General features: G+C 49.7%; 4 protein-coding genes across 4 annotated transcripts in view; 1 reads left to right on the plus strand and 3 right to left on the minus strand.

The window, feature by feature from the left end:
- Positions 1–24,626: 24,626 nt before the first annotated feature.
- On the minus strand, positions 24,627–146,774 carry CLEC16A (C-type lectin domain containing 16A). The gene is made up of 23 exons (XM_056866272.1): positions 146,697–146,774; positions 139,471–139,599; positions 136,501–136,634; positions 134,404–134,552; positions 130,816–130,921; positions 124,442–124,565; positions 121,412–121,586; positions 114,718–114,771; positions 110,583–110,696; positions 95,940–96,150; positions 94,095–94,209; positions 93,635–93,735; positions 88,010–88,132; positions 87,738–87,847; positions 85,872–85,916; positions 84,046–84,096; positions 80,863–80,991; positions 68,668–68,788; positions 61,924–62,075; positions 60,342–60,546; positions 58,331–58,498; positions 37,446–37,589; positions 24,627–24,976 (listed from the first exon to the last, which is right to left on the minus strand). The coding sequence occupies exons 1-23, from the start codon at positions 146,771–146,773 to the stop codon at positions 24,627–24,629; spliced, it is 3,087 nt and encodes a 1,028-aa protein (XP_056722250.1). The 5' UTR covers position 146,774.
- Positions 146,775–160,638: 13,864 nt separating this feature from the next.
- CIITA (class II major histocompatibility complex transactivator) lies at positions 160,639–225,529 on the minus strand. The gene is made up of 18 exons (XM_056866230.1): positions 225,226–225,529; positions 192,018–192,128; positions 188,333–188,461; positions 186,390–186,492; positions 185,771–185,943; positions 181,708–181,749; positions 180,228–180,377; positions 177,935–178,054; positions 172,620–174,309; positions 171,455–171,628; positions 171,201–171,332; positions 170,092–170,163; positions 168,244–168,324; positions 167,295–167,387; positions 164,847–164,930; positions 163,398–163,481; positions 161,501–161,584; positions 160,639–160,714 (listed from the first exon to the last, which is right to left on the minus strand). The coding sequence occupies exons 1-18, from the start codon at positions 225,527–225,529 to the stop codon at positions 160,639–160,641; spliced, it is 3,702 nt and encodes a 1,233-aa protein (XP_056722208.1).
- Positions 225,530–229,878: 4,349 nt separating this feature from the next.
- TVP23A (trans-golgi network vesicle protein 23 homolog A) lies at positions 229,879–268,661 on the plus strand. The gene is made up of 8 exons (XM_056866231.1): positions 229,879–229,908; positions 231,468–231,560; positions 249,195–249,274; positions 259,804–259,948; positions 260,933–261,022; positions 264,805–264,933; positions 266,239–266,367; positions 268,512–268,661. The coding sequence occupies exons 1-8, from the start codon at positions 229,879–229,881 to the stop codon at positions 268,659–268,661; spliced, it is 846 nt and encodes a 281-aa protein (XP_056722209.1).
- Positions 268,662–273,821: 5,160 nt separating this feature from the next.
- NUBP1 (NUBP iron-sulfur cluster assembly factor 1, cytosolic) overlaps positions 273,822–286,483 on the minus strand; it is a 12,731-nt gene continuing 69 nt past the window's right edge. The window contains exons 1-10 of the mRNA XM_056866278.1: positions 286,443–286,483; positions 284,122–284,255; positions 282,884–282,952; positions 282,122–282,154; positions 279,373–279,463; positions 277,661–277,815; positions 276,369–276,479; positions 274,320–274,422; positions 274,060–274,143; positions 273,822–273,905 (exon numbers count right to left, since the gene is read on the minus strand). The exon at positions 286,443–286,483 is cut by the window's right edge and continues 69 nt beyond it. Of these exons, the coding sequence (XP_056722256.1) occupies positions 273,853–273,905; positions 274,060–274,143; positions 274,320–274,422; positions 276,369–276,479; positions 277,661–277,815; positions 279,373–279,463; positions 282,122–282,154; positions 282,884–282,952; positions 284,122–284,232 (810 nt within the window). The 5' untranslated portion in view covers positions 284,233–284,255; positions 286,443–286,483 and the 3' untranslated portion in view covers positions 273,822–273,852. The remainder of the gene's footprint in view (positions 273,906–274,059; positions 274,144–274,319; positions 274,423–276,368; positions 276,480–277,660; positions 277,816–279,372; positions 279,464–282,121; positions 282,155–282,883; positions 282,953–284,121; positions 284,256–286,442) is intronic.

Genomic DNA, 286,483 nt, shown 5'->3' on the forward strand with positions numbered 1-286,483 from the left:
CAAACTAACAGAGCTACCCATTGTGACTCTAACCACTAGACCACACTGGCTCTCAGCTGTGCGGCATATTAGGTTTCCCCTTCCCTTGCTCCATTGATACAGGTTTATTTTCAAAATGTACAGCAGAACTGTTGCAGGTTTCAGATATTCTCTCTTCCCAAGACCCCAAAAAAGGCTCTCCTGCTCTAAAACTGCACAGGAGAACGGGGGTCTAAGGAACACGAGGTAAGGAACAACTGCTTCCCAGAGGAGATGAATATTTGGCAGACTTCTGGAAGGAAATGTAGTGTCCGTTTTGCCCGGGCTTGATTGATGCTTGGGGGGTGCTTCCAAGAGGAATCCCCCGGAAATACCACCGATCTCCAGAAGACAGAGATCCCTTCCCCAGGAGAAAGTGACCTAATTTGGAGGGTGGACTCTAGGGCATTATACCCTGCTGAGGTTTCTACCAAGGCTCCACCCCCCAAAGTCCAGGAATTTCCCAACCTGGAGTTGGCAACCCTGCCTCCCTCTTGTGTTTGGCAGTGGAAAACTGGAGAGAGCCACGTGGCCACCCAAAGCCCCAGAAGCGTATGACCTCTGCAAGATGACCGGCCAAAAATGTCACCAAGCAAACATCTGAACTCAGAACACTTTCATCAGACTGGAGATGAAATTCTCTTGCACTGTCCTTCCTGTGGTCCCCCTGAAGCCCTTCTCAAAAAAAAAAAAACCCAAACAACAACCACAAAAAAAACCCAAACCCCAGCAGGGCTCAACTTGGTTAACCCTCCCTGCGCTGTGGTCTGCAGTTGGAGGTGCTTTCCTATCATACCCAGCAACTCAAGTTGACAACAGGCCTGGAGATAAAATACATTTTCCCTTTAAAGGTAAAAGTAGTCCTCTGTGCAAGCACCCATGGGGTGACATCACATCCCAACGTTTAACAGAAGCTTATTTACTAGGGGAAGAGTGTTACAGATACCGTGGACTGCCAAAAAAAAACCCCACCAATAAATAAATAAATCAGTGAGTTCTAGATCAAATCAAGCCTGAGCTGACCCTAGATCCTAAAATGACTAAACTGAGGCTGTCGTACTTTGGTCACATCATGAGAAGACAAGAGTCACTGGAAAAGACAATCAGGCTAGGAAAAGTGGAAGGCAGCAGGAAAAGGGGAAGGGTGAACTCTAGTCCTGCGGCAAACCCATCAACAGACTTCAGCAGACAGCAAATCCACAAAAGCAGTTTTATTGGGAAGAATCGACAGGTTTCAGAAGCCATATTCAAAAGGACACTAGTAAGGGTCAAAGGCAAGGTACACAGCATATATGGAAGAGCAAAAGGAGATAACTGGTAACTCAGGCAACCCCCCCCCCCTCCAGGAGGCAGGAAGGAGTACTTGGCGATTCCCACAGTATGGGAATCTATGAAGACTAAACACGGGGCATAGACTGGCCTTGGACAGAACAGCACCACAGCACCTGGGAGCAGCACACCAGCACTACCGCACACCATCCTCATGGCCTGCTCCTGACAGCAAGATCCAACAAGAGATGGATTGACTCTATTATAAAGGAAGCCACGGCTCTCAGTTTGCAAGACCTGAGCATGGCTGTCAAAGATGGGACATTTTGGAGGACATTAATTCTTAGGGTGGCCAGGAGTTGGAAGCGACCTGACAGCACTTAACACACATATTTACTAGGGGACGCTGGTTACCTCCATGCCATGAAAACTGTCAGCTGCCCATTTCCCCCACTGTAAGCCTCTGTTAGAGGGAGTCCCCCTCCCCGCAGACCTGTTGCCAACCCTATCAGCAACACCCCCACTAGGGTTGCCAACTCCAGGTGGGGCCTGGAGATCACCCAGAGATCAGTTCCCCTGGGAACATGGCAGCTTTGGAGGGTAGACTGAATGGAAACACATCTCTGCTGAACTCCCTCCCAAACCCTGCCCTCCCCAGGCTCCACCCCCAAATCTCCAGGAATTTCCCAGCCAGGAGTTGGCAACGCTACTTCCCACAAGCCTTAGTTTTTCTGGGGAGTACTGGTAGAAACAGGGAACAGGAAAGGGACCGTTGTGACCTGGACTGGCTTGGTGTCGGCTATGCTGGACACAGGCTTGTGGGTCACACAGCATTCTTGTCAGAGGTTTAATCATGCTGACGGAAATTTTTTTGTTTTTTAATCTAGCAATTTTACTTTCAGGAGAAAATGAATGATTTAATTAATGAGTTTCCTGCAGAGGCAGAAAGATAAGATCCAACTTTTTCCTTCAGCAAACACACTATTGATTTTTTAAAAAAATGTACACCCTCTTGGCAAATGCAGCAAACCAGGAAAAAAAGCCTGCCTTGACTGTACATGCCAGGACTCTGCATGGAGATAACCTCCCATTTTGAATCGGGGAAAAGAAAACCTGCCACTTTTACTAAGTCCTCCAACATGTAAAGAGGTAAAGGTAAAGCACCGGGTCATTCCTGACCCATGGGGTGACGTCACATCCCGACATTGACTACTAGGCAGACTCCGTTTATGGAGGGGTTTGCCCTCGCCTTCCCCACTCTACCCTCAGCAAGCTGGGTACTCATTTTACCGACCTTGGAAGGTTGGAAGGCCAAGTCAACCTTGAGCCGGCTATCTGAAACTGACTTCCGCCGAGATTGAACCCCGGTCGTGAGCAGAGCTTGGACTGCAGGACTGCATCTTACTACTCTGCACCACGGGAGTGGGGGGGGGGGTTAGGAGACTCAAATTGGGGCACCAAAGTTCCTGCTATTTCTTGTGGGTCTTTCCTGTCTTCTTTCCTTCCTGGAATTCAAGGCAGCCTGTGGCACCGAGTGGTAAGCTGTAGTCCTGCAGTCCAAGCTCTGCTCACGACCTGAGTTCGATCCCGAAGGAAGTCGGTTTCAGGTAGCCGGCTCGAGGTTGATTCAGCCTTCCATCCTTCCGAGGTCGGTAAAATGAGCACCCAACTTGCTGGGGGTAAAGGGAAGATGACTGGGGAAAGCAATGGCAAACCACCCCATAAACAGAGTCTGCCTAGTCAACGTCGGGATGTGACATTGCCCCATGGGTCAGGAATGACCCGGTGCTTGCATGGGTCAGGAATGACCCTTTACCTCCTTACATGTTGGAGGACTTACTAAAAGTGGCAGGTTTTCTTGTCCCCGATTCAAAATGGGAGATTATCTCGTTGCAGAATCCTGGCATATAAAACAATCAAGACAGGCTTTTTTTCCTGGTTTGCTGCATTTGTCAAAAGGGTGTACATTTTTTAAAAAAATTAATAGTGTGCTTGCTGAAGGAAAAAGTTGGATCTTAAACAGAGTCTGCCTAGTAAATGTCGGGATGTGACATCACCCCATGGGTCAGAAATGACCCGGTTCTTGCACAGGGGACTACCTTTACCTTTTAGACGTATTTATTTAAAACATTTATTAGCCACCTTCCTTACGGAGCTCAAAGCAGCTTACAACCAAGATTAAAAAACAATACAATAAAATGCATAAAAAGCAGAGAAAGCAACATTCAAAATCACAGTTCAGGACTGGTAATAAACGTAACCAAATGGGGTCCTAAATAAAACTGCCTCCAGTTGCCCCCTGAGGTTTGAACGTGAGTGGGGCCTGGCTCACGTCCCTGAGGAGGGAGAGGTCTTCCCAGGAGCCTCCCCTGACCGGACCTACCCCTGGGAGCCAAGCGGCTGGAAACTCTCCAGCCCCCAATACCCAGGGCCGTGGATGCATCACCTACTTTCCGGGTCCCTTAAACTGGAAATGCCAGGGATTGAACCTGGGACCCTCTGCATGCCAAGCAGATGCTCTACCAATAAGCCATGGCCCCTCCCCTAAGACAGTGTCTGGATGGGACCCAATATTTGCAGGGCATGAAGGCTAAGACCTTCCTCCTCCAAGCACACAATCTTGACTTTCGGAGAAATACTTCCCCATCCAAGCAGCGAGCCCCTCCCGCCCAGTGCAAATGACTCTTGCTTTCTAGGAAACCGGCTCAATGTCCAGCCAGATGTGAGCACAGGGACTTTCCCCCCCCCCTCGGAGGGAGCCCCGCAGGGATCAGGGAACGTTTCAAAGCCCTTGGGCTCCCGGCCTGCATTCCAGACCTTCCCCTCTGTATGCTTGCCACTCTCGTGCCAAGAATCACTTTGCAGGGCACCCCGCCCTCCCCGATTCCGCATTGCTAAAGGCTCTGCCGCCCCCAAATGTGGCTGTCCTTGGCTGCTTCCAAAGCCAAGGGGTTGTTTTGTTTGAGAATAAACTGGGAGGGAAAACACACACGCGCTGGCTGACAAATGTGTGGTCAACAGCTTGCAATATGCCTCTGTGGCTCTGACTTATACTATGGCAGCTGGATTGCCAACCTCCAGGTGGGGCCTGGAGAGCTCCTGGACTCAGCGACTCTCCAAACTACAGAGGCCGGTTCCCCTGGAGAAAATGGCTGTTTTGCAGGGTGGCCTCTATGGCATTAAGAACGTAAGAAAGGCCCTGCTGGATCAGACCCAGGCCCATCAAGTCCAGCAGTCTGTTCACACAGCAGCCAACCAGGTGCCTCCAGGAAGCCCACCAACAAGACTTTGACTGCAGCAGCTTTGTCCTGCCTGTGTTCCACAGCACCGAATATATTCTGCATGTTCCTCTGGTACTGGAGACATGCATCAAGACTAGTATCCATTTTGACTAGTAGCCACGGATAGCCCTCTCCTCCATGAACATGTCCCCTCCCCTCTGAAAGCCTTTCAAGGTGGCAGCCATCACCACATCCTGGGGCAGGGAGTTCCACCATTTAACTATGCATTGTGTGAAGAAATACTTCCCATTGTCCTCCCCAAACTCTGCCCTCCCCAGGGCTCCACCCTAATAGAGCAGCGGTGCTTTAATGTTTATGCATGTGCACACCAGAGACAAGACCGCCCTGTGTGCCCACCCAGGGACTCCCCATCTAGAAAATCTGAGAAGGTGGAGCCTCGCAGAAAGAAGAAAGATGCAAGCAAGAAGTCTGACTCCATGATCTCTGATTCAGGAAGCTCAGGGGATGAACCCTAGGAAAGTGTTCCACCTGAGGCCCCCGGAATCATAAAAGCATAGAGTTGGAAGGGACCGCCAAGGTCATCTAGTCCAACCCCCTGCACAATGCAGGAGATCCACAACTACCTCCCCCCCACACTCCCAGTGACCCCTACTCCATGCCCAGAAGATGGCCAAGATGCCCTCCCCCTCATGATCTGCCTATGGTCATAGAATCCAGCATTGCTGACAGATGGCCATCTAGCCTCTGCTTAAAAACCTCCCGGGAAGGAGAGATCACCACCTCCCGAGGAAGCCTGTCCCACTGAGGAACTGCTCTGACTGTTAGGAAATTCTTCCTAATGAGAGCCACTGGCAGGCAGAGCAGGGACCCACATGGGTGGGGGGCTGTTCAGTTTAGCAAAAGAGGACTAAGGGTGGCATGGCAGGGGCCTATAAAATTATGCATGGGATGAAGAAAGTTGACAGAGGGAGTTTTTTCTCCTTCTCCCATAATTCTAGAACTGGGGGGAGGGCACCCAATTAAATTGTTGGGAAAGAAGTTCAGGACAGACAATGAGTAACTCAATGGTGGAATTCACTGCCAATGGAGGTAATGATGGCCACAAACGTGGCGGTGGCAGAAAGTGCTGTCAAATCACTGCTGACTTATTGTGACCCCGTGTGGTTTTCAAGCCAAGAGATGTTTGGAAGGGGTTTGCCATTGCCTGCCTCTGCGTGGCAACCCTGGACTTCCTTGGTGGTCTCCCATCCAAGTACTAACCAGGGCCGACCCTGCTTAGCTTTCAAGATCTGACATGAACAAGCATAAGCTGGGTCATCCAGGTCAGGGCAAAAGACATACAGAGGTGGTTTGCCATGGCCTGCCTCTGCGTAGCGACCCTGGCCTTCCTTGGTGGTCTCCCATTCATTTACTCACCAGGGCTGACCCTGCTTAGCCTCCGAGATCTGATAAAATCACGCTAGCCTGCTGTCCAGGTCAAGGCAAGAGATAAACTGAGATGAACATTGCCTGCTTCTCTATAGGAACCCCAGACTTCCGAGGAGGTCTCCTATCCAAGCACTAAACAATGGCTGGCCCTGCTTAGCTTCTGAGATATGGCAAGATTGGGCCTGCCTGGGCCATCCAGGTCAGGGCTACCACAAACATAGATGGCTTTAAAGGGGAGTGGATATAGAATTCCTGGAGGAGAGGTCCATCAATGATTAGTAGCCACTGTGACTGAAGGGAGCCTCCATATTCAGAGGCAGTCAACCTCTGGGTACCAGTGCTAGGAGGCAGCAGTAAGGGAACTCATGGAGTAAAGGAACTCATGGAGGAAAGGGGTATATTCATGGCTATTAGAATGGATACTAGTCATGATGCATACCTGTTCTCTCCAGGATCAGATGAGCATGCCTATTCTATGAATGCTGCTGCAGTCGTCTTGCTTGGGGGCTTCCTGGAGGCCCCTGGTTAGCCACTGCGTGGGACAGGATGCTGGACTAAACGGACCCTCACTGTTCTGACCCAGCAGGGCTCTTCTTATGTTCTTATGAAGGTTTTGGCCTCTATACCCTGTTGTTGGACCTCCAGAGGAACTGGTTGGCTGCTGTGTGAGACGGGATGCTGGACTAGATAGATCTTCACTGGTCTGATCCGGCGGGGCTCTTCGGAGGTTCTCACCAAGGGAAGGCCTCAGCCTCTATAACCTGCTCTTGGCCCTGGTCGGCCACTGTGCGCAACACAGCATGCTGGACTGGTTGGACCACTGGTTGGATCTAGCAGGGCTCTCCTTACATTCTTATGCTAATGCTGAACTCTTTACTAACACACTGCAGCTGCACATATGATCTCCGTGACCGAATGCGTCAATTAACATTGCTCTTACCTGCTTGCATTACCTTCTGCTTTGGGGTTGTGCAATTGAACCCTTAGACATCTGAAACTGGAATGGAAGACTTGTCATTCTACTTTCAATTTCACTTAGCCCCCCCCCCCAAGTTAAAGACCCCCGAGGAAGAGGATGACCACCACCACCCCCCGCCGGCTCTGGTGACAGCAGAAGACAGAAGACAGCCAGGAAGAGGTGAGCTGAGTTTGGAGGATGAACTCTGTGGCATCGCTCCCCCCCACCACCGCGAGGTCCCTTCCCAGCATGGTGTAGTGGTTAAGAGCGGGGGTTTGGAGCGGTGGACTCTAATCTGGAGAACCGGGTTTGATTCCCCACTCTTCCACATGAAACCAGCTGGGTGACCTTGGGCTAGTTACATTCTCTCAGCCCCACCTACCTCAAGGTGCCTGTTGTGAGGAGGGGAAGGGAAGGTGATTATAAGCCAGTTTGAGTCTCCCTTAAGTGCAGAGACAGTTGGCATATAAAAATGAACTCCTCCTCCTCCTTCTCTCCCTAAATCCGACCCTCCTCAGGCAACACCCCCAAAACTCCAGGAACTTCCCAACCCAGAGTTGGCGACTCTAAGCTTACGGGTCTTTCAGCCAGCCTTCTCTGACCTTACAGGGTATTTGTTAATGAATATACTTCTATGCCACCTTTCCCACAGCTGATGGTGGCTTGCCAGTTCATATTTAAACCCCCCAGCAAGCAGCACAGCTCCCCTGGGCCTGGGGTGTATCCCCCGCCCCCCATTAAAAGCCCTGGCTAATTGAATGGCCATTAAAGCACCTCCTAAACACCTCCAGGGATGGCTCAGCAGCCCCCCCTCTCTCTTCATTGGAAGGGGTTTCTGTGAAGATCAGGCTTCCTGCGGACATCTCCCCGGCCAACTGACCTTCTCCACTCTGGGTCCCCTCTTCGTGCACAGCGCTGCTTCTGAATAACTTCTCGGGAAGAGGGCTTTGAGGAACATCACCGCCCGACTGGCAGATGACCTCAACGGGACCGTTTTACTGCCCACATCCCTGAAGGGCAGAAAGACTTGGGTAGCCCTTGCAGGACTGGTTTCTTTGTGGGTGGGGTGGGGGCATCCCGTGGGGGAGCAGCCACGAGTCCTCTTTGGGGCAGGGAGGTCCGGGAGACTGTCCCTCACCGCTGCCTTCTCTCTCCCCCATTCCCCGTATTGAGGCTTGGTGGCAGGTGGGCTCACATGCCAGCGTGGTATAATGGTTAGAGTGTCAGGCTAGGGTTTGGAAGACCCAGGTTCGAATCCCTGCTCTGTCAGGGAGGCTTACTGGGTGGCCTTGGGCTAGTCACACACTCTCAGATTCTCCCCACCTCACAAGGTTGTTGTAAAGATAAAACAGAGGACAGAAGAACGATGTTAGCCACCCATTTTTCTTTGCTGGATTAAAATGGGAGGCACACTTTGTTCCTGCACCCCCCCAAAGGTTGCAGCGAGCAAAGAATGCCCACCCACTCCAAGTGTGCTTGGCCGAGGTACTGTTTTGCCTCCAAACTGGAAAAAGGGACGTCCCAGAGCAGAGGGTCATGCAGAGATTAACCTGGCAGACTCCTCCCAGGGCAGGTCAGTCTGCTGCATCTCTACAGATCGGACCTACGGAATCAGCAAATCTATCATGCCTGCCTTGGTACAGACTGGAAGGGGCAACACCAGAACAGTGAATCATAGAGGCCCCACAGGCATCCTCTTCTATGGATGGGCTGCAAGGATGATGTAATTAATTTACTCCTCAGGCTTCAGTTTCCTCACCAAAGAGATGCTGACCTTCCCAACACGTTCCCTGTGACATCTGGCCGCAACCCACCTGACTGGCTATTTACAAGCGGATGCCTTGGTTTCATTCAGGTATACCTGTAGACGCCAAAAGGAGCTTCTCCCTAGCTCTCAACCACCTCCATGATCTCAGCAAGGCTTCCATCATTTTTAATTTAACACATGCCCAAGCTTGGATTCCCCCTCTGTCCCTGCGTGCTGGTGTAGTGGTTAAGAGCAGTGGTTTGGAGCGGTGGACTCTGATCTGGGTTTGACTCCCCACTCCTCCACATGAGCAGTGGACGCTAATCTGGTGACCCGGGTTGGTTTCCCCACTCCTACACATGAAGCCAGATGGGTGACCTTGGGCTAGTCACACTCTCTCAGCCCCACCTACCTCTCAGGGTGTCTGTTGTGGGGAGGGGAAGGGAAGGTGATTGGAAGCCGGTTTGAGTCTCCCTTAAGTGGTAGAGAAAGTTGTTTTTTATATGCCAACTCTTCTTCTTCTTCTTCAGTCACCCCTACTATGCTGATGTGTTAGCCACCTAATCTGTGGTACCAAGAAACACACTGGTGGGGGAGCAGTGCCCATTTCTGAGACATCTCCCCCCCGCCCTAGTTAATTGCTTCTTTCTTATAAATGTTTTCTCTCTTTCTACAAAGCAGAAACCTTCCTAAGAAGTTCCCTCGGGCGGACTTTCCCTCCCTGTTTCTACAAAGACTGTTCCAAAAAAGGAGGAAGAGCTATTAAGACGAAGTCATCAATATCATTTGTCATCACGCACAGCAAAGCAATGAAATCTAGGCTAATCTACCAAAAAAGAGAGAGAGAGAGAGAGGGAAATGATCAAATCCTGTTGCAAGAACCGAAAAGGAAGAAATTATGATTCACAAACTCTGAGTCACACAATTCCTCGCATCTGCTGATCACCAGGGGGACGCAAGAAACAAAACTGTGCTTGAATCTGAACTCATGCTCAACTTGACAGGGCCGGGTCAGGGGTTGCAAGAGGCACGGAGGACACCGGCTGAGCCCCCCCACCCAAGACAAGATCTCCCAGAATTCCCACTGACCGCTACCCTACAGAGATCCGATCCCCCGGAAGAAACGGCAGCGCCGGAGGGTGAATTCTACGGCATCCCATCCCCGCTGAGGTCCCTCCCTTCCACAGACACTGCCCTGCCCAGGCTCCAGCCCCAAACCTCCAGGGTTTTCCCAGCCCGGAGTTGGCGCCCCTGCCACTGACACCATCTTGGTTGAGGTTGAAGTTGGGGCCTGACTCTCAAATTTGACTGGGCTTCGTGCTAGGGAAACAGGTCCCAGTCTACATAAGAAAGGCCCTGCTGGATCAGGCCAAGGTCCATCAAGATCAGACCCAGGTCCATCAAGTCCAGCAGTCTGTTCACACAGTGGCCAACCAGGTGCCTCTGGGAATCCCACAAGCAAGGCAACTGCAGAATTGTTCTGCCTGCCGAAGGCTTTCATGGTCAGAGTTCATTGGTTCTTGTGGGTTATCCGGGCTGTGTGACCGTGGTCTTGGTATTTTCTTTCCTGATGTTTCGCCAGCAGCGGTGGCCGGCATCTTCAGAGGAGTAACACTGAAGGACACTGAAGGACACTTGACACTGAGAGACACTGTCCTTCAGTGTTATTCCTCTGAAGATGCCGGCCACCGCTGCTGGCGAAACGTCAGGAAAGAAAATACCAAGACCATGGTCACACAGCCCGGATAACCTACGAGAACCAATGTTCTGCCTGCGTTCCACAGCACCTGATATAATCGGCAGGCTCCTCTGATCCTGGAGAGAATAGGTATGCATCGTGACCATTTTGACCAGTAGCCATGGATAGCCCTCTCCTCCATGAACATGTCCGCTCCCCTCTGAAAGCCTTCCAAGTTGGCAGCCATCCCCACATCTTGGGGCAGGGAGTTCCACAATTGAACTATGCGTTGTGTGAAGAAATACTTCCTTTGGTCTGTTTTGAATCTCTCACCCTCCAGCTTCAGCAGATGACCCCACATTCTGGCATTATGAGAGAGGGAGAGTACCTTGGTGAGATGCTACCTACTAAGGTGTTTTGAAGTTATACTTTTGGATACATGTAGCTGACGAAGCCATATGCGAAACGTGATTGATTATGATCTAGACAACACGTGCTGTCATCCTTCATTGTGGCTTTGCTTGACTTCCAGCATACTGAAATATCTGTCATCCTTTATTGTGGCTGTTTGCTTGACTTTTAACATACTGAAATATAGTCTGAAAAGACATACAACTGATTCCCACAAAGGAAATATACTTCCTATATAACTACTGGACATATTGGACTTACATCTGAATGGACTTGAGAGGTTTCCAAGTCCTGAATATGCTGGATTGAGATATATTACCTGTATCTTGTTGTATTATATTGTATATATATATTGTCACTTTTGCACTTTATTCACTTATAAAATTAAGCATTGCATATATTGTTTCTGTGCTGTTTTGGTTCTCCAATACTTCTACAGCACTGAGCCTTTGTTTTCTCCACAGTACCTGGAGGTTGGCAGCCCTAGAGCCCCCCCCCCAAAAAAAAAAGTCAGAGCTGGTTGCAGGCTCGGCAGCTGCTACACTGCCCACTCCCAAAGCTGGACATGATGAGGGAAGCTCCAGTGGAATCGTTTCCAGGTGCAGGAGTGAAGAAGGGCTCCTCCACTGATGCGCAAGTGTGCCTGTGGCGCACAACAACACACCGAGGGTGCTGGGTCCATTTCAGTATGGGGCACGGTGGCAGTTAGAGCATCCGACTAGGATCTGCGAGACCCAGGTTCAAATCCCCACTTGGCCATGGGATGCTTGCTGGGTGACCCTGGGCCAGCCACACACACTCTGCCTAGTCTACCTTACAGGGCTGTTCTAAGGAAAAATGGAGGAACGATGCAAGCTATTTTGGGTCCCCTTAGGGAGAAGGAGGGGATATAAATATAGCAAGAAAAGGACAATTCAGCCTCTAGGAGACAGGAGGCTTCGAATCCAACTTCTGGTCAGCCTCATTTCGCGTTAATCTTCATGAGAGTAGCCAGTTGCAGAGATGCTGAAAGGGGAAACTCCCTTTTGGCCAGCAATTGTAACCCCCCCCCCTTTATAAAGCACCCCCCACTGGAAGTCCCAAGACCACCCTCACTAAGCTTTAGGCTCAGACAGAACGAAAGGCCAGGGCACCAGATTTACACTCTCATGGGATAAAACCTGGGAATTGTTGTGCCGACCTAACCCCATTCAGACACGCAAGCTACACGCATACCCACAGAAGCCGCTTGTTAGTGCCCCCCCTTTTCCTTCAGCAAGTAGGCACACACACACATGCCAAAGGCTGGAATCTCTCCTCTCTCATAAGGGAACAGCCTTCCTCCCACCTACTCCTCCTTTAAGTTTCGCTTCACCCTGCAAGGGAACAATAGAGTTCTATTCATTAATATAGCAATGCTCATGCAGAAACTAATGACGTTGCATTGACAAGCTAACATCGAATGTTATTGGGATGTCAAATGTCTATAAAAATTTCTTGCATTGCCCCTCCCTCGGTGTGACAGGATTGCAGAGCTCATTGTCTGTGTCCCGGATCACCGGGTCATGATTCCTTGGCCAATAAAGCAAGCCGTAAGCTCACACCAGCCTCCTTGCCTTCGTTGCTCCATTGGACCCCCTGTTAATGAGGGGGCACATCAGAAGTGAAAGGCCCCAGAACCACACCCAAATGGGAGCAGTTGGGAACTGCAAACCAACCCCAAGTGGAGGCAACCAAGGAGAAACCGAGGCAAAAAAGGGGGTGGGGGAGAGCCGCAGTACAAAAGATGCTAAAGCCCCCAAGCCATGGCAAAACTGGCCAGCAGAGGGTCCCAGGAATCTGCCTCAAACCCCGAGGGGCACCTCAAAGGCCTGTTCGTCTCTTCCAACTCTACGATTCTAAAGGCAAGCAACTAGAGCAACCCCCGGAGCACCAAGTGTTCAAGCCCACAGGTTGGGAAATACCTGGAGATTTTGGGGTTGGAGCCTGAGGAGGGAGAGGTTTGGGGAGAGACTTCAATGGGGTGTAATGCCATAGAGTCCACCTTCCAAAGCACTTATTTTCTCCAGGTCAGCTGATCTCTGTCACATGGAGATCAGCTGAAATCCCAGGAGATCCCCAGCCATCACCTGTAGATTGGTAACCCTAGCACAGGGCATTGTTATGGTGGTAGTTTTTAATGTTTGTGATTTGTTTTGTTGTGTTAATGATGTGAATTTATACGGTTTTATTGAGTTCATTGCGTCAAGGCTGGACTTAGTCAAGCGAAAGGCTGTCCTATACATATTTCAAATAAATACATTAGCACAAAAGAAGAGCAAACCCCGGACCGTCTAGGGCTGCCAGTGAAAATCTGGCCTGGGAGAACGTTCATAACCATCCCAACCCTGTCTTTTCTGGAGCCCCAGAGAAAGGGGAAGAGAGACCCCCTGCACCCGCGTAGGGTCTTGGTTTCAAACAGCCATTTGAGTCTTGCTCACATGGTACAGTCCTGCAGGGTACACATGAAGCTGCCTTCTACTGAACCAGACCCCCCTGGGTCCATCACAGTCAGTACTGTCTACTCAGCCGGTGGCAGCTGCTCTCCAGGGTCTCAGGCACAGGTCTTTCCCATCACCTACTTGCTTAGTCCCTCAACTGGAGATGCTGGGGACTGCCCCGAAGCCCCCGTCCAAAAAGGGAAGCGTTTGCGAGAACGGCTCACAAAGGCGCATGCTGGGGGCACACCCCCTCATTTTGCTTACTTTATTTTCGGACTTCTAATTCTGCTGCTAGACGGGGAAGAAGTGATCTGTCAGCTTCCAAATAGGAAACAGAAAGTATTTTTACTAGCCGTTGCCAGCTGGGGCATGGACATCTTTCAGAATTACAACTCATTTCCAGACTATAGTGATCAGTTCCCCCGGAAGAAAATGCTCCTTTCGAGGGTGGGCTGAATGGCATTATACCCGACTGTGGTCCCTCCACACCGTAAGCCCCTCTGTCCCCTGGCTCCAGCCCCAAATTGCCAGGAATTTCCCAACCTGGAGTTGGCAACCTACATTTTTATACATGTTCATACTTGCACTTTGAAAAGTTAATGCATGGCTTTAAAAAAGGGACTCACATTTCTCAGCTTCAAGTAGGGTTGCCAGGTCCCTCTTTGCCACCGGCAGGAGGTTTTGGGGGCGGAGCCTGATGAGGGCGGGGTTTGGGGAAGGGAAGGACTTCAATGCCATAGAGTCCAATTGCCAAAGTGGCCGTTTTCTCCGGGGGAACTGATCTATGTCGGCTGGAGATCAGTTGTAATACCAGGAGATCTCCAGCAAGTACCTGGAGGTTGGCAACCCTAGCTTCAAGGTATAAACAAAGTAAATAATACATTTGCAGCACCAAAAGAATCCAGATTCTGCAATGTGTAACACAGGACCAATTTGCACCAATATCTTATTTGCATCCTGCTAATTATGGGGGAAATCAGAGAAAACTTGTGCTCCCCCCCCCATACAATGGGAATCCACGACCACAGCAAACTATCACAGCTGTAAGTACAAGGAAGATACTCTTTAAAAATAAAGCATGGGGCTAAGAGGCTGAATTCCAGCACCACTCAGCAGATTTCCACAGCCAAGCGGGGGATTCAAACCTTGGTCTTCAGACCCTCAACACCACTTTGGCCCAGCATACTGGTGCAGGATCAAATCTAACGCCACATATTACTACTCCAGACTTTATGACTACTTCTTGACTATGAGATATTGATAATTGTATTTATGGCTGCAATATTACACCCCCTCATTTCAGAGGATTTGTTTCCCTCGTGGATGGAAGCCTAAAACAGAGGAAGATTTTTTTTCAGTTGTATATTTTAATTGTTATCTTGCAAAAACAACACACCCACAGTCATAAAGATTTTTTAAAATATATCTATGCATATCTTTGAGTCTGGAATGTTGATTGCGTAGACCACTGAAGAAGGCTGTATGTGTTATATGTGGTATTAGATTTTATCCTGAAATAAGCATATACATATTTTGTACTTACATAATTTTTAGATTGTATAACCTTTGGCCTTGGGTGTTTTTTTTTTTCTTGACCTTGTGGGTACTTAATTTAAGTTTGGTTCACACCACAAGGCTTTCCAGGGTATGTATGTCCACTCACTCCCCCCTCCCCGCCCTTTTTGTTCCATGGAAGAGTGAAAAGGAACAGGGAGAGCAAAGCCAGTGCCAAAAAAAGAGCTCAGTTTTCCCTACGACCGTTGGCCGTCCGGCTTCCAGCGAAAGAAACCTGACCCGTTCTTTCCTCCCCAGCCATTGTAAAAGGAAAAGAAGTCAGCGTTGTGCATCACCGGCCTTCAAAAAAGAAAAAAGCTGCTTCTGAAACCGCTTGACCGGGCAGACTGGGCACCAGCTCCAGAGGGCAGCAGGCGGGCATCGGAGCAGGAAGGGACAGAGGCAGGGTGAGCGGGGAAGGCAGTGTGGGGCCCCCACATTCACCCACAGCCGGCCCATGATGGCAACTCAGGGAAAACTGAGCCCCAGCAGGGCTTCAGCCCCCTCGCCTATTGTGCTGCACCAAATTTCTGCTTGGGCTACCAAACACCGCTGACAGGAGGATTAAATGTGTTGGCAGAAATATAAAAACCTACCGTCAGAAGAGACCACCAGGGTCATCTAGTCCAACCCCCTGCACAATGCAGGAAATTCACAACTACCTCCTCCCCACACCCCCAGTGACCCCTACCCAATGGCCCAAAAAATCCCCTCCAGGATCCCTGGACAATCTGGCCTGGAGGAAAATGCCTTCCTGACCGCAACGTGGCGATCGGCACTACCCTGGGTATGTAAGAAAGGGCCATGAGAGCCAAACACTGATGCAACCCTCCCTGCCCTCCCTCTCATCATCTGCCTAAGGTCATAGAATCAGCATGGCTGACAGATGACCTTCTAGCCTCTGCTTAAAAACCTCCAAAAGGAGACCCACCACCTCCCGAGGAAGCCTGTTCCACCGAGGAACCGCTCTGTCAGGAAGTTCTTCCCAATGTTTAGCTGGAAACTCCTTTGATTTAATTTCAACCCGCTGGGTATGGCCCGACCTTCTGGGGCAACGGAAAACAACTCTGCTCCACCCTCTATATGGCAGCCCTCCAAATACCTGAAGATGGATATCATGTCACCTCTCAGTTATCCCTTCTCCAGAGACTTGGGGGGGTCATCTCTGACCCTCTCCCCACAAATGCCATCTTTTGGGCCCAGGGACTGTTCCCTGCGAAGGCTGTGCAGTTGGGCACACAGTCGGTACTTTCATTCCACAGGGATGTGAAGTTTGTCGCACCAAAATGACAGAGCAGTCTAAAGGCAGCCTGAAAGCAAATTTCCAAATCACCAAAAAAACTTCAGCTGGAATAAGCCCTTGTCAGCCTCCGAGGTGACCCCAATGCCCATTGTGTGGACGGCAAAGTCAAGTCCTATTTTGGGCCGTTTTGGATCCAAGTCAGAAAGAAACTTGAGCGAGTTATCAAATTGACCAGGGCAGGGGGCTTTGCCCACCCCCTCTCCTGGGTCTAGGGAAGCGAAATGCCTTTTTAGGGGAAGGCAGGCAGAACAACGCAAGCGCAGCGCCCTGCCCGCCCTTTCCTTTGCTGTGGCTGCAGAGGCCCTGGTTTTAGCTGATGACGACAGCTGGCAGATCTTGAACCAGAGACCTGCCTTCCCTTTGGCTTGGGACTCCGAGGAGAGGCTACTCAAGAGTAACTGGAATAGATCCCGCAGGGCCGTTTTGTGTGCGGTGGGCAGGGACACACATGCGATGCTGCCTTATGCCGAGTCAGACCATCGCTCCGTCAAGGTTGGTATTGTCTACTCAGACTGGCAGCGGCTCTCCAGGGTCTCAGGCAGACAAGGGCCTTTCATATCACCTACTATTTGTTCAACTGGAGATGCCGGGGATTGAACTTGCAACCTTCTGCAGGCAAAGCAGAGGCTCTTCCACTGAGCCACAGCCCTTCCTTGAGAGATCCTCAGGGTGGCACAAGCTGATTTGCCAAACTGCAATAGGTACAGATTCAACGCCCACCTGCTCCAAATAGCCAGTGTGATGTAGTGGCAGATTAGGATTCTGGGCGACCTGGGTTTGAATCCCTACTTCTCCCATCAAAGCTCGCTGGGTGACTCTGGGCGCATCCCAAACTCTCAGCCTGGCCTACCTCGCAGAGCCGTTGTCGTGAGAAAATGGAGTAAGAGAACAACGTTCTATGCTTTGAGTCCCAACTTTGGGGAGAAAAGCAGGATATAAATAAATGCAAGACATAAATGCAAATGCAGGTTCTGACTTAGAAAGACCCTTCTCTGCCCGAGAAGACGCAGTAATGAGTAGTCACAGGAAACAGCAGTGTGTTCGAATGTACCCAAAAAGTCTGACTCAGCACCTGCCAACGGCACACAAAGTTCAAGTTGAATTCGGCCTTATCGCTGCAGGGATGCTTCGTAATCTTCAGTTTAAGTCATGCAAGGGCAAGAACATTTGGTGAGCAATCGATCCGATAGTAGGAACCCTTTTCACACACACCCTCAACTGGGCTTCCAGGAAACAGGCTGGATTTCCTCCACCCTTGTTTAAGGACCCGCTTCCCTCTTCCTCCAGTCTTTCTTCAAGCCTTCATTACTGGAAGAGTGTTGTGAAACATGACGAAAGAGACTGTCTGGTCTCCCCCACCCCACCCCGGTCTCACTTTCAGAGTGAGCGACGGCAGCGTCCGTCGGGCTCCTGCCACAGGGAAAGGGGGCTATGTCATATCTATGTAGTATTTTAAGCCTTTTTTTATTGTACACCACTCCGATGCGGCTGACAGCAATACAATAAATTTCAGTTCCAAAACTCGCTATCAAAAAATAAAGTCAAACAAATCCCTTTGTTGTAATTGCTGTTTTCCGCCTGTTTTTGTACACCTATTTCAGCTTTGGTTTTAATTGTTTTAATGATGTGGGGTTTTTTGTTTGATTTTCATTATTTTTAAGACGTGTTTTTGTTATTTGTAAAAAATCGGTTCGCTGTGGGGTGTAAATGTTGTAAAGATGAATAAACAGCCCCCAAACAACCCTGGGGCCCAGAAATAGGGTACTAGGGAAACCCCTAGTCGACAAGACTGATCTTGATACACCCAGCAGAAGACCCAGATTGAGTAGGCAATACAGACCTTGATGGGCCAAGGGACTGATTCAGTACAAGGCAGCTCCTATGTGGGAGCGCCATACGTTTATTTAGGCTTGCTTGGGCTTTAAGACTGTACATGGCATCACAGCTCAATGGGACAGAATCATAGAATCCTAGAGTTGGAAGGGACCACCAGGGTCATCTAGTCCAACCCCTTGCATAATGCAAGAAATTCACAACTACCTCCCCCACCGCACACCCCTAGTGACCAGAAGATGGCCAAGAGGCCCTCCCTCTCATCTTCTGCCCGAGGTCCCAGAATCAGCATTGCTGACAGATCTACGCAAGCGGTGCTAATCTTGCAGCTGCAAAGCTAATTAATTGCTTGGCCTTGGTTGCTGGGGGAGGTTATAAGGCATGAGCTCCGCCTTGGCAACCCCCCCTTTCCCCCCCTTAGATGGCTCTCTACCAGGATGTTGGACAGTGAGAGCATTTGACTCTCTTCAAAATATTGAAATTAAATCAGATATTGAAATTAAACCAAAAGAGTTTCCGTCTAGAACACAGAACATAAGAAAGGCCCTGCTGGATCAGACCAAGGCCCATCAAGTCCAGCAGTCTGTTCACACAGTGGCCAACCAGGGGCCTCTAGGACTGTAATGTCTATAGACATTAGGAAGAATTTTCCAACAGTTAGAGCGGTTCCTCAGTGGAACAGGCTTCCTCGGGAGGTGGTGGGCTCTCCTTCCCGGGAGGCTTTTAAGCATTCTGATTCTATGACCTTAGGCAGATGATGAGAGGGAGGGCATCTTGGCCATCTTCTGGGCATGGAGTAGGGTCCCTGTGTGTGTGTGTGTGTGTGTGAGGGAGGTAGTTGTGAATTTCTTGCATTCTGCAGGGGGTTGACCCTGGTGGTCCCTTCCAAATCTATGATTCTATGAGGTAATGAGAAAGACCTCCGCCTGAGACCCTGGAAAACAACTGTCAGTCTGAGTAGACAAGACTGATCTTGATAGACCCAGCAGAAGACCCAGTTTGAGTAGGCAATACAGACCTTGGTGGGCCAAGGGACTGATTCAGTACGGGGCAGCTTCACGTGTACCTTTTTGGATGGGACCAAAAGAATCCTTTAAGCCCAGCATTATGTTTCCAATAGAGGTCAGTCAGAGTTCCTCGGGAAAGTCTAACACCAGGTACGGAGAAGTACGCTGCCCCAACCACGCTGGTCCCACTGAGGAATTCAGACCTGCTCCTGCCCTTCGGGTATATCTCAGCCTCTGTACCAGAGGGCTGGAGAATGGCCAATGTAACACCCATTTATAAAAAAGGTTCCAGGGGGGACCCAGGAAATTACAGGCCAGTCAGCTTAATGTCTGTTCCGGGTAAATTGATGGAAAGCATTTTGAAAGACAGAATTGTCAAGCATATAGAAGGGCAAGCCCTGCTGAGCAAAACCCAACATGGCTTCTGTAAAGGTAGGTCCTGTCTCACCAACCTATTAGTTTTTTGAAAGTGTCAGTAAGCATGTGGACAGGAATGAGCCTGTGGACGTTGTGCATTTGGATTTCCAGAAGGCTTTTGACAAAGTCCCCCACCAAAGACTGCTAAGCAAACTTCATAATCATGGGATAAGAGGACAAGTCCTGTTATGGATTGAGAGCTGGCTGAAATATGGACTTGATGGACCTGGGTCTAACCCAGCATGGTCTTTCCTATGTTCTTAAGGACTTCAGAGTGGCATAAATAGGATATTCTATTTGACCTTAAGCAGGCCCACAAGACACTCAAGGCACAAGGCAAAGACTTTGCTGAACAACGCTGGCAGCTGAGGATTTGAACTCCGCTTCCCCCCCCCCCAAGGAAGTTCAACGCTCCACCTTGACCATCTGAACTACACCTGGATCTGCAAAACAGGGGCTCTGTTCAGAAGACACAGGAAGGGGAGGGAAGAGCATCTGCTTGGCATGCAGGTCTCAGGTTCAACCCCCGGCATCTCCAGTTAAAAGGACCAGGTGAGTAGGTGATGTGAAAGACCTCCGCCTGAGACCCTGGAAAGCCGCTGCCAGTTGGAGTAGACAATACCGACTTTGATGGACCAAGGGGGGGTCTGATTCAGCAGAAGGTAGCTTCATGAGTTTCATGTATTTCACTCTTGGATCCTGAGGAAGAGGTTTAGAAACTGAAACTCCCATTGGCCACTGCGGCTGGCAGCGGGAAAGGGCCAAGCCCCTGGGGTTTTACGAATAAAACCCGCTCTCGCTGTCAGCACCAAGGCACTCAATTGTTGGCTCATTACTGTATTTCTAGAGAAGCTGGTCGTTATTCAAGGAAATTGTTGGAAGAGTCCAGAAAGTGGTAAATCACCCCCCACCCCCAGGTTTAATTTCCACCTCGTAACTTTGCGAGTTGGCGCTTATTGATTTCTCAGCAGCTTGGCTATTTTGGGCCTCAGCCATCTTTTCCGTCTCTCCCCGTGCCGGAGAGGGCCTCCAGGCATCTTTGTGTAGGCCAAGAAAGTGCCAGTCATTTGCATGCTAAATGCCCATTGTGCTAAATGCCTGGATGGGGCTCCAATCTCCCTCCTTCAGGAAGTTGTGTTCAGGCCGCAGGAGGTAAGGGAGTTCACACACACAAGAAGGAAAAGATCTGGACTCCAGACATTACCAGGATAAATGGAGCCAGATATGTAAAATTCCTTCCGTTCTGTACATAGAGAGGAAGGGTTTATTTGGGTAACACCAAGGCCATTTATGCAGGGTCAATTTTGATACTCTCTCAAAGCTGTTTTTTTAAATGCAACCTTTAAAATGCCTATTCACGGTCCCGATGCAAAAGGAGAAATTCCACCCCACCCACTCACCTGCTCCTTCGATCCTGTTTGCATAGCCATTAGCAACCGCCATGTGCATAGCTAACGAGCAGCTGTAATTTTGCATGGTTCCTTGAGGGGATTCTTCGCGGTGAGGGCGGAGCAAACACAAAAAGTTGCGTTAAAGGGGCGCTTAAGAAATGCGAAGCAGGTAAGTCACTTCCTGAATGACGGTTCAGCATGAAAAACTCAAAAAAATACACGGGCCAATTCAGCCTGGAACACGCTGCTAATTACCAAGTATAAAGACAGAAGAAGAATTGGTTTTTATATGCCGACTTTCTCTACCTATTAAGGAAGAATCAAACCAATCACCTTCCCCTCCCCACAACAGACACCCTGTGAGGTAGGTGGGGCTGAGAGCGTGTGACTAGCCCAAGGTCACCCAGCTATTTTCATGTGTAGGAGTGGGGAAAACAACCCACCGCTCATGTGGAGGAGCGGGGAATCAAACCCAGTTCTCCAGATCAGAGTCCAACGCTCCAAGCCACCACTCTTAACCATTACACCACGCTGGCTTGAGTCCCCCTCTCCAATTTTTATGCTTTCTTTAGTGGTCGAAGGACCCGCTGATTTCAACCGGTCTCCTCTTGCAGCAGAGCAATGGCCCCCCGGGGCAAATTTCCTCAAGGTAGCAGAGACTTCCACATGCATTTTTTCACCTTCTTCTTCCAGACGGTCAAGGCGACTGCAGAATCCCCAAAGGAGCTCCAGGGCTCACGGGGCCTCCCTGGGACACAGGTCCCCGTGTTCTTGCAAAGAGCAAGCTTTGCATCTCCACGGGCACCAAATGCAGTGAAACACGTTCTGTTGGGTTCGTCATCCAGGGAGAATCGGAAGGACTTCTGCAGCGAGGAGCCTCTGAGTTTGGGGTTCGTGGTCAAGAGCATACTGAGAAGGCCGTTTCCTTTTCTCTCTCTCTCAAAGCACCAACTTTCTTGCCCATGGGTGAGAAGGTCCCGGAAGTGCCGACAGCAGCAGAAGCTCTGCAGGACGGACACACCAAACGCGGCCTCCAGCTCCCAGCAGCAAGTCTGACGGATTTTAAAATACCTTTTCTTCAGTAAAATGGTGGAAGACTCGATGAACTGCTTAGGATTTGGGAATTGTCACCTTCTCCTCCACTGGCTTCTGCCAGAGCTCAAACGTAACAAGCAGGTTTTCTAGGAATAAGCAACAAAACCGCCAATGACAGGAACACGGAGGAACACTTCTGTTCTGGAATGACGGTTCAGCGTGAAGAAATTAAAAGAAAATATTCGGGGCGCTTCAGCCTGGAACGCACTGCTAATGACCAAGCATAAACGGCCTAAATGTTTCTGGGTGACGATAGATTGATGATACGTTTGCTATTTTATGGCCTGGAAATAAACCCAATGGATCTCGTGAGGAACGGACAACTGAATCCATGAGCAAAAGAATGGCTGGAAGGCGATTGTCAGCCGGTTTGATTCTCCCTTGAGTGGTAGAGAAAGTTGGCATATAAAAACCAACTCTTCTAAGTGGCCTTGACCTACAAGGAAAGGCAGGATATAAATGTTTTAATAAATAAATAATAAATTTGCCATACAATGTACTGTTTATCACTGAAAACCCAGGGAATTGGGAACAATTCCCAATGCTCCCCCTTTCACTCCCCCCCCCCCCCGCCAATATTTCCAGGGGCATCCCTTGACTTATTCCACTCTGCTGGCTCTCTCTTACTGACAGGGTATCGACCTGGGGCTCTCTCTCAATTGAACACTGAAATTTGGCGCATAAGAACATAGGAAAAGCCCTGCTGGATCAGACCCAGGCCCATCAAGTCCAGCTGTCTGTTCACACAGTGGCCAACCAGGGGCCTCTAGGAAGCCCCCAAGCAAGACAACTTGCAGTAGCATTTATCCTGCCTGTTCCACAGCACCTAATATGATAGGCATACTCCTCTGATCCTGGAGAGAATAGGTGTACATCATGACTAGTATCCATTTTGACTAGTAGCCATGGATAGCCCTCTCCTCCATGAACATGTCCACTCCCCTCTAAAAGCCTTCCAGGCTTTAACTATGCCTTTTATCAGTTTTGAATCTCTCACCCTCCAGCTTCAGTAGCTGACCCCGCATTCTGGTATTATGTGAAAAACTTCTCCCTGTCCACTCTCTCCACAACATGCATCATTTTATAGACCTCTCTCATATCTCCACTTAGCCTTCCAAGCTACACAGCCGTCAGCGTTTCTGTGTGTGTGTGTGTAAAGTGCCTTCAAGTCGCTGCCGACTTATGGCGACCTCTTTTTGGGGTTTTCATGGCAAGAGACTAACAGAGGTGGTTTGCCAGTGCCTTCCTCTGCACAGCAACCCTGGTATTCCTTGGTGGTCTCCCATCCAAATACTAACCAGGGCTGACCCTGCTTAGCTTCTGAGATCTGACGAGATCAGGCTAGCCTGGGCCATCCAGGTCAGGGCTCAGCGTTTCTACCGCTCCTCATAGGGCAGTTGCTGTAGCCCCCTGATCATTTTGGTTGCTCTTTTCTGCACCTTCTCAAGCTCTGCAATATCCTTTTTGAGGTGTGGTGGCTAGAACTGTACACAGTATTCCAAGTGTGGTCTCACCACCCATTTGTCCAGGGGCACGTGTGGTACAAATACCTCAAACTGCTTGGAGGTGGAACACTTAGAGCTCTTGCAGCAACTTGCAAAATAGATCACAGAAATCATAGAGTTGGAAGGGACCTCCCAGGTCATCTAGTCCAGCCCCCTAAACAATGAAGGAAATTCACAACTACCTCCTCCCTACACCCCCAGTGACCCCTGCTCCATGCCCAGAATATGGCCAAAAAAAAAAAAAAAAAGCCACCCTCCAGGAAGTTAAAAGTCTACTTCATCTTTCCCAGTTAGCACTAGGAGAGGAATACTGAGTGATGCACACACGGGGTGGAATGGAGCTTCGCTCACTTGAATCAGCCTCAGGGGGAGGTGGACGGCGGCATCCAGGAATGGACGTGCGCTTTCAGCCGCACGCTGGATTTACTGGTATACAAAACGCCCCCTCTTCTGAAGCCTGTGGCAGTAGGGGGCCCTCCTTAAGAAAGGGCCGGTACCCACGCGAGCATGCCGCACAGACAAATCAACCACACCACGAGAAAAGCAGTACGCTAAAATATTTTACATTCCTCTGAAATCCTTTACACAAAAAACCCTGCCAAAGATTCCCCACGTTTTCTTCCAAAGAATCCCTTGAGAGACACCTAAGAGCTGGTTCCTCCCCCCCTTGCAAACTCCCACCCACAACAGATGTGCGGAGGCTCCAGGTTCAAAAGAGATACACACAGTGAAGAAACGCAAACAAAGCTAAAAGTTTACAGCGGTATAAATACAAGCAGCTGGCTGGGCCGCAGTTTCCGCAGACCACTCGAGCCTTGGAGGGAGGCTGGTAGAAGAGGGCGAAGGTTTGCTCAGGGGGAAAAGCTCAACTCCAAAGTACCCTGGGGTTCATCGCTCTTTCCTCCGGGCAAAAGTTGTAAGCAGTCCGTGCCCCCCACCCCAGAAAAATGATTCAAAACAGAAAGCAAAAAAAGTCTTTCCCGAGTTTCCTTAATTTCGCTGCAGGGAAGATAATGTGGTTCAAAGAAGTGGCTCTTCTATTAGTGGCTTTTAAAAAAGAAGTGGAAAGAAAAACCACCACGACCCCCTTTGCTCTTGCCCACTCCCCTGCCACTGTGCCCTCCGCCTCCTTTTTCATCACCACCAGCGCCCAACACGTAGTCCTAGGTTTACAGGAGATTCCTGTCTCACAACAAACACAGGATCTTAATCCTTTTATAGAAAAAAGACTCTGACGGCAGGATTGTGGGGTGTTACCACAGGTTCATTGAAGGGCTTCGTCAAGCAGCGAGCGTTCCCTGTGCATCTCTGTCACTGCTGCCCGGGGTCCAAATGAGAAGGACCACCCCCTTCTGTGTCTGTGCAAACATCTGTCTCCGAAGCCGGTGGCGGGATGTAGCCAACGGCAAGGATACAGTCTGTGTCGACCGGCGGGACCAGCGTTAGCGACTCTATGCCCAGGGAGTCCGAGCTGTCGGTGACGATGAGGGAGATCGTGGGCTGCTGGGCAGGAATCAGACTGGGAGATAAGCTGGCGGTCTCTGCTTCGGCGTTCCTTCCAGGGTTCTTGCCGGATCTTGAGAGAGGCGCGGAAGAGTCATCAGCTACCGCCAAGTGACTGAAGGACGGCGTCCGAGGGTGCTCCGGAACGGCTGCGTCATCTGTGAAAGGGAAGCAAGCACCGCGTTATATGCTTGTGCATCATCGCGTGTTAAAAACAGCACCGCAGTTCGAACACTTTGCAAGGGCACAAACAGGGAAGAGCGCACTTTGAAAGTCAGACTTCCAGCTTGGGCTCAAATCTCAGTCTGGACACAGCCCGTGCGTTACTGTCTGATTCTATAAACACACCAGCAGCTCAGTTATCTTTGGAGACACTCTGAATCCCTTACCAATTTTTTTTAAAACCCAACGCAGCCCACTCTTTGCCCAAAGGGCTGAGGGGAGCATGCACAGGGCGATTAAGCCAACTAATGATTTTATATATATATATATATATATATATATATATATATATATATATATATATATCTATATATATGAGCTTGAGACCATGGCCTTTTATGCACGGCTGTTTCCCTCACTGTCACCCCTATGACGACTTCGGGTCTTTGTTGTGATTCTGCATGCTGTTTCCAACTGTCAGAGGTTGCCTCGCTCTCCCCCGCGTGTCCCCGCAATTTGCCCGCATTTTCAGGGACCTGTTTTATCTTGAATTTGAAAACGCGGGCAAAGTGGTTGGAAAGGGCATGCACAATCAAAACAAAGACCTGAGGTCGTCGGAGGGGTGACAAGGGAAACAGCCATGCATAAAAGGCCTTTGGACGCCCTGATTCTGCGTAAGGCAGATTCTTGTGCTCAGTTCTGAGGAGGGAGGGAGATAAAAGTAAAGCAGTAAATCAAGACCGGTAGCGTGGGTTGCATGCTTTGAAACTAATCTGGATACTGGGAAAAAACTGTTTACAGTAAGAGTTGTTCAGCAGTGGAATGGGCTGACCAGGGAGGTGGCGAGCTCCCCCTCTCTGGCAGTCTTCAAGCGCAGGCTGGACAAGCACTTGTTAGGGATGCTCTAGGCTGATCCTGCATTAAGCAGGGGGTTGGACTAGATGGCCTCTATGGCCATTTCCAACTCTATGATTCTAGCCAGGCTCTGAACGGAAGGTGAGCGCTGCACCCTTTCAGGCTCACTATCTGAGCATCCCAGAATCCTGACAGTAACCAGCCAAGCCTCAGACAGAGGACACGTGCTGGGAGTTCACTGAACTTCCCCAGAGAATCCTCTTCTCTTTAAATCATGCACTGACCCATGTCACTACCTAGAAATTTCCCCCCTAACCTGGCAAAATTGATTAATTTATTCATTCACTCCATTTAGACCCTGCCATTCTCCCCAGGGGAGACCCGAAGTGGCTTATTTCGTTCTCCGCTCCTCCATTTTGCTCTCACAACAACCCTGCGAGACAGCTCAGGCAAAGAGCATGTGACTGGCCCAAGGCCACCCAGTGAGTTTCCATGGCACAAGTGGGGATTTGAACCTGGTTCTCCCATGTCCTAGCCGGATACCCTTAACCACTACACCATACGGGCTCCCTGGGTCTAATTTAGGCCAGGAAAACAACACAGGGGGTGTAAGCCTCCCTCCCCTTGCAGTCCTGAGCCCTTGGTGCGAATCCCAAGGGGCCTCCTTCAGGAAGGGGCCACACGGGGCGAGTGAGCTGCCTGGGGTGACCCAGCCTTTTCTCTGGCACTCCTGGGCCCTCTAGCCCCACGGCCAGGCGAGTCTCTGATTGCCAATGTGCCATGACATTTCTCTGCTCACATTTAATCACCTCCAGTGGAGTTAGAAGGGCCCATTCATCCAAGCTACCCTTGAACTATAGAATGAAACTGGAGAGGGACCGTGGCTCAGCGGTCGAGCATCTGCTTGGCATGCAGAAGGTCCCAGGTTCAAGCCCCGGCATCTCCAGTTAAAAAGGACCAGGCAGTAGGTGATGGGAAAGATCTCTGCCTGAGACCCTGGAGAGCACTGCTAGTCTGAGTAGACAATACTGACTTTGAGGGAACAAGGGTCTGATTCAGTAGAAGGCAGCTTCATGTGTAAATGTTGGGAAAGGGCTGTGGCTCAGTGGTAGAGCCTCTGCTTGGCACGCAGAAGGTCCCAGGTTCAGTCCCCGGCTTCTCCAGTTAAAGGGACTAGGCAGGTAGGTGATGTGAAAGACCTCTGCCTGCTACCCTGGAGAGCTGCTGCTGATCTGAGTAGACCATACTGACTTTGATGGACCAAGGGTCTGATTCAGTATAAGGCAGCTTTACGTGTGAAACTGGCCCTTCAAAGAGCTTCCAGCGGTGATGCGCCTCCCTTAAGTGCCAGAGGAATGGAGGAGGGCTTGCAGGCGCTTGCCCGGCTGTGGCTGATCCGATTAGAGAGGCTTAAGATGATACACTAAGCACTGAGAATACTGAATGGAAAGGGGAGGGGATAAAGCATCGTCGCCTTTCTGGGAAGATCCATGAATGAGTGAAAGAGAAGTCTGCTAAAAATGAGTATCCCACATCACACCATTCATATATTAAACATGGCAGTGGCCATTTCCTGGCAGGTCTGCATGCTAGGGTTTTTTTTTTTTTTTTTTGGTAACCTGAGTCGAGGAAATTAGCTAATGTAAGAGACACCGGTAAGTAATACCTGGCTCTTGGGATGTGTCATTTCTATGCACAGGGCTTGGGTAGAATGTATTCTGCTTTCCTGGAAGATTTGCTTCACACTTCTTTTAAATAACTGAACTATCATCATCGTTCCTGAATGTCTCAGCACACTGGCGCAATTGGGGAAAGCTGGGTAAACTAAACGTTTGGTTGCTAAGGGAGGATGCAACCATTTTTTTTTAAAGGTCACAAATCCTCATGAGGATTAGTAGCAAATAAAGGCTGTTTGGCTCTCGGTGCAGCAAAGTGGTGTTTGGGGCAGCTTGGCGGACAGGAAAACATACAGAAACAGGTTGAGCACAAGCTCAATGAAAAAAACACACAATGTCATTAAGATGCGTAGCAAATTCCTTTTAAAAGGACAAAAAATTATGAACAGTGAAGACAGTTGTGGACGGTGAGTGCAGGCGTTAACTCAAAGGCCTCTTATGCTGAACAGGGGAGGGCTGAAGGTTTGAGAACGGGGGCCTGTTGTTGCACCTCTGCTTCAAAACCCTTCAATGCCTAGTCTTATTACATTGCTTATTAGATATCCCCATCCTATTGACCTACATTGATCTACACTGTGAATTCCACCTTGAGTTTCGGCGAGAAAAACAGACTATAAATAATGTAATAAATTTTAAAAAATTAACTGAAACGTATGAGTCCCCAGAGTAAAATAAAATACCAGAAAGGCTGCCTGAAGGGTAAAGTATCTTCACTTGCTAAGAATGGGCAAAAAAATCCACAAGAGAGGCAAAAGCAACCAAGGCTAAGGCATGTTTCTGGCAACCCCAGGCATGCAGAAAAATACAACTACTGAAGCGAATTCTCCTCCCACCCTGTGACGGCAATGTCTGAGCATGTGCAGATGCTGTGAAGGGGGAGAATAAGGCTATTCGGCCAGCGTGCCGGGGTTGCCACAACAGCCCAAAAGGCAGAGAAAAAACCAGGGTGCTGACAGCGGCCTTGAGCAGGAGGAGGCTTCAGCTGGCTCCGCCCCATAAGCCTGCTTCTCACCACCCTGGGGGTGGAGGGAGGGAAGGCCGGACAGGTGGGGAAGCGAGCAGGCAATCAAGTGGGCGAAGGGGGCTGGCAAGATGGCAGGCAGGTAAGCATGCGAGGAAGAAAGGCGGAGAAAACAAAACCACAACGGAGGGAAGACCCCCAAAGGGATTATGGAAGAGCGAGAGAGGACAGGCCAGCGGGGTGGGATTCCTCCTCCCCTGAGAGAACCACAGTGCACGTCCCCTCCTGGTTCCTTGTACCCCTACGTCGCACCAAGAAGCTTTTCCCCGTGCCAGATCAGAACTCTGTGCCACGTGCCAGCCTCCGTCTCCTGCTCCACGTGCCAAGGGCGGGGAGCTTCTACCCCTGGATGCTTTCCACAAGGAGAAAAAGCCGTAATTGTTTTCAATGGGAGCAGCAAAAAGAGAAGTCGGGAACAGACAGGGGAAGAAGGCCCCCAAGAGCACAGCGCCTGCGCACAGCAAAGTTTTCTTCCCCGAGCGGGGGTGGGGGGCATGATTCAGAACTCTTTCCCTTCCCCAGCTAAGAGGTTCTAGGGAATAGAATCATAAAGTTGGAATCATAGAGTTGGAAGGGACCACCAGGGTCATCCAGTCCAGCCCCTGCACAATGCAGGAAGTTCACAACAACCTCCCCCCCCCACACCCCCAGTGATCCCTACTCCATGCCCACAAGATGGCCAAGATGCCCTCCTTCTCATGAACTGCTCAAGGTCTTAGAATCAGCATTGCTGGCAGATGGCCATCTAGCCTCTGCTTCAAAACCTCCAGGGAAGGAGAACTCACCACCTCCTGAGGAAGCCTGTTCTACTGAGGAACCGCTCTAACTGTTAGAAAGTTCCTCCTAATGTCTAGACGGAAACTCTTTTGATTTAATTTCAACGCGTTGGTTCTGGTCCGACCTTCTGGGGCAACAGAAAACAACTCGGCACCCTCCTCTATATGTCAGCAGAAGATGGTTATCCTATCCCCTCTCAGTCTTCTCCTCTTCAGGCTAAACATACTTCAACCTTTCCTCATAGGACTTGGTCTCCAGACCCCTCACCATCTTTGTTGCCCTCCTCTGGACACGTTCCAGCTTGTTGACATCCTTCTTAAATTGCAGTGCCACAATAGGAGACCTCTTTGCCCCTGTTGGCACAGCGCAACCAACCTCAGTTCTGCAGAAGCTGAACTAAAGTGTCTTGCAAGATGCCCTACACCAAGGGATAAGGCCCTCCATGCTGATTACTCATTTCTGTGGGTGATGGAGATGCTCAGTTGACTTTTGTGGTGTGCCGGAGGGGGCAGGAAACAAACGAAACACGCATGGAGAGACCTGCCTGAAAAGGGTTTGGCTGCCGCAGCGGCTGCTGGAACGCTTAAACCCAGTGTCCACCACGACCGTCAGCCTCCGAGGCACTAAACGCCGGCCGCCGTCCTTTCCTGGCAGGCCTTACTAGATAGAGGGAAACATAGCGAGACAGGTCACATGGGCACCTTCACACCACAGGGAGACAGGTGCGGGCAGGGAGGGACAGAAAGCAGACAAGTTAGATTCGCAACAAGGACCAACGCGGACATTTGCCAGGATACCCTGGGGTGAGTGTCTCCCCCCCCCCCCAAAAAACCCCCCTCTCCTCTTTGGAAGAAGAAGAAGCCGAAGGAGAAGGAGGAGGAGAAGAAGAGTTGGTTTTTATATGCCGACTTTCTCTACCACTTAAGGGAGAATGAAACTGGCTAACAATCACCTTCCCTTCCCCTCCTCACAACAGAAACCCTGTGAGGCAGGTGAGGCTGAGTTCGGAGAGAACTGCGACTAGCCCAAGGTCACCCAGTTGCTTTCATGTGGAGGAGTGGGGAAACCAACCCGGTTCACCAGATTAGTCTCCGCCGCTCATGTGGAAGAGTGGGGAATCAAACCCGGTTCTCCAGATCAGAGTCCACTGCTCCAAACCACTGCTCTTAACCACCACACCACGCTTGCAGCTTACGAAGCCGGCGGCCTGCAAAGAGGCACCTCCTCTTTCCCTTGAGAATGAGCGCCCCGTCAGGTTGAACCCGCTCCGCTGCCAGATGGGCACACCCCCTCCAAAGGCCCGCTTAAGCGCCAAAAGAGAGAGCTGCGGGCAAAACGCGCATCAACTCGGTGACCTGCTATAAAAATGATGCCCAGAGCCATCTTTTACAGATTTTCTGGTGGGTTAGCAATATTCCTGGCCCACTTAGCAGTAATAAATCGCGGGAGCAGGCTGTGCCTCCCCCGCCCCCAAGCTGGCCATAAATCAGAAAGCAGGATAAATCTACCCTGTTAGCTAGAGATGGGAAGGCTAAAATACTGCCCTTGGAATCTGGTCAAATCTAATTGCAGCCTGTTTTTTTTAAGAAGGATCCAGGGGTGACCAGTTGACTTGGGGGTGGGGTGGGGTAGGATGAGAGCCGCAAAGTTCAGCATGCGCACACATACAGCGTGCAAAGCTTTTTGCGGGGGCGGGGGGGGAATGAATTTGGGTGGTCTCGTTCTCATGTGCTATTTTTGCCATGAAGGAAAAGCCAGTGTAGAAACACCACGTACCCCTCCCCCCCACCACCTACACAATCTCAGGGCGTGGACCCAAAGAAACGCATAGCCCAGCTCCACGAGCCTGAAAGGATGCTTCTCAAACCACCACCTCCTCTCCGTGGTCACAACCGTCTCGCAATTCTCTTTTGAAACCCCAGTGGAACTTTCCAAAGAGGACTACAGCCAGGTTCCTCAACGGCCCTCTGGTGAACTCAAAGGAGCTCTCGGGACCCTTGCACCCGGCACTTTGAGATTAATGCGCACGCAAAGGATGGCAATTTGCAGGTGCGAGGTTTGCAGCAGGAGACGAGCTGGCCAGGAGGCCGGGTCTAGCTGGATTGGGGGTAGAACACCAGTTCTGGAGGCAACAATTGTTAATGCGTGGGGAGGGAGAAGGGTTGCCAGCCTCCAGGTGATGGCTGGAGATCACCTGCTCATACAGGTGAGCTCCAGGCGACAAAGATCAGTTCCCCTGCAGAAAATGGCCACCTTGGAAGGTGGACTCTATGGCTTCATACCCCACTGAAGTCCCTCCCCTCCCTAAACTCTGCCCTCCACAGGCTCCAAAATCTCCAGGTATTTCCCAACCCGGAACTGGCAACCCTAGGAAGGAGGGATTTAAACGGGAGAAAGAGCAGAAGGGAAGGGGGTGCCAGCCCTTTCGGATGCCCAAACTGCCCGCTCCCACCGGCTTCCGTCTAAGCCATGCTGGGAGAAAATCACTTGGGGAGGAGTGTTGGAAGGGAAGGATTCGGCACTCTCCGAATGCAATCTCCAGTTTGGGGGGGGGGGGTTTCCGCACTGCAATTCTCCCTCCTCGATCCCCCTAGCAACCTCACCGTTCTGATCCCACTAGGTTGAGAAACAACCTCCCGAGGCAGGTGAGCACACAGCCAAGCAAAAAAGTGCACCCAGCGTTATACACTCTGCATCTGACTCCCCAAAGGCCCGGGTTCCCCTGCCGCTCACGAGTTTTGAACTCGTCTTCAAAGCTCCTTATAACCGCAAATAACAAAAAGCAGCTGATTGGGAAAGAGGCAAGCGGCGATGCTGATGATACACCGTTGCTATTAACGCCTGGCATTTGCCAAGCAGCATTCCGTCTTCAAATGATGCGTTAATTTAATAAGCAAAGATATCGCCGTACTGAAGAAACAAGCCGTGCTCTTGACTAACGCGCAATGCATGGGTTTGCGGTGCCTTCGCCCTCGAGTCTCTGATTGTGGAACGAGGCGGCAGAATCCTGCAACCGGCCACTGCTGGGGAGAGGGGGTGGGGAAGGGGGCAGATTGCAATTAGGAGTGCTCTAATTAATTCATGCCACTTTTGCAAGCGGCATAAATCTCAGGATTTGCCGTGGGATCTCCCTGTTTTGCAAGGGGAGGCAGCCTCATAAATTACGCCTGCGGATCCTTTCATCTGCCACAGCACCTTGCAATAGCCAGAAATGTTGCGGCTTCGGGGGCGGGCGGGGAGAGAGGCAGAGAAGATTGCTTAACCTGTGAATGAAGCAATCTCACCAATTCAGCAACCTTCTTCTCGGAGCATCACAGAGGCCAAAGGCCTGTACAGTAAACCTGAGACGATGAATTGCGACGGGGGGGGGGGGGGCGAGAAAAAAAGAGAGGGAGCGCAGCAAGCAGGCCCGGATCGGACTTTGGACCAAATGAAAACGCTCATAAAAACCCGTCTGAAGGACACCCTGGCATTTTAGGGACTTTCCTCACTTCCAATGCAAAAAAACCCTGCTTCTGTTTTCCACGTCTATGAAGCCCATTAACCGTTCTCTGAAGGGGGGGCAGTTTGGCTGGAACAGGGGAGGGTGGAGTTCCTGGACTGCACATTGCTAGTTGCCCCACGGCCTGGAACTGCCAGCTGGGAAGGGCCACGTTTGAGAGAAGCTAAAAAGTCAGGTTTTCCTGAAGAGAAGGTCCTACTCACCCCCTGCCCACTTACAGCACCCTCCCAACCTTCCTTCCTTCAATGGTACAGCTTTATTGGCTATAACCTTGAGCCTTAAGGAATCCCAACACCACCCCCAAAAGCCGCCCGGCCTAGAAAAAGCAAACCAGCAGATATAATTGTCTTAGTGAATTTAAAAGAGAAAAGAAAAATTAACGATACAGAACCAAGAGAGCTTCAACTAACTTGCTCAATTACACACAAATCTCTTTCATTTGTGTGTATTTACTCCAACGCAAAAGCACTTTTTTAGGTAAAAGGGGGATAGTCTTACATTCACATACAAATTAATTACATTTATGTCCAGTAAATTTTTTGGGGGGTGGGTGCACAAGATTTTTTAGGGGGGGGGTTCTTCACATTCAGGGTCACTTTCCTTTCAAATAAACACAGTATATTCCCAAGTATCAATAAGTGTTCCTTTTACAAGCCCCAAAGCTATTCCGCTGAAGTTAATACTTTACCTGGGCGTGTGTGTGGTTTTACAGAGAACTCTAAAAGATCCCTTGTGGACAAGCAGAAATAAGTCCGTGGGGGAGGGAGTGACCGTTTTCCAATGAACTGCCCCCCTCTGCTGGGACTTTTGCAACGGATGTGAACTTGACGGACCTGTGAACTTGACGGACCTCGGCTTGGTTTGGCCAGGCATGAGTGACATACGTCAACACAGACGCATTCCTGAGATCACCGAAGAGGGAAGTAGCTAAGCTTTACATGATACAAAGCCCGGACCTGTGTTTATACACAAAAACCCACAAAGCTGCCCAACACTGAATCAGACCACAGGTCTATCAAAGTCCGTATCATCCACTTCTCTAATTAGAATAGAACAGAATCACAGAGTTGGAAGGGACCTCGTTGTGGCCGACTTTCAGCCTTGCCTGCCTGCCTTCTCTGTGCAGAGGTTATGTGCAGAGGGGAGGGGACGTGGCTCAGAAGTAGAGCATCTGCTTCGTACACAGGAGGCTCCAGGGTCAATCCCCAGCATCTCCAGGTAAAGGGCCAGGCGGTAGGTGATGTGAAAGACCTCTGCTGTCAGTCTAAGTGAAATTAAATCAAAAGAGTTTAAACATTAGGAAGAACTTCGTGACAGTTAGAGCGGTTCCTCAGTGGAACAGGCTTCCTCGGGAGGTGGTGAGCTTTCCTTCCCTGGAGGTTTTTAAGGAGAGGTTAGATGGCCATCTGTCAGCAATGTGGATTCTATGGCCATAGGCAGATGATGAGAGGGAGGGCATCTTGGCCATCTTCTGGGCATAGAGTAGGGGTCACTGGGTGTGTGTGGGGGAGGTAGTTGCAAATGTCCTGCAGTGTGCAGGGGGCTGGACTAGATGGCCTGGTGGTCCCTGCCAACTCTATGATTATGTGGTGAATGGAGACATGCCAGCCTTTGGTTGTGGAAACCAGTGTTTCCCCAGAGTTCATGGCCACCATAAACCATTCCAGGCATGCCAAGGAATCCATTTCAAAGCCTCCATGGCACAGGAGAGCTGGAAACCAGCACCCCCCCCCCACTCCCTGAGGGGAATTTTCTGGAGCCGCCATCTCCCAAGAGATGCAGTTTTTTGAGACACCAACCTCTCTCCCACTGGGCTTCCTCCTGGAGTCATGCAGCGTCAGGAGATATTTCCAGGGATGGGAAGGAATAATATCTTAAGGCCACCACTGAGGGTCAGCAGCAAGCCTGCCCCTCCGGGTCATGTTTGTCCCCCCCAACAAGATTAATTTCAGGCAAGGTTCAACTTCAAACCTGTCTGACCAAAGAGGGAACGTGGGCTGGCGCCTCAGAGCTCACGCGGAACACCTTTTCCCTGTTCTATAGCCAGCTGCTGTGTATCTGGGACATGGGATGGGATTCCCAGGCAGAGGGCGTGAATTTGGGACAGCCGCCGTCCTGGTCACTTGCAAAAGAGCTCAGGGTCTGCTGTGCAGTGATGAACCATTATTCGCAAGCTGTGCGTTGTGCAGGCTTCAGATTCACAAGTGACAGAACTTGCCACTCCAGTAAAGCTGCCCCTCTGACTCCCCTCATCCCTGAGGACCAGGAAGACATTTCGTGCCAGCTGTGGCCAACTCCAGCTGGAGAAATCCCTGGAGATTTTGGGGGGGGGGTGCCTTGGGAGGGTGGAGTTTGGGGGAGGGGCGGGGGCTCAGCGTGCGTGCGATGCCCCGGAACGTGTCCTCCGGAGCCGATTGGTGTTGTCTGGAAATCAGTTGTATTTCCAGAACTCCGGGCCCCACCTGGAAGTAGCCCTGTGTGTTAAGTGCAGTCAAGTCACCTCTGACTCATGGCGACCCTGTGAATGAGCGACCCTGTGAATGAAAGTCCTCCAAAATGTCCTATCTTTGACAGCCTTGCTCAGATCTTGCAAACTGAGGGCTGTGGCTTCCTTTACTGAGTCAATCCATCTCTTGTTGGGACTTCCTCTTTTCCTGCTGCCGCCAACTTTTCCTAGCATGACTGTCTTTTCCAGTGACTCTTGTTGTCTCATGATGTGACCAAAATACGATAGCCTCAGTTTAGTCATTTTAGCTTCTAGGGTCAGTTCAGGCTTGATTTGATCTATAACCCGCTGATTTGTTTTTTTGGCCGTCCACGGTATCTGTAACACTCTCCTCCAACACCACATTTCAAAGGAATCTATCTTCTTCCTATCAGCTTTCTTCATTGTCCAGCTTTCACACCCATCCATAGTAATAGGGAATAGTAAAGGTAAAGGTCCCCTGTGCAAGCACCGGGTCATTCCTGACCCATGGGGTGACATCACATCCCGACGTTTCCTAGGCAGACTTTGTTTACAGGGTGGTTTGCCAGTGCCTTCCCCAGTCATCTTCCCTTTGCCCCCAGCAAGCTGGGTGCTCATTTGACCGACCTCGGAAGGATGGAAGGCTGAATCAACCTTGAGCCGGCTACCTGAAACCGACTTTCGTTGGGATCGAACTCAGGTCGTGAGCAGAGCTTTTGACTGCAGGGAATACGATGGCATGAATTAATCTAATCTTGGTGGCCAGTGACACATCCTTACACTTCAAAATATTTTCTAGCTCCTTCATGGCTGCCCTTCCCAGTCTAGGGAAGTAGCCCTAGTTGCCCCCAGTTTTGCATGAACACCAAGTGGATTCACCCCGAGGACCTTCGGGGCCCATTCTAGAATTTCCATGGCATAAACGAGACATGGGGGGAAAATCCAAAGAATCAAGAAGGCCTATCTGAACCTACTATTCCATTCAGAAGCAGTTTATAAAAGAGAACCTTATTTTTTAATTTTATTTTAAAAATTCATTAACTCTAAAATTAAATACAAAAGGGGAAGAAGATTATGAGGGTGCAGAGAAAGCGTGGAAAATAGTTTCACTGGGGAAGGGATTTTTTATTTTTATCATTTTTTTAAAAAATGCCAATCAAGACCTAAAAACTGGGCATTATAAACAAAATGTTGCAGAGGGAAACGAAAGGGGGGACCAGAGTGGAGAAAACTGCAGCTGTAACAATGGGAATGTAGATTCTGATAGAGGAAAGAAGTTTGACAGAACAATTTTACTATTCAAAAACTGGCTAAGGTTTTCTTTCTGTCACCATTTTCTTTCCTTCCCATTTCCAAAAAGCAAGTCAAATTTATAGAGGGCTATCTGATATTCCCCCTTTCCCCCCCACCCTGGAATCAAATCAACAGCAAAAGCAGAAAAGGGAACCCAACAGGCGAAAAAAGCCACAGCCTACAAAAATAAACCAGAACAGTCATCACACAGCATAAGAACATCAGAAAAGCCCTGCTGCATCAGACAAAGGCCCATCAAGTCCAGCAGTCTGTTCACACAGTGGCCAACCAGGTGCCTCCAGGAAGCCCACAAGCAAGGCGACTGCAGCAGCATTTATCCTGCCTGTGTTCCCGGCACCTCATATAATAGGCCTACTCCTCCGATCCTGCATCATGACCAGTATCCATTTTGACTAGTAGCCATGAATACCCCTCTCCTCCATGAACATGTCCACTCCCCTCTTAAAGCCTTCCAAGTTGGCAGCCACCACCGCATCCTGGAGCAGGGAGTTCCACAATTCAACTATGCGTTGTGTGACAAAATACTTCCTTTTATCTGTGTTGAATCTCTCACCAGCTTCAGCAGATGACCCCACGCTCTAGTATTATGAGAGGGAAAAAAGCTACTCCCTGTCCACTCTCTCTATACCATGCATATGGCATCGTAATTATGCCAATAAAGGTTTGTGTTTGTGTTTATACCATGCATAATTTTATAGACCTCTATCATGTCACCCCTTAACTGCCTTCTTTCCAAGCTAAACAGCCCTAAGCTGTTCAGCCGTACCAAATATACTCCAGACTGATGGCCAACATGTAACCCAGGCATCCTACACAGCAGGGGCGACAAGCGTTAAAAGCAGCGACTCCGTACCTGAGGGGCTTTGGACCACGGACGGCGTGGAGGTGGAGCTGGCGGCTGCCGAGTCACAGTGCCCCGTGCTCCCACTGGAGGAAGGGGACGGCGAGGAGAGCGGCGAGGGGCCGGGCTGGCTGGTGCACTGGGCGACGGCAAAACCTGCCGGCAGAGAAAGCAAAGGAGAGGATAGGGGGGAGAGGTTACCGGCAATGCAAAAGCATCCCCACACAGGAAAGAGGAAAGGTGCCCCTGTTTGCCGGGGAACATTGGCCAGCAAAACACCAGCCCATGTGTGCAAAGGAACAAGGGGGGAAAACCCACACATGCCAAAGCTAAACAAGGGGCGCAGAAATGTGGAAAAACGCAACGCTTCAATGGCAGACCAAGCACCCGAGTGGTTTTTCAAACCGTCTTCTTTGGGGAATGCTGTCTGTATTTTCTTTAATTTTTTTTACTTTGTTCTTGCCCCGCCTTATTTCCCAACGGGGACCCAAAGAAGCTCATATCCTTCTCCTCGCCTCCATTTTATGATCACAATACCCTGTGAGGTAGGTTTGCCAGAGAGTGTGTGACTGGTCCAGGGCCACCCAAGCGAAACTTCCATGGCAGAGTGTGGATTTGACACGGTCTCTCTCGGACCGTAGTCCCACACCATGACGTCGTCCCCTGAAGTGCCGCGGAGTCTCGGTTCTGGGGCACAGAGCAACGTCACCTGTGTAGGAACAGATCTGACCACTTGCCTCAAGCGGACTTGGCCTCCCCAACTAGAAGAAGAAGAAGAGTTGATTTTTATATGCCAACTTTCTCTACCACTTAGGGAAGAATCAAACCTTCCCTTCCCCTCCCCACAACAGACACCCTGTGAGGTAGGTGGGGCTGAGAGAGCTCTAAGAGAGCTGTGACTAGCCCAAGATCACCCAGCTGGCTTCATGTGGAGGAGTGGGGAAACAAATCCAGTTCACCAGATTAGCCTCCGCCGCTCATGTGGAGGAGTGGGGAATCGAACCCAGTTCTCCATATCAGAGTCCACTGCTCCAAACCACTGCTCTTAACCACTATGCCATGCTGGCTCTAGTGTACCTTCTTGTATTTTCGAACCTATACTTGAAGCATCTCTGGTGCATTCCTAAAAAGCCAATAACCTGTGAAGCAGCCCTTTCCACAAACCCAACCCCCCCCCCCGTTATTATTAGCATTTACTTTGTACTCTTTGAGTGTGAAACATCTTGAGATCCAGTGTGGTGGAGGGGTTAGATTTGGGAGGCCAGAGTTCACCCCCCCCCACTCTGCCATGGAAGGTTTGCTTGGGTCAGTGACACGCTCTCAGCCTAACCTACTTCACAGAGTTGTTGTGAGGAACAGGTAAGAGTGTGGTGAGCTGCTTTAGGGAGAAAAGTGGGGCAGAAACTTCAAAATAAGTGAACAAATAAATAAGTGCCATCGAATCGCAGCTGACTGACAGCAACCCCATATGGTGTTCAAGGCAAGAGATGCTCAGGGGGGATTTGCCATTGCCTGCCTCTGAATAGCAATCCTGATCTTCCTTGGTGGCCTCCCATCCAAGTACTAACCGGGGCTGACCCTGCTTAGCTTCCAAGATTGGATGAGGTTTTGCTAGCCTGGGCCATCCAGATCAGGGCAAGAGACAAACAGAGGTGGTCGGCCATTGCCTGCCTCTGCATAGCAACCCTGGACTTCCTTGGTGGCCACCCATCCAAGTCCTAGGGAGGGGTTGTGGCTGAGTGGAAGAGCCTCTGCTTTGCATGTCCCCAGTTCAATCCCCGGCACCGTCAGTTAAAAAGGACCAGGCAGAAGGTGATGTGAAAGACCTCCACTTGAGACCCTGGAGAGCTGCTGCCAGTCTGAGGACACAATGTGCGTGTGTGTTAAGTGCCGTCAAGTTGCTTCCTACTCATGGCGACCCTGTGAATCAATGTCCTCCAAAACGTCCTATCCTTAACAGCCTTGCTCAGGTCTTGCAGACTGAGGGCCATGGCTTCCTTTGGGAAATGGCTGTGACTCAGTGGTAGAGTATCTGCTTGGCATGCAGAAGGGTCCAGGTTCAATTCTCGGCATCTCCAGTTAAAGGAACTAGGCAGGTAGGTGATGTGAAAGCCCTCCGTCTGAGACCCTGGAAAGCTGCTGCCTGTCTGAATAGACAATACTGACTTTGATGGACCGAGGCTCTGGTTCAGTATAAGGCAGCTTCCTGTGAACTAACCAGGGCCAACCCTGCTTAGCTTCTGAGATCTGACAAGATTAGGCTAGTCTGGGCCATCCAGGTCAGGGCAAACACATAACTTTAACGGATATTTTCTCTATTTGTAATCCTTACAACAGCCCTGCAGGTATACCATCTGCTACTATCACCCCAGACTGTTTTCTGCAATGAGTCACCCACTCAATTGTTTTGGGGATTCGGTCCAGTTCCCAGCTCCCCCTGCAGCCATGGCTGGCCAGGATTTCTGGCTGGTCTCCCTTCCCCACCCCGCCAAGCAAGGGTTGGGCACAAAGACTTTTGGGACCCCGGTTTAAAGAGAACTCTAAAGTGCCAGTTCTGCTCCCAAAGACATCAGCAATCCTTTCTGAAGGCAACAACATGAACGGTTGCCACCTCCGGGAGAGACGGAAACCCCCACCTCCTCCCATTTGCCAAGCGCGGGGATCACTCGATCCTTCTTCCCAGTGCACCGGATCCCGGACATTGGCTTGGTGCAAACTTTTAGCTATCACCTGTCAGCGTTAGTTGAAGAGAGATGAGAAATCTATGATTACTTTTTCTCTCGCTGTACATCAGCAACAGGAAACAGACCCTGGGCCTGCCAGAAAACACGGTACTTTCTAAAACCACAGTTTTTCTGCAGAAGTCAAATAAATCTGTAGTTTAGGAAGACATTGACAGCCCCTGAAGCACTTCCCATCCATTAGTTCACAGCAGCAGACAGAAAGAAAACCGGGTCGATTCATGTTTTTCTGAAAAACGCCCAGAGACCAGGTGAAGCAGCTTGCTGAGAAGAGCGCCGGTTGTTTGTCATTAGGCTTGCTGGCTGGCAGGCCCCTTCGGGAAGAAGCATTCTCCAGAGCTACCCAAATATAAGCAGGCCAGTCTTCCGGGAAAGGGCTGCGCCCGCTCACTTTTTCTCCCTGGGGGCTCGGAGGGGCTTTGCTTGCCTTGCAGCATTGGGCAGCCCAGCAAGCGTCTGACAACTTACTAGACCTCAATGACTTTTGAGGGTCATTTATGACGCACGAGCAAACCAAGCAAGAAAGAAAATGAAAGCGAGAGGACAGGCGTTCTCACCACATGCTGAATAATGCACTTTCAATCCACTTTTAAGCCACTTTAGTGATCTTTTGCAAGTGGATTTCAGCATTTCACACAGTAAAACCCAGTAACGAAGTGGATTGAAAGCGGATTATTCCGGGGTGTGTGTGTGTGAAGGTGGAGCTGCCTGGCTTGCTTGTGTGGAGACTCTACTTGATCTCCAGAGGGGGAATGGCTGGGGGAGAGATCAAAGATGCCACCCAAGTTGGTAACTCTTTTGTCACAAAGGTCAAGCGTGCTGTTGAGTCACAACTAACGGCTACCCCATCCTGGGGTTTTTGAGGAAAGAGACTAACAGAGGTGGTTGGCCACTGCCTGCCTCTGCAGAACAAACCTGGACTTTCTTGGTGGTCTCCCATCCAAGTATTAACCAGGGCCGACCCTGCTTAGTTTCTGAGATTGGATGAGATTTTGCTAGCCTGGGACATCCAGGTCAGGGCAAGAGACAATCAGAGGTGGTTGGCCATTGCCTGCTGCTGTGTAGCAACCCTGGACTTCCTTGGGCACCTCCCATCCAAGGACCTCACCTAGAGTATTGTGTTCAGTTTTGGACACCACAATTTAAGAAAGATGTAGACAAGCTGGAACCTGTCCAGAGGAGGGCAACAAAGATGGTGAGAGGTCTGGAGACCAAGTCCTATGAGGAAAGGTTGAAGGAGCTGGGTATGTTTAGCCTGAAGAGGAGAAGACTGAGAGGAGTACCTGAAGGGCTGTCATATAGAGGATGGTGCTGAGTTGTTTTCTGTTGCCCCAGAAGGTGAGACCAGAACCAACAGGTTAAAATTAAATCAGAAGAGTTTCCATCTAGACATTAGGAAGAATTTTCTAACAGTTAGAGTGGTTCCTCAGTGGAACAGGCTTCTTTGGGAGGTGGTGAGCTCTCCTTCCCTGGAGGTTTCTAAGCAGAGGCTAGATGGCCATTTGTCAGCAATGCTGGTTCTATGAACTTAGGCAGATGATGAGAGGGAGGGCATCTTGGCCATCTTCTGGGCACTGGGGATGTGGGGGGGAGGTAGTTGTGAATTTCCTGCATTGTGCAGAGGGATAGACTTGGTGACCCTTGTGGTCCCTTCCAACTCTATGATTCTATGACTAACCATGGCCAGTGCTGTTTAGCTTCCGAGCTCTGATGAGATCAGGCTAGTCTGGGCTATTCAGGCAGCTTATAATTGTGTACCAGCAAATCACACTGATTCACAGCGACCCTATCCATGGAGCGTCCCAGGAGAGAGGTGAGCACAAGTGGGTAACCACTGACTTCCTCTGCACAGCCACCTCTGCCTTTCTTGACGGTTTCCCCTCCAAGTATGAACTTGCTTAGCTTCCAAGCTCTGGCTAGTCGGGACTATTTTTGTCATACTGGGTCACAGCATGCATGTCTCCTGAAGCGCTCCTCTGGTTAATCACGTTACATGGAATCTGTGCAGAGGCAGTCAGTAATATTCAGCAGATGAGGTGCCCAAAGCTGGCTGCTCCGATGCATGGGTAAACATGTCCTTCCACTGCATTTCTAGGCCGCTCTCCAGCAAGAATGCTCATTGGAGTGCACATGCTACAATGCGAGTCAGGAGAGGGTTCATAGAATCATAGAGTTGGAAGGGACCACCAGGGTCATCTAGCCCGACCCCCTGCACAATGCAGGAAATTCCAAACCACCTCCCCCTACACCCCCAGTGACCCCTACTCTATGCCCAGAAGATGGCCAAGATGCCCCTCCCTCTCATGATCTGCCTAAGGTCACAGAATCAGGATTGCTGACAGATGGTCATCCAGCCTCTGTTAAAAAACTTCCAGGGAGGGAGAGCCCACCACATCCCGAGGAAGCCTGTTCCACTGAGGAACCGCTCTGTTAGAAAGTCCTTCCTAATGTCTAAATGGAAACTTTTTTGATTTAATTTCATCCCAGTTTGTCTACATCCTTCAGAAAGAAGAAAAGCTAAGCTTCGGACCTAGTGCTCACCCAGAAGATCCGGAATCAGTAAAAGGGAAGCTGTCCCCCACCCCACGAGTAGAGCTATGAAGAACGTTCACCGATTAGAAAGAACCTCCATTTCTAATCCTACTTCGCATCTCTCTGCAGTCAGGGGGGCCCGATGGTCACGCCAAAGTTCCAGGGAAGCACACGAGACCTGCAGAACGAGACGCTGGGCGACCTTCATGAGTTAATCCGGGCTGTGGCTCAGGTTACGTGTGCTCCACACGCAGGGAGTCCAAGCGGAGAGGCCAGGAATTAGGTGGGCAAGAAAATTCTCTTTCTCTCTGCAGAAGGAACTGGAGAACTGCTGCCAGTCAGAGAGGACAATATCGAGACACACAGACCAAGAACTTGACTCAGTACAAAGCAGCTTCTCACGTTCCTCGGAACCTTTATTAATTTCCTTCGTTTCCACCTCACCTTTCTCCATAGGGGGGACCCAAAGCAGCTCATGTAATTCTCCTCACCTCTGTTTTATCCTCACAACAACCCCACGAGGTAGGTTAGGCTGAGTGTGTGAGGTTGGCCCAAGACCACCCGGTGAGCCTCTGTGGCAGAAGAGGGATTCAAGCCCAGATTCCCAGACCCTAGTTGAGCACCCTCAACCACTGTATGCCACGCTGGCTCAGCTTGGTTGTTTTTTTTAAAAAAAGAGTTATTAACAGGCATGGCTGAGAAGATGTGTATAATTCCAGATGTGTGCCAATAGTAGACGAAAAAAAGAGTTGGTTTTTCTATACCACTTAAGGGAGAATCAAACTGGCTTACAATCGCCTTCCCTTCCCCACAACAGACACCCTGTGAGCTAGGTGGGGCTGAGAGAGCTGTGACTAGCCCAAGATCACCCAGCCGGCTTCTTGTATAGGAGTGGGGAAACAAATCCAGCTCCCCAGATTAGCATCTACCACTCATGTGGAGGAGTGGGGAATCAAACCCGGTTCTCCAGATCAGAGTCCACTGCTCCAAACCACCGCTCTTAACCTCTATACCACGCTGGCTCTGCTAAGGAGAGTAGCCTTTTAGCATAACCATATTCAGACAGCACCTTAACAAACACGTCTTCCTGCAGGAGCTTCTGAGAGCCGGAAAGGAGTGCAGGGCTGGCTGAATCTGACCAGAAATTTCAGCCCTCTGCAGAATCCCCCCCCCCCGCCTCTCTTCGTGACTAGCAGGACCCAAATCAATTATGCAAAAATACTACAAACATGAGAACATTTGGCAAAATAAGAGAATATGCAAACAGTGTTATTTGCATAATTGATACAGGATGAAAATGTGACTTTTCCTTGCGGCAGAATTCCAGTTTCTTCTTTTGAGCACAGGAGACCCAGAGTATAATACCATATAATGTGAAACGGCTGGGGGGCCCCCGTCCACGGAATTTGGAGGTGCTGCCAAAATGGCGGCATGGGAGGGGGGGAGAGACACCCAGCTCTATTGCTCCTTAACAGCCGGGTTGTGTAGGTCTCTGGAAGTCCTGAACAGATGCCTGGAGAAGGTCATGGGGCAAGAGAGGGAGAATAAACAGAAGTTCCGTCCAGAGAAGACCGAGATGCTCTTGGTCAATGAGAAAGCTGCTTGAGGACCGAGGAGTTGGCCTGTCCTGGAGGGGGTTGCACTACCCCTGAAGGAGCAGATCCGTGGCTTGGGGGGGTTGCACTGCTGGATCCAGCCCGGCAGTTGAAGGCTCCAGTTTCCTCTACGGCACACAGCACCTTTTATCAGCTTTAGTTGATGCGCCAGGGTCAGCCGTTCTTCAAAAAGCCTGATCTGGCCACGGTGACCCATGCCCCAATCGCATCTGGGTTAGGTTAGAGACTAGCTTCAGAGACTAGGACACGGAATAATGTATTTAAGCTAAGAGAAGAGCGATTCCACCTAAACATTAGGAAGAACTTTCTGACTGTGAGGGCAGTTCGATGGTGGAATGTGCTGCCTTGGGGTGAGGGTGGTGTCCCTGTCTTTGGAGGTCTTTAAGCAGAGGTTGGATGGCCATCTGTCAGGAGCGCTTTGATTGAGAGATCCTGCATGGCAGGGGGGTGGACTGGATGGCTCTTGTGGTCTCTTCCAACCTTGTGTGATTTTGTGCTTTTTGTGATTACCAAAATGCACTTCACGCAGGGCTGCCCCTGAAAGCGCACAGACAGCCTGAGTCAGCAAGGCTCCCGTTGACTCCACGCATTAGTAACGCCTTGGGACTTAACCTAACCCTCCCCAAAACAACACCCTTTACCTGCGAGCTCAGAGGCAAACCAAGAGGTGCATTTTAGGAGTTGGTATTTGGTAACATACTCGTTACGCCTGTTTGGTTTTTGAAGGAGAGCTGCTTCACCCCAACAGAATGAATCATGATTATTGTTTGGACTCGAATCACCTTATCTGAACCGAGGCCCTGGTGGGGGCTTGAGATGGGAAACTGCCGTGGGCAAGGGGGTGGGAAGCCATTTTCCTCCGCGCCAGATTGGCCAGGGATCCTGAAGGATTTTTTTTTTTTTTGCCATCTTCTGGGCATGGAGTATGTGCCACTGGCTGTGTGTGTGGAGAGTAAGGTAGCTGTGAATTTCCTGCACTGTGCAGGGGATTGGACTAGATGACCCTGGCAGTCCCTTCCATGATTCTAAGAGCAGACTCGGTTTTGGGTCTGATCCAGCACGGCTGTCCTGATGTGGCAAAACAGAACTGAGCCAATAAGGAATGCTGTTCTTGCCGTCCCTGTAGCCTCATAATTGAGAGAGGCCCAAGGCTGGTTTCAGGTATTTTGTTTCCCCGTGGATGGTCTACCCAACCCCCCTGTACTGCTGCCAGTGGGGTCTGCACCAAGACCCGCCTGCTACGGGGTGGCAGATAACAGCAGTCTCCTCCCATGATGCTGGTTGCCGGGAGTCAGTTGAGCCCCTGTGGGGCAAAGGTGTCCTCCTTGTTCGAAAGATTTGACATTTTTCAACAATGAGCCAGTCGTTCAAGAAGGCCCTATTTCAGTACTTTTCAATATTTATATAAATGATCTGGATGAGGGTGTGGAGGGACTAGTCATTAAATTTGCAGATGACACCAAATTGGGAAGAGCAGCTAAGACACCGGAAGATAGAGATAGAATTAAACGAGATCTGAACACACTGGAAAAGTGGGCAGATGCGAACAGGATGCAATTCAACAAGGATAAGTGCCGAGTTCTCCATCTGGGTAACAAAAATGAGGGACACGCATACTGGATGGGGGATACACTTCTGGGCAGCACTGTGTGTGAACAAGATCTTGGGGTACAGGTAAGTTAAATATGAGCAGCCAGTGTGATACAGCAACAAAAAAAGGCTAATGAGATATTGGGGTGCATCAATAGAAGCATAGCATCCAAATTGAAAGATCTCATAGTTCTACTGTACGCCGCATTGGTCAGGCTGCACCTGGAGTATTGTGTGCAGTTCTGGAGGCCTCGCTTCAAAACGGATGTGGACAGAATCGAGTGGGTGCAGAGGAGAGCGACGAGGATGACCAGGGGCCTGGAGACCAGGCCCTGCGAGGAAAGGTTGAGGGAGTTGGGAATGTTCAGTCTGCAGAAGAGGAAGTTGAGAGGGGACTTGGTTGCTCTCTTGAAGTATCTGAAGGGCTGTCACTTAGAGGAGGGTTGGGAGCTGTTCCTCTTGGCTGCAGAGGATAGGACTCACAATAATGGGTTTAAATTGAGGACGGAAAGGTACCGGCTGGATATTAGGATTTTTTTTTTATAGTAAGAGTTGTTTGACAGTGGAATCAGCTACCTAGGGAGGTGGTGAGTTCCGTCTCACTGGAAGTTTTTAAGCAGAGGCTGGACAAGCACTCGTCAGGGATGCTCTAGGCTGATCCTGCATTGAGCAGGGGGTTGGACTAGATGGCCTCTATGGCCCCTTCCAACTCTATAATTCTATGATTTTGCTGGCTTGGCAGTGCTTCAATCAAGTCACAGATCTACATGCGTACAAAGCCACCAAGGAATCAGTCTAACTGGCAAATGAATGAATAAATAAAATTATGAAATGTGTCTTCCTGAAGCAGCAGAATGGAAACCGATTCTCCCCCTTTGCAAAAACACTCATTTGCTGCCCTGCGTCGAGTTCATCAATGCAGCGAATGCTGGACTTCGGTGAAAATTCATATACCTTTCCTCTCTCGTGAGGCATGGTTCTGAGGTCAGACCACAATCCAAGCAGAGATTCCTGGCAAGGTATAAACTGCAAATTTATCTACCAGCTTACAGGAAGCAAGTGGGAATAACGAGACAACAGAGGTACCAGGAACGGGAGCCCATATTTCAATCCTGAATGGGAGGCATAGCTAAGTCCTGAGAGCAGCGCGGTCAAACCTCAAAAGAAAAGCATCTGTATGTTTTCAGACGAGACACAGGGAGGAAGAAACCGCTTCAGCTTCCGAGATGTTTCCCATCAGGCCCAGGGACAGGCAAAAGGAATGGCCATACGTAGGCAAGGAGGCTACGGACGCACAAATGCCACCAGGTTCTTGGAAGGATACTTTTAATATGCAGATGCTTAGAATGAACACAAGCCGAAGCCTGTGCCACCCCCTCCCCGTCTGTGTCACATGAACACATGAAGCTGCCTGATACTGAATCAGACCCTTGGTCAAAGTCAGTATTGTCTACTCAGACTGGCAGCAGCTCTCCAGGGTCTCAGGCAAGGGTCTTTCACATCATCTACTTGCCTGCTCCCTTTAACGGGAGATGCCGGGGACTGAACCTGGGATCTTCTGTATGCCAAGCAGATGCTTTATCACTGAGCCACTCCCACCCCGTCTACGTCACAGTTAGAGCGGTTCCTCAGTGGAACAGGCTTCCTCAAGAGGTGGTGAGCTCTCCTTCTCTGGAGGTTTTTAAGCAGAGGCTAGATGGCCATTGTCCTGACCTGGATGGCCCAGACTAGACTGATCTCGTCAGAAGCTATGCAGGGTCAGCCCCAGTTAGTATTTGGATGGGAGACCACCAAGGAATACCAGGGTTGCTGTGCAGAGGAAGGCACTGGAAAACCACCTCAGTTAGTCTCTTGCCATGAAAACCTCAAAAGGGGTCACCATAAGTCAGCTGCGACTTGACAACACTTCCCACACACACAGATGGCCATCTGTCAGCAATGCTGATTCTGTGACCTCAGGGAGATCATGAGAGGGAAGGCATCTTGGCCATCTTCTCGGCATGGAGTGGGGGGGCCACTGGGGGTGAGGGGAGGGGCAGGTAGTTGTGAATTTCCTGCATTGTGCAGGGGGTGGGACTAGATGACCCTGGTGGTCCCTTCCAACTCTATGATTCTAAGTCGGCTGCAACTTGACGGCACTTTACATACACACATACACAGATTTTTAAAAATGCATACAAGCCTCAGATGGTTCTGCTGTATCAAACACACCGGTGACATCTGACAACGCTTGGAGAAAGGGCGGTGGGCAAAACCAATGAGCTACATCCCCCTCCAACCATTTCAACGCACGTTAATTGGCCCTTGTGCCATCCCAAAGCCTGAAGGGAACACATTCGTCACCCGCTGGACGGGCCTCTACTTGCCTTGCATTCTTTACAGCTGAGAAAGGCAAAAGCACTCAGCAGTTCCCCTGGGACTGATTTAGAAATCCTGATTTAGAAAACTGCAGAACCACAGTTTCTTTCCCCCTCCCTTTTTTTTTTTCAAAGCAGGATTCCAGCAGAAGCGGGACGACACACAGAGGAGGGGGGGGTTTAGGAAACTGAGCTGTGAGCTGTCACTTACTCCAGAGTCATTCCTGAGTAACTTTACCCACCCTCCAAGAAGCCCAGATTGCCCCGTTCGAAGGAAACCAGTCACCACAAACACTTGGGACGTGATTAAGAAGAAAGCTTTCTCTCTCTCTCTCTCTCCCCCCCCCCCTTGCCTCTCTTCTGCTCTAAGGCAGGAACATGCTTCAAAGCTCACCCTCCCGATCCCCCGGGGCCACCTTCCTTTGAAGAAGAGACGGGAAGTCAAGAGAGACGTGGTTATTCCCAGAGCTTCACAGAAGCCCCTGCCGGAGGTGAGGAAGTTTTCCCGGCTAGCAACTGCCTTGTAAAGGAAAAGGAGTCTGCCCCGCTGGGCCATTAAGGTCGCTGTAGCTCCAGGCCGGCCACTGATTTCCCTTTTCCTTTTTAGCCCGATGCTGTTCTGGGCAACCACAGTTGTCTTGGGGGGTCAATTTCCGTCCCAACACCTTGTCGACCAGAAAGAGAGGGAGGGAAGAATAGCAATGTACAGTCCCACTACTAAAAGCGCCCCCTTCTCCCCCTTGCTTTTGTGCTGCTTGTAAAAGTACTATCCAGCCCACCCAGTTAAGTTCTGCCCTTTGCCCCCACCTTCAGTGGTGGGGTAGGCGGCGACTAGAGACAGGGCCTTTTCCGTGATGGCCTCTTGCCTCTGGATCGCCCTCCCCCTTGAGGCTCGCCTGGCACCTACTTTAACTTTGCTTCATCATTACCTTTATTAGGCATTTACATCAGCATACAGTAAACAGAGTTGCGAAAATGGTTAAAACAGGTTACATTAAAATGACATTACTTAGAAGGATGAACAAACTGCTCGCGAATCCTTTGTGCAGACAGGAGAAAACTAGCTACTTGTTGGGTGACAGAGGGGTTTCTATCAGATAAAAGGTACATCACTGACTGCTGATCTGAGAGACTCTGATCACTGGGCAGTAGGGGTTTAATATAGGTATTCCTTGGCCTCATGTAAAGCTCGCAGTACAACAGCACGTGGGTTAAGTGTTCAGGATCCCCAGTCTTACATGGACAATGCCTATCAATAAAAGGGATTTCTTTGTATCTTCCTTGTAGAATAGCTGAAGAAAGAATGTTGAGTCTAGAGAGCATGAAAATTCTGCGAATGTCCGGTGACTCCAAATAAGACAAGTAGGAAACTGTAGCTCCCTAAGTCGGAGTAATATCATGAAACATGGGGGAACAGTGTCTATTAGCTAGGGAGGATTTCTATATCTAGTAGGCGCTGACGTATCAATCTAAATGCTTGCTCTTTCCCAAGCATCAAAAGAGAATCAAATGGAATACCGACAGATTTGATTTTCCTGATAATTAATTTCGACCACTGGCTTATGTAAGCATCTCCCAGCAGTGCAGGAATATAACCAGGATATTCAGTTAGAAAGTGCAGACATAACCAGAACTTAATGGTCTGGATCCAAGCCCTAGTCTCCAAAAACCCCTGTCCTGTCTCAAGGCACAAAGCTGCATACCCAACGCAATTGGGGACACCAAGGACACGACGTAAGAAAGTGGACTGAATCCTCTCAATGTCCTGATTACAGGCACTTACCCAAATAGGAACTCCATATAGGAGTTGGGAGATGGATTTAGCCTTAAACACTCGTAAGGCAGCCATAGACACAAAAGAAACGAATTGTGGCCTCGTTATTGCGTTTAGCTGAGGACACAGCATAGTTCCTGTGAGTTGTCCAATTGCTGTTGCATTGGAAATTCAGGCCCAAGTATCTTAATTGTTTCACTTGTTCAATTTCGTGCCCAATAATTGTCCAACTGTGACGCCTCCAAAATTTAGAGAAGACTAGGATCTTAGATTTCTTGTAATTGATGGATAATAAGTTGGCATTGCAATAGCTTACAAACAAGGACAGCAGCCGTCTTAGCCCCTTCTGTGTTAGTGATAATACCACAGCATCATCGGCATACAATAGTAGAGGGATGGAGGAAGGGCCCAGCTTGGGGAAGTGGCCATCTACTGTTCTTAACATTGAATCAAGGTCATTTATAAAGAGGTTAAAGAGATAGGGGGTCAACACACACCCCTGTTTCACTCCCTGGTTGGTAGAAATATCTCTAGTTAGCTCACCACGTGAGCCATGTCGAACCTGCCAACTAGTTGTTAAGTGCAATTTTTGGACAAGGAAAAGAAGTCTCTTTTCTATTGAGGTTTTGCTCAGCTTGTCCCTCAGGAGTTTCCTGGGTATAGAATCAAAAGCACTCTTTAAGTCAAGGAAGGCTGCAAAAAGTTTCTTCCCACCAGGGCCACTGTATTTCTCAGCCAGATGGGCTAGGGTAACACAGTGGTCTAAAGTAGAATGACCAGTGCAAAACCCAATCTGTTCCCTATCCAGGATTTAAAACTAGTCATCCATAATGAAAGTTTATCTAAAAGGTATCTTGTGTATAATTTGCCAATGATGGACAGGAGGCTAATGGGGCGATAGTTATCTACCTGATGTGAGTCCCCTTTTTTATAAATGGGGACTAAACTTTTCTTTTAGGCACCAGGCTAAAACACACCTTTTAAACCCAGGCTTTTAATTAGGGGTTTTATCACCTTGTTAATGGTCAACTTCTGTTTTGTGGATAGTTTTTATGCTGCGTATCCAACAGCTCTTCTTTTGAAGGGCTTGGGTGTTTTTATATTGCTGGTTTTAATTGCAAGCTGACTCAAACTGGACTGGGGAAAAGCAGCATAGAAATATTCTAAACAAACAAACAAATTCAACCTGATCATATGCATATCCCTCTCCCATAATACTAGAACATGGGGTCATCTGCTAAAGCTGGAGGGTGAGAGATTCAAAACAGATAAAAGGAAGTATTTTTTCACACAACGCATAGTTAAATTGTGGAATTCCCTGCCCCAGGATGTGGTGATGGCTGCCGGCTTGGAGGGCTTTAAGAGGGGAGTGGACATATTCATGGAGGAGAGGGGTATTCATGGCTGTTAGTTAGAATGGATATTAGTCATGCTGCATACCTATTCTCTCTAGTATCAGAGGAGCATGCCTATTATTTTGGGTGTGGTGGAACACAGGCAGGATGGTGCTGGTGCACTCGTCTTGTTAGTGGCTTCCTAGAGGCACCTGGTTGGCCACTGTGTGAACAGACTGCTGGACTTGATGGACCTTGGTCTGATCCAGCAGGGCCTTTCTTATGTTCTTCTGTACTACAAAGTCCCACTGGGTTTAACGGGGCTTATTCTCAAGTAACTGTACACAGAAGTGGATGCTTTGAATGCGGACGGTTGCTGGAGCCGTAGGGTAGAAGGGTCCACCCCTGTAATTTGGGGGAAAATATGTGAATCTTGCCATGAAAAATGTGTTTGTCTTTTCAAGTGCCACAAAAGTCCCTCACTCTTGGGAAAACCTGTCAGCCCTCTCTGGTTCCGAAAAAAAAAAAAAAAGCTTTTGGTTAGGAATTCAAACTGTACGTGGCACCGCTCCTTCTAGCAGCAGGTGGAAGCTCAGAGGGTGAGCAAACCCAATTCACATCCTGCAAGGATCTCTTCAGAGGAAGAGGGGTGTCTGTGGGGGGGGGGCTCTTCCTCCTCAAAAGACCCCCAGGCATTTATATAGCTTGTAAAAGTCACACCCTGGTGACATACAGCCCTGGAATGGGCCCTAAAACTCCTGCTTAATAAACAGGAGTCTTCTGGCCCCTGCGTACACCCCCAACTTGCAGAACTAGAAATTTAAGGGCAGGCAATTAGACCTTCTAACATCATCCAAATTGCCTGCTAAATCTCATGCTGACATAAAAATGTTGATGTTCCTAAGAGATCCTTCACTAACCAGCGTGGTGTAGTGGTTAAGAGCGGTGGTTTGGAGCAGTGGACTCTGATCTGTAGAACCAGGTTTGATTCCCCACTCCTCCACATGAGCAGTGGAGGCTAATCTGGTGAACTGGATTTGTTTCCCTACTTCTACATATGAAGCCAGCTGGGTAACCTTGGGCTAGTCACAGCTCTCTCTCAGCCCCACCTACCTCCCAGGGTGTCTGTTGTGGGGAGGGGAAGGGAAAGTGATTGTAAGCCGGTTTGAGGCTCCCTTAAATGGTAGAGAAAGTCGGCATATAAAAACCAACTCTTCTTCTTCTAGTTTGGGAGGGCAGTCCAGGAGGATCTCTCTCGCATTCTCTAACTATTTGCAAACACCATTCAATCCTCATGGGCCTCATTCAATCACCTTGATGGCACATCCAAGAATTCTGCAATGTGAACATGCATGAGCAGCCTTTCTTAGAGCCTCAGCTCCCATCTTGATGCTGTGGAGAACGGGTCCATTCCAGCTGGCATTCTCCAGCAGCTTTTGACAGTGGGATTCTAGCCCCTTGATTTGAGGTCTGCTAGCAAGACCCAAATGGCAGGGAAGAGGGCTGCTTTTCAGCACTGCGAACCATCCTAAAGGATCATCTTCTTCCACATGCTCCCAGCCTCTGATTTTCACTGGAGGCCCTGCTGGTGAAGGCAGCCGATGACTAGGAGCCTTTGATTAGGAGCCGATGATTTGGGGACTTTTCAGGCGTGGCACCCAAATTTCAAAAAACCTTCTGCTTGGAAATGCTAATTTTCTGGCATGGTGTAAAAACCTAACTTATTTTGCCTGGATTTTAGGAGGCACTTTTATTTCTCTACCTCTGACGCTGATCTCGGTTGCTGCCTGTTTATTTCCATGTTGGTGATTGATTACTGGGTTTACTATTTATAGTAGTGTAGATTTTAATGTCATTTTTCTTTTCAGCACTGACTAGATTCCCCTTTTAGCATTTTAATTAATTTTGCTGTTTCTGATGTTTATCATAAGCTGCTCTGGGAACCAAAGAAGGTTGAAAGGTGGGATGTAAATGATTTAAAGCAAAATAAAAAGCAAAACTTTGTATTTGAACAATCCAGCTTTAATCCTGATGTTAAGGTACAATTTTGACACTGAAACAATATAGCGGACAACTGAACATGTGAAGTCTATCCAACCCATTCCTTCTCTCCTCTGACCAGCAGGTGCCCAGGGAACCAGGAAGGGAGATGCCCCCCCCCCCCATCCCATTTGTTACCCAAGAGTCCTTAACTGGTGATGCTGCAGATTGAACCTGAGACCTTCTGCATGCAAAGGCCCTCCCTCTGATCTGTGGATCGAAATATTTATTCTCTCTACAATTCAAAGAGTCTTTCAGTAGCAACAGCTAGACTTGAGTCCAGGAGCACCTCAGAGGCCAACAAAACCTTCGGTCCACGTGCTTTCGATAGTCAAAGTTCCTTTTGTCAGATTCAAGTTGTCCCATCTGATGAAGGTAGCTTAGACCCTCAGAAGCTTAGACTTCAAAAATCTCGGTGGTTTCTAAGGTGCTACTAGACTTGAATCTAAGCTGTTCTACGGCAGGTCAACATAGCGACCCTCTGAAACTATTTTCAGTAGCAAGGCAGGAAATTTGGAGTTCGGCTATTTGCAAAATCCAAAAGCAAACGTTGAAGGCCTGAGCGTCGGACGATCAGAGGCCAGCAACCCAGAGCCGCAGCATCCGGAGAATGCCCAAAGAGAACGGCCACTACGCCTTAGCGGTGGGCTTGTGTGGTCAAGAGCCCCCCACCTGGAGCCAGGGTCTGTCTGTTACCCTCGGCATTCTCCCCAGACTGATCAATAAACGCTCTGCCAAAGACCATATAACGTGCAATTAGCGGATAACTGACTGCCACCATTCCTACGCATGTTGGCTACAAAACTAAACCCCCTCCTTTTAACTAGTTAATCTTTCGCTAACGTAGAGGTAATTAAGAAGGGACCTGTTTAGCACCACAAAATTCATTATGCCTCCTGAAATGCGGTGGCAGGGGAACAGGCTGAGGAAACAGGAATTGGTCTCACCACACACCCAGAAAAGAACCCTTAATGTGGATTTATAGTCCCCTCCTTTTCTCCACATAGCTCATTTGGTTGGAAGTTCAGCGTTACATTTATGAGCACTTATCAGACGGATCGCCGTGTCTTTTACAACTTCTGTGGAAGCCGGTGTGTAACCCTGAGAAGCGTCTGCCAAAGCCGGAAGGGCTCATCCTCTCCACAATAATAACTGTTTAGCAAATTTCCTTAAAAGGTGCCGGGTGAACCTGAGTGGTTTTACAAGGGTGGAAAGACGGAAAATTAAAGGGATCTTCGCCTTCTGCTTCGAATCCGATCCCTGCTCTTCGTCAGCAGTAATCACTGTTGTCCCCCCGCCTCGTTTCTGCACTTATGTCCTACATTTTAACCTCCCCCAATTTTTTAATGCAAGGCCTTCTATTGCAGGTTCCCATACAGGACAGTTGCCGATCAGTGTTAACCAAGGGTATTTATTCCCACTCTGTGGAACCCTCTGATAACGTCCGCAGCTGGTTCTCTGGAACGTCTCGTCTTCAAGCGAGAAATATGAGCATTTCCACGACGAGCCTAGACTCTTTTGAGGCCTTTCTTCTTGAGAGCCCCTGCTTATAAAAGAGATTTACTCTCATGTAATGAAAACGCTCTCGGCATGATGCGTCACACCACACCGGTCGCCTGCGAAACCTGCACTGCGCCTGGCACCGGGAGAGCAATTGGAACAGGGGCTGGCCGCTTCCGCTGGGAGAGCTCCAAGAAGACTTCTGAGCGAGTGCAGAGTGAATATTATTGGCAGGCGTGGCGCCTTGCTTCTTACCAGGTGGCTCCTGCACCAAGCCTGGGGAAGAGTAAAGCTTGCAGCTGGTATAAGTTAGGCAAATTTGCCTTTCTGCACTTCCTATGCTTTCTCCCATCATGGGTAGTGGGAAGGATGTCAAAATCCCTGCCTCCATCCACAGCATTTTGTGAAGCGGTTCCTCCAGCTTCTGAGATTTCAGCAGGCACCGGATACCCAGTGTGGTGCAGTGATTAAGAGTGTCGGACTAGAATCTGGGAAAACTGGGTTAGATCCCCCACCTGTGCCATGGAAGCTCGCTGGGTGACCTTGGGCCAGTCACTCTCTCAGCTTAACCTACCTCACAGGGCTGTTGTGAGGCTAAAATGGAGGAGAGTTGAACGATGTAAGCCTCCTTGGGCCCCCCACTGGAGAGAAAGGTGGGGTATAGATGAATTAAATACATAAATAAATACCAGTGAAATACATACCATCTCAACCAAGAGGCTTAGAAACTTTTAACGCAACAGGATTAAAACTTTTGTACCCCCAAACAGCACTTTTTTTGAGCTCCAGGGGGCATCACAGCATACAGACGCCCAGTGTGGTGTAGTGGTTAGTGTTGGACTAGGATCTGGGAGACCCAGGTGTGAATCCTGACTCTGCCACGGAAGCTCACTAGGTGACCTTGGGGCAGGTCACACACACTCTTGGCCTCGCCTACCTCACAGGGCTACTGCAAGGACAAAACGGAGGAGGGGAGAAAGATGTAAACCACTGGGGAGAAAGGCAGGGTGGAAATAAAGTCAATAAACAAACCAAGACCTACGAGGAAAGGCTGAGGTAGCTGGGAATGTTCAGTCTGGAGAAGAGAAGGTTGAGGGGGGACAGGATGGCTCTCTTGAAGTATCTGAAGGACTGTCACTGAGAGAAGGGCAGGGAGCTGCTCCTGTTGGCAGCAGAGGATGGGACTCGCAATAATGGGTCTAAATTGCAGGCAGAGAGGTGCCAGTTGGATATTAGGGAAACATTTTTATAATAAGAGTAGTTCATCAGTGGAATGGGCTGCCTAGGGAGGTGGTGAACCCCCTCTCACTGGCAGTCTTTAAGCAGAGGCTGGCACTTGTCAGGGATGCTCTACGCTGATCCTGCATTGTGTGGGGGGTTGGACTAGACGGCCTCTATGGCCCCTTCCAACTCTACGATTCTATGATTCTAAACAAAACCACACACCTGCCAGCCCCACCGCCCCCCACCAACCCTGGTATATACTCCCCTATGATGTAAATGTTCTTCAAAGTAACATGGGAATTTATACATCCTACAAGGGATTTACAGCTCTAGGCAATCATCTCTGCAATCCAAACAGCAAAAAGTCTACAAGATGAAGCTGACTCTAAACAGATCAGGACAGTGGAAAGGTATCAAAGTAGGGGGTTATAACAATTGAAGGAGACAGTTCTTCCTTTGGTGGAGAGAACCCTTTCGTCAGCAAAAAAGCACCTTTGGATCCAGCCCATGGGATTCAACTTGCATGCAAAAGAACCAATAGCACTTGGCAGAGAAGTTAAATACTTCTTTATATAAATCCTGGCCTGGATGGTCCAAGCCAGCCTGATTTTTTTAGATCTGGGAAGCTAAGCAGGGCCAGCCCTGGTTAGTACACTTGGATGAGAGACCAAGGTCGCTAAGCAGAGGAAGGCGAAGGAAAACCATCTCTGCTTGTCTGCCCTGACTTGGATGGCCCAGGCTAGCTCAATCTTGTCAGCTCTCAGAAGCCCTTGTTAGTACTTGGATGGGAGACCACCAAGGAAGCCTGGGGTCACTACGCAGAGGCAGGCAATGGCAAACCACCTCCATCTGTGTCTACCACAACATGGATGACCAGCCTTTTCAGGGCTTGGAAGCTAAGCCTTGGTTAGTACTTGAATGAGGAAAGGTTGAAGGAGCTTCATATTTTTAGCTTGGAGAGAAGACTGAGAAGTGATATGATAACCATCTTCAAGTACTTATATAGAGGATGGTGCCAAGTTGTTTTCTGTTGCCCCAGAAGGTTGGACCAGAACCAATGGGTTGAAATTAAACCAAAAGAGTTTCTGCCTAGACATTAGGAAGAATTTTCTAACAGTTAGAGCGGTTCCTTAGTGGAACAGGATTCCTCGGGAGGTGGTGAGCTCTCCTTCCCTGGCGGTTTTGAAGCAGAGGCTAGATGGCCATCTGTCAGCAATGCTGATTCTATGACCTTAGGCAGAGCATGAGAGGGAGGGCATCTTGGCCATCTTCTGGGCATGGAGTAGGGGTCACTGGGAGTGTGTGGGGGGGAGGTAGTTTGGAATTTCCTGCATTATGCAGGGAGTTGGACTAGATTACCCTGGTGGTACCTTCCAACTCTATGGTTCTATGATTCTATGAATGGAAGACCACCCAGGTAATCCAGGGTCGCTACAGGAGCAGGCAACGGCAAATCACTTCCGAATGTCTCTTGCCTTGAACACCCTACAGGCTCACCGTTAAGTCGGCTGTTATTTGACTGCCTTTTCCAAAGACAAACAGGAATAGAACACAGTTCAGGGTACGTGTCCAGGGTTCAGTAAGATCTAAGCCGTATGATACTAAATGGCCCCCACCCAGAAGGCTGCTAACAGCATCTTGGGAAAGAGGTTAAACATCCGAAACACAGAGAAAGAAGAACAAACACCAGACTGACTTCCACATGATAGCGAGAATCACACCATCACAGGGACAGAACATTTTGGGGCAGGCGTTATTTGCAGTTTTATTGTATTCTGTATGTTCGAAATCTGAATTTGTAAGCCACTTCGAGCTACGAGAAAAGGCAGGGTATAAATATTTTAACAATCAACCCTGCGTCTAATAAAGTGACCGTCGACATACTTGAGTTGGGATTACCTTGAAATGGAGCACAAACCCAGGCGCCATGAAGAAAACATTTTCCATTGCGAGAAAGGAGGAGTATAAATAAAGCAAATAAATATGCACTGGCATGCTGAAGTGTAAAAGCAAGCAAATCAACCCCCAAAATAAAATCCTACTTCCAATTAATTAAATGACAAGAAAAAGCCAGAAAGGCACCAAGGAAGCAATTTAACGCTACCTGCGGGTATATTCTTTCTGTCTCCTCTTCTTGAAGCTTTAAGAACCTGAGCGGTAACACACAGTCCGTGCCAGTGAGGACTTACCTGGGACTTTGTCAACAGACGCAAACACAGAGCGCTGGACGGCCGGGTCGCAGGTGCTCCGCCTCGCCTGGTCATAGAACCGGAAGGGCAGGTGCTGAGCTGTGGTGGCTGAGCTGTGGCCAAAGCCCATCACCTCGTTGGAAGGCTGCACTGGCAGGTCCAGGAGAGCTGCATTCGAGGGCAGACAGGTCAAGTCCCGCTCGGCCACAGAATGTGTGCAGCCCCGCCCTAACCAAGCCCCGCCTCGCTTCAACGTTCAGCCCCAAAACGTTGTCATAGAATCACAGAGCTGGATCTAGTCCAACCCCCTGCCCAATGCAGGAAATCCTCTGCCCCCCACACACCCCCAGCAACCCTTACTCCATGCCCTGAAGATGGGGGAAAAAAAACCCCTCCAAGTTCCCTGGCCAATCTTGGGTGGAGGAAAATTGCTTACTGACCCCAAAGTGGCAATCGATTAGCATTTCCCCGGGGCATGTAAGGAAGGGCCACGAGAGCCAAACACTGACGCAACCCTTCCTGCCCTCCCTCTAATGATCTGCTGAAGTTCACAGAATCAGCATTGCTGACAGATGCCCATCTAGCCTCTGCTTAAGAAGAGGAGGAGTTGGTTTTTATATGCCGACTCTCTACCACTTAAGGAAGAATCAAACCGGCTTACAATCACCTTCCCTTCCCCTTTCCACAGCAGACACCCAGTGAGGTAGGTGAGGCTGAGAGAGCTCTAAGAGAGCTGTGACTAGCCCAAGGTCACCCAGCTGGTTTCATGTGGAGGAGTGGGGAAAACCAACCCGGTTCACCAGATTAGCCTCTGCCACTCATGTGGAGGTGTGGGGAATCAGACCTGGTTCTCCAGATGAGAGTCCATCACTCCAAACCACTGCTCTTAACCATTACACCACGCCTGAAGCTTCAGTTCATTCCCTTCTTGCCAACTGTCTCTTATCGGAGGATCGTTTCAGAGGGGAGCCATGTTGGTGTGCTGAAGAATAGCTCGTTTCGAGTCCAGCAACACCTTAGAGACCAACTAGACGTTCAGGGAATAAGCTTTGGAGAGTCAAAGCTCCTTTCGCCAGACACCCAGAGAACTGTGACGCTGGAAAGCTTATTCCTCGAAAACCTTGTTGGCCATATATCTGACATAGGTTGCTTTGACTCTTGAAAGCTTATACCCCAAACATTTTGTTTGTCTTTAAAGTGCCCCTGGAGTCAAAACAACTTTCCAGAGACCTTGCAGCATTGCCCATGCATTCAATAACTGCAACAAGAGCCAGGGCGGGGGTTGTCCCATGTGAAAACGGCCCCTTGGGGAATTCCGGTGCATGAATCGAGCAGGCTCCAAATCCGACTGTACCTTTGAGGCTCCAAATTCGACTGTACCTTTGAGACGGATTCCCAGGGGGCGCATGCTTTTGAGCATCAAAGCTCTCTTTGCCAGATACCGGACGAAGGCCTCTGGCAAAGGGAGCTCTGGCTTCCGAAAGCTCATGCCCTGAAAATCTTGTTGGTCTCAAAGGTGCAACTGGATTCGAATTTTGCTCATCTACTGCAGACCAACACACCTAACCCCCTGAAATCATTTTTAAAGGTAAAGGGAGTCCCCTGTGCAAGCACCGGGTTATTCCTGACCCATGGGGTGACGCCACATCCCGACGTTTACTAGGCAGACTATGTTTATGGGGTGGTTTGCCATCGCCTTCCCCAGTCATCTACACTTTACCCCCAGCAAGCTGGGACCTCATTTTACCGACCTCGGAAGGATGGAAGGCTGAGTCAACCTCGAGCCGGCTACCTGAAGCTGACTCCCGTCGGGATCGAACTCAGGTCGTGAGCAGAGCTTTTGACTGCAGTACTGCAGCTTTCCACTCTGCGCAGCGGGCTCTTTTTTTAGGCACTGATTATCTGTCAATATATTCGTTGACGTGCATTTTATGCTGTTGGTCCATGACAGAAAGCAACACGTCAAAGAGAGAGAGGGAGGAAGAAGTCGGCCAACCTGGAGAGGGCTCACCTGCTATCCTCTGCATCTTCATGCGCCGTGCCTGGATGCGGCCCTTGGCCAGGCGTTGCTTGGCGATGATGCAGCGGATGTGGTCGGAGAACACAAAGGTGGCCTGCAGGATGGGGAAGGGCTTGCAGTGGGGGCTGGAGGCCGGCTTGTGGATGACTATGTTCAGTGCACGGCTGTCATCTTCGACTCCCGTCACTTGCATGTCCTGCAGGGGGAAGGACGGACAAAACACCGTTGGGGGAGGGTGGTGTTGCTCGGCGGAGCGACACCGTGCTTCCGTAACCGCTAGGCAATGAAACTGAAGCCAGTCAGGGCACGAGAGAGACTCATGGCTTGGTGGCAGAGGGCATGCGGTGGGACCAGGGGACAAGACCCTTATTGGTCTGGGAGGGGCTGCGGCCAAGGGGCAGAGCACGGGATTTGTCACCCAGGGGCCCTGCTTGGGTCCACTGTACGGCTCTGATCACTCCGCTTTAATTATGGAATCCATCTCAAGTCTCAGAGGGAAGGGCAAGTAAATAAATAAATTCATAAATCATACAGATTTGGGACCATAGAGGCCATCTAGTCCAGCCCCCTGATTAATGCAGGATCAGCCTAGAGCATCCCTCACAAGTGCTTGTCCAGTGCTGGACACGGAGAAAGGAGAGCGAAAGATGGGGTACAGGTGACATAAATAAATAAAAAGAAAAAATCTGCTTGGGAGTTTAAGGGGACTAAATGCTGAGGGCAGGAGGCACCACCCCTCGACGGGACGTCTCCCAGCTCAGGTCCCAGTTCCTGAGCAGTCCTTTTCAGCCATGACATCTGGATACAAATGCCATCAAGAAGGTTGTTGCGAGAACAGAGTTTGTCCAATCAGGGCCAGCGTGGCTTAGTGGTCAAAGTGTCAGACTAGGATCTGGGAGCCCCGGGTTTGATTCCCCACCCACGCCATGGAAGCTTGGTGGGTGACCTTGGGCCAATCACAAACTCTCAGCCTTGTCTCCCTCTCACAGGGCTGCTGTGAGGATAAAATGGAGGTGTGGGGGGGAAATAATGTAACCTGTGTTAAGCCCCCACAGGGTAGGGAGGGAGGGAATAAATGAAGTAAACAAATAGAAAGAGAAAGAGAAGGTTTTTATACCCCTCTTTTCTCTACCTTTAAGGAGTCCCAAAGCAGCTTACAATTGCCTTCCCTTCCCCTCCCCACAACAGATACCTACTGAGGTCGGGTGGGGCTGAGAGAGTTTGGAGAGAACTGTGACTGGCCCAAGGTCACCCAGCAGGCTTCGTGTGGAGGAGTGGGGAATCGAACCAGATTAGCCTCCAGATTAGCCTCCGCCCCTCATGTGGAGGAGCAGGGAATCGAACCTGGTTCTCCAGATTAGAGTCCGCCGCTCTTAACCACTGCACCATGCACAGAAGTGGCCGAGACCTCTGAGTGCCAGTCAGTCGGCGTTCGGTGCTATGGGGGCCAATGACACAACAGTGGGAGAGAGCTTCCCGTGGGCACTGATGGCACTGATCCGGGCACCCGGCAAAGGACTCAAGCCTCTGTCTGACTTGAAGGTCCCCCTTCCCCCCTTCAGCGCCAGCTTACCTGGAGAAGGCCCGCAAACTTCACCACTCCCCAACCTAAGCGGCCTGCCTCCGGCTCCACCAAGCTCATCTGGTAGATGTCGACCGCCAGGAAGCGCTGGACTTGACCGGCATCTTTCGTGATCACGGTACAGGCAATTAAATCGCTGTTATCTGGCGAAACAAAAAAAAAGGAGGGGGAGGAGAGGAATAAGAGAAAGAAGGTGAGGAAACCCTAGGATGTTTCAGAGGGACGGGACAACTCTGCAGAAATAAACCCAGGAACATTTTATGGCATCTTAGGGACACCAACTCACTTACAGTCGGCCGTACTTCATGCATCCGTTCAAGCAGGCTATGAGAACATAACGCCACAAAAAATCTAAGGTAACAGAAGCCTCCCTTTAAAAAATTATATCCCCCTTTTCTCCTTTCCAAGTGACTTAAAACATCGTTCTCCCCTCCTCCACTTTATCAGCACAACCACCCTGCAAGGTCGGTTAGACTGAGAGAACGTGACTGGCCCAAGGTACCCAGCGAGTTTCCATGGCAGAGCGGGGATTTGAACCTGGGTCTCCCGAATCCTAGTCTCAAACACCATAGGCCATGCCTCTCCCCGAAATACTGTGCCGTAATGGATTAAGTGCTGCCCTAGGAGCCTGGGAAACCTGGGCTTGAATCTCCACTCTACCAGAGAAGCTTGCTGGGTGGCCTTGCTCAGCCTGGCCCACCTCACAGGGTTGTTGTGTTGAGAAAAACAACAGAAGAGAGTACGGTGTTGTATTATTTATGATTTGCTTCATTTATATTGTCTTCCTCCCCAGTGTGAACCCGAAACTGCTTACATCGTTATCCTCTCTTCCATTTCATCCTCATAACAACCCTGTGAGGTAGGTCAGGCAGAGTGTGTGTGACAGGCCCAAGGTCACCCAGCGAGCTTTCACTGAAGAGTGGAGATTCAAACCTGGGTCTCCCAAATCCTTGTCCACTGCTTTGGGTCCCCCCACTGGGGAGAAAAGCAGGGTAATAAGTAAATACAACTAGAATATATGTGCGGCCTGTCCACCATTCCAACTGATTTTGAAGACGTTTACACCTATTTACTCCACAACGTCCAGCTTTTCCAACTCCCTTCCCTCTTGCTTTTCCGGGGCCTTGAAAGATTTCTGGGTGCAGAAACCCAAAGTCCTCAGCCAGAGCAGATACCGGGTGTTTTTACAGAAGAAGTCTCCCTGGAAGAGCTAACGTTTCTCCGCACCAGACAGAATCCTGCCTTGTTTACAATCTCTATGGCTTTTATTCGTTTTAAACTGGCTTGTAATAGAGTTTCTCCTCTGATGGTGAAGCTGCCCCAGTCCCCCCACCACACACACACCATATGCAAGTCAGATTCCCACTGCCTTGGAGGCAAACGGCAGGCCCTTTAGCTTTCTGGAGAATTTTGGCTCAGGAACAGCTGGACCTCAGCAGCCAAGGCAAATACTCTTGGAAGAAACATGTTTTGGGGGAAGCAGCAAACTGGCAGGAGGTTGATGGGGAAAGTCCCAACCTCCATCCACAGCCGAACTGGTTTACCCGCAATTCCGGCAACACCGCTCTGAGATCTTGGGCTTGACAGAACGCTCAAAATCCTTTCAAAAGAAACACGAGGAGAATATATCTACCTGTGACAGCAGAATCTCAGGGAGGGGTAAACGGCTTTAGTCTCAACAGGCTACATTATTTGGATTTCCAGGAAAAGCAACTGATCTGATATTTCAATCCTCCCCGTGGCTAAAAAATATTAAGTTGGAGGCTTTGGGGAAACTGCACGTTTTGAGACGAGAGACATTGGAAAACCGAACAGCAAAATGCACTTTAAACGTGCCACAGATCAATTGTGATTGTTACGTAAAACTGAGGAAGGTTACAGGAATGTACATTAAATTTGCTCAATGAACATTACTGAAAATGGAAAAGAAAATTGGATGCAGGTACCAATCAAAACAATCAATAGGCAGGAAACAACGACCTCGTGCCATATGAAAGCCCCCTCCCCAAAACTGCTATTTGATTTGCTTTAAGAGCACCCGCGTGAAATACCTGACGGTTAGAGGATAATCACATTTCCAGTTAGTTTAACGAGCTGAAATTCTGCACTGGGGAGCTGCTTCCTGACAAAGACGGGGTGGGGGGGAGAGGTAATCCCCAGGACACCACAGCAAATGATGTCATTTCCTTAGAGAACCCTGTTTATGACGCTGCTGTTTATCATCTCTTCCCTGAATTGCAATTTTATTGTACTGCTCCATCCTAAGTCTTTGTGTGCCAGCGGCCTGGGGTGTACCAACAGGACAGCAACACACCGTGAGCAGTAACCTGCTCACCTGGAGACCCCAGAGCCAAGTCTTACACACGCATGTGAATAGGAGCAACTGGCCGGGAGCAAGAGGAAGGTGTGAATTTTGGAACCCCTCTCCCTCTGTCCTAAGCCAGCAGGTGAAGACTTTTCCGTTTTGTTTGGCAGACCCCTAACAACGGCCCTCCTTCCCGGTTCCGCTGTTATTTGTTTATGTGGTTTTAATGAATTATTTCATAATTTTAAATGTATTTATTAACTGTTCAAACGTTTTCGCGACCGTTGCCTTGGGGACGCCGAATGGGTAGAAAGGCGACATTAAAATGTTTTAAATAAATAAAGGAGGTGACAGCTGCAGAATTAGGATTTGGTAGAAAGCCATTGGGGAGGGGCAGAGCACCCCTCTGAGTGATCCTGGTTGCCAACGAGGGCTGTAAAATTCAGACATTTGGACGAGACAGCCTGGTACCCCAAATTGCCATAATTTTATAGGCTTGACCCCGAACCTTTTTTTTTAAAATGAACATATGAAGCTGCCTTATACTGAATCAGACCCTTGGTCCATCAAAGTCAGTATTGTCTACTCTGACCAGAAGCGGCTCTCCAGGGTCTCAGGCAGAGGTCTTTCCCATTACCTGCTCGTCTGGTCCCTTTAACTGGAGATGCTGGGGTTTGAACCTGGGACCTTCTGTATGCCAAGCGGATGCTCTACCACTGAGCCATGGCCCCGCCCCTTGGATCTCGGGGTCTTAGTAGACCAAACACTGAACATGAGTCAGCAATGTGATGTGGTAGCTAAAAAGGCAAATGCGATCTTGGGCTGTATCAACTGAAATATCGTGTCCAGCTCACGCAAAGTGATGGTATCGCTTTACTCTGCTCTGGTTAGACCTCACCAGTTTTGTTTGTGTTCAGTTTTGGGCGCTGCAATTTAAGAAGGATGTAGACAAGCTGGAACGTGTCCAGAGGAGGGCAACAAAGATGGTGAGGGGTCTGGAGACCAAGTCCTATGAGGAAAGGTTGAAGGAGATGGGTATGTTTAGCCTGGAGAGGAGATGACTGAGAAGGGATATGACAACCATCTTCAAGTACTTGAAGGGCTGTCATATGGAGGAGGGTGCCGAGTTGTTTTCTGTAGCCCGAGAAGGTCGGACCAGAACCAACGGGTTGAAATTAAACCAAAAGAGTTTCCGTCTAGACATCAGGAAGAACTTTCTAACAGTTAGAGCGGTCCCTCAGAGGAACAAACTTCCTCAAGAGGTGGTAAGCTTCCCTGGAGGTTTTTAAGCAGAGGCTAGATGGCCATCTGTCAGCAACGCTGATTCTATGACCTTAGGCAGATCATGGGAGGGCATCTTCGCCTTCTTCCAGGCACAGAGTAGGGGTCTCGGGGTGTGTGGGGGGAGAGGTAGTTGTGAATTTCCTGCATTGTACAGGGGGTTGGACTAGGTGGTCCCATCCAATTCTATGATTCTATGAACTATACCTCCCCACACAAGTGCCAAGAACACTGATCTCGGTCCAATTTGCAACTGAGGGACACTCTGCTTCACTTCCACATTATAAGCCAGGCCGCTGGTAAGTCCCCTGGGGGTGGGGAGTTCTGTTCAGGAAGCGGAGGCTCAAACCTTCCTGGGGCATGAGGCACAGATGGTTCTGTTCCTTGGGTCCTGGTCAGAGCTTGCAAACTCATCAGAAAAATCTGCCTACACACCAGCAACCCAGAACCACTTCCCAAAGCCTGGGCCCAGAGCAGCAAGATTTGCCACTGGGCCTGCGCTCTCCCTCTGCCAGGGCCTTGTTTTAGAAGTCTTTGTGGTGGAGAGGCAAGGGTTTGTCATATTCCTCTGTACACTGCATTGGTCAGAACTGCACACAATATTGGAGTATTGGGGGCAGTTCTGGAGGCCTCACTTCAAAAAGGATGTGGGCAGAATGGAGCAGGTGCAGAGGAGAGCGACAAGGATGACAAGGGGCCTGGAGACCCAGCCCTGCGAGGAAAGGCTGAGGGAGTTGGGAATGTTCGCTCTACAGAAGAGGAGGTTGACGGGGGACAGGATTGCTCTCTTTAAGTATTTGAAGGGCTGTCCCTTAGGAGGGCAGCAGAGGAGAGGACTCGCAATAATGGGTTTAAATTGTGAGCAGAAAGGTACCAGCTGGACATTAGGAAAAGGTTTTTTACAGTAAGAGTTTGACAGTGGAATCAGCTACTTAGGGAGGTGGGTGAGCTCCCCCTCACTGGCAGTCTTTAAGCAGAGGCTGGACAAACACTTGTCAGGGATGCTTTAGGCTGATCCTGCGTTAAGCAGGGGGTTGGACTAGATGGCCTCTATGGCCCCTTCCAACTCTAAGATTTTATGAAAGACGGCAAAACTGCTCTCAGTGGCTTTGATGCCGCATCACAAACTCACAGGCTGCTCCCATCCCTGGTTCACGTGTCGCCTCCACCGCCTGTCTTGATCCCGCCAACGACAGCAGGACACGGCCTCCAAAATGCACTATGATAAAAGTGATTGGGCGCTTCTCTTAATGTGGGTTGTGCGTGCCAAGATGGAACAAGGGCACTGGGCTTCCCAGCACACACTGAATTGGTAATGAAAATAAAACAAGGAAGCATTCCAAGAATACCATGGGGCTATTTTGGAGCATTCCTGGCTTCCAGTTAGTGTTACTGCAGAAGTGGCTTTTCACTCTTCCGAAAAATAGAGAGGGTGAATGTGTGTGTGTGTGTGTGAGAGAGAGAGAGAGAGAGAGAGAGAAAGAGAGAGAGAGAATGCTCCTTATACGTGCACAAAACAAAACAAAGCATAGCTTGCCAATAACATTGTAGCTAATCATAGAATCAGAGAGCTGGGACCACCAGGGTCACCTAGTTCAACCCCCTGCACAATGCAGGAAATTCACAACTACCTCCCCACCCCCACCCCCAGTGACCCCTACTCCATGCCCAGGAGATGGCCAAGATGCCCTCCCTCTCATTATCTGCCTGAGGTCACAGAATCAGCATTACTGACAGATGGCCATCAAGCCTCCGCTTAGAAACCTCCAGGGAAGGAGATCCCACCACCTCCCGAGGAAGCCTGTTCCACTGAGGAACCGCTCTGTTAGAAAGTTCTTCCTAATGTCTAGACGGAAACTCTTTTGATTTAATTTCAACCCGTTGGTTCTGGTCCGAACTTCCTGAGCAACAGAAAACAACTCGGCACCCTCCTCTCTATGACAGCCCTTCAAGTACTTGAACATGGTTATCATATCCCCTCTCAGTCTTCTCCTCTTCAGGCTAAACACACCCAACTCCTTCAACCTTTCCTCACAGGACTTGGTCTCCAGACCCCTCACCATCTTTGTTGCCCTCCTTTGGACACGTTCCAGCTTGTCTACATCTTTTTAAAATTGCGGTGCCGAAAACTGAACATAGTACTCTAGTTGAGGTCTAACCAGAGCAGAGTGAAGCGATACCATCACTTTGCGTGATCTGGACACTACACGTCTGTTGATGCAGCCCAAGATCACATTTGCAGTTTTAGCTACTGCATCACACTGCTGACTCATGTTCAGTGTTTGGTCTACTAAGACCCCAAGATCCTTTTGTGAATCAGGAGCTCCCTGGCCCAGGAGGCAACTGTTTCAGCCACCAAACCCCATCAAGGTAGCCAGAGTAGAAGGACCACTACATGGCAACCCCAACAAGAAGGGCACCTAACATGTTTTGAGACAGTAAGCCAGGCAAAACATTGAGGGGCTCATACAGTGTGGTGGTTAGAGTGCCCAACTAGTATCCAGGAGAACCGGGTTCAAATCTCCGTTTCCCCCATGGAAGCTTGCTGGGGGACCCTGGGCCAGTCACCGTCTCTCAGCCTGGCCTATCTCAAAGGGTAGGAGCAGGAGAGGAGAATAATGTAAGATGCTCTGGGTCCCCACTGAGGAGAAAAGCAGAGAATAAAATGTGGTGCAGTGGTTAAGGTGTTGGGCTAGGATCTGGGACACTCAGGTTCAAATCCCCACTCGTGCCATGGAAGCTCACTGGATGACCTCGGGCCAGTCACACACTCTCAGCCTGGTCTACCTCACAGGGTCATTGTGAGACTAAAATGGAGGAGAGTTGAACGACGTCAGCCGCTTTGGGTCCCCACTGGGGAGAAAGGAGGGGTATAAATGAATTAAATAAACAAAATTAATTGAAGTAAATGAAAATAAAATGAACCGCCTGAACATTCACAACAGGCTCAGCCTTCAGAAAAGCAGAGGCTCAATTTAACCCTGCAAAAGTTTCCTCTTGGCCGGTGGGGGGCAGGGAAAGGAGAAAGGGGGCAGAGGGCCCCACGGCTCGGTCTGCAATGGAGCTCTCCTTCCCTCCTCTCCGAAGCCGCAAGCGAAATGGCGAGTGTTGCCGAGGCCGCGTAGGTGCCCTCCCGACGGGCCACTCACTCAGGTTCAGGACCTCCTCCGTCTTGATCAGGTCCTCCTCCCTCGTCAAGGGCAGCTGGGTCTCCGGCTCCCCCCGGAGATGCAGCGACAGAGAACGCAGCATGAAGAAGGCTCGGATGGCCTGAAGGGGGTGGGGGGAGAAACAAAGATGGTCACCTGGGGAGGAGGGGAAACGCCCATCCAGACCAAACAGTAACGGGATTTCATCAAGTGACTGCCCATGGGAAAGGTGAAGAAAAAGCAGGACTCCAGATCTCTGCCCAACCCCTGCTTCCTTCGGCCTTCTTTTTGGAAGGGGAGGGGGGGTCTGAAGTTTATAATGGACACAAAAAACCAATGCCTGGGTGGCATACAATAATTTTAAAATTTTGTATTTATTTAGCAAGATTTTTACAATGCCGTTCTGCTCTCATAGGGGCACCGAGGTGGCTAACACATTAGAATCGAATCATAGAAAGGGATCACCAGGGTCATCTAGTCCAACCCCCTGCACAATGCAAGAAATTCACAACTGCCTCCCCTTCACCTCACCCCCCAGTGACCCCTACTCCATGCCCAGGAGAAGGCCAAGATGCCCTCCCTCTTACGAGCTAACTAAGGCCATAGTACCAGCATTGCCATCTAGCCTCTGCTTAGAAACCTCCAGGGAAGAAGAGCTTACCACCTCCCAAGGAAGCCTGTTCCACCGAGGAACAGATCTAACTGTTAGAAATTCTTCCTAATGTCTAGATGGAAACTCTTTTGATTTAAATTCAACCCGTTGGTTCTGGTCCTTCTGGGGCAACAGAAAACAACTCGGCACCATCCTCTATATGACAGCCCTTCAAATACTTGAACATGGTTATCATATCCCCTCTCAGTCTCCAGCTCCTTCAACCTTCCTCATAAGACTTGGTCTCCAGACCCCTCACCATCTTTGTTGCCCTCCTCTAGACACATTCCAGCTTGTCTACATCTTTCTTAAACTGAGGTGCCCAGAACTGAACACAGTACTCTAGGTGAGGTCTAACCAGAGCAGAGTAAAGCGATACCATCACTTCATGTGATCTGGACACTATACTTCTGTGAATACAGCCCAAGATCGCATTTGCCTTTTTAGCTACCGCATCACACTGCTGACTGATGTTCAGTGTTTGGTGTACTAAGACCCCAAGATCCTTTTTGTACACACTACTGCTGAGACAAATAGGCTTCCTCGGTTTCTTTTCCAGGGTCCCTTCCGCACCGCTGTTTGTCCGAGAAGGAATTTAAATGACTCTGCAGTTGGGGAAGTATAATTAGGAACATTTGCATTTCGAGACGAGCATCTGGCGCCCGATTCTTTCTAACAGGCCCAAATCCGGACCTGCTGGAAACGGCAACATCGATTGTCAGTTACTGAAATGCAAAAAGAAATGTAAGCGTTGTGCCGACGTGATTATGAAGCCGACGATTTGCCCAGGGTAAAACCCTGCTGGGGGCCAGGGCAGGGTGGAAAATGCTGGCTGTAGGGGTGGGGGGAGGAAAAAGTCCATATAGGTTAGGATTGCCAACCTCCAAGTGGTGGCTGGAGGGGGGGTCAGCATCGTCCCCAGGATTTCCTGGAGAGATTGTTAAAGAAATTGTGCAATATTTCAGCTGGGATGAAAGGAGAAGAGGAGGAAGAGGAGCAAAAGGGAAAGGAAAGGACAGAAACAGAAAGATGTTTGGGGAAAGGCCCTTGGTGTCTGCAGAAGGTGCCTTGTTTAATAAAAAAAAAGTTTAGCCTCTCCCCACTTCTGCCTTTAAGGGGAATACCTGGGAGCCTTCCCCTTTCTCCTAGTAATTCATATTAATGTATGATACGTACAAACGCAGAAAAGAGCCGTGGGTTGTGGCTTTCTATTGGAGATGGAGAGGCAAAATAAAAAAACAGCTTTTAAAATCTGTTCGCTCATTTGCCATTGTTTTTAAAAAGCTCATTCAGTAAGGAAAAGGGAGACCACACCTCCAGTTCATGAAGCCCAAAAGGAAAAGGAACGGCTTCCATCACTAGTCTTGCTTTCAACAACTTTTAAGCACATCTTGCAGCGAATCAGGGTGTGTGTGTGTATTTCTCTACATCTTGTTTCCAGCCATCAGATCCCCTTAGGCGGAATCAAAGTTCTGTTCTAGGAAAACGTCTTTTTTGCTTTCCTAGAAGTTTGCTTCTGTGTGAGCAAACAGAGATAAAAGATAAGAAACTGTGCCCGTTGCGAAAGGCAACAAAAACACAGCGAGCTGCGAGACAGGAATGACAGCCGGCATTTCCAAGAACGTTCTCAAGACTGAAGATGTTGTCGCGGTTTTATTCCTTCCTCCCCACAGAAATAAAAAAATTCTATGTATGCCGGAAAAAAACAAACAGAAGTAGCGGAGTAAGAATGCACCAGCGTTGCAAGGGAAGTGCGAAGCGTGGTATGTTCTGTGCGCAAAAGGAATTCAAGGCAAAAGGGAGCGTTGGCTATATTTCAACGTTCCCCCCCAGGGAACTGCTTTGCTTTAGAATCATGGGTTCTCAACAAGAGGGGAATTCCCACCCAGGGGGGGATTTTACGGTTCCGGGGGGGGGATTGAGATCACTATTCAGCAAAGTGAGGGGTCCTGTAGATTATGTACAATCTGTAAAATTGTAGCTTGTTTTTAATTTAATCTGTGACATTCAATAACATTTATGACTATCTTGGGAAGGGGGAATTATATTCTGAACAATGGTGAAAGGGAGGAATGGAGCAAAAAAGGTTGAGAACCACTGCTTTAGAAGAAGAGTTGGTTTTTATATGCCGACTTTCTCTGCCACTTCAGGAAGAATCAAACCAGTTTACAGTCCCCTTCCCTTCCCCTCCCCACAACAGACACCCTGTGAGGTAGGTGAGGCTGAGAGAGTGTGACTAGCCCAAGGTCACCCAAGCTGACTTCAAGTGGAGGACTGGGGAAACAAATCCAGTTCACCAGATTAGCCTCTGCCACTCATGTGGAGGAGTGGGGAATTGAACCCGGTTTTCCAGATCAGAGCCCACCGCTCCAAACCACCGCTCTTAACTACTACACCATGCTGGCTGTGCGTCTGGAGAACGGGAGGAAGCAACCACCCATGCTCACAGAGGGTCATGCAGGCCTAAGGTGGGGTGTGGAGGAGAGAAGCCCCTCCAGTTCCCAGCCAGACGTTTCTCCTGGCCTCGGCTGGGCCAGAATGTAGCAATGCCATCTGCCAATCCTCAACTAGTGCGTATCACAGCAGGGCAGATGGCCCCGTACCTTCCTATGTTCCTTGGCGTACGGAGTTACGTCACCCTACTCTGCCCCCTTTTAGTTGGTTGCCGGACTCCTGGACACCACTGTTTTTATTACTGCTTCTGCCTTCACAAGTTGGAAGAGACCACAAGGGCCATCCAGTCCAACCCCCTGCCATGCAGGATCCCACAATCAAAGCACTCCCGACAGATGGCCATCTAGACTCTGCTTAAAGACCTCCAAAGACGGGGGCTCCACCACCCTCCGAGGCAGCGTATTCCAACGTCGAACCATCCTCACCGTCAGAAAGTTCTTCCTAATGTTTAGGTGGAATCGCTTTTCTATTAGTTTAAATCCATTACTCCATGTCCTAGTCTCTGGAACAACAGAAAACAAGCTAGTTCCCTCATCAACATGACATCCCTTCAAATATTTAAACATGGCTATCGTGTCTCCCCTCAACCTTCTCTTCTCCAAACTAAACAAACCTAACTCCCTAAGTCTCTCCTCATAGGGCATGGATTCCAAACCTTTGACCATTCTGGTCGCCCTCCTCTGGACACGCTCCAACTTGTCAACATCCTTCTTAAATTGTGGAGCCCAAAACTGGACACGGTATTCCAAGTGAGGTCTGACCAATGCAGACTACAGTGGTAGTATTACTTCCCTGGATCGAGACACAATACTCCTATTGATGCAGCCCAGAATTGCCTTGGCCTTCTTAGCTGCCATATCACTGTTGACTCATGTTGAGTTTGTGGTCCACTAAGACTCCCAGATCACTTTCACATGTACTGTTGTCAAGCCAACTCTCACCCATCCTGTACCTGTGCCTTATGTTGTTTCTGCCTAGGTGAAGTACCTTACACTTCTCCCTATTGAAATCCATTTTATTGCTTTTGGCCCAGTTCTCCAGTCTATCAAGGTCTTTCTGAACTCCGACCCTGTCCTCTGGGGTATTAACTACCCCTCCTAACTTGGTGTCATCTGCAAATTTGAATAGCATATCCTCTATTCCATCATCCAAGTCATTTATAAAAATATTAATTAGTACCAGTCCCAGGACAGACCCCTGTGGCACCCCACTGGTGTCAGGAATCATGCTGTCCAGGCAGGCTCTTGCCATGAGTTAGGCCCATTTCTGTACAAGTGCATCTTTTGGTTTTGTTTCTCTGAGCTGTTCAAGCTGTCCCCGCTCCTTTCCTCCCCCCGCTGCTCTGACCTTGAGTCTCACACAGGCAACTTCAGTATTATGGCTTGCTCACTCCCTACTTCCTACCAGGCACCGTTATCTCCTCATTCCCAGGCCTGCTTGGTTTTACACCTGGGATTGCTTTGTGCTTAAAGTTATGCTTTGCAGTTTGGTTTGCCATTAGCAGCTTTGAACTTGTGGATTGCTTATGCTGTACCTGGGGCTCCTGAATAAACGTTTACCTGCTTTAGACGTGCCTGTCTGAGCGAGTGACTTTTTGGGATTGCCGAGGTTGGCTGGAGAACCTCACATTAAGCTGCTAATCCCTTTTGCTCCGTTGTCTGCTCCCAACCCAACGCGAGGGTGGCTATGGCGGGGAACGGAGACGACAAGAAGGAGGAGGACAAGACGGTGCCTCCGGCCGAGCCCGATCTTGGCTCGAAGGGGGACAAGCCAGTGGACGAGAAACCAAGCAGCACCGGGAAGGGTGCGATACCTAAGATTTCTCGTATTCGATCCTGGATGGATTCTCCCCAACCTCGGATGGGGTCCGGGGCAGAAAGTAGGCGCCGGAGGCCAGCGATTTCTGGGATGCTTGAGGGGTTTGAGGAAGACCCGGCCTGTAGGCAATCGGTCTGGCGGCGCGAGTGGGAGGAACTCCAGCAACTCCGCTTCGAGAAGCAGGAGATGGCGGAAAGGATGGATGCCATGCAAACCTTGATGCAAGACATGTGGCACGAGTTGAACAACTTATGGCAACAGCAGCCTCAGCAGCCTCCCGGCAACCAACCGGCGGCTCCTGGTAACCAACCGGTTCTACCACTGCCACCACCGTCTCCGCCTCCGGGGCAGCCGGGTCCAGCGCCTCCAACCCGACGTGAGTTGAAGGTGACGTTTGATGGGCCGAGCGACTTTTTGTCTTATTTCCTGATCCAAGTGGATGTGTTCATGCATGAACAGGGTGCAACCTTCACCTCAGACGAAAGCCGGGTTCAATACGTTGCATCGCTGCTTCAGGGGGAAGCAGCGGCGTGGATGGTGCAACAGTACGAACTGCGCTCTCGAGTTTTGAGAAGTCTGGATGACTTCATGATAGCCCTCCGTAACCGGTTTGAAGACCCGCACCGGGGGAACGGGCTAAGACGGCTCTTCTGCAGCTGCGCCAAGGGACTAAGTCGGTGGTGCAGTATGCTAGCGAGTTTCAATTGCTCTCAAGTAAAATCCTGGACTGGAGCGAGGCCACCCGAGTACAGTATTTTTGGGAGGGGCTCAATCCCGAATTGCAGCACTGGGCTTTCATGCAAGGGAATCCTCCGGACATGGAGGGATGGGTGCGACATGCAGCCGACATTGAAAACTGTAGGCAACATTTGCAACTCTCAAAGCAGCGTACCGTGCGGGAGGCCAAGCCCCGTGGAGACAGGCCAGGCGCCCCTAGAGACTTTCGGTCCTTACAAGGAGGGGGTCTGTCAGCGACGGAACGGACTAAACGTTTCCAGAGTAGTGCCTGTCTCGTTTGCGGAGGCTTTTGACATTTTGCCGCTCGTTGCCCATCCCAGTCAGAAAAAACGGCCCCAGTCCAGCCAGCAGCTGTGGAATTAGAGAAGGTGCACACCGAGGGACAGGCGTGCCGAAGAAGCGCCCCACTGGGACGACGGGGGACACCCACAGCTCTTCAGCTTCAACCCACTTAAGAACCGCTGAAAGCTACCGGCTCATCGGAGCCGCGGATTACAAATAAAGACTCCTCTTCCTCCAGCGAGGAGGAAGAGTGGAGCCCGCCAGCAAAAAACGGTCAGTCTGCTGTAAAGGGAGCTCCACAGCAGGCCGCTCCGGACCTTGAGCAAGGAGCTCCAGTGATGGTAAGCGATCATGAAGACAATGTGTTCATTCAGGTCGCTCTTGCGTTACCCAGGGGGGGACCCGTGTTACGAGTATCAGCGCTAGATGATTCAGGCTGTGCTCGGACTTTGATAAATGAAGAGACTGCACGTGAATTACGGGTGAAGAGGGTTGAGTTGCCCGAACCCATCTAGTTTGCCCAGATGGATGGTAGTGACTTTAGGGGTGGGGCGGTCACGCATAGAACAGCCCGGGTCGCTTTGGGAGTTGGGGAGCATTGGGAACAGCTCCATTTTACCATAGCCCCCACTATTAAATACCCCACAGTGTTGGGGATGAATTGGTTACGTGGCCATAGTCCAACCATAGACTAGAAGGAATGATTACTTTCTCGCAGGCCCAGTGTGACCGGCACAGGAGGGAGATGGTGTTCAAAGAATAAGCAGCCGCGTTACAGGAGCTTCCATCGGGGGAGGCTTCATCACGTCGCCTCCCCGAGGAATATGCACAGTTTGCAGACGTGTTTGATGTGCGCAAATGTGATGAATTACCCCCCCACCGAGTAACTGACTGTGCAATTGAAGTGGTGGGGGATGGTAAACTCTCGAAAGGGAAGATCTATCCCATGAGTCCTAAAGAAAAGGCTGTATTAAGACAGACTACTTGGACACGAACTTGGAAAGGGGTTTCATACGCCCATCCTCGGCACCATTTTCGGCACCTGCGTTCTTTGTGAATAAGAAGACTGGTGATTTGCGACTCTGCATAGATTTCCGCAGACTGAATGCGGTCACACAGCCTACCCACTTCCTCTCATTCCAGATCTGCTCGGTCAGTTGAAGAAAGGTAGGATTTTTACTAAGCTTGATTTAGTGGAAGAGTACCATCGCTTTAGGATCAGGGAAGGAGATGAACACAAGACTGCCTTCTCTAGTTGCTTTGGAATGTTTGAATATTTAGTAATGCCGTTTGGATTGACGGGAGCTCCGAGTGTCTTCATGCAAATGATTAATGAGGTGTTGCATGATTTATTGTTTAAAGGAGTGATTGTTTATTTGGACGACATTTTAATATACACTCAAACCATGGATGAGCATGTGGCTCTGGTGAAGGAGGTGTTAAGTCGACTGCGTGCCCACAAGTTGTACGCCAAGGTTTCCAAGTGTGACTTTCCCCAGTCCTCAATAACATTTCTGGGATATATAGTGTCACAGCAGGGACTCACTATGGACCCAGAAAAGGTTCGAGCAGTTATGGAGTGGGAAGTCCCCACTACTCGCAATTTCTCGGTTTCACTGATTTCTACCACAATTTTATTAATGACTTTGAGCAAGTAGCCTTGCCTCTCACCTCTCTGCTGTGAACAAAAGGGAAGGGGTCTGCAGCCACATTGCCGTAAGCCAGGTTGCTTTGGACTCCTGAATGTCAACAGGCGTTTGACACGCTAAAATGGTTGTTCACATCCGAACCAGTGTTAAAACACCCTGATTGGGAAAAACCTTTCTTTGTTCAGGTGGACGCTTCAGATGTTGCCATGGGAGGAGCACTTTTACAAATGGGTGAGGGTGGACAATTGCAACCATGTGCGTATTTCTCTAAGAAATTCTCTCAAGCTGAACTAAACTGGGCCATTTGGGAAAAGGAGGCAGCGGCCGTGAAACATGCCCTCACGGTCTGGAGACATTTTTTGGAAGAGGTTGACGTTCCTTTTGAGGTTTGGATCGATCACAAAAATTTGGAGGCGCTAAAGGGGTCTAGAAAATTATCAGCCGAACAGGTTCGTTGGGCAGAGTTCTTTGCCAAGTTTCGATTCATGCTGAAACATGTTCCAGGAAAGGAAAACTGTCTGGCTGATGTGTTGCCCTGACTCCCCCAGTACCGCAGTCAAATCGACCGCCCCGTAGATTCCTTATTCACCCCGGAACAACGGGGGGAGGTGCCGGGATTGGCCGTAGTCACTCGTGCTCGGAGCCAAGCGATGCATGCTGACCCGGCAAGCGGACTCCCGGAAGCCTTCCGCGCGAGGGTGGCCGAAGCCACGTCAGCAAGAGGGGGGCCAAACGCTCCCTCAAGCTCTCACTCGCCGGGGGGAGTTGTGGTTTCATGGGATGAAACTGTATGTTCTGGAAACTGTTTGGAGGGAAGTGTTGGAGATGGCTCATGGGGCAAAAACCGCAGGACATTTCGGGTTTGTCAAGTCTTTGCATTTATTGAGGCGTCAATTTTGGTGGCCGGGCATGAGAGCTGATGTGGACCTTTTCGTGCGCAGCTGCCCCACCTGCGCAACCTCTAAAAGACTTATGGGGAAACCCCCGGGACTTCTCAAACCCTTGGAAGTCCCGTCCATTCCCTGGGAGGTCAGTGACATGGACTTTATTATGGATCTTCCCCCCAGCCGAGGGAAGACGGTGTTGTGGGTGGTGACGGACTTATTTTCTAAGCAAGTGCATTTTGTCCCTTGTACGGGTTTACCGACAGCTCAGAAGCTGGCACGCATGTTCATTACACACGTGATGAAACATCACTCGTTTCCACGCAAGATAGTCTCCGACAGGGGGGCTCAATTCGTGGCTAAGTTCTGGAAAGCCTTTTTAAAACTGATGGGGGGGGGAGCAAGGTTTGTCTTCGGTGGGGGATCAAGTCTTCTTATCCACCAAGAACCTTTGGACCCTACGACCATGGAGAAAGCTCAGTGACAAATACGTGGGTCCCTATCCCATCACAAGGGTGATCAACGAAGTGACTGTAGAGCTTGCGCTTCCCAAAGCCCTCAGGGGAATCCACCCGGTGTTTCATATCAGTCTTCTCAAGCCCTATGTAGCGGCTCCCCAATTCCACCCAGAACCTAAGCCCGAGGTACCAACCGTGGTGGGAGGGGAGGTGCATCTGGAAGTCTCTAAAATCCTTGATTCCAAACTTTAAAAAGGGAAGTTGTTTTATTTGGTACGTTGGAAACATCTGGGACCAGCACATGATGAATGGGTGGCGGCCCAGCATGTAGCAGCACCCCATCTGGTACGACAATTTCATGACGCCTGCCCCCAAAAGCCTCGGCCTGTCCCGGACCTGGGAGGGGGGTCTTAAGAAGGGCAGAATGTCAGGAGTCATGCTGTCCAGGCAGGCTCTTGCCATGAGTTAGGCCCATTTCTGTTCAAGTGCATCTTTTGGTTTTGTTTCTCTGAGCTGTTCAAGCTGTCCCCGCTCCTTTCCTCCCCCCTTGAGTCTCAAGCAGGCAACTTCAGTATTATGGCTTGCTCACTCCCTACTTCCTACCAGCACCGTTATCTCCTCATTCCCAGGCCTGCTTGGTTTTGCACCTGGGATTGCTCTGTGCTTAAAGTTATGCTTTGTAGTTTGGTTTGTCATTAGCAGCTTTGAACTTGTGGATTGCTTATGCTGTACCTGCGGCTCCTGAATAAACGTTTACCTGCTTTAGACCTGCCTGTCTGAGCGAGTGACTTTTGGGGATTGCCGAGGTTGGCTGGAGAACCTCACAACTGGTCACTCCTCTCCAGGATGAAGTTGTGCCATTAATGAGCACCCTCTGGGTTCGGTTGGTCAACCAATTATCAATCCACCTAACAGTAGCAGTGTCCAGCCCACATTTTACTAGCTTTGTTTCAAGAAGATCATGGGGGACTTTATCAAAGGCTTTACTGAAATCAAGGTACACTACATCTACAGCATTCCCTTCATCTATCATACTTGTCACTCTATAAAAAAAAGATATGAGATTAGTTTGGCATGATCTGTTTTTGAGACACCCGTGTTGACTGTCAGCGATCACGGCATTTCTTTCTAAGTGCTTACAGACTGTTTAATTATCTGCTCTAGTATCTTTCCTGGTATTGATGTCAGGCTGACTGGGCGATAACTGTTTGGGATTTCCCCCCCCCCTTTAAAGATGGGGACTACATTTGCCCTCCTCCAGTCTACTGGAACTTCTCCTGTTCTCCAGGAATTCTCAAAGATTATTGCCAATGGTTCTGAGATCATTTCGGCCAGTTCTTTTAACACCCTTGGAAGCAGTTCATCCGGCCCAGGAGACTTGAATTCATTAAGAATAGCTAGGTATTCCCGTACTATCCCAGTGTCTATACTATGCTGTAATCCCTCTACTGCATCCTCTGCTCCTTTATTCTCAGGTTGAGTACTATTTTCATTTTGGGAGAAGACTGAGACAAAGAAGGTGTTAAGTAATTCTGCCTTTTCTGCCTCCCCTGTTAATAATTCACCGTCCTCTCCACGCAATGACACCATCATTACCTTGATCTTCCTTTTGCTCTGGACATAACCAAAAAACCCTTTTATTGTTTTTAACTTCCCTGGCAAGCCGGAGCTCATTCTGCGCTTTAGCCTTCCTGACTTTCTCCCTACATGTGCTGGCTACTTGTTTAATTTCCTCTTTGTTTGATTTCTTCCTTTTTCCACTTCTTGTACATGCCCTTTTTAAATCCTATTTCAACAAAAAGTTCTTTACACATCCACCCTGGTTTCTTCAAACCTCTACCATTTTTTCTCCTCATTGGAAGTGATTGAAATTGTGCCTTCAATATCTCACTTTTAAAAAATTCCCATCCTTCATGCACTCCCTTCTCTTTCAGTATTCTTACCCACGGGATCACACCCAGTAGTTCCCTAAATTTATTGAAACCAGCTTTCTTAAAGTCTAGAATGTGTGTCTGACTACTCCTTGCTTCTCCTTTCTGCTGTATAACAAACTCCAGGAGAATATGGTCACTCCCACTTAAGGATCCCACTCCTTCCACCCCATAAACCAGGTCATCATTACTGGTTAAGATCAGTTCCAAAATGGCTGTTCCCCTTGTTGCTTCTTCCACTTTTTGGACAATGAAGTTGTCTGCAAGGGAAGTGAGGAATTTGTTGGACCTTATTGTCTTGGCAGAGTTTGTCTTCCAGCAGATGTCAGGATAATTAAAATCTCCCATTACTACTACATCTCTCTTTTTTGAATGCTTGGAAATCTGTTCCAGGAAGGCATCATCTAACTCTTCAGTCTGGCTTGGGGATTTATAATAGACTCCCACAATGACATCACTGTTTTTCTCTCCCTTAATTTTTACCCAGATGCTTTCAAGCTGGCTTCCAGTGTTTAAGTCCTGGACCTCCTCGCAGGTGCAATCATCCCTAACGTATAATGCTACTCCTCCCCCGTTCCGATTTGGTCTATTTTGCCGAAATAGGTTATACCCTTCAAGTAATTCATTCCAATCATGAACTTGTCCCACCAGGTTTCCATAATGCCTATTATATCATATTTGATTCGCTCTGTTAAGAGTTGTAATTCATCTTGCTTATTTCCTATGGTCTGTGCATTAGTGTAGAGACATCTTAGACCTTGGGTCCTTCTTTTTGGCAGCTTGTTTAAAATTGTTTCCCTCCCATTGTTGAGTTTCTGAACTGTCTTTCCTTGCGTATGTGCTACCCTCCTCAAATCCTTCATATCTATATCTGCAGTTATTGTCCTCATGTGAGGTTTTAAATTTACGTCTCGCTCCCCCAGAAGATTTAGTTTAAAGCTCTCCTTATCAGGCTTGCAAGGCTCTGACCAAACACATTTCCCCCCACCTTTGTGAGGTGCAAGCCAACTCCCAATAGAAGACCATCATCTAGGTACCATGGTCCAAAAAACAAAACCTTTCCTGGCTACTGGATACTGATGCCAACAAGAAGGTTGTTGTGAGAATGGAGTCTGTGCAATCAGAGCCAGCGTGGCGTAGTGGTCAAAGTGTCGGACTAGGATCTGGGAGCCCCGGGGTCGAGTCCCCACTCACGCCATGGAAGCTTGGTGGGTGACCTTGGGCCAGTCCCAAACTCTCAGCCTGGTCTCCCTCGCACAGCACGTGTGTCCCCTCCTTCCTCCTCTGTGCACCCCCACAACTAGAGAGCCCTAGCCCCAGCCACGTCACCTTGCGTGTCCTTTCTACATCTCCACACGGCAGCCTCTTTACAAAATCGATTCCCGTGAGCGGCGTCCCCGTCGGTGGGAGCAGGATGGAGGCGTCCATCATCAGGTACTCCACATTCATGGGCTTCAGCTGGGAAACAAACCGCACTGTAAGCACACAGCGTACCCCATTCCGAACTTAATGTGCAACACATCTTCACACACACACACCCAAATCCTGAATTGGGCTACAGAAGGAACAAGCCCAGATCCCTCTCGGACCCAGGGAAGAAACCGGATCTTGGTTCTTTGGCTCATGGGCAAGCAAACCCCATAAGAATGTAAGAACAGCCCTGCTGGAGCAAGGCCCACCAAGTCCAGCAGTCTGTTCACACAGTGGCCAACCAGGTGTCTCTAGGAAACCCACAAGCAAGTTGACTGCAACAGCATTTATCCTGCCTGTGTTCCACAGCACCTCATGTAATAGGCATGTTCCTCTGATTCTAGAGAGAATAAGGATGCATCATGACTAGCATTCATTTTTACTAGTAGCCATGGATACAAGAAGAGTTGGTTTTTATATGCCGACTTTCTCTACCACTTAAGGAAGAATCAAACCGGCTTACAATCACCTTCCCTTCCCCTCCCCACAACAGACACCCTGGGAGGTAGGTGGGGCTGAGAGAGTTCAGAGAGAGCTGTGACTAGCCCAAGGTCACCCAACTGGCTTCATGTGTAGGAGTGGGGAAACCAACCCCGTTCACCAGATTAGCATCCGCCGCTCATGTGGAGGAGTGGGGAATCAAACCCGGTTCTCCTGATTAGAGTCTACCGCTCCAAATCACCGCTCTTAACCACTATACCACGCTGGCTCTCCTCCATGAACATGTCCACTCCCCTCTTAAAGCCTCCCAAGTTGGCAGCCATCGCATCCTGGGGCAGGGAATTCCACAATTCAACTGTGTTGTGTGAATAAATACTTCCTTTTAGCTGGCTTGAATCTCTCACCCTCCAGCTTCAGCAATGATCATGCGTTCCTAGTATTATGAGAGAGGGAGATAAGCTTCTCCCTGTCCACTATCCCCATACCATGCATAATATTATACACCTCTATCATGTCTCCCCTTAGCCACCTTCTTTCCAAGCTAAACGGTGAGGGCTGTTCGACAGTGGAATGTGCTGCCTCGGAGGGTGGTGGAGTCCCCTGTCTTTGGAGGTCTTTAAGCAGAGGCTAGATGGCCATCTGTCGGGAGTGTTTTGATTGTGCGATCCTGCATGGCGGGGGGAGGGTTGGGGTCACTGGGGATGTGGGGGGAGGTAGTTGTTAATTTCCTGCATTGTGCAGGGGGTTGGACTAGATGACCCTGATGACTCTTCCAACTCTATGATTCTATGATTCTAAACAGCCCTAAGTGTTTTAACCGCTCCTCATAGGGCAGTTGCTCCAGTCCCCTGATCATTTGGGTTGCTCTTTTCTGCACCTTCTCAAGCTCTGCAATACCCTTTTTTAGGTGTGGTGACCAGAACTGTGACCCCCCCCCACACACACACACTGTGGCTGTTCTCCACAGGTTGTTACATGGAACCCTATGGTCACCCGGCCCAGGGTGGCTTCCGTCCCAGAAAGGAGGATTTATTTGTTTTATTTATTCAAAACACTTTTTAGCTGCCTTTCTAACCTTATGGAACTCAAGATGGCTTACGGTGTAAATAAAACAACAATGGTCAAAAACATGTCAAAGACCACAATTCAGAATCTCCTATTAGGACTGCCAATAAATAAAAACTAAATCAGTCAAATGCAGCCCTAAATAAAGCTGACTTCAACTGATTCCTGAAGCTCGAAAGTGAGGGGGGGGGCAGGCACACCTCCCCGAGGAGGCTGTTCCATAATCAGGGGGCTGCCACCAAAAAGGTCCTGTCTCATGTGCCCACTAGGATGGGGACACACACACCTCCCTCTGCAGTGGCGCCACCCTTGACAGAATGCCCTGCCCAGGGTGACCCATCCACACTCTACTCCTCTTGCTCCCCTCCCTCTTGCTTTTCCATCTCTTGGCCAGATTTGTGCTGCTGCTGGCCCAGCTCCATCCGCCGGGCACTGCATACTGCTTCACTGCACGTTGGCACACTTCGTGAAACAGGCCCAGGGGCGCAGCAAAGGCAACCCTAGCGGGCAAAGACAGGCAACGCCTGAACGGAACCCCCGTTTCTCAGGGCTCTCTCCAGGTGTCAAAATGTGTCCGTTTCAGATGCCTGCTCGTAATTCAGCAGACAAATATGAGCTTTTAATTACCACTGATTCAGAAATTGAGAAATTACAAATAATTTTACAATTATAAGTAATGATGACACAGTGTAAGAGCGGTGGTTTGGAGTGGTGGACTCTGATCGGGAGAACGGGGTTCGATTCCCCCACTCCTCCACATGAGCGGCGGAGGCTAATCTGGTGAACTGGATTTGTTTCCCCACTCTTCCACGAAGCCAGCTGGGTGACCTGGGGCTAGTCACAGCTCTCTCAACCCCCCCTACCTCACAGAGTGTCTGTTGTGAGGGGGGAAAGGTGATTGTAAGCCGGTTTGATTCTCCCTTAAGTGTTATAAACCACCAACCAAGTGTATAAAAACCACCAACTCCTTCTTCTTCAGCTGCCTCTTGTGCTCTCATTTCTTACAGATGGCAGAGGAAGGATTCTGTACACCTGCTGCTTGCATGCCTGAGGCCTTGGTTTAATGCCACTCTTTACAACTGTAATGGCAGACCCCTCCCCTGGAAGGCTGACCACTTTCCAAAGTCTGCTCATGTTAAAAGGGGAAGGTGTCTTGCTATCTGAGAAATATTTACCCATCCTCCCTCCCCGGCCACATGATGTAACCTAGTTGCACAATTCTTTGAATTGTGAGCAGGGTCCTGGTTTCTTTTTCTGGGAATCAATCTGGGCAGCTGAGCTTTGCCAACTTGGAAACTCTCCCACCTGGCAAAGAACAGTAGCCAAGACCACGCTGGCAGATCCCTTACTATGTGTTTACTATGACACTTTCATTCTGTAACTTAAACAAGCTGTCGTGTGCTTCAGCAATCCCGATGGAATCTGGACAAAGCAGCCATTAGTCCACAAGCTTGAAACAATACCCCAAGACAATTCACACTGATGTTCCAGTTTTGCCCGTCCCTCTACAGCTCTAGACATTTACACATTACTTACCATCATACTCCTGTATTCGTCCTCAAACATATCCAGAAAAATTTCTTCTCCCTTTAAAGAAAACAAAACCAAGAATCTATGATTCTAAAGAAAATAAGACAGCCGTCTCTGTGAGCAGTCTGTTTCTCATTAAACAGTGGCCCCAACACCTCGAGGAACGGCACGTTTAATCGCCCGCCAACCTACATTCCTGGAAGAACTCCTCTGGACCACACTAACTGAGTCTTGACATGAATAACTTCAGATTAAGTGACAAGAGTTTTTCTTCCTCAGTTTTTCTTTTTCGGTTGTAGGCCTTTAAGGCAGGGTTCTCTTTTGCCCCTCTGATTTGCCCCATATGGAAAATATGACCTTAACCACCGGCACTGCTTTTGAAGTCCGCTGCCTAAATGCCTGAGAAACCACACGCCCGTTTTCCTCCTAGTGGCTTCCAGGAATTTCAAAAAAGGAAGGCATCAACTCGAGGCCGCTGCCGGAGAAGTGCCGGGTGCCACGTGGCATGTGCGCCAGGCTCAAACTGGCACCTCCACACAGGCTGCTGCCAAGATGCCTGTGATGGCAGCTGCACTCTGGGGCTATTGCACATACGCCAACTCTGTCGTAGTGCTGCCGTGCACGTGTGTGGCTGACAACTTCACGTGAGCCCAGCCAAGTTGTCCTGCCCATGGTGCCCTCCCCCACATTCCAGAGGGGACACCTTTAGGGCCACCTCGTGCCCAAGCCTGCCCTACCACCACTTTAGAGGAAACCAAGTGGCGGGCATGCGATCTGGGGAAGGGGGATGCTTTTCTCCACCCAGGAGCGGTGGACACACCGTGTCTGCCATGGCTCTGGGAAAGCCACGGCTGTTTTCCCATGGCCGGCCCAGCTGCAGCGCGCAATGCCACACAGCATGCTTTTCTGTAGGATGGAGTGCAGAAGAACAAGAAGAGTTGGTTATTATACCCTACTTTTCTCTACCTTTAAGGAGTCTCAAAGCGGCTTACAATCAATCACCTTCCCTTCTCCTCCCCACAACAGACACCTTGTGAGGTGGGTGGGGCTGAGAGAGTTCGGAGAGATCTGTGAGTGGCCCAAAATCACCTAGCAGACTACATGTGTGGGAGGGGCCGTGGCTCAGCGGTAGAGCATCTGCTTGGCATGCAGAAGGTCCCAGGTTCAATCCCTGGCATCTCCAGTTAAAGGGACCCCTGCCTGAGACCCTGGAAAGCAGCTGCCAGTCTGAGTAGACAATACTGACTTTGATGGACCGAGGGTCTGATTCAGTATAAGGCCGCTTCATGTGTTCATGTGAGTGGAAAAACCAACCCGGTTCACCAGATTAGAGTCTGCCGCTCGTGTGGAGGAGCTGGGAATCAAACCTGGTTCTCCAGATTAGAGTCTGCCGCTCATGTGGAGGTGTGGGGAATTGAACCCGGTTCTCCAGTTTAGAGTCCGCCGCTCACCTGGAAAAGTGGGGAATTGAACCCGGTTCTCCAGATTAGAATCTGCCACTCTTAACCACCACACCACGCTGGCTTTGCCAGGCCACGCTCCACAGAACAGAATTCTCAAAAACTGGCTACAAAATTGGGGCTGGTTGAATATCTGTGGGTTCATGGCCACTACACTGATGGATCTACTCTGGTGAAAGAAGCACCTTGCATATCAGCCAAGCTACGAGGTTGGTTCTGTGCCACTACACCAGAGACAGATCCACACATACCTCCCCCCCCACATTCAACTGCAAATCTTCTCCTGTGGCTGACCTGAATGCTCTCATAAGGACTGCTCTCTCTACCTTCCCTTCTGTTAGGCGGTCGGGGACACTTTAAGCAAGAGAATACCTTATAAAAACGCCGGAGCAGGTGAACGCTTTCTTCTCTTGCACCCTGTAAAGAACAACAAACGTCTGAGTTCAGAGTACGCTTAATCTCATCAAACGGAAAACATACGGACGTCGGGTTAGAAAGGCAGAGAGAGACCTCTGCTCAAGGGCGGTCACTCGGGCATGGTGGGATATTGCACAATGTACTTAATTCAATCTGCACCCCACTTTTCTCAGCCATGGGGGCCCAAAGCATCTGACGGCATTTTTCCCTCCACCATTTTCTCCTCACAACCACCTTATGAGGAAAAGAGTGTGCGTAACTGGCCCAAGGACACCCAGTGAGCTTCCGTGACAGTGGTGGATCTGAACCTGGGTCTCTAGGGCCAGAGTTTAACACTCTAACCATTACGCAACACTGCCTCTACAACACTATAGCAATAACTCATAACTGGGTTATCTCGTGTGGACAAGACAGGCCCAAGAATGTCCAGAGAGCAATAATTGTGCCATCACTGAAGACATGCTGTCACAGCCAAAGACTTGCGTCCGAGAAGACCCCAATAAGCCAGAGGAGCCAACAGGGTGGCTCAGCACAAGGACCTTCCATGAGTGTACCTGGGTGTAGTAATTCACGAACCCCCATCCTGAACCCACACTCTCTGCTTGACAAAGTCACTCTGGATCAACACTCAGATGTGAAATATTTGTCATAGAATCATGGAAGGGACCTCTAGAGTCATCTAGTCCAACTCCCTGCACAATGCAGGAAATTCACAACTACCTCCCCCACAAAACCCATGACTCCTACTCCATGCCCAGAAGATGGCCAAGATGCCCTCCCTCTCATCATCTAACTAAGGTCATAGAACCAGCATTGCTGACAGATGGCCATCTAGCCTCTGCAGGGAAGGACAGCTCACCAGCTCCCAAGGAAGCCTGTTCCACTGAGGAACTGCTCTGTTAGAAAATTCTTCCTAATGTCTAGACGGAAACTCTTTTGATTTTATTTCAACCTGTTGGTTCTGGTCTGACCTTCTGGGGCAACAGAAAATAACTCAGCACCATCCTCTATATGACAGCCCTTCAAGTACTTGAACATGGTTATCATATCCCCTCTCAGTCTTCTCCTCTCCAGGCTAAACACACCTAGCTCCTTCAACCTTTCCTCATAGGACTTGGTCTCCAGACCCCTCACCATCTTTGTTGCCCTCCTATGGACACGTTCCAGCTTGTTCCAACTTGAATCATTTTGGGAGAGGAGGTGGCTCAGTGGCAGAGCATTTGCTTGGCATACGGAGGGTCCCCAGTTCAATCCCCGGAATCTCCAGTTAAAAGGACCAGGCAGAAGGTGATGTGAAAGGACTTTATCTGCCTGAAACTCTCGACAGCTGCTGCCAGTCTGACTAGACAAGACTGACACTGATGGACCAAAGGTCTGATTCACAGAACCATAAAGTTGGAAGGAACTACCAGGGTCATCTAGTCCAACCCCCTGTACAATGCAGGAAATTCACAACTGCCTCTCCCACCCCCCCAGTGACCCCTACTCCATGCCCAGAAGGTTCAGAAGAAGGCAGCTACATGTGAGAGTTCCATTCAGGGGCGGGGCCGTGGCTCAGTGGTAGAGAATCTGCTTGGTATGCAGAAGGTCCTGGGTTCGATCCTTGGCGTCTCCAGTTAAAAGAATCAAGTAAAAGGTGATGGGAAAGACCTCTGCCTGAGACCCTGGAGAGCCGCTGCCAGTCTGAGTAGACAAAACTGACCCTGATGGTCTGATTCAGTAGAAGGCAGGTTCATGTCTGAGCAAACCTGGAGCCACAACAACAAATTACAAGATTACAAAAAAACCCAAAAAAAATTACAAACAAAAAACCACACTCACTTCCAGACAGGCTAGGTGAACATCCTTTATAATACTACCATGCTTGGACACAACCAGTTGCTTCAACAGCAAGCAGCCAAGCTCCAAAGTGGCCAAACGGATCCTTCCGTCTACAAAGAGGAGGCAAAAGGAAAAAAGAGTTAGGTAAAGACCTGACTGCAGAATGCCCATTATGGTGGTTTGGCTGCCGCGTGGCATCGCCCTCTTAGGGCAGTGGCAATGTCCCCCTGACTCACACAACCAGATCGCCTGACCAGGAGCCCTCGGCCTACCTGGCTGAGCAGCGGAGCTCATTATCCGGATGAGTTTTTCCGCGAGGACCGGGTTGTAAGTGTTCTCCCCCTTTGTGTCCAGCGGAGAGAGCTGAATCCGCTCCAGCGTCACCGGCTCCATTCCTGCAAAGCAAGGAGAAGCGTCGGTCGCCATCGGCCATCCGATCGCCGAGACAGACCCCCGAGAAAATGTGTTTGGTGAGAGCCTTGCAAACCTGATCGGGAGGGCTTTAAACTAAATGTTATGGGGGAGTGAGACAACAACTTAAAGCCTTGTATGCTGACAATACCTGGAGACGAGAACAATAAAGATTTGCAGGGAGTGGCATGTATGCAAGGAAACAAACTCACAGGTAAGTACAGAAACGAAAACCATGGGGCACATAAACCATGGATTCCGATGTCTGTACACTAATCGCAGAGTATGGGAAACAAGCAGGAAGAACTCGAAGCCCTAATACAGGAAGGGGATTTGGTTAGACCTCAACTAGAGTACTGTGTTCAGTTTTGGGCACCACAATTTAAAAAAGATGTAGACAAGCTGGAACGTGTCCAGAGGAGGGCAACAAGGATGGTGAGGGGTCTGGAGACTAAGTCCTATGAGGAAAGGATGAAGGAGCTGGGTATGTTTAGCCTGAAGAGGAGAAGACTGAGAGGAGTTTTATGATTCTATGATTGTCCTGGCACTCTGGACGACCCCCTTCAGGACGTGCGCTTGGTCCCCGTTGCCCCCATGGAACGTTATGGACCCTTTCAGAGGAAGCCTCTATACTTAGGGCTTTTAGAGCTGCTGAGAGATGATATAAGAACCATCTTCAAGTAACTGAAGGGCTGTCATAGAGAGGAGGGTGCCAAGTTGCTTTCTGTTGCCCCAGAAGGTCCGACCAGAACCAACGGGTTGAAATTAAATCCAAAGAGTTTCTGTCTAGACATCACAGTCAGAGCAGTTCCTCAGTGGAACAGGCTTCCTCGGGAGGTGGTGGGCTCTCCTTCCTTGTAGGTTTTTAAGCAGATGTTAGATGGCCACCTGTCAGCAAGGCTGATTCTGTGGACTTAGGCAGATCATGAGAGGGAGGGCAGGAAGGGATGTGTCAGTGTTTGGCCCTCATGGCCCTTTCTTATGTGCCGAGGGAAATGCCAATCACCACTCTGGGGCCAGGAAGCAATTTTCCTCCAGGCCAGATTGGCCAGAGATCCTGGAGATTTTTTTTTTGCCATCTTCAGGGCATGGAGTAGGGGTCCCTGGGGATGGGAGAGGAGGTAGCTGTGAATTTCCTGCATTATGCAGGGGATTGGGCTAGATGACCCTGGAGGTTCCTTCCAACTCTAGGATTCTATGAACAAGGCACAGAGGCCGAGGCCTTCCTCTGAGAAGAACTTCAGAAGAGTCCTGCTGGATCAGACCAGCCAGGGTCCATCTAGTCCAGCATCCCATCTCACGCTGTGGCCAACCAGCTCCTCCGCAGGGCCAACAACAAGGCACAGAGGCCAAGGCTTTCCTTCCCCTGAGTTTGCCTCCTGGCAGTAGGATTCAGAGCCTGACTGCCTCTGAACATGGAGGTTCCCTGATAGACCTCTCCTCCATGAATCTGTCTAATCCCAGTTTAAAGTTGTCTATGCCTGAGGCCATCACTACATCCTCTGGCAGCAAATTCCACATTTTAAATCAATTGCTGCATAAAAAGAAGTATTTCCTTTTGTCCATCCTGAATCATCAGCTTCATTGGATGTTCAGAGTTTTCCTTGGCTTGAACATTTCAGCACATTCAGAAGAGGACTGAAGTATCGAGAGAAAAAGAGCAAATACCCACTTCTTTTTCTTCCAAGACTCGAATCCTACAAGCTGCTAGTTTTCCTTAATATCCATCAGCTAATAATCACCCTTTTTTAATAGCGGGGCTACCAGAGAAAAAGCAAGCTCAGTTGGAAACTCATTTCGGGGGGCGACAAGGAACGGGGAAATTGGAAGATCTGAGGTTTTAAGACACAGAGGCAGCTGTGCCCTATTGAGCCAATACTGGCCCGGCTCCCTCTGAAATCTGGCACCGACAGGCGAATCTTCATTAAAAACACCCTGCTCGCATTAAAAAGCACACTCCGTTTGCCATCATTTCAAGCGATGGACACCAAAGAGTCGTCATTTCAGCACAATTTTGCTCCTGGGAGTCTGACGCCCCAATTCATCACGGTGACAAAAGGAATTTTTGCAGTTTGCCAGAAGATCCGGCCCCTCCACTCAGATCTTCCAGGGCAGGAGGGTTCACGGCTCCCCTCCGTGCATGGAGGAGTTATATACCCACTCTCTGATTTCCTGGAAGTCTCCCATTAATATCCAAGCTTCTGTGGCTGTAACACACTACAGGCGTCTTCCACAATGAGAAATCCAGTGGATACGAATGCTCGTATCGAAAAGGTATGATTGGAGACTTCTGCTTTGCAATGTTCAGAGAACCAGTGCTGACATCCACATTCTCTGTCTGTTTGGGGAAAGGCTGACTTTAGCTGACAAAGAGAAGGACTTCAGGATGAGAATGTCTTCAAACCGGAATTTTGTGTTTGGGGACTGCCGGCTGGTATGCCCGGTTTGGCTCCCACTGACTTTGGCCATTTATGCATGGGAGGGTTTGCCGCTCTCTAGATACACATTTTTCCCATCCGAATTCTCAAAACTCAAAAATAAGCCCCCATGCAGAGTTCTGAGAATTCAGATGGGGAAAAGGTGCACCTAGAGAGCGGCAAATCCAAGGAAAAACCTCCCGTGCGCAAATGGCCTCTATGCCTTGTGAAATACCTTTGGTAACATGAGGACTAGGGTCCTTTTTTCCTTTCGCGCTCTGCTTCACAAGGGAGCCACCGGCGCTTGCGATACATGTGATTTGTTGCTCCCTTTTATATTCACAAGGAAAGGGGGGAGGAGGTCAACCCCCCCGTCTTCATCCCAGCAGACTTTGGTGGCTCTTGAAACCTGTTTTGCGCCAGCTAACCCAATTAAGTTTTGCTAGCAGATTCTGTCTTTCGTTTTTCTAAAAAGCAGCAGGTTGGAGGCCTCCCCAGCCACCGCCAGGCACCAAAAAGATCCAGCTCGGCTTCTGCAAGTTCCTTTCCTTTTCCTTCCAAGCTCCCTCGACCCACAGGTCTTGAGCAGTTTAATGGGGAGTTACGTGGCCACTGCCAATGCTATACTTGGATCTCTATCCACCAGCAAAAAGGGGACTATTTTATCAGCTGTTACAGTGGCAGGTAATTTCATTAAAGTAGGAGTGATTCTTCTTCTTTATCATCCATTGGTCACGTTGGAGTTTGAAAGGGGAACACCCCAGCATCATGTGAGAAAGCGTATCAATTTTCTTCATATTACATGAGCAAAGTCTTTTGGGGTAGGGTACATTTCCAAATCTTCCATTTAGCACCACTGAAGGCATGGCGTTCAGACGAGCAAGCATAAAGGCTCTTTGGAATCCCAGGACTGTTAAATTACTGAAATATGGTGGAGTTCACAGAGGAAGAAGGATACTTAAGAACACAGCAGAGCATACTCTTCAAGCATGTAGAGCTGGAATAATCCATTTTTTTGTTTTGTTTAGCTCTTAACAATTGATACAGATCTGCAAGTTCCTTTGCAGGCTGCTGTTGTGGCTAATGAGAATCACTCGGGAAGGCCAGAGGGCCACGTCCGTCATCTGAAGCCTCGGGCCGACACACGGCTGCAATTCTGAGGGATGCTCCAGAGCCTCCAGAGGCCGACTAGCTGAAACATGAAGCCTGTGCCCAACTAGCTGATACATGAAGCCTGTGTCCCCGCCAGCCCTGGCAGACACTCCACGGGCACCCTCAGAGGCAGCAACGAGAACCCGTCAGCCGCCTTCAGTACTGCACACACACCCTTTTAACGTCACTCTGGGCCAAACTAGACGAGACAACGGGAGCCCTCTGGCTGGAGCGCCCAAAGCGTGCTTTTCAAAAATACAATCAATCCCACCATGTGGGCCCCCAATGTGGATCAGGGCTGTCGAGTGAGGGGGGACCCCTGCAGTCCCTTCCCAATGTGGGGAGGGGCTGTGGCTCAGTGGCAGAGCATCTGCTTGGCAAGCAGAAGGTCCCAGGTTCAATCCCCGCCATCTCCAGTTAAAGGGACCAGGCAAGTAGGTGATGTGAAAGACCTTTAATCTGCCTGTATTCATGTGAAATTGCTCCCAGGAGCGGCTTCAGACGGGAAATCAGCGCGAGGGGAGAGGGAGAGACAAACCCCTGCGCCTCAGCCCCAATCCAAAGTTGCCCTGTGCACACATGAGAAATGCCGGGAGCTCTGGTCACTGGACTTGCCAAGCCTCTCATCTAGACCGCAGCCTCCCCTGGGTCCTAGCTTCTCCGGTCAATTATTTTACGCGTTTATAGGATGCTTTTCCAAATGTTCAAAGCAGCACACACTTCTTGCTGAGCCCTGCAGTGTGGACACAGACTTCCAGCCCGGCGGCACCACAGCTAGGAAGAGGTCTGTTCTCTCCTTCCAGACCGACGTGAAGGATGATCAGATACTCTTTTAAAGACCCTACCGGGGAACAGAGACAGGAGCCATGCAGCATTCGGGGAGTCGGGGGGGAGGCTTGGCAGAGTTCTCAACCCTTCCCCATCCATTAAGATGAGCCCCCTGCTGCTGCACAAGCGGGGGGGGGGGAAGCATGCCCATGGTCACCCGTTTCCCTCCCTGGGAAAGAGTTCACACAACCACAATGAGAGCAACAATGCCATTTGTGGAGGCGCCTCTTCATTATACAGAAAGGCAAAGTAAGCCAAGCAACTGCACTGGAGGACCACTCCAAATTCTACCAGCTGCAAACTCTTGTTTGCCACTGCGCACACCTGAGAGGGGGGGCCACGCACACAAGCAATTCACTAGCTGGAACAACTTAGTTCATATAGCGCAGCATAATTTTTTTTTTTAAGGGACCAGATTCTAGAAGAGGGGGCCCAGCCTATCTGAGCCTGCAGGCGCCTTTGGAATTCTGACATGGCATAGTGGGCAGAGCCACAAATTGGATGCTGCAGCTTACCTTCAATCCCACAGTGAAGATTCTTGTGCTGCGGTGGCAGCCGCTGCCAAAGCAACGTTAAAAAAAAAAAACCCGCACAGCCAATCAAATTTCCAATCGCCAAACAGAAACCTTGCTGGGCATAGAATCATAAGAGTTGGAAGGGGCCATAGAGGTCATCTAGTCCAACTTCCTGCTCAGTGCAGGATCAGCCTAGAGCATCCCTGACAAGTGTTTGTTCAGCCTCTGCTTGAAGACTGACAGAGAGTGGGGCGCCTCACCCACCTCCCTAGGGAGGAGATTCCTCTGTTGAATAACTCTTAGTTAAATTTTTCCTAATACCTTTCCGCCTGCAATTTAAACCCATTCTTGCGAGTCCTATGATCCTCTGCCGCCAACTGGAACAGCTCCCTGCCTAAGTGACAGCTCTTCAAAAGCCCCACCTGGCCAAAACACTTGGCAGGTGACAGGAGAGGTGTCAGTGGGCACCCCGTTGGGAACCCCTGTCCTAGAGGTTTCTGCTCATTGTACTGGGAGCCAGAGAGCAAGAAGGTGAGGGAGCATTCAGAAGGTTCCTGAAACAGAGAAATCTTACCTTTGTTATGTGACATGGCATACAAAAGGCACAGCACAAACAGAGCGTAGTAATCATCCTCAGCACACTCCACGGCATTGTACACCAATCCCAGAAAGGGCCTGAGGAAGAAAACAGATGCTTCAGAATTTGCCATCGCTGCTCTACCACTTGCTACCGAGAAAACGGAGCAGTCCCCGAGAGATGCAGTGGAAACTGCACCGAGACGCCTTGAGTGGGGGCAGGCTGCACTTCTTAGTAGAATGTGTTCATTTATTTTGTTCATTTATACCCAGCTATTCTCCCCAACTGTGTCAGTTAGTTGGGTCCCTCTGCGGAGAAAGGTGGGGTATAAACAAACTAAATAAATGAACAATTTAAACACCAACCCTTGGGCTAGAACTCAAGAACTTTCTAGCACCATCTTATATCAGGCTGAGCATGGAGAAGACTGTGAAGAGCGGTCACTCTCTCCCCGTACCTGTTCCAGTTCGACGCTGCAGCGCCAGATGCAGCCGCCGTCTTTTCCTCGTCAGTTATGTTCTGCTCTTTCGCAGAAGACAGTTTGCACCGCTCCATGATCACCATCTCGATTTCTGCAAGGAAGCGGCAAAGAACAGAATTTTAAACTCGGTGCACTGATGGCACGGAGCAAGAGGGGGCCAGGGGTCTATCGTGATCCACAGGGGGACAACGGCTAGATTCGAGTCCAGCAACACCTTAGAGACCAACAAGATTTTTGAGGTATGAGCTTTTGAGAGTCAATGCTCCCTTTGCTAATGAAGGGGACTTTGACTCTCGAAAGCTGATACCCCCAAAATTTGTCGGTCTCTAAGGTGCTGCTGGACCCAAATCTCACTCTTCTACTGCAGGCCAACAAGGCTGCTGCCCTCTGAACGATCTTCCTAGAACTGCTTCCGGTTGCATGTCTTATAATGCTCTTATTGCACTGTCATCTAATGTTCTAAAAAAAACCTTTTTGTGCATTGTTCATTGTATGTATGATACTCTTTGTGTGTGTGATTTTCCCATCAAGTCACAGCTGACTTATGGCAACCCTGTAGGGTTTTCAAGGCAAGAGACATTCAGTGGTGGTTAGCCATCGCCTGCCTCCACGTGGGCAAAGGAGAAGAAGAGGAATTGGTTTTTATACACTTACTTTCTCTACCACTTAAGGAAGAATCAAACTGGCTTACAATCACCTTACCTTCCCCTCCCCACAACAGACACCCTGTGAGGTAGGTGGGGCTGAGAGAGTGTGACTAGCCCAAGGTCACCCAGCTGGCTTCACGTGGAGGAGTGGGGAAACCAACTCAGTCCTCCAGATCATAGTCGACCGCTCCAAACCACTGCTCCAAACCACCACACCACGCTGGCTCTCAGTTCGGAGAGAGTTCGGAGAGAACTGTGACTGGCCCAAGGTCACCCAGCAGGCTTCAAGTGGAGGAGTGGGGAAGTGAACCCGGTTCTCCAGATTAGAATCTGCCGCTCTTAACCACCACACACACTGGCTCTCTAGGACACTCTTTACATTGCATTTCTTCTTGAACAGCAAGGAGAAAAGGAACACCTGTATGGTATCTACTTATCAGCAAGAAAACATGAGAAACAGTATGGTGCAGTGGTTAAAAGTGCCGAACTAGTATCTGGAAGACCAAGGTTGAATCCTCACTTTTGCAATGGAAACTCATTGGGCCAGTCACATGTTCTCCGCCTAACCTACCTCACAGGGTTGTTGTGAGGATCAAATGGAGAGGAGAACGGTGTAAGCCGCTTTGGGTGCCCATTGGGAAGAAAAGTGGGGTATAAAAGAATTAAATCAAATAATAAATAATATGACAACATTCAGGAAGGTCAACAGCAGCAACAAACAAAGAGCACCCAAACCACAACTCAACACAACAGCGTAGCAGACACAGGTTGATGGTTACCAGACACAATTTGCACATGAGGACAAGGTGAGGAAATAAAGCCAGAATAAACCAAAGTGTGGGAAAGAAGGCCAGCTCTTCAGAAGAGGATGATCAGGCTAACAGTCATATGATGGTTTCAAAAGGCCTTGCTATTCACACAAGAGTCCTGCAAGGTCCTGCAGTACTCTTCCCCACATATTACCGATGGGGGCAGGGCTGGGAGAGAGTGGGCGGGGGGGGGGGGTTGTGGCCGAGGCGAGATTTGAACTAGATCATGGCTGGTTCTCCCAGATCATGGCTACGTTGAACTACAAATTACAACCCCAACTGCATAACTCAAATGCATAACAGAAAGCGGTAGCTCATGAACTGGACACTTTCATTTGTTTTCCCACACTGACTGGCGCGCTCACCTTCGTTCTCTCTGCTTGGCTTGATACCTTTGAAAGCACCCTCCGTACCTTCTGGGCCTTCCTCGGGCGCCTTCTCTTCTTCCTCGTCCTCCTCGACGTTTTTGTAATTCGGCCTCTTCTGCAGCCGCTTCCGTCCCTTGTGCTTGTTGATTTCCAGTGATCGCTCCAATGTCTCGGAAGGTTTAATGAAGCACCTGATGCCAGACTTGGTCTAAGATGTGGACACAACAAAACAAGACCCATCAGCTGGGCAGGAGAACTTCAGAAAGCAGAATTTAGGCCAGGGCATTTCTGTATACCAATGGCTCAAAGGTGTGTGTGTGCAGGGGAGGAGGCTGGTACTCGGGGTGAGTTCACACTGAATGTTGAGCTTGTAATTTAGTGTTGCAAAAGCACTCCTAATTCTATAAGGGGCAGGGAATAGGGTTGTGCATATTGATACACCCGAACTGAAAATAAACCCATAATTAGCCATTTCAGTCATTTTTGGGTTTTGGATTTACCGAACACCAAAAACTGGGAATCTGCCTGAAGCCGAATAGGCGATTCCAGAAAAAGTTGAATAATTATTCGGTTTTTTCGGGTTCAGCTATTCGCCTTTGCTCAGATGCACGGCTCTGTGCTTTCTCCCATTTTTCTATCTTTTTGTTTTTACTGGTTTTGTTAAGGCCTCACAGTTGGGGCCCTTTTGAGGTCGGGGGTTGTGCAATTGGAGCCAACTGGGGCTGACCAACCAGGCTGATTTGCATTTAAAAGTCGGGCCTCACCAGTCCTGTCCGGAGGGATATACCCTCCAACTAAAAACCGCCAGATTCTACAATTACTTATTGGGCTTCTGAAGAAGACTCCTCACTTGTGCAGATGAGCAATCTTCTTCACAAGAGCTGCCTTGGTCATGACTTCGGCTGGCTCCGATATCAAACCCCCCCCCCCGAAAACCTGCTCTCAAACTGAAGGTCGCACTGAGTTTCCCCAAACTGTGACCATCTCTTGAAATCAGATTTTTGATGACTACAATAAAGGACCGTTCACAAGATGTCATTTGCCACAACAAGAAATATTTTCTGTGCCTTATTTTTCTTGCATTTAAGCCGTTTTCCTCAGTTTGGAAATGAATTTGCATGGATGCTATGTTCCTCAAATAGGAATGGAGCCCCAGACTTTGAGGAGCCAGCCTGCCAATCGGCTCTTTCCGCCAGTCCTCGGCAACGCTGAACTTCTGAAACTGAAAACAGATGGGCAGCTCAGCTCACAAATGCCTGGAGGATGGGGGCGACCCTTTGCGGGCCCAAAATACGGACCCCCTGTCCCAACCGTCACCAAACATCAGTGTCAACCTAAGAAGAGTCCCTTGCAGCTATGCTGCAAATATGGGGACTCTACCACCAAAAATGCCCCCACAGGATCCTTGAAAAAAAAATCCCCATAGACCCGTGTTGGCGAACCTATGGCACGTGTGCCACTTCCGGCACGCGTAGCCCTCTTTGCCGGCACGCGTGGGTGAGCTCCAAAAGGCCTCCTGGGTCGTCTGTGCCCCTCCCTCTCTCAGCTGAGCACCCCCCCACCGTGCGTGCGTCGGCGGGTCAGCTTCCTGCCTCGCACGCACGCGGCTGGCTTCTTCCTCTTCCCCCCCCCCTCTTGCCCCGCAACAGCTGATAGGCGGCGGGGAGGCCAGCAGCAACGAGGCGGGGCCTCCTCCTCACCACCTTCCTCCTCCTTGTCCCCCTCAGGCGGCTCCCAGCAGTCCAGCTCCAGGCCGCCGCCGCCATCGTCCTCCTCCTCAGGCGCCTCTCCCCCTGCCGTTTTCGCCCGCCTCCTCCTCCTCTGGGCGCTCGTGGAGGGCCAGGCGGCCCCTCAACAGCCGCGCGTCCGCCGGAGAAAGGCCTGCCATCTCCCGCCGTCCTCCCCCTCTCCCCCGTTCGCGCTCGTCCCTGACTCCTGCAGTAAGCTTGTGGGGTAGCCGGAGCCACCCTCGAATCCTCCGGCTTGGGCGTGGCTGCGTGGCCTCTGCCTTCTCCCTCCCCGCCCCCTAAGGTCGCCCACAGGCTGGTGGGGTCACAAGTGTTGGCGCGCTTGCCCTCGCTCTCGCCGCCCCCTCCTCCCCTGCCCCCGACAGCAGGTGCCCAATGCCGCCACGCCGGGGCCCAACGTCTCCGCCATCCCACGCTGTCGCCTCGCCGCCTCCCCAGAGCTGCCGGTAAGGGAGGGGAGAACTTCGGGTGTGCATCCTGGAGCAAGTCCTGGGTGGGGCTTGAGGCCCAACCCAGGACACTTCCTTCCTTCCTTCCATCCTTTATTCCCCAGTTCCTTCCTTCTTTTTCCTTTTCCAGTTCCTTCCTTCCCCTTTCTTTCTCTTTCTTTCTTTCTCTGTCCCTCCCCCTTTCTTTCTTCCTTCCTTCCCCAGTTCCTTCCTTCTCTTTCCTTTTCCAGTTCCTTCCTACCTTCCTTCCCTTTCCTTCCTTCCTTTCTTTCTTTGTCCCTCCCCCCTTTCTTCCTTCCTTCCTTCCCCAGTTCCTTCATTCTCTTTCCTCTCCCAGTTCCTTCCTTTCTCCATCCCTCCCCCTTCCCCTACTAGGGCTGCCAACCTCCAGGTGGTGGCTGGAGACCTGGCAACCCTAGCAATAATGTCCAGTGGCTGAGCAGAGGACGAGTCCTGGAGAGATGCATGCCAAATGCAAACTTTTACCTTTCAATAAAAAGTTGTTTGTATCACTGAAAGCTCTGTTATTGTGTTTTTCTTTTAACGCAAAATATGTGAATGTATGAGTTGTTTTTTCTAAACTAAAATCTCAGTATTCAGGTTAAATTGCTGTATTGGCATTTGGCGATAAATAAGTGGGTTTTGGGTTGCAGTTTGGGCACTCGGTCTCTAAAAGGTTCACCATCACTGCCATAGACTATAATGGGCCCAAATTTTTCGGTCAATCCAGAAATAAAGCTGAAAAACAAATTTACTGGTATAGGTATTTGGCTTATTCTGGGTTTATCGAAAAAAATCGGGGCCAATAAACCCGAACCTGAAATTTACCTATTTTCTTTTCTTTGCACAACCCCTAGCAGGGGACAGTGGCTGCCTCCTTGCAGGGAGAGTTAATCCAGAAGCACGTTTGCCAGTAGTGGCCTGCAGCCTCTACAGGTGTCGGGTGGCTTTTTCCAAAGTAGTACCTTATTATGAGGAAATCACACAGATGGCAGCTGTTGCATACTGTTAGGAGCAGGCCATGAAGACAGTTCATGGTTGCGCGTCCAGGTGTTGTTTTGCAGTTCTCTTCCTGTGTTTAGACTTCATTGATTCCTTTGGTGTGGGAATTGCCAAGTACTCCTTCCTGCCTCTGGGAGGGGGGTTGCCTGGGTTACCGGTTATCTCCTTTGCTTTTCCATATATGCCAAGTGCCTTGCCCTTGCCCCTCACGTGTCATTCTGAATATGGCTTCTGTAACCTGTCGAGTCTAATCAATAAAGCTGCTTTCGTGGACCTGCCGTCTACTGGAATCTGTTTATGGGTTTGCCGCAGGGCTAGAGCTCACATTATGACACAAGTCAGTCTTCATTGGTTTTCTTGCTGACCTTGGCTGGAGCCCTGGAGGGTTCGCCTGGACACTCGTCTCCTCGGCTTGGGGAGCGAGACGAGCTCCCCAAGGATCCCGGATTACTGCAGGCCGTCTTGGAGGAGACGCTGCAGACTGACGCGGAGGCCACCCGGCTGGTTTGGCGGGTGACTGATCAGTGCCGTCACCTGGCAGAGACGACCCCCTGGAGGACCCAGGACGCTGATATACGTGCCCACGACAACCTTTTGGATTTGGATTTTTTACTGGAGGAAACCCGGTTAGCGCAGGAGGATCTTGACTTGCTAACTCGGTTGTTGTCTGAGCTGACGTTCAGCGAGCCATGACAGGAGTCGGCGGCCCCCGTCCAGGGGTTCGAGTCCTACTTCCTGATGGCGGAAGCTCGAGGGGGAAACGTTCTGCCAACCGTCCCGGACCCCGCCGTATGCCACCGGGAAGCACAGAGTATTGCCGCCCGGACAGTCCTGGCCCTTATGGACTTACCGCTGGACACAGCGACAGTAGTGGAAGTTGAGAAAGTTTTAAGCCCGGAGTTTGGACTTTCCTCCCCGGATCTGCTCAACAGGTCCAACCGCTGTTGGGTCAACATAAGGAGATCCAATTACTTTTGGAGCAAACGGCCGAACCAATTGTGACGGCCACCGCGGTCACCAAAATCAAGGCGGACTGAGCGCTCGCTGACCAAAGATGAGCGGAGGAACTGTTGGCGGAGGCGGCCGCCATTCGGGTGCGAGCGACAGCAAAGACTGGCACACGGTCAAAAATTACCGGGGGGATGGACTGGTCTTTACCTTTGTTCTCCTGGGGTTCCCTGGAACCAGGACTATCCCAGGAAGCAGCACGCAGATAGCGGCTCACCTTTGCTCCTGAGGTTCCTGAGTATGAGGAGGAGGAGACTGAGTACGTCGAGGAAGGCGACTGGAATACCAATTACCGAGTTAGCCAAGCCTGACGGACCGGGGGGTCTGAGGAAAAAATCTATGCCTTGCGGTTTCAAAACCGAGAGCTAATGGAACGTATGGCCCAGATGCAGGACCAACTGGACTTAGTGATGTGTGAGTACGGTCGTCTTCAGCGTACTCAAGGGGCGCCTGTCCCAAACCAACAACCCCCGGGACAACCGGGACAGCCAACCCCGGTGCAGTCGGCCCCGGCACTACCAGGGCAGCCGGTCCCGGGGCAACCAGCGCAGCCGCAACCAGGGCAGCAGGGGCAGCCAGCCCCAATACTACCAGCTCCAGGGCAACCACCAGCACCACCCCCTGTGGTCCCAGTTGTGCAGTGGAAACAACCCCCTCTACAAGTGACATTTGATGGCTCCGCGGATGCGTTGCCCTGTTTTCTACACCAAGTGGACAGTTACATGAGAGAACAAGGGCATTCCTTCCCCACGGAAGACAGCCGAGTAAGATTCGTCTTTTCGCTTTTGGCTGGAAAAGCCACAGATTGGATGGTTCTCCAGTTTGATACCCGGGCCCGCTCCATACGGTCGCTTGATGAGTTAATGCGAGCGTTAAGAAGACGCTTCGAGGATCTGTTCAAGGGAGAGAAGGCTAAGGCGGCCCTCTTCCAACTTCGGCAAGGATCCTCTTCAGTTCGTGAGTTTGAAGACGAGTTCCAAAGACTTGCTAATAAAATAATTGATTGGACTGAGGCGACCCGAGTGCATTACTTCAGAGCAGCATTACATCCCGAGATTCTGAACTGGGCATACATGCAGCGAGACCCAGCTACCTCGGAAGAATGGATTTTACTGGCAGAAGAGGTGGAAAGTCACCAATTTATTTATCTTGCCCAACGGCAGGCCAGGGAGGGGGGAAGCCAGAAAAACCCTCCTAAAGCAGCCGCTCCTCAGGCCCCGCCGAGGCCCCCACTGGACCATTGCGATTTCAAAGGGGAGCCTGCCTCGTTTGGGGTGCCATGGGCCACTTCGCAGCAGCCTGCCCATCACGTCAGGGATCGTCGAGTCCCTCAACCCAGCCGGCGGGGACTCCTCGCAGGAGGGGACGCGCTCGAGGGAGAGGCGCTGCAGTCGAGCGGAGCATCACTCCGAGACGACAAGCACCCCAAGCTCTGCTTGCCGGGGAGGTGCCGACAGACCCTTCGCCAGCGGACCCATCGGGGTCCAGGATTACAATTACTGCCCCTGGAGAGATCAGCTCTGCTTCCTCCAAGGAGGGTGACCACTGGAACTCCCCTGCCCTTTATCTGGAGTCTCCCCTCGAACAGCCAAAAAACGGACTGGGTCTGCGGTAGAGGGGGCAATACCACAGACCCCCGCAGAAATTCCTGCGAAGTCCGGGGTAAGACCCGAAGCCCCCTTCATGGTGAGTGAAGTGGAAGAGACTGTATATGTAGATGTCATATTACAACATTATAGAAAGGGTCCTCAATTACAAGTGAAAGCCTTAATTGACTCTGGATGTGCCCGCTCGTTAATAAATGAAACCACTTTTAAGGCACTCCAGGTAAAGTCAGTACCTTACCTGCTCCGGTCCAGTTCACCCAGATGGACGGCAGTGACTTCAGAGGGGGGGGGCAGTAAATCATCACACAGATGGGGTGGCAATGGGAATTGGCCACCACTGGGAACAGATCAACCTTACTATCGTGCTTTATGTTAGATATGCTGTGGTGTTAGGAGCAAATTGGCTCAAAGGACACAGTCCTGCCATAGACTGGAACACTGGGACTTTAATGTTTAATAGCCCGTTGTGTGAATTACACCGACATGACATAGCCGTCAAAACCGTAGTCACGCCAACCCCTGCTCTTGCCTCGGACCCCTCCAGTCCAACCCTCTGAATATCAGGACTTTGCGGATGTATTCAATGTACAGGAGTGTGACGTTTTACCTCCCCACCGCCGGACTGATTGTGCTATTGAGATGGTGGAGGATGACAAACTGCTGAAAAGTAAGATTTACCCAATGAGCCCTACAGAACGAACGGTACTCCGCGAGTTTTTAGACAAAAACTTGGCTCGCGGTTTCATCCGACCGTCCACCGCACCTTGTTTGGCACCAGCCTTTTTTGTGAAAAAGAAAACAGGGTATTTACATTTGTGTATTGACTTCCGGAAACTCAATGCTATTACTCAAACGAATGCTTACCCCATTCCCCTCATTTCTGACCTCTTGGGACAATTAAAGGAAGGACACATTTTCACTAGGCTGAATTTAGTCGAGGCTCATTACAGAGTCAGAATTCGGGAGGGGGATGAACCTCTGACAGCTTTCTCCAGTTGCTTTGGGATGCTTGAGTTTATGGTGATGCCGTTTGGATTAAAAGGGGGGGTCTTCATGCAACTCATTAATGAGATCCTCCATGACATGGTGTTCAGAGGAGTGGTAGTTTATTTGGATGACATTCTTATTTACTCCAAAACCATGGAGGAACATGTTGCCTTGGTCAAAGAGGTACTGCAACGTCTTAGAGATAATCAGCTCGATGCCAAACTTTCTAAGTGTGTTTCACAGGAAGCAATTAACCTTCCTAGGATATGTTGTCTCGCACCAAGGACTGACTATGGATCCAGAAAAGGTGCGAGCTGTGCTCAGCTGGGAACCACCCTCTACTCGCAAACAAGTTCAAAGATTCCTCGGGTTTGCAAATTTTTACAGGGCGTTCCTCCCTCATTTCGCTCGGATTGCTCTACCCATCACGGATCTCCTTAAGACTAAGGAGAAGGGGGATTCGGCCACTTTACCCAATGCCCAGGTGGAGTGGACCCCCCAGTGTCAAGCCGCCTTCGATAGTCTAAAGCAGCTCTTTACGTCCGAACCGGTCTTGCAACACCCCGACTGCACTAAACCGTTCATAGTTCACGTAGATGCTTCTGACGTTGTGATGGGGGGTGCACTTCTGCAACAGGGGGAGGATGGACAACTGCGTCCGTGCGCTTATTTTTCCAAAAAGTTTACCCAAGCCGAACTCAATTGAGCTATTTGGGAAAAGGAAGCCGCCGCTGTGAAACATGCCATGACAGTGTGGAGACAGTGTTTGGAGGATTCCACAGTACCTTTTGAAGTGTGGTTCGATCACAAAAATCTGGTCGCCCTAACGGAGGCCCACAAACTGTCCGCAAAACAAGTGCTTTGGGCTGACTTCTTTGCCCAATTCCGATTTATCCTGAAGCATGTACCAGGAAAGCAAAATCTACTGGCTGACGCCCTATCTAGACTTCCCCAATATCCCACCAAGGTTGACCGACCCACAGAGTCGCTCTTCACCCCTGCCCAATGGGGTCTAGTGCCCACTCTGGCTGTGTAAACCCGTTCTCAGCTGCTCCCGGATGCCCCGTGCCCAAGCGAGCCGGTGACGCCACCCGTCTCGCTTCCTCCTCCCTCGGAGCGATCTACAGCCATGTCTCCCGAGACACGGGGACCCGAGCATCCTGTTCAGCCACCCCCCACTCTGGTCTCACCTCCGTCCCTGGCCCAGCTGCCCATCGGCACTACTCCGAAGGGGTGGAAAATCTGTCCGAGTCCTTTCGGGACACTCTTCTCTGTAGTTATCAAACGGAACTTTCCTCTCGGACCCTTCCAGCTTCTCTAGTTAACGTGGACAATTTTGGTACAAGGACTCTAAACTGTATGTGCCAGAAGTTTGCGGGGGGAGGTTTTGGGTTTAGTTCATGGTGCCAAGACTGCCGGACATTTTGGATTCCTAAAGACGTTGCATTTACTTAGAAGACAATTTTGGTGGGCGGGCATGCGGTCCGATGTGGACTCTTTCATCCGCAGCTGCCCCACCTGTGCAGCGGCCAAACGGGCAAAGGGAAAGCCATCCAGACTTTTGAAACCATTAGAGACCCCCTCTAAGCCTTGGGAGGTGATTGCAATGGACTTCATGACGGATTTACCCCCTAGTGGGGGGAAAACTGTAATTTGGGTGATTACCGATCTGTTTTCAAAGCAAGTGCAACTTGTGCCCTGCTCAGGTATCCCTTTTGCCCCGAAGTTGGCCCGGCTCTTTGTGTCACATGTCTTCCATCTGCATTCTTTCCCGCGCAAGGTGGTGACGGACAGAGGTTCAAATTTTGTGGCCAAATTCTGGAAAGCTTTCCTCAAACTGGTTGGAGTGGAACAGGGACTATCTAGTGCCTTCCATCCCCAAACGGATGGTCAAACCGAACGGGTAAATGCGGTCTTGGAATGTTATTTGCGCTGTTATGTCAATTACCATCAGGATGACTGGGTAAACCTGATGCCTTTTGCCGAGTATGCCTACAACAATGCGGTTCACCAATCCACAGTTCATGGTAATGAATTTAATCCTGTGGGCCATGTCGATGTGTCTGAGGAGGAGGGGGGAGCTGATGTGGCCAAATGGGTGGGTTCCATCCAAACAACCTGGCCATGACTGGTTAAAAATCTGGAGCGAGCCAAACGAAAGTACAAAACTCAGGCTGACAAACATCGCTCCCCCGGTAAGGAGTACAGGGTGGGGGATCTTGTCTATTTGTCCACCTACGATCTACCCACCCGTGTGATAAACCCAGCGCCAAGTACGTGGGTCCGTTTCCCATTTCCCGGATTATTAATCCAGTAACTGTAGAACTCTCCTTGCCCAAGTTTCTGCGGAGAATTCATCCTGTGTTCCATATCAGTCTAAAACCGTACGTTCCCTCCAAAAATGGCATCCTGAGCCACAACCCGACGTACCTGAAATGGTGGTGCGGGGGGAGAACATTTTGAAGTGGCCAAGATATTGGATTCCCGCTTTCGCTACGGTACCCTCCAATACCTGGTCCGCTGGAAACATTTTGGTCCCGCCCAAGATGAATGGGTGCGGGCCCGTGACGTCTCCGCCCCCCGCTTGGTACAAGAATTCCATTCCACTTACCCTCACAAACCCTCGGTAGAAGGGTGAGGGGGGTCCTTAGGGGGGCAGAATGTCAGGAGCAGGCCATGAAGACAGTTCATGGTTGTGCTTCCAGGTGTTGTTTTGCAGTTCTCTTCCAAGGCCACTCCGTGCCCAGTGTTTAGACTTCATTGATTCCTTTGGTGTGGGAATTGCCAAGTACTCCTTCCTGCCTCTGGGAGGGGGGCTGCCTGGGTTACCGGTTATCTCCTTTGCTTTTCCATATATGCCAAGTGCCTTGCCCTTGCCCCTCACTTGTGTCATTCTGAATATGGCTTCTGTAACCTGTCGAGTCTAATCAATAAAGCTGCTTTCGTGGACCTGCCGTCTACTAGAATCTGTTTATGGGTTTGCCGCAGGGCTAGAGCTCACACATACACACCACCGTAACAAGGATTCATCAAACCTAAACTTTGCTCTGCTGCGGGACGTTCAAAGCAAACAGGGTGAAAACGGTCCTGTGAGGACATTTGAGAAAGCTGTTGCTGGGAGCCACCGAAGGGGTGGGCAGACTTTGAAGCCACAGGTCTTGAGTTCTGCTAAATACAGAATGCAGATGATGCCACACTCCCGGGCCATCAACGCCACTTCAAGCAAGTGTCAAAGTATGTGACCCGCAGGACACCAGCAATCGGATCATCTAACATTTTGGTTTTTAGTCAACAGCAGTTAGCTAACAACAGTTTTTAGCTAACAGCAGCATTTTGGTTTTTAGTTAACAGCAGGGGAGGGGCTGTGACCAGTGCCAGATTTACGTATAAGCTAAACAAGCTATAGCTTAGGGCCCCACTCTCTTGGGCCCCCCAAAAAAATTTAAAGGAAAAAAAAACTGGATGTACATTTCCAAAATATAAGATAAAAAAAAATAAAATAAAACCTACATACAGCAACAGTGTTTTGTGTTGTGTAGGATCCTATGATGTAAGTAATGGGCCCCACCTGCTAGCCTGCTCCCTAAAATATCACTGGTTTGTTCATTTCTATATATAGGTTGCCTACAAAAAACAGCGACAATTTGTTGTTGACAAAGGACAGCTGGACATATAAAGGGCCCCATTACCTTCAATAGCTTAGGGCCTCATCAAACCTAAATCCAGCCCTGGCTGTGACTCAGTGGTGGAGCATCTGCTTGGCATGCAGAAGGTCCCAGGTTCAATCCCTGCCATATCCAGTTAAAGGGACTAGGCTGGTAGGTGATGTGAAAGACCTCTGCCTGAGACCCTGGAGAGCTGCTGCCCGTCTGAGCAGATAATACTGACTTTGATGGACTGAGGATTCAGTATAAGGCAGCTTCATATGTAAAGGCTGGGGAAGGGCTGTGGCTCAGTGGTCAAGCATCAGCCTGGCTTGCAGAAGGTCCCAGGTTCAATCCCTGGCATTTCCACTTAAAGGGACCAGGCAAGTAGGTGATGTGAAAGACTCCTGCCTGAGACCCTGGAGAGCTGCTGCTGGTCTGAGGAGACAATACTGACTTCGATGGACCAAGGGTCTGATTCATGTGTTCATGTGTCTCAACTGAAGCAGGGCAGCAACACAAAGGGAGGGGGTGATTTTTGACCACCACCCCCCCCAAACCATTTTTCAGATCACAGGGCAAAGGTATGCCTTTGACTTGAGCAGGGTGAGCGGCGATGGGTGTGGAAGACCCAGACTGGGGACACGGCATAGAGGAAAGGACTGGACCCCCCTCCCCTCACCAAGCACCAGCGCTCTGATTCAGTTCCGTGACTGCCCCCCCCAACCACTTTTCAGTGGTTGATCCGGAAACTCCAGCTGATACAGAATGTGGCGGCGAGGCTCCTTACTGGTACCTCGCCGGGGGCACAATACACAGCCAGTGCTTCGGCATCTGCCCTGGCTCCAGCTGGAATACCGGATCAGGTTCGAGGGCAGGTTTTGCCCTTTACAGCCTCACACGGTCTGGGATCCTAGTAACTGCGGGGACCGCCCTCTCCTGGCACACACCCCCAACCCACCCCCAAGAGTATTATGATCTTCACATAACAACCTTCTGGTGGTCCCCGGACCAAAGAGCACGAGGCTGTCCTCAACCAGGCGAGGACTTTTTCGGCCCTGGCCCCAGCCTGGAGGAACTCCCTTTCTAATGAGACCCAGCACTACGAGGGAAGTCTGAGGGAGATGGGAATGTTCAGTCTGGAGGAGGTTGGGGGGGACGGACAGGATTGCTCTCTTGAAGTATTTGAAGGGCTGTCACTTAGAGGAGGGCAGGGAGCTGCTCCTGTTGGCAGCAGAGGAGAGGACTCGCAAGAATGTGTTTAAATTGAGGACGTAAAGGTACCAGCTGGATATTATGAAAAGGTTTTTTTACAGTAAGAGTTGTTCGACGGTGGAATCAGCTTCCTAGGGAGGTGGTGAGCTCCCCCTCACTGGCAGCCTTTAAGCAGATCTAAATCCAGATTAAAGTCCACTGCTCCAAGGGTGTAACTCTGCTTAGGACGGCACTGCAAGTCAGACAGGAAATTTGTTAAACGTGGACTGGCACGACACCTGATGCAGAAAGTCGCAGAGATGGAGACTCGTAGCAGACCAGCTACTTCTGCAAAAATGTTTTGCAAATACGTATTTTTTTTAAAAAAAACATTCTGAATCAGCAGCTAGACGACGACAACTGCGCCAGCGACGGCCTCCAGGTTACAGGAAGGAGATAAGGTAGGTTAAGAACAATCCAGAGCGTGGCTGGAATCTGCCACATACCCATCTATGCAGGAAATATGCAAAAGCCGCGCTTGCAGGAAGGAAGGGAATTGCTAAACGCAACTTCTGCCCCGCACCACACAGTGCCGGGTACGAATGTGTGCCACTAATACCACCCCCTCTGGTTACTGGAAGCATCCTTCTGGGGTCTTACTCTCTTCTGCAGACCTCCAAGCACATCGAGCGACACTACAACCCAGCTATGAACAGACAAGTTCCAGAGGCCAGCCCCGTTGGCCTGCAGTAGAAGAGGGGGATTCCGGGTCCAGGAGCACTAATGAGATTTTCCGGGTGTGAGTTTTCAAAAGTTAAAGTTCCTTTTGTCAGGAAAAAAACACAGTGCCAGTGACGGCAAGTCACTGGGCCCAGCTTGGCCAGCGGGCAGAAAGAGAGAGGTTTAAAAGACAAAACTGCCCAGGAACTAGCAGTAGAAAAGAGCCAGAGTCCAGTAGCATCTTAAAGACTAACAACATTTCTGGCAGGGGAGGAACTTTCGTGAGCCACAGCTCACAAAAGCTCACACCCGGCCAGAAATGTGGTTCGTCTTTAAGGTGCTACTGGACTCTGGCTCTTTTCTACTGCTAGTGACAGACTAACACGGCTCCCCATCATGCTCGATGCCCAGGAACTGAGAGTTAACAGCAACCATCCCTGTTTTTTCCAAGTTCTGCTGCTGTTAAAACACAACGTGCAGCGGACCACCGAACGGGACCCTGCCCCGTTGCTACCGGCAGGAGCTCAAGGTCTCCCTAAGATCCTCGGCCGAGGACCGAACACAGGACTTCTGGAACAAGAAGGCGCTCTGCCACCGAGCAAAGTTCCTTTCTGCAAAATATAGCCCAGGGGGGTGAGACAGGCGGCCCGCAGGCCAGATCCGACCCCCGGAGGGCTGTTCTCCGGCCCGAGCCGAGGCCCGTGCCCCCGCCCTGCCACCCTTTGCCGGGCGTGGCCAGGCCCACTGCCCTTGTCCCTTTCCTGGGAGCAGCCACCCTCACTGCTGCCCTCCCCTCCCCGCTTCCCTCGTCGTCTCCCTGCCAGGCGCCCTCCCCCTCCAGCCTCTCTCCCCACCGCCCATCAAGGTCAGTACGGTCTACTCCGACTGGCAGCGGTTCTCCAGGGTCTCAGGCAGATAAAGGTCTTTCACATCACATTCTGCCTGGTCCTTTAACTGGAGATGCCGGGGATTGAACCTGGGACTTTCTGCATGCAAAGCAGAGGCTGTACCACTGAGCCACAGCCCCTGACGGTCCTCGGGAGGGAAGGTGGCATGGTATTTCAGATCTTGGAAGCTAAGCAGGGCCAGTACTTGGATGGGGGACCTCCAAGGAAGGCCCTGTCGAGGAAGGCAATGGCCAACCCCCTCTGCTTCTTGCCTGGAAAGCCCCTTGCTGGGGTTGCCGTAAATCAACTGCGACTTGACGGCACTCACTAATGTTATCATGGCCTGGCCTGAACCAATGACCCCAAGCAGGCTTTGACCATGGACGAAGAGAGAAGGATGGGTGCCTGCATAACCAACTGAGCAGTCAGCCCCAAAGGAGGACCACCGCCTCCCCCTGGCCTCCTCCGCCCTGCCGCTGCCCTGCAGCAAGCCTGCTTGCTTCCCACTTAGCACAGAGGGCGAAATGCTGAGCAGGCAAGATTACGCCAGCGTCCTACTTAGCGAGCTCCACTTGGCAAACTGTGTTGCCTTTTGATTGTAAAGACTGCAGGCTTTTAAAAAAAAAATCTCTGGCAATAGGAAGTGGTGCCCCAGAATAGCACTAGAACACTTCTGCTTTTTTTAAAAAAAGAACAAAAACTTTTTTTATATATTGCAAAACCCACAAAAACGACAACAGTTTGTCCAAAACACTCCCCAAAACAGTTTGAAGCAGAACAGCAGCTCACACCCAAGAAATTCTGCAAAACAGGTTCAGTGGAAACGGCTCCGCGGCAACAGAAACCGCAGATTTCCTAGTAATAAAACCCACTTCAACAAAAGTGGGTGAGACAACCCAGCGTACGCTAATGTGCTAGGAAGAGGAGATTGATTTCAGAGGTAAGAGATCTTTTTCATCTCTCAAAGTCTGCGTGCAAGAACAGGTCAGCTTCCTGGCTTAAAAAAATATACATATAACAAGATGAGGCTGTACCAAACACAGGGCACCTGGAAACCTTTCGTGTACCACAACCTAATGCAAAAACGTTTTCTGCAAAAACACCCAATCCTCTGATCCTTAACGCACAACAAACAAGGGTGCTGGATTCTGGCCCCCGCTACACAAGAGACTGATCTAATCAAGTGTCACAGCTTTGCTGTGTTGACCTGCAGTAGAACAGCTAAATTCAAGTCCAGCAGCACTTTAGAGACCAACAAGATATTTGGGATATGAGCTTTCGAGAGTCCAAGGTAACTTTCTCAGAGCTTGGACTCTCAAAAGCTGATAACCCGGAAATCTTGTTGGTCTGGAAGGTGTTAACGGGACTCGAATCTAGCTGTGTTCTTGACTTACTGAGCTTTTCTGGACGTCTTGCTCCACTTTTGCCGAAAACACCGACAGGTCTCCGTTCAGAATGACTTCGGCCAAGGAATTCACCAGCGGTCTGTAATGTATAATTAAGAAGACCTGCGGGAGACAGAAGCAGAAGGGGACGTGAGAATGGAGCTGACCTGTCTGCCTCTGAGTGGCCAGAGAGCTTCCTTGAGAGCTTTCCTTCAACCGTAACTTTTCTGGCCCGATTCAACCCTGGAGAAGCAGCAACGCAGCACAGTCGGCCAGGTTCATGCGTCACACACCAGTTGCTTCCCCTAACCAAAAAACCTTCAACAGAAAGGTCGCTCATCAGTCCCAAGTGCTCCAGCCCAACCCTTCTTCCTGAGGAGCTACGTTTCTATTAAAGGGAGTATTTGTTTATTTATTAACTCACATTTATAGCCTGCCCTCATTCCCAGCCAGGCCGGGTTATAGGCCTGGTGGAACAGTTACGTTTTGCAGGCCCTGCGGAACTCATGTAGGTCCCACAGGGCCCTGATGTTACTTGGGAGGCTGTTCCACCAGGCTGGGACCAGGGCCAAGAAAGCCCTGGCCCTCGTCGAGGACAGCCGCACACTCCTCAGGCCACCAGTAAATTGTTGTCCATTGAGATTAAACTCTCTTGGGGGCATACCAGGGTAGGCGGTCCAGTAGGTACAAAGGTCCCAGACCGTGTAGTATCTGGCATGTTTCTTTAAATCCAATACACAGCCTCTCACCAGCAGCATGAGATAGTATGCGCCTTCCCAACAGCAGCATGATGCAGTGGTTAGAATCTGGACAACCCAGGTTCGAATCCCCACACTTCCATGGAAGCTTGATGGGTGACCTGGGGCAAATCACACACTCTTAGCCCGCACGCAGGGTTGACATGACGATAAAGGGGGGCATAAAACGGGGCAAAGAAGAATGACGTAAGATGCTTTGGGTTCCTGCAGGGGAGAAAGGTGGGATATACCGTATTTTTCGCTCCATAAGACACACTTTTTTCCTCCTCAAAAGTGAGGGGAAATGTCTGTGCGTCTTATGGAGTGAATGTGTGTCCCAAGGCCGACGCCCAGCGCCGGGCCTCGGGCCTAAACTCCGCCCCCTCCACGGTTCCCAACCTCCCGGGGGTTCCGGGAGGAGGAAGGGAAGAACCTCACTTACCGGTATCCCCGGAGGAGCGCCGTGGAGGAGCCGGGGCGACAGGCCTGGGCGACAGGAGCTGCGGCCGCACCCAGCGTGAGCGGCCAGGGCTTGGCCGGGAGAGGGGAGGGCTCGGCGCGGAGGCGCCCGTCCCCAGCTTCTCCCTGGTGGCGGTGGCGTGCCGGGTGCATTCAGAGGGGGCTGGGGCTTGGCCGGGAGAGGGGAGGGCTCGTCGCGGAGGCGCCCATCCCCAGCTTCTCCCTGGCGGCGGCGGCGCGCTGGGCACATTCGGAGGGGGCCTGAGCTTGGCCAGAAGAGGGGAGGGCTCGGCGCGGAGGCGCCCCAGCTTCTTCCTGGTGGTGGCGGCAGCACGCCGGGCGCATTCAGAGGGGGCTGGGCCTCTGCCCAAGGCGGGCCGGGGCAAGGAGGAGACGCCCCGGGCCAACAGTCTCCGGGGGGCTGGCCTGACCGGGACCCGCTGGTTCCCCGAGGCGGAAGGGAGAGGAAGAGGCGGCAGCTCGCCGCGGAGCGCCCCTCCCAGAGGGAGAGGAGGAGGTGAGGGAGCCGGCCGTGAAGAACAAGGTGGGGCGGGGTGGCAAGACCCTACAAGGGGGAAGATGGGGGTTCAGCCTCTTTCCACAAGACAGTCACTGCTGTGGATGCAGCCGTTCTCTCACGCTGCTTGCACCTGTTTTTCTTGATCTTCTGGAAGATCAAACTTGGATTTTTGGAGGGTTTCACTCTTCCTTTCTGCAATGGCACACTGAAGAGACAATTCTGTTTACAGACTCAACACAACTTTTTCCCACCAGTAAATCCGCTCACTTTTGGGTGACTTCACAGTCGTGTTGTAAATTGGCTCCTGGTTGCATGTGGAATTTTCTGCTTCATGAATGCCGCAGGAATCTTTATAGTTATTTTTTAGCATTTTTAAAAATCGAGTAGAGCCTTTCTGGTCAAAGTATTGAAGCTCCTCTCTGTTTGGTCCATCTGGCTTTTTATTTAGTCCAAAAAAAAATCAGTTAAAAAAAAATCTGCCTTGGCTTTGCAGGATGTCACAGCTACCATATATTTTTTTCTTGTTTTCCTTCCTCTAAAAACTAGGTGCGTCTTATTGTCAGGTGCGTCTTATGGAGCGAAAAATACAGTAAACAAACAAACCACGCTGCGTATTTCTACAGCATGTCTGAGTTCCCTTCCCCTGGACAGGACCGGTACAAAACACAGCGGCGAAGCTTCTTACGGGGTCCTCGTTGCGGGCTCACATCACGCCAGTGCTTAAATAGCCCCGCTGGCTCCAGCTGGAGTATCAGGTCAGATTCAAGGTGCTGTTTTTGGCCCTTAAAGCCTTACATGGTCAAGGACCTTCGTATCTAGGGGACTGCCTCTCCTGGTATGTTCCTCGGAGGAGTCTTCCTTCAGCTGGTACCAACATGTTGGTGGTCCCCGGCCTGAGGAGTGTCCGGCTGGCCTCGATCAGGGCCGGGGCCTTTTCTGCCCTGGCTGGGTGGAACAGTCTCCCTAGTGCAGTGATGGCGAACCTTTTAGAGACCGAGTGCCCAAACTGCAACCCAAAACCCACTTATTTATCACGAAGTGCCAACAGCTGGGCGGCGGGCAGTCCAGGGAAGGGGGGCCTTTGAAGATGGGTGGCCTCCGTGGGGGTGGGGGGAGTCCCCATTGGGAAGCTTCCCCCGTCACGGAGGCCAGGTCTACCCATTGGTTTCTAAAGAAACCAATGGGTAGACTTGGCCTCCATGGGTCATGTCTCAGTCGGGAAGCCAGGTCTACTGTCATGCAAACCAATGGGTAGACCTGGCCTCCGGATGGAGATGGGTTTCCCCCCCACAGAGACCAGGTCTACCCATTGGTTTGCATGACAGTAGATCTGGCCTCCTGACTGAGACCCCCCCCCCCAAGGAGACCAGGTCTACCCACTGGTTTCTATGCACATAGAAACCAATGAGTAGACCTGGCCTGCATGGGGTGGGGGAGAAGAAAGCAACAGCCTGACTGTGCCCGGGAGAGGGGGGGGCGGCGGGGAATGCGAGCCTGGCCCTCTCCGGGGCCAGGATCGCACGGGAGAGGGGGGTGGCGGGGAAAGCGAGCCTGGCCCTCTCCAGGGCCAGGATCGCTCAGGAGGGGGGACGGTGGGGGGGGGGGGCAGGCAGCGCCGCACGGTTCAAAGCCCCCGCCGCCCAGCTGGGCAGTCCCTTGGGCTTTGAAACGCGCTGCGCTGCCTGCAAGCAGGGCCCGCGGTTCAAAGCCCGCCCCTTCCCTGGACTGCCTAGCTGGGCGGCGGGCAATCCAGGGAACGGGTGGGCTTTGAACCGCGCCGCGCTGCAGCACGGCACGGTTCAAAGCTCCCGCCGCCCAGCTGGGCAGTCCAGGGAAGGGGTGGGCTTTGAACCGCACCGCGCAGTTCAAAGCCCCCGCCGCCCATCTGGGCGGCGGGCGCGTGCCCGCAGAGAGCTCCGCATGCCAGACTTGGCACGCGTGCCGTAGGTTCACCAACACGACCCTAGTGAGACCAGGGCCCTGCGGGACCTTAAAGAGTTCTGCAGGGCCTGAAAAACAGAGCTATTCCACCGGGCCTATGGTTCAAAAAGGTTGGGAGGGGGGGCTGACCTACTCTCTCATCTTTTCAACTGGAGATGCCAGGGATAGAACCTGGGACCCTCTGCATGCCAAGGAGATACTCTACTCTGAGCCACGGCCTCACTTTACCACAGCTGCTTGTCCACTCACCCCAAACCACCACCCCCTGCTCCCCACTGCAAATCCCCAACCTCTCTTTCCCCTGAAAAGGCAGTCGCTGGGGACGATGACTACACAGACCCCTCTACGGCACTGGGTATGCCGCCGGTGCTGAGTGAGTATCAAAACGGCAGTCATGATCACCAATCCCAGCCTGGGACTTTGCCAGTAAGATCGCCGACATTTTCAACAATACATCGTACACCGTCTAGAAACACCAAACACGTACTTGCGACAAGAGATACAGGGAAACCTGGACACTTATTTTCGGACGCTCCCCGCCCTAGAGAAACAAAGGATTAAGACAATAGGGTTAAATTTGAGAAAGGCAAGTCTGTCTGTGAAAGAGATGTTATCACTTTAAATTGCTGGGGGGGCGAGTTAAAACAATCTCTCTCAACTCATGATAAAATTGGGGGGAAAACCTTCCTCTAGGATCACTCTCATCCTCTACGATCATTTCTGTTTCTTAAGACACCAAGAAACGATTTTAACAATTTTTTAAAGTGGGTGAATGGTAGGAATCTAGAACATACCCCTGCCACCTCCCCGGGTCTTTGGACAGGTATCAAAATACAGTGCTTGCTCATCAAGCGACTGAAACAGCCTGAACCATCTCTGTGTCAGGCAGTCTGCCTTTTATTGCACCAGCAAATAAGCCGGAGCAACAAAATAAAAAAACAGGAAATTCCCAGACATTTTCACAAGGGAAAAAATTAAAATACAAAACAATCATTTAAAATATCTCAAAAATAAAACCACGTTACAATCTAGATGGCTAGTGGCCCAGAGTGGAGTAGCTGGTACATGGGACAACTGTGTTGATACTGAGAACCAGGTGTGCTGTAGTGATTAGATTAGGATTGGGGAGACCCAGGTTCAAATCCCCACTCTGCCATGGCAGCTCAGAGGGAGCCCTTGGGCTAGTCACATGCTCTGAGCCTAACCTACACCTCACTGGGTTGTTGTGAGGATAAAATGGAGAAAAGGAGGATGTTGTCAGCCACTTTGGGTCCCCGCTGGGGAAAAAAGTGGGGTATAAATAAGGTAAATAAATAAAGTAAATTTCCGGGCACTTCATCGTCACCTTTATCTTTATGACTGCGGCAACAAACCCTGCCGTTCAGAAAGAATGCATTCATTCCTATCTGCCAGTAGTAATACTAATTTATCCTGGTTCATACTAACCTCTGAAATGGGGCCCCTGAGCTGTGTATTTAACCCCCCTCATGTGAACCACTAGGAGGAGGAGGAGGAAGAAGAAGAGTTCGTTTCTATATGCTGACTTTCTCTACCACTTAAGGGAGAATCATACTGGCTTACAATCACCTTCCCTTCCCCACAACAGACACCCTGTGAGGTAGGTGGGGCTGAGAGAATGTGACTAGCCCAAGGTCACCCAGCTGGCTTCGTGTGGAGGAGTGGGGAAACCAACCCGGTTCACCAGATTAGCCTCCGCTGCCCCTGTGGAGGAGTGGGGAATCAAACCCAGTTCTCTAGATTAGAATCCACCACTCCAAACCACTAGCCACTACACCATCAATGCTTCTAGAAGGAGCTCAGTTTGGGGTGTGCCCGCTCAAGTATTTCCACAGTCACAGAGCAGTCCCCTGAGGTCACTGCAGGATGTAGCTCTACACCCCCGGCATGAGGCGCTCGACCGAGTGGCCTCAGTTCACCTGCGAGACCATGGCTGGAAAAGGGGCCTTGAGTTAGGCTAGGGTGGGCTCTGACGGCGTGGGATCACAAACCCACAACAGATGGCTGAAGGAAGCCCCGCCGCGATCGGGCCACAGGCCCACCAAAGCCGGTGTTCTGCTCCCCAGGGGGTTGGCGGGCAGCTCCCTGGAAGTCGCTCTCCATTGGCGTTCGCCTGCAGGACCTTGGACAGAAGCTGCTGGCTCATGAAGCACAACCAAAAGAAAAAACCAAAATACAGCAAATACAAGTATAATGGTGTATAACTATCACCACAAAGTCCTAACAAACAAATATGCAGAGATGTTTCGAAACAGAGCCACCGTGATGTAGTGGTTAAGAGCGGTGGTTTGGAGCGGTGGACTCTGATCTGGAGAACCGGGTTTGATTCCCCACTCCTCCACATGAGAGGCAGAGGCTAATCTGGTGAAGTCGGTTGGTTTCCCCACCCCTGCACACGAAGCCAGCTGGGTGACCTTGGGCCAGTCACAGTTCTCTCTGAACTCTCTCAGCCCCACCCACCTCACAGGGTGTCTGTTGTGAGGAGGGGAAGGTAAGGTAAGCCGGTTTGAGTCTCCCTCAAGTGGTAGTGAAAGTCGGCATATAAAAACCAACTCTTCTGCTTCTGCTTCACAGCACCCAAATAACATGTATATAACAACCCAACGAATCCTATACTTGCATTGAACTTAAATAAGTTCACTAAGTAACAAATCACTAAGTAAATTAAACGATGTGCGGGAGCCTTGCAAAAGCACAAGAGATACCACAATCTTGTGAAGACGCTGACTCCACAGTCTTTCTTCAGGAGTGATTTTTTCACTTTGCATTTATTTATGTTCAGTGCAAGTGTAGGATTCATTGGGTTGTAATACATGTTATTTGGGCACTATGCTTCGAAACAACTGTGCATATTTGTTCATCAGAACTTTGTGGCGATTGTTATACACCGATACACTTGTGGGATTTGCTATATTTTGGTTTTTTCTTTTGGTTGTGCTTCATTTGGGCCACCTTGCTGTGATTTTTTGACATGCTGGTTCATGGAGGGCAGACAGGAGCTGACCCCCCTCCAGAAGGACAATCACCAGGAACCGAGCATTCTACCACCCCCCTCCAGCTGCCACCCAGGCTTCCCCAGAAATTGGCACTCAGAGAGTCTCAGAACAAGGCAATCCCACCCCCAGGACTGGCAAAGGCTCTTCGCTGAAAAGCTATGTTTTGCCAACAAGCCGCTGGCGTTCTTCGGAAAGTTCTCTTGCATCAGCTGCCCCAGGCGCCGACGTCAGAGGACTCCTCTTAATAGCCTCTTAGAATTCTTGTGAAGGAGCCAAACTTTCCTTCTTTCCCTCTTAAAGGAAAACAATGAGCTCAGCTATTCTGGCTGGGCTCCTGGGAAAAAGGACACCGACCGAGGAAGTGAAGGAGAGGCTCTCCTTTGTGCAAGGATTACAGAAGGGTGAACCCGGCTGCCCTTGGTGAAAGCATTAACAGTCCAGAGGGACCTCTGGGACTAATGGAAGCATTCTCTCATTGAAAAGATTTCAGATAGTCTATTCAAAGAAAATTTGATGAAAATGATTTACAAATGGCATCTATCACCTGCAAGGATGGCAAAGATCTATAAGACAGGTACCAGCAAATGTTGGTTCTGTAATGAGGAAAAGGCAGATTTTTTTTCACATGTGGTGGGGTTGCATAAAGGCAACAATTTTTTGGAAACGGGTTGTAAAAATTATGTCAATTGGGTTGAGGAAACAAATTCCATTTAAGCCAGAAACCTTATTATTGAACTATCTTCCTGATATTCCAAAAGACCAATGGATAGTAGTGTTATGTATGTTAATGGCAGCCAGAATGGTCTTTGCTAGGCAGTGGAACAAAAAAACCTCCCCTAAGATACAGGATTGGTTCTCAAAAATAAAAGAGGTGTATATTTTAGTGAAGTTAACCGCTTACCAAAAAAATGATGACATTAATAGTGTAGATCTGTTATGGACAAGAACGATTCAAAGAATGGAAATGTCCATTTTACAATAAGATATAGTTTTGGTTAAGCGAGAAAGGGTTATGGATGCAGGGTTGTAAAGTATTTTACATGACTTTATGCTATTATGTGACTATTTGTTTTTAGTTTATGTACCGTATATACTCGCGTATAAGCCGAGTTTTTCAGCCCAAAAAAAGGGCTGAAAAAGCCGGCCTCGGCTTATACGCGGGTCAATACAATAGAGGGGGGAGGGAGGAGGGAACTTACCGCCGCCATCTTTTCTCTGCCGGGAGAGGCTTCCAGAGCCTCCCTGCGGCCGCGGGGAGGGCGCTCGGCCGTCCCCGCCGCCTTTTCCCGGCCGGGAGAGGCTTCCAGAGCCTCCCTGCGGCCGCGGGGAGGGCGCTCGGCCGCCCCCGCCGCCTTCTCCCGGCCGGGAGAGGCCTCTAGAGGCCCTCTGCGGCCGCGGGGAGGGCGCTCGGCCGCCCCCGCCGCCTTCTCCCAGCCAGGAGAGGCTTCCAGAGCCTCCCTGCGGCCCCGGGGAGGGCGCTCGGCCGCCCCCGCCGCCTTCTCCCGGCCAGGAGAGGCCTCTAGAGGCCCTCTGCGGCCACGGGGAGGGCGTTCGGCCGCCCCCGCCGCCTTCTCCCGGCCAGGAGAGGCCTCTAGAGGCCCTCTGCGGCCGCGGGGAGGGCGCTCGGCCACCCCCGCCGCCTTCTCCCAGCCGGGAGAGGCTTCCAGAGCCTCCCTGCGGCCGCGGGGAGGGCGCTCGGCCGCCCCCGCCGCCTTCTCCCGGCCAGGAGAGGCCTCTAGAGGCCCTCTGCGGCCGCGGGGAGGGCGCTCGGCCGCCCCCGCCGCCTTCTCCCGGCCGGGAGAGGCTTCCAGAGCCTCCCTGCGGCCGCGGGGAGGGCGCTCGGCCGCCCCCGCCGCCTTCTCCCGGCCGGGAGAGGCCTCTAGAGGCCCTCTGCGGCCGCGGGGAGGGCGCTCGGCCGCCCCCGCGGCCTTCTCCCGGCCGGGAGAGGCTTCCAGAGCCTCCCTGCGGCCGCGGGGAGGGCGCTCGGCCGCCCCCGCCGCCTTCTCCCGGCCGGGAGAGGCTTCCAGAGCCTCCCTGCGGCCACGGGGAGGGCGCTCGGCCGCCCCCGCCGCCTTCTCCCGGCCGGGAGAGGCCTCTAGAGGCCCTCTGCGGCCACGGGGAGGGCGCTCGGCCGCCCCCGCCGCCTTCTCCCGGCCAGGAGAGGCCTCTAGAGGACCTCTGTGGCCGCGGGGAGGGCGCTCGGCCGCCCCAGCCGCCTTCTCCCGGCCGGGAGAGGCCTCTAGAGGCCCTCTGCGGCGGCGGGGAGGGCGCTCCGCTGCCCCCGCCGGGCTGCACCACTTCCTGCCGCCAGGAGCGGCCTGGGGGGGGGCCTCCTGCAGCTGCAGGAAGGCCACCCCCGCCGGATCCGCCGCTTCCCACCGCCAGGAGCCCAGAAGGTAAGTCTGCGGGGGGGAGGGGTTATAAGCCGACCCTCGGCTTATACGCGGGTGCCTAATTTTTCCCCATTTTTTGGCTTCCAGAGCCTCCCTGCGGCCGCGGGGAGGGCGCTCGGCCGCCCCCGCCGCCTTCTCCCGGCCGGGAGAGGCTTCCAGAGCCTCCCTGCGGCCACGGGGAGGGCGCTCGGCCGCCCCCGCCGCCTTCTCCCGGCCGGGAGAGGCCTCTAGAGGCCCTCTGCGGCCACGGGGAGGGCGCTCGGCCGCCCCCGCCGCCTTCTCCCGGCCAGGAGAGGCCTCTAGAGGCCCTCTGCGGCCGCGGGGAGGGCGCTCGGCCACCCCCGCCGCCTTCTCCCAGCCGGGAGAGGCTTCCAGAGCCTCCCTGCGGCCGCGGGGAGGGCGCTCGGCCGCCCCCGCCGCCTTCTCCCGGCCAGGAGAGGCCTCTAGAGGCCCTCTGCGGCCGCGGGGAGGGCGCTCGGCCGCCCCCGCCGCCTTCTCCCGGCCGGGAGAGGCTTCCAGAGCCTCCCTGCGGCCGCGGGGAGGGCGCTCGGCCGCCCCCGCCGCCTTCTCCCGGCCGGGAGAGGCCTCTAGAGGCCGGATCCGCCGCTTCCCACCGCCAGGAGCCCAGAAGGTAAGTCTGCGGGGGGGAGGGGTTATAAGCCGACCCTCGGCTTATACGCGGGTGCCTAATTTTTCCCCATTTTTTGGGAGAAATTAGGCACCTCGGCTTATACGCGGGTTGGCTTATACACGGGTATATACGGTATATATTTATTTTTGACTGTTCATTTTTATTAATAAACAATAAAAATGATTTCAGATAGTCTAAAAAGGTCAGGCAACATTCAGGGGCCACAATATACTGGGGTTTGCTGTGCAACAAACTCTGGTTAATCTACTGGGCCGAACCAATGAGCCCCAGCTTTGTATACAAGAACAGCGCCCCGGGCCTCCTGCTTCTTGCCTTCTGCCAGCCTCTCAGTGGGGGAGGACCCCCTTCCTATCCTGCCAGTTCTGTGCCGAGGCAGACACCAGGGTGGCACTGCCCAACACACCAAGGTCTGTGAATTCAGACACCCCGACAAACCAGAGTTTGGAAAAACAAGTGGCGGTTGGTGAGCCGTGGTTTATGGTTATGTCTGGATGCAGTCTTTTCTCCTGGGAAGTTACTCATAGCAATGAGAATGGACGGAATCCAAATGGTAGCCGGGCAATCTTGAATCCTGCCCCAGAAGGGCTTAGGCTGGCCATGAACCCTGTGCCGGTGCATCCCAAAGAGAGATGCAGGGACCAAGCCCAGAACTGGTATTGTTGGGGGGGGGGGGGTGGAGCAGGGCTAAAGAGGCATACTAAGCTTGTCCAGCCCTGTTCGTGCCTGCCTGATGCCAGCAACTATGGTCATATGATCTATGATACATTTTTTAAACATCCCCCACAGTACAATGGGGGGTGGTGGAAATACAGGATCAAGCCCCCATGGAGCAAACCCAGCAAACCCTACAGGCAGAGTTCCAAAGTAACTCCCTGTGGTTTCTGTCTACCTGTCATGGGGTATCGCTCATACTGTGATCTGGGATCGAGGGCTTCTCCTGGGGTTGCTACAGACTCTTGAGAAACCCCTACACTCTCTTGACCTAGCGGCGGTGGGGTTTCTTCCACCTATTTCTCCTTCAGGAAGCAGGCACCGACTACGGACCAGCTGTAACAGCTCCACATGGCAACTAGAGGGGTGCGGGAACCTTTGGAGGGGCTGCCCGAATCCACAGTTCCTCACCTTGTCTCGATCGACTAAGGAGTACACGTAGAGAGGCAAGAACAGGCTGTTCAGCAGGTGGTCGGTCAGCACCTCATTTAGGAATTCACAGTTAATAATAAGGATGTCGTTCAGGTAATGGAGATGGTCGAGGTGTTCCGCTACAAGGCCGCTCAGCTTCTCCCGATTTCTGTGCCTGCGAGAGAAGAGAAACAGATACAGAACAGAAGACTCTCCCACCTCAGAGAGCCACCTCTTCTCAGAAAGCAGGAATTTCCCCAGGAAGATGAACATTTTATTTCCTGGGGAGGGGGGGGGTGACCAATGAACCAGTCCAAAGACAGCCAGATTCGAGTCGAGTAGCACCTTCAAAACCAACAAGATTTTCGGGGAATGAGCTTTCAAGAGTCAACACTCTGACTCTCGAAAGCTCATCCCCCGAAGATCTTGGCAGTCTCTAAGATGCTGCTGGACTCAAATCTGGCTGTTCTACTGCAGACCAACGTGGTCACCCCCTGAAGCTCCCTGTTTAAAACAGCAGTCCTGAAAACAGGGATCTAGAAGCCTACAAAATATCACCTTGACCACCCTCCACTTCTGCCATTATACATACACAACCCAAACAGGGCACCTGTGAGCATGTCATTCTCTGGAGTCTGGCCAGCAGGTTCAGGCTGGGTTATTATTATACACCCAGAGATGATGCCAGCATAGAATCATAGAGTTGGAAGGGGCCATAGAGGCCATCTAGTCCAACTCCCTGCTCAATGCAGGATCAGCCTAGAGCAGTGGGCAGTACCACCCACTGGGGGGCGGTGGGATTACCTAGGGGGGCACTAAGAGGCAAGAGGGCAGCAGGGGGGTGCAAGAGGTGGGCCCCTTCAACTATGTTGTTCACTAATTTACTATAGATCAAGCTATGGTACCATGCTGGCAAATTTGGTGGAAACTATCAGAATTTTTTTCCAGACTTTGAAGAGCTGGTACCACTGGATCAAGTTCATCAGTTTTGTTGAATAAATTTCAGCCTAAAAGTTTTAATTTGATTTTGAATAGATATGCAATTAATTGTTACTGTTTTGAAATTTATCGTTACTATCTTCTTTAGTGAGTCATGCAAACCCGTATATTGAATAATGCTTTTTATAGGATAGGGTAGGGGGGGTGGGGTTGAGTTTGTGGATCCAAGGGGGCGGTGGCCCGAAAAGTTTGGGAACCACTGGCCTAGAGCATCCCTGACAAGTGCTTGTCCAGCCTCTGCTCAAAGGCTGCCAGTGAGGGGGAGCTCACCACCTCCCTAGGTAGATGATTCCACGGTTGAACAACTCTTATTGTAGACATTTTTTGCCTAATATCCAGCCGGTACCTTTCCGCCCACAATTTAAACCTATTATTGCGAGTCCTATCCTCTGCTGCCAGCAATCAATCAATCTCTCTCCCTCTATGCAATGCCAACTTGCTGTCTTTTGTGTAAGGGTGGGCTCACCCAGAGTCCCCCCCACCCGCCTGCCAGTGTCTGCTAACTGGATCCCCCAAGCTTTTTGAAACAAGTCCTGTCCTACCCCTCATGTCCTGTTATCAAGCAGGATGGAGACTTTGAAGGTACACTTTAAAGGTTTTTTAATTGATCAAATCCAATGAATTGATGTTTAGTTGATACATTAGATTTGATTGAACAGGGAGCTGTTCCTGTTGGCAGCAGAGTGTCGGACTCACAATAATGGGTTTAAATTGTGGGCGGAAAGGATATTAGGAAATATTTTTTTACAGTAAGAGGTGTTTGACAGTGGAATCGGCTACCTGGGGAGGTGGTGAGCTCCCCCTCACTGGCAGTCTTTAAGCAGAGGCTGGACAATCACTTGTCAGGGATGCTCTAGGCTGATCCTGCATTGAGCAGGGGGTTGGACTAGATGGCCTCTGTGGCCCCTTCCAACTCTATGGATCTATAATTGATTTAAAAGGTTGCCCCAAAGAATTAGGCTGTAGATTTTAAAACCTTTTCTTGTTTTTAATATAAGTACGTACAAGAAACATGGATGGCTGGTACCATCTTAAGAAGGGGCATTCCCCATCCTCACTCACATGAGGCAAAGGCCTATTCTAAGGAGCCACCAGCTGTAACACAGTTATCATATAAAAGCAAACACCTCCACCCCATGACTTTATGGGAGCCAGCATGGTGTAGTGGTTAAGAGCGGTGGTTTGGAGCGGTGGACTCTGATCTGGAGAACCGGGTTTGATTCCCCACTCCTCCACACGAGCGGCGGAGGCTAATCTGGTGAACCAGGTTGGTTTCCCCACTCCTGCACATCAAGCCAGCTTGGTGACCTTGGGCTAGTCACAGCTCTCTCAGGGCTCTCTCAGCCCCACCTACCTCACAGGGCGTCTGTTGTGGGTAAGGGAAGGGAATTGTAAGCCAGTTTGGTTCTTCCATAAGTGGCAGAGAAAATCGGCATATAAAAACCAACACTACTACTACTTCTTCCTTCACATGAGCAGCGGAAGCTAATCTGGTGAACTGGATTTGTTTCCCCACTCTTCCACATGAAGCCAGCTGGGTGACCTTGGGCTAGTCACAGTTCTCTCTGAACTCTCTCAGCCCTAACTACCTCACAGGGTGTCTGTTATGGGGAGGGGAAGGGAAGGAGATTGTAAGCCGGTTTGTTTCTTCCTTAAGTGGTAGAGAAAGTCAGCATATAAAAACCAACTCTTCTTCTTGTTCCTCTTCTTCTATGCAGATTAGTCAACTAACAGTGAGGTCTTCTGACCGGAGACCTGTCTGTGTTTCCGTCCAGAGTTCAGCAAGACATCCAGAAAAGCGCAGTAAGTGAGAAGTGCCTCCTCAATTACATCGTTTAGAAGTCAACAATCTTAGAAAGGCACAACTCTGCGAAGGACTGCACTGGTAATCTAAGGGATCGGCCAGCAGCCGATCCCTTATGCTTACGGAGAAGCAAAGGACACGCATGCAAGGCTGCAGCCTAAGGTTTCTTTCATCAGGCATCTCCCCTGCTTGTAACCCCATGAGAACAGAGATAAAAAGGGGCTTACTCTTCGTCCGTCTGCACACAGTTATCCAGCTCTATCACATGACTCCCAATAAACCAGACGAGGTTGGAGAAGTACGGGACGGCTGTTTTATCTCGGATGTAGTGCAACATTGGCTGGTTGTCCACTGGAAAGAAAGGGTGTTTTTTTTTTTTTTTTTTGGTCTTTCAAAAAACAGCTTTCCAAAATGAGAAGATAAACATAATACATGTTGATACAAAACCCTTTCTAAAAGGCAGGTTTTCAAGGTGGCCATACACGAGAAACAAGCTTCTTTCATGCTTAAACATCTATCCCTGTTTTATCACATCACATACACACACACACACAACTCCCTCAAGAGGTTAAATGAGCCCATTAAAACGATAGTTATTAAGGCATTGTTTGGCAAACAGGCCAGGCAAAAAAAATCTATCACAGTTGAGGGCGGGGGGGGGGGGAGCTCTCGCTTTCTAGAGAAAACCAACAACCGAGTAAGAAGAAATAAAGGCTGACAGTCGAAGCAATTAGTGGACTTACGTGAGACTGTGTTAGGGGAACACGGGAATCATCAGTGAAGAAAGGGTTAAAAAACAGACAAATGGTTAACAGGGTTAGGAAAGCAGGGATGGCCCAAGACATCCTTCCTCCAAAGGGCAAAATAGCTAAAAGCAGAAGCTATCTGGATTAGAAAGTACAGGTTAAAAGGAGAGGGAGACAGAGAGAGAATATTTGCAAATATAGCACTAGAAAGCTATGTGGTAGCAATAAGACACCCCCCCCCCAAACACACCCTACCAGCACCCCTAAATCCCAGGCCAGTGGTTTTCAGGCTCTTTGACTTCTGGGAACCTCCTCATACTGGGGAGGGGCTGTGGCTCAGTGGTAGAACGTCTGCTCGGCATGCAGAAGATCCCAGGTTCAATCCCTGGCATCTCCAGTTAAAGGGACCAGGCGAGTAGGTGATGTGAAAAACCTCTACTTGAGACCCTGGAGAGCCGCTGCCAGTTGGAATAATCAATACTGACTTCGATGGACCAAGGGTCTGATTCAGTAGAAGGCAGCTTCATGTGTTCATGTGACTTGCCTGTTATAGACCCCTCCCTTCTCGCCATATGCAGCAAAGGATTGTGGGACACATCCTCATTTTCTTGCTCAGCTCATGGAGAACTGGTCAGGCCCAGCTTTGCATCCGCCGGAGCATACCCAGGGCCCACCATCCTGCAAATCAGTGCGGAGCAGGAAGAACAATCGCGGTGGTGCGAGCCTCCAAGGGTGCTCGGCCCTCTGCTGCAGGTCTTCTAGCTGAGGAACCCCTAAAAAAACTTCTGAAGAACCCAGAGGGAGACGCTGAAAACCACTGCTCTAGTCAATACTGTTTTTACCCAAAGAGCTTTAAAAAATGTTTTTTAAGGGTGGGCTTGTGAAGTCCAGCTGAAGCTTTGCTAGATTGAAGCCCAGCAGATTGGACCACAGAGCCGAGGAGCCACGTTCCGGGCTTTGCGGCTCAAGACACCACGGAACGGCCCACAAGTGAGGACTCGTCAATTCAGTATTTAGGTCACACGCCGTAAAAACTTTCCTGTATCATTAACGGGAGCGAACGCAACTTAACTCCGGGTGATGCTTAAATCGAACACACAGCGAATGCGTTCCTCCGATTGCGATGAATCTCTGTGACACACAGCATCCGGCACGCAATTGATCAAGGAAAGGAGAGGGTTGTGTTGTTTTTTTTAACCTAGTCTAGATCTCTTCTAGTGAATTTAAAGAGTGTGTCTGTCTGAAGTTTTCTACATAGTGTGATTATGGCACACCTTGAAATGGTATTGGTAGTGATGCTAGCGGTTAAGCTGAGACTAAATATAGCCTCTTTTATTCCTAAAAAGCAGTCTGAAATTGGAGAGAGGGGGGGAGAATTCAAGTGCAATACTGAAAGAGCCACAGATAAAAAGCGCAACAGGAATGCAAGGGTTAACTTCACACTACTAAAAATGTTGACGCGGGAAGAGCAGACGCACCACAGTTTTCGGTACAATCCCCCTTGCGCTATTATGACCCCCCACTGAAGTCAGTGACCACGATCAGCAGAGCCAAAGCTCCGAATGCATCTAAACTTTGGCTTTATTCTCTTGAAATCCCATGTGTTTTTAAAAGCAGCTTCCTGTGTTGCGTGTGTGTTGTGGGGTGGATACTGTTCAAGAAATGCAACTCCAAACCAAGTATTTGGCTATACAATAGGGGGGGGGGAATTAATCACAAGGCCCAAATGATTGCATTCGCCAGATCACAGTGAATTCCTTAATTTCTCCTTGCTCTAGTTTTTGCGCTATCAAGCGGGGGGGGGGGGGATGACCCATATTTCCGGCTACGGGAAATATTGAGTTGAAATATTAAGGCGTGTTCTCGTGATTGGGGATTCCCTCCTGAGAGGGGTAGAGTCTAAAGTATGCCGACCTGACTTGTTGTCCCAAGAGGTCTGCTGTTTACCGGGTGCATGCATCCAGGATGTGACAGAAAGGGTAGGAAGACTCATCAAGCCCACAGATTATTACCCTTTCTTGCTCGTTCATGTGGGAACAAAGGATATTGCCCAGCACAGCCCAGAACGTATTAAAAGAGACTACATGGCTCTGGGTAAGAAGGTGAAGGACCTGCAGGCGCAGGTTGTGTTTTTGTCAGTTCTGCCTGTTGAAGGTCGTGGCTTAGGAAGGTAAAGATGAATACTACAAATTAATGACTGGCTGCGTAGGTGGTGTCATCAAGAAAGGTTTGGATTTCTGGATCATGGCTTATGCTTTCGAGAAGAAGCTCTTCTGTCAGGGGATGGTTTATACCTCACGAGGGTAGGAAAAAATATGTTTGGTGAGAGCCTTGCAAACCTGATCAGGAGGGCTTTAAACTAAATCCTATGGGGGAGCGAGACAACAATTTAAAGCCTTGTATGCTGACAATACCTGGAGACGAGAACAATAAAGATTCGCAGGGAGTGGCATGTATGCAAGGAAACAAACTCACAGGAAAGTACAGAAACGAAAACCTCAGGGCACATAAACCATGGATTCCGATATCTGTACACTAATGCACAGAGTATGGGAAACAAGCAGGAAGGACTCGAAGCCCTAATATAGAAAGGGGATTTTGACCTAATAGACATTTCTGAAACTTGGCGGGATGTCACTCATGATTGGAATATTAAGATTGAGGGGTACAACTTGTTTAAAAGGGATAGACAGATAAGGAAGGGGGGAGGAGTAGCACTGTATGTCAAAGATGTGTACACTTGTCAAGAAGTCCATGAATCTGAGCATGGTAGTGCAGTCGAGACTCCATGGGTAAGCATAAAAGGAATAAGACATAATTGTGATGTTCTCATGGGGGTGTGCTATCGACCACCAAACCAGGCAGAGGACTTGGATGGGACGCTCCTAGACCAGATCACAAAGTTGTCAAAGAGACGGGACATGGTGGTCATGGGAGATTTTAATTACCCGGATATCTGTTGGAAGTCCAACACTGCTAAAAATGCAAGATCGAATAAATTCCTGACTTGTCTTGCTGACAACTTCCTATTCCAGAAAGTGGACAGGGAAACAAGGGGATCTGCTATCTTAGACTTGATACTCACCAACAGGGAAGAACTGGTCGATGAGGTTAAAGTAGTAGGCATCCTGGGTAGTGGTGACCACGTACTCTTGGAATTTACAATCTTGGGGAAACCATACGTAGTCAGACATATAGGTTGGACTTTAAAAGAGCAAATTTTAACAAACTTAAACTTATGCTAGGTAGAATCCCATGGTCAGAAATAGTTAAGGAGTTCAAGAAGGGTGGGCGTTTCTTAAAAATACAATACTGAGGGCGCAATCCCAAACCATTCCTATGAGAAGGAAAAATGGGAGGAGCCTAAAGAAGCCAGGGTGGCTCCATAAACAGCTTTTTAAAGAGTTGAGAAATAAAAAAGACATTTAGGAAGTGGAAGGAGGGTCTTATAACCAAAGAGGAATATAAACAAATAACTAGTGCTTGTAGGGAGAGTGTTAGGAAAGCTAAAGCTCAGTATGAACTTAGGCCAGCGAGAGATGCTAAACGCAACAAAAAAGGGTTCTTTTCCTATGTACAGAGTAAGAGTAAGCACAAGGACAAGATAAACCCATTGTGTGGAACGGAAAGTGAAATTGTAACAGGAGATGAAGAGAGGGCAGAACTCCTCAATTCCTACTTTTCTTCAGTCTTTTCTCGTGAGGGAAGTGGTGCTCAACATGGCATAAACAGAACATGTGATGAGGGAAGGGATTTGCAGCCTAGAATTGGCATTGGGGTAGTGCACAAACACCTGGTTTCTTTAAATGAAACAAAGTCCTCTGGGCCAGATGAATTGCACCCAAGGGTACTCAAAGAACTTGCAGATGTAATTTCGGAACCTCTGTCCATTATTTTTGAGAATTCTTGGCAAACAGGTGAGGTGCCAGAAGACTGGAGGCAGGCAAATGTTGTCCCCATCTTTAAGAAGAGGAAAAAGAAGGATCCAGGTAACTACCGACCCATCAGCTTGACTTCTATACCAGGAAAAGTGTTTGAACAAATCATCAAACAGTCAGTCCTTGAGCATTTAGAAAGGATGGATCTGATCACTAAAAGCCAGCATGGGTTTCTCAAGAATAAGTCATGTCAGACTAATCTTATCTCCTTTTTGGAGAAAGTTACTACCTTGCTGGATCAGGGGAATGCTGTAGACATAGTTTATCTAGATTTCAGTAAGGCTTTTGATAAGGTTCCACATAGTATTCTAGTTGACAAATTGGGAAAATGTGGGTTAGATCCTATTATTGTTAGGTGGATCTGTAACTGGTTGACAGATCGTACCCAAAGAGTGCTAGTTAATGGTTCCTCATCCACTTGGAGAGAAGTGACTAGTGGAGTTCCTCAGGGATCTGTGCTGGGCCCTGTGTTGTTCAACATCTTTATAAATGATTTGGATGAAGGAATAGAGGGGATGCTTATTAAATTTGCAGATGATACTAAATTGGGAGGGGTAGCAAATACAGTAGAAAACAGAGCCAAGATGCAGGATGTTCTTGACAGGCTGGAGAAGTGGGCTAGAATAAAATGTACCGTACTTCAACAAAACAAATGTAAAGTTCTGCATTTAGGTAGGAAAAATCAAATGCATAATTATAGGATGGGGGAGACTTGTTTGAGCAGTAGTGTGTGTGAAAAGGATCTTGGGGTCTTAGAAGACCAAACACTGATCATGAGTCAGCAGTGTGATGCTGTAACTAAAAAGGCAAATGCAGTCTTGGGCTGCATCAACAGACGTATAATGCCCAAATCACACAAAGTGATGGTATTGCTTTACTCCGCTCTGGTTAGACCTCAACTAGAGTACTGTGTTCAGTTTTGGGCACCACAATTTAAAAAAGATGTAGGCAAGCTGGAACATGTCCAGAGGAGGGCAACAAAGATGGTGAGGGGTCTGGAGACCAAGTCCTATGAGGAAAGGTTGAAGGAGCTGGGTATGTTTAGCCTGAAGAGGAGAAGACTGAGAGGGGATATGATAACCATGTTCAAGTACTTGAAGGGCTGTCATATAGAGGAAGGTGCCGAGTGGTTTTCTGTTGCTCAAGAAGGTCAGACCAGAACCAACGGGTTGAAATTAAATCAAAAGAGTTTTTGTCTAGACATTAGGAAGAATTTTAGAGCGGTTCCTCAGTGAAACAGGCTTCCTCGGGAGGTGGTAAGCTCTCCTTCCCTGGAGGTTTTTAAGAAGAGGTTAGATGGCCATCTGTCAGCAATGCTGATTCTGTGACCTTAGGCAGATGATGAGAGGGAGGGCATCTTGGCCATCTTCTGGCCACTGGGTGTGTGTGGGGGGGGGAGGTAGTTGTGAATTTCCTGCATTGTGCAGGGGGTTGGACTTGATGGCCCTGGTGGTCCCTTCCAACACTATGATTCTATGAATTCTAGTCTACGGCAAGCTGACATTTTCTTCACTGATGAAAACAGCAGAGCATATTCAAGGCAACGGATTTCAATTTTGACTGTGCGATTATTACCCCTTCAATAGCACACTTCCAAGGAACGATGCTTTAAGTATGCAAGACATAGCAAAGAATGACCCCTGGTGGCAACCATTCTGTAGACTCTCATGTGCACTGTTTTATTTTAAAAGGTAGGGCTTTTTTGGTCCATGCTAGATAGAAATTCTTCAAAATTCTCCCTTTAGAGACCCAAAGGTTTCAACAGCAATAAGATGGTCTTGACCAAGAACAGAAATCTAAGTGACAATTTGCTCATGAAGACCCCTTTGCCTCGTCAACCTTCTTCTCAATAAAGCTTGACAAAAACTGCCAAGCTACCCTGACTGCAGCCCACTTTACCGGTTTAGGGAAACTTACCTTTGTAAACGTTTAACGTTATCGTTCTGACAGCGATCCTGACCATGCTCTCGGGGTGGTTGAAAAACTTAATGGCCTCGGTGTACAGGGCAAAATCATTCGTGTGCTGGAAGAGAGGACAGGGAACTCTTAACGGATGATGCAGTGACTTTTAGAACGGTGCAAAAGTCAACGATTTTCACCATCCAGCACCATAAAGACAGGTTTTTAAGATGTCGATATGATCACCATTACACATACCTTCACTAGACACGACTTCAATTACTGTAATATGACCTAGGTGGGGCTGACTTTGAAAAATGCGTTCAGAAGCCTCAGGCAAGAGAGAGAGGGGCTGGCACTGGAGGCCCAGGATCTCATCCCCCGGAACACCTCATGCCGAAAATGCTGGTTATTAAAAGCCATCTGAAGGGCCATCTGTCCCAGACCATTGCACACTTTTACACGTCATTGAGTTGGTCTTAATAAAAGCTGCACCAACAGAGGCATAACATCCTAATCGCAAGATGTCATAGTTCCACTGTACACTGCATTGGTCAGGCCGAGCCTGCAGTATTTTGTACAGTTCTGGAGGCCCCACTTCAAAAAGGATGTGGACAGAATGGAGCGGGTGCAGAGGAGAGCGACGAGGATGACCACAGGCCTGGAGACCCAGCCCTACGAAGAAAGGCTGAAGGACTTGGGAACATTCAGTCTGGAGAAGAGGCGGTTGAGTGGGGACAGGATTGCTCTCTCTAAGTATCTGAAGGGCTGCCACTTAGAGGAGGGCAGGGAGCTGTTCCTGTTGGCAGCAGAGGAGAGGACTCGCAATAATGGGTTTAAATTGCGGGAGGAAAGGTACCAGCTGGATAGTAGGAAAACATTTTTTACAGTAAGAGTTGACTGACAGTAGAATCGGCTACCTAGGGAGGTGGTGAGTTCTCCCTCACTGCCAGTCTTTAAGCAGAGGCTGGACAAACACTTGTCAGGGATGCTCCAGGCTGATCCTGCATTAAGCAGGGGGTTGGACTAGATGGCCTGTCTGGCCCCTTCCAACTCTATGATTCTGTGAGGGTTGCCGTGTTGGTCTGCAGTAGAACAGCTAGATTCGAGTCCAGCAGCACCTTTAGAGACTAACAAAGCTCCCTGATATCTAACAAAGGGAGTTTTGACTCGCAAAAGCTCATACCCCCGAAATCTGGTTTGTCTTTAAAAGTGCTCCTGGAATCGATTCTAGCCATCCTAATAAAGGGAGTATATTCTTCACCCCAATCCCACCAGGCTCAGACTGCCAACAGACAGTGCTCCAGGCAAAGATGGTGGGTACACAAGGAAGGGAGGGGGTCTTTTCCACTGGGACAGCCCCTCTGAAGCATTCAGGGTGCCACATGGACCTAGCTCCCTCTTTGTTTGCATCCATGTGCCCAGTCCAGACGCTTTTATTCCAGCTTCCTGCCGACCTGGGCTGAAGGGTGACTGAATTTTGCCCGCAGGTCTGGGATTGCTTGCTTGTTTGTTTTTAACCAAGGTTTTGATCAGCAGCTCAGTCTTTTGTTGCTGCCTAGTCATTTTTATGCCGGAAGGTTTAGTGCTTTCCTATCTGATCTAGTTTGGTAACCACCTACCCGGGGGGGGGGGGTCCTAGCAGATAGAAAGGCAGGGCAAGAAGGTTTCATGGAAATAGAACACTCCTGCTCAGAACGAAAGAAGGCAGCTTCAGCCTTTGCCCGTCAGCTGATGCGGATACAAGCAGTTCTGGCCTATTTCAACTCTGCATTCTTATGTTTTGATGCCCTCTTCTGGCAAACATCGACTTTACACAAAGGCCATCTGCTCCAGAGCAACAGCGCTAAAGAAATTTGATCTGTTTATTCGAACCTGACTCTCCCAGATCCTGGTCCAACACTCTAACCACTACACCACACTGCAGCATATTCCTGGCCCTAGGCAGATTCTTTCACATCCTCTTCTACCCGATCCTTTTAATCTGAGATGCTGGTTCAATCCCCAGTTATAAGGATCAGGTCGTAGGTGATCTGAAAGACCTCTACCCAAGACCCTAGAGAGCTACTGCCAGTCATAATACACGAGGCTGATCTTGAGGGACCAAAGGTCAGACCAAGTTAAAAGTGCCTTTGCTTAGGGAAAGGCCTTGGACCAGTGGAAGGGCATCTGCTTTGCATGCAGAAGGTCCCAGGTTCAATCCCCACCATCTCCAGTTAAAGGGAACAGGTAATAGATGACGTGAAAGACCTCTGCCTGAGACTCATAGAATCAGAGTTGAAAGGGGCCATAGAGGCCAACTAGTCCAACCCCCTGCTCAATGCAGGATCACTGTATTCTGTGACCTTAAGCAGATGATGAGAGGGAGGGCATCTTGGCCATCTTCTGGTCACTAGGTGTGGGGGGGAGGTAGTTGTGAATTTCCTGCATTGTGCAGGGGGTTGGACTTGATGACTCTGTGTCAGGTTCTGACTAAAGTCACCTGAAGAAGGGCTCTTGGCAGGACCCAGGCCAGAGTCTGGCTTCAGGTCAAGTTCTGGGAATGTTATCTCGGAAATGTTTTGCTTTGTTTTTCCTTTCTCTAGCTGAAGTGCTTTTAACCATGTATTATACCCATGTCATGCCATTAGCAGCCTTCTCTGTCCTGTAGACAGTCAGCTCTTTTATTTACCTTATTGCTCCTAATAAAGTATTATTTCTTCAGAGCTACCTGCCTGGCTGAATCTGCTTTAGAGGGATTCTAGAGGTAAACGCCTGATCCTGACACCCTGGTGGTCCCTTCCAACTCTACGATTCTGATTCCAGAGCATCCCTGACAAGTGCTTGTCCAGCCTCTGCTCAAAGACTGCCAGTGAAGGGGAGCTCACCACCTCCCCAGGTAGCTGATTCCACTGTCAAACAACTCTTATTGGAAAAAAAAAAAGTCCAGTCGGTAACTTTCTGTCAGTAATTTATACCCATTATTGCAATTCCTATCCTCTGTTGTCAACAGGAACAGCTCCCTGCCCTCCTCTAAGTGACAGCCTTTCAAATATTTCAAGAGAGCAATCATGTCCCCACTCAATCTCCTCTTCTCTAGATTCTGGAGAGCCGCTGCCAGTTTGAGTGGACAATAATGACCTTGATGGACCAATGGTCTGATTCAGTATAAGGCAGCTTTGTGTCTTTGGAGATGGGCCATGGATCAGTGGCAGAGCCTCTGCTTGGCATGCAGAAAGCCCCAGGTTCAATCCCAGGCATCTCCAGTTAAAGGGACCAAGCAAGTAGGTGACGTGAAAGACCCCTGCCTGAGACCCTGGAGAGTCACTGCCAGTCTGAGTAGACAATACTGACTTTGATGGACCAAAAAGTCTGATTCAGTACAAGGCAGCTTCATGTGGAATGGTAGGAAAAAAGCCACTGAGCAATCGCACCTTGTCCTGCTGCTGGGGGCCCGGCACTCTTCCATGCACACTAGGCAGCCCCCAAAACATATTGTGGTTCTCCAAGAGGTCATAACCCACCTGAGGGGCCTGACCTTTGGGTTGAAGACCACCGATTTCTGATATGGGCCACGTTCACATTTCAAATGTACCGCGTCATCACAACATTTCAATCGCCACTGACCTCGTTATAAAAGAAATGAACAGTGTGATTGTTGAGCTTCAGAGAGAGGGTTTTCAAGAACGATATGTAGTATGCCATGATCTCATCATCTGAGAAGTCGAATTTGTGCACGATGATAGAATTCACATAGTTGTTAGAAAGCAGGTAATCTGGGAAGGGAGCAAAAAAACCAACACATCAGCAATCAGCACAAAATGGTCCATCAAAGCAATGCTTCCCTCTATGAAAAATTGGGAGATCTCACAGAGCGTGAATGAAATGAATGAAAAGATGTGCACAGTCATGTTGGAAAGCCTTCTATGAAAGAGCAAATCATACCCACAAAAAGTACATTCACTCGCAGAACTCAGCTTGCAGAATTACTCCTTCACCTCATTTACCCATGTTTTAACTCTGAGACCCATCTATTTTTAGGAAGCAGACATTTTACAGCTACTAAAGGGCACACGTGTCATCACTGGACATTTGCAACTTACAAAAGCGCATTCCTAGGCCAACCTTTTCAAATTCCATTAATTCCACTCACTGTCACTCTGACTCCCAACAAATTAGGACTTTGTGGCCTGAATTTTTAAAAAAAGGTTTAAAAAATGAGAGCCTGCAGAGCCTTTGTCCATCATCTTCCAGACCTCTTGGAGGACTGGACACAAAACTGGAGGAAGGCAAAAGTTATCCCTATTTTCAAAAAAGGGAAGAGGGATGAGCCAGGAAACTACAAGCCAGTCCATTTGACCTCTGTCCCAGGGAAGATACTGGAGCAGATATTAAAGAGATCAGTCTACAAGCATCTGAAAGACAACTTCTTGATCCGGGGAAGTCAGCATGGATTTGTCAAAGAGTAGTTGTCAATGGCATTTCATCTGAATAGAGAGAGGTATCCAATGGAGTGCCACAGGGTTCAGTTCTGGGTCCAGTACTTTTTAATATTCCATACATGCTCTGGATGAGGGTGTGGAGGGACTACTCATTGAATTTGCAGATTACACCAAGTTGGGAGGAGCAGCGAACACACCAGAAGACAGAGATAGAATTCAACGAGATCTAAACACACTGGAAAAGTGGGATGATGTGAACAACACGCAATTCAAGAAGGATAAGTGCCGAGTTCTACATCTAGGTAACAAAAATGAGGGACATGCATACTGGATACACTATCTGGGCAGCAGTGTGTGTGAACAAGATCTTGGGGTAAGAGTGGACCGTAAGTTAAATATGAGCAGCCAGTGTGATACAGTGACAAAAAAGCTAATGTGATCTTGGGGTGCATCAACAGAGGCATAACATTCAAATCGCAAGATGTCATAGTCCCGCCGTACACCGCATTGGTCAGGCCGCACCTGTGTGCAGATCTGGAGGCCTCACTTCAAAAAGGATGTGGACAGAAGGGAGCAGGTGCAGAGGAGAGTGACGAGGACGATCAGGGGCCTGGAGACCAAGCCCTACAAGGGAAGACTGAGGGACTGGAGAAGAGGAGGTTGAGGGGGGACTGGATTGCTCTCTTGAAGTATTTGAAGGGCTGTCACTTACAGGGGGGCAAGGAACAGTTCTTGTTGGCAGCAGAGGACAGGACTCACAATAATTGGTTTAAATTGCAGGTGGTGAGGTACCGGCTGGATATTAGGAAACGTTTTTTACAGTAAGGCCATTTATTCATGGAAGGTTTTGCCTTGGATTTGCCACTCTTTAGATGCACTTTTTCCCCATCCATATTCTCAAAACTCAACAATAAGCCGCCGTGCAGAACTTTGAGAATTCAGATGGGGGAAATGTGCATCTATAGAGTGACAAATCCAATGCAAAACCTTCCATGAATAAATGGCCTAAGAGTTGTTCGACAGTGGAATGGGCTGCCTAGGGAGGTGGTGAGCTCCCCCTCACTGGCAGTCTTTAAGCAGAGGCTGGACAAACACGTGTCAGGGATGCTCTAGGCTGATTCTGCACTGAGCAGGGGGTTGGACTAGATGGCCCCTCCCAACTCTGATTCTATAATTCTAAGCCACTTTAGGTCCTCAAATGGCAAGAAAAGCGAAGCAAATAAAACAAATGCCGCAAGAACAGAGCGAAGTTGCTTTCGTGAAGAGAGGGAGGCGTACTCACAGAGAGAGGTCTCGTGACTGATGTTCTCAAAGAGGATGTTCAAGGTCTGCAGGAGCTGCACGCACACGTAGCGGCCGGATTTCTGACGCAGAATGTTCAGGAAGAACACAAACATGTTCTTCTCCAAGAAGAAGCTAAGAACACCAGCAAATAACAGTTACCCGCCTGCTTGCTCTATTTGGCAAAAGAAACGTTTGAACAAAATTAAGTTATCTACATAAACTTGTTGTTTATGACGGTCCTTTCATCAGGAGAAGCCTCGTGGGCAAGCGCTGGGGACAGATATTCTGATGCCAGAGGCAGAAAACCACAATCCACTGAGGTAAGTCTAACACAGTAATTGACAATCCCGATCCTTTGAGATTCCGTAAGATTCTGCGAAACGTCCCAGGTTCAACCCTGGGAAAGGAACTCGGAGAGCAGGGAAGACCCCTCTGTGCCTTGGAGGCATCTGAGAGACCTACTGCCAGATGGGACCATTTCAGGTGGGACAGCCATGCTGGTCAGCAGTCGAAGAGCGAGATTCGAATCCGGTAGCACCTTAAAGACCAACAACATTTCCAGGGTATAAGATTTTTCTAAATCCTGACCTGGGGAGCCCAGGCCAGCCCAATCTCACAATTTCTTGGAAGCTAAGCAGGGCCGGCCCTGGTCAGGACTTGGATGGGAGACCACCACGGTAAGTCCAGGGTTGCTACGCAGAGGCAGGCAAGGGTGAGCCACCTCTGCACGTCTCGGGACTTAAAAACCCTATGAGGGTTGCTGTTCTTTTTGGCCTTTAAGGTGCTGCGGGACTCGAATCTTGCCAGATGACAGAATGTGTCCAAGTTCAACAGGAAGCAGGTTCAGAGAAGCACCCAATTCCGAAAGCCTTCCAGTACAGACACGTTTTTAACAGCACACCGGAGTAGGAAGCCAAGGAGTTGCACTTCCTGGGAACCACCCCCAGGAAGGCCCTGCTCTGGATGCCCAATAGTTTCACATCCGTATCAGTAATGTGGGACAGAAACACCTCCAGAAAATATTCCAAATGTTATGTTTTTCTGTGGAAACTTGCCTCCCCCTCCTGCATATACAAATCTAGTGTCTGTTTCTCTGTAGTTGTCAGGGCTGTTGTGCTAAAAACCATTTGAGTTAGATGGGCTAAACGTGGGATATGAAGCACGCGCAAACCCCAGCGGTTGTCCATGGAACAGGGTGTCTTTTGCTAACATTATTTAAATTTTGCTAACATTATTTAAATTGGAAAAGTTCCCCAGAACATAAGAAAAGCCCTGCTGGATCAGACCAAGGCCCATTAAGTCCAGCAATCTGTTCATACAGTGGCCAACCAGGTGCCTCCAGGAATCCCACAGACAAGACAACTGCAGCAGCGTTATCCTGCCTGTGTTCCACAGCACCTTGTATAATAGGCATTCTCCTCTGATCCTGGAGAGAATAGGTATGCATCATGAATAGTATCCGTTTTTACTAGTAGCCATGCATAGCCCTCTCCTCCATGAACGTGTCCACTCCCCTCTGAAAGTCCTCCAAGTTCATAGAATCATAGAGTTGGAAGGGACCACCAGGGTCCTCTAGTCCAACCCCCTGCACAATGCAGGAAACTCACACTCCCCTACACACCCCCAGTGACCCCTACTCCATACCTAGAAGATGGCCAAGATGCCCTCCCTCCCATGAACTGCCCAAGTTGGCAGCTATCACCACATCCTGGGGCAGGGAGTTCCACAATTCAACTATACATTGTGTGAAGAAATACTTCCTTTGGTCTGTTTTGAATCTCTCACCCTCCAGTTTCAGCAGATGACCCCGCGCACTGGTATTATGTGAGAGGGAGAAAAGCTTCTCCCTGTCCACTCTCTCCATACCATGCATAATTTTATAGACCTCTATCATGTCTCCCCTGAACCTCCTTCTTTCCAAGCTAAACAGACCTAAAAGTTTAGCTTGGGAAACCCACATCGCTGCTTCTAGTACTGCTGGGCTTGTCAAGCAGGGTACCCTTGGTCAGCGTTAGAACCTGGACAGCTTCCCATAAGTGGAAGCAGCCCCTCAGGTCCCCTGGTGCCGAGTCTTTCAGGGCTTTGGAAAAGGAGCATTCTGAATAGGGCCTGGAATAAGAAGCTGCTGAAGCTGTCATAATAGTAGTGTAATATCACTATCACTGTGAGCCCCCCCATTAGGATCCTAGCTGCTGCTTCCTGATTAAAATGTCCAGTCCCATTTCAGCAGCCTGTTTTAGGTGTTACCAATGCATGTGCAACCGAGGGCATGGCTTGGCAACCTCATGCTACATTTGGTGGGGCTTACTTTTCAGTAACCATGCAAGGAATCCAAGCACAAATACTTTGCACGTATTTTATAGCCTCTATTCAAGGCAGATGCGAGTTTGTTTTGCTGAGAAAAGGAACCTTCTTTCCCCCTTGCAGAAGAGTCATTAGCTATGGAGCTGCTAGGACCGCCCAAGAAACTGTGTTAATCCTTTCGCACCCGGGTCGTGGAAAAATGTATTCCCGCTGTACTACACGAGGGCTGGGGGCGGAAGTAGCGACAATGAAGGGGTTAAAGGGCGCAGGGCGAGAATGGGCGGGGGGGGGGGAGTTCTTAGCCAGTGTGTCCTCATTTCATCCCTGCAGGCAGAGTAGCAGGAGCCGGCTGTAGAATCTGGCCCTGATCATGCGGAGCAAGAGCAACTCCAGCGTGCGACTGGACGGCTACGCCCAGCTGGTGCAACAGACCATCCTGTGCCACCAGGTGGGCGAGTGCGCCACCGGTTGGATGCCTGCCTGCTTGCCCATGAGTGGGGGGGTCATCTGGGGCAGCTGCCTGCTTGGGGCTTGGTTGGATAATTTTTAAGTTGATAATTTTGTATGGCCCACAAATGATGTTCTAATTATCCAAATGGCCCTTGGCGGAAAAAAGGTTCCCCACCCCTGCTGTAAAACATACGGATAGCTTTAAAGCACTTACTCAAATACAGAGCTGTCATTTTGGTCTCCCCATATAAGGATTTCTGTTATCGTTCGGATCGTCTCCACCAACAGGTTGCGGTTGTGTTCGGTCACAGTGGTGTTTTTGGTCAGAATGTGATACATATACCTTGAGAGAGAGAAAGAAACAGTTACTGATTGCAACAAGACCCTTGCCACATTTAAAATTCTCATCAATGAACTTGGGAGTTTGCGTCAGAAGAACTGCAATGGGAGAGATGTATCTCAAAGTTTCACAATAATTTGGGGAACCACCCGGGTTGCTTTGGCTTCACATTAAGAAGAAGAGTTGGTTTTTATATGCCGACTTTCTCTACCACTTAAGGAAGAATCAAACTGGCTTACAATCACCTTCCCCTCCCCACAACAGACACCCTGGGAGGTAGGTGGGGCTGAAAGAGCTCTAAGAGAGCTGTGACTAGCCCAAGGTCACCCAGCTGGCATCATGTGGAGGAGTGGGGAATCAAACCGGGTTCTCCAGATCAGAGTCCACCGCTCCAAACCACCGCTCTTAAACACTACACCAAGCTGGCTCTCTTAAGCAAGGAAGCCAGGGCAATCAGCAAAGTTGCTTTCCAGGAGCAAACGCACAACAATAAGTGAATCGAAAAATGGACAGCTGTAATACCTGCAAGCTTTCTACCTACAGTGGACACTTCCTATATCTGCTCACCTGCTCAGGAGCCCCACAGAGCTCTAGGATGCATACACTCAGCTGGCAAGGAGCATTTGGGGGGGGGGGCTCAGACTTCTGTCCCACCGGAGTTAAAGTCTTGCCCATGGCTTCACAGCACAGCACAAGACGATACAAGACGAGCCCTGCTGCATCAGACCGAAGGTCCCACCCAGTCTGGAGCTCCATTGCCTACGGTAATCGGGCCGCTTGTTGCCAGGAAGTCAGTAAGTGCGGGGGGGGGGGGGGCACTAAGGGTGCTGTCAGGCCCCGGGCAGCCTGGTATTCAGAGGTACGCTGAACGGAGGGTTTCATCATCTCAAGTCACTGACGGATTCCTAGTCCAGTTCCCAGTCCTACACGTTAACCACTACACCAGTTGGACTACTTTAAACTACTTGAACTTCACCACTACTTTAAACCACTTCAACTTTAACCACTACACCAGTTTAACTACTCTCACTGTAAAAAGAAATTCCTAATAACCAGCCAGTACCTTTCCGCCCTCAATTTAAATCCATTATTGTGAGTCTTATCCTCTGCAGCCAACAGGAACATTTCCCTGCCCTCCTCTAAGGGCACTTTCACATATGCCAAATAATGCACTTTCAATGCACTTTGAGGCAGGTTTTTACTGTGTGAACTGGCAAAATCCATTTGCAAACGATTGTTAAAGTGTACTGAACGTGGATTGAAAGTGCAATATTCAGCACGTGTGGAAGTGCCAGGGACAGCCTTCAAATACTTCAAGAGACCAAGCCTGTCCCCCCTCTACCTCCCCTTCTCCAGACTGAACATTCCCAGTTCCCTCAGTCTTTCCCCGTGGGGCTGGGTCTCCAGGCCCCTGATCATCTTCGTCCCTTTTCTTTGCACCCACTCCATTCTGTCCACACCCTTTTTGGAGGCCTCCAGAACTGCACACAGGACTCCAGGTGCAGCCTGACCAATGTGGCTTGCTTCATTTCCTAACTTTATAATCCTAGACCGATTGTGGTGTTCATCGTTTGTTCTATGATAACCGATCGCATCGTTTCATATTCTGTAATCCGCTCTGTGTCTCAGTGAGAACGGAGAGCTATAAATAAATAAAACGGTTGTGGTGTATTCCACACACTAACCGTGCTGTGTGCTACAGACTTTCTTTTGTCTGTCTTGGATTTGCTGCTCATCGACTTTCCTGGGAGATTCCGAGTTCTATTCTAGACAGAAAATAATTTGACACCCCCCAACTTTCTCCACACCAGAAATCATTTTATCAAACTCTGATCATGTCCCTGTAAAGTTCTCTTTCCTACGCTGAAAGGCCTCCAAACTCTTGAGCCTTTTCTTGTAAGGCCAGGGCACCAAACCTTCGAAGTGCTCTTTCATCCTGGGGTCCTTCAAAAGCCAAGGAAACCAACGAACCGTGCCACGGCCACACACAGCGGCACTGGCGTTTGTGCCTATTTAAAATACATACTGCAGTCCCCCCCCACACACACAAACATCTTTCCCCACCCCATATCAGACTTGGGGAATCTCTCTAACAGGCCTGCAGAACTTCTACTTCTTCCACAGTACCATTTACTGCTTCTGGCCCCCGCATTTCTTACAACATATATCCACCCGGACCCCTGCAACTCCCCTCCAAAAAGCTTTCCCAGCTTTCCCATTAAGTCACCAGAAAGAGAGACAGAAATCTGGGATCTGTGCGGCTCCCACATAAGACAAAACAAACAAACTGTGGCCGGTGAAAGAATGTATCGTACTAGGACAGAGCATGCAAGCCTTGGAGTTAAACAGAACACATCCTCGGGTTGGACACTGCAGAAAATAAAAGACAGGATAGTCACAAGAGTGACTAAGTGCTGGTATGGTTCTGTTAGTTCAAGGGGAGAAACAGGACAATCCTAAACAGAGTTACACCCAGCATGGTGTAATGATTAAGAATGTTGGACTCTAATCTGGAGAACCAGGTTCGATTCCCCACTCCTCCACATGAAGCCAGCTGGGTGACCTTGGGCCAGTCACAGTTCTCTCAGAGCTCTCTCAGCCTCACCTACCCCACAAGGTGTCCATTGTGGGGAGAGGAAGAGAAGGAAATCTGAGAATTAAAGGTAGAGAAAAGAGGGGTATAAAAACCAACTCTTCTTCTTCTATCTTTACTCGGCTAAGAGTCCTATAGAAACTCACAGAGCTGGTGAGGTTTGACTAACTTAGTCCTATCACTTTCTAAGGGATTTCAGTTACCCTTAACTTTAGCTGGCCTCAGTGATGATGCAGCTGCAGCCAAACACGTATAAATAAATCATCGACTGCGTGCCAACAAGGATCCTGACCTTATTTGCCTGTTGTTACTCTGCTCAGAGAGATGTGTGTTTTGCAGAAATCGTTACCTTACCGATCAGAGCACTGTAGAGACGGGTAGGGATTGTAGATTAATGGATTAGATATCTAATAACCCTGACTCGAGTTCCGTGTGACTTTGCCTTACTCGCAAGCAAGTGTCCAGTGGGCTGCAGCGTACCCAAAGACACAGTAGCCAAAGAGAGGTTTTGGTAAGGGGGGGAGCCCGTTGATTTTCCCCTCACAGGCCATTGCCCAGATGTGCCCATTCTCTGTTGTGGCCCCCAGTTTGTGGAACAGCCTGCATGATTAGGTCAGGAAGGCTCCCACCCAGTAAAGCTTTCCACAAGCTTATGCAAAACTTAATTTATTCAGGAGGGCTTGTCTTACACAGGTAATAGGGCTGTACTATAATGAAACGGTTTGGAAAGATGCTTTGGTAATAAGAGAGGGACTGAGGACTGTGCTACTATGCATAGTACATGCTGTCTGTTGCTATAAGTTGGTTCCTTCTACGTAATTTCTGCATCTTTAGAATCATAGAATCACAGAGTTGGGAGGGGCCATACAGGCCATCTAGTCCAACCCCCTGCTCAATGCAGGATCAGCCTAGAGCAGGTGTGTCAAACATAAGGCCCAGGGGCCGAATCCAGCCCCTTGAGAGCTCTTATGCAGCCCACGAGCCAGCCGAGGCAGCCCCCGCCCTCAACCTGGGCTGGCAAGGCACAGCCAGACCCAACCAAGTGACATTTATGTCACATCCGGCCCTCGTAATAATTGAGTTTGACACCCCCGGCCTAGAGAATCCCTGACAAGCGCTTGTCCAGCCTCTGCTTGAAGACTGCCAGTAAGGGGGAGCTCACCACCTCCCTAAGCAGCCGATTCCACTGTCGAACAACTGTTACTATAAAAAAAAAATTCCCTAACATCCATCCGGTACCTTTAGCATGCCACTTTAATGCTTAAGCTTTGTTTCAATTCCATTTTCAGATTTCTGCTTATTTTCAGGTTTCTGCAATCCAACCCTTTACTTACTGGATGTTCCATCCTGTTGACTGTATTTGACTTACAGTGTGTGATCTGCCCTGAGTCTCAGTGACAATGGTGGACTATAAATAACATAAATAAATATATTTTCTCCACACCTTTTATTAAGGTCATAGTAGCAGACTGAAGAACAGTTGGTTTTCATATGCCGACTTTCTCTGCCATTTAAGGAATATCAAACCGGCTTACAATCGCTTTCCCTTCCCCTCCCCGCAACAGACACCCTGTGAGGTAGGTGGGGCTGAAAGCTGTGACTACCCCAAGGTCACCCAGCTGGCTTCACGTGGAGGAGTGGGGAAACCAACCCGGTTAACCACATTAGAGTCCGCCGCTCATGTGGAGGAGTGGAGAATCAAACCCAGGTCAGACTCCACCGTTCCAAACCACTGCTCTTAACCACTACACCATACTGGCTCCCGAAACAAGCAATGGGCAGTATCTTCTGTGGATTTATTTGTAAGGCTGGTGGCAGCCTCCGTTCACACCACCTTTTTAACAAACTTGACCGGCCCAACCTGAATTCAGGCACGCCCCAGCTCTGAGGTTTGTGCATCGTTTGCAAAGCTCCCCTCCAGGGATCAGAGGCAGCTGGCCTACTTCCGAAAATTCTCACTCTGTGGGGCTGCCTCATGCCAGCGATCACGCCGTTCCAAGGGGACAATCTGGATCAAGCCTCTGCCGTCTCAAACTCTGGGTTCCACCAGAGCAAGAAGCATTATTTACTAGGATAACCAGATCACAGATACACCTGTTTAGTGCTCAACGCCAGTTGCAGTGTTGCAACAGTCTTGGGTGCCGCCGTCTAACCAGACTTAAGCATCTTTTCTGCAGCATTAAACATTGGGCTAATTTTAGCTCATCCTCCTTCAATGGAACTTCTAATCCATCTTATCACAATGCTGCTGATTACGTTTCCCAAGTGCATCTAGAACATTACAAGTTGAATATCCATCCCTCCACAGTGTCTGTCAAGAACCAAAGAGCCTCGTTTGGTCTTCAGACAATTCACATAAGACCTGAGAACCTGGACCAGGCTGCATCTAGCCCGGCACGATCCAACTGGACTTCTCTTGGAAGCTTGCAAGCTGAGCATGAAGATGAGAGCCAGTGTGGCATAGAGATTAGAGTGTAAGACTATGAACGGGGAGACCCCAGTTCGAATCCTCCCTCTGCCATGGAAACTCACTAAGTGACCTTTGGCCAGTCACACACCCTTGACCTAATCTATCCCACAGGGTTGTTGTGAGGATAAAACAGAGGAGAGAAGAATGCTGTAAGCGTGGTGTAGTGGTTAAGAGCAGTGGTTCAGAGAGGTGGACTCTGATCCGGAGAACTGGGTTTGATTCCCCACTCCTCCACATGAGCGGTGGACACTAATCTGGTGAATTGGATTTGTTTCCCCACTCCTACAAATGAAGGCAGCTAGGTGACCTTGGGCTAGTCACAGTTCTCTCAGCCCCACCTACCTCACAGTGTGTCTGTTGTGGGGAGGTGATTGTAAACAGGTTTGATTCTTCCTTAAGTGGTAGAGGAAGTCGGCATATAAAAACCAACTCTTGTTCTTCTTCTTCAGATCCCCATTGGGGAGAAAGGCAGGGTACCAATGAAGCAAATAAACTCAGTTGTTCTCAGTAATGGCTACTGAAATGACAGGCCCGCCTGCCCAAATATGTCCAATTCTCTTTAAAGCCATCTAACTTAGTGTGGCTGTCATCAGGTGTTAAACTATTTCCAGGGGCATCAAAACATTGACTCAGTTCCAGGTCACCTGGAAACCAGTCAGTCCACTGCAGTGACTCACGGGCTGCCCTAAATAAATAGCTGTATCAAGAGCTAATGAGCGTCTGTGGAATGCACCCAAGAATGCCACGCATGTCAAGATCAAACAAAAGGAAGGCCGGAATGCTAAGCATGATTCTATGGGGAGGAGACAGGTGTGTGTACATGGGGGGAAACATACTTCCGAGTCACAACGCACAGGCTCAAGCGGCAAGCCCTTTGCCCTTCCAGCAATCCACAGAAGGAGCAAGGAGTCGCATCCCTCAGCGCTGCTCGGATAATCTGCCCATGGAAGCAGAGAGCCAGGCCGTGATCCTCAGCTGACTTGCAAAGGAGAACTTACTCTTAAAGTACACCGAGGATTGCACTGCCAGCACTCGTGGGGTCTGTCAGCGGTCTCCAAAGGTGTGGGCACGTGAATGGCTGCACTTGGGCGGAAGAGCAAAGTACCCAATCTATAGGACAAGGTATTCTTTTTAAAGAATCGCACACACATCTATATGCACAAATATCTCTTATCCTCCCACCCAAGCACAGTCCTTCAAGGCAAGGGCAGAATAATAAAAACACACTAGAGCAGACGCAGGTAATCCCATATATATTATCTCTCCACCTCTCAAGAGGGAATTAACTGTACCCATTCTAGTGGCACTGTTGCATTGCCTCCTAATTTATATATACATGTATATGTGTGTGTGTATGTACACACACACACACACTCTATATATACATACATACACACACATATGTATAGACAGCAAGTGATTTACCTGTACCTGCTCTAGTGGCATTGCTGTGTTGCTTCCCTGTGAGGTAGGTTAGGATGAGAGACTGTGACTGGCCCAGGGTCATCCAGTGAGCTTCCATAGCACAAGCAGGGATTCGAACCTGGGACTCCCAGATACACACATGCATAATCACACGTGCATAGACACAGATACAACCATAATCACTCACTCCTATATACACACATATGCATAGAAGTATTGAAATGCTTTTACAGACGCGCATACGAGAAAGCCCCTTTGCTTACAGTGATCGCGTGTATGCAATTACACACACGCACATGTAGAAATGCGTGTCTACCGTCAGTTTTCAATGACGGTTTTGGGTTTTCCCGCGTTTTCTGACTGCTGACCCGGCCGCCCGCCTGGAGCTCCTCCTGGGCAGACAGGCGGCTCACAAACGCTTCCAACAAGTAAAATAAACAAGAAAAACAAACAACCCCCCCCCCAACCCCACGCCGCCCTCAGAAACGACGCGGCCTGCTGGGAGCAGCTGAGCCCGCTTCTCCCCCTGCGCGGGAGCGGGAGGCACAGACACGTGTCAGCGCGCGTTCACACGCGCGCCCCCACTCACCCACCCCGGGCCGAGAGACTCACTTGAGGTTGTCGAGGGAGCGGACGTTGCGGGCGGCGTTGGCGTGGCCGCCGCCCCAGCTGCGCGAGCGCCCGAACATCCTGGCCAGGCGGAGCCCGCTACGGCCCGGGACCCCTCAGCGCCGCCGCCGCCGCCGCCATCGCCGCCTCCTCCAGCGCCGCCGCAGCCGAGCGAGCAGCCCCGCCGCTCAGGGCGGGAGAGCAGCGGCGCCGCGCGGGGCGCGCCGGGAAGCGTAGTCTCCGCGGAGCCGCAGCCCGTCCGCAGGCCGGGGCGAGAGGACTACGACTCCCAGGGGGCACCTGGGAGGGAGGCCGGGCAGGCGCGGCTTCCAGGCCGGTGATAGGCGGGTCTTTGTGACCCGGAGGAAGGGAGGAGCCTAAAGCCTGCCGGGGAGGGGGGAGGGGGGAGGGAGAGAGAGAGCGCGGCGCTGCTGCGCGGAGCACGCCGGGAAACGTAGTCTCCGTGGAGCCGCAGTCCGGCTGCGGGCGAGGGCGAACGGTCTACGACTCCCAGAAGGCAGAGCAGGCGCGTCTTGCAGGCCGGTGATGGGCGGGTCTTTGTGACCCGGAGGAAGGGAGGAGCCTAAAGCCTGCCGAGGAGGGGGGAGGGAGGCTCAAGAGTGTCTCTCTGTGAGTCTCTGAACGAGTCACAGCCGTGGTACTCATCCTAGGAATTAATGGAACATAATCCTCCTCCTCCCTCCTCTGTGCATATATGAGAAAGTAGCCTTAAGAGTGTGTGTTTAATTACAAACGAATGAACAAATAAAAGGATTCAGTGGCAACAGAACATGGGGGGAGGGCGCTCCTCTCTGCTTTGTCCCCCACCATTAGCGTTAAAAAAAAATCCATTCCCTTGACATACAAAACAGAAACGTTCAGGAGGAGGACGCGTGTAAAGGAATCCAAACTGCCGCACAGTGGGACAATCCAGGGGTGTGCTTTTATAGTGGAAACAGGACTGTAGCCCTATTGCCACAATTACTGGATGCATCTTCTCATCTTGTGTCTACTGCTTTGTCTTGTACCTTTTCCAGTCTGCTCTCAACCTAGTTTATGGTATGTCGTTCCTGAGAGAGCATTCCAGTGTGCACTGTTAATTCACGAGGGCTGAATAGGGACAGAGGATTCTTATCTCATGACAGATGCTGATTTTCTGCCCCAAGCCTTTCCCTGTTGCTCTCATTAATTACAAGAGGCACCGTACCTTTGCATCCTTCACAAGCATCCTTTATTAACCACCACCCCCACCTTCTGGCTATTCAAAGATTCAGAGATCTCCATTCCTACTTGTATCTGACGAAGGGAGCTTTGACTGTCGGAAGCTCATGCCCTGGAGCTCTTGTTGGTCTCCAAGGTCCTCCTGGACTCAAACCTGGCTGTTCAGCTTGCACTGTTTTGCTGGTTTTGTTAGTCCTGGAGCTGTTTGTCCTGCCTACTGGGTACTTCTGGAGGCAAGAGGGGCTGGGGTAGGTATGGGGTGGGGCAGGACCTGAGCCAGCATTCCCTTGCAGGAGATTTCGCTCAATGTGTCCCATAGCAGCTGGGCCCTTCAGCCTTCCATCGCAAGTGGGGGTGTTTATGACGTTTCTCCCCCACTTTCCTCACTGTCCACAGCGGCACCAGGCAGGTTGCGAACTGGGACAGAAATCCTGAGGTTGAGAAGTGCTTGCCCGCCCTCTCCCCCTCCTTTGCCCTCCTTGGCTTACTCCCAAGGCACCCAGAGCTGTGCGCAAAGGTCACCCAGCAGCAGCGCTCACGGCCAGGGCTGCCACTGTTGTCTCACCTGCAAGTTTCTAGTTCATTTAGAATTTCTTTAAAATTTCATATAATCATAGAGTTGGAAGGGCCATAGAGGCAATCTAGTCCAACCCCCTGCTCAATGCAGGATCAGCCTAGAGCATCCCTGACAAGTGTGTCCAGCCGCTGCTGGAAGACAGCCAGTGTCTTCCCTCGGTAGCTGATTCCGCTGTCGAACAACTCTTACTGTAAACATTTTTTCCTAATATCCTGCCGATACCTTTCCGCCCTCAATTTAAACCCATTATTGCAGATCCTATCCTCTGCTGCCAACAGGAACAGCTCCCTGCCCTCCTCTAAGTGACAGCCCTTCAAATAATTAAAGTGAGCAATCATGTCCCCTCTCAACCTCCTCCTCTCCAGACTGAACATTCCCAACTCCCCCAGCCTTTCCTCATTAGGGCTTGGTCATCCTCGTCGCTCTCTTCTGCACTTGCTCGATTCTGTCCACATCTTTTTTGAATTGAGGCCTCCAGAACTGCACACAGGACTCCAGTTGTGGCCTGACCAATGCAGTGTACAGCGGAACTATGAGATCTTGCGATATGGACGTTATGCCTCTGTTGATTCTTATTCTTTCAAAAGATTCTTATTCTTTAAAAAGAGCTGCTGCACAGCCTTAACTTCAGGGCTCGTGGTCAGTGGTTTCAGAGTACTCTTGCTGCAGTATCCCCCCCCCCCCCCCATATACCTGCCTGGCTTCCCCAGATGACTTGGCAGCAGGAGCTCATCTGGGCTGGAAGCCAAGAAAGAAGGAAGGTCACAAGAGGGCAGGAGAACAAAAGGCCTCACAGGCTCACGTTCCTCTTGGTCTTCTCTGCAGGTTTTCGATGAGCTGGACACCATTTTTTCCTAGTGCCTGATAAATCTAGAGACTTGGTCTCACCTGCAGCTTATTTTTATCATCTTGAGTCTATTAATTATAGGAAGGCCTTTACCCTCGCCAGATGCCAGGCCCTACCATCGACTGTTTTAGAGGGGTAATATAAGACGATGCCCTGACCTGGATGGCCCAGGCGAGCCTGATCTCGTCAGATCTCAGAAGCTAAGCAGGGTAAGCCCTGGTTAGTATTTGGATGGGAGACCACCGAGGAAGTCCAGGGTTGCTGTGCAGAGGAAGGCGCCGGCAAACCACCTCTGTTAGTCTCTTGCCATGAAAACCCCCAAAAAGGGGTCACCATAAGTCGGCAGTGACTTCACGGCACTTTACACACACACACAGATCAGAGAGGTTACGTCCGTGTGGAACAGGGGACATTGAAACCACCGAACATGCGCTGATATGTTTCCCATTCTGCCACAAAGTTAGATCAAAGCTTATTTCCCCCCTACTTGGCAAATTCCCTGATGAGTCTGTTGAGCTTTTGGCAAAGAAGCTCCTGTTAGGGGAAGACCCTCAGCTTACTCTCCAAGCTGCCAAGTTCTGCGCTGTTGCTATTAAAATACGCAGAGCTTTATTAGAGAATGATTGTTAGAATATTTTACAATTTTATCAATTTTAATATGATAATTTTAACCAGGGGATGCTTTTATTGACCTTTATATTTAAGGGCAGTCTGTGATTCTGCGGTGCAAAACTATCGTGTCTGGAAACTTTGATGTGTTGGCACGTGATTGGTCAGTCGACTGTATTAATAAACTTGAGGTAGCTTAAAAATATTGTCGAAGGCTTTCACGGTCAGAGTTCATTGGTTCTTGTAGGTTATGCGGGCTGTGTGACCGTGGTCTTGGTATTTTCTTTCCTGACGTTTTGCCAGCAGCCGTGGCAGGCATCTTCAGAGGAGTAACACTGAAGGACAGTGTCTCTTGTAGGTTATCTGGGCTGTGTAACCGTGGTCTGGGTATTTTCTTTCCTGACGTTTTGCCAGCAGCCGTGGCAGGCATCTTCAGAGGAGTAACACTGAAGGACAGTGTCTCTTGTAGGTTATCTGGGCTGTGTAACCGTGGTCTGGGTATTTTCTTTCCTGACGTTTCGCCAGCAGCCGTGGCCGGCATCTTCAGAGGAGGAACACAGAGACACTGTCCTTCAGTGTTACTCCTCTGAAGATGCCGGCCACAGCTGCTGGCGAAACGTCAGGAAAGAATATACCAAGACCACGGTCACACAGCCCGGATAACCTACAAGAACCAATTGAGGTAGCTTGCCTTATACTGAATCAGGCCCTGGGTCCATCGAAGTCAGTACTGTCTACTCAGAAGGTGGCAGCGGCTCTCCAGGGTCTCAGGCAGAAAAGGGTCTTTCACATCACCCACTTGCCTGGTCCCTTTAACTGGAGATGCTGCAGGGGATTGAACCTGGGACCTTCTGCATGCCAAGCAGAGCCTCTACCAACTGAGCCAAGGCCCCTCTCGCTTATGCACAGCCAAGGGGAAGTAAGGCCCCACCCCAACCCTAGATCTGATCTAGCAGGTCTCTTCTGGGGCTCTTTCGCCATGAGATTATTAATTTATTTTATTATTATTATTTTTTTAATTCATCCGTCCTTTTACATGGGCCCGCAGCCGAGGCCCTCCCGTTGCCTTGGCAACCAATCAACGGCCGGGGGGGGCGTCCGAGAGAGACGCTTCCGGTTACGGGCGGAAAGGGCGGGCCTTGTCCCCTGGCGACCGCGCAGGCGCGCCTGTGGTTGCCTCAGTTGCCAGGGCGACGGCTGTGAGCCGGGGGGGGGGCTGGCCAGGCCTCCTGCCGGTCCTCTGAGGCGGGCCCGCCCAGCCGGGCCGCGGGGCGACGATGGCGCCGCAGGGCCGCCTCCCCGCTCGGAGCCGGCGGTTGGGCGTCCGGGGGGCCGAGGCGGCGGCGGCGTCGGCGGCGTCAGTCACGCGGCGGCGCAGCCAATGGGCGCGGCGGGGAGGCGGGCCTCGGGGCCTGCCGGAGCCCGGCGGCTGCGCTGCGGCGGCGTCGGCGTGGCTGCGGGTCCGGGGCTTGTCGGGCTGCCGGGCCCGGCGGCGGCGCCTGTGAGGGGGCGGCGGCGGCGGCGGCGCGCCCGATGTTCCACGCCGGCCTGTTCCTGGCCAACGTGCTGCTGCTGTACTACGCTTTCCTGCTGGAGTACATCGCCCTCAACGTGGGCATCGTCTTCCTGCCCGACGACCTGGACCAGGCGCTGGTGGAGCTGGGCGTCCTCTCCGACCCGGCCCTGGCCGCCCACGCCGACGCGGACCCCGACGCCGAGCCCCTCCTCGACGGCTACTGGGACTGAGCCGCCGCCCCCCCCCCCCCGCCACGGCTGCGCGGCCTCCTCCGCGGTGGGGCCCCCCTCGCCCGGCCGGGAACAGGAGGGGGCGGGCGCCGGCTCAGCCGGGGGGAGCGGAAGACCCCCACCCCCGGCGGGACGCCTCCGGGATGGAGCTCGGAAGCCGCGCAGGGTCCGTAGTGCCGGGCTGGGGGTCTGGGAGACCCGGGTTCGAGTCTACGCGTTGCCACTACGGAAACTGCGTGAGTGACCTTGGGCCGGTGGCACGCTCTCGGCCCTAGCCTGCCTCTCGGGGTTGTTGTGAGGATAAAAGGGAGGGGAGGAGCTAGAAAAGCCAGGCCTGAATCCCTGCTCGGCCATGGAAGCTCGATGGGTGTCAGCTCTAGCCTACCTCTCAGGGTTGTTGTGTGGATAAAAGGGAGGGGAGGATCTAGAAAACCCAGGCCTGAATCCCTGCTCTGCCCTGGAAGCTTGATGGGTGTCAGCTGCAGCCTACCTCACAGGGTGGTTGTGTGGATAAAACGGAGGGGAGGGGCTGGGAGACTCCCCAGGTTTGACTCCTTGTTCTGCCCTAGGAGCTTGCTGGGCGACCTTGGGCCAGCCGCACGCTCTAGGCTACCTCACAGGATTGTTGTTGAGCTTCCGAGAAGGACGTCAGCCGCCCTGGGTCCCCGTTAGGGAGAAAAGCAGGAGTGGTAAATGAGGCGAAGAAGGGAGCCGGCCCTCAGGAAAGCGCCAGTTTCACTCGGGGCTCTTTGTCTGTGAGGTGCCCGCTGGACAGGCATGAAGAGATGCCAGGGGAGGGGTGGGACTTGGTGAGATTCCCCCCCCCCCCGCATCCCTTCACCCCCGCTTTTCTATGCATGGCTTTCCACACCTGTAACGAAGAGGACTGCGGGGATTACCCAGGGGAGGCCCTTTCATGGCTCTCCCTTTTGCAAATGCCAGTCGCGGAATCCCCCTAGAGAAGCGGCATCCCATAAAGGCACACCCCAGGCCTGGGGCTTTGCAACGGAAAGGAATTCTTGTTTTAGGGCTGGGCTTGGTAGCCCAGGTGGAAACCAAAGGATTTACGGTGCCGCTGGTCAGCCTAGGGTTCAAGAGATGCCTGCTCACGGGGGGGCCCTGGCTTTTTTGGAGGGTGGGGCGGAACCCCTCACAGGGTTGTTGTGAGGATAAAATGGAGATGAATGATGGTAAGCAGCTTTGGGTCCCCGTAGGGGAGAAAGGCGGGGTGTAAAGGAATTAAACCCATTCCCTCCTTGGCTTCATCCAGGCAGCTGCTTAGAAGGGCAGAATGCCCTGCAGAGGGGCACCTGACTTGTGCCCCAGCACTTGCAGCCATTGCCAGTCACTGGCAAATAGCTGCTGTGACTGGGCCAAGGGGGCAGATGTTGAGTAGATGCTTGAAAAATGGGCAGAGGTGGAGCCAGGAGTAGGAACTCTAAGTCTGGTTGAGATGTCTCCTCTGCCATGAACCCACCTGACCCTTTTGCAAGATGGGGAGAGTGGCCCTGGCCTGCCACGTATGTCAAAGGGCTTTGCCAACTTTGCCACATCAATGCTAAGTATTATTAGGTTGGCAGAGCCGTGCAGATTTATAAACAGACAAACTTTTAACCATCACACTATTAAATTATATATGGACCTTTCGCTTTGAAGTTACATTTCAGTTATTAACTTCTTTGACTTAACAATACTCTGTTTCCAATACACTTTTGTATCAGATAATACGTTTATTCTTAAACAAATATTACTGATATCTTATTGTATTTTAATTGAACACATGAAGCTGCCTTATACTGAATCAGACCCTGGGTCCATCAAAGTCAGTATTGTCTACTCAGAAGGTGGCAGCGGCTCTCCAGGGTCTCAGGCAGAAAAGGGTCTTTCACATCACTTATTTGCCTGGTCCCTTTAACAGGAGATGTTGGGGATTGAACCTGCATGCAAGCAGATGCTCTACCACCGAACCACACTGGAATTCAATTCTAGAATTCAGTTCAATTCTTAATTTTAGCCCTTTTGGAATGCTGCTTTTACGAGGAACTTCGATCGCACTATATTTCCCCCCTTTTAATATACAAATCCAATGCCTCTGTGACTGACATAATGCCTTTTTTACTAAGTGATAGGGACCCCAAGGCTACATTGTCAGTGGCAAGATTTGTTTCAGTCCTTATATCCCTCCAACACTAGATATATGCTGCTCAAGATCAATTGATCAAGGAGCTTCTAAGGGATAAAAGGAAAGGAATTTTAGCTATATCATTTAAAAAAAAACATTCCATTTTTCTTGAAATTCTGAAAGTGAGCTGTTATGTATAAAAAATGTTAATTTTGCCATAGTTGCATATTCATCCATCTAATCAAGTATTAAATGGGTATTTCTAAGCTTTCCACTTTGTTGCATATGTCACTCTTGCCTCCATCACCATATATTTTTGGTACATTGCTTGGTAAGATATTTAATAACATATTTTCTGGATCCATTACAAACTTAAATTTTAATATCTTTTGCATTTTATCATGTATCATTATCCAACATTTTCTTGCTTTCTTACATGTCCACACCGTATATGATAAACTATTGCTTCTGTGTTCTATTTCCAACATTTCCCATTAAAGCCTTTAGTGGTTTTTACTATATCTTTAGGTGCAGCCCCAAGCCTGTGATTCTTTCGTGGTTCGGGGGAGGCATGCTTGCAACCCTTACCTGGCCTTCAGGCACGGTACAGGATCCGGCTCTGTCTTTTTCTGCCGCACATCCTTCTGCGTGTTTGTACTCCTAAATGTGGCACAGGAACAGCTCCAGACGCTCCCTCCCATCACCAGCCCAGGAAGTTTCAGTCAGGGACAAAAATTTTCCTGTTGCCGTTTGTGTTCGTATCCTGCCTCTCCTTCCACAGAGCAGAGGGGGTCATATAATTGGTTTTTAGTTTTTTTAATGGTAAATAGGTTAGGCTACAGGGGAAAGTGACTGGCTGGAGATTCAGGGCTGACTGGGGTCTGGGGTGGGATTTGGACCTGGGGACCTCCCAGACTAACATGCGAAGCACAATACTTACCCTAACAGTAGCAACAGAGATTTTCGTTGTTCCTTGCCACAGAGACTGAGCCCATCAAGTACTCCAGGAAAACTTGAAATACCAGGTAGTGTATTCATACCCAGATTGCAATAAATAATGCGTCTCTGACTGTGTAATTCCACCAGATGGTCATGCCCAGAGAGGTAGCGGGGGGGGGGGGGTACCCAGCTGGCTCAGATGGGAAACGAAACTGGGGGTCGGTTACCATGTGCAAGCAGATGTCTTGAAAGCTGACCAGTGTATCAGTGCCACTTCTCGATGGGCAGTGATTGACCTAGCACTCGTGGGATTGGTTTTATTGTCCCTTCATAGCTGTTAAGCTCATAGACTTCAGGGACCCTTGAAGGGCGCAACTTTGGTTAGGATTGCACTGCGAGAGGCCATAAAGCAGAGCCACCGCCACCATGGTGTGGAGCCAGCATTGTGTAGTGGTTAAGAGCGGTGGTTTGGAGCTCTTAATCTGTAATATGGAGAACTGAGTTTGATTTCCCCACTCCTCCACGTGAGTGGTGGAGGCTAATCTGGTGAACCGGGTTGGTTTCCCAACTACTACACGTGAAGCCAGCTGGGGGACCTTGGGTTCACAGTTCTTTCTGAACTCTCTCAGCCCCACCTCCCTCACAGGGTGCCTGTTGTCGGGAGGGGAAGGGAAGGTGATTGTAAGTCGGTTTGATTCTTCCATAAGTGGTAGAGAAAGTCGGCATATAAAAACCAACTCTTCTTCCTCCATAGGTGTTGCATCAGCAAGCCATGGCAAAAGGAGGTGGGCTTAATATGAGCCAGGGCTCACTAAGCCTTATTGGTCCCAGGATTGTTCATCATCAGACCCCCTTCCCTGAACACGCCCCCCCCTGCATTTCTAAATGCTTTTCTCTCCAAAAAGCCTGTCCATCAGCTGAGAATCCCAGTCAGCAAAACATTTTCAGCATGTAAATTGAAGGCTTTGGGGTTTTTCTTTCATGTGCAGTTATCAGTGTAATGAGATTTTAAAAAACTGCATCGATCATGCTAAGTGCCCTTTGCGTCACAGAAATGAGGCTCAGGCTCAGCTCTCTAAATCCAGGTTGTGGAGAAAACCCTCTTTGCTGGCACGGCAGAAAGCCACGGTAAAATGGTTTGTGAGTTTTTAGGGACCATCGGCTCCAGAAGGTCTTAAATCTGATGCTGTGGGGGCTTGTGTATCAGCTTTGTGCCTGTGCTGTTGCAGGGGAGCCAAAGAATGCCCGCCGGGCTTCTTCACACTGCAAGGGCACCCTTGCTTCTGCTGATTAAAACGGCATTTTAAGTAGGGAATTGTGGAAAGAAGTCATGCACTTACCTGGCCTGCCCTCCCGAAATCGGTGTCCTTCTCACCTCTCCTGGTTGTGGCAGCCAGTAATTGTGAGTCAGTTTCACATCATATTTTTCATAAAAACCTCAAGTGCCTTGTTGGATCAGACCAGCGAGGGTCCATCTAGTCCAGCAGCAGGGTGTAGAAGCTGAGGCCTTCCCCTGATAAGAACCTCAGAAGAGCCCTGCTGGATCTGATCAGTGAGGGTCCATCTAGTCCAGCATCCCGTCTCACACAGTGGCCAGCCTGTTCCTCTGGAGTTGCAACAACAGGGCAATTATAACAGAGAGACTGAGGCTTTCCCCTGGTGTTGCCTCCTTGCAACTTTCCCGTACTGTGGGCAGAGATACGTTCGGACTGCCATCGTGCACCCACTGTGTAAATTCCCCGTTCTTATTTTCAGGAGCTGCAAAGTGCATTTCGACACCTGAGCGGAAACGCGACACCAATGACCTCACTCAAATGGTGCCACAAACGGAATCCGTTGCTGTCTGAAGCACAGGCGGCTGTTGAGAGGCAAGGTGTACAAACGCAGGACCTCGTCTACCAGTGTAGGGTTCTCCCTAAACAGAAGACAAATTGGGTGCTCAAGACCAGTGTCATTAAATGTTCTCACGTCTCCTCACAGGCACTCGGGGTGTCTGTGCCCAGTTCTTCCTTGCCTCTGTCTGAGACTCACATCAGGCTGTGCGAGAAGTTTGCTGTAGAGGTAGAAAGTGACCCACGGTCACACAGTGAGCTTCACTTAACCTGATTCTCACTCTTCCTAGTTTAATCACTACCCGCTTATCTTGAGCATATGTGCTGGGGGGAAGAAGAAGAGGAGTTGGTTTTTATATGCTGACTTTCTCTGCCACTTAAGGAAGACTCAAACCGGCTTACAGTCACCTTCCCCTCCCCACAACAGACACCCTGGGAGGTAGGTGGGGCTGAGAGCTGTGACTAGCCCAGGATCACCCAGCTGGCTTCGTGTGGAGGAGTGGGGAAACCAACCCGGTTCACCAGATTTGAGCCCACTGCTCCAAACCACTGCTCTTAACCACTACACCGCTCTGGTTTTACGTTATTAGGGGCTGTGGCTCAACAGCAGACTCTCCTTTACATGCAGAAGGTCCCAGGTTCTATCCCCCTCATCTCCAGTTAAAATGGACCAAGCAGAAGGTGATGTGACTTTTATCCGCCTGAGACCCTGGAGGGCTGCTGCCAGTCTGAATGGATAGTATAGGGCCCTGGCTCAATGGTAGAGCATCTGCTTGGCATGCAGAAGATCCCAGGCTCAATCCTGGCATCTCCAGTTAAAGTAGTAGGTGATGTGAATGACCTCTGCCTGAGACCCTGGAGGGCCGCTGCCAGTCTGAGTAGACAAGACTGATCTGGATGGACTGAGGGTCTGGTTCAGTGTAAGGCAGCTTGATGCGGGTGCTCCTGTGTTGGGTGACACCTGGAATCCACCACCTGAGGGGCCTCCTCATGTTACTTCCTGGCCAGGTGGACTCCGTCCCAACCTAGTATTGAAAACAGATCCTCTTGTTTCCCACAGAACTCTGTAATTATTTATTTTATTTAAATATTTATTACTTGCCTTTCTCCCTTACAGTACTCAAGGGGCTTGCAATATGAAACATTTAAAAAAGCTCAATAGTTGTGCTTTTCCCCTTCCTCCCCTCACTTAGGGTTTGCTGCACATGTGGAAAATGAGCCAGGACCTTCCTGGTCCCCTGCGTGACGTGGCCTAATGGTGTGGCCTTGAACGTGCCTCCTTGCAAAAGAGACACGTCACATGGACTTGGATTCATGGGTCGGCCGGAGCCGGGATGCTGCCTTCGCGATGGCCACTGCCTTTGTCGCCAGGGTTGGGACAGGGCTCTGCAGGAACTCGTGATGCACGGCGTCTGGATTTCATGGAGACTGAGGAAGGGCTTCCAGGCACACGGGCACCATCCCATCATGACGAATCACTAGAAGCTATTTGCGCAGACTTTGCACCTTCCAGGGAATAAACAGAGAGCTGATTCCAGCATTCAGGAAGATTTTGGGGGCGTAGGGGTGTCAGTCCATGTTGGCCTGGCAGCGACAGTTTCAGGGGTACTGGCAAAGCAACAGGGGATGCCAGGATTGGAAACAGTCCCAGCATCTTCCAGAACACTGAAAGGGATTCCCTCTTTGACTGTGCAGTGTACCACTTAGGGTACAGTTATGGTGGGGCTACTATTGCCCAAGAAGGTGGCTGTTTTGCAATCCCCCACCCCAAGCATTTCCTGCAGTCGGGAAACTTGCATTTCAAAAAGGCTGAGCTTAGACGCCTTTTCCCCCTCTTATGTTAAGATTCTGCCTTTTAAATATATAGATTTTCTCTTGCAGGGAATGTTAGAGGTGGGGATGTTTGGAAACCAGTGCCCCCCCCCCCACACACACACTCACCAATCTGATGTGTTCCCAGCCCCTGGGGGCCCTGCCGTAAGCTATTCCTGAAGGTTTGGAATCTGCTGTCCTTGTGACCCAGATAGACCACATCTGTTTGCTGCCGCTGACCATATGCACTTTTGGAAACATTTTCTGATCCCCATTACGCTTCAGGAATTCATTTCTTATCCTCAACAAGAATGTTGCCTTTTAAAGAAGAATCAAAAGTCGGATTGTATCCGCCAAGCAGTATTAGTGAAAAGAATGGGTTTGTAAGTATTTTTGTAATTTTTGGAAAAGGGAAGGAGTCCTCTTGATTATCATGCATTATTTTGGAAAATGTCGAATTGCAGTTCTGTACAAAAAGCAATATGCTGAGAAGCAGCCTCTTTCAAGTATGCAGGTCAGCGGATGGGAAGTTTTGTACATTAATTTATACACAATATGGGATTAATGTCGGGCCAGTGCTGAGGGCCACAGCTGAGCGTCCATATTTGAGTTGCCTGTAATTAAGATGCTTTGCATTTAATGAATACCGTGAATGCCAAACTACAGTGGCTGGAATTGTCGTACTTTACCCTACAGTACTGCAGTTGACTGCAAAAGGCTACCTTCGGTTGGCCCTTGAGAACTCGCCAGAGATGGATTTAGAGAACACAAAATATGGGGCGATCGAAATTAAATTGGGTTGCTTCTTTTCACCCCTCCCAGTTTTAAAGATGTCCCTTAGATACGACAGCAGCTTGCAGTGATCAGGTAGAGCACTTTAAAAAGAAGTCATCCAAAACATTAAATGTACATTTCTCAAAATTTTTACCAACTGTACAGTAGTTTTTATCCCAGACAGGTGAGATCTGGAGGGGATTCATAGAGGCCGAACACTGTCTTAACATGTTAAAAACAGTGCAGTAGACAGTTAATCCTCACCAGACAAGCTGGGCTCCAGCTACACTTTGGTGAATTCTGTACTTTAGGCAACTCATTCATTCTTGGATCAGTTAAAGATATTATTGAGTTGCATCCTGAATGCACCTGACAAGTTCAGCAGTGGATTTAGGATTTATGAGATGGGGGGGGGGACACTTTGTTTTTGTCTGTGTTGATGGAAATAAGGCCATGGGTAGAATAATCCTCCTAAGAACAGAGAAGATCTTACAGAGAGTTCATAGAACTGGGGTGAGGGATGGGGCCCCTGGAACCGTGAAGGCAGGAAAAGAGCAGCGATTGACAAGAGTATCACCCTAGCCAGCTCGGTGCTCTGTGAAAACTCCAACTTCCATCCTTTGTCAGGAGCACAATAAGCCCCCGTAGTCGGTTGATTCCAAAGAGCATTTTTCAAAGTACGTCAATCCCTGGTGTGCCGTGACTGTCAGCTTTGGTTGGGTTCTTGGGGAAGCAGCGAAGTGCAGACGAACTTGTTCTGTTGATGAAGCACCGTGTGCAACGACAGCTTCTTGTCTGCCTGGGATGGATGTCTGCCAAGTCAAAAACACCCGCTTTTTAACATTTCCCTTCCCAGAGATCCCTGCAAGGTTCTAAATGTCCCAAACTGAAAGTGTTTTTGTGCTGTGACTTAGGTGGGGGCAGGACAACCTTTCTGGGTCAGAATGCCACATCCCCTCCTAATGGCAGCCAGGACAGGTTTCCAAGCGAGGCTGTCCCCAGGAATTTGTCCCCAGAAAATACTCATCAGAATTTAGCAGACTTCTCCACCCCCCAACTCTAGTCACAACTTGGGGCCCCATCAGCCCTCCTCCTGTGCTGGAGAACCAAATGAAACACTAAGACAGTGGGCAGAATGGAGGCAGGGGCAGCTTATCAGGTATGTGAGATCTGGAGCTCAGGAATCCTCCTGCCCCCACCCCTGGCCCCCTCCTTTTACTCCTTAGGATTCTGCCCCTACCTGCAGTCTGTGCGCTGTTGGTATTGGAAGGACGGTGTTGCCATTTTGAAAATAAAAATGTCAGTGGGCCCCTAAGTGAGTCAGCTCCCCCCATATTCCTTGATGGATATTGGATGGGGCAGAGGGGAATTCATCTCCCTACTGGCACCAGAAACACTGTAATATGATACTGAAGGCAAGAGTGTCCCCAGTGGAGGCCCAGACTTGTTACCTGGATTACCTGGCTCTAGAGCGATCTGATTCGAGAATCCAGCTGCTGAAGGTGCTCGAGAACACCATGAGGGATTGTGGGATTCCAGAGCCTAGAAGGCAGTTTGGGAAAACAAAGCAGAATTAGCCTGAATTCCAACTCTTTTTAACACAGTTCTCCTGTAATGGTTTCCTAAATTTGTTGGAAACGGGCATATTTTCTGGGAGGCAGAAGAGGGCTTTGGGTCATCTGGGGTCCATTCCGTGGAGTGAGGCAGCTCACACAAATGACCCCTTCCCTTCAGACATTCCTAGGGTAGTGCGAGAGAAACGGCCACACTGCAGCGCTTGATTACAGCATTTTTAAAACCTGCCTTTCTCCTAAGGAGGTCTCAAGGCAGGTTACAGTGTTTGTTAAATACAAATGACTTCCTTTCATTCACGTAACATATGAATCTGACCAAATGACATTGCACAGGATGTGTGATTGATGGGAAATCCTGGTCAGCTTCCTACCATTCTTTCTATGGATCCCAGAAAATGTAAAAATCTCTTCATAAGAGGACCTCCATTGATAATTGTGGTATTTTTAAAAATCTCAACATGCAATAATGCAACTGTTAAAAAGAGGCTTGGGTGGAATATGGTTTAGGGCTGTTTGAACGCAAGGAGAATTTAGCCCAAACAGGTCAGGATATGTGTGTGTGTTCATGCACGGTGCCCACCTTCACTGGTTTTAGCATCGAGGGTTAACCTGAGCATGTGAATTAGTCGTCACGTCTCCTTGTGTCAGCTCCAGCCCCCGCATGTTTGTGTCGAAAGGAGCTGGTTTGCACCTGAGTGTCTGTGAGTGTTAAGTGAACACAGACGCGCGAGAACCGCACAAGTGGTAGACTTACGCCACGCTCCGCACGTGGGGGCATTTCCTCAGGCTGTCGGCCAGACGGTGGGCCCCTGCGGCTGTTATCTTGTTGCACTGAACGCTGAAAAACAAGAAGTTCCCACTGCTCGTTTACAACCAACACCTGCATGGCCAGGCAGCCACCGACGGTTCAGGCCTTCCAGGAGAGCAGGGGTTACCACACCCTCTGCCACCCACTGAGAGGTGGTCCATGGTGGTGCATCATAGCAGAGAACCTGAGGAATGAGTTGCGCAATCCCTGCCTAGTGTGTTTTTTCTGCACCCTTCTTCCGAGGAGCTCAAGATCACATACAAGGGTTTCCCTTTGTCCTTTTGTCCTCTCAACAGCCCTATGAGGCAGGGTAGGCCGAGAGAATGCAACTGGCCACCCAGAGAGCTTCCATGGCACATGAACACACATGAAGCTGCCTTATAGTGAGGCAGACCCCCCCTTGGTCCATCAAAGTCAGTATTGTCCACTCAGACGAGCAGCAGCTCTCTAAGGTTCTCAGGCAGAGGTCTTTCACATCACCTGCTTGCCTAGTCATAGAATAGAATCATAGAGTTGGAAGGGGCCACCAGGGTCATCTAGTCCAACCCCCTGCACAATGCAGGAAATTCATAACTACTTCCCCCCCTCCCCCAGTGACCCCTACTCCATACCCAGAAGATGGCCAAGATATCCTCCCTCTCATGATCTGCCTAAGGTTACAGAATCAGCATTGCTGACAGATGGCCATCTAGCCTCTGCTTAAAAGCCTCCAGGGAAGGAGGGCTCACCACCTCCCGAGGAAGCCTGTTCCACTGAGGAACCGCTCTGTTAGAAAATTATTCCTAATATCTCTGGTCCGACCTTCTGGGGCAACAGAAAACAACTCGGCACCCTCGTCTTTATGACAGCCCTTCAAGTATTTGAAGATGGTTATCATATCCCCTCTCAGTCTTCTCCTCTCCAGGCTAAACATACCCAGCTCCTTCAACCTTAGTCCCTTTAACAAGAGATGCCGGGGATTGAACCTGGGACCTTCTGCACGCCAAGCAGATGCTCTACCAATGAGCGACAGTGGAGTGGAGGATTCAAACCCAGGTTGTGGGAGGGGCCGTGGCTCAGTGGTAGAGCATCTGCTTGGCATGCAGAAGGTCCCAGGTTCAATCCCAGGCATCTCCAGTTAAAGGGACTAGGCAAGCAGGTGATGTGAAAGACCTCCACCTGAGGCCCTGGAGAGCCGCTGCCAGTCTGAGTAGACAATATTGACTTTGATGGACCGAGGGGGGTCTGATTCAGTATAAGGCAGCTTCCTGTGTGTTCATGAGTCTTCCAGCTCCTAGATTGACACTAACCACTACACTGTGTGGGCTCCTTTCATCTCTTAATTAAAAGGAATTAATATTTGTGCTGAGGCTCTGGATGTGGGTGAATGGCCCCGGAGCACACATCCCTCATTCTGGAGCCAGAGAACAAGGGCAGGGGCTAGTGAAAAGAGCCCCCATGGAAAAGCTATTTATACCAGGCCTGGCCAATCCAGAGGCTCCATGCCTATCAGAGGGGCTGATGTTGCACACTCCTGGGCACTAACAGCCCCAATTAATTAACTCCATAATGCTCTGGCTTCAGGCCAAAGTTCCCGATTTGAATCCTGCACAGAGGCAGCAAAACCAGCGGGGTAACCGATGCCGTGGCATCTGCCAGGAACATCCAAGCCCCATTTGCCAGGGGAAACTTTTTGCGGCCACACCAGAGGAATTAAAAATTATTCCTCGAAATTACTGCAGGGCTTGGTCACAAACATTGTCCTGTTCCCAAGTGGCGGGGAGTTGCAGGGGCCACTTTTTAACTTGGCCAGTTTCCCTGTAAGGACTTCCGGGAGGGAGCCTCTTCACTGCCTGATACTTACTTCAGCACTCTTAAAGAGGTCAGTTCCGGAAGCACGTCTGCAAAGTTTTCTGCTCCGGCGTCACCGATGCTGTTATTGTACACGCTGCAGCAAACAAAAAAAGGCGATTTTTAGCTTTCGTCAGCTTATCGATCAAAACGGGAAATGCATCTCAAAGTTACCAGCCTTGCCAGCCATGTTTGTGCAGGGCGTTCCTAACCGGAAAGCTCTGTCAATTTTTTTTCCAGATTGGTTTGATATTAATAAATTGTTCCCTCCAGAGTCCGCTGTCACTGACATTGCAAATGTAAACAGCACAGAGATATTCAAAAAAGGTTTTAAAATGGAGGGTTTTTTTTTTTATTGTAGGGGCATCACACAGGGTTTCTTGGCTGTGTCTGCCCCTTCATTTCTTGTGTCCTCTGGAAGCAAGTGCCACAGAGCCTTGATTCCTGGTGGTGGAAAGGGCCGTCAAGTCACAGCTGACTAATGGTGACCCCATAGGGTTTTCAAGGCAAGAGACGTTTGGAGGTGGTTTGCCATTGCCTGCCTCCGCGTGGGCAGAGAGAGTTCGGAGAGAACTGTGACTGGCCCAAGGACACCCAGCAGGCTTCAGGTGGAGGAGTGGGGAATTGAACTCGGCTCTCCAAATTAGAGTCTGCCGCTCTTAACCACTACATCAAGCTGCCTCTCTTATTTCCTAGACAAGACTTCTGGCTCGCCTATGGTGAACCAAGGAACTTAGGCAGATCATGAGAGGGAGGGAAGGAAGGGTTGTGTCAGTGCTTGGCTCTCGTGGCCCTTTCTTACATGCCCAGGGGAATGCCAATAGCCACTTTGGGGTCAGGAAGCAATTTTCCTCCAAGCCAGGTTGGCCAGGGATCCTGGAGGTTCCCCACCCCCCATCTTCTGGGCGTAGAGTAGGGGTCACTGGGAGTGTGGGGGGGTAGTTGTAAATTTCCTGCATTGTGCAAGGGGTTGGACTAGATGACCTTGGTGGTCACTTCCAACTCTAGGATTCTATTAATCCTAGACAGGGCTTAGCTGGATTGCCTATGGTGAACCGAATTACCCCAGGGAAAAGCAAGGTCTTCATCTAATAGCTGCCTATGCTTCAAAGTTCATGTGAATTCAGACCCTTTTGACAGGTGACAGTTTGGTGTCTGTTTTGAGATATTTTATTTCTAATAAAGGTGTCCACTTTCCCCCCGTGGATCAAGCAGCTGCAATTAACCCAGTCTGGCTTAGCTTCCACTAGGTAGGGGCATCACAACAAGCGCCCGGTGTGGGTAGGGGATTTAATCACGAATCTCTGCTTAAGGCTAGCATCTATCACATGGAGTCAAGCGGCAGAAAATGCCTTTCTAATTAAAAAGAAAATCTACCTTATAATCCCTTGTGCAATGACAAATCTCAGGTCTGCTGAGTTTGAGTCGGGAAGACACAGCCAGTGTCGGGATCGGAACTCACCTCACCGTCTTCAGTGAAGGCAGATAAGGAAGAGCTTTGGCCAGCTTCTCTGCTCCCCGGTTAGTTATCTTGTTCTGTGACAAGCTAAAAACAAAACTGGAGGGTGAGAGATTCAAAACCGATAAAAGGAAGTATTTCATCACACAGCACAGAGTTAAATTTTGGAACTCCCTGCCCCGGGATGTGGGGATGGCTGCCAACTTGAAAGGCTTTAAGAGGGGGGTGGACATGTTCACGAAGGAGACGGGTATTCATGGCTGCTAGTCAAAATGAATGCTAGTCATGATGCATACCTATCCTCTCTAGTGCAGGAGGAGCAGGCCTATTATATTAGGTGCTTTGGAACACAGGCAGGACAGTGCTGCTGCAGTCGTCTTGCTTGTGGGCTTCCTAGAGGCCCCTGGTTGGCCCCTGTGTGAACAGATTGCTGGACTTGATGGGCCTGGGTCTGATCCATTGTGGCTTTTATTCTGTTCTTACGTTCTTAATTGCAACATCAAGAGCCTTGGATGTGTTTCTTTGTTTACTGTTTAGAACATTGACAATAACAGCCCACCTTTCTCTGTTGTATGTATAAAGCGGGCGGAGTGGATTTATGCACCTGATGAAGTCAGCTCTAACTCATGAAAGCTTCAGCCGGAATAAGCATTGCTGGTCTTTACCAGCGCCACCAGGCTTCTGTTTCATTTTACAAGACAGTCAGAATCACTAGCTAATGTATCTGGTCTCAAGACTGGAGACCCCACTCTTTGCTCACACGAAGCTGCCTGTACTGAATCAGACCTTCGGTCCAGCAAGGTCAGCGTTGCCCACTCAGACTGGCAGCAGCTCTCCGAGGTCTCAGACAGAGGACTTCTACATCACCTCCTGCCTGATCCTTTTAACTGGAGATGCCGGGGATTGAACCTGGGACCCTCTGCATGGCAAACAGAGGCTCTTCCACTGAGCCACATCTTCAGTTTGGCCACGAGTGCCACGCTCTTGGGGGGGGGGTGAGTGCAAATATTAACTAAAGATGTTCTCCTGCCAGCTAAAATCAGAGCCTTTCCCGTCACTGTCGGCTCAGCTACAAACTGGATTTACACTGTAGTAAAGTGGCAGCCCTAGAAACCCCAAGGAGAAGAGCCCAGGTGGGAATGGCTTTGGCTTTCTGGGTGTCCCACTGGAGAGCCAAAGGAGCTGCCACAGAACCCTCGAGAGGCCATCGGCAGGTGGCGCACAACAGCACATGAACACATGAAGCTGACTTATACTAAATCAGACCCTTGGTCTATCAAAGTCAGTATTGTCTACTCAGACCGGCAGCGGCTCTCCAGGGTCTCAGAGGTCTTTCACATCACCTACTTGCCTGGTCCCTTTAACTGGAGATGCTGGGGATTGAACCTGGGACCTTCTGCATGCCAAGCAGATGCTCTACCACTGATCCGTGGCCCCTCCCATGAACATATGAAGCTGCCATATGCTGAATCAGACCCTCGATCCACCAAAGTCAGTATTGTCTACTCAGACCGGCAGCAGCTCTCCAGGGTCTCAGGCGGGGGTCTTTCCCATCACCTACTTGCCTAGTCCCTTTAATTGGAGATGCTGGGGATTGAATCAGGGACCTTCTGTATGCCAAGCAGATGCTCTACCACTGAGCCACGCCCCCTCCCGTAATCTTCCTTGTCTCCTCAATGAAGACTCCCCTAATCTTCCTTGTCTCCTCAATGAGGACTGCCAACCATAGTTTGGGAAATTCTTGCAGATTTCCAACTGGCCTCTCTTTATAACATCTCCCACTCTTGATCACACATGAAGCTGCCTTCTTCTGAATGAGACCCTTGGTCCATCAAAGTCAATATTGTCTACTCAGACCGGCAGCAGCTCTCCAAGGTCTCAGGCAGGGGTCTTTCACATCACCTACTTGCCTAGTCCCTTTAACTGGAGATGTCGGGGATTGAACCTGGGACCTTCTGTATGCCAGGCAGATGCTCTACCATTGAGCCATGGCCTTATACTGAATCAGACCCTCGGTCAATCAGTGTTGTCTATTCAGACTGGCAGCAACTCTCCAGGGCCTCAGGCAGAGATCTTTCAGAGGTCTTTCTCCAGTCTCTTTAACTGGAGATCCTGGGGATTAAACCTGGGACCATCTGCATGCCAAGCAGATGCTCTACTACTATGCTATGGCCCTTCCACAGTGTGCTTCTTAGAGACACTGATTTGCTTCTTTGCGTTTAACCCTGTGCATCAAACTGATGCTTAAGGGCAATATTAAACAGGTTGTTCGCACGCATGTAGGACCAGGAGGCACGGTGGAGAAGCAAGCCTCTTCTCAGAGCAGTTCGGGAAGAGCGCTCCTGGGTGCATGGAGGGCTGCGTCGGGGTGCGACTTTTTTGCCCCTGGGGCTCATCACGTTGTCCTTCTCTGTATCTCGGAATGGGTCTCCCATCAGCCGTGCAACTTACTTCAGAGTTTCCAGGGAGCACAAACGAGGGAGGATGTCGCTGAGGGCGGCCGCTCCTTCATCTCCAATTTCGTTCTCCTTTTGAGAATCCAAGCTGCACAGGAAGATGTATTTGTTTATGGAGCGCCACCACCTGGGACCCTTTTCCCACACCAGCACCGGAAAAGAGAAAAAGACATGGTTCCCCGCCCCGAGAAGAACCCCCAACCAAAACTGACTGTAGTTTCAAGGCCCCTCCAGATGACAGGGGTCTGAGAGGATGCCACACGCACTAAATGCATGCTGCCCTTTTAAAAAGATACAGAGGCCATTTATGCAGGGGGAGGTTTTGCCTTGGATTTGCCGCTCTCTAGATGCACATTTTCCCCATCTGAATTTTGAAAACTCTGCATGGGGGCTTATTTTTGTGTTCTGAGAATCTGGATGGGGAAAATGTGCATCTAGAGAGCAACAAATCCAAGGCAAAACCTCCCCCTGCATAAATGGCCAGAGAGTCATAAATAAAAGTGAAACTGCGACGCTTTCATTGGAAGGGCCCAGAGGCCTCTTCTCAGAATGGGCTCGCCATCTTTTGGCTCAGATTACTGCCTAATCAGCAGTCACTAGCCAGATTCACATGTTTCTAGCAGCAACCAATAGCTTACAGCACCATAGAAGGTTAGGTTGCAGAGAGCCACTCTGCCAGGCTGGCTGCCCGCACTAAGTATCACAGGAGTGATTGCAGGGAGCCACACCAGCCCAAAGCCACGTGAGTCCCAGAAATAGGACCAACACAAACACCACACTGCTGGAACGTCATAGCATCACTGGTATGAGCATGCAAAATTGCCCAAGGCTGAGTCGGGCTTGCCAGTTCCGGACAGCAGGGGCTCTTTGAGGACTCAAGACAGAAGAGGTCTACGTTTTAACTTGGGGAGACAGCCCAGGGGCAAAGTCTCCTTGGCACTTACTCCAAATGCCGGAGAGCTGGAAACGCACCCAGAATCTCCACCAACTTTTTGAACCCTCTCAGGCCGCAGGTGGGTCCCAATCTGCAAAGCAAAAGGGGAGAGACGCTTCTGAAGACAAATCCATCACGAAGATGATTCAGATATTATCAGTTGGGGATGGTTTCTGCCTTCTAACTTGGGCTAGTGAGGGCGAGCAGGCCAGAATTGGCCAAGGATGGTCTCTAACCCTCAGGTTCAAACAATGTTGTTGTGGAACCACCACTCCACTACGGCAGATGTTGGCATCAGGCCAGTGGCCTGGAGAGGCACCCAAAGTCCAGGGCAGATGGGGGATGAGGCAGGCAGCAGCTGGTCCCTGGAAGGGGGGCGTGGTGTCGCTGCTTCTGACTTCGCCCAGGTTGGCCTTTGTCATTAGGAGTGGGCAGAAAAGAATGCACACATCGGCACCACAACTTCTAATAGCAAATGAACTGATTTTGAGGCAGCAAAATGGAATCACCCGTAGTTAAGGGAAGGGGCTGTGGCTCAGTAGTAGAGCATCTGCTTGGCATGCAGAAGTTCCCAGGTTCAATCCCCAGCATCACCAGTGAAAGGGACCAGGCAAGTAGGTGATGAGAAAGACCTTTGCCTGGAGAGCCATGGGGAGGGGCTGTGGCTCAGTGGTAGAGCCTCTGCTCGGCATGGAGAAGGTCCCAGGTTCAATCCCCGGCATCTCCAGTTAAAGGGACTCGGCAAGTAGGTGATGTGAAAGACTTTTCTCTGCCTGAGACCCTTGAGAGCCGCTGCCAGTCTGAGTAGACAACACTGACTTTGGTGGACTGAGGGTCTGATTCAGTACGTGTTCATGTGGATGCACAGGGCATTCCCCAAATATGGGGGAAACTATTCCTTAGTAATACAATACAATGTCAGCCGCTTTGGGTTCCCATTGGAGAGAAAGATGAAGGTGCTGTCGAGTCACAACCGACTCATGGCAACCCCTCCCAAGGGTGTTCCAGGCATGCAAGGAGCAGAGGTGGTTTGCCTTTGCCTTCCTCCACATGGCAACCCCAGCCATCCTTGGTGGTCTCCCAACCAAGTACTGATTGTGGCCCCTGCCTTGCTTAGCTCCCAAGTGCTGACAAAATCCGGCTAAGCTGGGCTATTGGGGCTGCTTAGAGAAAAAGGTGGTGCGTAAATGAAGGGAAGGGGAAGGAAAAACCACTGCCAGAACATAAGAATCTCAGAAAAGCCCTGCTGGATCAGACCAGTGAGGGTCCGTCTAGTCCAGCATCCCGTCTCACACAGTGGCCAACCAGTTCCTCTGGAGGGCCAACCACGGGACATAGTGGGTAGGGCCTTCCCTTGATGTTGCCTCCCAGCACTGGGACTCAGAGGTAGACTGCCTCTGAGTGTGGAGGTTCCCTTTAGTCACAGTGGCCAGTAGCCACTGATTAGACCTCTCTTCCATGAACCTGTCTAATCTCCTTCTTTAAAAATCCCTTTTTAGAAAATAAGGTCGTTCCTAAATTTTGTTTCAATGCTCCGAAACATCACTTCAGATAGTGTGGTCCCAGAGCCCTTTAAATTTCCTACAAAAAGTTACTTCTGGAGATGTTAGGAACGTCAGACCAAGAACATCAGTTCTATGTCCCGTTCCTAACAGTGACCAGCCAGAGGTGCCTCTGAGAAGCCCGCACGCAAGGAAGTAAAGTAACATCCTTTGCCGGTTCCCAGAATCTAGCACTCAGAGGTAAACCGCTCTGTACATGGAGGTTCTACTTTTTGCTAACATCTTTCGACAGTCCCTCCCTGTGCCTGTTTGACAAAAGCTTTGTTTTCAAAGGGTCCCAATTCTCTCTTACTCACGCAAATTCTAGGTGCTGAAGATCCGCGACAGCCGGAATCTCTCGGACGTTGCAACCGGAGGGGCCTGCCGCCCTAAACAAGAATGCGATAGAGGGAATGAGAATAGGCAAGTGATGCTTTGGAGAGAGAGGGGGAGAGAGAGAGAGAGGTTTCTTTCCTCACCTACCTGAGGAGATCCAGGCAGCATCAACTAACCCAGAATCAAATCTACCCCCTGGCCCCGCCTTGGAGGATAGGGGTGCCAACATCCAGGTAGGGCCTGGAGATCTCCTGAAATGATAACTGATCTCCAGACTACCGAGATCGATGGTGGCCATCATGCGGCGTGCGTCGTCTCACTCGAGAATCCCACCTTCGTCGCCACTGTTAAGTCCGCGTGGGAAGGATTCACGAGATCAGAGACGGAGTTCCACAACACAGCTTTATTTGATTTCGGCACAGAACTAACTTACACACTGAACGTGCCCTGCTTATATGCCCCCCTGGCCACCTGCGGCCACTCCCCCCCGATCCGTGATGGGGGGGAATACCCTCTCGGTGACCAATGGGACATGTTGGCTTAGGGCCAATAGGATCCGCTTGCTTGACCAATAGGGTGAGAAGGTTTAGGATCCTTCGTGCAGGACTCAAGCTCCTAAGCCTCCCTTGATTACTCCCCAACTGTATACATACATAACAGGTTCCCCTGAAGAAAAGTGCTACTTTTGGAAGGTGGTCTGTATGATGATGTTGTTCCCTGCTGAGGTCCCTCCCCTCCCCAAACCCCAATCCCAAAATAGCCAGATATTTCCCAGCCCAGACATGGCAACCCTCTATGGATGAAGAAGAAGAGTTAGTTTTTATATGCCAACTTTCTCCACCAAAGGGAGAATCAGACTGGGAGGTGGGGCTGAGAGAACTGTGACTAGCTCAAGGTCACCCAGCTGGCTTCATGTGGAAGAGTGGGGAAACCAACCCGGTTCTCCAGATTAGCCTCCGCCGCCCATGTGGAGGGGTGGGGAATCATACCGCTCCAAACCACCACTCCAAACCTCTGTTCTTCACCACTACACCATGCTGGCTCTCGACTTTCCCAATGCCCACGGGAGGCAGGCAGGGCTCGGCCATACCACAAGAAGTATGGCTCTTCCAAGCCAGGACTCTGCCTTCGGTTGAGGCGGCAGTCTCTGAAGGGGCGATCCCCGCACTCGCCTCCTGGGCTTCTCTGAAGCAGCACCAGGAAAGCCTGGACTGGCTCTTTGCTTTGGGGAAGGAGGAAGTGGGCACCAGGAAACATGCTCGCCTGCGTCATGGCACCCACGGGCACCACATTGGGTATCCCTGTGACGAACAGTGCCCTGTAAATTTGACGTGACTTCCTTACCCGGGCCTCATTTTCTCCTGCATGAGCACAAGAGCAGAGAGGTCATCCACGTCCTTCACCGTCTGGACTTTGAAAGGATCGATGACGAATTTTTCAATGGCCGACTGCAGCTCCTCTTCTCCCGCTGTTTCCCACAAGCGTTCCCAGAGCTGTACGACCTCCCCAAGCGACGCCCTGCAAGACAGCCACGCGCAGAAGAAGAGTTGGTTTTTACATGCCGACTTCCTCTACCACTTAAGGCAGAATCAAACCGGCTTACAACCACCTTCCCCTCCCCACAACAGACACCCTGTGGGGTAGGTGGGGCTGAGAGAGCTGTGACTAGCCCAAGTTCACCCAGCTGGCTTCGTGGGTAGGAGTGGGGAAACCAACCAGGTTCACCAGATTAGCCTCCGCCGCTCCTGTGGAGGAGCAGGGAATTGAACCTGGTTCTCCAGATTAGAGTCCACTGCTCCAAACACACCGAAGGAAGTATTTCTTCACACAGTGCATAGTTCAATTGTGGAACTCCCTGCCCCAGGGGTTTGGAGAGGGGAGGGACTTCAACGCCATAGAGTCCAACTGACAGAGCGGTCATTTTCTCCAGGGGAACTGATCACTGCCACCTGGAGATCAGTTGTAACAGCGGGAGCTCTCCAGCCGCCACCTGGAGGTTGGCAAGCCTAGCCACGCCTGAGGCTTCCGCTTCTACTGTCTCAAACCTACGCCCTCCGTTGAGGTCACTGACCTCAATAGCACTGATCTAGATCAGGGCTGCCCAGTTGCAGCTCGGGAAATTCCTGGAGAACTGTGGGCAGAGCCCAGGGATGGAGCGAAGTCAGCAGGGACGTTGAGGCCCCGTGGTCCACCTCTGCCCTCTTCTCCAGCGGAACCGATGCTGGTAGCCTGGAGTCAGGTTGTAATCCTGGGAGAACTCCAGGTCCCACGTGGAGGTTGGCCGCCCTAAGCTGGAGTCTAGATTTAGGAGCCTCTGATCCTGGGCCCAGCCCCACCCAGGTACAAAGCACATGCACTGGCAGGGAGTGACGCCCCTTCAGAGATGCTGGGCTCTCCTCTCTGCTGGCTTCCTCCCACCCTCCTTCAGCCCAGCCAAAAGGCCAGCTCCTTTCTGAGCCAGGTGGCCCCGTCACATCATACCTGTGTTGCCCAGAAAAATCCCACCTACCTGAACGACGTGACATTCGGGAGGCAGACCAGGTGCCCGAGTCCTTCTGAACCGACAGAGCTCCCTCTCAAGTCCAAAGCGAACTTCTTGGGGGCTTTCCTCAAGACAGAATGCAGGACGCAGACGTCGGGAGGAGCGAAGGGGAAGCCGAAGGAGAGAGCCGGCCTGACCCTCAACGCCAAATGCTGCAGCAGAAACGGGTCTTCTGTCTCACAGACGCAGTGGAAGACCTCCAGCAGCCGGGCCGGGCCTAGATCGCCTATCTCGAGCTTCCGGATGTATTTGCAGAGGCTTTTCCGCTTCTTGGCGATCATTTTCTCCATGTCCGTCTCCCCTTCTTCTCGGAAGAGGAAGGAAGAGCTGAGGTCGTCCTGGAAGAACAGCAAGCCGGCCAGGAGGCGAGGCACCAAGTCCCAGGAGCAGGGAAACTTCTTGGGCTTGGACGGCACCCAGAGGTGTTTGGTGAGTCTTTTGTCCTTCATCTCTTTGGCTAGAACCAAATGTAGAGCTGCCAAGAAATTGTGGACCACAAAACTGGAAAACGCACAACCGCATTCTTCGCTGCCGTCGCTGGACGCCAAGGGCACCAATATCCCGCACTTCAGAGCCACCTCCTTGGCTTCGACAGAGGGGAAACAAAGGCCCGTTGGCGCCCTTGGTTGTCCCTGCCCAAGAGACCATGCAGCCCGGGCTAAGGCGGAGATGTCCCGATGCTTTGAGGTGGCTTTTCCGTTTGTCGCGCACCCAAGCTTGTGAAGGAGGAATCTGACAAGCAGGCCAGTGAGACTGGAAGGGAGTTCTCTGTCTCCAGTTTTGAAGGCAGATTTGCACACAAAGCAAATGATCCTGCACAGATCGGGATTGTGACAGTGGCTGAAAAGATAAGGAGAACTTTTGATGAGATTCGCGGCATCCCTGCCATAGGAGGACCCTTTGAAGTACCTGGCCAGGTAGGCTTCAGCTTGCTGCGAGGAGAACCCCACCACCTCCAGGATCTTGTCCGTCCGGGGTAAATACTGATGCAGCTTATCTTTGGGCCGGGAAGTGAGCAACATGATGCAGCCGTCGAGCAGCTTCTTCTGGAAGAGGCCGGCTAAGACAGCACCGATGCCCCGGGGCTCCTTACGGGGCAGGCTGTCCAAACACAGGGAGAAACCCTCTAGATCCTGCAGCTCTTCGAAGCCATCAAAGATCAGGAGGACCTTGTCTGGGTGCCGCAGCAGATATCTGTAGACGTTATTGTCCCCTCCTTCTTGAGGGTCGGCAGAGAACTCAAAGAGCAGCTGTCGTAGGTTGTAGCGCTTCCCTGGGAGAAGGCTCAGCCGCCGGCAATCGAACCGGAAGACAAACTCAAACTGGGCAAACCTGCCGTTGGACCAATCGAGGCAGATCTTTTGGGCAAAAAGGCTTTTCCCCATCCCAGCCTTTCCCAACACGACAATTACTTTGTTGGCCCCGAGTTCGTTCTTCTCGACCATCCGGAACAGGCACTCCACCGTTGTCTTATCCTTCTGTTCGAGGTCGCAGACCCTCAGGTCGGCATTTCTCCCGCTCCGGTTTTCAATGCGACACCGCACCACGTCGCCTTCGATGTAGAGGGAGTCCATGGGAACGTCTTGCTCCATGGGCACAAATCGGCATCTCTCCCTGAAGGAGGTTTTCAACCGTGTGGAAAAGGTATCCACGATATCTAGGAAAAAACAAGACACGGAGAAGAAGAAGAAGAGTTGGTTGTTATACCTCGAGTTTCTCTATCTGTAAGGAGTCCCACACCGGCTTACAATCCCCTTCCTTTCCTCTCTTTCTTCTTGTTTCCTCCCATAAGCTCCAAAGTCCTCCCTGAACCTTCTTCTTTTGGGCTATATTTGGTGCCTCCAGGTTTGATGGATCCAGTTAATTTTGTAATGGGTTTATCTGGCTGTTTGCATAAAACCCAGATAATTTTGCCCATTAATCCCAAGGGGCCGGACCGGGGGGGGGGGGAATGATATGCTAGTTGAGAGAGGAAGAAAGGATGTGATTTTATGATGTATGTTTTTTATTTGTTGGCCACCCTTGTGAGGGCAGAAAGACGGGAGATAAATTTTGTCAAATAAAAATAAAATATACGTCTGGGATGTTTAAACTCTGAAGATCTGGCCCTGCATCTTCCTGCAATGCTGTTAAAAATTCAAAGAATCAACGGCTTGTTTGTCTTGTGACTGTCAGCCAGCAGCTTCCCCATTCAACCGAAGCCGTCAAAACAATAAATAGTTCAATCTTTTCTTTCTTTTTCTTTTATTCTCTGCTCTCAAGACAACAGTCTTTAGCACAAACAGTTCTAAATAGTTCAATCAATATTTGTACGGCTAAAGCCCTAAATGTTGTAAATGACTTTTTTTAAAGCTCACCTGGTCTTTTGTGAGCTTTCTCAGAAGGGATTTGAGGTGCTTTATCGACTGCATCTTCAGCTATAAATTAAAACAACAACAACACCAGCGCATTAATGGCCCTTTCAATACCTCAGCAAAAGAAAAAGGGAAAACATGGATGAAGAGACATGTCTCAGGCCATTTTTGCATGGTAATTAGTTCCAGTCTGAATTGCCCCACATACTTTTTTTGAATTTTGCACACTGAACCATCATTCCAGAAGTGACTGCGAAGCAGGCACATACCTGCTTCGCATTACTAAAGAGCCCATTTAACACGACCTTTAGTGTTAGCCGCAAAGAATCCCCCTCAAGGAACAATGCAAAACAATAGAGGTGTGTTAGCTATGTATATGCTAATGGCGATGCAAACAGGAACAAAGAAACAGGGGAGTGGGGGGGGAGTGAAACTTCTCCTTTTGCGTCGGGACTGTGAAAAGGCATTTTTAAAGTAGCATTTTAAAAAAGAGCTTTGAGCGAGTATCAAAATTGACCAATGCAAAAATGGCCTCAGAGATGCGTGCAAACTTTGCCTTGCATGCAAATGCACCACGGAACCACAGGGAGGCAGCAGCGGGCAGCTTTACTTTAATGATACTGTTCATATTGCCAATTTGGCCCTGAACAGTGTGTCACACTGAGATCAAAATTACAAAGGAACTAACACACCCACACACAGATATCTACATAAACGATAAGAGAATTAGTATTTTTTTATCTTGATTGACTGAGATAAAAACTTGGCAACTGCCAATGCAGTATTAAAATCCACCCCTGCTAAAATAACCCTCAAATTTTCCAATTCACAAGCAGATTCCCAGATAAAAGGCTTTATCCATCTATCTCTTGCTTCGTTGAGCAGGTCACAACTAAATAAGGAATGCTGAAGAGTGTCTATTTGGCCAGAACCACATTGGCATCCTCTCTCACAATATGGTACCCTGTTTAGATGACCTGTTAACTCCCTGATGGAATGGCATTTAGTCTAGCCAACGTAAATAATCGTCCATATCGCGGGATTGTCAGAAAATCAAAATACACTGGGAGAGACTGTGGCAAGTTTAGACCTAGGTATAGGGGTGAGCAATGCTCCACGTGCTCTTATTGCAGTAGATCCTTTAGGTCAGAAAGAGAGATTCCTAAAGACTGGATACAGTGTTCAACCAGATTACCCCACAAGGTCTGGTAGGAATCAGCTTGAAGTAGGTGTAAATATCCATTCACCTCCGTGGAGAAATAAATCTTGATCCAGAATCTAAAAGCCGCGGCCCAAATCCGGGCTTCGAGGGAACTAAGGCCCATTTCGGCACGCAGTGATACCCCGGCAATACAGTCGGGAGCACCAGTAATTTTACACAGAAAATAATTCAACAGGGAATCAATAGATTCTCTACAAGTTTCAACCCAGATGGGTGCACGGTATAAAAACTGTGAAGCCTACTTTATGGCTGAAGACAGTGACGGCAGCTGGAATGTACTGACCACCTTTAGAGTAGAAGAAACTGATTATTGCCTTCATGGCGGTCAGTGCTTTGGCCCGTGCGTTTCTGATATGGAAGTGGCCGCTTCTTGTTCATCCCGGCTTCAAAGAACACCTAATACAGGTTGAGTATCCCTCATCCGGACTGCTCGGGACCTGAAGTGGCCCGTATTTCGGATCTTTCTGTATATTGGAACATTTTGGAATTTTTACATATACATGTAACATGAGATAGCTTGGGGACGGGACCCAAATTCATTTATATTTTAAATACACTTTATACACACAGCCTGAATGTAATTTTAAACAATACGTTTAATAATTGTGTGTATGTTGAACCATCAGAAAGCAAAGGTGTACTGTCTCAACAGAATACCTTGTTATCAGCTGTTAAACAAGAGCAACTACAAACAACGAACTCACAACAGTCGGCTTTCAGTCTCCGCCTACGACGCAGCGTACAGTGGATTTTATTTTTTGAGGTGAGAGGAAACACTGAAAGCAGGCAGCACAGATCTGCCTGCATGCCATCTCAAAGGGTCCGGTTTTCGGATCAGTCCGGATATGGGATGCCTGGATAAGGGATACTCTACCTGTACCTTTTATTGGGACTAACCAAATGACAAACAACCATGTGCCGCCTTTTCAGTTCTGATTTCTTCTTCAGACTGGATGTTTCAAAAAAGAAAAGAAAGGAAAAGGGGTTTTTGGAGACAGACATTTGAACGTTCATCTCTACCATGTGCCAAGGTGGAGTTTAATAGTAGTAGAAGAAAAAGAGTTGGTTTTTATATGACGACTTTCTCTACTACTTAAGGGGGAATCAAACGGGCTTATAATCACCTTCCCTTCCCCTCTCCCCACAACAGACACCCTGTGAGGTAGGTGGGGCTGAGAGAGTATGACTAGCCCAGCTGGCTCCATGTGTAGGAGTGGGGAAACCAATCCAGTTCACCAGTCTAGCCTCCACCGCTCATGTGGAGGAGTGGGGAATCACACCTGGTTCTCCAGATAAGTCTCCACCACTCCAAACCACCGCCCTTAACCACTACACCACGCAAGTAGTAGTTAAGAGTGCTGGACTAGTGCTGGGAGACCCAGGTTCAAATCCCCCCTTGTGCCACGGAAGCTCCTGGGTGACCTTGGGCCCAGTCACCTGCTCTCAGCCTGACCTACCTCACAGGGATAAAATGGAGGAGAGGAGAACAACGTAAAGCCGATTTGGGTCTCCGCTGATGAGAAAGATGGGCAACAAAACAAACAAATAAAAATAAATCAAGCCTGAGCTTGGAGCAGAGCGTGGAAAGGAGGCTGGCTCTGAGCGCTCCGGGAACACCCATCCGTCCAGCTCTACGCTCTGCTCCCCCAGCGCCTCCGAGCAAACGTGCGCCTGACCCCGCTGCATGGCAGGAACAAGGTACCCACCTGGACAGAAGTTGACGTCCGATACGGCTGGTCCAAGTGGCAAATTCACCCGCGGAGAAGGTGGCAGGAAGGCCAGGATCATCTGAAGACCTTGCGTATCAAGCACCAGGTCGGGAGGCCCTGGAAACGAGGAGGCAGAAAGAGACGGAGCTTCACTCAAGCTTTGCCTTGCCTGCTTTGTGGCAGGCGTAGGGCCCGATCCACCCCAAAGAACAAAAAGCTATCTGTGGTGACGGCCACGCTGGGGAATGGGCTGCTGTCCTTAGTGGTCCCGGATGCTGACCTGGGAACACAACTGTCACTTCAAAAGACACGGGGCTCTCAGGGCTGTTCCAGAGTAAATCAATGCGTCAATACCCGTCGCGGATTGCTGTCAGTCCACTGATTCAGCAATTGTGGATTTACAGCAAGAATCCTGACCTACTTGCCTTCTTTCGGCTTCCCCCAGGATTGTGAGGACAGCATTACAGGTGTGTGTTTGTGTGTGTGAACACATGAAGCTGCCTTCTACTGAATCAGACCCCGGGGCCATCAAAGTCAGTATTGTCTACTCAGACCGGCAGCGACTCTCCAGGGTCTCAGGCGGGGGTCTGGCACATCACCTACCTGCCTGGTCCCTTTAACTGGAGATGCTGCCAGGGATTGAACCTGGGACCTTCTGCATGCCAAGCAGAGGCTCTGCCACTGAGCCACAGCCCCTCCCCAACCAACACCCCCCCCCCAGGAACTTTCCTCCTGCCTCAGGGGTTCTCCTCCAACTTAAAGAGATCTTCCTCCAACAGAAGAGACACTTACATTGAAGGAAGACTCCTTAAGCTTGTATGTCTTTAAGGTGCCACTGGACTCTCCTGTTTTACTTTGTGTGTGTGAAGCGCCATCAAGTCGCCTCCGATTCCTGGTGACCCTATGAATCAATGTCCTCCAAAGTGTCCTATCCTTAACAGCCTTGCTCAGGTCTTGCAAATTGAGGGCCATGCCTTCCTTTATAAAATCAATCCATCTCTTGTTGGGTCTTCCTCTTCTCCTGCTGCCCTCAACTTTTCTTAGCATGACTTTTCCAGTGACTCTTGTTGTCTCATAATGTGGCCAAAGTACGACAGCCTCAGTTGAGTCATTTTAGCTTCTAGGGTCAGTTCAGGCTTGACTTGATCTATAACCCACTGATTTGTTTTTTGGGCAGTCTACAGTATCTGCAACACTCTCCTCTAACACCACATTTCAAAGGAATCTACTTTCTTCCTATCAGCTTTCATAATGTCCACCTTTTACTTTACCCAATCGTTATGGCCAGATGCAGTGCTAGTGTCCAGATGTGAAAAAACAAGTAGCTTTTGCCAAGATTCCTCTTGCAATCTAGGTGGCAGAGAGGAAGAAACTCGACCGGCAGTTTCCCTGGACATTTCTTGCAAATGCAGAGTATGCAATTTTCAGTTGAGGCAACATACACACAAGCTGGCCCAAATTACGGAGCCGAATAGGGTTGCCAACTCTGGATAGGGAAATTTCTGGAGATTTCGGGGGTGGAGCCTAGGGAGGGTGGGGTTTGGGGAGGGAAGGAAGTTCAGAGGGGCACAGTGCCATAGAGCCCACCCTCCAGACCAGCCATTTCATAGACTCATAGAATCCTAGAGTTGGAAGGGTCCATAGAGGCCATCTAGTCCAACCCCCTGCTTAATGCAGGATCAGCCTAGAGCATCCCTGACAAGTGTTCGTCCAGCCTCTGCTTAAAGACTGCCAGTGAGGGGGAGGCTCACCACCTCCCTAGGCAGCCCATTCCACTGTTGAACAACTCTTACTGTAAAAAAAGTTTCCTAATATCCTGCCGATACCTTTCCGCCCACAGTTTAAACCCATTATTGCAGTCCTATCCTCTGCTGCTAACAGGAACAGCTCCCTGCCCTCCCCTAAATGACAGCTTTTCAAGTACTTAAAGTACTTGAAGAGAGCAACCGTGTCCCCCCTTAACCCCCTCTTCACCATACTGAACATTCCCAAGTCCCTCTGCCTTTCCGGGTAGGGCTGGGTCTCCAGGCCCCTGATCATCCTTGCCGCTCTCTTCTGCACCCGCTCCATTCTGTCCACATTTCCTCCAGGGGAACTGATTCTATCTTCTGGAGATCGGGTGTGATTCCTGGAGATCTCCAGTTCCACCTGGAGACTGGCAACCCTAGGCTGACCCCACTGGAAAACTCCTGAGAGGAACCGACCACCTCCCCTCCCCACAGTTAATAGACAATTTCCATCATCTTTTGTGCCGTGCTTGAGATGCCAAGCCAACAATTATTTCTCATACCGAATATCTTTGGAAATCCCCCAGCAGGGGTTATGGTGGTCACGGAAAAATGCACGTGGAAGTTGGACAGAGGGACGGTCTCGGCCGAGGACAGGTCCAGGGGAAACGCCGCTGGGTTGGGACTTCCGGAGCAGAGACCCGGCGGGTGTGCTAAAGGGGAGGGGGAAAAGGAATAATGATGCGCGGGATAACACAAAAAGCCAACGGACAAACAACTTTGGAAAGAACTGGTCACCCCTGATTAGCTTTTGTAGATACGATTCAGTCTATTCGAAATCAAGGTTTCAAGGTGACACGGACCTTGGTTTTGATAATATATGGATTATATTAATTTTGGGGATTCCTTTTTTCTTTCTTTTCTCCCCTTCCTTAAAGTATGCATTTTCCCCTCTCCCTCTTCTTCGGTCATCAGTGTTCGTATGTTACTGATTTGATTCCAGTAGCATTACAAAGATCAACAATATTTTCAGGGTAATGAGCTTCGGAGAGTCAGAGCCCCCTTTGTCAGACACCAGCTTAGACTCTCAGAAACTTCATACCCTGAAAATCTTGTTGGTTTCTAAAGTGCTTCTGGACTCGAATCCGGCTCTTCAGCTGCAGATCAACATGGCTCCCCTCTGAAACGATCTTAATATTTTATTGGGGGCTTTTTCCGTTAACAATCACTAACATCCATATTTCAAAATAATTGATTCTAATAGCACAACAGGCAGTGTGGTGCAGTGGTTACAGCATCGGACCAGGATCTGGAAAGCCCCAGTTTGAGTCTCTGCCGTGGAAGCTGGAAGGATGATTGTGGGACAGTTACACACTATCAGCCTACCTCATAGGGTTGTTGTGAAGATAAAAATGGAGAGGAGAACAATATAAGCTGCTTTAGGGTTCCACCGGGGAGAGAGGTGTGGTATAAACAAAGTAAATCAACCAATATTAATAGAAATGTAACCTAAGGACTTTTTCTACAGGGTCTATTTAGGCATATGCAGTACACTAATAGTTTTTAATAAAATAAAAACTGGGCCCAGGGTAAATGTAGAAAAGAGCAAGAGTCCAGTAGCACCTTAAAGACTAACCAAATTTCTGGTGAGGCTTTTATGAGTCACAGCTCACTTCTTCAGATACCTTCACACCTAATTTCTTCGGAAAAGCTCATATACCCTGCCAGACGTTTTGTTAGTCTTTAAGGTACTACTGGACTCTTGCTCTTTTCTATTGCTAAAGACTCGGACACATCTGTTCAACCTCTTGATCTATCTCCAGGTTAAATGTGACATTCTGTGTCTGTGGCGGGGGGGGGGGAGGAAGAGGTCATAGCTCAGCCAGGCCTCGAAGCTTGCGTGCGCAGGGCAGCGCATTATGACTGCGTTCGGTCTCCCTGCACGTCCACCCCATTTGAGGAGCAAGTAACCCTACGCCCCTCTAGCCGTGGCCTCCTGCGTTCCTGGGAAGCTCAACTGATGTATCTCAAGCGCCAACGTACCGACTTTCTGCCGTTTGGGTTCTGGAGCGTCGGAACAGCTGCCTGCAGGTGTGAAGAGAGAGCAAGATGAAAGGAGAACCCCCCTCTCAGAACCCGCGCGGATGCCTCCGCTGCGGCCATGGCCTACGGTTGCCAGCTCCGGGCTGGGAAAGACCTGGAGATTTTGGGGGCAGAGCCTGAGGAGGGCGGGGTTCGGGGAGGAGAGAGACTTCAATGCCATAGAGTCCACCTTCCAAAGTGACAATTTTCTCCAGGGGAACTGATCTCTGTCGCCTGGAGAACAGTTGTAATAGTGGGAGATCTCCAGCCACCACCTGGAGGCTGGCAACCCTACTCTGCCCCTCTGTGGATGGCTGTGGCTGCAGACACCCAGCAGAATTCTCTCCGTGTTTTGAAGACCCCCTCGCTCGGGGTCTAGACCTGGCACCTGTCCGTCGGCTGAGTTAGCCAAGCTTCAGGGACTGAAAATACCGGAGATGCTGACCATAAAGAACAGCCGGGGGACTCTCCTATATCAAGCCCCGCTTTCTGTGCCCCCCTTCGGATGTTAGGTTGGTGGCAACCAGAGAGAGACAGGGTCTTCTCTGCTGTGGGCCCTTGGAGTGGATTTCCCCTCTCCAACAATGTTGCATTGCATTATCCTGGCTATTTTATATCCCAATATTGAACTGCACTTGGAGACCAAATTCAAGGCTGAGGAATTAGGGAGGCTGGGTCTCCCGCCAGTTTTGTCCACCACTACTCAGCTGGATGGTGGGGGAAATTTCTGGGGGAAATGTGGTGTGTGTGGGGGGGAAATCAGTGTCATGCCAACACCGTGATGTCACTTCCACAGCAACCTGGAAGAAGGGTTGTCAGCTCCAGATTGGGAAATACCTGGAGATTTTGGGGATGGGGTCTGAGGAGGTCGGGGTTTGGGAAGAGGAGGGATGTCAGTGGTGTATAATGCCATTTAATCCATCTTCCCAAATGACCATTTTCTCCAGGGGAACTGATCTCTGTCGCCTGGAGATAAGCTGTAATCCTGGGAGATCTCCAGCCCAGGCCACCACCTGGAGGTTATGCAAAAATATATTCTGAGCTGCTTTAGGGATAAGCTTATTTAAATGTAGCAACTACTATGGCTTTGTTCTATAGAAAGGAAATAATAACTATTTGTACATTCATATACTTCTTAACTTGTTTCAATGGTGCTTATTTAATATTTAAAGCAGACAAATAAAAATCAAAATAACTGACAATAAAATGTTTCCTTTGTATTATTTTCATACAAGGTATTTCTCATATAAGTATTGTAAATATGATCAATGAAATAAACCTTGCACTGACTCAATAAATAATTACAAATCAATGGTATAACATACAAATTATATGATGTAGTAGGTATGAACAAGGACACAAAGGGGTGGGACAAGTCCCCGGTAAAAGATCTTGTTTCTTTCCTTCTTCAGCCACCCGTGTCCAGTCCCGTGTCCTTTTCTTATTTTACAGTAGTTTATAGCATTAGCTTCCTATAGTTGAAACAACATACTTTAATGCTCGTGAGTATGTTTACAAAATGTTTTTTGATTTATGTTAAAATAATATTATATGATGACTTAGCAAGCATTGTCTTTATTTTTAGCTACCAAATCACCTCATAAGCAGCTTAGGTTCTTGTTACAACTGCACTGCATAAAGCTTATGCTTTGAATGAATTGCTATAGAGTTATTTTGATTTTTGTCTGCTTATTATATAAGCACCATTGAAACAAGTTCAGAAGTATATGAACATACAAATAGTTATTATTTCCTTTCTATAGAACAAAGCCATAGTAGTTACCACGTGGAAGTTGGCAACCCTGCCTGGAAGTGATGCCTTCACATTGGGTGATACTGTAGCATTTGCCCAAAACTCTATGGTTAAACCATAGACTTTGGGGCAAATGCTGGAGGAGTGCCCCTACATGATGATGTCCCTTCCAGGTCATGCCAGAAGTGACATCGCTGCATCGCCTGTAGGGTTGCCAGGTCCCTCTTCGCCATCAGTGGGAGGTTTTTGGGGTTGAGCCTGAGAAGGGTGGGGTTTGGGGAGGGACTGTAGTGCCATAGAGTCCAATGGCCAAAGAGGTCTTTTTCTCCAGGTGAACTGATCCCTATCGGCTGGAGATCAGTTTTAATAGCAGGAGATCTCCAGCTAGTACCTGGAGGTTGGCAACCCTAGTCTCTGGCCACTTCACAATATTGCTGGCAAGGGCCGAAACAAGAATTTATATCTCCTGCTCATTGCCGTCTTTGGGCTGGCAGCCCTGTTAGAAATTGTCTAGTTCACATCCTGTGGACAAGAACAACAGTCTTCTGATCTACACTGCAGGAAGGGCTGGAACCTCTGCAGAACGGGACTCCCCCATCCCAACCCAGCAAGGCACTTGTAAAGACACGTTGGTCGATGGTATCGAGCCCCACCGAGTGGTCAAGAGGAACCTTCAGGGTCAGACTCACCTGTCTCCATCTCCCAGCCAGGGCTCCCAACCTCCAGGTGGGGGCCTGGAGCTCTCCCAGAATCCCACCTGATCTCCAGACGACAGAGATCAATTCCTCTGGAGGAAATGGCAGCTTGGTAAGGTGGTCTTTATGGCACACAATAAAGTTTAGGAGAAACGGATGTCCTGGAGAAGGGTTGCCAGGACCCTCTTCGCCACCGGCGGGAGATTTTTGGGGTGGAGCCTGAGGAGGGCAAAGTTCTATGCTGGGCCCTGTGTTGTTCAACATCTTTATAAATGATTTGGCTGAAGGAATAGAGGGGATGCTTATTAAATTTGCAGATACTAAATTGGGAGGGGTAGCAAATACGGTAGAAGTCAGAGCCAAGATGCAGGATGATCTTGACAGGCTGGAGAAATGGGCTAGAACGAATAAAATGCATTTCAGCAAAGACAAATGTAAAGTTCTGCATTTAGGTAGGAAAAATCAAATGCATAATTATGGGATGGGGGAGACTCGTTTGAGCAGTAGTGTGTGTGAAAAGGATCTTGGGGTCTTAGTAGACCAAACACTGATCATGAGTCAGCAGTGTGATGCGGTAGCTAAAAAGGCAAATGCAGTCTTGGGCTGTATCAACAATAGTACAGTGTCCAGATAACGCGAAGTGATGGTATCGCTTTACTCTGCTCTGGTTAGACCTCAAGTAGAGTACTGTGTTCAGTTTTGGGCACCACAATTTCAGAAAGATGTAGACAAGCTGGAACGTGTCCAGAGGAGGGCAACGAAGAAGATGGTGAGGGGTCTGGAGACCAAGTCCTATGAGGAAAGGTTGAAGGAGCTGGGTATGTTTAGCCTGAAGAGGAGAAGACTGAGAGGGGATATGATAATCATGTTCAAGTACTTGAAGGGCTGTCATAGAGAGGAGGGTGCCGAGTTGTTTTCTGTAGCCCAAGAAGGTCGGACCAGAACCAACGGGTTGAAATTAAATTAAAAGAGTTTCCGTCTAGACATTAGGAAGAACTTCCTAACACTTAGAGCGGTTCCTCAGTGGAACAACAGGCTTCCTCGAGAGATGGTAAGCTCTCCTTCCCTGGAGGTTTTTAAGAAGAGGTTAGATGGCCATCTGTCAGCAATGCTGATTCTGTGACCTTAGGCAGATGATGAGAGGGAGGGCATCTTGGGCATCTTCTGGTCACTAGGGGTGTGGGGAGGGGGAGGTAGTTGTGAATTTCCTGCATTGTGCAGGGGGCTGTGCTTGACGGCCCTGGTGGTCCCTTCCAACTCTATGATTCTATGATTCTAAATTTGGGGAGGGGAGGGACTTCAGTGCCATAGAGTCCAATTGCCAAAGTGGCCATTGTAGCCAGGGTTGTAAAAGATGAGCCGGGCCCACAGAGTCCGGACTCCATTCCAAACTGCGGGCAGCAGGGTGGAAACGTTTCCCGTGAATGAAGGTGTTGGCCCAAGGTCCTGTCCTGTCAGTGGATGGGGCTGAATTCAGAGCAGCTCGAGCTCCCGCCAGGGGCCAAAGCAATGCTTGGTGGGCCTTGGGCCCGTGAGGGTGGGGTTGCCACGGACGCATCCCTGGGGGTCTACTTACGTTGTCTCTTTGGCTCTGGACAACCGTCAGCCGTCGCGTCATCTGAATCGAAGCTTCCTGCTGTGTCGTTTGGAAGGAAAACAAATGTTACGAGCGCACGCTGCGCGGCCTCTGAAGTCGCCACAAAAGCTGGACGGGGCAGCCCCGAAGGAGGCGCCGGGCTGAGAACATCTCTGGGCAGAGAGGTTTGTCCGGGCAGAGATTTCAATGGGGCTTCCTCTGCCGCAAAGACGCGGGCGTGAGAGAGGGTGTGACCGGCCCCTGGTGAATGGGATTATTTCAAATCCAGAGCCGGCAATGTGTGCTGCCCATTTCAGAGCCACACAAGCAAAGAAAAAGGACAAGTCCCTGCCCCCAGAGGAGATGCCAATGGGAGGGAAAAGAGAGTCGTGCCCTGCCACCTCAAGACATGCCAGGAAATCAAAGTGGAATCCCTCCACTACTGGTGATCGTGAACAGCTCGATCCCACAAAATGAACAGCTCAATCCCACAAAATGAGGCGCAAGCCTCATTAAAACAAACAGGAACGACGGGGCTTGCAAGGGGGACACTTCTTCCTGCCACACTGGGCCCCAGAGGCCTGGACTTCTCTGACTCCCCAAATCACCCTAAATCAACCGTATTTCTTTAAAGGGTAAGAGGGAGGCGAGGGACGGGGGAAGCAGCTTACCGAAAAGGTCTTCTGCAGGTTCCTCTTCCAGCACGTATTCTGCTAGTTCCGCTACAGAACAAGAGAGGAACAGGCAAGGGTGACGGCTGACTCCCTTTCCTTTGAACCAGAAGTCCCAGGTCTAGGGGAATGGGCACCCAAACATCTATCTCTCAAGGGGCTTTTGTCCCTCTCCAAAATCCCCTGTCCTCCTCTTGGGAGGGCTGCATCCAGGGTGACCATGAACCTGCCCACCAGATGAGGTCTGTCTCTGACACTGGGGTGGATCCACCATCCCCAAAAGTAATGGTGAGGAATATTTTAATTAATTAATAAAACAAATAAGCTCTGCTCTGTGGAGCACACATGAAGCTGCTTTATACTGAATCAGACTGTCAATCCATCCAGGCTAGTCTTTTGTACTCAGACTGGCAGCCGCTCTCCAAGATCCCAGGAAGAGGAATTTCACCTCACCTGCTGCCTGGTCCTTTTTAACTGGAGATGCCCGGGATTGAACCCAGGGCCTTCTGCATGCCAAGCAGAAACAGGCCCTCCTCAATACCTATTCCCATTCTTTCCTTCTTTGCTCCTATGACCCACAGGTCCTGAGAAGTTATTTCTCAGAGGAAAATACGATGGAGAGATATTTGGCCCTCCTCAATACATAAACTGCCTTATACTGAATCAAACCTTTGGCCCATCCAGGTCAGTCTCATTTACTCAGACTGGCAGCAGCTCTCCAAGGTCTCAGGCAGAGGTCTTTCACATCACCTACCTGCCTGGTCCCTTTAACTGGAGATGCCGGGGACTGAACCTGGGACCTTCTGCATGCAAAGCAGAGGCTCTACCACTGAAACACTGCCCCTCCCCAACATGCGCGTGAAGCTGCCTTCTACTGAACCAGACCCTTTGGTCCATCCAGGGCAGTCTTGTTTGCTCAGATGGGCAGTGGCTCTCCAGGGACTCAGGTTGAGGTCCTTCCTTTCACCTACTGCCAGATCCTTTTTAACTGGAGATGCCGGGGATTGAACCGGGGACCTTCTGCGTGCCAAGCAGATGCTCTATTGCAGAGCCACAGCTCCTTCCCCCATGGGATGGGGGGGGGTGTCCACTGCACTGTTCCCAGAGCCCATCCCTTTGCCCAGTTGGCAGTCAGGTCCGGGGAGTGCCCGAAATTTGGTTCCCAGGAAGATCAGGACAGTGGCTCAGGGGCATGGGGAGGGGCTAACACCTCCCCCTGCACTGTGTTCCTGTCCCAGAGAGCCACTATTTGTGATCAGTTTTATTTTAATGTTTCTTGTTGGTGCTTTAATGGATACCACAAGCCACCCCTGACATAGTAAAATAGGATGGGATTGCCTTGAATGGTCAAAGGTCTGGAATCCATGCCCTATGAGGAGAGACTTAGGGAGTTGGGTTTGTTTAGTTTGGAGAAGAGAAGGTTGAGGGGAGACATGATAGCCATGTTTAAATATTTGAAGGGACGTCATGTTGATGAGGGAACTAGCTTGTTCTCTGTTGCTCCAGAGACTAGGACACGGAGTGATGGATTTAAACCAAGAGAAAAGAGATTCCACCTAAGCATTAGGAAGAACTTCCTGATGGTGAGGGCTGTTTGAAGGTGGAATGCGCTGCCTCGGAGGGTGGTGGAGTCCCCGTCTTTGGAGGTCTTTAAGCAGAGGCTGGATGGCCATCTGTCAGGAGTGCTTTGATTTTGGTATCCTGCATGGCGGGGGGTTGGACTGGATGGCCCTTGTGGTCTCTTCCAACCTTGTGTGATTTTGTGATTTGTGATCTGCTAGATTGTGTCTTTAATAATCAGAAAAATAAGACCAAAGGCACTGGAAGTAAAATCAAGCAGACCCCAGACCAACTCTTTACCACGTCAGAAATCCAGGAATCCCCTCCATACCGATTTTCTCGTAGGCTTCTCCAGTACTGGAACACAGACAGACCTCTTCCCCGCTCTCATCGCTTTCCACGGTGTAAAAGACATCCGGGTTGTTGTCCTGGTCGTCGAGGCTGACGTCAGGAGCGTGGCCTCAAAGTAAGAAAGAAACGCTCAGGCACCAAATGTCAGCAAATGAGATTAACACGGTGGGGGTAAGTTAGAAGCAAAAATATGTGGAACAAAAATTCAACTGAAAAGTTTTTTTCCTGTCTTTTCTCTCCCTGTAAACGGCTGGGGGAAGCATCGACAGGCTAGATGAAGCCCACCCCTGCTCCACCTCAGCACAGAGTCACACATCGTCTGTTTGGGGAGGTGCAGCTTCCTTGCTTGTTTTCATTGCAAAAGCTTCATTAGTTTTGGTTACATTTGTTATCTCTCCCATTGGTGTTCATTATTATGTTAATTTTCATTCCTGTTGGTTTTCCTGGAACACACCCAAGTTGGTTTCATTTCTCCTGACTCCTGCCATCCTCTCCTGACCACCTTTCAGTCTCTTCTGTTGCAAGATCTGTTTGATGCGCTGGTTGGAAAACTCAGCTGTCAGTTCCACCTATCTTCCCTTTCTACTGGCCTCCTTGAATTTTCTAAACAGATCACCAGGGAAACAAATGGAATTAAGTGACATTTCTGCCTTTGTTTCTAGGAGGCCTTTTGGGTTCATTTATTTGGGAGAAAAAATACACCCCCTTCATCGTTTATGGATACAGCCAGAAAACCACAGTGTGATTTTTCTGGGCTCCATTCTGTACCTACTGCCTGCTTTTGAAATCCCCAAATAGGGGCAGGGTTACGACATTGAAATAGGACCCAGATCACAGCATAGCATGCTCTCCAGACCGGATATACCCTCTCGTGGGCTATATTGCTGAACTGGAATTTATCAATACGTTTATAATTGCATGTCTAATGACCTTGAACAAACCTTGCCTTATATGTGTGTTCAATTAGCTTAACGTAACCATCATTATCACCAATGTGAACACCATTGAAACAAACACGGTGCTTAGTTTGGATACTTTTGGACTAGAAAATGTCGGGTTTTTTACCTCTTGAGCAGCGTCCACATGGGAAGGATTCCCCAGCAGGGACCGATTGCCACTGTGCATGTAAAAGCATCTGCACACAGTGCCAAAACATACACACTGGGAGAATGCTCCCCATTCCCATGTGCCCACCGTTCCGCCCCCCTGCAGCATTTGCCAGCTTAATTTTTTTTTTAAAAAAAATTTTTTTAAAAGAAAATGGCAGGGAGGGAGAAGAAAGGGTGGGCGTGTGAAGGAGGCGCAGGGACAACGAGGGGCAGAATTGCGCACTTCCCTGTCCACGCTGCAGGAAACCCCAATCTGACTCCCAATATTTCCAAAAAGCAGATTCTAGAAACATCAGAGGAAAGGAGGGGAAACCACAAAAGGCAATGGAAGGGGGACAGGTGGAGGACGAGGTTGCCTTGTGCTGAATCAACCCCCCCCCCCTCGGTCCATCAAGGTCATTATCATCTACTCAGACTGGCAGCAGCTCTCCAGGGTCTCAGGCAGAGAAAGGTCTTTCACATCACCGGCTTGCTTAGTCCTTTTCACTGGAGATGCTGTGGGGGACTGAACCCAGGACCTTCTGTATGCCAAGCAGATGCTCTACCACTGAGCCACAGCCCCTTCCCTGATGGTGGCACACACACCCTTCCCCCAACCCAGCCTTGGGGGGGGGGGAAATGCTCACCGCGGATGCATGATGCGCACGCCCAGAAAGAAAAGCTGAACACCAGATGACGCCCACTCCAGTCCCTCAAGACCGTGTTCCTCTTCTCCATCCCCACTTCCTCCCTGGACCTCAGGCACAATGCAAAACCCCCCCCACGTGGCTCTGCCGCAGTGTGTATGTGTGTGTGTGGGGGTTTCGTTCCTTGCAAAAGCATCTGCTTTTGCAACACCAGCCCAGGGCCCCCAACAGCAACCTTCGGCAGACACACCGCCCGTCCTGTCCCGTGGCGTTGAAGGTTAGCAAAGCACAGAGGCAGAGGCTGCTTTGAGGAAAGGAGGTGTTTGTGGGTGGGGGGTGCGTGGGGGGGGGGAAACAGAAGGTTTTCACAAGATCCAGCGGGAAGGGCAGAGGGTGGGAGACGGCCAGAAATCTAGGCTGGAGTGGGAACAAGCATCAAGCAGGAACGTGAGCCAGTGGGTGTGTGTGCATGAAAGGAAGTGGCTGATTCCCCACGGAGTAGGGCTGCCAGGTGCCTCTTCACCACCAGTGGGAGGTTTTGGGGGCGGAGCCTGAGGAGGGCGGGGTGTGGGGAGGGGAGGGACATCAATGCCATAGAGTCCAATTGCCCAAGCGGCCATTTTCTCCAGGTGAACTGACTCCTATCGGATGAAGATCAGTTGTAATAGCGGGAGATCTCCAGCTAGTACCTGGAGGTTGGCGACCCTACCACGGAGATGTTTCTCTGTTTTGATAAGTCTAATTATGTGCCTATTTTTTTGTGTGCTTGTATCTTCCATACGTCAGCCATCCTCCATTACTGCACAAATCATGAACATTTTCTCCACTAAACACCTGGGGGAAAAAGATCTTTCCAAACACACTGTAGCTGGGTTAACGGTTTTCGTGTGTTCGGAAGGGAAGGCACACCCGGAGTTTGAACGTCCCCTCTCTCCATCGCCCCCCTCAAGTGTGTACCCCAGAGTGGGATTTAAATCCTGCAACTTAAAATATTATCTCCTGAAGTGACATTTATCTTGTTTTTGGTTTTTTTAATCCCACCCTTCTTGCAAGAGGCACAGGGTGGGATGCATGGTTTGCCCACACCCTGTGAGGTAGGCTAGGCTGAGTGGAGTGGGAGAGGTCAAGGGTCAGCCAATGAGCTGCCCTGCTGAGTAGGGGTTTGACCACTACGTCACACTTTCTCTCTGGGGGGCATCTGTTCATTTATGAAAACATTGACACCCCACCTTTCTTTGTGGCTGAAGGTGGCATGATGAGGAATGTTTAGCTGAAGAAGAGCAAGTCGAGGGGGGACAGGCTTGCTCTCTTGAAGTATTTGAAGGGCTGTCACTTAGAGGAGGGCAGGGAGCTGATCCTGCTGGCAACAGAGGGTACGACTCACAATAATGGGTCTAAATTGCAAGTGGAGAGGTACCGGCTGGATATTAGGAAACTTTTTTTTTTTTACAGTAAGAGTTGTTCGACAGTGGAATCAGCTACCTGGGGAGGTGGTGAGCTCCCCCTCGCTGGCAGTCTTCAAGCAGAGGCTGGACAAACACTTGTCAGGGATGCTCTAGGCTGATCCTGCATTAAGCAGGGGGTTGGCTAGATGGCCTCTGTGGACCCCTTTCAACTCTACGATTCTATGATTCTATGTGTGTCCATGAGTGCAAATCCCCAGTTCCAGTCTCACCTCTGGCACAACCTCGCTCTACAGCCTTGGGCCAGAGCCGCCCAGCTCCTAATTCACAATTCAGCGGTAATAATATCGATCTACTTTTGGAAGGGTTACAGCGAGAATGAAAAAAGCTCTTTGGACATTTGAAATGTGCAATGTAAACACAAAGTAGAGTTAGGTCGAGCCCTGTTCATGTGCCAGAATGCCCTCTGCCTCATTCAGACCTCAGGGAATTGAAACGAAACCCCGTGTCGTGTTTTGTGGAGCTACCTGTGGGAAGGTCATCTTCGATGTTTTTGTACAGAAGCAGGGGGTCCAGGTCACTGTGAAGCAAGTCCAGGTACCCCTTCGCAGGCAGGGCTCCCGAGCCCATTGTGGTGTCTGCAAGAAGAAGAAGAAGAGTTAGTTTTTATACCCCGGTTTTCTCTACCTTTAAGGAGTCCTAAAGCAGCTTACAATCACCTTCCCTTCCCCTCCCCTCAACAGGCACCTTGTGAACTAGGTGGGGCTGAGAGAGTTCAGAGAGAACTGTGACTGGCCCAAGGTCACCCAGCAGGCTTCATGTGGAGGAGTGGGGAATCGAACCCAGTTCTCCAGATCAGAGTCCACCGCTCCAAACCACTACACCAAGAGGATTTCAGGCTTTAAGAAAAACTATCCAAGTACCTAAAACACATTGTGGATAAAATTATTACAACTTCTAGGCCTGCAGCCTAGATTTTGGTCAGTTAGAAATAATCTGTCTTTTTGTAGAAATGAAACAGAGCCGGAGCACACAGAACTGAGTGGTCCCAGAAGGTTGCAGCTCTGGAGCCAATTTGTTATCAGCAGTGCCGCCTGCCTTCTGTCGGAAAGAGATTTTAAAACCATGTGGGTTTCCTCCACTCTTGGAAGAAAATATATTGCAATGGGTTTCCGTATCCTTATTCTCAAATCCAGCCACAAACGTTGATGATACTGAAAATGATCTGCACCCCAAAGACAGCTCTGGACCACCCCAAATCATAACCCCACAAATTAGGGTACGTTTTTTGCCTTCCTCTGGGCATAGTGTCAGCTCTAGTCCCATGATAATCCCATAAACAGACATCCGTAGACAAGTAGTCCAAAAGAGAGTTGATGTATTAGAAAATCCACAGGTTAACAGAAGCTAAGAGTCAAATGGACACTAATGAAAACTATAAGCCCGGTACAGGGCATATATGAAAGAGCATAGGGCAAATCAGGATAGATCTGGATGCCATGGCAATCCCCCTCCCAGGAGCCTCAGGCGGTGGTTCAGGATGCTACTCCGGGGAGGGAACATGCGTCTTCAATAGACTGACATGAAACACGGGATGGATTCGCCTTAGCGATTTTGGGAGTGAGAGTTCTACAGTCATCGGGTTGATGATCCGGGAAATGGGGAACGGACCCACATATTTGGCACTGAGTTTGCTGCATGGGCGGGTTGACCATAGATTCTTGGTGGATAGATAAACCACATCTCCCACCCCGTACTCTTTACCCGGCAAACGGTGTTTGTCAGCTTGAGCCTTATATTTACGTTTGGCTCGTTCCAGATTTTTTATCAGCCACGGCCAGGTTGTCTGAATCGTGTGCACCCAGTCAGCCACATCTCCACCTCCCTCCTCCCCTGACATACCAATATGGCCGATGGGGCCAAAGTCTTGTCCATACACAGCTCGAAAAGGGCTAAACCCAGTGGACTGGTGCACAGCATTATTGTAAGCATATTCAGCAAAGGGCAACAGTCCTACCCAATCATCTTGGTGGTAATTGTGAGGGTTCCCAACCTCCCTGTGCAAACTCCATAAAATCACTTGCTCAGACGGTCATGCAGAAACAACAAACTTTATTGGAAGCTTCAGAGAAGTACAGGCCTTACACTGGTAAAGTTGCAAGTGAATCCAGATTCACAAAGACAGAATTATAACCCCTACAGGGAAGCAGATGTCAAACGTGTGTTATGGGAATCTACGAGATAATTGTGCATGGTACAAAACATCAAAGAACTCAGAGCTTGTTAGTACTATCTACCCACCAAGGCCACAGTGGTGGAAGGGAGTCAGTGAGAGCAAGGGAGGGACGTGGGAAGAGGGCAGAGACATTCCAACCTGGGGCCCGTCAGACGCTGCGCCGGAACCAAGGAAAGTCAAGAGGCCTGGACTGCTTTTACGAGTCCGGGGGGGGGGGAAGCATACAAGGCAAAGGCCTACCCAAGGCCAGGCATACAGACCCTCACATTCTGCCCCCCTTAAGGCCCCCCTCCCCCGAGTCCGGGCAGACGAGGCTTGTCAGGATAGGCAGAGTGAAACTCTCGAACCAGACCGGGAGCCGCCACATGGGGAGCGGCCACCCACTCATCCTGGGCGGACCCCAGGTGCTTCCAGCGGACCAAATAGAACAGTTTTCCCTTTTTCAGTTTAGAGTCCAACACTTTAGAAACTTCAAGATGCGATTCCCCTCCCACAACTGTAGGAACTTCAGACTTAGGGAGGGGGTGGAACTGAGGGGCAGCGACGTACGGCTTAAGTAGGCTGATATGGAACACCGGATGCACCCCTCGAAGAGACTTGGGAAGTTCCAACTCTACCGTGACGTCATTGATCACCCGGGTGATGGGGAAAGGACCTACATACTTGTCACTAAGCTTTTTGCAAGGCCGAAGTGACCGTAGGTTCTTTGTGGAAAGGTAAACCTGCCCTCCCACCTTGAGTTCCCACCCCGGAGACCGATGTTTATCGGCCTGGTCTTTGTACTTGCGCTTGGCCCTTTCCAGGTTCTTTTGCAGCCAGGGCCAAGTGGTCTGCACTACTTGTACCCAATCCTGAACCTCCTGCACCCCCTCAAGTTCAGGAGTGATGTTAGGAGAACCAAAGGGTCCAAAGTCCTTTCCATAAACCACGGGAATGGGGGGCGTTATTGTAGGCATATTCAGCAAAAGGCAGTAGGTCTACCCAGTCGTCCTGGTGGTAATTGACATAACACCTTAGATAGCATTCTACTACAGCATTGACACGTTCGGTCTGACCATCGGTCTGGGGGTGGTAGGCTGAAGAGAGTCCTTGCTCTTCCACCCCCATGACTTTCAGGAAGGCCCTCCAGAATTTGGCTACGAACTGAGCCCCTCTGTCGGAGAGGACCTTCCTCGGAATCGAATGATGCTTCACCACGTGATTAATAAACAGTTTAGCCAACTTCTGGGCCGATGGTAGTCCCGCAAAAGGAACAAAATGAACCTGTTTGGAGAATAAGTCTGTTATCACCCACAGTACAGTTTTTCCCCGACTTGGGGGCAAATCCGTGATAAAATCCATGGCGATCACTTCCCAGGGCATGGTCGGGGTCTCCAGAGGCTTTAAGAGTCCGGGAGGCTTTCCCATCCGCTTTTTGGCCGTGGCGCAAATAGGGCAGCTGCGCACGTACAACTCCACATCGGCCCTCATACCTGGCCACCAAAATTGACGCCGCAATAAATGTAAAGTCTTTACAAACCCAAAATGCCCCGCAAGTTTGGCCCCGTGAACCAGTCCCAGCACCTCTTTTCGGAGTACCTCGGGGACATAAAGCTTACCCCCCAGCAACCACAAGGAGCCCTGTTGGTCGAGATGTGCGGGGAGCACCTGCTGATCCGCCTCCCTCAGAGAAGCGTCCCGGAGCCGCTGTTGGAAAGCCTCCGGGATTCCCTTGAGGGAAGGAACATCCTGGCGTTGGGACTGGGACCGGGTGGTTACTGCGAGTCCCGAGACTTCGCCTCTCTGTTCAGGGGTAAACAGGGAATCCACTGGCCGGTCAAAGTCATTGCGGTATTGGGGGAACCTGGAAAGAGCATCCGCTAACGCATTGTCCTTCCCTGGCACATGTTTCAGGACAAAGCGGAATTTGGCAAAAAACTGTGCCCAACGAATTTGTTTCGCGGTGAGCTTTCTAGCCCCCTTTAAAGCCTCTAGATTCTTTTTTTTTATAAATATTTTTATTAGTTTCTAATATTGAGTAGGCATACAGGAAAGGAAAAAAAAAAGGGTAGGGGAAAACCTTAACAAGAAAATACATATTTTTACCCCCTTAACAAGGTTCGAATTGTCGTCATTATTAACATAATATATTTAATTGTCAACTTCACTTTTATAACGTTTGTAAAAATTTTTATTGTTTTTTGGTTTTAATATATTCATAGAAGATGTGCCATTTGTCTTTATTTGCTTTTTGAGTGCCTATTTGTAATAGTTCTGTTAAGTGTGCCATTGTTATAAATTCATATGCTTTATCGATCCACAGTTCAATTTTTGGTATTTTTTCTGTTTTCCACAAAGAGGCTAGGACTATTCTTGCCGCTGTTATCAGATACTTTAGTATGATTTGTTGATCTTTACTGCATTCATCTGGTGTTTTACTCAAGAGGAAGAGTTTAGGGTCATATGTGATAGGCTGACCAATTATAATTTCTATGTTTTTATGAATTTTCTTCCAAAATTTTTGGACTGACATACACGTCCACCAACAGTGATAGAAAGTACCTCTAGTTTTACGGCACTTCCAACATAAGCCAGATGTCGAGGTGTTCATGTTCTGGATGTCACTCGGCGTAATGTACCACCTGTGCAACATTTTCAGCCAGTTTTCTTGAATCCCTTGACAGAGCGTAAATTTAAGGTTTCCACGAAATAGCTGCTCCCATTCGTCCGTTGTTATGATCTCGTTAAGGTTTTCCATCCATTTAATTTGACATGATTTTATTTGTTCATCTTCTGTATCGTATGTCAAGAGTAACCGATAGATTTTACCTAAAAGATGCTCTGTTGGCTTGCTTATCAGCTGTTCAAAATCTGTTTTACCTTGTAAAACTCCCCGAGTACAGCAGTCCTCTTTAAATCTTGAGATCAATTGATGATATGTCAGCCAAGACATCTGCGGATAATTGATTTGTAACTCTATTAACGTCTTGAGAGAACCATCTGTTTTTACCAGGTCCTGATATTGCATTGTCCCATATAATTTCCTATCAGTTACTGAACCATAGGCATTAAAGGGCGCCATCAATAGTGATCTTTCAAAGCTCAATCTGGGTTTCAATTTTCGCCACACTGCCACCATATTTTCTACAGTTGGATGGTCTCCGATTTCTTCTACACTCTTCTTCCAGTTCTTTCCCCATAATAGATGGTGTACTCCACCTTGCAAACTTGCCAGCTCTAGTTTGATAGCCCTTTCGTTAGTTTGCATGATCCAATCTTTAATCCATACTAAGGTAGCAGCTTGGTGATATATTTTTAGATTTGGAAGAGATAGGCCCCCTCTTTTCTTCTCATCCGTCATAATTTTAAATTTTATTCGCGGGCGTTTTTTGTCCCAAACAAATCTGTTAATTTTCTGTTGCCAAGATTTTAAGACCTTATCTGGAATTTTAATGGGGATTGATTGAAATAAAAAATTCAGTCTTGGAAGAATGTTCATTTTAATTAACGATATTCTGCCCAACCAGGAAATCTTCAACTTAGTCCAAATTTGGAGGTCACATTCAATCTTATTCCAGACCATTTGATAGTTATAATTGTATAGATCTTGGGTTTTTTTTGGAAAAGTTATTCCCAAATATTTTATTGTTTTAGTTGATGTTGTGAATCCTGAGATATTTGTTATTTCTGACTCCTCGTCGTTTGTTAGATGTTCTAAAAAAAAATTTTTTTTTTTGTTTTGGTTTTATTGAGTTTATAGCCCGCCAACCGCCCATAGGCCTGAATGTCATTCATGAGTTCTTTAATACTAGTTTCTGGTTGTGAAATTGTTAACAAAACATCATCGGCATATGCTCTGATTTTAAATTCTTCTCCTTGTACACTTAGGCCAGTTATTCTGTGGTTTGTTCTGATTTTATTTGCCAATACTTCTAGTGTTAAGTTGAATAACAAAGGTGATAAAGGACATCCTTGCCTAGTTCCTTTTTCGATGTTAATGTCTTTGGTCAAGGTACCGTTTATTATAAGTTTCGCTTGTTGATTCGTGTATATACTAGATATCCAGTCAAAGAAATTGCCGTCCTTACTTATACTATAGACCACCTGTCTTATAAAATTCCATGAGATATTATCAAAAGCTTTCTCTGCATCCACGAAAATAAAGGCCATTTTTTCTTTCCTGTGTTTTACAAGCTCTCGTGCATTGATCAGAAACCTAATATTGTCTGCCATGTGACGTTTAGGTATAAAGCCAGTCTGATCTGGATTAATCAGTGTTTCTACGTGAGCTAACAATCTTTGGGCGATTATTGTTGTGAATATTTTATAATCTGTATTAAGCAATGATATTGGCCTGTACGAAGAAGGTGATGTTAAATCCGTTCTTTCTTTGGGTATAAGCGTTATATATGCTTCTTTCCAGGAGTCTGGCACCTTCTTTTTCTTATATATTTCATTCATCACTTTCGTTAACGTTGGGGCCACTTCTTCTTTAAATATTTTATAATATATGGCTGTAAAACCATCTGGCCCTGGGGTCTTCCCGCTCTTTAATTTCTTGATTGCCTGTTTTACTTCCTCAATAGTGATTTCTTGGTTTAAAAAGATAATATCTTCCTTGGAAAGGCAATTCAGATGATTCTGTTGAATGTAAGTTTTTATCTCCTCCGTTTGTTTATCTTGATTTTTCTTTTTATACAGATCATCAAAATATTCTAGGAAACACTGTGTTATTTCATCTTCTTTATGTGTTATCTGCCCTTTTATTTTTGCTGCGAGTATTGTTCTTTTTTGTTTTTCTGTTTTTATCATAGATGCCAGATATTTACCTGGCTTATTTGCATATGCAAAGTGTCTCTGTTTTATGAATTTTAATTTTTTTGCCATCTCATCTGCATAAAGTAAATCGATTTCGTGTCTGATCTTTTTGAGGTCTTTCAAAGCTTTTTTACTATTTGTTCGTTGATGAATTTTTTCTAACTGTGCAAGGTTGGTTTGAAGATCTATCAAGCGTTTTTCCCGATCTTTTTTATTTTTTGAGTTTAGTGAAATAAAGATACCTCTCATGTATGCCTTCGAACAGTCCCAGATTGTTGCTTGACTCATTCCTTGTGTTTCATTTCTCTGCAAGAACTCCTTAAGTTCTTCACGACCTGTATTGAGGTCTTTCTCTTTGTTGAGTAAGGCATCATTTAGTCTCCATCTGAATATTTTCTTCTTCTGATTTTGCCATTTTATAACAATTGGATTGTGATCTGATAAAATCCGAGGTAGTATTTTAATGTGTTCTAGATTTTTCACCAAGGTAGTAGAGATCCAACACATATCAATTCTTGAAAATGTCCTATGTCTACCTGAGTAAAATGTATAGTCTTTGGAGTTAGGATTTTTCATTCTCCAGATGTCTAACAGATTAAGACGCTGCATATCTACTTTTACATTTTTTGGAAGTTTACCGCTTTTTTGATTTTTGGATCTATCCAATTTGGCATCCAGGACTCCATTCATGTCCCCGATGACAATAATCTCGTGTTCCAATTGTTCTTCCAGTGTTGTAAAGAGTTCTGTGAAGAATTTTTCCTTTGATGTCAGTGGTGCATAGATAGAAGTTAATATTTTTATTTCTCCTGTTGCAAGTTGTAATTTGAGTGTTAACTGCCTGCCTTTGGCATCTTTTATAATTTCCAGGACTTTAATAGCAGGATCTCTAATATAGATTGCTATGCCCCTTTTTTTTTTCCAACGCTGAAGATGTATATACTGTGCCAAGTCGTTTATTATTTAGTAAATAATTGTATTTTCTTTTTATATGCGTTTCTTGCAAGCATATTATATTTGCTTTGTATTTGGACAGTGCGTGAAATATTTTATTTCTTTTTTGTGGTGTGTTCAAGCCATTTATATTGATGGATAATATTTCTAGGCCATCTGTCATGTTGTTTTTTTATTTGAATGCTGCCGCCTCATCCATTAGACCTTCTTGCTCTGTAGTCGAGTTCTTATTTTTGTTCCGTGGTGAGCCTGATCTATCCGTTTTAGCTTTTTCTTTAGTTGTCATTTTTAGTTCTTCTTCCAGATCATACGCTTCTTCTTTCGTTCGTATTAGGATTCTGCCGGAGGAGAGTTGAACACTTAAGAAATACGGTCCCACCCACCTATATCTTATCTCTTGTTCACGTAATAACTTACGTAGAGAGTCAAATTCACGCCTTTTTTTCCTTACTGAGAAGGGCAGGTCCGGAAAGATCTGTATTTCTTTTCCTTTATATATTAATGGGTCATCTCTTTGTTTGCTCAGTATGTCCTCTTTTATTCGTTTATCTGCAAATTTTATTAAAATTTCTCTTGGCAGTTTTTTTTAAAGTCGAGTATTTGGAATTAACTCTGTAAATTTCCCTAATATCAACCGCTTCTTCATCAATCTCGAGGTAGGTAGCCTCTAGATTCTTGTGATCGCTGCAAACCTCAAAAGGGATCTCTGCCCCTTCCAGAAAATGCCTCCAAATGGTGAGGGCATGTTTAACAGCAGCGGCTTCTTTCTCCCAAATTGCCCAGTTGATTTCAGATTGGGAGAATTTTTTAGAAAAATAGGCACAAGGTTTCAGCTGACCGTTCTCGTCCCGTTGCAAGAGAGCCCCCCCCCCCCCATGGCGACGTCAGAGGCATCGACCTGGACCACGAAAGGTTTTTCACAATCAGGGTGCGCAAGAACGGGTTCGGACAGACCCTCACAGTAATTAACATAACAGTGCAAGTAGCATTCTAACACAGTGTTCACCCGTTCTGTTTGGCCGTCTGTTTGGGGATGGAAGGCGCTTGACAGTCCTTGTTCCACCCCAACCATTTTTAGGAAAGCTTTCCAGAACTTAGCCACATAAGAGCTCCTGCGGTCACTGACCACCTTGCGCGGAAAACTGTGCAATCAGAAGATATGTGACACAAAGAGGCGGGCCAATTTTGGGGCGGAAGGGATACCTCGCAAGGTACAAGATGCATCTGTTTCGAGAACAGATCAGTGATTACCCAAAGTACAGTTTTTCCTTCACTGAGGGGTAGATCATTCATAAAATCCATTGCGATCACTTCCCAGGGTCTAGTGGGAGTTTCCAAAGGTTGCAATAGTCCGGGCGGTTTGCCTTGGGGTCTTTTGGCAGCAGCGCACACAGGGCAACTGCGGATGAACGAGTCCACGTCTGATCGCATGCCCGCCCACCAAAACTGTCTCCTCAGTAGATGTAACGTCTTGAGAAAACCCAGTGTCCTGCGGTCTTAGCCCCATGAACCAGACTCAGAACCTCCCTCTGCAGTACCTTAGGAACATACAACTTTGATTCTCTATACCAATAACCCCCGCGTTCAATCAGAGAAGCCGGGAGGGTTTGCGCGGAGAGCTTGGCTTGGCAACCGCGACGGAGAGTTTCTCTGAAGGAATCTGTTAGCCCCTCCACATCCGGCGTTGTGGGCACTGTGCTGGCAGGCTTCTCTGCAGGAGAAGGAGCCGGCGCCGTTGAGGGGGGCAGGGTGGTCAGTTCGCCCGGGCGGACGAGTCCCTGCACCCCGGGACTCGCACTGGTAGACTGCATGGGTGGTGGAGTCAGTGCCAGTGAAGGAAGCGAGGGGAGCGGAGTGGACGGGCCGACCAACGTGGCCGGGCTTTGGGCTTCCCCCCCTTTCGAAGGCGGCGTTGGGAGTCGGGTCTGCAACTGGGTTTGAACTGCCAGGGTGGGCAGTAAACCCCTCTGAGCAGGAGTGAATAGAGACTCTGTGGGGCGCTCGATCTTGGTAGGGTATTGAGGCAGTCTAGACAAAGCATCGGCCAGCAAGTTTTGCTTCCCTGGCACATGTTTTAATACAAAGCAGAATTGGGCAAAGAAGTTCGCCCATTGTACCTGTTTCACGGACAGTTTATGACAAGTTCTTGTGATCGCTCCACACTTCAAAAGGGACCTTAGAACCTTCTAAAAATTGTCTCCCCACCGTGAGAACATGCTTAAATGCGGCTGCCTCCTTTTCCCAGATCGGCCAATTGAGCTGAGGCTGCATGAACTTCTTAGAGAAGTACACGCACGGATGTGGTTGACCGCCCCCCTTGCTGTAGCAGCGCACCCCCCATTGCTATTTCTGAAGTGTCTACCTGGACCACAAACATTTGTTCACAATCAGGGTGTTTCAAAATCGGTTCAAAGGAAAACAGTCTTTTAAGACTGTCAAAAGCAGTTTGGCACTGGGGGGCCCAATTCACTTTAGCCGTAGGCAAGGTGGCTGCACTTCCCTTTCCTTTAGTCTTAAGGAGGTCTGTGATGGGCAGTGCAATCTGAGCGAAGTTGGGGAGGAACCCCCTGTAGAAATTTGCGAACCCGAGAAATCTTTGAACCTGTTTATGGGCTGAGGATGGTTCCCAAGCGTTTGCACCTTCTCTGGGTCCATCATGAGCCATTGGTGTGAAATTATATAGCCCAGAAAAGTCAACTGTTTTTGGTGGAACTCGCACTTGGATACCTTAGCATAGAGCTGATTGTTTCTAAGACATTGCAACACTTCCCTAACCAGGGCGACATGTTCATCCATGGTTTTTGAGTAAATAAGCATGTCATCTAAGTAAACCACCACTCCTTTGAATAACAAGTCATGCAGTATCTCGTTAATGAGTTGCATGAAGACCCCCGGAGCCCCTTTCAATCCAAAAGGCATCACCAAAAATTCAAACATACCAAAGCAACTGGAAAAGGCTGTTAGGGGCTCATCCCCTTCTCAAATTCTGATTCTATAATAGGCTTCGACCAAGTCTGTGAAAATGTGTCTCTCCTTTAGCTGCCCCAAAAGATCTGAGATCAGAGGAATGGGGTAGGCATTGGTTTGGGTGACCGCATTGAGTTTCCGAAAGTCAATGCACAACCGCAAGTCACCTGTTTTCTTACGCACGAAAAAAGCGGGGGATAAATAAGGGGCGGTAGAGGGTCGGATGAAACCTCGAGCCAGATTCTTGTCTAAGAAATCACGAAGCACTGTCCTTTCAGAAGTGCTCAAGGGATAAATTTTGCTTTTTGGCAGTTTCCCAAAAGTTGCTCCGCTGCCAATTGCTGAGCAGCTTGCGCTTGAGCCGCTTCCAAGGCAGCGGCCCGGGCGGCTGCGGCGGCTGCCACCAGCGGCTCAGCTGATTGCTCCAGCAACACTTGAAGTTCCTTATGATTGCCCAGTAACGGTAAAACCTGGCGGGCAAGCTCCATGGAGGAAGAGCCAAACTCTGGATGCAGTACATTAACCACATTGTCCTCCAACGCTGTGCTTGGCGGTAAATCCATAAGGGACAATACAGTCCTGGCGGCTACGTTTTGCGCATCCCGGCTGTGCTGGCTGGGATCCGGGACATCTTTCCCTCCCGCTCCTGCCATTGGGAATGGGGAAACGGGCACCCACTGCGCCCCGCGGGACGCAACCTCGGTAAACAGCTGGGTTAGAAGCGCTAAGTCCTCTTGCACCAACCGGGTCTCTTCCAGCAAGGTGTCCAGCCACCACAATTCATTGTGGGCACGGAGGTCAGCGTCCCGGGCCCCCAGGGGGCCGCTGCCACCAGTCGATGCCACTGCTCCACAACTAACCCAGTCAGTCGGTTGGACTCAGCTTGAGTCCGCTGCGCCTCCTCAAGGATAGCACGCAGTAAATCCAAATCCTCAGGGAGCTGCCCCAAAGCTCTAAACCGACCTCCCGGCGAACCCTCCAGGGCTCCAGCCAGGGACAATACCCTCAGGGAGCACGTCCTCAGCTCCAACCTGAGATCCCGGCGATCCCTCCAGGGCTCCAGCCAGGGATGAAAATATAGTTTTAGATTAGTGTCCAAATGTCAGCTCTAGTCCCATGATAATCCCATAAACAAACATCCGTAGACAAGTAGTCCAAAAGAGAGTTGATTTATTGGAAAATCCACAGGTTAACAGAAGCTAAGAGTCAAATGGACACTAATGAAAACTATAAGCACGGTACAGGGCATAAATGAAAGAGCATAGGGCAAATCAGGGTAGATCTGGATGCCATGGCAACCCCCCTCCCAGGAACTGTCAGGGAGGTAGGATTCTACCGGCATTCCCACAGAGTCCAGTCAAAACACGTTTGCAGAGCTAGAGCTGGCCTTGGCCAGCACCTGGAGAAACCACAACATCCTTTTCTCAGGCCATGCCTGACAATAGAGCAGGAGGGAGTGGGGGGGAGTGAGTTGTGAATTCCCTGCATTATGCAGGGGGTTGGACTAGATGACCTCGAGGTCCCTTCCTGCATTATTCAGGGGATTGGACTAGATGACCTCAAGGTCCCTTCCTGCATTGTTCAGGGGGTTGGACTAGAAGACCCTGGAGGTTCGTTGCAGCATTGTGCAGGGGGTTGGACTAGATGACCCGGGAGGTCTTTTCCAGCTCTATGTTTCTATGTTGAGGGTGCTCTGCTCTACAAGGGAACCTCTGATGCTCTGCTTGTTTTGGGGTGCAGAAGGGATACGGCTGCCTGGCTGACATATTCATGGCCTCTTAGCAGTACGAATGAAAGAAACTGCTGGCGGCACCCAGCTCTTAAACCCGTGGTCCAGAAACCAGACTTTGGTCGGGGGTACAGTCTGGGACCCCCTTCCAGAGTCGGAGTGTGCGTGTATGTATGATGTGGGATGGTGGGTTTCTGTGCTGTCCGCAGTTCCTTAATCCTCACTTCTCCCAGGACAAAATTAAGAGTCCCAGAAGCACCTTAAAGCCCAAGAAGATCACAATGTTCTCCTGCTGGTTTTTGAGTGTTGCGCTTTTTAATGTTGGATTCATGTCCATTTATTCTTTTGCGTAAGGACTGACCTAAATGGATTAAAAGGACTCAGAGATCTCCATTCCTACCCACATTCGACGAAGGGAGCTGTGACTCTAGAAAGCTCATACCTGTAAACGCTTGTTCGTCTCTAATGTGTTCCTGGAGTGGAATCTAACTGAAACTCCAAGGGAGCCATAAAAATGTTTATTTTTTCATAATTCAACATGTTCAGCCAGCTTGGATCGTGGGGCGGCTCACAAAGAGACAAAAAACACAACAGGACAAAACGATCCAAAACCTATAAGTAGCAGGAAAGCAATTCGATTTAAAGCCAGTATGGCTATAGCTGTGAGGTTCTCCAGCTAACCTTGGCAATCCCAAAAAGTAACTCACTCAGACAGGCAGGTCTAAAGCAGGTAAACGTTTATTCAGGATCCGCAAGTACAGCATAAGCAATCCACAGGTTCAAAGCTGCTAATGGCAAACCAAACTACAAAGCATAACTTTAAGCACAGAGTCATCCCAGGTGCAAAACCAAGCGGCCTGGGAATTAGGGGATAACGGTGCCTGGTAGGAAGTGGGGAGTGAGCAAGCCATAATACTGAAGTTGCCTGCTAGAGACTCAAGGTCAGAGCAAGGGGGGGGGAGGAAAGGAGCGGGGACAGCATGAGCAGTTCAGAGAAACCAAACCAAAGAATAACACTTAAACAGAAATGGGCCTAACTCATGTCAAGAGCCTGCCTGAACAGCATGACTCCTGGCAGCTTGAACATCTCTGAGAAACATAACCACTCGATACACCTGAACAGCAAAACCAATAGACACACCTGGACAGAAATAAACAGAAATAAGCATGACTCTTGGCATGACTCTTGACAATAGCCTCAAAAGGTACCAAAAAAGGGCGAAAGCATAAAATAAAACTAGTAAATCAGGCACAATCCCCATACATAACACATGGAGGAACACATGAATACATGAAGCTGCCTTATACTGAATCAGACCCTAGGTGCCTTATACTGAATCAGACCCTAGGTCTTTCACATCAACTACTTGCCTAGTCCCTTTAACTGGAGATGTCGGGGATTGAACATGGGGCCTTCTGAATGCTAAGCAGATGCTCTACCACTGAGCCACAGCTTACAACAAATATTTCCAGCCAATGTGTACCAGTCAGCCTATTCCACCACTTTCCAGACTCTCCAACGCCCCCCCCCCTTCAAAATCCTCTTGCTTCTTCAGGGTCCTCAGCACAAGTGCTGAGTTTAACTGGGGTGGGGGTGAATTTTATGAACATTTTATTGCCCAGTGAAAGTAGGGTGGCCAACTCCAGGTTGGGAAATTCCTGGAAACTTGGAGGTGGGGTGGAGCTTGGGGAGGGGCCTCGGAGGAGTAATAATGCCATAGACCCCGCCCTCCAAAGCAGCCATTTTCTCGGTGGGGGGGAGAACTGGTCTCTGTCATCTGGAGATCGGTTGTAATTCTGGGAGAATTCAAAGCCCCACCCAGAGGTTGGAAACCCTACTTGAAAAGCCCAAACCCCAATTTTCTGTGATTTTCCAGGGGCAAGACAAAAGTAATGACTACAGGAGAATTACTCAGCTTTAAGGTAGACAATGAGGACATTGAAATTGTTGCAGACTTTCTATTCCTTGGCTCCACCATCAACCAAAAGGGAGACTGCAGCCAAGAAATCAGAAGGAGATGGAGACTGGGAAGGGCAGCCATGAAGGAGCTAGAAAAGATTCTGAAGCGTAAGGATGTGTCACTGGCCACCAAGATCAGGTTAATTCATGCCATCGTATTCCCTATTAGTACGTATGGGTGTGAAAGCTGGACAATGAAGAAAGCTGATAGGAAGACAGTAGACTCCTTTGAAATGTGGTGCTGGAGGAGAGTGCTACGGATTCCGTGGACTGCCAAAAAAACAAATCAGTGGGTTCTAGATCAAATCAAGCCTGAACTGACCCTAGAAGCTAACATGACTAAACTGAGGCTATCGTATTTTGGTCACGTCATGAGACGACAAGAGTCACTGGAAAAGACCGTCATGATAGGAAAAGCATGGAAAAGCAGGAAAAGAGGAAGACCCAACAAGAGATGGATTGACTCAAGAAAGGAAGCCATGGCCCTCAATTTGCAAGATCTGAGCAAGGCTGTTAAGAATAGGACACTTTGGAGGACATTGGTTCATAGGGTTGCCATGAGTCGGAGGAGACTTGACGGCACTTAACACACACACACACACGCACACACACACACATGAAAGCAAACACAAATGGAGAGCAGAATTGTTTAAAATCTATGTGTTGAGGCTGAATAATACGCAGATTTTAAAACCCAGGTGTCTATGCGCATCAGTGCTCAACAGCAAATCCGAAAAAGGAAACCACGTGGGCGATGTGGCTTCTCCCAGAAGTCTACGGTGTCATCACAAAATCAGCAGTATTGATGCAGGCGGACATATTGTGGAAAAAGGAGTGAAAAAGAGGAAGATGAGAAGCTTTATTCCCCCTGGCAACCTTTTGAACCCTTTGAAATGGTGACTTTCACACCAAACCACAAAATCCAGCACAGCTTGGCACATACGAAATTTCCTGGTAGTCTTTCCCTCAGTCCCCCTGACCTATTATTTCCTCAAATCCACAACTTAGTCCACAACCTCCGACTTGGTTACCCACGCTTCTTACTCAGACGGTTAGCTACCCCACCTCTACTCCTCTCTCCCCTGCCCTTCCTGCTACAAATGGCACATAACCTTGCCAACAAAGGACCCTGTCAAGATTGTTCCCCCCCAAACTAAGCCCTTTAAGCACTCTCACAGAAGATGCCCAGCTCGCCAAGCTTCTGTCGCTGTCGCCTCTTGCCCGAGCAGGTATAATGTTGGTGAACATTCCATGAAAGATACAGCAACGGATCCCAAGACAGGCAGGTGACGGCTCATAGGAAATCTATTCTGGTGTTTGCCCGGCAGTTCTGTGAGCCCAGGCGGGGGAAGGCAGGGAGAGAGAGAGGCTGACATTGGTTCCTCTTTTAGCTATAATAGCTCAACTGAACCCCCATGGCCAGAGACCGTATTCTGATGTCAGATGCTGGAGTCAGAAAGCAGGGCCTGCTTATGGGATCCTCACGGGTATGCGGCTAGAGAAGAGGATGTTGATCCAGAGATCCTTTGGTCTGAGCCAGCAGGACTCTTCTTGATAAGCCAGTCAGCAGCTACCAGTCTTCGTTGCCCCAGAAGGTCGGACCAGAACCAACGAGTTGAAATTAAATCAAAAGAGTTTCCGTCTAGACATTAGGAAGAGTTTTCTAATGGGCTTCCTTGGGAGGTGGTGGGCTCTCCTTCCCTGGAGGTTTTTAAGCATACGCTAGGTGGCCATCTGTCAGCAATGCTGATTCTATGACCTTAGGCAGATGATGAGAGGGAGGGCATTTTGGCCATCTTCTGGGCATGGAGTAGGGGTCGCTGGGGGTGTGGGGGAGGGAGTTGTGAGTTTCCTGCATTGTGCAGGGGGTTGGACTAGATGACCCTGGTGGTCCCTTCCAACTCTATGAATATATTCTGTGATTCATAGCTGAGAGTGGAACCCCCATCTTTCAAGGCAGTGTACCTCTGAATACCAGTTGCTGGAGGAAAACAACGCAGGAAGGCCATTGTTCTCACATTCTGCTTGAGCAAAGCACACAGCCTACCACTGCCAGAATAGATGGGATTTTGCTCTGATCCAGCAGGGCTCTCCTCGTCTGTCCTCATTTACTATTTATTTTGAACACACAAAGCCCTTTGCTCTTTGCCACGGCACTTAACCGCTCAGAACCAGTAAAACAAATTACGAAGTATTTTTAGGGGCATAAAGTGTTTTAATTGTTTGGTTTTATCACATTGGTTTTTTTCATATTGTTGTTAGCTGCCTTCAGTCCCGCCGGGGTCCTAAAATGCTCAGGAGGAAGGGCATATAAACATTTAATAATAAATAAATAATCTAGCAAAAGTCTTAGACTCGCCTACCTCACAGGGTAGTTGTGAGACTAAGATGGAGGAGGGGGAGAATGAGGTTGTAAGCCATGTTGAGTCCCCATTGTGGTGAAAGGCAGAGTATTAAACAAAAACTAACAATAATTATTTAATATACGACAGCGTTAAAACTGAGTTGCTTCTAGTCCAACGCCTTCTTATGTTCAAAGGGCAAAAGTGACCTGGATGGCCCAGGCTAGCCTGATCATGTCAGATTTTGGAAGCTAAGAACAGTTGGCTCTAGTTAGTACTTGGACAGGAGACCAGCAAGGAAGTCCAAGGTCATAGAATCCTAGAAGCATAGAGTTGGAAGGGGCCATAGAGGCCATCTAGTCCAGCCCCTTGCTCAATGCAGGATCGCAGTAGTGGCGAACCTATGGCACGCGTGCCAGAGGGGACACTCAGAGCCCTCTCTGTGGGCACGCGCACCGCCGCCCCAGCACAGAGTTCGCCTGAGTTTGTTACTAGAAAGCCAGAGGGATGCGGGACCGGATGCTCCCCTCCCCCTCTCCACGCGCACCTGAGGGCATTTCTCACATCACCCACCCCTCTGCCCAGCAGCCCAATGGGAGTGCTTCCTCCCTCCCCTGTCACATGCGGCAGGGCGGCTCACATGCAGCGTGAGGGTGTGGCACAGATGGCAGCCTGTTGAGTCTGGGGCGAAGGTGATTCCCGTGGTGGGGTTGGAGAGGATTTAGGTTGGAGGGGAACATAGCTCACAGCATGGCATAGCTGGAGGGGAGCAGAGTGCTCAGGCCACAGCGCGGGCTTTGCGGCGCCTCCCACCTTTCAGTGAAATCCCCTACTAAAAGAGGAGCACCCACTTACCCAGCATGTAATTAACCTGTGGAACTCCTTGCCACAGGATGTGGTGATGGCATCTAGCTTAGATGCCTTTAAGAGAGGATTGGACAAATTTCTGGAGGAAAAGTCCATCACAGGTTACTAGCCCTGATGGGTATGTGCTACCTCCTTATTATAGATGTGGGCGACTGTGAGATACAGGAGCTGGACTAGATAGGTCCAACAAATGGACCAAATGCGGAGGTGAATCAAAGGTAAACTAAAACCTCAGCATTCAGGTTAAATTGCCGTGTTGGCACTTTGAGATAAATAAGTGGGTTTTGGGTTGCAGTTTGGGCACTCGGTCTCTAAAAGGTTCGCCATCACTGTCCTAGGGGTTGCCATAAGTTGGCTGTGACTTGATGGCCCTTTACACCAAGGTAAAGCACAAGGTGTTCCTCCTCACATACATAATGTCTCCCAAATAACTTCTGATGCTTCTTGTGACAAAGAAGAAGAAGAGTTGGTTTTTATATGCCAACTTTCTCTACCATTTAAGGAAGAATCAAACCGGCTTACAATCGCCTTCCTTTCCCCTCCCCACAACAGACACCCTGGGAGGTAGGTGGGGCTGAGATGAGTGTGACTAGCCCAAGGTCACCCAAAGCAGGTCAGTGTTCACATTTATCACAGTTTTCATCATCCTGCTTGAAGAGCTCAGCCTTACCTCTGCCCTTACCTTCCATTTTATCTTCCTAACAACCCTGTGATCAGAGAGGCAGCAAGTGACCGAGTGGCCCAAGATCACCCTCCACCTGTGAGTTTCTTGGACAGAGCAGGGATTTAAAACCCAGGTCTCTCCAGTCCCAGACCAATACTCTAACCATGACACCACACTGTCTCTCAATCTCCCAAGGGTAGCTGTTTGGACCCCAGCTCTGAACACCAGAGCCAGGCCGGAAGACGCAGTGGACGTCAGCCGAGCTCACAGCCTCTGGGCTCACCACAACTTTGGGCTGCTGGCAGTTAAGGCTGAGGTGACTCAACCAGAACGGCTCTTGACCAAAGCAACACCCATAGAGTTCGAAGGGACCAATAGGGCCAACTAGTCCAACCCCCTGCACAATGCAGGAAATTCACAACTACTTCCCCCTCCACTCCCTCAGTGACCCGTACTCCATGCCCAGAAGATGGCCAAGATGCCCTCCCTCTTATCATCTGCTTAAGGTCACAGAATCAGCATTGCTGACAGATGGCCATATAGCCTCTACTGAAAAATCTCCAGGGAAGAAGAGCTTACCACACTGTTAGGAAGTTCATCCTAATGTCTAGATGGAAACTCTTTTGATTTAATTTCAACCTGTTGGTTCTGGTCTGACCTTCTGGGGCTACAGAAAACAACTCGGCACCCTCCTCTCTATGACAGCCCTTCAAGTCCTTGAAGATGGTTATCATGTCCCCTCTCAGTCTTCTCCTCTGCAGGCTAAACATCCCCAGCTCCTTCAACCTGTCCTCATAGGACTTGGTCTTCAGACCCCTCACCATCTTTGTTGCCCTACTCTGGACACGTTACAGCTTGTCGGCATCCTTCTTAAATTGCAGTGCCCCAATACTCTAGGTGAGGTCAAACCAGAGCAGAGTAAAACGATACCATCACTTCACGTGATCTGGACTGAATTACCTTTGCATCAATATCCCTCTGCTTGACAAAAACATGACACACCCCTTTGCTACGGATCAAGGGCAGAGCATTACTCATCTTTTAAAATCTGCTGCAGGTTAAAAAAAGAAGAAGAAGAAAGAATTGTATTAAAGAACTACGAAGATGACCAGAGGCCTGGAGACCCAGCCCTGCGAGGAGAGGCTGAGGGACTTGGGAATGTTCAGTCTGGAGAAGAGGAGGTTGAGGGAGGACAGGATGGCTCTCTTGAAGTCTTTGAAGGGCCATCACTTAGAGGAGGGCAGGGAGCGGTTCCTCTTTGCAGCAGAGGAGAGGACTTGCAATAATGGGTTTAAATTGCGGGCGGAGAGACACCGTCTGGATATTAGGGGGGAAATTAGTTACAATAGGAGTAGTTCAACAGTGGTATGGGCTGCCTAGGGTAAGCTCCCCCCCCCCCCCACTGGCAGTCTTCAAGTAGAGGCTGGACAAGCACTTGTCAGGGATGCTCTAGGGCTAGGCTGATCCTGAGTTGGACAGGGGGCTGCACTAGATGGCCTGTATGCCCCCTCCAACTCTATGAGCGCAAAAGTGAATCCATCCCAGAATAGCCATTTCACAACATCAAACCACAGCCCACTTCTTGCATGAAAAAAAGGAGAAGAGAAAATGGTAATTTAAAAAAGGGGGGTGGGCATAATGTTTCGGTTCACACTTGAATTGAATGGGGAGTCAAACCCTGGCAGCCTGAAGCTGGCTTTACCGGCAGAGGCGAGGCAGGATTCCTGCCCCACAAAGAAGTGGGGAAGGAGCAGCATCACTCCATAAGGGCGAGGAAATGCAGACGTGAAAAGGGAACCAGCCTCCCGCCACCGCCGCAAGAAGGGAAGAAAACAAAACAGGCGGCATCTGGACCCTACCTTGGCTGCGCTGGGTAGCGGCAACAGTGATATAATCTCCTGGGAGCCACGCTACGGATGTGGCTTGAGAAATAAAGTGATAATATTTATTGTTGCAGTTTCACTTGTCAAAAATAATCTAGAGGCAACCAACAGAATGCAACCTTTGCCTCTGAGGAAGCTGTGTTATTTGGGTATTCACGCTGACAATGGGGAGAGATGGCTACCAGTGTAAACCGCTCCAAAATTCGTGGGGAATAGCCTTCATGAGCCATTTGCAGGCACCAAAAAGAAAATGCTGGAGTTGCCACATCTGGGGATGTTCCAGTCATTATTGTATTGGCCCCAAGTGATCTCCAGACTACATAAATCATGTGTTTATTTATTGTCTATTTATAATATTTCTTCCACTTCTCCTATTTTGGAAGGCGGACTGTCTGGCACTGTCCCCTACCAAGGTCCCTCCCCACCCTAAACCCCACTCTCTCAGGCTCCACCCTCAAAACTCCAGGTATTTCTGAGCTTGGGGTCAGCAACACTAGAAAGACGTGACCTTTGTTGAACCCTCTGGTCAACACTCTTGAACTGACTGATGAATTCTGATTCAGCAGTTTCCCATTGGATTCTCCCTTCGAAGTTCTCACAGTGGAGAATGCCAACTTTCAAGTCAGCAAATGACGGCCGAGTTACGTATATGTTTTCCCTGGGTCCCCACAAACACATGTTGCTGCTGCAGCTGGTGCAGGAGAACGACTGTTTGAGATGACGGGGCCGTCCGACCGCCTTATACATCCACATTGCAGAAGAGCTGAAGATCATAAATGATGTGTGGGCATGGCCTGAGGTGGAGCCAGGTATGCCAGGATTCTGAAACAGGAGTTGGGGGCAATTGGGATGACAGGTCCCTCTTCACCACCGGTGGGAGGTTTTTGGGGCGGAGCCTGAGGAGGAGCGGGGTTTGGGGAGGGGAGGGACTCCAATGCCATAGAGCCCAATTGCCAAAACAGCTATTATATGACTTGTAACAGTTAACTAAAAAATAGCCTCACCGGGCTGATAATTAGTAATAGAACTAAAACATTAACAAAGAAGGGAAACAAATCTATGTAGAAGGGAAACTGTCACACAGGGCTTAAGACAATAGAAAATATGTGTCTATGTAAATATATCAGCCACTCAGGGCTTTCAGTAGGCTAAAAAGCCTCTTCAATATGTACAGCTATCAGCCTGTTATCAGTTAACTGTTTTAAGTTAGTATTTATTGTCCTAAGCCCTGCTTGGCAGCCTTGTTCTCTGGCAGGTGTGTCCTGCAACACGCCAATATATATATATTTGTTTCCCTATGGAGTTGCATTCACTAATTGTTTGAAATAATAGAATCATTACTCCAATAGTTAGTCTTGCTTTTTCATTTGTATATATGAGCCTCGTGCTGCATTTTTCATTAGTCAACACCTGGAAGTTGGCAACCCTAATCACAACTGATCTCCAGGCGACAGAGATCAGTTCACCTGCAGAAAATGGCCGCTCTGGACTGTGGACTCTATGGCAGTATACTGCATTGAAGTCCCTCCCCTCTCCAAACCCCGCCCTCCTCAGGCTCCACCCCCCAAATCTCCAGGTATTTCCCAATCCAGAGCTGGCAACTGGGTTGGGAAATACCTGGAGATTTTTGCAGTGCAGCTTGAGAAAAGTGGGGTTTGGTAGGGTTGCCAACTTCCAGATACTGAAAACAGGCAATGCTATAACAATGTAACAAAAGTGTAATGAGTCCAAAATTCATACATATAATGTACAATATACAAGTGTATAGACACATATACAGTAACATTCAATCCAAGGTAGAAGTCTTGAAAGAAGAAGGGGTGGAAAAGGGATACGATCGTTTCAAGTCTCAAGTCTTCCTCAGTCCTGTTCAGTTAAGATATTAATATGCACACTTGTTTCAAAAGAAGCTTCTGGAGCCGTTAATTTCAATTTCCTATAGGGATCAGCAAGGGCAAACAATGTATTATATTTATAGTTTCCTAAGTTAGGATAATGTTTCTCCAATACATGGTTGCACAGACAAATTCAGCTAGTTACAACGTTCCTAAACAGGATACAATCAGTAGCTACTATGGGAAATTGAAATTAATGGCTCTAGAAGCTTTGTTAGCCAAATTGCTCTTTAACTTGGGGAATTAGCAAGCAAGATGGCAAATTACAATATTTATATAGCGAGAACAACCTTTGTATACCAGAGCCGGTAACTGTGACCTTTAAATAAAGACAGAAGCAAAGGATTCCGAATTAAGAGAGTTTATGTTCTTGAAGAGGTGTTGTCCAAGTTCACTTAGACTAAGACAGAAGAAATTAAGAGCAAAGGCGGGGGCAAGGGGTTCCCATAGACTTGGCCAGCAAGGTGGGAGGGAGTGTGGTGAGGCTGCGCAAAACCAGACCAACAGAGTAACGGCAAAGATGCCAGGAAAGACTTAAGGTAACATTATGGGCTGGGGGCTCCCCAGATATGCTGTTTTTCTGGGGGCGGGGAGAGGGGATTTACCCCTCCTAGGTTCCCAGGTGACAAAAGGTGACAAAAGGATTAATCTGTGGCTGCCGGGGTGGGCTAGTGAGAATTTGGAAATCTATTCTGATTCCAATGGCTTTTGCAACCCGGGAGGAACAGGGAGATCTCTGCTGAAGTGATTACCGTTCTGGAACAATAGGCGCGATCTCTGCAAACATCTGGGGATCGCTGCTGCATCGCTGGAGGAACGACTCCTCCCTGATAGCAGGATCGCTGCTGATTGCCCATTAAGCTGCTGATGTTGCAATGGGAAAGGGGGGGGTGTTGGCACTGACTACGTGACTGTCTGCTTTCCACGACATGGCTGCGGCTGGAACAGAGTCTGCACAGGAACATGGAGTCTCTCAGGTTCGCTGGAGGTTGCCCTTGCTTCTGTTTCCTAGCTGCCGGCTGCACGGAACTTGCAGGAGCGGCCATGTCAGTTTCAATGGAGCGCGCAGCGGCCGTCCAGTAGCGTTTGGAGCGGGTGCGTGGCTGGAACAGTAGTCGTGTGCCTGCATATCGGGTTACCAGGTCCAGTCCGGGAGTTTAGGTGGCCCGTTTGCTTTCAATTCCCCCCTTGTCGCCTGAAGACACCGTCTGAAATGGCGACACACTTAACACATGTTGCTTGAAGTCTTGATTGAAGACGCCAAAGCCAGGGATGCATAAGCCAAAGGGTTTTTGGGAACCATTTAAAACTAAACTAAAAACTTAGATTAAAAATGGTGACTGTCTACGGAACTTGGACATTCTACTGAGAAATATGCACTGTTGAATTTGCAAGCATTTTTCAAAACAGTTACATTGAATGGGTCAATGCATCAGGTTCAACTTTCAATACGTAAATAAAAACACAATTTTTCTAAACTCAAACTACATTGCTAAACTACAAACTGTAATCAAACAAATTATATATATACATTGATTCATAAGGCAAACATAGGATACAAAGAAAAACCTTAGGCAGAGACAACTTTGCACCTTAAAAGTTATAGCAGAAAAAAAAACAATGAGATAGACCGCTGGTTTACATGCATATTCTGAAACTAGAAAAACAAGTGTGCATATTAATATCTTAACTGAACGGGACTGAGGAAGACTTGAGACGTGAAACCATCGTATCCCTTTTCCACCCCTTCTTCTTTCAAGACTTCTACCTTGGATTGAATGTTACTGTATATGTGTCTATACACTTGTACATTATATGTATGAATTTCTGATTCATTACACTTTTGTTATATTGTTATAGCATTGCCTGTTTTCTGTACTTTTTTTTCTAATCTATGATACTAGTACAAAAGTTTTGATTGCTTAACCACCAGGTACTAGCTGGAGATCTCCTGCTATTTCAACTGATCTCCAGCCAATAGAAATCAGTCACCTGGAGAAAATGGCCGCTTTGGCAATTGGACTCTATGGCATTGAAGCCCCTCCCCTCCCCAAATCTGCCCTTCTCAGGCTCTGCCCCAAAAACCTCCCGCCAGTAGTGAACAGGGACCTGGTAATGCTATGGTTTGGGGAGGGGAGGGACTTCAATGCCATAGTTGGGGAGGGGAGGGACTTCAATGCCGTAGAGTCCAATGATCAAAGCAGACATTTTCTCCAGGTGAACTGATCTCTATCGGCTGGAGATCGATTGTAATAGCAGGAGATCTCCAGCTCATACCTGGAGGTTGGCAACCCTATGACCGACTTAATTCCAGAACAGAACCACCAGGAACACAGCCACAGGAAGGTGGTGTGGGGAAGGTCTTACGGAGGTGGCAGGTTGCCACTAAGGATGAGAACCAACCCTCGATCCAATACTATCAGATACTTAAAAATCCACGCTTGAATGGGTGATGCACTTTCAAAGGCGGGGGAGGTCATTTATCCACGTCATGCTGAAATCTGAGGCCTGTCCCAAATGCAACACAAGCCGAGGCAAAAGCCCGCAGGCCTTTGCGTCTGTGCAGCGTCCTCTTCAAACGGAGCACGCGCACAGCAGCACGTCACGCTCCGTGAGCACGCTAGCGGGTGCCGAGGAGAGGGACGAGGAGGATCAGGGGCCTGGAGACCCAGCCCTGCGAGGAAAGGCTTGGTTGGGAATGTTTAGTCTGAAGAAGAGGAGGTTGAGGGGGGAAAGGATTGAAGGGCTGTGTCACTTAGAGGAGGGCAGGGAGCTGTTCCTGCTGACAGCAGAGGAGAGGACTTGAAATAATGGGTTCAAATTATAGGCAGAAAGGTACTGGCTGGACATTAGAAAAACAGTTTTTACAATAACAGTAGTTCAATGAGAGTAGTTACTGAGGCCGGTAAAATGAGTACCTAGCTTGCTAGGGATAAAGTGTAGACTGGGGAAGGCGATGGCAAACCACCCCGTAAACATAGTCTGCCTAGTCAATGCTGGGATGTGATGTCACGCCATGGGTCAGTAATGACCTGGTGCTTGCACAGTGGGACTACCTTTACCTTTAGTTCAGCTGTGGGGTGGGCTGCCTAGGGTGGTGGTGAGCTCTTCCCCCCCCCCCCACTGGCAGTCTTTAAGCAGAGGCTGGACAAACACTTGTCAGGGATGCTCTAGGCTGATCCTGCATTGAGCAGGGGGTCGGACTAGATGGCCTCTATGGCCCCTCCCAACTCTATGATTCTAGGATTCAAACCAGCTCTCTCCCACTGAGCCACAGCCTTTCTTCTCCTCTCTACATGAACACCAAGTATTACTACAGTTCTTTTTTCAGAGCCGCTGCCTGCGGTGTGGGTATTCTAGGTTTTGTAGCCATGTTGAGGGCCAGCGTGGCATAATGGTTAAGAGTGGCAGACTCTAATCTGCAGAGCCAGGTTCGATTCCCCAATCCTCCACATGAGCAGCAGACTCTAACTTGAAGAACCAGGTTTGATTTCCCGCTCCTCCGCATGAAGCCTGCTGGGTGACCTTGGCCTAGTCACAGTTCTCTCTGAACTCTCTCAGCCTCAGCTACCTCACAAGGTATCTGTTGAGGGGAGAGGATGGGAAGGAGATTGTAAGCCGCTTTGAGACTCCTTAAGGTAGAGAAAAGTGGGGTATAAAAACCAGCTTATTCTACATAACAGGAAGGGTTAACGCACTAACAAAATAAATTGTCTGTAGAAACGTTGTATCGTTGTCTCAACACACCCCAGACCCAGCCTGCCAGGCTCAGGCATCCATCCCTAGCATCCTTTAAGCCAGGGGTGGGGAACCTTTTTTCTGCCAAGGGCCATTTGCACATTTATAACATCATTCGGGGGCCATAACCAGGTGTAGATCTCCCGGCGGGGAGGGGGGCAGGAGGCTAGGGTTGCCAGGTCTCCAGCCACCACCTGGAGGTTGGCAACCCCAGGGGAGGCCATACAGAGAAGACCTGGAGGGCACCCCCACTCCCGTCGTCCTCCCCCCCAGGCTGGAGGGCAGCCAGCGGTGGGCCCGAGCAAACGAGGCGCCAGGGGGGCGCAGCCCTCAGCCGATCCGCAGGGAAGGAAGGGAGGAAGGAAAGAAAACAGAGAAAGAGGAAAAGGGAGGGAGGGAAAAAGAGGGAAAAAGGGAGAAAGAAATGGAGGGAGGGGAAGAAAGAAAGAAAAGGACGGAGGGAGACAGACAAAGAGACAGAAAAGGGGAGAGAGGGAGAGAAAGGAGAGTGACAGAAAAAGAGGAAGAAAGAAAAGCCTTCCCCCACACACACACACCCACGCATGCCGGCCCCACGCGACCAGGCCCCAGCCTCCACGCCTCCCCCACACACACACACCCGGCCCGGAGCTACCGAGGGCCACAGAAAATGTCCTCGGGGGCCGCATATGGCCCCCGGGCCTGAGGTTCCCCATCCCTGCTTTAAGCAAACTCGTTCAGGCAGGCAGCTCTGAAGCAGTAATACTTTATTAGGAGCAATAGGATAGATAAAAGAAGCTGACTGTCTGCAAACAGGTAAGGCTCGTGATGAGAAAACGTTGGCAGGTTACATGTTTTAAAAGCATCGCAGGCTTTGGAAGTAAACATGAGCAAGCAATCCGAGATAAGCCGTGCCCAGGGAGAAAGACTAAACAGCGGCCCAACAGCTGCGGAGCTGAGCAAAACAGGACGGGGGATCCTGTACACAGGCATGAGAAGTGAAGACTTGACACGTAGGCAAACCCTGGCCTAACTCAGGCCAACAGCCTGTACTCCTGCTAGTGAGCAAGGCCTGACATAGCGTTTTGTCTTGAAAATGCTTTCATAGCGGCAGATATCAGTGTTTTCTAGAAACCCTTATATGACGACGTATTTTCATACACCGTTTCAAAGACTGCAATCCAAGGGGTGCGAAAGGTTGCAGACGTTTTTCATTTCTCCGCCCCTCTGTTGGTACCACCCACATTTGCATCAAAGCCTTTCTCCTCCTCTTCCACCTCCCCCCCTCCTGTCTGCGCCCACCATTTTTGGTGCTTAAATTTGTACTTTCAGCTGAGTTTCCGGGCTTCGGACTGGGGCGGGGGGGTGGGAGAACCAGCCGAAATCGCTCTTGATGGGGTGGGGGGAATACAGCAGGAGGAGAGAGGGGGAGAGAGAGAGAGCACACACACACACACACACACAAAATCAGGGCAGGCGTACAGTCCCAAGTCAGGGCTCTACCGCTGACACACACACACTCCTCTTTGTAACTCTCTCAGTGCTCTGTGCTACGGTGGCAGTGTGGCTCCTTCCCTTCCCCTCGCACACTTTCCCGGTGCAGAACCAGTGCCGAAGGGTATGCTCAACCGCTGCCTGGATCCCCCAGTCTCACAGAGAGAGATTTCCCAATCTCCCTCCCCTTCCTCTTGCTCTTAATTTTTTTTTTTTCAAATATACATGTTCCAGCGTGAAAAAGAGGTATTCTTAACATGGGGGGTAGAGGTATTTTGGGAGGTGCACTCTGATGTTAGAAGCGGAGTGAAAATAACATGGTGCAAGGGGGAAATTTGAATTCGCATCCAACACTATCACCTTCAAGGCATTTTCAAAATGTTTCCCAGAATGAGTGCAACAGGCCCCAGAGCTCAAATGAGTTCACATTTCCCACCCAAAAGCCATTTGGGAACCGTTGTTCTTCAAGCTGGCACAAAACTACCCGTGGTCCTTTGGGGGATTCCATTGAAAGCAAAACCCCTCTGCAGCTGGGTTGCCAACTCTGGATTGGGAACTACCAGGAGATTTTGGGGGTGGAGCCTGGGGAGGGTGGGGTTTGGGGAGGAGAAGGCCCTCAGTGGGGGATAATGCCATGGAGTCGACCCTCCAAAGCAGCCATTTTCTCTAGGAGACCTGATCTCTGTAGTCTGGAGATCAGTGGTAATTCCAGGAGATCTCCCAGCTCCACCTGGAGGTTGGCAACCCTACTCTGCAACTTCCTCCTTCAGCTTTCTGAAACTGTCGGTCCCTGGTCCAAACAGGGGGAAAAGGGCAGTTTCTTTGATGCCACCTCCCCCCACTTACTATCATTGCTTTGCTAAAATGGCTTTTTGCTCAAAACACATTTGACAAAAAGAGAGAAGAAGAGAAGAAGAGTTAGTTTTTATATGCCAACTTTCTTCACCACTTAAGGAAGAATCAAACCGGCTTACAATCGCCTTCCCTTCCCCACAACAGACACCCTGTGAGGTAGGTGGGGCTGAGAGAGCCCTGAGAGAGCTGTGACTAGCCCAAGGTCACCCAGCTGGCTTGATGTGCAGGAGTGGGGAAACCAACCCGGTTCACCAGATTAGCCTCCGCCGCTCATGTGGAGGAGTGGGGAATCAAACCCGGTTCTCCAGATCAGAGTCCACCGCTCCAGGTAAAAAAACATGAGCCACACAGAGACCTTCTCCTGTACATGAACTTAAAAGCCGTTCCCACATTCAGAAAATATCTTCTCTGCCCAAGCAGGCCCACCGGAAAAGAAGGGGGGTGCATCTGACCTGGGAGAAAGTGCTCCAAAGGTTCCATCCGCAGCACCTGTGGCGTGGAGAACTCGGCAGCGGCGCCAAGCATCCCTGGCGCACGAGAGCCGCCTGGGACGGGGAAGCCCGTCCAACATCCCTCGCTCCCCGCATCATGTGAAGAGCAGACCGAAGAGCGGGCCGGCCAGAGAGAGGAGCCACGGGGAATCCCAGGAACAAAAGAAGGAAACTCCCTTGCTTTCTAACCAGAAATAATATTCAACGGCCATTCTCTCAGGTCGGCCACTGACCGCACCCCTCCCTCCTCCTGCTTAAACGTTTTCCCACGCTGAATAGAAATGGAATTAATACCTGATTTCCAAGACCTCTTATTGCAAAAAGCTGAAGTCTCTGACCCTTGCAGCCATGTCACAGGTAAAAACCGTTTCAGGAGGGCAGCCCCGCTGGTCAGCAGAAGGAGAGCTGGGTTCGAGTCCCGTCACACCTTAGAGACCGACAAATTTTTCAGGGTATAAGCTTTTGAGAAAAACTTTGTCGGTCTCTAGGGTGCTACTGGACAGGTGTAAACAGATCCCTGCTTGGAACACCCTTCTTTTCATAATATGCCCGACCACCTCCACTTTATTAGACCTTGCTTTAAAATGTTTTACTCTGTTCCTCTGCTCTGCACTAGCCCTGTCTTCTACAAACTTTTAGAGTTGGAAGGGACCACCAGGGTCATCTAGTCCAACCCCCTGCACAATGCAGAAAAATCACAACTACCCCCCCCCACACCCCCAGTGACCCCCTGCTCCTTGCCCAGAAGATGGCCAAGATGCCCTCCCTCTCATCATCTGCTTAAGGTCACAGAATTAGCATTGAACAGATGTACTTATGTAATTTATGTACTTATTTATTTAGGATCCTTTTCTAAAAGCCCACCCTTCCACCAAAGCAGCATCTATGGATCTCTGTTTTATCCTCACAACCATCCTGCGAGATAGGCCGGGATGAGAGAAACTGAACAGCCCAAGGTCACCGGGTAGTGTTGCCAACTGCCAGGTAGTAGCAGGAGATCTGCTAATTCAACTGATCTCCACCCAATAGAGATCAGATCACCTGGAGAAAAATGGCTGCTTTGGCCATTGGACTCTATGGCATTGAAGTCCCTCCCCTCCCCTAACCCCACCCTCTTCAGGCTCCGCCCCCAAAATCTCCTGCTGGAACCTGGTAACCCTATCACCCAGTGACGTTTCACAGTAGACAGGCATTTTTAACCCGAGCCTGCTCCACCCAAGTCCAAGTCCTTTGTTACTGCTACACCACACTGGCTCTCTAAAAGCCAAGGCAGCGTTTGGTCTTTCCCATTGAAGAGATGCCAGAATACCGAACGCATCAATTGCCTTTCTAAAACCTTCAGCTTAAAGGGGCGCGCACTGCGCACTACCTGAGCAATCGTGCACAGGCGGTTAACAACAGGGAAGGTGAATCTGCTCCCCTCTCAGAGATCTCATCTCTGGAGAGTCTGGAAAAAGGAGACTGACTCTGAAGCCCGACAATGCCAGCAGCTCACAGGCAAAAAGAAGAGGAAGGAGGAGGAAAAGGAACAAGGCCTCTCCTAAAGGAGAACTCGACAATGACATGGATTCCCCAGGAACCGGGATCAGGAAAGAGGGAATCTCCCTGTCAGACAAAGAACATTGGCACATATGCCGCAGTGTCGCAGTTTCTGCAGGCGCTGGTTATCAGTTGGCAACCCCTGCTCCCCCACCCCTGCATCCCCAATGCACCCTCCAAGGAGCGCCCCCGCCCCCCAGGAATCCAACCTGCGGGTGGCCAGCGCCTCCCTACCTGCACCCTGCAGCCTCCTCGTGCCAGCAGAAGTGAAAGCACTGAGCGTCGTTTCACTTTTGAGGCTGTGGTGTGTCAGAGGCAAGTGCTGCAGTGGCCCTCCCCAGCGTCTGGAAGGGTCAGGCCCTTTCCTTTTCCCTCGGCCTCTTACATAGCTGTTGGCTCTTGGCCCCTTTCGGGGATGGCTGAGCCCGCCGGGAAAGTCCCATCCTCAATTTCCTGGCCTTCCTGTTGTCAGGCGGTTATGCATTATGATTGGCAACATTTGCAGGGTTTGCCCACTGCCTTCCTTGGGGAGGGTCTCTACAAGTCACCCAAGATCCAGGGCTGCGGGCAGATTCACCTGCAAACAAGAGTAGGTGAGGGGTTTTTGCTATGAGGGGGCTCGGCCCCCTGCTGCCTCTACCTTTGCTCTTTGGCTTGCCCACCTCCAGGTGGGGCATGGAGATCTGCTGATCTCCTAGCATTACAACTGATCGCCAGACTAAAGAGTAGGATTGCCATGTCCCTCTTTGCCACCAGCGGGGGTTTCTTGGGGCAGAGCCTGAGAAGGGTGGGGTTTGGGGAGGGGAGGGACTTCAATGCCATAGAGTCCAATGGCCAAAGCGGCCATTTTCTCCAGGGGAACTAATCTCGGTTGGCTAGAGATCAGCTGTAATAGCAGGAGATCTCCAGCTAGTACCTGGAGGTTGGCAGCCCTACTAAAGAGATCAGTTCCCCTTGGAGGAAATGCAACTTCAGAGGGTGGGACCTCACAGCCTTCAAAGCCTGCCTTCCCCGTGTTCCACCCCCAGATCTCCAGGAATTTCCCAACCTGGAGGTGGCAATCAGATTCCTCAAATAGCCTCCAAATGAAATAGCGTCCTTTTGTTCTCATTGGAGGATTGTTAGGTCAAATGTTGGCTTGGCGCTTTGGGGACGATTGCTTACGATTCCATTAAACCTGGGGCTTTTGATTTGTTTTGCATGCACTTGAGGAAAAAAACAAACACCTGCCCCAAGAGGCCCGGGAAAGTCCCAGCCACCAGGCGATAAGGCGAATCAGCCTCCCAGGAAAACCCCTTTCCTTTGCCCTGAATTGTTTGCAGAGGAGAGCTCGACCTGGCTGGTTTTTAAAGCTGGACCGCCCTGACTGGACCTAAGGTTGCCTACTGGACTGACTGGGTGGGGGATCTCCTGAATAGGGATCTGGGCAGTTGAAGCTTTTCAGGTCACGGAGGTAAAGAATATCCCTTGAAAATTGCTTGCAGGACAAACAGATGTTAAAGGGACAGCCAGGGGGGGGGCAGCTGAAAGCCCCTGCCCCCCCCAAAACCAGAATCTCTGCCTCTCGGGAGGCATTCAGAGAAGAGGGAAGACGCGTCAGCAGGAAAGGAAAAACTGAGGATTCATTTATGGGGTTATGTACTCCTTTCTCTCTCTCTCGCCAAGGTGAAGAATGAAGGATCATTACTTCCTCCCCCACCCCTTGAATGAGTAGGGTTGCCAGCTCCAAGTTAGGAAATACCTGGAGATTTTTGGGGCGGAGCCTGAGGAGGGCAGGGTTTGGGGAGGGGAGGGACTTCAATGCCTTAGGGTCCAATTGCCAAAGTGGCCATTTTCTCCAGGTGAACTGATCTCTGTTGGCTGGAGATCAGTTGTAATAGCAGGAGATCTGCAGCTAGTACCTGGAGGTTGGTAACCCTACAGGGAAGACCCATCCATATCCTCGATCTTTGAAATCTGGGTGTAATTGCTCAGCAGCAAAAAGGCACTCTGCATTAGCTCAGTGGGGGAGGAAGGGGAGTGGTGGGTTGATAAGGGGCTGGAGTGGGGATAGGATGGGAGCAAAGTGGCACCTGACTGCTTGTAGAATACAAGCAATCATCCAATGGCTTCTGAGCATGGGCAGAGTGTCTCTTCATCAAAGCTTGAGACAGATTATTACTCACAGTCCTTGCTGTATGGATTTTGTTGCACAATTGGGGTTCATCTACTCACCGGGGTCAGGAATACATTCTCACTGAAGATGGAAAAATCTCGGTTACTTTTCTTTTCCTCAGTGAAGTGGCAGGGCCCCCATTCACTGGGCCCATCTTGACCGCCGGACTCAATTTTTCAATTTATTCAGGAATGACTTGGCACTGGGCATCTCGTCCAGCCACATCTTCCACTAGATGTTAGCATTTGGAAAGTAGCCTTCTCTGGGGTCTTTGGGGAGGGTACAAGGGTGTGTCTTCCTGTACATGGTCTCCATGTCAGACGGGGGGGGGGGAGATTTTCCCATCTAGGGCCACCTCTATGGCCCGGAACGTGCTGGTGGCCTCTTGGTTTTCCCCCTCCAAACCATAAGATCTGGATTCAGTATCTGTCATGAGGAAGTCACAGATCTGTCATTTCTAAAACAGGACACGTGAACTCTACAATTTGTTCTCAAGGGAATGCAGTCTGAATTCAGTGACACTGTCCCACGGGCGTTGACGCTACGCCCCTGACTTCCTTGGTGGCCACGATTCCTCTGCTTTGTTCACTCGAAATTTCCCGCTCTGCACACCCTCGATTATTTCCCACGTCCTGCTTCCGGCGCACCTTCCGTTGGTCCCGATCCTTGCCCCCTACACCAGATTGCCCCTGGGAGAAATACTGAAGAATGGGCAACTGCTCCAATAAAGGGGAGGCGGTTGCTTTGTGACTGGCGCAAGGGCCACCCAACCAGCCCCCTGCTTAGCCCTTCCAGTGCCTAGCTTGATGTCGGCAGAGGAGACGGCACATGATGTCTCCCAAATGCAGCAGAGCTGCATTTCCCGCGCGGCTCTCGGGCTCAGTTCTCTGCCGGCCAATGAAGACTGCTGGTGTGGTGTAGTGGTTAGACTATCAGACTAGGGCCAGGGTTTGAATCCCTGCTCTGCTGTAGGAGCTCAGCGGGTGACCTTGGGCCCGCCACAAGCTTTCACCCTAGCCTTCCTCACAAGATTGTTGTTTCTAAGGATAGAACGGAGGGAGCAGAGAACAATGTGATAAGTCACTGTGGGTATCCATGAGGGAGAAAAGCAGGACAGAAATAAAACAAATAAATAAGCAACGCCAATGCATTGCTAATGCTGGCAGATCAATAGGGTTTGATAAACTTACCACCCAAGCTTCTAGTCCTGGCTGATTTAGCTTCTGAAGCGTCTCCATGGTTGTCGTCACCCCAGAACTGCAAACCAGAGTGAGATGCAAAGGAGTCCAGGTGTACGTCCTGCCTTCCCAGCAGAGTCAAACAAATCTTCCTGGCTAGATCCTCTCTGTCTTTTTCATGGAGCAAAGTCTGGTGGTATTCCTTGGAGATGACGCCTGACTCCACCATGAGGGTCAGCAGCCCCTGAATTTGGAAGGCCGAAGCGTTGGCGAGGGCATCTCTCACTCCCGGCAAGATCTCCTGGAAAAGATCCATACCCGGCGGCATTAAGTGCTGGAAGAGGACTCGAGGTGCGATCTGGACTGGTTAACATATTATATCAGAAACAAACAATGCATCCCATAAGCATCGCCAAAAAGATGAAGTGAGAGAAAATTGTGGCAACATTTTTTTTTTATTTGGCGGGGGGAGTCATACAAGCCGTTTCCTCATTTAATCGGCGCTTAAAACACGCTTCCAAAGAAGCAGATATTTATTTTTTAAAACGCCAGCACAGCAAAAATGGATCTGTGAGGTTCTCAGAAAGCTCCAGTACCTGCAGCCGACTGCAGAACGGTCCTGTCATCAGGGGACTTTTTATTTTCTGAGAGGAGGAAGTTCTCCCAGTTAAGGCTGTTGAAATCAGCGAGGCATTAAGCATTCACAGAAGAAATATCTTTATTTTTTCCCCTTTTTTTGGTAATTGTGGAATGTAAATAGTCAGAGAGGGATTTTCCTGCCACACTCTGGCCTCCCAAACCCTAGGCAGATATCACAGTAGATCTCAATGTTGACTTTTGCTGTCAATGTGTCAGGGATCTTGGCAAGATCTAGAGAAGTCAGAGAGAAGGTGGTCTTAACGGAAGAAGAAGAGGAGCTGATTTTTATAACCCACTTTTCTCTACCTTTAAGGAGTCTCAAAGCAGCTTCCTTTCCCCTCCCCGCAACAGGCACCTTGTGAGGTAGGTGAGGCTGAGAGAGTTCAGAGATAACTGGCCCGAGGTCACCCAGCAGGCTTCATGTGGAGGAGTGGGGAATCGAACCTGGTTCTCCAGATTAGAGTCTGCCGCTCATGTGGAGGAGCAGAGACTCGAACCTTGTTCTCCAGATTAGAGTCCTTTGCTCTTAACCACTACTCCACACCGGCTACACCACGCTGGAGCATGAGATTTCAAAGGAGATGGATGTGATTGCAGAGGTCTTGGGGGCAGCTGGTTCACTTAGCAATTCTGGAAGGGGGGGAATTGCAACAGCAGCTACCTGCAAGCAGGGAGTTAGCAGCTCTCAGAGGTCACTGAGGAAGGTGGGGGGAGGAAGGTAGTTGTGAATTTCCTGTGTTGTGCACGGGGTTGGACTAGATGACTCTGGTGGTCCCTTCCAGCTCTATGTTTCTAAGATGAGTATGTGTGGATCTGCAGAACGGGTCACCCTCTTCCAGTGGAACACGTGCCAGAGGAGCGACACAGATGCCTTCTGCATGAATTTTTGCTCCACTTTCCTTCCCCAGCTGGAGCACATTTTTATGTATTTATTTACGCACTCGTTATACCCCACCTTTCACCCCAATTAGCACCCAAGTAGCTTTTATTATTCTCCCCTCCTCCATTGTATCCTCACAACAGCCCTGCGAGGTAGATTGGGCTGAAAGTGTGTGACTGGCCCAAGGTCACCCAATGAGCTTCCATGGCAGAGCAGGGATTCGAACCCAGCTCTCCCAGATACTAGTCTGACACTCTAAGGGGGAAGGGGCAGGATGGTGACAGCAGGCAGGAGCATGGGGAGGGGGTGCATGGAAGCCATCCCTGGGTGCCCCACCTCACTTTCTCCTGCTTCCATAACGGGTGATTTTTCACAGCCCCAAGTGGAAGCAACCACTATGTCAATGTGTGTGCAAACCGAGATGCATGCTTCCACTGGCCCTGTGCCTGACCCTGTGCCTGACTCTGCACACAGATCTCCCCTGCCGGAATGGGGCAGGGGGGGCGACATATTGAAGTATTAAATTTGCTATGAGGAAAGGTTGAAGGTATGTTTAGCCTGGAGAGAAGAAGACTGAGAGGTGATATGATAACCATCTCCCAAGTACTTGAAGGGCTGTCATATAGAGGAGGTGCCTAGTTGTTTTCAGAAAGTCGGACCAGAACCAACGGGTTGAAATTAAATTAAAAGAGTTTCCGTCTAGACATCAGGAAGAACTTCCTAACAGAGCGGTTCCTCAGTGGAATAGGCTTCCTTAGGAGGTGGTGAGCTCTCCTTCCCTGAAGGTTTTGAAGCAGAAGCTAGATGGCCATCTGTCAGCAATGCTGATTCTATGACCTTAGGTAGATCAGGAGAGGGAGGGCATCTTGGCCATCTTCTGGGCAAGGTGTAGGGGTCACTGGGGGTGTGGGGGGGAGGTAGTTGTGAATTTCCTGCATTGGGCAAGAGGTTGGACTAGATGACCCTTGTGGTCCCTTCCAGCTCTATGATTCTATGATTCTAAATACTTAGCATTCTTGCCTTCGTATTCAATATGCAATAGAACCTAGGGAGGGGCACCTACTTTGCAAATGGGTGGGCGGCACGTTCAATTTGGAGTATTCTTGGCTAAAGGATCCATAGCATGAGGTGTTAGGACAAACCTTTTTCTGCCAAAGAGCCTCTTTGAGCCAGAGAAGATGAGACGGCGTTGGAGGAACTTACGGTCTGACCAGGCAGCCTCAGCTATCCATGGCGGCATCAAGATGTGAGTTTAGCTGAGGGAGCTTAAAGGGATGAAAATAAATTTTAAAATGCACGGCTTTTGCTAAATTCCAAATCTGTTAAAACTACGCAAATTTGAAATTTACCTATCCGTCTTTCTAGTGCTTACTTAATATCCTGTGAAATGAAGCTCCAGAATTATTGCTGAAATGTATAACGAGAGGACATTTTGGAGGACATTGGTTCATAGGGTCGCTATGAGTCAGAAGTGACTTGACGGCATTTTCATCTGACAAAGGGAGCTTTGACTCTTGAAAGCTCAAACCCCCACAATCTTGTTGGTCGCTGAGGTGCTGCTGGACTCGAATATAGCATTATTTACTGCCTGTGTTTGTAACTAGGCTGAGAGGCGGATTAGAAGCATAACTATTCCGTCACTCAGCCAGCGGACTACAAAATAGGGTAATATTTGAATCAAACAGAAAAGGAGAATACCAGAAGAATATAGAATCCTAGAGTTGGAAGGGACCACCAGGGTCATCTAGTCCAACCCCCTGCACAATGCAGGAAATTCACAACTACCTCTTCCCCCCACCCCCATATGGTGAAAATGATGCTATTATCATTTGTAATGATTTATGGCTGTTTTGATTCTTATTTCTATAGCATTTGAATCAAATAGCAAAGAAGGGAGAATGAGAAGAACGTGGAGGGGAAGATGCCATTATAATTTGAGGCTAGATTTGAGCTTTTGAGAGTCAATGCTCCCTTGGTCAGATATCTGCAGTGCTGATGAGCATCTGACGAAGGAAGCACTGACTCTCAAAAGCTTACACCCCGAAAAACCTGTTGGGCTCTAGGGTGCTCCTGGAATCGAACCGAGCTGTTCTACTGCAGACCAAGACGGCCACCCTCTGAAATTGTAATCTGCAATTATTTATGGCTGTTTCTGTATTTCTCTAGCACCATCCACATGTGGTGGAAGATGCCGTCAAGTCACAGCTGACTAACGGTGACCCCCGTCGGGTTTTCAAGGCAAGAGACGTTTGGAGGTGGTTGGCCATTGCCTGCCTCCACCTGGGCTGAGAGAGTTCAGAGAGAATTGTGACTGGCTCAAGGTCACCCGGCAGGCTTCAGGTGGAGGAGCGGGGAATCGAACCCAGCTCTCCGCAGTAGAGTCCACCGCTCATGTGGAGGAGTGGAGAATCGAACCCGGTTCTCCAGATTAAAGTCCACCACTCTTAACCACTACACCATGCTGGCTCTCAACCACCCACATACCTAGAGCTTTACAGAGGATTGGGCTTTGGGGGCGAGAACAGACATGAGCTTATGAATGAAAAGGCAGAATGAGAAAAGGACTGGAGCGGATGGATGCTTACGGGCTTGCTGATAGTTACGCCCAATGCTCTGGAAAAAAAGCAAAACCAAGCATTTCCTTATTTTGCCTAAGCTCGGAAGCGTTTGTGAGCGTGGCCTCGGCTCACAAACGGCCTTTCAGAGTCCTGGAGCTGTCCGGTCTAGCAGGTGGGGCCAGGCTGGCGGCGGCACCGTAGAAATCTATTTCCTGCTGTTATATAAAGGGTCTGGAAAGACTGCTCGGAAGTCACGTGATTTGCTGCCAACATAACCAGAAAAAATATATGCACGGGGGCTCCCCCCCCCCCCCCGGCATCCTTTTCTGAACAGCACTTGCTTGGATAACTAAATCTTTTCCGGGGAGTTTCAGTTTCCAAGGGCAGGTCCCGGCAGGGGCTGGAAGGCGTCATGTCGGAATCAACACGCCTTGGCAGCAGTAGGAAAACCCCGGCAGCAACTGAAACGACAACTGAGGAAGAGGAGGGTGCCTGCTGCCATTTAAACCATTGCGGTGGTTTAAATATTGGCCTGTAAGAGTGAAACACATGGTCCCCACAGGATCTTTATTTGGTCCTACTCCCGCAATGGCAACCTGCCCCACTGCAAATACACAGGCAATGCTTCGTTTTGTGTGGGAGGGGAAATCTTATATGCTGTTAGGGTTCCCAACCTCCAGGTGGGACCTGGAGATCTCCTGGAATTACAACTGGTCTCCAGACAACAGGGGAAACAGCTGCTTTGGAGGATGGACTCTATACCACTAAACCCCCCTGAGGTCCTCCCCCTTCCCCAAACCCAACCTCCTAAGACCTGCCCCCCCTAATCTCCAGGAATTTCTCACCCTGGAGTTGGCAACCCTATGAACTGCTGAGCACGGCAGGCTGCCATGGAAAGCCTGCCACAGGGCCAGTCCACAAGATGACAATAATGCCGTTTCAATCCTTAAAACTTTTTGTGTTAGAAATTAGGGTCGCCAACCTCCCGGTGGCAGCTGGAGATCTCGCGCTATTCCAACTGATCTCTAGGTGACAGAGATCAGTTCGCCTGGAGAAAATGGCCGCTTTGGAAGATGGACACGATGGCATTATACCCCCAACTGAAGCCCCTCCCCTCCCCAAACCCCATCCTCCTCAGGCTCCACCCCCAAAATCTCCAGGTATTTCCCAAGCAGGAGCTGGCAGCCCTAGCTTAGCATCGCTGCATGTTTTTGAAAAGCAGGAGCTTCTAATTGGTCTTACAACATAGGGTTGTCAGCTTGGGGTTGGAAAGTACCTGGAGATTTTGAAGGTGGAATAGGGTTGCCAGCCTCCAGGTACTAGCTGGAAATCTCCTGCTATTACGACTGATCTCCAGCCAATAGAAATCAGTTTCCCTGGAGAAAAACGTCCGCTTTGGCCATTGGACTCTTTGGCACTAAAGCCCCTCCCCAACCCCACCCTCCTCGGGCTCCACCCAAAAACCTCCCACCGGTGGGGAAGAGGGACCTGGCAACCCTAGGGTGGAACCTGAGAAGGGTGGGGTTTGGGGAGGGACCGCAGCATGGGACACCGTCACCCTCCAAAGCAGCCTCTTTTCTCCAGGGGAACTGATCTGTGTAGCCTGGAGATCAGCTGCAAAAGTGGGAAGTCTCCAGGGCCCACCTGGAGGTGGGCCACCCTACGGCTTTGGCCTTCTGGACGCTCGGACGACTGTCTAACCACAGCAACGACCGCCCGAGGGCAGTTCCCCATTCTCTCCTCTGGGCGCTTTGCCTCTCACCTCTGCCGCCCCTCATCTCCCAAGCCAGCCTCCTCTGCTTAGGGTTGCCAACCTCCTGGTACTAGCTGGAGACATCCTGCTATTACAACTGATCTCCAGCCGATAGAGGTTAGTTCATAGGGTTGCCAGGCCCCTCTTCGCCACCGGCAGGTTTTGGGGGTGGAGCCTGAAGAGGGCGGGGCTTGGGGAGGGGAGGGACTTCAGTGCCATAGAGTCCAATTGCCAAAGGGGCTTTGGTCATTCGACTCTATGGCCTTGCAGTCCCTCCCCTCCCCAAACCCTGCCCTCCTCAGGCTCCACCTCTAAAACCTCCCGCCGGTTGCCAAGAGGGACCTAATTCTGCATCTCCCCCCTTCCCTTCTCTCCCTTTCAGGCCCTGCCGGGCCTGACCTGCATCCCTCTCCCGTCTCCATAGCAACCAGGCAGGGAGGACGGCGGATGCTGCAGCAGCCACATCCGCAGGGGCACAGAGGAGGCGGCAGAGAGGGCGGACGGGAGGATGAAGCTGGTAAGGAAGAGGGGGGATTGTTATGGGGGGGCAATGGGGGTGTCGCTAGGGGCTTATGAGAGGAAATGGTGTGTTATTGCATGGAAATGAGAGAGCCGGTGTGGCTGGGGGAATTTGATGGGTGTATGTTAGAAGGATAAACAAATGGGGACCTCAGCCAGGATTTGGGTGGGGGGTGTGGAGGTGGTCAGCGGAACATTCTGGAATAGTGATGCCAACCTCCAGGTGGTAGTCAAAAAATAATCAGCGTCTGCCAGTCAGTTAAATCTAATGTACAACAAATGTACGAGGTTTATACTTTCAATCATTTAACTCTATTTAAACAAGCAAATTTCAATTCAATAGTATTTTACATCAGTAATAATTTCAATGATAGTGTTACTTTCACACATAGGAAAAGCCGTGTAGGAAATCTTTTTTTACAGCTCATGAATAATAAAGGTAAGTACAGCTCATATATCGAAGAAGATCTGATGATATGATCATCTGGTGAGTGGAACAGGTTCCCGGTGGATATTTTCCTGTTTCAATGCCTTCATCAGCCGCTCAAACGTGGATGGGGGATCACATTTAGCAATTTTGAGCTGAATTATGAATCAGCCATTTGGCTATGACGCTTGTTAAGTACCCCTAATTAGTGTTTAGGAGAAGTGGGCAGCACAGGGAGACCTCGAGTGGCTACAGAGGGCAGACCCTACGGCTTCACATTCCCACTGAGCTCACTCCCCAAACTTCCCGTTTCCCAGGTGCCCTAGTGTGGAGTGGCGAGGGGCTATCAACAGTGGGCCTCTCAGTGGGTGTTCTGGGTGGGCATCAGAGTTTGGGGGTGCTGCTGGAGACGGCAGTGCGAAAGCCAGAGGTCAGGCCCGAAGGCAGCCCCCCCCCCCAATCATTCATCCACCCTCTTGTTTTTTGTTGTTTGCCTCGACTTGTGCTAAAGCCCAAAGGACTGGCGGATTGTGGAATGCTCTAGACCAAAGGTTGTGGAATGCAGTCTGCATCGGCCTTGTTTTGCATTCACCCCGCTTTGGCAATTTATTTATAAAATGCGTAACCCAATCTGCTGCTGAAAAGCATGCAGGGCAGATTATTACAAATTAATATTAAAGGTAACTGAAACCAGAAAAGCAGACCCTCCTGAAAAAAATACCCTTAAGTATAACATTTTAAGAGCAGTAAGAATTAAAAAAAAAAACCTTCAAGAAACCAAACGCAGACAGACTAATCCTCAAATCGAAACCTGGCATAAGATCAGCGTAACCTGCCCTCTTCCCCCCAAATCTCCCTTCAAGCATCCTGTAACTTTAAAAATGAATTGCTTTTGAGTACTCCTGATGGGAGCAAAGAGAGTAGGGAAATTTGCTGTGGATTCTCTTTGTGTTCCAGCATTGCATTTCCTCTCCGTGTGTGTAAAGTGCCTTCAAGTCGCAGCCGACTTATGGCAACCCCTTTTGGGGTTTTCATGGCAAGAGACTAACAGAGGTGGTTTGCCAGTGCCTTCCTCTGCACAGCAACCCTGGTCTTCCTTGGTGGTCTCCCATCCAAATACTAACCAGGGCTGACCCTGCTTAGCTTCTGAGATCTCCCTCCCTCTTAAAAACTGCAAACTACTAATTGGTTCCTTGGGAAGACTTTCCCTTCCTCAAATTATGACCTCATTAATTACTTATATGGCCCTGTTAAGCTTTTTTCAAGTCGTATAAGATTGTGGCTGGCTCCTCTCCATCCCATGGGATCTTTTGCAAAATGATTTCCCGTTAAATGTCCTGGCCAGGATCTGGTCCCGGCAAGATCCCTATTCCCGGCTATTCAGCTGTGCTTCCCGGCCGTGGAATGAGCTTCCGTCTTTACTATTTCACATTACCGCATGCTCTGTGGAGCCTTCTGTTCTCTCATGTCCTCCAAACCATACAGAGCCTTTGATCAGCTACACTTTAAAAGCAAATTGAAGTAAAATGTCTGAATGTAGCCTGCGAGTAAGGTTGCCAAGCTCCAGATGGGAGTTCTCCCGGAATTACAACTTATTCTTAGACTACAGAAGTCAGTTTCCCTGGAGAAAAGTTTCAGGTTGGTCTGCAGTAGCATCTTAAAGACCAATAAGATTTCCAGGGTATAAGCTTTAGAGGGTCAAAGCTCCTTTCATCAGATAAGGCAACTTTGCAGGGCAGCTTCAGTGGTATATCATTGAGTTTGAGAGAAACTGAAGTCCTAGCGTGACATCACATCCCCACTGAGCTTCCTTCCTCCCTTCCCCAAACTCTACCTTTCCCAGGTACTGCTCCTGACCCCCAGGAATTTCCCAAACCACAGTTGGCAACTCTACCCACAAGGTCAGGTCTCAGGTTCACTGATTCTATTGGGCCATAACCTATTTATACTATTATGACATTGTAAGTCGCTGCGAGATCCTTTGGGTGAACAGTGACTAAAAAAATTCTAATAAATAAATAACTGGAAAGGAGCTTGTGCCTGAAGAAGAATCATAGAATCATAGAGTTGGAAGGGACCACCAGGGCCATCAAGTCCAGCCCCCTGCACAATGCAGGAAATTCACAACTACCTCCCCCCTCCACACCCCCAGTGGCCAGAAGATGGCCAAGATGCCCTCCCTCTCATCGTCTGCCTAAGGTCACAGAATCAGCATTGCTGACAGATGGCCATCTAACCTCTTCTTAAAAACCTCCAGGGAAGGAGAGCTTACCACCTCCCGAGGAAGCCTGTTCCACTGAGGAACCGCTCTGTTAGAAAATTCTTCCTAATGTCTAGACGGAAACTCTTTTGATTTAATTTCAACTCGTTGGTTCTGGTCCGACCTTCTTGAACAACAGAAAATAACTCGGCACCCTCCTCAATATGACAGCCCCTTAAGTACTTGAACATGGTTATCATATCCCCTCTCAGTCTTCTCCTCTTCAGGCTAAACATACCCAGCTCCTTCAACCTTTCCTCATAGGACTTGGTCTCCAGACCCCTCACCATCTTTGTTGCCCTCCTCTGGACACGTTCCAGCTTGTCTACATCTTTTTTAAATTGTGGTGCCCAAAACTGAACACAGTACTCTAGTTGAGGTCTAACCAGAGCGGAGTAAAGCGATACCAGCACTTCGTGTGATCTGGACACTATACTTCTGTTGATTCAGCCCAAGACTGCATTTGCCTTTTTAGTTACAGCATCACACTGATGACTCATGATCAGTGTTTGGTCTTCTAAGACCCCAAGATCCTTTTCACACACACTACTGCTCAAACAAGTCTCCCCCATCCTATAATTATGCATTTGATTTTTCCTACCTAAATGCAGAACTTTACATTTGTCTTGGTTGAAGTGCATTTCATTAGTTCTAGCCCACTTCTCCAGCCTGTCAAGATCATCCTGCATCTTGGCTTTGTCTTCTACTGTTTTTGCTACCCCTCCCAATTTAGTATCATCTGCAAATTTAATAAGCATCCCCTCTATTCCTTCATCCAAATCATTTATAAAGATGTGGAAGAACACAGGGCCCAGCACAGATCCTTGAGGAACTCCACTAGTCACTTCTCTCCAAGTGGATGAGGAACCTTAACTAGCACTCTTTGGGTACGATCTGTCAACCAGTTGCAGATCCAAGTAACAATAATAGGATCTAACCCACATTTTCCCAATTTGTCAACTAGAATACTATGTGGAACCTTATCAAAAGCCTTACTGAAATCTAGATAAACTATGTCTACAGCATTCCCCTGATCCAGCAAGGTAGTAACTTTCTCCAAAAAGGAGATAAGATTAGTCTGACATGACATATTCTTGAGAAACCCGTGCTGGCTCTTAGTGATCAGATCCATCCTTTCTAAATGCTCAAGGACTGACTGTTTGATGATTTGTTCGAACACTTTTCCTGGTATAGAAGTCAAGCTGATGGGTCGGTAGTTACCCAGATCCTCCTTTTTCCCCTTCTTGAAGATGGGGACAACATTTGCCCGCCTCCAATCTTCTGGTACCTCACCTGTTTGCCAAGACTTTTCAAAAATAATGGACAGAGGTTCAGAAATTACATCTGCAGAAGAAGAGTTGGTTTTTATATGGTGACTTTCTCTGCCACTTAAGGAAGAATCAAACCAGCTTACAAGCACCTTCCCTTCCCCTCCCCACAACAGACACCTTGTGAGGTAGGTGGGGCTGAGAGAGAACTGTGACTAGCCCAGGCTCACCCAGCTGGCTTCACGTGGAGGAGTGGGGAAACAAATCCAGTTCACCAGATTAGCCTCCACCGCTCATGTGGAGGAATGGGGAATCAAACCCGGTTCTTCAGATCAGACTCCACGACTCCAAACCACCATTCTTAACCACTACACCACGCTGGCTGAGGCAAAAAGTAACTTCCTTTTTGGTTAAGAACTTCTGTCCAGAGACCAGCTGACCAGGGTTGGGAAGAGGCTGGGGAAAAATGTTCAGACCTGCTGATAGAAACAGAAAGAGACTCACATCCTACTACAAAGCCCTGGACTTCCAGAATTCAAATGCAAACTGCCTTGGGTTATTATTTTCTACCAAGACAGAGTAGCATCTCCATCTCTGTGCCGACAGCCTTTGCACTGGAAAACAGTGTATTCTGTCTGCCAAGATTTCTGCTAGGACTGTGTGGGTCCATTAATTCTTTTGGGCAGAGAGCAAACAAAGGCTAATGAGATATTGGGGTGAATCAACAGAGGCATAACATCCAGATGATAAGATGTCATAGTCCTGCTGTATACTGCATTGGTTAGGCCACACCTGGAGTCCTGTGTGCAGTTCTGGAGGCCTCCCTTCAAAAAGGATGTGGACAGAATGGAGCGGGTGCAGAGGAGAGCGACGAGGATGATCGGGGCCTGGAGACCCAGCTCTGCAACGAAAGGCTGAGGGAGTTGGGAACGTTCAGTCTGGAGAAGAGGAGGTTTAGCGGGGACAGGATTGCTCTCTTGAAGTATTTGAAGGGCCATCACTCAGAGGAGGGCAAGGAGCTGTTCCTGTTGGCAGCAGAGGATAGGACTCGCACGAATGGGTTTAAATTGTGGGAGGAAAGGTACTGGCTGGATATTAGGAAAACATTTTTTACAGTAAGAATCGTTCAACAGGGGAATAAGCTACTTAGGGAGGTGATGAGCTCCCCCTCACTGGCAGTCTTCAAGCAGAGGCTGGACAAGAACTTGTCAGGGATGGTCTAGGCTGATCCTGCATTAAACAGGGGGTTGGACTAGGTGGCCTCTATGGCCCGTTCCATGATTCTATTGTTCTATGAAATAGGGCATTTCCGTTCTACACAAAGGACCGAAGGGCATCAAATCATGATGGAGGGTGAGTGGAGGAATGAACCTCTTGCGGTCTGGTGTAAAGCAGGACATCTTCTAGCGCTGTCAACTCCAACTTGGCAAATTCCTAGAGATTTGGGAATGATGCCTGTGGAAGGGGAAAACTGGGTGAGGTATTTAAGCTACTGTAGAATCTATGGTATATCACAGAGTCTGACCTTTTGAGGCTGCCATTTTCTCCGAGGGACTACTGTGTAGTCCATAATGGGCTGTGGCTGATTCTCCAGAGCTGGGAACTGGTGGACACAACCCTGTCTCATTGGGGCCTGTTTCTTCCTGGGTACCAGTCTGGTCTTTGCCCTCTCTGTCTTTCCTTCCTTCCTTCCTTCCTTCCTTCCTCACATCTCTTCCATCACTTCAATTTAAGGATGCCTGGTGTGAAACAAATAGATGGATAAACAAGAGAGATGCCCAGTGTTTCCACATAAGTAGGCTTGTCCTGGGCACCGGAGCACCCAAAAAGCACAACTGTTTTGTGGGAAGTGGGGAGGACCCTTAGGGTCGCCAACCTCCAGGTGGTGGCTGGAGATTTCGCTCTATTCCAACTGAGCTCCAGGTGACAGAGATCAGTTCCCCTGGAGAAAATGGCCACTTTGGAAGGTGGACACGATGGCATTATACCCCCAACTGAAGCCCCTCCCCTCCCCAAACCCCGCCCTCCTCAGGCTCCACCCCCAAATCTCCAGGTATTTCCCAACCCGGAGTTGGCAACCCTAAGGGCCCCCCTTGAAAGCCTGCTAATCCCCACAGGTCTGGCCAAATATGGAGGGCCCAGAGCCACGCCCGAGCGGTGATGGAAGCCCTCGACCGACAGCCGCCTCTGGCAGACTTCTTGTTTTAGGAGCAGAGTGTGGAAGCTCCCTAAGCAACTTGGACTCGAAGGAGGTTATACTCTTTTCTCTGGGACTACCTTCTGTTTTGGGGCATTATTTTTAAAATGCCTTCTCTCCCACATCCTAACTGCATTGAGGCCATTTGCAACAAACTAAAAACAAAACCCTGTTTTGACTCAGGAGTCAGCGTTTTATTTCTAGATGCTCGAGAGACACGGGCTTGTGGTACTGGAGTGCCTTGAGAGCCAGTGTGGTGTAGTGGTTAAGAGCGGTGGTTGGGAGCGGTGGACTCTTATCTGGAGAACCAGGTTTGATTCCCCACCCCTCGACATGAGCGGTGGGGGTTAATCTGGTGAACTGGATTGGTTTCCCCACTCCTCCACATGAAGCCAGCTGGGTGACCTTGAGCTAGTCACAGCTTTCTTAGAGCTCTCTCAGTCCCACCTACCTCCCAGGGTGTCTGTTGTGGGGAGGGGGAGGGAAGGTGACGGTAAGCCGGTTTGATTCTTCCTTAAGTGGTAGAGAAAGTCGGCATATAAAAACCAACTCTTCTTCTTTCCCCCCTGCAAACAACATTGCACCCAGTGAGCTAAGAATCTTCCAGAGATGCCCTGCTGGCCTGTCCCTCTTCCTCCCCATAGCAGACGTGGTTCTGGTGGGCTGTTAACAGGGAATGGTCGAGCAGGCCTCTCATTTAATTAGGGCTGCCAATTCCAGCTTGGAAGATTCCTGGAGATTTAGGGGCAAAAACTGGAGACATCAGCATTAGGAGAGGAGAGGGAGATCAGAAGGGATAAGATGCCACTCTAGGACTTCCATTTCTCCTCAATTCTATAGTATACCATAGAGGCCACCCTCTGAAGGGGCTATTTCTTCCAAGGGAAGCAGACTCACTAATCTGGAGATCAGTTACAATTACAGAAGAACTCCAGGCCTTGCTATCTCAGTTTCAGTATTGTTTCTGTGTTGGTACTGTACTGTCTAGCCTCAAGGCCGACCACACATACCAAGGCCTGGGAACACTGCTCCTGGGAAAGTTGACTCTGTCTGTGTATGCTGATGTTGTATAATCTCCCGCCATTTACTGCCTTATATTATCGTTCGGCTAGTGAGACTCTCATAGCTGCCATAGTTCCCTGTATGCACTGTATTGCCTTTTTGACCAGTAAAAGCCATCTGATTGGATTCTATATGACTCTGTGGTGATTTCTGGTTCGAAGGGTCAGGAGCTTACATTATGGCAGCTATCCATCTCCTTCTTCATTGTACTACTAGTCAGGCTGGAGCCCAGGAGGGTTCGCCTGCCGCTTGGATGGGAGCTGAGAAGCTCTCCGAGTGACCTATTATCCTGGATTCCTCTCGGAAGGATCCCACCCTGTTACAGGACATAGTCGCTGAACTCTTCAGGACTACCCTAGAGGTTTGCCGCTTGAGGGGACTGGTACAGGAACAGTGGCAATCTCTTAAAGGGACTCTCTGGATGTTGACGTCGGAGGATACTGATACTCGTTTAGATCTTCAAGACTTGGATCAATTACTGGACGATGCCCGGTTGGCAACTGAGGATTTACAAATACTAACTGGACTTTTGGATAATCTTATTTCTCGAGAGACTCTTTCCTCTAGTTCTACCATGGCGGGAGCCCCGCCGGAGGGTTTTTCCCTGATCCCGGATGCGGCCAGTTGTCAGGCTGAGGCCAAGCGAGTCGCTATTAGCACCGCTCTTCTCCTTGTGGAATGTACAAAGGACACCCCGGTAGCCACCTTGGCTCAAGTTTTGACCTCGACTTTTGGAGCCGAGGCACCCGCACTGGCGGTTCGAATACAACCTCTGCTGGGCGGGGAACCCGACCCCATACTCTCACTCCTGGAGACAGAACTTTTGCCGCGCATTACGGCAGAGGCTGCCCTAAGACTTGAGAACGCCAAAGTTCTTGCGGATCAGAAAGCCGCCGAAGCGGCTAAGGTCGCAAGAGAGAGAGAAGCTGCTGAAGCAGCCAGGGCGGCTGCAGCAAGAGTTAGGGATCGGGCGAACATGGACACGCGCCCCAAGGACAATGTACAAGGGCTATCAGGTCTGTCTTTTTCCCCGGCGTTTGTCCCGTCGCGCGCGACCCAACGCGCACGCCGTTTGGCTGACCGACGTCGAGACTCAGGAGAGTCTGAAGACGAGGATCTATATGGGGATAGCTCTCAATGGGCCACAAGCTTCCGGACCAGTAAACCTCATCTTACTGGTGGCCCAAGTGAGGAGGTTCACCTCTTACGAGCCCAGAATCGGGAGCTCTCCGACCGTGTTGATCAACTCCAGGAACTAATGGAACGTATGCTTCAGGAGAACAGGCAATTACAACAAACCCTGATAGCCCAGACACAGCCCGTTCCGATACCGGGTCAGGGGGTACCCATACAGCCACCCCAACCACCCGCTAATGTGCCTGCTCCACCCTTGCCTCCTGGAGCTCCTGTTGTTCCTCCGCCCGGACCACCCGTGCAACCGGGCCAACCTGCGCCCGGCCCTTGGAAGCAACTCAAATTGAGGACTACGTACGACGGATCTCTCGAGACTTTGCCTTGTTTCTTGCATCAAGTGGACAGTTATATGCGAGAACAAGGACAACTTTTCCCCACGGAAGATAGCCGGGTGCGTTATGTAGCTTCCCTTCTGACAGGTAAAGCGGCTGACTGGATGGTCCTCCAGTTTGACACCCGCTCTCGTGCTATTCGTTCCCTCAACAACTTCATGACTGCCCTGAGAAGGAGGTTTGAGGACCCCTTCCTGGGGGAAAGAGCCAAAACGGAACTCTTACAATTAAAACAAGGCTCTGCTACAGTTCGAGAATTTGCCGATGAATTTCAACGACTGGCAAGTAAAATTGTAGGTTGGCCCGAGACCACCCTGATCCATCATTTCAGGGAAGCCTTGCATCCTGACGTTCTGAACTGGTCTTACATGCGGGGCGATCCCGATACCCTCGAAGACTGGATCCTATTGGCCGAGGAAGTGGAAAGCCGCCGACGCTTTATTTCTCTCGTCCGTCAAAAGCACAAGGAAAAAGGCACCCAAAAGCCTCAACCCAAGGCACCACCGCCCGTCCCACGAAATCCTCCACGTCCGCCCCAGGAACGTGAAGCCCGATTTCAGAGGGGTGCCTGTCTTACTTGCGGAGAAATGGGCCACTTTGCAGCTGTTTGCCCGCACCGCCATGAATTATTTCGTCCCAGCACGACAACCCGCGCCAGAGGTCGTCCACCACGCAGAGGCACCGCGGCCACCCGCAGCGCAGCTCCGGGAAGACCCACACCCTCTGCACTCCATGCCGGGGACCCAGCCTCCCTGCCTACTACCAACGACCCCGCCGGGTCTCGGATTACAAGTGCCCCATTGGGGGACAACTTTCCCTCTTCGGATGAGGAAAATCCTTGGAATTCTCCAGCCTTAAACCTGGAATCTCCCCTCGACTTGTCAAAAAACGGCTCCGGTCTGTGGTGAATGGAGCGTCTCCACAGACCTCTCAGGATCCTCCTATCAAACCGAATGCTCCTACCAAAATCAAAGAAGTGGACTCCACCGTCTACGTGGATGCAGTTTTACAACACCTTAACGGTGGCCCACAACTACCCGTCAAAGCACTAATTGACTCCGGTTGCTGTCGCACTCTCATAAGCGAAGCCACTTTTGCTGCACTCAGAGCCGACTCTGAGGCTTTACCCGCCCCTGTCCAATTTGCCCAAATGGACGGAAGCCATTTCCAGGGGGGTCCAGTTGATCACCGCACCATAGGGGTGGCAATGGGAATTGGCTCCCACTGGGAGCAAATAGACTTCACTATAGCCCCTATCCGTTTTGAAGTGGTCTTGGGTATTAACTGGATTAAAGGACACAGTCCCAGCATTAACTGGGAAACAAACACTATCTCCTTCGCCAGTCCTATGTGCGATCAGCACCGGCAGAACTTTGCGCTGTTATATCCGCCCGTCCCAGCATTGACCTCCGATGTCCCAGCGCTTCCAGTCCTACCTAACGTCTATCGAGACTTCGTGGATGTCTTCGACCTTAAAGAATGTGACACCTTACCCCCCCACCGAGCCTCGGACTGTACAATTGAGGTGGTCAAGGACTGCACATTAACCAAAAGCAAAATTTACCCTATGAGCGCTTCCGAGCGCACTGTTCTCCGGGACTTCCTTGACAAAAACCTCGCCAGAGGGTTCATTCGCCCATCGAATGCCCCGAACTCGGCCCCCGCGGTTTTTGTCCGAAAAAAGGAGGGCGACCTTCGTTTATGCATTGACTTCCGAAAACTCAATGCGGTTACCCAAACCAACGCCTATCCTATCCCATTAATTTCTGATATTTTGGGACAGTTACAGGAGGGCCGGATATTCTCCAAACTAGACTTGGTGGAAGCCTACTACCGAGTCCGCATCCGCGAAGGAGATGAGCACCTCACTGCCTTCTCTAGCTGTTTCGGTATGTATGAATTCCTCGTGATGCCGTTCGAATTAAAAGGGGCCCCGGGGGTCTTTATGCAACTCATCAACGAAATCCTTCATGACTTGCTATATCGCGGGGTGGTGGTTTATTTAGACGACATTCTTATTTATTCAAAAACCATGGAAGAGCATGTAACTCTAGTCCGAGAAGTTCTGCAGCGCCTGCGCAACCACCAACTCTTTGCCAAACTGGCTAAATGCGAGTTTCATCAAAGCCAGCTCACATTTTTAGGATACATAATCTCCCACCAAGGTCTTCGCATGGACCCTGTCAAAGTCCAAGCCGTTCTCGATTGGACTCCCCCCACCAACCGCAAGCAAGTGCAACAGTTTTTGGGGTTTGCAAACTTTTATCGAGGGTTCATTCCTAACTTCGCCCAAGTGGCCCTACCCATTACTGATCTACTAAAAACCAAAGGGAAAGCAAACACAGCTACCTTACCTTCCGCAAAAATCCTGTGGACTGATCAATGCCAAGCTGCGTTTGTGGCTCTCAAACGCCTCTTCACATCCGAACCCGTATTACAGCACCCGGACCCAAACCAAATGTTTGTTGTGCAAGTCGATGCCTCCGATGTAGCTATGGGAGGGGCCCTTCTCCAGAAAGGTCCGGATGGCCTCCTTCACCCCTGCGCTTACTTTTCGAGGAAATTTGCGCACGCACAATTGAACTGGCCCATTTGGGAAAAAGAGGCAGCGGCCGTTCACCATGCCCTAACTCTCTGGAGGCAATTCTTAGAGGGGTCCAATATCCCCTTCGAGGTTTGGACCGATCACAAGAATCTAGCTGCCCTCACAGGGTCCCATAAACTATCAGCGAAACAACAACGTTGGGCTGAATTCTTCGCTCAGTTTCGTTTCGTCCTCAAGCATGTTCCTGGGAAGCAAAACGTTCTCGCAGATGCCCTCTCCCGGTTGCCACAATACCCGGTAAAACTCGAGAGACCGACTGACTCTCTGTTCACCCCTACGCAAAGGGGAGCCCTTCCTGTACTGGCCGTGCAAACTCGATCTCAGCAACAGCATCCCAGATCCAGTTCTCCAGCACCTCCAACCCGAGCGGCTACCCAACCGCCCTCGCAACAGCAACGAACCGACGATACCGATCCTCCAACCCCACCGGCTGCCCTACCGCCTACAACCTGCGCACCACCGCACGTAAGCTCTACCCCCATAACTACTCCTAAAACTACTATAACCGGGGGGGGGGTCCCGCCAAGATTCCCATCTCCGAATCCTTTTTAAATACCCTTCGGGACCACTGCCTTTCTGAACGCTCCACTCATACCCTACCCCCTGGGGTAATGGAACAGGGGGGCTCATGGTACAAAGACTCTAAATTGTACGTACCCAAGGCACTTCGAAAAGACGTTTTACACTTAGCTCATGTATTATGGGTTGTTACCGATTTGTTTTCCAAGCAAATCCATTTGGTTCCATGCGCAGGAATCCCCTCTGCTCAAAAAATGGCCCGCCTCTTCGTAACACATATCTTCAAATTACATTCGTTTCCGCGCAAAATAATCTGTGACCGCGGCAGTGGCTTTGTTTCCAAGTTTTGGAAAGCATTTCTCATGTTGGTGGGGGTAGAACAAGGATTGTCTACTGCATACCATCCCCAAACCGATGGTCAAACTGAACGTGTAAATGCTGTCCTTGAATGTAAGCTCCTGACCCTTCGAACCAGAAATCACCACAAATCGGTAACAACCCATAATACAGTTTTCCCCCCGCTGAGAGGGAGATCAGTCATAAAGTCCATAGCAATCACTTCCCATGGTCTGTTGGGTGTTTCTAGAGGTTGCAGTAGCCCCGGGGGTTTGCCTTGTGAGCGTTTCATTGTGGCGCAAACAGGGCAGCTGCGAATAAAAGAGTCAACATCGGAACGCATTCCACCCCACCAAAATTGTCGGCGCAATAAGTGGAGAGTTTTTAGGAATCCAAAGTGTCCAGCTGTTTTTACTCCATGAGCTAAGTGTAAAACGTCTTTTCGAAGTGCCTTGGGTACGTACAATTTAGAGTCTTTGTACCATGAGCCCCCCTGTTCCATTACCCCAGTGGAGCGTTCAGAAAGGCAGTGGTCCCGAAGGGTATTTAAAAAAGATTCGGAGATGGGAATCTTGGCGGGACCCCCCCCCCCCCGGTTATAGTAGTTTTAGGAGTAGTTATGGGGGTAGAGCTTACGTGCGGTGGTGCGCAGGTTGTAGGCGGTAGGGCAGCCGGTGGGGTTGGAGGATCGGTATCGTCGGTTCGTTGCTGTTGCGAGGGCGGTTGGGTAGCCGCTCGGGTTGGAGGTGCTGGAGAACTGGATCTGGGATGCTGTTGCTGAGATCGAGTTTGCACGGCCAGTACAGGAAGGGCTCCCCTTTGCGTAGGGGTGAACAGAGAGTCAGTCGGTCTCTCGAGTTTTACCGGGTATTGTGGCAACCGGGAGAGGGCATCTGCGAGAACGTTTTGCTTCCCAGGAACATGCTTGAGGACGAAACGAAACTGAGCGAAGAATTCAGCCCAACGTTGTTGTTTCGCTGATAGTTTATGGGACCCTGTGAGGGCAGCTAGATTCTTGTGATCGGTCCAAACCTCGAAGGGGATATTGGACCCCTCTAAGAATTGCCTCCAGAGAGTTAGGGCATGGTGAACGGCCGCTGCCTCTTTTTCCCAAATGGGCCAGTTCAATTGTGCGTGCGCAAATTTCCTCGAAAAGTAAGCGCAGGGGTGAAGGAGGCCATCCGGACCTTTCTGGAGAAGGGCCCCTCCCATAGCTACATCGGAGGCATCGACTTGCACAACAAACATTTGGTTTGGGTCCGGGTGCTGTAATACGGGTTCGGATGTGAAGAGGCGTTTGAGAGCCACAAATGCAGCTTGGCATTGATCAGTCCACAGGATTTTTGCGGAAGGTAAGGTAGCTGTGTTTGCTTTCCCTTTGGTTTTTAGTAGATCAGTAATGGGTAGGGCCACTTGGGCGAAGTTAGGAATGAACCCTCGATAAAAGTTTGCAAACCCCAAAAACTGTTGCACTTGCTTGCGGTTGGTGGGGGGAGTCCAATCGAGAACGGCTTGGACTTTGACAGGGTCCATGCGAAGACCTTGGTGGGAGATTATGTATCCTAAAAATGTGAGCTGGCTTTGATGAAACTCGCATTTAGCCAGTTTGGCAAAGAGTTGGTGGTTGCGCAGGCGCTGCAGAACTTCTCGGACTAGAGTTACATGCTCTTCCATGGTTTTTGAATAAATAAGAATGTCGTCTAAATAAACCACCACCCCGCGATATAGCAAGTCATGAAGGATTTCGTTGATGAGTTGCATAAAGACCCCCGGGGCCCCTTTTAATCCGAACGGCATCACGAGGAATTCATACATACCGAAACAGCTAGAGAAGGCAGTGAGGTGCTCATCTCCTTCGCGGATGCGGACTCGGTAGTAGGCTTCCACCAAGTCTAGTTTGGAGAATATCCGGCCCTCCTGTAACTGTCCCAAAATATCAGAAATTAATGGGATAGGATAGGCGTTGGTTTGGGTAACCGCATTGAGTTTTCGGAAGTCAATGCATAAACGAAGGTCGCCCTCCTTTTTTCGGACAAAAACCGCGGGGGCCGAGTTCGGGGCATTCGATGGGCGAATGAACCCTCTGGCGAGGTTTTTGTCAAGGAAGTCCCGGAGAACAGTGCGCTCGGAAGCGCTCATAGGGTAAATTTTGCTTTTGGTTAATGTGCAGTCCTTGACCACCTCAATTGTACAGTCCGAGGCTCGGTGGGGGGGTAAGGTGTCACATTCTTTAAGGTCGAAGACATCCACGAAGTCTCGATAGACGTTAGGTAGGACTGGAAGCGCTGGGACATCGGAGGTCAATGCTGGGACGGGCGGATATAACAGCGCAAAGTTCTGCCGGTGCTGATCGCACATAGGACTGGCGAAGGAGATAGTGTTTGTTTCCCAGTTAATGCTGGGACTGTGTCCTTTAATCCAGTTAATACCCAAGACCACTTCAAAACGGATAGGGGCTATAGTGAAGTCTATTTGCTCCCAGTGGGAGCCAATTCCCATTGCCACCCCTATGGTGCGGTGATCAACTGGACCCCCCTGGAAATGGCTTCCGTCCATTTGGGCAAATTGGACAGGGGCGGGTAAAGCCTCAGAGTCGGCTCTGAGTGCAGCAAAAGTGGCTTCGCTTATGAGAGTGCGACAGCAACCGGAGTCAATTAGTGCTTTGACGGGTAGTTGTGGGCCACCGTTAAGGTGTTGTAAAACTGCATCCACGTAGACGGTGGAGTCCACTTCTTTGATTTTGGTAGGAGCATTCGGTTTGATAGGAGGATCCTGAGAGGTCTGTGGAGACGCTCCATTCACCACAGACCGGAGCCGTTTTTTGACAAGTCGAGGGGAGATTCCAGGTTTAAGGCTGGAGAATTCCAAGGATTTTCCTCATCCGAAGAGGGAAAGTTGTCCCCCAATGGGGCACTTGTAATCCGAGACCCGGCGGGGTCGTTGGTAGTAGGCAGGGAGGCTGGGTCCCCGGCATGGAGTGCAGAGGGTGTGGGTCTTCCCGGAGCTGCGCTGCGGGTGGCCGCGGTGCCTCTGCGTGGTGGACGACCTCTGGCGCGGGTTGTCGTGCTGGGACGAAATAATTCATGGCGGTGCGGGCAAACAGCTGCAAAGTGGCCCATTTCTCCGCAAGTAAGACAGGCACCCCTCTGAAATCGGGCTTCACGTTCCTGGGGCGGACGTGGAGGATTTCGTGGGACGGGCGGTGGTGCCTTGGGTTGAGGCTTTTGGGTGCCTTTTTCCTTGTGCTTTTGACGGACGAGAGAAATAAAGCGTCGGCGGCTTTCCACTTCCTCGGCCAATAGGATCCAGTCTTCGAGGGTATCGGGATCGCCCCGCATGTAAGACCAGTTCAGAACGTCAGGATGCAAGGCTTCCCTGAAATGATGGATCAGGGTGGTCTCGGGCCAACCTACAATTTTACTTGCCAGTCGTTGAAATTCATCGGCAAATTCTCGAACTGTAGCAGAGCCTTGTTTTAATTGTAAGAGTTCCGTTTTGGCTCTTTCCCCCAGGAAGGGGTCCTCAAACCTCCTTCTCAGGGCAGTCATGAAGTTGTTGAGGGAACGAATAGCACGAGAGCGGGTGTCAAACTGGAGGACCATCCAGTCAGCCGCTTTACCTGTCAGAAGGGAAGCTACATAACGCACCCGGCTATCTTCCGTGGGGAAAAGTTGTCCTTGTTCTCGCATATAACTGTCCACTTGATGCAAGAAACAAGGCAAAGTCTCGAGAGATCCGTCGTACGTAGTCCTCAATTTGAGTTGCTTCCAAGGGCCGGGCGCAGGTTGGCCCGGTTGCACGGGTGGTCCGGGCGGAGGAACAACAGGAGCTCCAGGAGGCAAGGGTGGAGCAGGCACATTAGCGGGTGGTTGGGGTGGCTGTATGGGTACCCCCTGACCCGGTATCGGAACGGGCTGTGTCTGGGCTATCAGGGTTTGTTGTAATTGCCTGTTCTCCTGAAGCATACGTTCCATTAGTTCCTGGAGTTGATCAACACGGTCGGAGAGCTCCCGATTCTGGGCTCGTAAGAGGTGAACCTCCTCACTTGGGCCACCAGTAAGATGAGGTTTACTGGTCCGGAAGCTTGTGGCCCATTGAGAGCTATCCCCATATAGATCCTCGTCTTCAGACTCTCCTGAGTCTCGACGTCGGTCAGCCAAACGGCGTGCGCGTTGGGTCGCGCGCGACGGGACAAACGCTGGGGAAAAAGACAGACCTGATAGCCCTTGTACATTGTCCTTGGGGCGCGTGTCCATGTTCGCCCGATCCCTAACTCTTGCTGCAGCCGCCCTGGCTGCTTCAGCAGCTTCTCTCTCTCTTGCGACCTTAGCCGCTTCGGCGGCTTTCTGATCCGCAAGAACTTTGGCGTTCTCAAGTCTTAGGGCAGCCTCTGCCGTAATGCGCGGCAAAAGTTCTGTCTCCAGGAGTGAGAGTATGGGGTCGGGTTCCCCGCCCAGCAGAGGTTGTATTCGAACCGCCAGTGCGGGTGCCTCGGCTCCAAAAGTCGAGGTCAAAACTTGAGCCAAGGTGGCTACCGGGGTGTCCTTTGTACATTCCACAAGGAGAAGAGCGGTGCTAATAGCGACTCGCTTGGCCTCAGCCTGACAACTGGCCGCATCCGGGATCAGGGAAAAACCCTCCGGCGGGGCTCCCGCCATGGTAGAACTAGAGGAAAGAGTCTCTCGAGAAATAAGATTATCCAAAAGTCCAGTTAGTATTTGTAAATCCTCAGTTGCCAACCGGGCATCGTCCAGTAATTGATCCAAGTCTTGAAGATCTAAACGAGTATCAGTATCCTCCGACGTCAACATCCAGAGAGTCCCTTTAAGAGATTGCCACTGTTCCTGTACCAGTCCCCTCAAGCGGCAAACCTCTAGGGTAGTCCTGAAGAGTTCAGCGACTATGTCCTGTAACAGGGTGGGATCCTTCCGAGAGGAATCCAGGATAATAGGTCACTCGGAGAGCTTCTCAGCTCCCATCCAAGCGGCAGGCGAACCCTCCTGGGCTCCAGCCTGACTAGTAGTACAATGAAGAAGGAGATGGATAGCTGCCATAATGTAAGCTCCTGACCCTTCGAACCAGAAATCACCACAGAGTCATATAGAATCCAATCAGATGGCTTTTACTGGTCAAAAAGGCAATACAGTGCATACAGGGAACTATGGCAGCTATGAGAGTCTCACTAGCCGAACGATAATATAAGGCAGTAAATGGCGGGAGATTATACAACATCAGCATACACAGACAGAGTCAACTTTCCCAGGAGCAGTGTTCCCAGGCCTTGGTATGTGTGGTCGGCCTTGAGGCTAGACAGTACAGTACCAACACAGAAACAATACTGAAACCGAGATAGCAGCCTGACAGTTGGCAACCTTATATTTTAATGCCAATTTGAGGGTGTACGTATGCATTTTTGTTTTGTTTCCCCCCAGACTTTAACAGACGATACTGAAGATGTCTCGCTTGACTTTGGCAATGAGGAAGAGTTGGCATTAAGGAAAGCAAAAATCAGGTAAAGCAGTGCCGGATCTCAGACTTCTCAAAGGATCTAAACTCTTCTTTCTGCAAAATAACTGCAGGTTACTTTCCCCCCCTCTGCAACATAAAATGCTGGAATCTCACATCGCTCTGCGCTGAGCAAATTTATATTTCATTTTCGTGTTTAGTATTTCATTAGTTACCCAAATGCCCCGCCAAACCTTCCTCCTCCCTTCCTGGCCTCATGACCCACCCACGGGAGCAGCCCGTCCCACTTTGTCCTGACCCATAATTGAAGAACGAGTGAGGGTCTCAAGGAGGGATCCATGTATAGAAGCGGGGAAATGCGTAGGATGGGATGGGACACAGTGATCATACCGGCAATAAGGGCTGTGTGCCCACTTCAGTCTTTCTGGTAAATGTCAACATCCACCTTTTCTCTGACATTTACTGCAATATGTACCCACACCATGGGTTACATCTCAAAGGCTATCAACAGAGAGCTCTACTCATGGAATAGATCTTTCATAAGACCATAAAAAAGGCCATGCTGCATCAGACCCAGGCCCATCAAGTCCAGCAGTCTGTTCACACAGTGAACAGTGCCTCCAGGTGTCTCTAGGAAGCCCACAAACAAGACAACTGCAGCAGCACCATCCTACCTGTGTTCCAAAGCACCTTGTATAACAGGCCTGCTCCTCCGATCCTGGAGAGAATAGCTATGCATCATGACTAGTATCCATTTTACTCTAGTAGCCATGAATACCCCTCTCCTCCATGAACATGTCCACTCCCCTCTTAAAGCCTTCCAAGTTGGCAGCCATCACCACATCCTGGGGCAAGGAGTTCCACAATTTAACTCTGCGTTTCCCACTTCCTCCTGCCCTGAAATGCTGTTTTTTGGGATGAGGATAATAGTGCAGGGTCAGGAGTGTGGGAGTTTGCAATGGGGCATGGACACTGGCATAATTTGCCCCCCTCCCCCTTGCACAATTGAAAGTATCCTTTTGTTCAAGGAAGAAGCCCCCTTGATCCAAGCCCATTGCAAACTCCCACACTGCTGACCCCGCACTATTATCCTAATCCAAAAAAAACCCACAGCATTTCAGGGCAGGAGGAAGTGGGAATATCCCTTGTCACCTGCCCTGTGCCCATGTGATAGGGCAGGCTATAAAGCCTTGCCATTTCCTCTCCATCCCTCTGCACTGCCACGGAGGAAAAACCCAGCAGCAAACTCCCCTGGTAAATCAGTGGGAAAGTGTTGGGTGATAACCACACATGTCTCGACTCCGGCTACTTCCACACAGGAGCCAGGCAGAAGCTAATTTTGCTAGCAGAGCTGGCAGCCCCCGCACCATGCCCAGTGGGTGCAAGCCCACCATCAAGAATGGGGGTGGGCTTTGTGTGTGTGTGAAGTGCCGTCAAGTTGCTTCCAACTCCTGGTGACCCTATGAATCAATGTCCTCCGAAATGGCCTATCCTTAACAGCTTTGCTCAGGTCTTGCAAACGGAGGGCCATGGCTTCCTTTATAGAGTCCATCCATCTCTTGTTGGGCCTTCCTCTTTTCCTGCTGCCTTCCACTTTTTCTGGCATGATTGACTTTTCCAGTGACTCTGGTCTTCTCATAATGACACCAAAGTTCAATAGCCTCATTTTAGTCATTTTAGTTTCTAGGGTCAGTTCAGGCTTGACTTGTTCTATAACCCACTGATTTGTGTGTGTTTTTGGGCAGTCCACGGGATCCGTAACCCTCTCCTCCAACACCACATTTCAAAGGAATCTACTTTCTTCCTATCAGCTTTCTTCATTGTCCAGTATTCCCCTACATAGTAACAGGGAATACGATGGCATGAATTAACTTGATCTTGGGGGCTGAGATCAGGGCTGTTTTTGCCTCCCCGTTGCCCCCCTGAATGGAAATCAGCAGAGGGGCCCCCGACAGAGGAACTGCCAAAGCCAGGAGAGAAGCGTGCCGCTGTTTTTCTTCTGAAGAGCTAATTCTGCCGCCCATGTGACTCCACGGTGGCTGCAGCCCACAGAGGGGAAATCCAAGGCTGGCTTCGTTCAGTGAGCCCCCACCCCCCAGTGGCCCCAACAAGAGGGTTGTCTAGACAGCACATGCGGGGCGCAGAAAAGAGGAAGTGGGGAAACCTGCTGCTTTCTCTTCAAGAGCAGCTGCCACAGGCCTCTGCTGATCAACAGGGTCTCACCTGCCCCACATCCTGGGACAGAGATCCCATGAGAAGGTCCCAAGCACTGACCACAGGCAATGGAGGGAAGGGAAAAAAGTAGAGTGACCTCCATAGACCTCTTCTCGTTTCTCAGGCAAGGAACTGAATGTGGACCCCAAAAGATCATTGTTACACACAGCCTGAAGGGTAGGGTTGCCAACCTCTAGGTGGTAGCTGGAGATCTCCTGCTACTACAACTGATCTCCAGCTAATAGAGATCAGTTCCCCTGGAGAAAATGGCCACTTTGGCAATTGGACTGTATGGCATTGAAGTTCCTCCCCTCTCCAAACCCCACCCTCCTCAGGCTCCACCCCCAAATTCTCCAGGTATTTCCCATCCTGGACCTGGCAGCGAAATACCTGGAGCCTGAGGAGGGTGGGGTTTGGGGAAGGAGGTACTTCAGTGGGATATAATGCCATAGAGTCCATCTTCCAAAAAGGCCATCTTCTCCAGGGGAACTGATCTCCTGGAGATCAGTTGTAATTGTGGGAGACCCGCAACCCTACTTCCAGCAACCCTACTCCTGAGCTTCACAGGGTTAAGGTTGTCTTTTCCAAGCTCACCTGGGTCCTTGAGCCAGATGTCTCCCTGGAGACCATCTGTCAGGCACGGCCTGGTACTCGCCAACAAGGCGGACAGGCCAGATGGCTTTTCAAGGTTGTTCTGTTTATACAGTTTCATTTTGTTTTGACTTCGTTATTCTCTGGGAATGGGGACCGGTTATCTAATGTTGCCTAGGCAACCCAGAATGTCTCTTCTCATCTTTTTAACGTCGGCACCCAAAACCCTTACACATTCGTGTCCTTCGCTGTGTGTTTTCTAAATAAACCAACTTTCTAAGGAATTCCTGTCTAGAAGTCGGTTATTGGAATTTGCCTAGTCGGCCCAGAGTTGACATTAGGACACAAATCATTCACTACTGCTCTACGGCTGCCGGCCGCGCCCTGGCTAGTCAAGCCAGGGGGGCCCTCCAGCGGGAGCTCCTGGAGGAACCGCGTCGCACTCATCAGGAGGCCTTTCGGCTAGCGGGTTTGGTTGCCTTGCAGTGGGTTGTCCTTGAGAGTGGCTCCAGTGGAAACTGGAAGCCGTGCAACGGGCTCGGGACGAAACACGTTGGCTTGCCAGTCTGCTTGAGGAAACCCATCTAGCCAAGCAGGACACGGGTCTTCTGACACGACTAGTCGGGGAAACCTGCATACTAGGCGGAGGCGAAGAACTGCTACGGAGAAGCGGTCTACCCCTCCCGGACGACATGGCAGGAGTGCCAGCCGAGACGGGTCCGCCAGAGGGTCAGGAATGGTTCCGTCTGGAGGCCAAAAATGTTGCCGCTAAAGTGGTCCTGAGCTTAAAGGATTTGCCAGTGGACACCACTACCGAGGCCGATGTTCAACAGATGCTGGAAGCAGCTTTGGGACATCCCGTCCCTGGGGAGCTTGCGCGACAGGCTTTACTACAACTAGGTAATGGCAACGAACTGTTATTGTTACAACTGGGGTTCGAACCGATTTTGACAGCTGTAGCCGCTGAGTGTGTTGCCAAGCTGGAGGCGGCTAACGCGGTGACGTTGGCCGAGCAAGCGGAGGCACTGGCGACCGCGCAAGCGGAGGCTTTGGCGACCGCGGAAGCGACTGTGACACTAGCCACAAGAACATCCGCCCTGCTCGGAGCGTGGACCAAGGACACTAGGACGCCGGAAATGGGGGGGGGGATGAGTGGTCGCTTGGTTCATTCTCCCCTGATCCCTCGTATCTCCCTCTCCCGTCCAGGGACACTGTTCACCGGCAAAGACTGGCTGATGCCGATTGCCACAGTAGCTTTGCGCAGGAGGGCAGAGGGTACCTGGGGGAGGAAGGTCTAGGAGACTGGAATACAGGCCTCCGAATATCCCAAGCTTGCCGCACAGGAGGGGCCGAGGAGGTCCAGCGCCTACGGTCCCAAAATCTGGATTTACAAGAGCAGCTTGCTCAAGTGCAAGATCAAATGGCCACTATGTGGAGGGAGATGGGGAGGTGGCAACGGGCTCAACCGACCCCCGCCCTGGTCCTGCCGGCACCAGTACCGCCACAGGTGAGGCTACCGACCCCGGCGCCACCCCCGCCAGGACAACCTGCTCCAGCACCGCCTCTGCCGGGACAGCCGGCACCAGCATTACCTCCGCCAGGACAACCGGCTCCAGTGCTGTCTCCGCCGGGACAACCAGCACCGGTGCCACTGCCGCCCCCGGGGTACCCCTATGCCCCCCCCCACGCCCGTATGCTTCACACCGAGAATTGCGGACCACCTTCGATGGCTCTGCAGAGGAATTACCATACTTTCTGCACCATGTCAACAGTTTTATGAAAGAGCAAAGAATGACTTTCCCCACTGAGGACAGTCGGGTTCGCTACGTATCATCCCTACTGCAGGGGGAGGTGGCAGAGTGGATGATTCAACAGTTCGATACTCGGGCCCAATCCCTCCATACCCTGAACAAGTTCATGCGAGCTCTTCGAAAGCGTTTCGAGGATCCCTTCCGGACGGAAAGGGCCAAGACTACCATCCTCCAACTGCGACAAGGAACAAAGTCAGTCAGAGAGTATGCCAGTGAGTTCCAAAGACTCGCCAGTAAAATCGTGGACTGGATTAAGCCACACGAGTGCAGTGCTTTTGTGAAGGACTGCACCAAGAAGTTCTGTACTGGGCTCTCATGCAGAGAGATCTGCTGCACCTCGAAGGCTGGATCTTGCTTGCAGAGGAAGTGGAAAACCGCCGGCAGGTACTCTCTCTCTCCAGACATAGGGCAAAAACCCTCGGGCCACGGCAGGATCAGGCACCTCCAAAAGTGCCCGCTCCCCCACTGCGATGCCCGGTTGTTTCAACTACTGACAGTTCCAGAGTGGAGCCTGTCTCGTCTGCGGGGCGATGGGCCACTTTGCAGCAGCTTGCCCGTCTCGACCTAGATGCCCAGACCCCCGTTCGGATAGTTTGGTTCGGGCAGGAGGCGGGGGAAGGCGAAGAAGGCTGCCGGACGGGGCGCCACCACCGGGCGCAAGGCTCCCCCTGCACTCAATCTTGATGCGGAAACGCCTGTGGCAAATAGCCCCACTGCCCCATCAATTGGCCCCACAGGGCCCCAGATTACAAATGCCGTAGCTCTGGGTGAGAACCACTCGGCTTCATCGGAAGAGGAAGGAACCTGGGCAAATGCAGCGCTGAACCTCGTCCCAATACCAAAGCCATCAAAAAACGGACTGGGTCTGTGGTAGATGGAGTGCCACCACAGACTGTTGTGCCCGCGCAACCTGAAGCTCCAAGAATGATGAGCGATGTAGAGGAAACTATGTTCCTAAACGTTATTTTGCAGTCCTGCAAGGGGGGTCCCCAGATCCATGTAAAGGCCCTAGTTGATTCCGGTTGCGCCCGCACCCTAATTAACGAGGACCGTTTCAGGCCTTAAAAGTAAAAGTGGTGCGCCTACCCCAACCCATCCAGTTTGCTCAAATGGATAGCAGTGAATTTTGGGGAGGACCAGTGGACCATTGCACCGGTAGAGTTGCCATGGGAGTGGGCCATCGCTGGGAACAGTTGCATTTCACGATAGCACCGAGCATTCGATACGCAGTGGTGTTGGGGGTGAATTGGTTACGTGGGCACAGCCCCACTATAGACTGGGCAGCCAGAACAATAGAGTTTCCCCAACCACAATGCGATCGCCATCGCAAAGAAATAGCGGTGAGAGAACCCGCCATGGCGGCACAGCCAAGTAATACTGCTAACCCTTCTCAACTACCCCCCAAATATTCGGACTATGCTGACGTTTTTGATGTACAGGAGTGTGATGTACTCCCTCCCCACCACAGAACAGACTGCACCATTGAATTGGTGGGAGAAGGTACATTACCCAAGAGCAAAATTTATCCAATGAGCCCCAAAGAGAAGTCGGTACTCAGAGACTTTTAGACAAAAACCTAGTGCTAGGGTTCATTCAACCATCCACCGCCCCAAATTGCGCCCCTGCCTTTTTCGTGCGCAAGAAGATAGGTGATCTGCATTTGTGTATAGATTTTTGTAAACTCAATGCGGTCACCCAAACTAATGCCTACCCTATCCCCCTAATTTCAGATTTATTAAGCCAGTTGAAAGAAGGGTGTATCTTCACTAAGTTGGATCTGGTTGAAGCATATTATCGCGTGAGAATCCGAGAGGGGGATGAACCGTTAACTGCCTTTTCCAGCTGCTTCGGGATGTTCGAGTACCTGGTGATGCCCTTTGGCTTGAAAAGTGCTCCAAGGGTCTTCATGCAATTGATAAATGAAATACTTAATGATCTCCTATTTAAAGGAGTGGTAGTCTACTTAGATGATATTCTCATTTACTCTAAGCCTTACGAGGAACATGTTGCCATGGTCAAAGAAATGTTACAACGTCTCAGAGAAAGTCAACTCTATGCCAAGGTGTCTAAATGTGAGTTCCACCAGGACCAATTGACTTTCCTAGGTTACATCATTTCGCACCAAGGACTAACCATGGATCCTGAAAAGGTGTGAGCTGTAGTAGACTGGGAACCACCCTCCACCCATAAACAAGTACAACAGTTCCTAGGGTTCACAAATTTTTACAGGGGTTTTCTAAAAAACTTTGCCCAAGTTGCGCTACCCATCATCGACCTCCTTAAAACCAAGGGGAAGGGAAATGCAGCTACTCAGCGAGCGCACGGGTGCAGTGGACACCGGAGTGTCAAAAGGCTTTTGAGACTCTTAAACAATTGTTTACAACTGAGCCCGTACTGAAACATCCGGATTGCGGGTGGCCATTCGTCATTCAGGTAGATGCTTCCGAGGTAGCCATGGGGGGGCCTCTTGCAGCGGGGGAAAGACGATCAGCTGCACCCCTGTGCGTATTTTTCCAAGAGGTTTTCCCAGTCCCAGCTGAACTGGCCCATTTGGGAAAAAGAGGACGCCGCTGTAAAGCAAGCTTTAACGGTATGGAGACATTTTCTAGAGGGGGCAGACACCCCGTTTGAGGTGTGTACCGATCACAAGAACTTGGAAGCCTTAACGGGGACTCCGCCAAACAGGTGCGATGGGCGGATTTCTTTTCCAAGTTCAATTTCATAATATGCCATGTCCCGGGGAAACAAAACCAGCTGGCGGATGCTTTGTCCAGGCTTCCCCAATACCCGAGTAAGCTGGAACACCCCACGGAATCACTTTTCACTCCCGCACAGAGGGGTCTGACGCCTACGTTAGCTGTGCAGACCAGTGCCCAAGCACAACAGTCCCTCGAGGTTGTGGACGTACCGCGCCCGAGTGAAACGCTCGCCCTCCTCCCTGCAGCGCTGCAAACTGAAGCATCGGGGGAACCCGCAAGTCCTACTCCTGAGGAACCTCCGGAATCCTCTTCCCCATTTACTCTCCCGGAGGGACTACCTAGTTCCTTCGGAGACGCGTTGGTCCAGGGTTGCCAAACGGAATAGTTAACCAATGCCATTCCTGCAAATCTTGTGAGGAGGGGGGAGCTGTGGTTTAAAGACACCAAATTGTATGTGCCTAAAATACTTCGGGGGGAGGTGTTGGGTCTTGCTCATGGGGTGAAGTCTGCAGGACATTTTGGTTTCGTAAAGTCGCTACACCTACTCCGGCAGCAGTTCTGGTGGCTGAAAATGCGATCAGACTTAGACGCCTTCGTTCGCAGTTGTCCCACCTGCGCTGTCGCCAAACGGCCCCAGGGAAGCTCCCGGATTGCTGCAACCGTTGGAAACACCCTCGAGACCATGGGAAGTTATTGCTATGGATTTCATGACTGATGTCCCTCTCAGCAGGGGGGAAACTGTCTTATGGGTGATTACGGATCTGTTTTCCAAGCAAGTACATTTAGTTCCTTGCGCTGGCATGCTTTCTGCCCCAAGGTTGGCCCGGTTATTTGTGTCACATGTCTTCAAATATCATTCGTTTCCACGCAAGGTGGTCTCCGACTGCGGGCCTCAATATGTAGCTAAGTTTTGGAGGGCTTTTCTCAAATTAGTGGGGGTGGAGCAGGGGCTCTCAAGTGAATTTCATCCTCAGACCGATGGGCAGACCAAACGTGTTGGAATGTTATCTGCGATGTTATGTTAATTACCATCAAGATGACTGGGTCGACCTCCTTCCTTTTGCTGAGTATTCTTATAATAATGCTGTGCATCAGTCTACGGGGTTTAGCCCATTCTACGCAGAGTACGGGAGAGAGTTCAGGCCCTTAGGCAGTATTGACGTTTCAGGGGAGGAGGGGGGCGCCGACATAAACAAATGGGTCCAAGCAATTCAGACCACCTGGCCGTGGTTGCAAAGGAATTTAGAACACGCTAAACGAAAGTACAAGGTTCAAGCTGATAAACATCGTTCGCCTGGTTGGGAAATCAAGGTGGGGGATCTTGTGTATCTGTCCACCAAAAACCTACATTCCCTGCGCCCCTGCAGGAAACTCAGTGAAAAGTACCTAGGGCCTTTTCCCGTATCGAGAATCATCAATAAAGTGACCGTAGAGCTCGCCCTCCCCAAAGGTACATCCAGTGTTCCATGTTAGTCTTCTTAAACAACATGTACCCTCGCCCGAATGGCATCCAGAAGCTCCCCCAGAGGTACCTAGCATGGTGGGAAGAGAGGAACACTTTGAAGTTTTCAAGATCCTTGATTCCCGTGTCCACAGGGGTTTGCTACAGTATCTAGTTCGTTGGAAACACTTCGGTCCTGGGTATGACGAATGGGTAACTCACCACCACGTTTCTGCCCCCCCGGCTAGTCCGCCAGTTCCATGTGTCATACCCAGAAAAACCCTCCCCGTCTGACCGGGGAGGTGGGAGGGGGCCTTAAAGGGGGCAGAATGCAGGCACGGCCTGGTACTCGCCAACAAGGTGGACAGGCCAGATGGCTTTTCAAGGTTGTTTATTCAGTTTCACTTTGTTTTGACTTCGTTATTCTCTGGGAACGGGGACCCGTTATCTAATGTTGCCTAGGCAACCCAGAATGTCTCTTCTCATCTTTTTATCGTCTGCACCCAAAACCCTTACTCATTCGTGTCCTTGCTGTTTCCAAGTCAATTTCTGAAGCTCTCTGTGTATTTTCTAAATAAACCAACTTTCTATGGAATTCGGAATTCCTGTCTAGTGTCTAGTCACTAGTGGGCCCAGAATTTGGCTAGTGGGCCCAGAGCTGACACCATCTTCTGGTCAATTGGCTCCCACTGAGGATGCATTTGTAGCAATGAAGCAGTAACCTGCACTGAATTCTGCGGGTCTCAGTAGACCAAACACTGAACATGAGCAGTGTGATGCGGTAACTAAAAAGGCAAATGGGATCTGGGGCTGTATCAACAGATGTACTCACCTAGAGTACTGTGTTCAGTTTTGGGCACTGCAATTTAAGAAGGATATAGACAAGCTGGAACATGTCCAGAGGAGGGCAACAAAGACGGTGAGGGGTCTGGAGACCCAGGTCCTTTGAGGAAAGGTTGAAACAGCTGGATATGTTTAGCCTGAAAAGGAGAAGACTGAGAGGGGATATGGTAACCATCTTCAAGTACTTGAAGGGCTGTCATATGGAGGATGGTGCCGAGTTTTCTGTTGCCCCAGAAGGTCGGACCAGAACCAGCGGGTTGAAATTAAATCAAAAGAGTTTCCATCTAGACATTAGAAAGAACTTTCTAACAGTTAGAGCGGTCCCTCAGTGGAACAGGCTTCCTCGGGAGGTGGTGAGCTCTCCTTCCCGGGAGGTTTTAAGAAGAGGCTAGATGGCCATCTGTCAGCAAGGTTGATTCTCTGACCTTAGGCAGATCATGAGAGGGAGAGCACCTTGGCCATCCTCTGGGCATGGAGTAGGGGTCACTGGGGGTGTGGAGGAGGGAGGCAGTTGTGAATTTCCTGCATTGTGCAGGGGGTTGGACTAGATGACCCTGTTTGCCACTGCCAGGAGGTTTTGGGGGCGGAGCCTGAGGAGGATGAGGTTTTGGGAGGGGACTTCAATGCCATAGAGCCCAATTGCCAAAGCAACCATTTTGTCCAGGTGAACTGCTCTCTATCGGCTGGAGATCAGTTGTAATAGCAGGAGATCTCAAGCTAGTACCTGGAGGTTGGCATCCCTAGCCCGAATGCGTCTCTCTGCCTGGCCAAAGAGTTACTATTTGAAGGGGGAGGTGCTTTGGGGAACATTGAGGAAAGGCTGCCATGTTCCCCCCACCCCGTAGCCCCACTTCCTGGTTGAAGTTTTCACTTGCTGGCGTTGCAGGGACAGCATCAGAGGCAACCTGCATGTGTGTGAGCCAGAGCGACGGTCCCTATCCTCACAACTCACGGGCATGCCGGCTTGTTCTCTTAGGCACCCGCTGGCCACCTTCTTCCACCTCTTCTTCCGGGTGAGCGCCATCATGACCTACTTGTTCTGCGATTGGTTCAGCAAGAGCTTCGTTGCCTGCTTCGTGGTCATTCTCCTCCTCCTGTCCTTCGATTTTTGGTCTGTGAAGGTAAGAATCCCCGGGCTGTCCCCGGAACCTGCCCCTGTGCCACCTGGCCCCATTTGGCTCTTCGCTCTGGATCACAGAATTTCTGGCCCCAAAAGACATCCTGGACTTACATGTAGGGTGGGCACCCAATTAAACCCACTGTAGTCAAGTCCTCCTACCACTTTCCATTGATTAATGGATTATGGTGATTTGTCATGAATGTGCAGACCAGTAAGAGAAGATTTTTGAAGGACTCAAGCGCGCTTTCCTCGTTTATAATGCACAAATGTCCTGGGGGCATCTCTGAGAAGAGACATTCCCTGCAGTGGGAGCGAGAAAAGGAATGCCTCTTCCAAGATGGCACCTGCAAGACCTGGAAATGCTTGTATTAAAAATAATTTCAGTGTTTTGAAAAATCAACTGCCTGGCTCACTGGGGATACCTTTCAACTCGATCTATCCACTAAACACTACAAGTCCAGTAGTGACTGAACCAGGGAACTTTTGCAAGCACAGCAAGCTGCTCTACCGCTTGGACCACAGCCTCTTCCCAAAACCCATCCCCATAGGATATTGCTTTACAGCTGAGTCTTGCTTCCTTTGATTGGCTCAACCCAGTCCTGAGCACAAAAAGGTCTCAGCAGCCTGTGAAAGACCCGCAGCGCTCATCTGAAATGAGGCTCCTTTCCTCATGTAGGGTGAGATTTCTCAAGCTTCCAATAGCCGAGGGGGTTGTTTTTCTGAATTAAAAGGGACAGATGAGCCCATCATTTGCACGTTGGCATGAGGCATCGTTCTGACTGTGCTTCCTGTTGGCCTCCGGCCCAGATCAGTGACTCAGGCAGAGTTGCAACAGCCTCCTCTGAAGCAGTCCAATCCCCCGGTAAATGGTGCAGATCTTGGGTATTAGTGCAATTTTAAACCACCACCTCCAACAAATCAAAGTCATCCCACAAACCCAGGCCTCCTCTCTGAAGCAGCTGCCGCTTTTCATTTTGCCACTTAGAACGTCACCGGAAGACTGCTGGTTGGCCTGCGATGGTGGAACCAGATTGACGAAGACGGGAAAAGCCACTGGGTGTACGAAGCCAAGAAGGTATGTTCCTAAGGTGCTTATTTCCACAGGCAAGGCGAACGTCTCCCTTCCAAATGGGGCCCGATGCAGGAAATGCATCACATGGAACACAGAACAGCGGCACTCTCTTTGGCGGGTTTTGCAAAAGACGCTGTTCAGCGTGGTCTCAACTCAGCCTGTTCCGGAATCAGTCCACAATGTGTGTTTTGCCTGATGGACCCTCTCCTCCGATTATCAATTTAGATCATTTGGATAGGTGGCTCCTATTAGAGAGCTAGTGTGGTGTAGTGGTTAAGAGCAGTGGTTTGGAGCAATGGACTCTGATCTGGAGAACTGGGTTTGATTCCCCGCTCCTCCACATGAGCGGCAGAAGCTAATCTGGTGAACTGGGTTGGTTTCCCCACATGAAGCCTTGGGCTAGTCACACTCTCTCACTACCTCACAGGGTGTCTGTTGTGGGGAAGGGAAGGCGATTGTAAGCCAGTCTGATTCTCCCTTAAGTGGCAGAGAAAGTTGGTATATAAAAACCAACTCTTCTTCTTCTTCTATTGAGGAAATCTTTACCCTTGGCCTGCTGAGCTTTTAAAGTTAGAAACCAATTGGTGGGCTATTTCAGCTGTTGCATTCGCTGTCATTGTTACTTCAGAAAAAAAAATACTAGATAAATGGCTTCAAGCCATAATTGTTCCTGCCCATAAAAAGGGACAGTTTAATCTGCCTTCTAATTATCGCCCCATTAGTTTACTTTCAATTCCTTGGAAATTATATGCTGCCCATTTTAAGTTAAGACTGTGTCAGTGGATGGAAAAATTTTCTGTAATGCTCCAGAACAAATTAGTTTTTACGACGGTTCCTCTAAGCGCCACCATACTTATACTCTTTCTTTTTTTTGGCAGATAAGCATTTTTCTCTTAGTAGGAAGCTCTATGCCCCTTTTACTGATTTATGTGCTGCATTCAATTTGATTTCTCACTCATGTCTGTGGAGCAAATTGGAACAGTTACACACGACACCAAGACTACTATTTTTAATTAAATCTTTGAACTTTACATCTTTAGTTAAGGTGAGATGCCCTGTCACTGGAAAGTATCCCAATCTAATTTCAGTATCCCAATCTAACGAAAGAAGTTCAACAGGGCTGTATTTTAGCCCCAGATCTTTTAAATTTGTACTTATACAGTCTCCCGCTCAAGTTAAATCACAGTAATTTCCATCTTCCTGAATTCAGTGCTCATCATCTGCTGATTTTATTGTCTGCAGATGATGCTTGTGTTATTATCTTGTACGCGAGTAGGCTTAAACTGTATACTTTGTGGTCTGGTGAGTTTTTGCCAGGATAACCAGTTGGTTATTAATTATAGTAAACTGAAGGTTTTAGTTTTTCAGTTAAGTGGACATCCATAGAAAATTGTTAGTCTTGGATAATTAAAGGGCATCTGAATGAGCACCCGTTTGGTTATCTTGGATTTAATTTTACAGCTTCCAATACCTAGTCTATTAATCTTAATCGTGGTTTGGAAGGAATGAAAGCGCATTTAGTTGCTGTCAGGAGGTTCTTTTTTCAGTCTGGGGGCCCAACCCTATTCCGATGGTTCTGGAGGTTTATCAAGCAAAAATCCTGTCCTTTTTACTATATGGGGCCCCTGTTTGGATTTCAGCAGCGCCAGCTAGGCAGTGCAGGTCTCATTCTTGCACACTCTTCTGCAAGCTCCTAAATGCATTTCAAATTCTGATGTACTGCTGGACACTGGATGTAGTCAAATTTCTCATATGGCTTGCAGTAAAATTTAAGCTCTTTTTGTTAGATTGTGAGTCTATACCAGAGCTCATCAGATGGACTCAGTCTGACATTAACTGATAAGTTGATGGAGGATAAGGTGTTTGAGTTTAGGGTTTAATTTGTCCTTCTCTTCTATTGATACACCAAATGTTAGAAAGAAGGCTTTGGAATCACTGATGGGATTAGACCAGGAGGTCATGAATTTAGATGCAAGGAGATGTTGTTTCCCCCTTTGGGGGCGGGGGCTTCTCAACTCCTATTTTCCTGTTATGCTGGGTGATTTTTCTTTTCTAAGATTTTACTTTTCTCTTTTTTTGAGAGTCAGCGTGGTGTAGTAGTTAAAAGCGGTGGTTTTGGAGTGGTGGACTCTGAGCTGGAGAACCGGGTTTGATTCCCCACTCCTCCACATGAGTGGCGGAGGCTAATCTGGAGAAATGAGTTGGTTTCCCCACTCCGCCATCTGAAACCAGGTGGGTTCCTCTGCGTTCTATCCTGCTATGAGAACATGCAGTTTAATTTTGCACGTGAAACTGTTGCCCACCAGTACACTCCGATGGGTGGTTTTGGGGGGCTACATCTGTTTTAGTTGTAAGAGCTGATTAACCATTCTTCACTTTCCTTTCAAGCTCCCGTGACCCAAAGGTCTTGAGCAGTAAATGGGGAGCCTTTATTTCTTTAAGGAAAATATGGTGGAGAGATACTTGGCCACCACTTGTTCTTGGATCTCTATCCACCAGCAAAAAGGGGACTATTTTATCTTTTGTTACGGTGGCAGGCAATATAATTAAAATACGGGTAATCCATTGATTAATTAGAATTGTGGTAATCCATTGATTAATTAAAATCACAGTAAGTATTGTATAGGGGACATTCCAACATCATATGAGATAGTGTTTCAACTCTCTTCAGGTCACATGGACAAATAAGGTAAGTTAGCGTACCTTCCTTTTTAGCACCGCTGAAGGAGCGGCATTCAGGCGAGCGAGCATAAAAGCTCTGCGGCAACAAGGGACGGATAGGCTGCTAAAATAAGCAGGGGTTCTCAGATGGAAGGATACACAAAAAATTGGGGTAGAGCATACTCTCCGAACATGCATTATGGAGCTTAACTATTCTGAATGCCTGTGCCACAACAAAGGTCACCCACTGCCCCAACTGTGTTCACATCCCATAATCCCAGAGGAGGACCAGCAGCGCTTCAGAGGTGCCTGGGAGACGCTCGCCCCTCTGGTCTCACAGGGGATGCTTCTCTGGCGCACCCTAAACAAGTGGCCCGAGTTGAACTTAGGAAGCCCATTCATAAGTCACTCTGCACATGCCTACGTGGGTAGTTGCTTTATACAGAATCAGGGCGTGGTTCATCTAGCTCAAGATTGCCTGCTCAGACTGGCAGCGGCTCTCCTGGGTCTCAGGTGGAGGTTCTTCCACATCACCTACCACCTGATCCTTCAATCAGAGATGCCAGGGAATGAACTTGGGACTTCCTGCATGCCAAGCAGGTGCTCTACAAGCCATGCCAAGCCAGTGTCTTCCCCCTGAGGCTGCCTCATACAGAATCAGACCACTGGTCCATCAAATCAGTCTGAGAGCCAGTGTGGCATAGTGGTTAAGAGTGGCAGACTCTAATCTGGAGAACCAGGTTCGATTCCCCACTCATCCACATGAAGCCTGCTGGGTGACCTTGGGCTAGTCACGGTTCTCTCAGGACTGTCAGCAGTGCTGATTCTATGACCTTAGGCCGACTGTCAGCAATGCAGCAAAGGTTTGGGCCACTCTGTTGGGAGCCAAGATACTTATGCAGAGATTTGCTTGCTGAATATGATTTAAGAAAAAACAAAAGGCTTGGGGATCGGGATGGCCAGCCACCATTTATAATGAACACTGAGGAAGTGTATAAGCCAGCATGAGGAAATGAATCTACGTTCTTAGAATCAGTGGGAACCCTGCAGTGGTTCCCATTTCTGCTGAATGTTGCGCTCTTCCCGTGTGATGCCAGCTGACTCGAACCCTCTCGCCTCTGCAGGTCCCTTCCAGCGTCGCAGCCCCCACGGAAGCCGAGGCCCGGATCTTCTGGCTGGGACTGATCATCTGCCCCATCATCTGGACCCTTTTCTTTTTCAGCACCCTGTTCTCCTTGAAGCTCAAGTGGCTGGTGAGGCCGGGGGGATCCTTCGGGGCCGGACTGCTGCCGGTTGGGAAGGGTCAGCCTCTCCTTCTCCATCGCTGCAGCCCCAATCCATCTAGGGTGGCCGGCATCAAGGTGTGGCTTGCAGCCATGCTGGAAAGGCGACTGATCTCCAGACTGCAGGGGTCGGTTCCCCTGGGAAAAGCAACTTTCTTGGAGCGTAGCCCTTTAGAGACCAACGATAGGCAGATGATGAGAAGGAGGGCATCTTGACCATCTTCTGGTCACTAGGGGTGTGGGGGCTGGAGGTAGTTGTGAATTTCCTGCACTGTGCAGGGGGTTGGACTAGATGGCCCTGGTGGTCCCTTCCAACTCTAGGATTCGATGATATTTTCCAGAACCAACGAAGGGAACTGCGACTCTCGAAAAGGTTTTTCCTCTGCTTCGGCTTCCAACCTGGAAGGTCACAGAGACTAGGGGAGGCAGCCAAGAGCACCGTCCGTTAAGTGACATCACATCCTCCACAAACCCACCCTCACTGGGCACCTCCCCCCCAAAAAAATCTCCCAGCATCCACGCAGGCAGCACAGGGAACTCTTAGCGGTGTAATGAACAAGATTGCTCGGTAGCAATTACTGTTTTTTTTTTTTAGTAAAAGTGCATGAAAAACTCCTGCATGGAGACTCCACTGCCAATGTGGTGTAGTGGTTAAGAGTGGTGGTTTGGAGCGGTGGAGTCTGATCTGGAGAATCGAGTTTGATTCCCCACGCCTCCTCATGAGCGGCGGAGGCTAATCTGGTGAACCGGATTTGTTTCCCCACTCCTACACATGAAGCCAGCTGGGTGACCTTGGGCCAGTCACACTCTCGGCCCCATCTACCTTTACAGTTTGTCTGTTGTGGGCGGGGGGGAAGGAGAGGTGATTGTGAGCCGGTTTGATTCTCCCTTAAGTGGTAGAGAGTCGGCATATAAAAACCAACTCTTCTTCCTCTTCCTCTTTGTGTGTGCCTCTGCAATGGTGACAGCTATACAAAGAACCCTCGCCATGCAGAAGCCGAAGGAGAGAAAAGCCAGCCCCCCCCCCCCGTTTGCTTTAAAAAAAATCCCCAAACTAGAGTTCTCAGAGCGCCCTTTTCACATGGCCATTGGGTATCCTCGGCCCTGCCCACAACTTGAAAATGGAGTCATCATTAGGCTGGGACTTCTACTTGCAAAATGTACCCAGAATATGAGCCCTGCAAGCAAACTCCAGCCGCACCCAGAACCGTCCTTCCTGCCCTCCCTTTGCTAAAGCACCAAACAGGATCTACCCTCCGTCTGCTTTTCCCCTAGGCGCTCGTGATAGCCGGCATCTCCCTCCAGGCTGCTAACCTGTATGGCTACGTCCACTGCAAGCTAGGAGGGTTGAAAAACCTCCACAAAATCACCGCGAGGTTCCCAGCTCAACAAATGTTCCCAAGGGTGAGTTGGTTTATTTTAAATGAACAACCATCTACGAAGCTATACGGCGGGCTTAAACGTTCAGAACAATATTAATCACTAGGAGGGAGAATGATAGCAAAAACTTCCTAAATAACAAGCCAACCAAGAAAGGAAAAATAATAGAATCACAGAATCATAGAGTTGGAAGGAGCCATAGAGGCCAACTAGTCCAACCCCCTCCTCAATTCAGGATCAGCCTAGTGCATCCCTGACAAGTGCTTGTCCAGCCTCTGCTTAAAGACTGCCAATGAGGGGGAGCTCACCACCTCCCTAGGTAGCTGATACCACTGTCAAACAAATTGTACTGTAAAAAATTTCTCCCCTAATATCCAGCTGGTACCTTTCCACCCTCAATTTAAACCCATTATTGCAAGTCCTCTCCTCTGCTGCCAACAGGAACAGCTCCCTGCCCTCCTCTAAGTGACAGCCCTTCAAATGTTTAAAGAGAGCAATCCTGTTCCCCCTCAACCTCCTCTTCTCCAGATTGAACTTTCCCACATCCCTCAGCCTTTCCTCGCAGGGCTGGGTCTCCAGGCCTCTGGTCATCCTCATCGCTTTCCTCTGCACCCGCTCCATTCTGCCCACATCCTTTTTGAAGGGAGGCCTCCAGAACTGCACACAATCCTCCAGGAGCAGCCTGACCAATGCTGTTTACAGCAGGACTATGACATCTTTCAATTTGGATGTTATGCCTCTGTTGATGCATCCCAAGATCGCATTAGCCTTTTTTGCTGCTGTATCACACTGGCTGGTCATGTTTAGCTTATTGTCCACCCATACCTCAAGATCCTTTTCACACACACTGCTGCCCAGAAGTGTATCCCTCATCCAGTATGCGTGTCCCTCATTTCTGTTACCCAGATGTAGAACTCAGCACTTCTCCTTGTTGAATTGCATCCTGTTCACATCCACCCACTTTTTCAGTGTGTTCAGAGATTGTTGAATTCTATCTCTGCCTTCTGGTGTGTAAATAAAAAACACTACAATAAACTAAATAGGAGCCAAAATGAAAAGCAGAAGCCACTCTCAAGGCAAAGAGAAGTGGTAGAAGACCAGGGGACCATCACTTGGCCGGGAATTTCACAGTCAACCTCCGTCACGAAGAGTGACTGGCGTGAAACAGCAACAGCATACGAGGCTTAGCAAGCAATGCACTTCTGTGCTTCAAGAGAAGGAAAGCAAGAGGAATTCAGACAGGACCAGAGCACAACTTATTGCGCGGCGTGGGGAAAAATGCTATGCATCAAGCGTGGGCCCCTCTGCAGAAGGCCCGGTGCACAGGGAACACCCTCTCACACGCGCTGGAGCAGATGGCAAAGAGCTGGGCTGGGAGGAATAAAAGAGCCGTGCCAGTCACGGGAGATAAAAAAATAAGGCCAAAGCAGAATAGGCAAAAATGTATTTTATTACTCAGGTTAAAAATTCCCTACGTATTTCGTCCAAGCGGCTTCTTCAGGGGAATCTGCTAGTCTTACAGTGGTCTTTAATTGGTGAACCGGGTTGGTTTCCCCACTCCTCCACATGAAGCCAGCTGGGTGACCTTAGGCTAGTCACAGCTCTCTCAGCCCCACCTGTGTCACCGGGTGTCTGTTGTGGGGAGGGGAATGGAAGGTGATTGTAAGCCTGTTTGATTCTTCCTTAAGTGGAGAAAGTCGGCATATAAAAACCAACTCTTCTTCTTCTTCTTAAAGAAGAGTATAAGTTTAGTAGCTGCACAGCAGGAGGAGGCCGGTGGGCCGGGTACTCCTCTGTTTGAGCCGGCAAACGGACTTATGCTTGCTCAGAACACGCTCTCTGTTCACAGACTGCCAGGACTAGATGAACCAGATTCGAGTCCAGCAGCACCTTAAAGACCAATGAGATTTTTGGGGTAGGAGCTTTTGAGAGTCAAAGCTCCCTTCTTCAGATTTGAACTGGATTAATGACATTTCACTCATTTTTCAGGACACGCCAGAGGGATTCCAGAAGACGGTTCTGAAGGGGATTGGAACATGAAAACCACAAGGTGAGCCAAAAAACTAAAGGAGGCGAGTCTCCAGGTTGGAAAGGATCAAGACAGGCTGCATCTCTGTCCCAGAACTCACAGCGAGAATTCTGCACCGGTCCATCCCCCACATCCCCAGTCACAGGCTGAAAACATCATGCGCACGCACGCTCCCAACTCTGTGCCGGCAGGAATCCGTTCTGGCTTCTTCCTCTTCTGGAGCACCCGACTCGTGGGAATCCCCTCCAACCGGCTCATCCCTCGCATAAAGACGGATGTTTTTGATTGAGGATGAGGAATTGAAAGTCAGAACTTGTCCTCTTCCCCTGGCAACCGAATTAGCGGCAAGACCCGTAAATGAGGGCCCCTCCTTGGCGTGGTGGCTTTGCCTGCTGCCCCCGAGCGAACTCCTTTTATTTTTTCACTTTATTTATACTACGCCTTTCTCCCCAGTGGGGACCCAGAGCGGTTTACATCATTGTCCTCTCCTCTGTTTTATCCTCACAATAACCCTGTGAGGTAGGTTAGGCTGAGAGAGTGTGACTGGCCCACAGGTCACCCAGTGAGCGTCGCTGGGCATTTTCTAGAGCCCGCTTTAATGCCCTCCCTCCAGCTTTATTAGACAGCAGAGATCATAACATGCTACTTGATCAAAGAATATGCCCATGCAGCACAGATGAGATCAAAACAATTGGTCATGCTCTCTTATACTGCATGTTTTATTGTGATATCCGAAGAGAGCTGATCCAACCACTATTAAGAAAGTTACCTGGTCGCACAGAGGAATTTTATGTTAAATATCACCTCAGATAAAGACCCGGAAGTCACCAAACTTGCTGCAGAATTCTGTTTCATAGCAACAAGGATAAGACATGCTATGGGGAAAGCAACGGAAGGTTGAATATAAATTTTGATTTCAGATAAATATTAGATTTTAAAACAATAATTTAATGTAGTTTAATTATATATAATATACTGTATTTTTATTTTATTTATTATATTTGCTTCTGATATGTTATTTTTTATGTTGGTCTTTGACTGTAATAAAGTATAATAATAACCCAGTGAGCGTCCACGACACGAGTGGGGATTTAAACAAGGGCTTCCTAGATCTTAGTCCGACATTAGTCTGTGGAGAGTTTTACAGATAACATGGACTGCCAGAAAGACAAATCAGTGGGTTCTAGATCAAATCAAGCCTGAACTGACCCTAGAAGCTCAAATGACCAAACTGAGGCTGTCGTACTTTGGTCACATTATGCAAAAACACGAGCCACTGGAAAAGACCGTCCTGCTAGGAAAAGTGGAAGGCAGCAGGAAAAAAGGAAGACCCAACAAGAGATGAACGGATTCAGTCAAGGAAGCCACGGCCTTTGGTTTGCAAACCCTGAACCAGGCTGTTAATGACAGGACGTTGCGGAGGCCATTAATTCACAGGGTCGCCATAAGTCAGAAGCGACTTGACGGTGCTGAACTCACACACACACAGGCTGACTCTTGAACCACTACACCACGCTGGCTCTCATTTGGGCTGCCAACTGAACCTAAGCAATGCCAAAGAGGCACTGGCTCCGGTTTAGATTCCCTATCAGTTGCTCTCAGTCCTTGCTTGATCGCTTCATTACCATGGCGAACAAGAGAATGTTATGAGCGTTTAGGGCAGGGCTGTTGAACATAAGGCCTGGCCTGACCATGTGTCATTTATGTCATGTCTGGCCCTCGTAACTATTGAGTTCAACACCCCTGGTTTAGGGATCCCATGGAAACTGGCCCATGGGCCAAACACACAGGCCATCACTACCAACCACCACTCTTTCGCACCCACCACACAGGGGCGCAGGTGTTTCCCACACTGCATTCGTCCGCCCCCAGCATGAACCAGGAGAGAGCTATTGTGGCGCCGTGGTTGGAGTGTCACTTTAAGAGCTGAGGGATGCCCCAGCCTTCACACCCCAGCACAGCCACAAAGTTGAGGAGCCAGCGTGGTACAGTGGTTAAGAGCAGTGATCTGGAGAACTGGGTTCGATTCCCCACTCCTCCACGAGTGGCGGACGCTAATCTGGTGGACCACGTTGGTTTCCCCACGCCGCCACACGAAGCCAGTGGGGTGACCTTGGGCTAGTCACAGTTCTATTAAGAGCTCTCTCAGCCCCACCTACCTCCCTGGGTGTCTGTTGTGGGGAGGGGAAGGGAAGGTGATTGTAAGCCGGTTTGATTCTTCCTTAAGTGACAGAGAAAGTCAGCATATAAAAACCAATCTACTACTAGAGGACCTTGTGTCAGTCACACTCTCTCAGCCTTGCCTACCTCACAGGGGTGTTGCAAAGATAAAACTGAAGCGGGGGGGAATCGTGTGTGCATCCTTGAATGGGGGAGGGATAAGACAGAAGCAGCTGGCAACAGAAACAAGACCACGGGGCAATCAAGAGACAGATTGGGAAACAAAGCAGCGGGGGGTGGTGGTGGTCCCGTACCCACTCTTTGAATGACTAAAGTCTTCTGTTTTTCTATTCCAGGTTCTGTTGTGCCGGTTGGCAATCGCTAAGGGAGATTTGCCTTCTAAACAGAGAATGTTATCAACTACCGACACTGCACACAGCCCACTAAAATAGCAGCGGAACACAGACCACACTAAGAGGGAGGCTCCAGAAATGCAAAACGGGGCACACCGAGATGTGGATGTCTCTAATAAAAAATGCTGTCGGCACGGTTCTCGGACTGGGTTTACTGGTGAGGAGGCTCACGTGAACACATTAAGCCACCTTACACGGAATCAGACCTTTATGGTCCACTGAGATCAGCACTGAGGTTCCCCCAGGCCTCAGGCCGAAGTCTCTGACCCGGTCCTTTTGCCCCTGGAGATGCCAGGGATTGAACCGGGGACCTTCTGTGTGCCAAGCAGAAGCTCTTCCTCTGAGCTGTGGCCCCTCCCCAAGAGGATGGCTGCTAAGTCCAGTCTAGCTGTTCAGCCCCTCTGCCCCTCGGGAAGCTGCTGTAAGAACATAAGAAAGGCCCTGCTGAATCAGACCCAGGCCCATCAAGTCCAGCAGTCTGTTCACAGTGGCCAACCAGGGGCCTCCAGGAAGCCCACAAGCAAGACGGCTTCAGCAGCATTTATCCTTCCTGTGTTCTACAGCACCTGGTATAATAGGCATTCTCCTCTGATCCTGGAGAGAATAGGTATGTATCATGAATAGTATCCATTTTGACTAGTAGCTGTGGATAGCCCTCTCCTCCATGAACATGTCTACTCCCCTCTGAAAGCCTTCCAATTTGGCAGCCATCCCCACATCCTGGGGCAGGGAGCTCCACAATTTAACTCTGTGTGGTATGAAGAAATACTTCGTCTCTTTGGAATCTCTCACCCTCCAGCTTCAGCAGATGACCCTGCGTTCTGGCATTATGAGAGAGGGAGAAAAGCTTCTCCCTGTCTGCTCTCTCCGTATCATGCATAATTTTATATACCTCTTAACCACCTCCTTTCCAAGCTAAACAGCCCTCAGTGTTTCAACCGCTCTTCATACTGTCTTGAGGAGGAGCATCTGCTGACTAGCTAGCTGAAGCGGCCAGTGGGGTGCCCAGAGGTCGGTGCTCAACAGACTTCATCTGGCACTGGGGGTGGGGTGGGGGGCAGCCGGGAGGTTATTTGGGACGTGGCTTCTCCAGCTGAGACCAGGGGAGTGCGAACACTTCCCTCTTCCTCCTCCCCTCTTTTCTGGTTCTTCTCATATTTACTTTCACTTCTCGTCCGGAGGGTGCAGCTCACATCGCAGCAGACACCCCAAGCCAAAGGGAGTCGAGCTGCAAGTGCAGCAACCCGGGCTGGGTGGGAGGGGCTGGGATCTCCCCCATCCCTGGACCATCCCACCTCCACAGCCTCTCGGTCCTCCCCTCCACCTGAGCGGCCCCTGCGGCACTCCAAGCCACAGCCAAAGACGTACTGCCTGGAGAGGGCACATGGCTCAGCGGTGCCAGCAGCGGGTATCAGGGCACCCACTGGTGGCGGAGCAGGAAATATAGAGGATGGTGCCGAGTTGTTTTCTGTTGCCCCAGAAGGTCGGAGCAGAACCAACACGTTGAAATTAAATTAAAAGAGCTTCCGTCTAGTAGGAAGAAATTTCTAACCATTAGAGCGGTGCCTCAGTGGAACAGGCTTCCTCGGGAGGGGGTGAGCTCTCCTCCCCTGGAGGTTCTTAAGCAGAGGCTAGATGGCCATCAGCAATGCACATTCTATGACCTTAGGCAGATGATGAGAGGGAGGGCATCTTGGCCATCTTCTGGGCATGGAGTAGGGGTCACTGGGGGTGTGGGGAGGGGGAGGTAGTTGTGAATTTCCTGCATTGTGCAGGGATTGGACCAAAGAAGCCTGTTCCACTGAGGAACCGCTCTGTTAGAAAATTCTTCCTGTTATCTTGGGTGCTGTGGAACACAGGCAGGACAATGCTGCTGCAGTCTTGTTTGGGGGCTTCCTAGAGGCACCTGGTTGGCCACTGTGTGATCAGACTGCTGGACTTGATGGGCCTGGGTCTGATCCAGCAGGGCTTTTCTTACATTCTTATATCTAGAGGGAAACTCTTTGGATTTAATTTCAACCCGTTGGTTCTGGTCTGGCTTTCTGGGGCAACAGAAAACAACTTGGCACCCTCCTCTCTATGACAGCCCTTCAAGTACTTGAAGATGGTTATCATATCCCCTCTCAGTCTTCTCCTTTTCAGGCTAAACATATCCAGCTCCTTCAACCTTTCCTCACGGGACTTGGTCTCCAGACCCCTCACCATCTTTGTTGCCCTCCACTAAACACGTTCCAGCTTGTCTACATCTTTCTTAAATTGGGGCGCACAAAACTGAACACAGTAGGTGAGGGTCTACTGCAGCTGCTCAGAAACACACAAAAATTTCTGGACAGGCACATTGTAGTCGAGAGCCAGCTGGGTGTAGTGGTTAAGAGCGGTGGTTTGGAGCGGTGGAGTCTGATCTGGAGAACCGGGTTTGATTCCCCGCTCCTTCACATGAGTGGTGGAGGCTAATCTAGTGAACTCGATTTGTTTCCCCACTCCTACACACGAAGCCAGCTGGGTGACCTTGGACTATTCACTGCTCTCTCTGAACTCTCTCAGCCCCACCTACCTCACAGGGTGTCTGTTGTGGGGAGGGGAAGGGGAGGTGATTGTAAGCCGGTTTGATTCTCCCTTAAGTGGCAGAGCAAGTTGGCATATAAAAACCAACTCTTCTTCTTCAAAACGCATGTTCAAATCGGTCCCTTTTGATGTTATCTCCGTTTGACAGTTTTCAATTAAGCAAGAAATAGACTGGACCAGCCAGTTTGCTCCTTGTGACAAAACAATGTCCGTGCAGAAGACTTTGGACACTTTGTGCTCTTAAGAACAACAAACCCGCCGGCTCAAACTGACACTCAGTACATTTATTTGCAAAATAAGACTCTGGATTATTCCTATGTATGCATTCCTATGCTGGTTTCTTTAAGGGTTTTGCTCTTCCTGGGGGCGGTTGTGGCTACAGCAGTCTTGGATTCCTGTGGGAAAAGAAAAGAAGAGGATGAAAAACATAATGCAGCATACAAAGATGTTTTGAGGGCAGAGGCAGGAAATTAAAATGCACGCCCCTCTCCCTCCAGCTGAGCTCTGTGGCGAAGCAGAGACCTGAACCCCGCTCACTGTCGAACATACTTTGGATAATATCCCTGTAGGATAACGTTGCTGGAGAATCTGGTATCTCAGAAAAGAACGAGCGTCCTGTGTCACAGCTTTTTCCTGGGAGAAAAGGAAGTCCACACAAATGAGACACCATGAAATATCAGTACTTCATTTGTTCCACTCCCCTCACAAAGAATGTAGTCTGCAGGACTCGGGCAGATGCGAGCAATTTTTTTTGGTGCAAGTTAGATTTGGCTGCAACTTCAGTTTATGCACAACAAATTCCAGGTTACCTATTTGAGGGTCCAGGGGCACTTTCCCCAGAAGAGGCACGTTTAACGCATGACACATGGACTCTGCGCCTCCGGTGGTCGGAGGGAATATCTGAGATTCTTTCTGCAGAACAAAAGACGACAGACAGCATGAAGCAAGATCAGAGGGGCCACACGCAAACCAGGAGAGCTCGGCTTTGACGTGCAATTCTGGAGGTGCCGGTCTTTCACTGCTCAGGACATGTGACAACCCAGGGCCTTCCCCCCCCTCGGTTCCGCTGGATGATTACTAGATTACTTCCCATTGCTTCTTCTGGGGTTACATAGCCATGCCACTCCAATGCCCAGCCAGCCAGGAGTGGAATCTCAAAGGAGGACCCAAAGGGGAACACATGAAGCTGCCTCATACTGGGTCTGCCCTGGGTCCATCAAGGTCAGTCTTGTCTACTCAGGCTGGCAGCAGCTCCCAGGGTCCCAGGCAGAGGCCTTTCACATCACCTGCTTGCCTAGTCCCTTTAACTGGAGATGCTGGGGATTGAACCTGGGACCTTCTGCATGCCAAGCAGATGCTCTACCACTGAGCCACGGCCCCTCCCCTTATTCTAAATAAAGCTGCCTTATACTGAATCAGACCTTTGGTTTATCAAGATCAGTCTTGTCTACTCAGACTGGCAGAGGCTCCCCAGGGTCCTAGGAGGAGGCCTTTCATATCACCTCCCACCTGGTCCTTACTGGAGATGCTGGGGATTGAACCTGGGACCTTCTGCCTGCCAAACAGAGCCCGACCCCTCCCCAAGGTACTGAGGCCAAAAACTTGTGTAGACCTGGCAAATGGACGCCAGGCCTCATAATCGAGCGGTGACCTTACTAAAGCAGAAAATGGAGTGAAATTCAGAGCTTATGTGGAAAATACGCCAAATTACTCTGCTAGCTGCTTGCACAGCAGGTGGGATAAATGTAGAAGAAATTATTTGGTATTCTTGTTATCTATCAAGAACTGCCTTGAATATCCTGAAAAGTCTGTGTAGCAGATTAACAGAATCTGACAATTTGCTACAAACAGAGAAAGCTGCTATCTAAACTTTACTTCTGGTATCTGAAGAAGTGAGCTGTGGCTCACGAAAGCTCATACCCTACCAGAAATGTTGTTAGTCTTTAAGGTACTACTGGACTTTTGCTCTTTTAAACTTTACTGTTCATAGTTAGTAAGAAATTTAGATGCCATAACTCTAATCAACCAAATTTGATGCATGAACATGGCCCGTTGCTGAGCTCAAACGTCCCTTTCACCTCCCTTTTTACTACTGATTTTCTTATTAAAGCATTTCTATCCCTCTTTTCCTTGGGGGTTAAGAGGCTCAAGCTCTCCTGATGTCTGAAATGCTCCGGTTCTCTGGGACATAAAAATGCACAGCATGTTTGCCCCATAAATCAGGGTTCTGTACTGGATTACAAGGATTACAATTGTCACCAAAATCTAATTTAAAATGTTTCCCAATGGCATTCACCACCACCCCAACCTTTTGATTTTCAATACAATCCTATGTAAACTTGGACCAGTCACACACTCTCAGCCCTGACCCTGGCTAGTATGTGGACAGGAGACCTCCGAGGAATACCAGGGTCCTGACACAGGGGAAGGCAACCGCAAACCCCCTCTGAACATATCAGGGCATGAAAACCCTACAGGGTCGCCATAAGTCAGTACTTGTGACTTGACGGCAAAACACACACTATGTAAATGCTGGACTCTCATAAAGCTACAGATTTCAGAACACACAGGTTACTGAAGGTTTGGATAAACTTAGTAAAATTACATTTTCAAGAGAACTATAGTTAAACTGCAAATACAAGCCTTAGTAGGAGGCCAATAAATCAAGATAAGGAAATGTGAATAGGGTGATACCTATTGGCAACAAGCTTATTTCTTGCTGTTACAAAATCCTGCAATGGCAACTGAACTTTTCAACTGTCCTGTCTATGGAGGACATTCTTATTGACACAGGCTCATGTTCCGCCAAGACATGGTAAAAGCCACCGCAGGGTGTTCACAACGGATCGTCGCCTTACCTTGCATTTCGGACACACGAAGCCACTCATATTTTCAACAACTCCGATTATTGGCAGCTTCACCTTACGGCAGAAATTAATCTCTTTCCGAACATCCTGAAGTGCCACTTCCTGTTTTAAAAAAGCAACCGAATATTAATTCAAATATGTCCCGCTGGTTTGCTGATAACTGCCTTTGAATGGACTCCCGCATTCCAACACATTGAGTCATTTTGAACACATGAAGCTGGCTTAATACTGAATCAAACCGTCTGTCCATCAAGGTCAGTCTTGTCTACTCAGACTGGCAGTGGCTCTCCAGGGTCTCAGGCCAATAAAGGTCTTTCCCATCACCTCCTGCCTGGTCCCTTTAACTGGAGAAGTCAGGGATGGAACCTGGGACCTTCTGCACGCCAAGCAGAGGCTCTACCACTGAGCCACGGCCCCACCCCTCGCAACAGACTGGTAACAAGCAAAGAACGATTCCATCTAAACACCTGGAGAAGTAAAGCAACCCACTGCAACATTTTTGGGGCCTGGGTCCCCAACCTTTTTGAGCCTGCGGGCACATTCTGAATTCTGGCATGGTGTGGTGGGCACGGCAACAAACGCTTACACAAGTCTTTACACTCCAACAAGACTCTCACTGCCCATTAAATAAAAGCAACACCAAGGCTTTACGCAACTGAACAACTGCAGTATGTTGGACCACGAGTTATAAACCTCAGGTCAGCATTTCAAACATTACCTAGGCCAGGGGCCCCAACGTGGTGCCCAGGTGTTTTTAGAAAGTGGGCGGGGCCTGGGGGACTTTCGCCCAACAAGGCTTCTGTTTGGCCCCTGGTGACTGGACTGGCTGTGCAAATGTTTCTGACTGTTGCTTTTGCAGCAGCTGCCATCCTGTGGCGGGCTGCCGTTTTGTTGCTGTGCCCACCATGATGTGTCAAAATTCAAGATGTGCACACGGGCGCAAAAAAGCTGGGGACCCCTGCTATACTCTGCTTCTTCATCATCCGTGGTATGGTATAAACCAATCCTGGATTCAGCATATGATCATTCCAACACAGTAAGTCACATTAAAAAACCATGAACAATTTATTTTTATACCCTGCCCTTTATGAAGACAGAATGCTCCTCACTACCACCTACAAAGCTGCTGTGCAGGGGTCCGTGGGCCTCCTTAGGTAGGCCAATTCACAATACTGAGGCCCTGCGTAGAAGCCAGGAGGATTTCACAAATCAGGCAGCCAGAACCAGACTGCAGGCCTTCTTCTGAAGATCTTAACGGTGGGGGGGGGGCTCACATTTCATACCTGGGGGGTGGTGACGATGACTGCCCCGTCTATATGGGTAGAGCTGAGATACTGAACTATGGACAGGTGCTCATCGGAGGTTCCTGGAGGCGTGTCTAAAATCAGGTAGTCAATTTCACCCCAGTCCACGTCTCGGAGAAACTGCTTAATCATTCCTTAAAAACACACCACAAATGCATGATTTTACATTTGAAATAAAATCCAAAGCCACCCACCCCCACACACAAAAAACATAGCAAGTGGCCCACCGTTTCCACTGTCCACACACAAAAAGCGAACAAGCAACAAGGTTATTTAATTGCAAATGTCCGTCTCCTGACGTGTTTCAGTGGTCACTGGAGAAACGTTACAGGCTCCCCCTGGTGAGTCTGTAGCCAAACACAGCTCAGTTCAGGCAAATGTTCATACGGTGAATTCTAGAAACAACAGCAGAGAGTTTTCAGAGTCCCCCAAAATTGGGCAAGACCTGGGATGGTGTGAACACATGAAGCTGCCTGATACTGAATCAGACCCCCCTGGGTCCATCAAAGTCAGCATTGTCTACTCAGACCGGCAGTGGCTCTCCAGGGTCTCAGGCAGGGGTCTTTCACATCACCTACTTGCCTAGTCCCTTTAACTGGAGATGCCAGGGATTGAACCTGGGACCTTCTGCATGCCAAGCAGATGCTCTACCACTGGGCGTTAAGCAGCAGGGAGCAGGTAAAAGTAGCTGATGCTCAGAATCTGCAGCACAGGGATTTCATACTCAATGCACAAAATGCAAAGCGAAGCAGGGCTCCCAATGCGGAAGGCTACTAAATTCTCCCTGCCTGGAGAGGGCTGAAGCTACAATCATCTCGTACGGCTCCGCGGTGCCAAATGATCTTCCGTACAGCTGGTCCCACAAGACAAGTGGGGAAAAAAGGGGGGAGAAACACAAACTTAAAAAACTGAAAGCTGGGTAACCAAGGTTGGGTGGAAAAGATAAAATAATAAAGAAATATGTTTTATTTTAAGGTGCTATATCAGGATTAAAAACATTAAAAATGATAAAACGTGGCATAATGGCATCTTAAAAGGTTGATAGACCTATACCACACGCCAGACGCGTTTCAGCCAGCAGGCCTTCATCAGTGGTCAAATTAAACCCATATAATGCATACACAAGTATTGACAAATATCTCAACCTGTGCAAACAACCATATACCAGCCCAGGCTTGTGTGTAGGGTACTAAATAAATGTCAAATTGTAAAGTCCTCTAGTTGGAGTGCCTGCAAGTTGTTCTTATACCGGGCTCTATTGGTCTCCCACACAAGAGTGTGTATGCAAGTATCTGCTTTACCATGTTGATACTTGATACAATTTGAAGACTTTCTCTACCACTTAAGGAAGAATCAAACTGGCTTACAATCACCTTCCCTTCAGCCCCCCCCCCACAACAAACACCTTGTGAGGTAGGTGGGGCTGAGAGAGTTCAGAGAGAGCTGTGACTAGCCCAAGGTCACCCAGCTGGCTTCACGTGTAGGAGTGGGGAAGCCAACCCAGTTCACCAGATTAGCCTCTGCCTCTCATGTGGAGGAGTGGGGAATCAAACCTGGTTCTCCAGATCACCGCTCCAAACCACTGCTCTTAACCACTACATCACACTGCACTGGAAAACCAGGTCTTCCCGAGCCTAGCCTGGTTCGACCCCAGTCCTTTGCTGCTCTTTTACTCCCAGCAAGGTACAAACCGTTCTTCTTGGGTCCTCTCCAAATGACGGCATCGTCAGGGCTGCCGAGCAAGAACCCCACCGACATCACGCCGAGATTCTCTTCAACATACTGAAAAAAACACAAGCAGGTGCACATTTGGCCAAAACATAGGGTGTGGGGTATTGAAATTATCACAGCTCTTCTGCCAGACACGTTTGGTTCGCTTTCGGAGCCATTTGTTAAAGTGGCAATGCTCTTTCGAGAATTTTATTTATTTTTCCGTTTTATAACCTGCTCTCCCCCAACAAGCGGGGCTCAGAGCAGCTTCCAACAAGTTAAAATATACATCATGTACACAAACAAAAACAATACATAAGAACTGAGTATAGATTCACAATAAAACCAAATTTAAAATCCCATTTCAGTCAAGCCGTTGGCATAGCAGCTGTCCAACCAAGCCTTTGGACAGGAAACATTCCGTTCCCTGGCCTCTGAGAAAACAATGGGGGAGAGAAAAAACCCCAAGGATTACCAACTGTAGTGCTGGGGGGGGGGGGAGCAGATGACATATAATGTGTAAATACTAAGCCATCGGCTGCAATCTCAAAGCGGTAGAAGTCAATCCGCCTAGCAACAGGAGGAAAGTTGCCCTCAGCCATCAGCCTGGTGGAACAACCCTGTCTTACAGGCCCTGTGGAACTGGGAAAGGTCCCACAGAGGCCTGGTCTCTTTGGACCAAGAGTTCTGCCAGGCAAGGGCCACGGCTGAAAAGGCCCTGGCCCTGGTCGAGGACAAACAGATCAACTTTGGGCCAGGATATCACCAAGTGATTTTGAGTAATACACTGTAATGCTCTCGGGGGGGGGGGATGTATTGGGTGAGGCAGTCCCAGAGATATGATGGTCCCAGGCCGTGTAGGGCTTTAAAGGTTAAAACCAGCACCTTGAACCTGATCCAGAAGCATCTCAGCAACCAACGCAGCTGGAGAAGGATAGGCTGGACAGAAACTCTCCAAGGGGTCCCAGTTAGGACCCACGTAGCTGCATTCTGCACCATCTGAAGCTTCCAAAGCAATTTCAAGGGCAGCCCCGTGTAGAGTGAGTTACAGTAATCTAACCGGGAAGTGACCGTTTGTGTGTGCATGTTAAGTGCTGTCAAGTCGCTTTCGACTTACGTCGACCCTGTGAATTAACGATAACCCCTTTACCACCAGATAATTCTCTTTATCTTTACCTGGATGGCCCAGGCTAGCCTGATCTTGTCAGATCTAAGAAGCTAAGCAGCCCTGGTTAGTATTTGGATGGGAGACCACCAAGGAAGACCAGGGTTGCTGTGCAGAGGAAGGCACTGGCAAACCACCTCTGTTAGTCTCTTGCCATGAAAACCCCAAAAAGGGGTCGCCATAAGTCAGCTGCGACTTGACGGCACTTTACACACACACACAATTCTCTTTAGATAACCAGAGTTATATTGGTTCTTGTAGGTTATCCGGGCTGTGTAACCGTGGTCTTGGTATTTTCTTTCCTGACGTTTCGCCAGCAGCTGTGGCAGGCATCTTCAGAGGAGTAACACTGAAGGACAGTGGCAAAACGTCAGGGAAGAAAATACCAAGACCACGGTTACACAGCCCGGATAACCTACAAGAACCCAATGAACTCTGACCGTGAAAGCCTTCGACAATATTCAGAGTTATATTGATTGCTAGAATATATTTGTCTTATATCCCACTCTATGTCCCAGCTGAAGCCGGGCTCAGAGCAGCCAACAATCATAAAACATAATACATACATATCTAAAATATCATACATACAAATACATAAATGTAAAAGCTAGATCAATATACCATAAAAGTGCTATTAATAAATCGATGGGCGCTATAAACCATCAGGGGAAAGCAGTCAGAGTCCCCGGTAACACTGTAAGATGGAACATTATAGAAGGGGAAAGGGAGGCCAGCTATGGTTGACACCGTTGCTGTCCTCAACCGCAGGCCTGGTGGAACAGTTTTACAGGCCCTACGGAACTCTGCTCCGACAGGTATATCAGCTCAAACAGATACTTCCCTAAAAGGCTATTTTTAATTCAAACTGTGATTTTTGAAAAATTAGCGTTGAAATCAATTTGCATTATTTAAAACTAAAATACATACAGTGCTTTTTATTTAGTGCTCTTGTTTCATAAGGCCAGTAGTTTTGCATGCAAGCAAATATTCAGTACCTACTAGAGCAGGGGTGTCAAACTCAATTGTTATGAGGGCTGGATATGACATAAATGTCAAGTGGTCGGGCCGGGCCGTGGGGTGGTGGTGGATGTCTCGTGGGCTGGATAAGAGTTCTCCAGGGGCTGGATCTGGCCCACGGGCCTTATGTTTGACACCCCTGTACTTGATGGTACCTACTAGACTCTAATTTGGAGAACCGGGTTTGATTCCCCAAATCCTCCACATAAAGCCTGCTGGGTGACTTTGAGAGTTCTCTCTGAACTCTCTCAGCCCATGTGGAGGAAGGCAATGGCCAACCACCTCCAAACGTCTCTTGCCTTGAAAGCCCTCTGGGGTCGCCGAAAGTCATCTGTGACTTGACGGCCCTTTCCACCACCACCGCTCGAGGGTAACGCGGCATCACACATTTCTAGCAGAGGAGCCAGGGTCTGTGACAAAATGTCTCCTCTGCTCAGCTTCCATGGCAGCCCACCCCAACCCCCAGCTCTGGAAGGCTGCATGCACCCTTGCCTCTGTGAACCAGGAAGAGTGCGTCTGCCACGAGACTTTTTCCAAAATTTACTCACCACTGGAGACCAGCCAGACCCACTCTGATGAACCTGAGAATGGGAGTATTTTGAAGTGTTAATATTTACACACACACACGTGGACAGCAGTTAAACAATAAAAAATAGGGTGCCAGAGGTCTACAGGCATTGGTTTGGATCCAAACAGAAATTTCCAATGGCGGGACAGAACGTCCCTGCCTTCCCCGACCCCTCTGCAGCCCACCAGCCTCCACAAAATATTGCTCCTGGGGTGAGGGGACTTGGAGGAATGACATGTGGGGGAGGAAGAAATGGGTGGAAATGGCCAATTCTGTCTGGATCCAACCCACTGTCTGCATATAGGGCAGATCTGCTTTAGAAAGAATGCATAAAACACACAAAAGAAATCTGGGCTTTGCTCAGAGTAGACAGTGTTTCCTCCTTCTAGCAGGAGCTGCTGGGATCCAAGCAAAAAGCTTTTCTTTATCTCTGTACAGAAGGTTGCAGTTCCTTCACTTCAGAAGACCCTGAACGTATCATGATAAGCATTCCAAGACAGGGTGCCTGCCCACCACTCTTAGCAGTTTCGACAGCTGAGTGCTACTGTGCTGATTGCTGAAACTAACCCGGAAGGAGTCACCAGGGTCCCTCCAGAAGAAACTCTGGTTCCTGAGCACTGATTCCTGATGCAGCCCTAGAGACAACCAAAGTGCTGCATATTTCATATGGCACAAAATCCGGAAAGAAGCGTCTGTTCAGACAGTGTCAGAAAACTGTCTTTTCTGTTTTACTCCACCATACCTGCTCCCCCTCGAGGCCCATTATTTTCGGTATCGACGGTCCACAAATATCAATGTCCAGGACAGCAATCTGAAAAAAATAAAATAAAAAGGAAGTTGAGAAGGCTGGAGAACTGTGAGCATCACAATAACAAAGTGAATTGCATTAAACGTCACAACATGACATGAAGCACAATCCTAAGCATCTATATTCAGTAAGTCCTGCTGAGTTAAATGGAAGCTACTACCCAGTAGGGGTGCAAAGAGGCCCAACCTTAAAGCCAAAAATGCATAGTTACACACTCATTAATTATTTATTAATATTTATTAGGACATGAGATCACAACGCTCTACCAATTATTTGCAATACACATGATCACGCTGGTGGATCGTTACTTAATCTAGGCATATCCCTATTGTATAAAACAACATATCCAGTAATGCAAGTTTGTGCATCACAACAATGTAATTATAACAGCAATATGAAGAAATAAATCTTTTTTTAAACCGTGAAAGAACTTGCAAATAAAAACTCTCATGTGGTGTCGTGGTTAGAGTACCAAACTAGGTTCTAGGAGAACCAGGTTCGAATCCCCACTCTGACAAGGAAGCTTACTGGGTGACCTTGGGGCAATCACATGGTCTCAGCCTACCCTACCTCATAGGGTTGCTGTTGTGAGGATAAAGCAGGGGAGAACCATGTCAGCTGCTTTGGGTCCCCACTGGGGATAAAGTCAGGGTATAATTGAAGCAAAATAAATAATTATAATAAGAGTTGGTTCTTATATTGGTTTTTATATGCTGACTTTCTCTACCACTTAAGGCAGAATCAAACTGGCTTACAATCACCTTCCCTTTCCCCTCCCCTGTGAGGTAGGTGGGGCTGAGAGGGCTGTGACTAGCCCAAGGTCACCCAGCTGGCTTCACGTGTAGAAGTGGGGAAACAAATCCAGTTCACCAGATTAGCCTCTGCAGCTCATGTGGAGGAGTGGGGAATCAAACCCTGTTCTCCAGGTCAGAGTCCACCGTTCCAAACCACTGCCATAATTTAATATTGGTGTCATTACACCACTGAATCTGTTGCTTTTCTTTTACACCTTGACCGAAGCCACGTAAATTAGCAGGGTTGGAGCTGTCCCCCACCTCTCCAACCACAATGGAATGATGCCGTGGCGGAAAGTGCTGTCAAGTCACAGCTGACTTGTAGCATTGTTCAGAGTGATAGAGGTTTCAGAAAAGGACTAGGAAGAGCAGACAGACCTGCTTGGTTTCATCCTCTGCCAAGCCATGCGCCAGGTGAGCTGTGAAGGTGCTCTTGCCGACGCCTCCTTTCCCAGACAACACCAGGATCTTGTGCTTGATGGCTTTCATCTTCTCCTTGATTTCTTCGATAGCTGCACAGAAACAGAAGGGACGTCACAGTTTGGCTTGCAAAGGGATGCTCAGTGAACACCCTTCCCTCTGCCAATTGCACATATAGGCTCAGTCGGTAGGAAATTCTCCAAGGATTGAGAGAATGCAGAATGAAGTTCTGCCCAAAGAAATTATCTTCTGCTGTCTTTATATCTGCGCACGCAGTGGGGTTTCTTCAGACGGGCCTCTGTAACAACTCGGCGACTGGCAGAGGGCTGGTGTGGTGTCATGGATTAGGACCTGGGACCACTGGGTTTGAATCCACTGTGCAAGCACACCAGGTCACCTTGGGCCTGTCACAATCTCTGAGCCCAACCAACCCTCACAAGGCTGTTGTCGTGAGGACTAAGTGGAGGGGGAAACAATGGGAAAAGCCACCTTGGGTCCCCAATCAGGGACAAAAGCAGGATATACATGAAAAATAGGAACAATAAATAAGAAAACCCACAAGTGAGCAGACAATGTGGACCTTGACGGACCAAGAGGGTCAGTCAGACAGTTTATTAATACAGTGATTGCCAGCAAAAGAGAACAAACATACATTAAAAACACTATAAATAGAAAATAAGCAATTACTAAAAACCCAGATAAAACATTCTCTCCTTTTAAAAAAATGGCCAAAATTTTTAATAATTTAGGATTTAATATTATTGACTCTACCCACCTTTTCTGAGCGAATTTTAATTGCCACCAAACAGAATTTAGCTACCTGTAACAATCTATTATGATCTCCTTTCCACAAGAGGTATTTCAGTTTCTCCACCTCTGAGCTAAAATCTGTTGCATTAATAAGTGGGAAAATCAATTTTGGCGCATTTCCTTATAAAAGACACATCTGAATAAAACATGACCTACATTCTCTCTTTCTCCTGTCTTACAAGGGCATCCCCACTCCGATTTTGATAACTTCCTAAATTTTCCATCTATAATCGCTGACGATAGCACCGAGCCTCTCGCCAGGGTTGGGGCTCTTCTTTGCTTGTCTGGCTCTATAAAAGACAGGTATTCTGCCGGTCCTAGGGTGAGTCTATTTCTAACTGGAGCCAAATAGACAGGGGAACTCAGAAGCTCTGATCGTCTCTCTATATTAGAGATCCTTTGTCTAACTATTGGCCTTACCTGCTCTCTATTAAGCTCTAACAAGAACTGCGGGGAAAGGCTGAGTCTCTCTCTCTCTTTTTTGCATCCACCACTTTGATTTATAGTTATCTGAAGTAAGCAGTGGCAGGAACCCTTCTGAGGCCTCATGAGCCTTTAGCCAAAGAGAAATTGAGGCTAGCGTAATTCTAGCCTCAATTTTTAACATGCCCGTCTCCAGGCGAATACCAAGAGGGGTCTGATTCAGTACAAGGCAGCTTTATTTAGAAGAAGGGGAGGGGGCTGTGGCTCCGTGGTAGAGCCTCTGCCTGGCATGCAGAAGGTCCCAGGTTCAGAATGAAGTGCCTATAAACTTCATTTATAGGAAAACATATATTCTTTCATATGTATAAACATTCATAGGTTCATGAGGTGCTATGCTCAAAAATAGAGCATAGCATCAGGCAGATATATTCTACCCACACATGGAAACTTTGGGAACGTTGGCATCCATAACTATAAGAGGCCAACAGAACACATTGCCTGGTACAGGCTTTCCCCTGTAGAGAAAACCAATGTCTTACCTTCACTGTTAGGAATGTGAATCACAAGACCAAGTGCTTGCTTAAAGACAGCTTCTACCAATCTCTATATACTATGTTAATTAAAGAAAGGCAGACAACCAATGTTTAGTAAGTCGACGTAATTGGAACATCCCTAACCAGAAGTTATAACTGGGGTAGCAATCCTTTGTTCTGTATGAAGACTGTCCTGCGCATTAGGGCAGTTTCATCCGGTATGTATTATTGAGCTCAATAAACTGCTGCTTTGAACTATCAACCTCCCACTGTGTTATATTGATTCAAAATTAACATTATAACACAGGCATTACAAGACTAGGCAAGCAGGTGACGTGAAAGACCCTTCTCTGCCTGAGACCCTGGAGAGCCGCTGCCGGTCTGAGTGGACAAGACTGACTCGGATGGACCCAGAGGGGTCTGATTCTGTGTTCACGAGAGAGAGGGGGGTCCGAGGAGGAGGGGTCTTCCCAGCAGGCCCCCTCCTCTCCCCTCCTCTCCCCGCAGCCTCACCTGGGTCGGGGCCGGCGCTGGGCCTGGCCGAGGCGCACACG

The sequence above is a fragment of the Euleptes europaea genome, chromosome 21, assembly GCF_029931775.1.
Source record: "Euleptes europaea isolate rEulEur1 chromosome 21, rEulEur1.hap1, whole genome shotgun sequence".
NCBI classification, from domain to species: domain Eukaryota; kingdom Metazoa; phylum Chordata; class Lepidosauria; order Squamata; family Sphaerodactylidae; genus Euleptes; species Euleptes europaea.

Coding starts and splice junctions, on each gene's coding strand:
- TVP23A (XM_056866231.1), top strand. CDS start 229,879: ATGGCAACCTGCCCCACTGCAAATACACAG. Junction 231,561..249,194: donor CGGACGGGAGGATGAAGCTG/GTAAGGAAGAGG, acceptor GTTTCCCCCCAG/ACTTTAACAGACGATACTGA. Junction 261,023..264,804: donor GGGTGTACGAAGCCAAGAAG/GTATGTTCCTAA, acceptor TCGCCTCTGCAG/GTCCCTTCCAGCGTCGCAGC.
- CLEC16A (XM_056866272.1), bottom strand. CDS start 146,773: ATGTTCGGGCGCTCGCGCAGCTGGGGCGGCGGCCACGCCAACGCCGCC. Junction 96,151..110,582: donor AAGACGTCCAGAAAAGCTCA/GTAAGTCAAGAA, acceptor TCCACATCTTAG/ACCAAGTCTGGCATCAGGTG. Junction 93,736..94,094: donor GCAGCGTCGAACTGGAACAG/GTACGGGGAGAG, acceptor TTTCTTCCTCAG/GCCCTTTCTGGGATTGGTGT.
- CIITA (XM_056866230.1), bottom strand. CDS start 225,529: ATGGATCTTTTCCAGGAGATCTTGCCGGGAGTGAGAGATGCCCTCGCC. Junction 186,493..188,332: donor AGAAGCCTACGAGAAAATCG/GTATGGAGGGGA, acceptor CTTGTTCTGTAG/CGGAACTAGCAGAATACGTG. Junction 185,944..186,389: donor TTACCCTTTAAAGAAATACG/GTTGATTTAGGG, acceptor CTCTCTGCCCAG/AGATGTTCTCAGCCCGGCGC.